Genomic DNA, 235,836 nt, shown 5'->3' on the forward strand with positions numbered 1-235,836 from the left:
AAGGTTTGGGTCCAGTCTGGGCTGTGAATTGAGCTCTCAGATTATTCTGACAACTGAACTAATTTCTTGAGCAACTATTGAATTGAGGCTGACATCACAGTAGGGATTAAATATGATTTGATTCAAATTGGGTGAGGGAACGTAGCCAGATTAGCAACCTCTCTCTGCTTTTTTCTTCGGTAGTTTAGAGGTGACATTTAACTGAGATGACAATCTTCATTCTGACCTTTGCCTTCATGGAAATAAAGGCTAAGTGGGTGGCACTCAATCTGTATCTGCCTTGCTTATGGATAAACTAGTGAAATGCCTGGAAGGGCTTATCTCTTGATATTCTGCAACGAGGCAACTGCAGCTTCTAAAATTTGCTTACCCCTGTGACTTACACCATAGCAGACATAATCGTGCTTGTCCAGATGGTTACAAGAAATATCTATGAACTGAACCAAATAGGGGATTTGGTCCCATTGTATTTAAGTGATGGGGTACATCACTTATAGTGCTGTTAACTCTCCTGTTTTCTCCAGTTTGGGGGCCAGAGTTGGTAAGTCAGAGAAAAGACTTAGGCGAGACACTTAAAAACTAAGGCAAGTGGAAAGTCCTGAATATGTTCAATAAGGAAGTGGCTGGGCACAGTGGCTCATGCCTGTAATCCCAGCACTTTGGGAGACCAAGGCAGGAAGATCGCTTGAGGCCAGGAGTTTGAGACCAGCTTGGGCAACGCAGTGAGACCCCATCTCTACAAAAATTTTTAAAAATTAGCCAGGTGTGGTGGCGTTCACCAGTAGTACAGCTACTTGGGAGGCTGGGGTGGAAGCTGCGGTGAGCAGTGATCATGCCACTGCATTCCAGCCTGGACAACAGAGCGAGATTCTGTCTCTAAATAAATAAGTAAATAAGTTAAATAAAGTTAAAGCCTCCAATAAGAGAGGTGGGAGTGGGAGGTGCTGTAAGGGAAGGGCTGCTTGAACATTTAGCTAATGAGCATTTATAAATAGTGATAGTTTGCCCTTTCAGTCCTCCTTCCCTTGGAGGGAAAAGAGGGCACCGTAGTAAGAAGAGACTAAAGAAAAGATGGCAGCATGTGAAGCGAAATAGGAAGAGTAGAATTGGAGTGGCCCTGGAGAGTTCTCTTCAGTGTACCTAAAATTGTCACCAAGAAAGCAGCCTAGTCTTCCTTCTCTGCAACAAGCTTGACATGTCACTTATCTTTCTTTGTGGGCTTCAGGGCCAGCTGAATTCCAGGTGTTCATTCCCATTTCACTATGGTCATGTTGCTCTTTCTGAAAGCCCTTTCCTATCCTTGCAGTCTTCTCACAGATTTTGAAGTACTTGCCTGAGAGCCCTCCTTGGATTATTATGGATTCCACTGAACTTAAACATGGGATGTGGACTAAGGCTTAGAAACTATCACTATACAGACCTGGTAATCTAATAAAATGTGGTTAGAAAATGACCGAGGGTAATATCCAGTGACTTGTAATGTTTTGTATGTTATATATGTGGAAGAGTATAAATCTGCAAAATGAAACTCTTGAAAAGTGACTGTAAATCACAAATATATAAAACTATTATCACAAATCAGAGTCTCTTATGACTCAAAACTGAGAGTCTGTAATTATGATGCAGTCATTCTGTGTGTGTCTAACTCAAACCTATTAGGATGCAATGAAAAGTAGAGGTTTGCTAAGGGACAGGCAAATGGATAAGGGAATCATGCTGAGATTTCCCTCCCCTGTTTCAAAACTTTAAAATACATAAACCTGGCTGGGTGCAGTGGCTCACGCCTGTAATCCCAACACTTTGGGAGGCCAAGGCAGACAGATCGCTTGAGCTCAGAAGTTCAAGACCAGCCTGGGCAACACGGCAAAACACTGTCTCTACAAAAAAAGCAAAAATTAGCCAGGCATGTTGGTGTGCGCCCGTAGTCCCAGCTACCCGAGAGGCTAAGGTGGGAGGATCACTTGAGCCCAGGAGGCAGAGGTTGCAGTGAGCTGAGAAGGTACCACTACACTCCAACCTGGGCAACAGTACCAGACCCTGTCTCAAAAAAAATAGATAGGCCGAGCGCGGTGGCTCAAGCCTGTAATCCCAGCACTTTGGGAGGCCAAGACGGGCAGATCAGGAGATCGAGACCATCCTGGCTAACACGGTGAAACCCCGTCTCTACTAAAAAATACAAAAAACTAGCCGGGCGAGGTGGCGGGCGCCTGTAGTCCCAGCTATTCAGGAGGCTGAGGCAGGAGAATGGCGTAAACTCGGGAGGCGGAGCTTGTAGTGAGCTGAGATCCGGCCACTGCACTCCAGCCTGGGCGACAGAGCTAGACTCTGTCTCAAAAAAAAAAAAAAAAAAGATAAACCTCCACCTATAGTATCTCTAGATAAAGTAATTTAAAAATTTTTTTCTGTTTCTTACATTATTCTCATTCTTTTTCTTTTTCCTAGCTTGGTTTGGTTTCTACCTTTATTGTTGGAAACTTGTCTCATGTGTCTAGCGATCCTTGCCTGTGTCTATGTTTAAAAGTGAAGAAATAAGCTAATGCAGAGCTCTGTTTATAGGCCTAATGCTTTTTCAGTTTTTATGCAGGTTGATTGGATGATAAGCTGGCTTTTTAAATGATTCCCCAAATGTCAGTATCTGTAAGGTTTATTTTACTTTATTTTTTTTTAATCAGAGTCTCATTCTGTCGCTCAGGCTGGAGTGCTGTGGCATGAACTCGGGTCACTACAACCTCTGCCTCCCAAGGCTAGGTGTGGTGGCTCACACCTGTAATCCCAGCACTTTGGGAGGCCAAGGCGGGCGGCAGGGAGTGGATCATGAGGTCAGGAGTTAGAGACCAGCCTGGCCAATATGGTGAAACCCAGTCTCTACTAAAAATACAAAAATTAGCTGGGCGTGCTGGTGCATGCCTGTAGTCCCATCTGCTCGGGAGGCTGAGGCAGGAGAATCCCCTGAACCCGGGAGGCGGAGGTTGCAGTGAGCCGAGATCGCGCCACTGCACTCCAGCCTAGGCAACAGAGTGGGACTCTGTCTCAAAAAACAAATATACAAACAAAAAGAAAACAACCTCTGCTTCCCAAGTTCAAGCAATTCTCCTGCCTCTGCCTCCTGAGTAGCTGGGATTACAAGCGTGCACCACCACACCCAGTTAATTTTGTATTTTTAGTAGAGACTGGGTCTCACCATGTTGGCCAGGCTGACCTCAGGTGATCCCAAAGTGCTAGTGTGAGCCACCATGCCTGGCAGTATCTGTAAGGTTTTTTTTGTTTGTTTTTGTTTTTGAGATGGAGTTTTGCTTTTGTTGCCAATGCTAGAGTGCAATGGTGCGATCTCAGCTCACTGCAACCTCTGCCTCCTGGGTTCAAGCAATTCTCCTGCTTCAGCCTCCAGAATAGCTGGGACTACAGGTGCACACCACCACAGCCGGCTGATTTTGTATTTTTAGTAGAGACGGGGTTTTGTCATGTTAGCCATGCTGGTCTTGAACTTCTGACCTCAGGAGGTCCACCCACCTCAGCCTCCCAAAGTGCTGGGATTACAGGCGTGAGCCACCACACCTGGCCTGTAGGGTGTTTTAAACATAAACTTAAAACAAAAAAGGATAGTTTTAGATTTGCAGAAAAAATGCAAAGATAATACAAAGAATTCCCATATACCCAACACATTTCTCCCATTAATATTTTACATTTTGAAATGTGTTGGGTATATGGGAATTCTTTGTATTATCTTTGCATTTTTTGGCCGGGCGCGGTGGCTCAAGCCTGTAATCCCAGCACTTTGGGAGGCCGAGACGGGCGGATCACGAGGCCAGGAGATCGAGAGACGATCCCGGCTAACACGGTGAAACCCCGTCTCTACTAAAAAATACAAAAAAACTAGCCGGGCGAGGTGGCGGGCGCCTGTAGTCCCAGCTACTCGGGAGGCTGAGGCAGGAGAACGGCGTAAACCCGGGAGGCGGAGCTTGCAGTGAGCTGAGATCCGGCCACTGCACTCCAGCCTGGGTGACAGAGCAAGACTCCGTCTCAAAAAAAAAAAAAAAAAAAAAAAAAAAAAATTTTACATTTCCTCCATTAACATCTTATATTAGTGTGGTACATTTGTTATCATTAATGAACCAAGACTGATACATTATTATTAACTAAAGGCCACAGGTTGTTTAGATCCCCTTAGTTTCTACCCAGTGGCCTTCTGCTCTTTTGGATCCCATCCAAGACACCACATGACATTCAGTTGTCTCCTTAGGCTCCTCCTGGCTGTGACAGTTTCTCAGACTTGCTGTTGATCATCTCAACAGCTTTGAGTACTAGTCATGTATTCTATAGACTATTCCTCAGTTGGGATTTGTCTGATGTTTTTCTTATGATCAGACTAGGGTTTGGGTTTTGGGAGAAAGAACCCAGAGGTAAGGCGCCAGTCTTACCACCTCATACCACGGATCTATACTGTCAACATGACTTCACCCTGCTGAGGTTGACCTTCATCACGTGCCTGAAGACATGTGTCAGGTTTCTTCACTGTCATGTTACCCTTTTCTCATTTTCCATACTGAACTCTCTGGAAAGAGTCCCTGTGTACACTGTGCTCCACCTCTTTGTGGGTGGAGTATCTATGTACATTCTTCTGCATGGGAGATTGGTCCTTTCTCCCTTACTTATATATTTATGCAATTATTTGTTTATATCAGTATAGGCTAATGGAAATGTAGACTTTGGGTTACAATCCAATCAAACTTTATCTTGCTCAATTTTTTCTTGTTTCTTTTTTTTAACACTCCTATCAATGTTTCCTAGCTTTGGTTATTGGAACACTTTCACTTTCAGTTGGCTCCTGGGTTCCTTTGACGCATCCGTACCATTTGGTTTTTGTTTTGTTGATTACTTCTTTCCTTTCTGGCACTACAAGATGCGCCAGGACCATCTTATATAGACCTGGTTCTTTGATCTGGGCACTAGGTGTGCTTGTTGCTACTGGGTGTCGTTGCTTCTAGGGTTTCTCAGCTGACAAAGCAAGGACATATGCATGTGTATACTAAACTATATACACATGTCTTTAAACCTTTATATAAACATATATGTATAGCCATCTATGTCTATATCACGCTAAACATGAGTTTATACTGATGTCCTCAATTCTAATCCAGTGACATGGATCATTCTAGTCTTCTCCCCTGCTTGAAGCCTCTCACTCCAACAGCAAGAAACCTCCCTCCCGCCATCCACCATCCATGTACTTAATTGTTCCATTTCAGCATTCTGGTGCAGTGGTTTCAGAATTGTTAAGGGTGCTCTTGCAGGAAGCAACTTTATCAACCAGAATACAGTGCTACATACACTTCCTTATAATTGTAGTCTTACTCTATTAATTTCCAAAGTTTCTTAGGTCAGCATATTTTCCCTCCCCTTCCCCTTCAGTGAGGCTATTTCACACATTTGCAACACAGTTAGACTCTCACTTCACAGTCTGTGTTGCATCGCTGACCTCCTAAATGTTTTTTTGAAAGTATGTACATTAAAGTTCATTCTTTGTGCTGTCAAATTCTATGGATTTTGAAAGTGTGTCATGTATTTGCCATTACAGTGTCATACAGAATAGTTTCACTGCCCTAAAAATGCCCTCGTGTTTCACTGATTCAGCATCCCCCACCTTTCCGAATCCCTGGCCACTAGCAATTTGTTTACTGTCTCTATAGTTTTCCCTTTCCACACCTGTGGGTTTGGGTTTATTTTTTTCTGGCCCCTGAGATGGAGTCTGGGTCCGTCGCCCAAGCTTGAGTGCAGTGGTGCAGTCTCAGCTCATTGCAAAATCCGCCCCCCAGGTTCAAGCTATTCTTGTGCTTCAGTCTCCTTGGTAGCTGGGATTAGAGGTGTCCACCACCATGCCTGGCTCATTTTTTTTTGTATTTTTAGTAGGGATGGGGGTTTCACCATATTTGCCAGGCTGGTCTCGAACTCCTGACCTCAAATGATCCACCCGCCTTGGCCTCCCAAAATGCTGGGATTACAGGGATGAGCCACCGTGCCTGGTCAAGCTTTTTTATATAGCTTTTTAACCAGTCTCCTGTTTTGGACTCTATGTTTTCCCCCAGGCCTCTGATTCCTGAGCATTTTTAGAGTTTTACAAATGTCACAGCTCCCTTCTCAGCCGAGTCACTCTCTGCGGGCACTCAGGTTTCAGTGTTTCCTCTACTAAGCGATTACTTCCGTGAGCTTCCTGTCTTCCAGAATTATGTTAAGATCTCTTATCGGTCACTGTTTCCTTTCTCTTTGTCCTTGTAGGTTAATGTCATGCTAAACCAGAAGTCTCGTTTGCTTTGAAAAGTTAGTTATTTTGGGCCGGGCGCGGTGGCTCAAGCCTGTAATCCCAGCACTTTGGGAGGCCGAGGTGGGCGGATCACAAGGTCAGGAGATCGAGACCACAGTGAAACCCCGTCTCTACTAAAAATACAAAAAATTAGCCGGGCGCGGTGGCGGGCGCCTGTAGTCCCAGCTACTCAGGAGGCTGAGGCAGGAGAATGGCGGGAACCCAGGAGGCGGAGCTTGCAGTGAGCCGAGATCGCGCCACTGCACTCCAGCCTGGGCAACAGCGTGAGACTCCGTCTCAAAAAAAAAAAAAAAAAAAAAAAGAAAAGTTAGTTATTTTGTGCAATTGCAGTTGTAAATATGCTGAAAAATGTTAAAAGTCATATGAACTGCATTTTCTTGTTCAGCTTTTCTTTCCTTGATACGTGTTTTGCAAATATGACCCTTAATGTACAGTTATGATTTAGAAATTGTGTCGGAATTTCTTCCTGAGCATTCCCTGTCTTCGGTTCGGAATAAACCTGTAAAATGATTAGTAGCATTCTTTTGAAACTTGCTGAGGTTAGCATTTCTGTTTCATTTGTGGCTGCTCCCATAGAGACACCATTGTAACTGTAACCACTGGCAGTGTTTGGAAGTTTCTACATTGGTTTTCTTATTATGGAAGTTTGTACTCTCTCACATAGTTTCTGATTCTTTTGCAGCAAGTGGAGTACCAGCAGGTCAGACTGATTTATGTTATACAACTTAACTTTGACCTTACCATTAAAAAGAATACAGGGCAGAATTAAGAACTGTTTTCTTTAGTAACAGGAATAGAATTTCCATAAAATTCCCAACTGTTCAATTCCAGTATATGGAACAGGTACCTTCTGATGGTTTACGATCATGCTTACTGAGTGGACTAGAAGGTCTGCACACGAGACCAAGTGGGATGAGCTGAAGAGGGGTCCCTAGCCAGGGAAAGGCTGAGCTTCAGGAGGTGCTTTTAAGGGAGGAGACCATTACTACTCCTACTGCCCTCCTCCCCACACCTTGCCTAGTTCAAAGACAGGAGAAAAGAGAGAGAGAAACAAAAGTAAGATAAATAGCCAGACAACCTTGGCACCACCACCCAGTCCTAGGAGTTAAACAAAGTAATAATAATAACATCAACCCCTGGCCTAAACTACTTGTGTTATCTGTAAATTCCAGACACTGTAGGAAAAAAGCATTGTAAAACTTTGTGTTCTGTTAGCTGATGCATGTAGCCCCCAGTCACGTTTCCCATTTATCATGACCCTTTCACGTGGACCCCTTAAAGTTGTAAGCCTTTAAAAAGGCCAATATTTCTTTCTCGGGGAGCTCGGCTCTTAAGACGCCGAGTCTGCTGATGCTCCCGGCCGAATAAAAAACCTCTTCCTTCTTTAATCTGGAGTCTGAGGAGTTTTGTCTGTGGCTCGTCCTGCTACACTTTTAGTGTGCCCACTGAAGACCACATGCCTTTCCTTGTGTGATAATTTGCTTTCTTTCTCATTTTGACCACTGACGTAGCTATGAAGTTTTTACAGATATGAATATAGACTTGGACCTTTACCTGCAGTTTAAAAAAAGCCAAAGTGGGACCCCAGGTCCTGTGCACTTTCCACTATGTTAGCCAGAGCTTGGGGCCAGTTTTCCAGCGTAGACCCCATGTCTCCCCATGCCTTGTTTCCAGCCTAGCCAGTGTAGCACAGCGGGCAAGCAAGAGCTCTGGAGCTAGACTGCCTGCGTTCAAATCTCGAGTCCACCGTGTCCCAGCTGGGCTCTGGGCCTCGGTTTCTCTATCTGTAAAATAGGGAGAATGATAGTTACGTGGAATTAATATCGTAAGACATCTAGTAAACCCCATTGGGAAGTGTTTGCTAAATAAATAGGTAAATTTTACTGGACTTCTAGTCCTCCCACCATCCTCAGTACTTAAAGGAAAACAGATATTATCTTTGGGCCTTGCCAAAATGGACCGTGTAGATTAAAGTGGAGCTCTATGAAATGGAGATGTGTCTAGAGATGGGAGAGTTTCCCTTCTTACATGGAAGATTTGGGCCAGATGGGTGATGTGCTTCAACTAAAATGTCACTTGTCAGTGTCAGCCCTCAAATGGGTGTTCTTAAGTAAAATCCAACTACTTATAAGATTCAAACCTAGATATCCTTGAATAGCCAATAGAGCTTTAGTAAGGGTGAAAAATCCCAAGACTTGAATTGGAGTAATCAGATGAGGAATGGTAAAATAACCTAATTATTTTGTCTTGATTCTATAAAAATGCGGGGGCTGAGCTAGATGACTCCAAATGCATGTGATCTCTGTAATCATTAAACTTCCTGGTTTAGTCACCTTACTCAGGCCTGGAATGTAGACGCTAATGTGCTCAGATTAAAAATGGAATGATGCAATAGATGAAAATCCTCTGGTGTCATTTGCCCAATTAAAATTCCAAGGGCTGCCTATCTGACTCACACAAGCAACCGTGAGATTGCAGAGATCTTTGGTTATGGTTTGCATTCTTTTGACCACTGGCTACTGTAACCTCTTATTCTTTTTTTTTTTTTTTTTTTTGAGACGGAGTCTCGCTTTGTCGCCCAGGCTGGAGTGCAGTGGCGTAATCTCGGCTCACTGCAAGCTCTGCCTCCCGGGTTCATGCCATTCTCCTGCCTCAGCCTCCCGAGTAGCTGGGACTACAGGTGCCCGCCACCACGCCTGGCTAGTTTTTTGTATTTTTAGTAGAGACGGGGTTTCACCATGTTAGCCAGGATGGTCTCGATCTCCTGACCTCGTGATCCACCCGCCTCGGCCTCCCAAAGTGCTGGGATTACAGGCGTGAGCCACCGCGCCCGGCTGTAACCTCTTATTCTTGTGGTGAGCAAATCAATGACAGTCGGTGCATACTGCACTGCCAAGGTTACTTTTTTTTATTTTTTATTTTTTTTGAGATGGAGTCTCACTCTGTTGCCCAGGCTGGAGTGCAGTGGTGCGATCTCAGCTCACAGCAACCTCCACCTCCTGGGTTTAAACAATTCTCCTACCTCTGCTTCCCAAGTCACTGGGATTGCAGGCATCCATCACCATTGCCCAGGTAATTTTTGCATTTTTAGTAGAGATGGGGTTTCAGCATGTTGGCCAGGCTTGTCTTGAACTCCTGACCTCAGGCAATCTGCCCACCTCCCACCTTAGCCTCCCAAAGTGCTGAGATTACAGGTGTGAGCCACTGTGCCTGGCCCAGGTTACTTTTTAAATGGGGGAATTAAATGTTGGGTGAGGTGACGCAAGCCTGTAGTCCCAGCTACTTAGGAGGCTGAAGCCAGAGGATCACTTGAGCCCAGGAGTTCGAATCCAGCCTGGGCAATGTAGCGAGAGTCTGTTTCTGAAACACATCAACTAGTGGGGAAATTAAGATAAATAATGTCATCACTTATGGCAGATGGTCTTCCCAGGATGTTATCCTCAGTGAGTGTGGACTAGGGCCTAGCATGCCCATTTCAGAACACCAACAGTTCCACCTGGTTTGGGGAACTGAATGGTTTGGGGAACTAAAGGTCAATCTTCGTTTGCTTGTGTAATAAAGGAGAAAGCTAAAAGTCATAGTCTGAGGGTAAATGGACTGAAAAGGATGGGGATTATCAATCTGGGAGACAGTTTTAATATGCTTATATCAATCGGAAAAAAGCATCTGAAGTAGTTTTAACCGAGCCTCCTCTGCACTGTGGGCTTAAGTGAGACCTGATGGCTCATCCACATGGCGATGGGTAGAGAGCACTGAATTCCAGCTCCTCAGGAGGCTGAGGCAGGAGAATTGCTCGAACCCAGGAGGTGGAGGTTGCAGTGAGCCGAGGTTGAGTCACTATACTCCAGCCTGGGCAACAGAGTGAGACTCTGTCTCAAAAAGAAAAAGAAAAAGATAAAGAAATTCTTAACAATCCAACAGAATGCTGCTGCTACTAATAAATCGATTGTGTATCTATTGAGTATCTACTGCGTGGAGAAAGCAGGGCAGGAGAGCCAATGTCATGTATTATGAGCTGGGCACTGGAATCAAACTCCAAGGATTGACCCCCTGCTGTCCTATTTATGGCTTTGTGATCACGTCACCTTTCTGGGCCTCGATTTTTTCTTTTTTTTTTTTTTTTTTTTTTTTTGAGACGGAGTCTCGCTATGTCGCCCAGGGTGGAGTGCAGTGGCCGGATCTCAGCTCACTGCAAGCTCCGCCTCCCGGGTTTTTACGCCATTCTCCTGCCTCAGCCTCCCGAGTAGCCGGGACTACAGGCGCCCACCACCTCGCCCGGCTAGTTTTTTGTATTTTTAGTAGAGACGGGGTTTCACCGTGTTAGCCAGGATGGTCTCGAACTCCTGACCTCGTGATCCGCCCGTCTCGGCCTCCCAAAGTACTGGGATTACAGGCTTGAGCCACCGTGCCCGGCCCGATTTTTTCATCTATAAAATAAGAGTGGGCCAGAAGCAGTGGCTCATGCCTGTAATTCCAACATTTTGGGAGGCTGAGGTGGGTAAATCACTTGAGCCCAGGAGTTTAAGACCAGCCTGGGCAACATGGCAAAACCCCATCTCTGCAAAAATTAGCTGGGCATGGTGCCACATGCCTGTAGTCCCAGCTACCCTGGGGACTGAGGTGGGAGGATCACCTGAGCCCCCAGAAGGTTGAGGTTGCAGCGAGTCATGATTCCACCACTGCATTCCAGCCTGGGGGACAAATGAGACCCTGTCTAAAAAGTAATAATAACGATAGTAATAAAAACAAAATGGGATTGGTACATGCTCCATCCATGTTAGCTGCGATTGTTAACACTGCTGCTTTTTGTTTCATGAGCCAGCCGATGACTGTGGGAAGAGTGCAAGGTTTTTTTTTTTTTTTTTTTTTTTGAGACGGAGTCTCACTCTGTCGCCTGGGCTGGAGTACAGTGGCCGGATCTCAGCTCACTGCAAGCTCCGCCTCCCGGGTTTACATCATTCTCCTGCCTCAGCCTCCCGAGTAGCTGGGACTACAGGCGCCCGCCACCTTGCCCGGCTAGTTTTTTGTATTTTTTTTTTTTTTTTTTTTTAGTAGAGACGGGGTTTCACTGTGTTAGCCAGGATGGTCTCAATCTCCTGGCCTCATGATCCGCCCGTCTCGGCCTCCCAAAGTGCTGGGATTACAGGCTTGAGCCACCGCGCCCGGCCTGAGTGCAAGGTTGATTGTACCCGCGTATCGGGTGCTTTCTGGGTCCTCCTCATGCCAAGTAAGAGGAGTGAGAAGTGAATGAATAAAACATCTCAGTGGCCTGAGACATTTCTCTCTCTCTCTTTTTTTTTTTTTTTTGAGATGGAGTTTTGCTCTTGTCACCCAGGCTGGAGTGCAACGGCACGATCTCAGCTCACTGCAACCTGTGCCTCCCAGGTTCAAGTGATTCTCCTGCTTCAGCCTCCCAAGTAGCGGGGATTACAGGCACCTGCCACCACTCCCAGCTAAGGTTTTTGTATTTTTAGTAGAGATGGGGTTTCACCATGTTGGCCAGGCTGGTCTCGAACTCCTGACCTCAGGTGATCCGCCAGCCTCGGCCTCCCCAAGTGCTGAGATTACAGGCGTGAGTTGCTGCACCTGGCTGGACTGAGACACTTCTTAAGTGTGACTTCCTTCTCTCCAGCAGTGATTCCCAGTGAGCACTGGTGACTTCAGTTCACTCTTTCTCAGGAATATTTTTTTCTGGGTCACTACCTGTGAACTAAAGGTTTTCTGGCTTAACATTGCGAACAGGTAAACATTTATTGATCATTTTCTGTTAACCATGGGCTATTAGTTAAGAGATCTGATCTGTCACAAATGGAAGAATCTGCCCCAACGTTCTTGAAATCCCGTTGACCAGGACGATGTTTAGTTTTAGTTAGGACAGCGCTTCTGAGGAGCAGGGGGTCACAGAGTCATGCCACCGGCATAAAAGACTAGAGAAAAGACTGCAAATGTGCAGAGCAGCTCCACGGGCTGAAGGTTGGCTTTGTTTCATGCTCAACTTTTCAGAAGATTTTCCTCGGCTGAGTGGGCTTGGGGGAGCCCCGGTTTGAGAGGGTTGCTCAGCAATGAGATTTGGTGGCACCCAATTCTCAAGTAGTCAAGCAACTCATCAATTCCCTGATTCCCCCTCCACTAACCCTCAGCAACCATCCAGAGCCTCCTATTAGACAATCAAGTGTGTGCCAGAGGGAGGGCCTAAAGGTTGGGGCGAAGTTTAATCATTGAACCAAGCAGGCTGGAGGTATTTAGTCCGCAGCACCTCGCTCCCCGGTAGGTCTGCCAGCCTGGACTGGAGGCGTGCAACACTCCAGAGTCGTGGGGGTGAGCACTGCACAGGAATCTCTGTCCATCTCAGGAGAAAGCAGACTTGGGGAAAATGTTTGCGGTCCACTTGATGGCATTTTACTTCAGCAAGCTGAAGGAGGATCAGATCAAGAAGGTAAGGAGGGCCCACGAAGCTGAGAGATGCCCAGCTCCTTCTTCATGGACAAAACTGATTCCCTTAAAAAAAAAAAAAAATCAGAGGGAGTTACGAGAGCTTATTAGAAAAGACACTGGGAGCATATGAGCAGTAAAAGACGCACTGAGGGTGGAGGGAGTAATTCTCCCACACTCCTGGGCATTGCGTTACTGTCCTGAACCTTACATTTCACTCGGAACTTCCTGGCAGGGGCTGGATGCGGAAGGGGGTGAGGAGAGTCTTTGGAAAGCTTGAAGAAGATTGTGTTTGTTGTAAGGGATGTTTGCTCGGAAAGGCCACACAGGCGAGGAGAATCATTTTCAAAGAAGTTTTAAGAAGTGTTGGGGCAGAAGGCTGGGCCAGTGGCTCACGCCTTTCATCCCAGCACTTTGGGAGGCCGAGGTGGGCGGATCACCTGAGGTCAGGAGTTTGAGACCAGCCTGGCCAACATGGTGAAACCCCGTCTCAACTAAAAATACAAAAATTAGCTGGGTGTGGTGGCAGGCGCCTGTAATTCCAGCTACTCAGGAGACTGAGGCAGGAGAATCGCTTGAACCCGGGAGGTGGAGGTTGCAGTGAGCCGAGATTGCACCACTGCACTTCAGCCTAGGGGACAAGAGCGAGACTTCATCTCAATCAAAAAAAAAAAAAAAAAAAAAAAAAAAAAGAGCTGTTGGGCAGATCTGTTTATTCATGTATTTGAAAGCATATAAATGTGGGCAGCAAGAGGGTGTGAGTTGTAATAGACAGTCACTGAAATATCTATTATTGGCACCTGCTATTTGCCACACCACTATTCATGGTGTGCATTATTTTGTCACTCTGCTCAGGGAACTTGTCTACTAAATTCATTCCAAAGTGGGCTGGTTAAAGGTTGCCAAGGGTCAACAGGAGGGAACCAGAGTTCTTTCCAGGCAGCTAAAATGAGCCCAGTCTGCTACTCTGGCCACACCAGCTGAATGTCAGGGCCCTGGGCAAAAAGCATCTCTCAACGTTCAGATGACAGAAGTCCTCCTAGCAGGAGGACTTAGCCAAGGTCACCAAGTATTTAGGATGGAATGAGGATTAAACCCAAGTTGGCTGACTCTTCCTTCAGTGCTCTTTCTGCTGTGCCGTGACACCCTCCTGCTTTCAAAATGAGCAAGGAGGCCGGGCGCTGTGGCTCACGGCTGTAATCTCCGTACTCTGGGAGGCTGAGATGAGCAGATCTCATCTCAAACTTGAGGCCAGGAGTTTGAGACCAGCCTGGGCAACATGGAGAAACCCCATCTCTACAAAACATGTAAAAATTAGCCAGGCGTGGTGGTGCGTGCCTACAGTCCCAGCTACTCGGGAGGCTGCGGTGGGAGGATGGCTTGAGTCCGGGAGATTGCGCTACTGCACTCCAGCCTGGGTGACAGAGTGAGACCCTGTCTGAAAAAAAGGAAAGAAAAGAAAAAAGAAAGCCAAGCGTGGTGGCTCATGCCTATAATCCCAGTACTTTGGGAGGCCGAGGTGGATGGATCACCTGAAGTCAGGAGGTCGAGACCAGCCTGGCCAACATGGTAAAACCCCATGTCTACTAAAAAATTCAAAAATTAGCCAGGCATGGTGGAGTGTGCCTGTAATCCCAGCTACTCGGGAGGCTGAGGCAGGAGAATCGCTTGAACCCAGGAGGCAGAGGTTTCAGTGAGCTGAGATCGCGCCATTGCACCCCAGCCTGGGCAACAGAATGAGACTCCCTCTCAAAACAAAACAAGACAGAGAGAGACAGAGAGAGAGAGGAAGTGAGGCCCCTTATAGCCCTCAGGTACTTGGTGGGATAAACTCCCGCTAAATTCTATTCATTAGAGAGTTGAATTAGAGGTGGTAGCAAATTTAAAATTTAACACGGTAAAGCAATCCAGTGTTGATTAGATTCACAGAGCCCTCTACTGGCTACTTAAGGAGGTGCTGTCTAGGAATCCACTTTCTTTTGTTACCTGCTTAGTAAAGAAAGATAAAACTTGCAGGTGTCTCTCCCACCCCCAAGAGGGAATCTTTGGAACCCTGAAATCTTTGATTCTGCAAACTTATTTCATTTCCTTGGGCCCCTTTGTGTTGGTTAACCTTTTGTACCCTAGATCAGGCGGGCCATGTTTGTCCACAAGCCCAGGTGCAGGCTCAGGAGCAGCCTGTGATGGGAAATGCAGCCTCTGCTGATGGGCTCCAGTTCCTTCTGGAAGGACAGTCAGCCTTTTTCAACGCCTGGAGCTGACCTCCCTCTCCCCGTGGGAGGTGAGAAAGTTGGAAGCACTTTTACAGCCACCTTAAGCAAGTGCCCCAGGAAGTCTCTGGGGTAGTGTGGGAGGCTGGTTTATGGCTGCTGGGCTGAGTCATGGTTCTGAGAACACTCCTCCCAACACGGGGTGAAAACACACCCGGTCAAAAGGCACAGCTCTTTTCTCTGCCCCTTCTTTGTCTCTGTGCTTCCTGCCTCTAGAATTGTCCAGATCCTGGGCCAGACTTGCCTGCAAGGGTTACTACTGAGACCCTGGAACAATTTCTAAAAATCTCCCATACCAGCATGGAAACAAAAATAAAACAAAATGAAAAAAGGAACATAGAAACCACTCTGACAGATTCTTTTCCAGTTCAATATATTGACATTATTTGACCTATTGATAGCACCAGGCCAGACCTGGTCGCTGACCTGCAGATTGTTCATCCATAGGAAAACTGGGAGGTTTTCAATGTGTATTTTTTACAGCTCTGTATGTCAACATTACAAAAAGTGGAACTGTTACTTATAATTCCACCTTTAATTTACTTTTAATCTCAAACACCTTCATATTTGCTGGGTGGAAGCCTTCCTAGTTTTTCTTCATCCTGTATGTTTTTAGTTATGTTGATAAGGTACATACAGTTCTGAACCGCTTTCCTCACTTACTGTTGTAGTGTAACCACTTATGTAGATTGCTTCATTATCATCATAATTATCATTACAATGTCTTCCTAATATCCAATCAAGTGGTTATGCCATCATGTATTTAACCTTTTCCCTTTCTTCTTTTTTTTTTTTTTTTTTTGAGATGGAGTCTCGCTCTGTCACCCAGGCTGGAGTGCAATGGTGCAATCTTGGCTGACTGCAACCTCTGCCTCCTGGGTTCAAGTGATTCTCCTGCCTCAGCCTCCCAAGTAGCTGGGATCACAGGCACCAGCCACCATGCCCGGATAATTTTTGTATTTTTAGTTGAGACAGAGTTTCACCAGCTTGACCAGGTTGGTCTCGACCTCCTGACCTCAGGTGATCCACCCACCTCGGCCTCCCAAAGTGCTAGGATTACAGGTGTGAGCCACATCACCCAGCCTTGGTAGAGATTTATGGTTCTCCATAGTCAGGATTATTTCCTGAGAATAGGTTCCGGAAATGAAAGCCCTGGGTCAAAGAGCAGAATCTTTTTATGACTCTCGATTCATAATGTGAGACCTTTGGACGAGATGACCTCTAAGACCCCTCCAGCTCCCACCTTCTGTAATTCAGCAGCTCTGAGTCTTGAATGTTTGAATTTGCTCTTTCTAAGTGAAACGCACCGCTGGTTGGTTTTCTTGCTTGGAAGATACCTCTCATGATGGTTTGTGCATCTCTCCAAAAGTGGGCTTGGTTTTCTGCAGCCGCGGTACTCTCCCTTAGTGCCTGGGACGCGTGTCCCTGGTTATACATACCCCACATGACTTGTTTGGATTGAAAATAGGTGCTTTTTGTCCCAACATATGTTTCACTTTTCCCTTCTAACAACTGTTCCTGGTGCTGTGGGAGATACAGAAAATCAACAAGAAACTGTTACTGAGTTGACATTCTTTCGGTCATAACCTTAACTTACTGAAAGAGCAGCAGCAAACCAAGTGCTCGATGACCCCGTTAAGCCCCAGTCGCAAATGACCCCAACTGGGCCTCAAAAAACAGGACTTACACAGAAGGGATAATATTGTGTGGATGCCTGGAGTTTTTCATACTCTCAGGCTAAGCAAAAATGATCAGTAGGTTCAGGGGCACTGTGTGAGGGCCCTTCGGGTAGGAAAGAATCAAGTTCGGTTCCCACGTAGAGTGTCCCACCCTTCCCCAACCCCAGTTACTGGGGTCACGTCCTTTGCATCCAGTTTTCTTGGTTTGTGTGTGGCTGTGCCAACCAATTAGTCATAAACAGCCTTAGGGGAGCAGGAAGTCCTTAATGAAGCCTGACCTGGTTCCATCCTGTTTTCTCAAATATGCTGAAAGCTCAATTGTCCTTTTTTGCTAATGGCTGTCTGATGATTTTCTGGTCTTTCTCTGGCCCCCAAGTCCCTGGAGCCGTGGGACCATTTCAGTGTCTTGGGTCTTTTCATTGTCACGGGACTGAGCTGGGTCCTAGCCTCTGAGGCCTAGTGGATGGCCGGGGCCCTGTCCTAGCCTGAAGGTAATGAGAGCCCTGTGCATTTGGTATCATTTGTCTGTCAGGCTTATGCATCCCCCACAGAGCTGTGAGCCAAAGCCAGGCCATGGGGGTAAGGGATCTGGAGACTATGTTACAGTCCCACATAGCCGCAGCTCTGCAGCCCTCTCCCCTCACCTCTCACTTGGGGACAAGAACTTTGGCCTTATGTGGCTGCCTCAAAGGGACGATGTGGCGATGAGAATAGGTGACATACATGGATGCACTTTGTAGACAGTAGCACGTGTTCTTCACCCTGGATAAAATGCCCTTTCACCAGGAATGTACCTGGGATAGAACCTCCTGTCACCTGGAGGGTGGAGAGTGCTCAGTATAGAAACAGGGCTGGCAAGAATGGGGCGCATATGCCCTTGTCTTTCCTCCTGCCCCCATCAATAATCCATCCCAGTGAGCCCGGGGCTCCAGACTGCCAGCACCAATTGATTAGTGTTAATTAGTGTGAGGGAGGAAACTTTGCTGCCATCCCTGATGTGACTTATTACTGTCAAGAGGACTGAGTATAGCCATAGTGATTTGTATAACTTCCCTCCTTTGGGTATGGTCTTCTGTCCCTGTTTCCTGGTTACATGAGTGAGATCCACTCATTATCAATAGCAATTTGAGCTGACTTTAAAAATTCAGCTTTATCTTAACTACAACAACTCAGTTAAACCAAAATGGACATTTATGGCTGGGTGAGGTGGCTCACGCCTGTAATCCCAGCACTTTGGGAGGCCCAGGCGTGTGGATCACTTGAGGTCAGGAGTTCAAGACCAGCCTGGCCAGCATAGTGAAACCCCATCTCTACTAAAAATACAAAAAAGCCCACAAAAACCAAAAAAGTAGTCAGACGTGATGGCACCTGCCTGTAATACCAGCTACTCAGAACGCTGAGGCAGGAGGATCGCTTGAACCTGGGAGGTGGAGGTTGCAGTAAGCCGAGATCTTACCACTGCACTCCAGCCTGGGCAACAGAGTGAGACTCCGTCTCAAATAAAGGGGCGGGGCGGGGGTGGGGTGGAATTTAAAGGACTAGATTTTAGACATTGCTTTTGGAAACTGAATTTAGTTCTGAGCTTCCTGGCAGCCAATAAACAAAGAGAAACCTGTTTGGTTATATCTGTGATCATCATTGGATGAAAGCAAGCTTCCACGTTTAGGACTCCACGATTCAAGCTCTAGCTGGCCTTTTTCGGTGGAGAGGAATGGGACACTGATGAGGGCCCTGAACTGGGAATCGGAAACCCTGAATCCTTCTTAGTTTCTGCCTCTTCCTTGTCTCATCCGAATAATGGAGGAATCATTTTCTCCTCAGTCTGCCCTTCAGAGGAGTGACTCCACACCTTCTCAGCCTTCCGTTCCATTCTGCTTTCCCAACTCCCTTCCCTGTCCTCTGCCTGATGAGGGGTCAGATAGGGAGCCTTTGGGAATCCACATCTCCATGCTGTCCCCAGAGTCAGGGACGCAGCTTGCTGAGGGATGTCGGGGGTTACGGCCTCGGCTGGAGGGCGAGGGCCCCTAGCAGCGCCCCCTGGTGGCGGTGTCTGTTCCAGGTGGACAGGTTCCTGTATCACATGCGGCTCTCCGATGAAACCCTTTTGGACATCATGAGGCGGTTCCGAGCAGAGATGGAGAAGGGCTTGGCGAAGGACACGAACCCCACGGCCGCGGTGAAGATGCTGCCCACCTTCGTCAGGGCCATTCCTGATGGTTCCGGTGAGTGCAGTCGTCCGCTGCCAGGGTCCCCGGCTCCTCTTGGCCGATGGGTATCTAAAGTACCTAAGGTTTGCCCCGTACCTTGGCTTCTCTCTCTAACCCTCTCTCTGCCGTCCAGCCCTCCCCACCCCTCTGTGCTTCAGTCCTGCTGAATCCCTCTTGGTTCTGCAGCCCCAAGGCACCTTGGCTTCTCTGCCCATCGTGGCCGCACACATCTGCTCCCTCTCCTCCCGGAGCATCTCCGTGTTCTTCCCTGGTGAGCATCAACATGGCTTTTCCATCTCAGCGTCGCGGTCCTTGCCTCCATCTACGAAGTATCCCGAGCTGGGCTGGGTGCTTGTCAGGGCACTTGTCACTTTGCAGTGTCCCCACTCTGAGTCTCCACCAAATTAACCACTCAATCCATGGGTCCAAGGTCTCACTCACCACAGTGTTCCCAGCACCTAGTAGAGTGCTAGGTGCATGCCAGGCCCTGATATATTTGTCGAATGAGTAATAAATGGTGCTGGCTCCTAGGTATCTAAATTCTAGGCCATAGAGTATGAGTAATGGAAGCAAGAATGATGTAGTAGAAATCATATTCAATGATAATTCAACAAACCTGGGTCTGAGGTCCAGCTCTGTCACTCTCAGTGAACCTAGGCAAGTGTTTAGCCTCAGTTTGCCCATCTGTAGAATGAGAAATGGCCCATGTATCTGTTTCCTATGACTGCTGTGATGTATTACCACAATCCCAGTGGCTGAAAGCAATCAAATATATTCTCTGACAGTTCTGGTGGACGGAAGTTTGCAATGGGTCTCACTGGGCTAAAATTCAGGTGTTGGCAGGGCTGCATTCCTTCTGGAAGCTTGAGGGGAGAATCCGTTTCCTTGGCTTTTCCAGCTTCGAGAGGCCACCTGCATCCTTGAGGCATGCCTCTTTCTGTTCTCAAAGCCAGCAATATAGCCTCTTCAGGTCCCTCTCTGACCTGACCTTCTGCCTCCTTTCAACATTTAAAGATCCTGTGATCACATTAGTCATGCTTAGATAATCCCGGATAATCTCCCAACCTCAAGGTCAGCTGATGAGCAGTTTTGATCCCATCTGCAACCTTAATTCCCTTTTGCCTTGCACCCTCAGATATTCACAGAATCTGGGGATTAGGATATGAGCATCTTTGTGGAGGGGTGGGGTGGACATTGTTTTGCCTACAATGGCCTAGAACTCTCTAGAGAGGATCTATGAGGTTCAATCCAACTCTTCCATTCTCAGCCTCTGGATGAAGCCATAAGAGGGAAAAGGGCTGCTACTGGCCAGGTGTGGTGGCTTACGCCTATAATCCCAGCACTTTGGGAGGCTGAGGAGGGCAGATCACTTGAGGTCAGAAGCTTGAGACCAGCCTGGCCAACATGGTGAAACCCCACCTGTACTAAAAATACAACAATTAGCCAGGTGTGATGGCATGCACCTGTAATCCCAGCTACTCAGGAGGCTGAGGCAGGAGAATCACTTGAATCTGGAAGGCGGAGGTTGCAGTGAGCTGAGATTGCACCACTGCACTCCAGCCTGGGTGACAGAGTGAGACTCCATCAAAAAAGAAAGAAAGAAAGAGAGAAAGAGAGGAAAGAAAGAGAGAAAGAGAGGAAAGAAAGAGAGAAAGAAAGGAAAGAAAGAGAGAGAGAAAGGAAGAAAGAAAAAAAGAAAGAAAGAAAGAAAGAGAAAGAGAGAGAGAGAAAGAAAGAGGGCTGCCATTTACTGAGCAACCACTGCGGTCATAGGGTGCTAGGGACTCGCTGAGCCACGTATTTCCTGTGACAACCCTGTTCAGACAGAACCACCAAGGATCAAGGGGTTTCTCCCATGTCAGGGTCCCAGTGCTCAAACCGAGTTCGTGAAAGAACCTTGGGGCTCTTGCTACAAGGGGCCAGGGACCTCTGGGCCCAGGGACCTCAGCACAATAGAATCACTGGCAAGATGCTTTGTGTGGCAAGAGCAGGGACTGAGGTTTGGGAGCTCTCAGGCGGCTTTGATGGAATTAGCTGAGTTCCAGACCTCTCTGGAGCAATGCCTGGATCAAGGTAGCTTGGCTCTGCTGGTTGAGAGGCCCTGGGACACTGCACTGGGAAAGGCCCTGTGCCCTCACTTGTGGGGAGGTGCTTCGAGTGGACAGTGCCCTGTCCTGGAGGGATGTGAGCTTCGGAGAGAGACAGCCCTACTTTGAAATCTTGGCTCTGTCCTTGCCACAGCTTGACGACAGTGCTGGAACGTGTCCTTGACAGGGCATCTGGGGCCCCTGGGAGGAAGCACCTGAGTCATGTGGGGAGCACCAGGGCTAAGTCCACTTGGCTTCCTGGACTGAGGTCCCTCCTCCAGATACAGACAAGGTGTGTCCCCGGAAGCAAGGGAAGGTAGCCTTTGAGGGTCTAGAGGCTACGGGATAGGCGGTGTCCTCCTGGCCCTAGCTGCGTCTGAAGGTTCAGAAGTGAAAGTAACTAAGTCATAGAAACTCTCTCTTCCTTAGCCAGGAAGATGCCCAGCTCCCCATCCCCGTCTCCGCAGAGCCTCTCACCACACAAAGCATCTTGCCAGTGATTCTGTTGTGCTGAGGTCCCTGGGTCCAGAGTTCCTAATAAGCCAGGTGTTCTTGGTAAATCCCGGCACCGTACATGATTGTCAGGATTTAATGAGATCATGTGAATGGCATGCTTTAAAATCTCTAAAATCTTGTCCCAAGTCCTCCATAGCTCTTGTGAGCTGGTGATATAATTTCATGATTACCAACAAAAAACAAAACTTGCTGAGTGCGGTGGCTCACGCCTGTAATCCCAGCACTCTGGGAGGCCGAGGTGGGCGAATCACAAGTTCAGGAGATCGAGACCATCCTGGCTAACACGGTGAAACCCCGTCTCTACTAAAAATATGAAAAATTAGCCGGGCGTGGTGGCGGGGGCCTGTAGTCCCAGCTACTTGGGAGGCTGAGGCAGGAGAATGGCGTGAACTGGGGAGGCAGAGTTTGCGGTGAGCTGAGATCGCGCCACTGCACTCCAGCCTGGGCGACTGAGTGAGACTCCGTCTCAAAAACAAAACAAAACAAAAAAACTCTCCTAATTCCTTATGGCATCTGTCTCAGAAATGTATGCAGTTTCCAGAGAAGTCCTGAGTTTGCCTACTCCCATCAGGACCTACCCGTGAGGGAGTTACCTGTTTGAGCCTTAGTTACCACCCAGCCTTTTGGTCAGGGGGCTGCAGTGGTCTGTTCTGACAGGATCAAGTGCCTTGAAAGTGCTGTGTTCATACTGGAGCCTTCTCTGCCAGTCATGGAAGGGGCATGGGAAGAGTGAGGGTGGTTGTGATTCTCTAGCTTGACCCCTGCTGGCTCTGTTCCAGACCTTAGCCTCCAGTCAGCCTCCAAGGCCACATAGGCCTTGGGGATGAGCCCAGGAGCCCTGAGGTCGTCAGCCTGGAACCTGGAGTGTTTCCTAATACACACTTTCCCAGCCCCTCCCCCTGGGGACTCTGAATCTCCAGGAATCTCCACATTCAGCCACCGTGCGTCTTTGGGAGACTCTGTACTGGGGAAGGGGAGGGAGTGAAGGCATGAGCCCCCACAGTGACTTAGGAGAAGGGAACCAACCATTGGTGTCCAAGGCAGGTCATGGAGGGTCCTCTGGAGCAGGCAGATTGGCCAAAGGAATCTACCCCACTTGGGATGCTGTTTTTCTTTTACTTTCTTTTCAGAAACAAGGTCTCCCTCCGTCGCCCAACCTGGAGTGCAGTGGAGCCATCATAGATCATTGCAGCCTTGACCTCGTAGGCTCAAGTGATCCTCCTGCTTCAGCCTCCCAAGTAGCTGGGACTACAGGTGCATGCCACTACACCCAGCTGACTTTTTGTCTTTTGTTTTGTAGAGACAGGGTTTTACCATGTTGACCAGGCTGGTCTTGAACTCTTGGCCTCAAGGGATTAATTCTCCTGCCTGGGCCTCCCAAAGTTCTGGGACTACAGGTGTGAGCCACTGTGCCTGGCTGGGGATGTTTTCTTGATGTCTGTGAAGACCCCGAGGTCCCACAGACCGCTGTTGCCTGGGCAGGTCCTCCCTCTCCCAGGGTCCACTGGTTCCTTTTTTCTGGGGTCAGAGACAGAAGGGATCACACCGTGTGGCTTCCATGAAATGGCACCTCGAGCCACTGTTGGAGTGCGGTGTTTGATAGTGATCACCGTGCGGGTGATGGGAGTGGGAAGTTTCTGCACCGACGCTGGCCAGGTCTCAGCACATCCCCTCCCATCCGATGGCAGCACAGCAGCCTCTTCTTTTGTTAAACCCTCAGTCTATTCTGGTTGATGTTAGAGGCATTTGTCCCCAAAATCTCAGATCTTGGCATTCCCTAGCTTAAAATCTTTCTGCGGCTCCCTTTCACCTTCCAGATAAAGCCCGAGATCCTTGGGGTGGGATAGCTTTTCCAAATCCCTCCAAATTTAACCTGAGAACCACCTTCCAACCTCATTTCTACGACAGCTGCCCTCCTTTGGCAAAAGCACACTCACTCCTATTGGATGCTGTCTCATTCCTTTGCCCATGGTTCCTCCCCCTGGGACCCCCGCTCCCCGCAGCCTGGCAGCCGGACTCCTGCTCACCCTTCAACACTCAGCTCTGTGTCCCCTCCCTGGAGAGCCAGCTGCCTTTGACTCCCAGCTTTGATCTGGGTATCTCTCCCCGTGCCTCTCACAATCTGAGCACTGGTCCTACTATATGGAAATGGCTGATTTATGTGCCTGTATTTCGGATCAGTTTCCCAGGGAGCACATCGTCTTTCATCTGTACATCCCTAGCACCTGACTCATGTTACTCAGCACAGAGTAGATGCTCAGTAAATGTGTGGACATAGGTTGTGTGATCTACCCTACTTCCTACACAGCAAGACAGCGTCTGGGAGAACCGTCTTGCTTGGTGCATAATAAATACTAATAAAAGTTGCATAGGATTAACTCCCTGAATTCCCTCACCGAATTGATAAACGGCTCCATCAGCTCCTTTGCGGCTGATCTGGGAAGGTAAGAATTTCCAGATGTCTCCACAAAAATGAAAAAATCGAGCTGGCTGCACCTTTGCTACTCTAACTATGGTCTATAGACCAGCAGCAGCAGCAGCATCACCATGTTAGTCAGGCTGTTCTTGAACTGCTGACCTCAGGTGATCTCCCCGCCTCAGCCTCCCAAAACGCTGGGATTACAGGCATGAGCCGCTGCACCCAGCCTCCACCTTTCAATTAATGGCATCTGTCTTGGGCTGGGCTGGGTCATGTTCCAATTTCTCCTTTTGGAGTGGCTCTGGCCTAAAAAGTTCAGCATCCTTGGCACCTCAAGGGCCATCGTTTGGTCCCTGTCTCCTCTCCCCTCCAGGAGTGTTTTCCCTCTGCCCATAGGATCATGGGCTGCAGGAAGCTGGCTGCTCCTCGCTGCACACCTGTCTTCCCCCTCATACCTTTATCCGAGTTTCCCCAGGCTGGGAGTACCCGCTGTCTTCCCGGTGATGGCATCCCAGGATGGGCTCCACTGTCGAGGCCACCTCTCATACCACCTGCAAGGACTGTGCTCACACTGGCCTTCTCCAGCGGAAATGCGCCTTCCTGCAGCATGAGCCAGTGGGTTGGGCTCAGGCTGCAGAGTCAGGCAGACTTAGTTCACATCTCAGCTCTGCGCCTTACCTCGAGGGCTCTGAGAAATGGCCATAGTCCTCAGCCTTGGCTAATGGGCATAATGATACCGAGTGGTTGTAAGATTTGATGACGTTGATTATATGTCCACCCTGTAATGCAGAGCTTGCCGTATCTGTAGTAGACCCTCAATAAATGGAAACTGAATTTGTTTCTTAATAGAAAATGGGGAGTTCCTTTCCCTGGATCTCGGAGGGTCCAAGTTTCGAGTGCTGAAGGTGCAAGTCGCTGAGGAAGGGAAGCGACATGTGCAGATGGAGAGTCAGTTCTACCCAACACCCAATGAAATCATCCGTGGGAACGGCACAGAGGTACCTGGCAGGTGGCTCCTGTGACAGCAGGGAAGGCGGTGGCATCTGTGTGTGGGGAAACCACACCTTAGCCCACGTCCTTTGCTTTCTCTTCTCTGCAGCTGTTTGAATATGTAGCAGACTGTCTGGCAGATTTCATGAAGACCAAAGATTTAAAGCATAAGAAATTGCCCCTTGGCCTAACTTTTTCTTTCCCCTGCCGACAGACTAAACTGGAAGAGGTAAGGCCAGAGCCCGCGGAGGGAAGCAGCTGTGCAGGAGTTGGGGCTTGCGGAATGCGGGCACGGGCGGGAGTCAGGCTGCTCGCAGGAGAGAACAGCAGGAGCTTTCTTGTTTGTCTTTTTCTTTTCTTTTTGTTCATGACGGGGCGTCAGCGTGAGGCAGAGAACTTGTTAACGCAGTGGCCTTGATTTTATGATTAACGTGGGCACAGCTCGGGAAAGTGAAATGCGTTTCAGTAACTCTGAAACCTTGGTGTGAGGAATTCCTTGGAGGGCTTGTTTTAAGCACAGACTGCTGGGCCTACTGGAATCAGTGTTTCTGCAAGGAGGCCCTAAATTCGCCTCCCGGACAGGTTCCCAGGAGATGTGATGCTGCCTGAGGCCTGCACTTAGGACCACTGACATAGCCAACTAGAAGAAGCGTGGGAAGGCTGGGGACTCTCTCCCTGTCGTGAGCCCTCAGGAGGAGGATTAGAATGGGGACACTAGAGTGAGAATGTTCTGGAGCAGACACAGAGCCTGGGATACACAGTCTCAGCTGTGCCACCTGCCAGGTGGGGGTTCCTGGTAACTCATCTGTGTGTGTCTCAGTTTTCAGTCTGTAAGCAGGAGGACGCTAACCCGATCTTATGTGAATAAAGACAGCAAATAAGGGGACGTTCTGTGAAGAGTCTAGTCTCCCCGGGCCAGTCCTGTGTGGGTTGGGGACGCTGATCAATCTCCTCCTGGCCCTTCTGGTTATGATGCCCAGCTGACAGTCACATGGGCCTCCTTGGGATGTGCTTGATATTGCCAGCTTGAGTCGCTTATTGGTGTGGAATAGTGAAAGGGAATGAGCTTCCACGTTCCGCACACATGGCTGCGAATCATGGTTCAGGACAAATTGTGTCCCCTTGGACCAGTTCCTTAATTTCATGAGCCTCTTGTTTTCTCTTTGAGAAAATTTTATTTATTTTTATTTTTTTCTTTGTTGAGATGAAGTCTCACTATGTTGCCCAGGCTGGTCTCAAACTCCTGGGTTTAAGTGATCTGCCTGCCTCTGCCTCCCAAAGCGTTGGGATTACAGGCATGGGCCATTGTGTCCCGCCTTGTTTTCTCATTTGTAAAGCAGATAATCATATCTGCTTGTTGGGCTGAGGTGAAACTTAGGCAAAGCATTTGTAAAGCATCCAACACTGTGGTTGGGCCTTACACAGTAGCTGCTAGGCTGTGGTGACTGTCCCTGGATTACTTGGCTCTTTGTGCTTTTGTATCTTATCCCTAAATTCAACAGAGGTTTTTGGAGGGCAAGTAGTGCCCGCCAAGGGCACAGACCTTCCCCACCAAGGTCTCTCACAATGTGTTGTGTTTAATAGGTGCTTGATAACTATCTGACAGTTGAAAGGTGTCAATCAGTTATTTGATTCTATCGTGGGAATTTGCCCTCATCTGTATAGAGGACAGGCTGAGTTTTACTTTTTCATTCTTTTATAAAGAAAGGATTGAGAAAATAATATAAAGAAGATTCCAGAGGCCTGACATGGTGGCTTATGCCTATAATCCCAGCACTCTGGGAGGCTGAGGTGGGAGGATTGCTTGAGCCCGGGAGGTCCAGGCTGCAGTGGGCTGTGATCACTCCACTGCACTCCAGCAGCGTAGGCCACAAAGCGAGACTCCATCTCTAAAACAAGCAGCCAGGTGCGGTGGCTCATGCCTATAATCCCAGCACTTTGGGAGGCCGAGGGGGGTGGATCACCTGACATCAAGAGTTCAAGACCAGCCTGGCCAACATGGTGAAACCTCGTCTCTATTAAAAATACAAAAATTAGCTTGGCCTGGTGGCGGGCTTCTGTAATCCCAGCTATTCAGGATGCTGAGGCAGGAGAATTGCTTGAACCCAGGAGGTGGAGGTTGTGGTGAGCTGAAATCACGCCACTGCATTCCAGCCTGGGTGACAGCGCGAGACTCTGTCACAAACAAACAAAAAACAACAACAAGAAAACATACAAAAAAGTTTCCAGGGAATGTTTGGGTGAGGCCAAGTGGAGCCGGCTGGCAGAGAGAGGTCCCAGGAGTGAGTAGACGTGTGTCAGGGGTTTGGGAATCAGCGCCTGGCTGGATCCTGTAGTGTGGGTGGTGGAATGAGTGTGCCAGCTGCTCTTATTCGAGAGCTCTGCAACAGAGAATCCAGGAAGAAGGAAGAAAATTCTCAAGCTCTGTGAGAATTCATTCAACTTTGAGAATTAAACGCACATGCTTTCTTGATAGCTTGGCAGCGGAGGATGTGAACGTATGGTTTATCCATCCAGGATTTTGTCATTTATCTATGTTGAATACCCACCAACATCTTTCTCAATAATAACGATAAAAACACGTACCTCGGGTTTTGACACTGTACCTCACACTGTGCCAAATGCTTTATGCACATTATCTTGTTAAATCCCCCAAACAATTCTATGAGGTAGATATGATTATCTTCATTCTATATTTGAGAAACATTGCGGCTCAGGGAGGTTAAGAGACTTGCACAAAGCCACAACCAAGAGTAGCCCACCCCAAGCTCATAAGCTCCCCAACCACAGTGCCTTTCCAGAAAGACACCACTTTAGAACCTCAATGAAAATGGCAGCAGGTGCCTGAAAACATTTTGATTTTTTTTTTTTTTTTTTTTTTTAGCTCTGTTGCCCAGGCTAGAGTGCAGTGGTGCGGTCTTGGCTCACCACAACCTCCATCTCCCGGGTTCAAGCAATTCTCCTGTCTCAGCCTCCCGAGTGGCTGGGATTATAGGTGCCCGCCACCACACCCAACTAATTTTTGCATTTTTAGTAGAGACAAGGTTTCACTAAGTTGGCCAGGCTTGTCTTGAATGCCTAACTTCAGGTGATCCTCCTGCTTCAGACTCTCAAAGTGCTGAGATTGCAGGTGTGGTGAGCCACTGTGCCCGGCCCATTTTGACCCGTTTAGTGTCATATCACAATAAAGATTTTTCAGGTAAAATTTAAACTAAGGAAGGGCATTTAATTATATCAAGGAGAGGCCGGACACAGTGGCTCATGCCTGTAATCCCAGCACTTTGGGAGGCCGAGGAGAGCGGATCACATGAGGTCGGGAGTTCGAGACCAGCCTGACTTCTTTTTTTTATTCTTATTTTTGAGGGAACAGAAAGTCTTTTTAAAAATTTATTATTATTATTATTATTATTATTATTATACTTTAAGTTCTAGGGTACATGTGCACAACATGCAGGTTTGTTACATATGTATACATGTGCCATGTTGGTGTGCTGCACCCATTAACTCGTTATTTACGTTAGGTATATCTCCTAATGCTATCCCTCTGCCTTTCCCCCTCCCCACAATAGGCCCCAGTGTGTGATGTTCCCCTTCCTGGGTCCAAATGATCTCATTGTTCAATTCCCACCTATGAGTGAGAACATGCAGTGTTTGGTTTTCTGTTCTTGAGACAGTTTGCTGAGAATGATGGTTTCCAGCTGCATCCATGTCCCTACAAAGGACACAAACTCATCCTTTTTTTATGGCTGCATAGTATTCCATGGTGTATATGTGCCACATTTTCTTAATCCAGTCGGGAACAGAAAGTCTTAACCAAAGAGAAATTTCTGTGTGTGTGTGTGTGTGTGTGTGTGTGTGTGCATGTTTTTCTGATAATAAAATAAATGGTAATACTTTTTCAAGGTTAAAAAAAAGAGAGAAGGAATGGAAACGTTTAAAGAAGAAAATAGAAATCACCACTCATCTCAACATTCAACTATTCCCACCACTAGAATTGTGGGTTTTTCTTTTACTCATAGCTATATTAAGCACAAGTGTTATCCTGTATCTATAGTTTAGGAAATCTATGGTTGATTCCAGTCACCAAATATTTGAGACAAAAAGAAAATGTACAGTAGTATGGAATTGCCTTTTTTATTTAACATTCTATCACAAGCATTTATCCCTCACTTCCCCCATCCACCTTCCCTGCAACAAGGATTTTTGAAGAAAGCCACCCTGTGCATCTCTTCCGGCTCTGTCCGGGGAGGCAGGGATGTTGTCATAGCCTATGAGGGCAGAAGTTAGGGAGAGCTACCACACGGCGGCGCTGTGGTGCAGGGAAAAAGCCTGAGGGCTGGTCCAGAGTCAGAGACCTGCGTTCTGCTAGGGCTCTGTCCTTCACTCGCGGTGAGATTCAGAGCAATTTCCTCCCTCTCTCAATCTCAGGGTTTTAAAATCCGTAAATTGAGGGAAATGGAGGAGGTGTGGTCAGGAAGTTTGTGAGCTTGGGTCAGCTGCTCTTGACTGAGAAGACTTGGGCGACTCTCTTAACTTCCAAGTTCTCTTCCAGTCTGAAATGTTGTATGATTATTTGCGATTTCAGACACGAAACTCAGGAAACACCATTTGTAAGCAATGATTGATAATGCAAATTGAGTACCATTTTTCTTTCGTTCTCCTTATTAAGAGATGAGGTCTCCTTATGTTGCCCAGGCAGGCCTGGAACCCCTGGCCTCAAGTGATCCACCTGCCTCAGGCTCCCAAGCAGGTGGGACTACAGGTGCGGGCCACTCTGCCTGGTTGGGAATCAGTTTTCTAAGTTGAAATTAAGTTCCTGAGACAGTCCTGCAAGGTTCCACCATGTTAATTCTGTTCTGTGGACCTGGCAAACCATGCGTTCTGCATGTTTAATACACCGGGTATTTTCATTAGAGCATTCCTTTGAGAGAGGTAGGGAGGTACATTTCCATTTTGCAGAGGTGTAGACTGAGGCTCAGAGAGGTTAAACGGCTTGTCTAATGTCTCATGAATCCAAGAGCTCTAACTTTTCAATAATTACTCCTTCTGCTACCATATATTTCAAACCACTCAGATGAGAGTAATACAGTCATTTAAATTATTAGAAAAGGCTGCAGAAGTGATGTTTTAAAAAATTGGGGGGATTCAGTTTAGAGAAGAGAAGGCCATGGGGGATGCATGTAGGCATGAAGTTTCTGCAGCTCAGTTGCACATTGCGCATCTCAGCACCTCTTTCATTTAAACTGGACCTGAAATCTTCTCCCAGGGTGTCCTGCTTTCATGGACAAAGAAGTTTAAGGCACGAGGAGTTCAGGACACGGATGTGGTGAGCCGTCTGACCAAAGCCATGAGGAGACACAAGGTGAGGAATTCACCTCCGTGTGAGAGGCTCTCCCAGCCCTAGTTCCTTTCTCTTGGGTTGGAGGGGTGGGGGTGGGGTGAAGGGTCACATATGGTGCCTGCCTGGAGGGAGAATCAGAGAAGGAATTGATCTTAGAAAAAGTCCTACTGTAGTACAGATGTGGCCAACTTGGATGAACCCACAGAGCCTTGGTAGGCGGGGCTTGCACAAATCCCTATTGAAAGGTGGCCAGCTCATCCCTGGGCCTCCCCAGCAGCCACAGCCCTCTTCCGGAGGTCTTGGTTAGATCTAATGCTGTGTGTAGGCCCTGCACGCCCTCCTCTCTGAGGCCAAAAAGATCATATTCTTTCCAGGCTGGTTCTGTATTTCACTGTCCACTCTTTGTCCATTAAATATCCCTATTTGTTGAATGTATTTTACAATAATTTAAACTACTGCAAAAGCAAGACCCACTCCTTGCTGAGCTGAAAAGTACACAAACCCAAATTGCTTGTTACCCTGACAGCAAGAGGCATGTTTTGCTGCATAGCCTTCCAGTCTTTTTTTCTTTAAAGCTGGGATCTTATTCTTTTATAGCCTGCATTTTCCCTTATGGGTTTCATTTTGCTTTTTTTTTTTTTTTTTTTTTTTTTTTTAGCGATGAGGTCCTGCTGTGTTGCCCAGGCTGGTAGTGCCTGGCACTCCATCCTCAAATTCCTAGGCTCCAGTGATCCTCCCACCTCAGCCTCCTGCATAGCTGGGACTATAGGCAAAAGCCACATGCCTGGCTCTCATTTTATTTTAAAATGTTCTTCCAAACTTTGGGGGATATTGGTGCAATAAGCCAAGCCGACTTGGCAGAACAGGAAATCCAGACAGGAAGTCACCAAGCCACACATGGGGAGGACATGGCCGAGTCTGTGCCTGCTGGCTGAGATGTCCCCGTGGGTGAGGACTTTGGTGTTTTCTCCTGGAAATGCCACTGCTCCCAGGATAAACATGCTTTCCTCGATGTCTTCCCAGGGTCCCACAAACAAAGGCTGAAACCTGTAGTCTCAGCTACTCGGGAGACTGAGGCAGGAGGATCACTTGAGCCCAGGAGTTTGAGGCTGTGGTGTGCTATGTTTGTACCTGTGAACAGCCATCACACTCTATCCTGGGCAACATAATGAGACCCTATCTGTAGATTAAAAACTAAAATTTTTTAAATTAAAAAAAAAAACAACAAAAAGCAAGGGCTGGAGTCTTAGTGGCCTGTCCCTCATATTTCCACTGCAGAGGCCTTCACTCGCAAAGCAGGAGGACGGGCTCCCGCTTCAGCTCCCGTCGGCTCTTTCTCTCTCCAGGACCCTGAACCTTGATGAGGTCTTCCTCCTTCAGACAGGCCTAGCAGGCAGGATCTAGGGATGTCTCAGCAGCCACCTTCCCTGCCCGCTGCCTCTGTGGGGAAGGAGGGAGGGAAACACCTCCTTCCCACCCGCTGATGCCCTCTGGCCTTGTGTTCGGCAGGACATGGACGTGGACATCCTGGCCGTGGTCAATGACACCGTGGGGACCATGATGACCTGTGCCTATGACGACCCCTACTGCGAAGTCGGTGTCATCATCGGTAACTCAGTTGGACTGGTGTTTTGAGGGTGGGGCAGAAGGGACTATTGGGGATGAGTGAATTCGGTGGGAAGGGCACTGACACTATTTAGGAGAAGCAACATAGGGACATGAAAAATTCATTCATTCACTCATCCATTCATCCATCATTCAGCAAGTGTTTACTGAGCACCCGCTGTGTGCCGGGCCCTGGGCTTGGCACTGGGTTCTGAGTGGGGAGTTCCTGTGCTCCGGGAACTTTCAGTGGGGAGGTGGGTGAGAGGCCCAGAGAGCCTAAACTATTAAGATAATTTCAAGTGGTGGTTAGCGTGATAAAAGAAAAAAAGACACCAAAGAGAGTGATGTGACTGTGAGTGAGATGAGGCGTCAGGGAAGCCTCTCTGAGGGATGGCATTTGAGCCGGGACCTCAGTGATGCAAACCAGGGGGCAAGGTAGAGGTCCGGGGGTAAGGAGTCCCTGGCAAAGGAAAGAGGACACCCACAGGCTTGGAGACGGGAAGGGGTCCAGGGAGGGGGTCCTGGGGGAACCCAATAGCCAAGTGGTGTCTGGATGAGGTGAGTGAAGGCTGAGAGTCGGAGGCCATTCAAGTGAGAGGGAGTGCACAGACTGGGCAGATTGCACAGGATGTGGACACAGTCACTGTAAGGTCACCGGCTTATCCCCTGAGGGAGACTGGAAGGCACTGGGGAACTCTGGGGGGGGGGATGGATAAATGGATGCCCATTTTATTTTTTTACTTGAGACGGAGTCTTGCTCTGTCGCCCAGGCTGGAGTGCAGTGGCGCAATCTCGGCTCACTGCAACCTCTGCCTCCCGGGCTCAAGCAATTCTCCTGCCTCAGCCTCTCGAGTAGCTGGGATTACAGGTGCCCACCACCACGTCTGGTTAATTTTTTGTATTTTTAGTAGAGATGGGGTTTCACTGTGTTGGCCAGAATGGTCTCAATCTCCTGACCTCAAGTGATTTCACCCACCTTGGTCTCCCAAAGTGCTGGGATTACAGCCATGAGCCACCACGCCAAGCCGGATGTGCATTTTTTAAAAGCCCATTTTGGCTGCTGTGTGGATAATCAATTACTGGGGACAAGAGTGGAAGCAGGGCGACCATCCAAGAGGCCACTGGACTGTCAGGCAAGGTGCACTGCAGCTCTGGACCGGGAGGTCGTGGTGCAGTGGGGGTGTCCAGTGGGTGGTCTCCACACCAGAGCCAGGGGATCTGCTGGAGGAATGTGTGGGAAGGCATTTGGGGTACAGTAAAGCTGAATGGCTCTGACTTATAGGTTGTTCTTGAATATCCCCCTCTCCTTTTCCCATTCCTTTACCCCTCCTGGGGAAAGTTCTTCTGAATTGCTTTTTCTTAATGTCCCTCAAGACCCTCCTCAGCCTGGCTTTCCCGAAGGGCAGGTCTTTAAAGCTGAGGGACATCTGCCCTTCTGTTTCCAGGAGCCTCGGGATGGATCAGGCCTTTGCCAGTCATGGCACCCGTCTGTCACTGTGGCTGCATCTGGTAACCACAGATTGGGGGGCCACGCCTAAACAGTGTCTGTGCATTTCTGAGAAAAGCTTTTTCCAAACATTACATTCTGTTTTTCTACATTTCTCATTTTCCATGTTGGCATTTAAAATACTCACACCAGAGTATCAGCCAAGGAAAGATACTAAAAAAAAGAAAAAACCCCCGAAAATTCAAATAGCTTTATTGAGGCATAAAAGTCCTCCGATTTTAGGTGTACGATTCAATGATTTGTAGTAAACATACAGTTTTGTAACCATCACCACAATCTGATTTTAGAACATTTCTATCCTCCCAAAAGAGTCCAAAAAGATGGTGCCCACTTGCAGTCATTCCCCAGCGCTCAAGTGTTTGAGGCATTTCCTTGGAGCGATTTTGTGTTTTGCATAACGGAGTGTTGCTTTCTTAGGTGGTAGCTAATCACTGTCTAAGATAAGCATGCAGCTTCTGCTAGAAACAATTTGTGGCACGCCATAAGTAAAGAATATTTTTAGTACCAAATAGAGAGGAAGCTAAGTAGCTTAGGGAAAGAATTTTCAAAATTACCCTGGGTTGGTGATTTTCTGAAAAAAATATTTACAAGATTAGCTTCATATATCATCCTCTTGTAAGAGCGCTTCGTCAGCTTTCATCCATATTCATCAGGGGACTTCTTCACAATTGACTCCATTCAGAACTGCAAAGCCTGAGCACCCTGAGAAGTGCAGACTTGACATGTCAGCTGTTTTCCCCATGTGCTTGGGGCTTGCCCAAGCTGCTTCCCCCAGCGAGAGCCGGCCCCCAGGGCATGAAAAGCACTTTGTGGTACATTGAGGAGGACTCCCCAGCCGTCAAGAGTTCTGTCTGTGCCCAGCTGGGAGCCTTCTCTCTGCATATTCTCTCTGATCCCTGGTTCAGGAACAGGCACAAATGCGTGTTACATGGAGGACATGAGCAACATTGACCTGGTGGAGGGCGACGAGGGCAGGATGTGCATCAACACAGAGTGGGGGGCCTTCGGGGACGATGGGGCCCTGGAGGACATTCGCACTGAGTTCGACAGGGAGCTGGACCTCGGCTCTCTCAACCCGGGAAAGCAAATGTGAGTTCCATTCTGCTGTTATCTGGGCATCGGCATCAGGCAGGGCCCAATCACTCAGGTCCCCTGGCTGCCTGGGAGGCTCTCCAGCTGTGACTAGCTATCCATCACAACTTTCTTTCTTTCTTTTTTTTTTTTTGAGACGGGGTCTCACTCTCTAGCCCAGGCTAGAGTGCGGTGGCCCGATCTTGGCTCACTGCAACCTCCACCTTCCAGGCTCAAGCAATCCTCCCACCTCAGCGTCCAGAGGAGTTGGGACTACAGGCACGCGCCACCATGCCTGGCTGATTTTTGTATTTTTTGTGGAGTTGGGGTTTTGCTATGTTGGCTAGGCTGGTTTTGCACTCCTGAGCTCAGGCAATCCTCCTGCCTCAGACTCCCAAAGTGCTGGGATTACAGGCGTGAGCCACCATGCCCGGCCCCGTTACAACAAATTTCTAAGGCATTGCTTGTATTTCAGTTTCATTTGACAAATGAGGAAATAGGAGCCAAGGACATTGAAAGATTTCCCTAAGTCATAACCCTAATAACCCTAATTCTAATTCAGTCAGTATTTCTGGGTTACGTATGTACATAAAAGGCACTGAAGATAAGAGCACTCGGACGTGTGGCCGCAGAACACACCTGGGCAGCGAGGAGAAGGCAGGCGCAGCTGAACTCCTTGTGTTCGCATGTCTGCCGGCCGCCTTGCTTTCTCGGAGGCCTCATCACTCAGCAGGTGGGGGCTCTGGCAGGACCTTCCCTCCATGTTTGCTGTCCATTTTTATTTTGATGCTCAAATTGTTTCAGATTTGGGCAAAGGAAGCCCCTGAAGCTGGCTCCTGTGTCCTTTTGACATGTTCCATCACTCTTTAAATACTTCCTTATTTCCTGGCACTGTAAGATGTTCCCGGCTCATGTCACACTTTCCTAGCCCCAGCCCTGGAATCAGTCATTTTGTCAAGACATACGGGTGAATTTCAAGCACCTTCTAGGAGTGATTCAAACGCTAGAACTGCCCACCCAGGAAGCACATTCCTCTTTGGTGGCACCTACTTCAGGCACTTGCCCATGCTGTAGTGACCCAGAGCAGTCATGTGCCAAGGATGTGGTGTCCATTTTTTGAATTTTATCATCTTCACCCATTTCCATTTTACTTAAATTCTATTCTTTCCAGGCCTGGTGGCTCATGCCTGTAATCCCAGCACTTTGGGAGGCTGAGGTGGGAGGACTGCTTTAGTCCTGGAGTTTGAGACCAGTTTGGGCAACATAGTGAGACCAGTCTCTACAAAAATAAAAAAAAAAAAAAAAAATTAGGCCGGGCGCGGTGGCTCAAGCCTGTAATCCCAGCACTTTGGGAGGCCGAGACGGGTGGATCACGAGGTCAGGAGATCGAGACCATCCTGGCTAACACGGTGAAACTCCGTCTCTACTAAAAAATACAAAAAACTAGCCGGGCGGGGTGGCAGCGCCTGTAGTCCCAGCTACTCGGGAGGCTGAGGCAGGAGAATGGCGTGAACCCGGGAGGCGGAGCTTGCAGTGAGCTGAGATCCGGCCACTGCACTCCAGCCTGGGCGACAGAACGAGACTCTGTCTCAAAAAAAAAAAAAAAAAAAAAAAAATCAGGTGTGATGACAGATGCCTGTAGTTCCAACCGCTCAGGAGACTGAGGTGGGAGGATCACTTGAGCCTGGGAAGGTCCAGGGTGCAGTGAGCCGTGATTGTACCATTGCACTCCAGCCTGGGCAACAGAGCAAGACCCTGTCTCAAAAAATATGTATATATATTATATTCCTTAACATCCACCCTAAATTTCTTTTGATTGTCTTCTGTTTTTTTAATGTTCAAATACTTTTTTTTTTTTTTTTTGAGATGGAGTCTCACTCTGTCGCCCAGGCTAGAGTGCTGTCGTGCAATCTTGGCTCACTGCTACCTCTGCCTTCCGGGTTCAAGCAATTCTCCTGCCTCAACCTCCTGAGTAGCTGGGATTACAGGCATGCGCCACCACACCTGGCTAATTTTTTTGTATTTTTAGTAGAGACGGGGTTTCACCATATTGGCCAGGCTCGTCTTGAACTCTTGACCTTGTGATCCACCCACCTCAGCCTCCCAAAGGGCTGGAATTACAGGCGTGAGCCACTGCACCTGGCCTGTTCTAAGACTTTTTATAATGAACTATATAAGGTAGATTATGACATAGATTGTTCTTAATTTTGGGTCTTATTGTGTTTGGAAAATAAGCATTATATTTAGGCCTGGTCCGGTGGCTCTCATCTGTAATTCCAGGGATTCGGGAGGCCACAGCAGGAGAAACACTTGAGGCCAAGAGTTTAAGATGAGCCTGGGCAACATAATGAGACCCTGCCTCTACAAAAATAAAAAAATTAGCCAGGTGTGGTGGTGCACACCTGTGGGAGGCTGAGGCAGGAGGATCACTTGAGGCCAGGAGTTGGAGGCTGTTGTGAGCTATGATTGCACCCCTGCACTTTAGCCTGGGTGACAGAACGAGACCCTGTCTCTGATGATGATGATGATAATAATAACAATAATAATATTTAATAGTCTGCCTGGGAAACAATTAGGAATTGTTGGTGTGCAGACTTGGAGTAAAGCTGTAGGTAGCCATGGAGATCTTAAATCCACATTGTTGTAGAGCCTCTCTGGGGCTGTCCAAGCCCGTCTCACAGGCACAGAATCTTTCTCTCTTGGACAGAAGTTTGATGTAGGAGTGGGAAGCATCTGAGTGTGAAATTTGACTTGTCGCATCATGTTTGAGTGATTTTGGGAAAATACCCAAAGTCTATGAAATTGAGAGTCCCTGTGCTCGATGTGAGAATGGTACCCATGGCCAGGGTGATTTGAGACAAAAGTTCTTGCCATCCAGCACTTTGTGAGAGGGAGGAATCTTGGCTTAGCCCTCTCCCATCTGCTCCTGCCTGCGGGCAGTGGCTCCTGGTCTTTGGGAAATGATGCAGCTTAATCAAACGGGCTTCGTCCACTGATCTGTTCACCAACATGCAGGTTTGAGAAGATGATCAGTGGCCTGTACCTGGGGGAGCTTGTCAGGCTTATCTTGCTGAAGATGGCCAAGGCTGGCCTCCTGTTCGGCGGTGAGAAATCTTCTGCTCTCCACACTAAGGGCAAGATTGAAACACGGCACGTGGCTGCCATGGAGAAGTAAGCAAGTCCCTCTGCCTTGGCTCCGTGGAGAGTTGGGATGGGAGGCCCAGGTGTGGGGTGCTCCGTGTGGTAGGACAGCAGGAGGGACTAGATCCTCCTTCACCAGGAGGATTTCAGATCTGGTCATGGCTTCAGATGGGTTAGCAATTTCTGCCGTGACCCAGATGAGAGCTTCTTGTTGATTTCATCAGTGAGGAACTCTGATGTCGGAGGGCCACCCTCTTCCCATGTTCTGCTGCCTTCTTCTTAAAGTGGTAACTTGTAACATTTTTAGGATCACAGATCCTTTTGAGAGCTAGACCCTTAGCCCCGAAAATGTACATTCACACACAAGTTTGCTTACAATATCAGGGCATCCTTGGACACTAAGCCCATGTGTGGAATCCAAGTCCAGAACTCCTGTGATAGCAGAGCCTTCTTGACCTGCTCCCATCAGGAACTGGCTTTGAATGTGGTGATTTGAGGCCTTACACACAGGTCTCTCGCATGGGGAGCTGGCTGGTGAAGGCTGCAGGTGAAGGCGACTGGCCCCTGTGTGACTGCATTGCCGTCCAGCACATCTGAGGGTCCTGCTTCTCAGGCTTAGTAACCCTGGTATTGCCTTGACTTTGTGATCAGTTTAGATTCTGAGCTCAGCCATGTGGCGCTGACCTACAGCATCTATGTCTATGCAAAACTAGGCAGGGACAGAATTTCTGTGAAAGTCAGCATAGCACAGGGTGATTAAAAGTGTGGGTGCTAGAATCTAACTGCTGAGTTCAAATCTCGGCTCTAGCCCTTACTAGCTGTACAGCCATGGGCAAGTTACTCACCCTTTCTGCACTCACATCTCTCATCTGTACGATAGGGTAATGACGGTGCCTCGCGCAGGATTTGTGTAAACGTTGAAGGAGTTAATACGTGTAAAATCCTTAGACAAGCACCTGGCTCATGGTGACTGCTCAGTTAGTGGCAGCTGCTACTATCAATGTTGATATTGTTATTTTTATGTTATTACTATGGCCCTGTCTGTTAATTTTCACAATCCTGAGAGGTGGGGAAGCTTGTTCGCCCGGGAGGATACCAATGGGATGCAGAAGTGTGGCCTGCTCATTCCTGTCCCCTGGCCAGGTATAAAGAAGGCCTTGCCAATACAAGAGAGATCCTGGTGGACCTGGGCCTGGAGCCATCTGAGGCTGACTGCATTGCCGTCCAGCATGTCTGTACCATCGTCTCCTTCCGCTCAGCCAACCTCTGTGCAGCAGCCCTGGCAGCCATCCTGACACGCCTCCGGGAGAACAAGAAGGTGGAACGGCTCCGGACCACGGTGGGCGTGGACGGCACCCTCTACAAGATCCACCCTCAGTGAGTGCCGCCTGCCAGCCACGCCCCCACCAACGAGTCTCCCTGGAGCAGGGCCCCAGTGTCTTCTGGACTGTACTGCTTCTCCGGGGTCTGGAACCATCAGCCCCTCTTGTTGGTTCTGAGATTACAAGGGAAAGGGTGAATCCAGGGCCCACATTCATCGGCTGGCTGGGTTGCTTCTGGGGATTACTCTTAAAGAAATATTCTGCTAAAGCCAGTTGCCTAATTAGGAATGCTGTCCCTCCATGTATCTATGTCCTTCCATCCATCACCCGCCCATTCATCTCTCCATTCATTCTTCCATCTAGCCATTATTTACTGAACACCTACTATGTGGTTAAGCCTGGGAAGTAAGATACACCTAATCATAGACAGGGAAAAATAGAGATGGCACAGGTTGCCAAGTTTATGGGAAGGGTCCTGGTAGGAAAACACAGGGAAATGGGAATTTTCCAAAAGGAAGGAGAATGAAAGCCCCTTTGGCTACCAGGGGTGGACGTGGAAGTCAAGTGGAAAGAGCCTGGAAAGAGCTCAAGTCCCTGGAAAGAGCCAAGAAAGAAAATCCTTCCCTTTGGACAGAAATGATTCTGTCCAAAGAATCATTTCTTTGAATGAATCATTTCTTCTGAATCAGAAATGATTCAGCCAATACATTCTGCACAGACTGGTTGAAATGTTCGTTGACAGAATCGGCACTTCCCTGAGCCTCCCAAGTGCCTTCCACTGCCCCAGCTTCTTAGTCCCTCCGTCCTGTCACCCCCTCCCCTCCCTACCATCAGCAAATAAAGGGCTGAGCCCCAGCCCCCCAGGGCCCTCTGGGACCAGTTCACTGCTGCCCCTGGGTCTTGCCTGAGCCTGGCCTTTATGATTGCTCAATGTTTTGCCATCATCTCTGCTTCAGGTACCCAAAACGCCTGCACAAGGTGGTGAGGAAACTGGTCCCGAGCTGTGATGTCCGATTCCTCCTGTCAGAGAGTGGCAGCACCAAGGGGGCCGCCATGGTGACTGCAGTGGCCTCCCGCGTGCAGGCCCAGCGGAAGCAGATCGACAAGGTGCTGGCTTTGTTCCGGCTGACCCGAGAGCAGCTTGTGGACGTGCAGGCCAAGATGCGGGCTGAGCTGGAGTATGGGCTGAAGAAGAAGAGCCACGGGCTGGCCACGGTCAGAATGCTGCCCACTTACGTCTGCGGGCTGCCGGACGGCACAGGTGGGCCAGCACAGCCTCCCTCTCTGAACAACCATCCAGGGCTCCCGTCAAAACTCCTCAAAGCCAGTGAGGTTCTTGGTTTTTAGAGACTTAGGTTCACGTCTCTAATGGAGGGCAGGAGTAGGTAGAAGGCTAGTATTCTTTCTACATCTGTTGGCCTTGGTTAACCCAAGGCATTTGCAGTAAAAAACAAAACAAACAAACAAACAAAAAACACAGAAAACCTACATTAGGTTATGTGTGCGCACTTACGTGTGTGTGGATGAGAACATGAGTGCACCCCCGACCCCCAGATCCTGACCCCATGGACTTTGTTTTTGATGCCTGGGATTGCCTGGGCTTGTCTCCTGCTGCTTCTCTGGCTCTGTTCTCTTCTGTGGCTTGGCTGACTTCCCTTTCCCTCTCATCACTTCTGCCCCCAACTTCTCCAACCCTTGATCCTTCTGGTCCTCGGTGCTCAGCCAAAAGAAGCCACTAAGTAGTGAAGTCAGTTCTTCAGACAAATTATTTTACCTCTTTGAATCTCACGAGACTCTTCCAGAAATAATGACCTTAGTAAAATACTTTACATCTTATAATTTGCTTTTGAACCTTTTATTTCATTTCATCCCCACAACCACTTGGAATGTTGCCAAAGAGGGAATGGTTCCCATTTTATGGATGCCATAACTGACACGGAGGCTAGATGAGCTACTCAAGGTCTAACAGCTATACTTGGGATCTCTTAACTGAGAGCAGTAAAAGACACTATTTTATTTTTATTTTTATTTTTATTTTGAGAAGGAGTCTCACTCTGTCACCTAGGCTGGAGTGCAGTGGCACAATTTTGGCTCACTGCAAGCTTCGCCTCCCGGGTTCACACCATTCTCCTGCCTCAGCCTCCTAAGTAGCTGAGACTACAGGAGCCCGCCGCCACGCCCAGCTGATTTTTTGTATTTTTTTTTTTTTTTTTTGAGACGGAGTCTCACGCTGTTGCCCAGGCTGGAGTGCAGTGGCGCGATCTCGGCTCACTGCAAGCTCCGCCTCCCGGGTTCCCGCCATTCTCCTGCCTCAGCCTCCTGAGTAGCTGGGACTACAGGCGCCCGCCACCGCGCCCGGCTAATTTTTTGTATTTTTAGTAGAGACGGGGTTTCACTGTGGTCTCGATCTCCTGACCTTGTGATCCGCCCGCCTCGGCCTCCCAAAGTGCTGGGATTACAGGCTTGAGCCACCGCGCCCGGCCTGATTTTTTGTATTTTTAGTAGAGATGGGGTTTCACTGTGTTAGCCAGGATAGTCTCGGTCTCCTGACCTCTTGATCCGCCCGCCTCGGACTTCCAAAGTGCTGGGATTATAGGCGTGAGCCACTGTGCCCAGCCAGAGGCCCTTTGGGTATCTGAATCATGCACGTCCTTGACTGGATGCCCCGCACCGTTCCTTGTGGCTCCAGAGAAGGCTGTCAGTCAGTGAAGCTGAAAGAGCCTTCAGAGGTTCAGTCTCATTTTGCAGATGTGGAAGGAAAGGACCTTGCCTCTCTTGCTCAAGGAAAAAAGCCGTTTCTCAGAAGCCCCAGGTCCCTTGACTCCAGGCCAGGCCTCTTTTCATGGCACTTCACTGGTGATAGTGTAGGTGGTGCCTGGGCATTTACCACAGAAGTGGAGGCCAAGGAAAGCAGCCTGGTCTCACGCAGGCTCAAGATGCTGCCCAGGGACCAGTCACTGTGCACGGTGGCCCGCACGACCCTCTGGTCTGTGAGGCCCAGGAGTGCAGGCCTTGGGTCTGCTCTGCTCCAGCATCTCCTCTTCCTCCCAATGCTCCGACACGAGTCCCTGTCATGGAGTGCAGCTGCTGCTTTCTCCATCACAGAGAAAGGAAAGTTTCTTGCCCTGGATCTTGGGGGAACCAACTTCCGGGTCCTCCTGGTGAAGATCAGAAGTGGACGGAGGTCAGTGCGAATGTACAACAAGATCTTCGCCATCCCCCTGGAGATCATGCAGGGCACTGGTGAGGAGGTAAGTGCTAGGAAAGGCCTTTGGGCTCCGAGGTGCCAGCCTGCCACCCTGCATCAATGTCCACCCGGTGTGAATGCCGCTGTCTCTCTCTCTGCAGCTCTTTGACCACATTGTGCAGTGCATTGCCGACTTCCTGGACTACATGGGCCTCAAGGGGGCCTCCCTACCTTTGGGCTTCACGTTCTCATTTCCCTGCAGGCAGATGAGCATTGACAAGGTAAGACAGCCCCACCAGACTCATGGCCAGCCCAGTGGGCTTCCTTCCTCTACTGGGGCCATCTCCGGATAACTCCCAGCCAGCCTTCATTTTTACAGGGATCTTGGGTTCGGGGCAGCTGGGAACACATGATAGAGAATTTCAACAATTTAATTTTTAATCAATTTATCACGATTTTTTAGATTGACCATTCACAAGAGAATTTAGAGTAGTATACAATAAAGGGACACATACATAATATTCCTACTAAAAGAGAGGTCGAATCATACTATGGAGAGAGGGAGGAAGAGGTAATGACCAGTGAAGTCCAGTTGTAACAATTGGGCAATAATACGATCCGTGTCTTTCTGGACAGTCATGTAAACACGGAATTGTAATGGGTTTTTATCATCCGATGAAAGAAAGCTTGCCAGCACATCACAAGAAATGCATTTCTTTCTTTCTTTCTTTCTTTTTTTTTTTTTTGAGACAGAGTTGTGTTCTTGTCACCCAGGCTGGAGTGCAATGGCGTGATCTCGGCTCACTGCAACCTCTGCCTCCTGGGTTCAAGCGATTCTCCTGCCTCAGCCTCCCAAGGTAGCTGGGATTACAGGCACCTGCCACTACCACCAGCTAACTTTTGTATTTTTAGTAGAGACGGGGTTTCGCCATGTTGGCCAGGCTGGTCTTGAACTCCTGACCTCAGGTAATTCACCCACCTCAGCCTCTCAAAGTGCTGGGATTACAGGCTTTAGTCACCATGTCTGGCAATAAATGCATTTATTTTCTAATATTAGTATCTCAGAAGCAATTGATCACACGGCCACTTTAGCCAACACTGAAGAACATCATAGTTTATCATTTTAATAGATAATTCATAAATATGGAGACATTTATCACAAAGTCTTTCTTGTAATTCTAGGGTAAAAACACCCAGGGTTGTCCGGGTGTGGTGGCTCATCTCTGTAATCCTAGCACTTTGGGAGGTCGACATGGAAGGATTGCTTAAGGCCAGGAGTTCAAGACCAGCCTGGGCAACATAGTGAGACCCCATGTCTTAAAAAACAAACAAACAGACCAGGAGCGGTGGCCCACGCCTGTAATCCCAGCACTTTGGGAGGCCGAGGCAGGTGGATCACGAGGTCAGGAGATGGAGACCATCTTGGATAACACAGTGAAACCCCGTCTCTACTAAAAATACAAAAAAATATTAGCCAGGTGTGGTAGCGGGTGCCTCTAGTCCCGGCTACTTGGGAGGCTGAGGCAGGAGAATGGCGTGAACCAGGGAGGCGGAGATTGCAGTGAGCCGAGATCGCGCCACTGCACTCCATCCAGACTGGGTGACAGAGCGAGACTCCGTCTCAAAAACAAAACAAAGCAAAACAAAACAAACCGTAGCCAGGCATGGTGGCATGTCCCTGTGGTCCCAGCTACTCGAGAGGATGAGGTGGGAGGATCACCTGAGCCCAGGAGATTGAGGTTCCAGTGAGCTATGATCACACCACTGCACTCCAGTTTGGGCAGCAGAGACTCCATCTCTATCAAAAACAAAAACAACATACACAACAAGCAGGCCAAGTACAGTGGCTCATGTCTGTAATCCTAGCACCGTGGGAGGCCAAGGTGGGAGGATCACTTGAGTCCAGGAGTTTGAGACCAGCCTAGGCGATATAGTAAGACCCCACCTCTAAATGTGTGTGTGTGTGTGTGTGTGTGTGTGTGGTGTGTGTGCGTGTCTGTGTGTAAAAACAAAAAATCACCCAGGCTTAACTTTATGTGTAATGAATAAAGGTTTTTTAACTGGAAAGCTAAGACTCAGGTAGGTCAGCAATATGTGTTTTTTGCACGGTTTTTCTGGTAAACTAGCTTGACCAAGAGGTAGAGCTTAGAAGTGGGGACTAGACACTGGGCTGAGCTCTTAGACTCCGCAGAGCTCCAGTGGGTCATGGGGCCTCGGCCTGGTGCTGACGGTGGGCGAGTGAGGCTGGGCCTTTGCATGAGGCTGGGGCAGAGCTGTCTGTTCTGCAGACGGAGAGAGACAGTTTGCAGCCTCTGCCAGTGCCCACACAGAAAACCTCCGGGCAAGGACATGTCCTTCTTCAGGGGCTTGGGAGCAGGCCCAGATGTGGCTATACAGAGAGGCGCAATGTCCTTTCTAAGGTTAGGAAACACAGTGGTCAAGAGCACAGACTCTGGGGTCGTGGGCTCCTGTTTTGCAGCCCTGTCTCTACTGTTCCCATCTGAATAACCTTGAGCAGATTATTTAACTTCTCTGAGGCATGGTTTCCCCGTTGGTGAAAATGGAGGAATACGGTGAGGACTAAATGAGCTCGTGTGTGTAAAATGCATAGCATGGTGTCTGGCACCTAGCAGGCCCTCAAATCCTAGTATCATCCTTCACTCTCGAGGCAGCATAGGATTGAAATTCAGCCTGGAAAAGGCTGAGAGGAACCCGGTGCTGGTAATGGTGGTGAGGGAGGGTGCGCTGTCACCAGGGCCTGACATCGTGGCAGTGAATTCTCTGCAACCCCTGGCCTCCGCTTCACAGACAGACTCACCAGCTTGTGGAGAGGAGCTCTGTCTTTCTGACAGATTGTCATCAGCCCAGCTTCCAAGACTGGCATGAAGCAGCATACAGCTTCCTAAATGTATGGGAGAATTCTGGTCAGCTCAGCAGGTCAACCAGAGAGCTCAGGACAACAATAAGGGTAGCACCAAAGACGCACTAAGATTTTGTCCAGGGCCAGGAGCAGTGGCTCACTTCTGTAATCCCAGCACTTTGGGAGGCTGAGGCGGGCAGATCACTTGAGGTCAAGAGTTCAAGACCACCCTGGCCAACATGGTGAAACCTCATCTCTACTAAAAATACAAAAATTAGCCGGGCGTGGTGGCAGGTGCCTGTAATCTCAGCTATTTGGGTGGCTGAGGCAGGAGAATCGCTAGCACTCAGGAGGTGGAGGTTGCAGTGAGCCGAGATTACACCACTGTACTCCAGCCTGGGCGACAGAGAAGACTCAGTCTCAAAAAAAGAAAAAAAAAAGTTTTTTATTTTTGTACCATTTTCTTATTGTGGTAAAATATACATAACATAAATTTCCCACTGTGACTATTTTTTTAAATACACACTTCTATGGCATGATGTACATTCACATTCTTGTGCAGCCATCACCACCATCCATCTCTTAAACTTTTTCTTTTCCATCTGAATTTCTGTACCCGTTAAGCACTGATTCCCTCGTCCCCCTTCCCCTACCCTTAGCTTCTCCGCTTATTGGCTGTGTGACCTTGGGCAAGTTATTTAATCTCCCTGTTCCTTGGTTTCCTCATTGGAAAATGATCACAAAAATAGAACTCGTTTTATAGGTGTGTTTCGTGGTTTTATTTTCGTGTAATTATATTCAAGGAATATTTTGCTCAGTGAAGGAATGTGGCAGATCCATATAAATGGCCTGGAAGGGTCTGGAAGATACATTATTGAATTAGAAAAAAAAAATTGCAGTAGTTCACACACAGTGTGAATTTATTTACTTAAAAATATGTGTAATTTCACCCCTGAAAGAAGAAATGGGGGGAAAAAGAAAACAAATACTAATAAGTGGAAAAGAAAAGTTATGGAAGGATTAATATCCGACTAATGGCAGAGGTTACCTCTCACATTGGGAGGATGGGAGTTGAAGGGAACTCTATCCTTGTCAGTAACATTTTAATTTTTTACACTACTAATGCATTCCTGCATTGCTGCTGCCATTAAAAATTAATACACCATCCGGGAGGGTGCCGTGTGCAGCTGTCTGCGGTCCTGACTGGGCGCCAGGACACAGCTACTGCTCCTGACTCAGGACACTGGGCCTTTGGGCCTGTCTCCCAGCAGCTCTGAAGGTGTCGTGAAGACACAGTGAAGAGGGAGGGGAGACCCGTGGGCAGCTAGAAGCAAAGACACCCATGGCTGGGGAGAAAAAAAGAGAGACATCAAAAAATACATTAGTTTTGTGTAACTGCAATTAATAAGAGAGGTTTCCCAGTTGGGAGTGTCTCTCTAATGTTGTACACATACCAGTTGGAAAGGAGCCAGCCAGGGGCCCAGTTTCCCAAGAACTATGGAGGAAAGGAGGGAGACTGGGGTTTGTGGGCTAACGGCCTCAGGGTGAGGTGGCATCCAGTCACTGGGCTGACGGTGCTGCCATCAGATTTTCTGACTGCCTTTCCTGTCCCAGGTCTAGACACCCCAGCTCTGCCTGCCTTCAGCCCACCCTGGCTTTCTAGGTGATGGAGTCCGGGGCTAGACTAACTCCTGCCTCAGGCTGACAATGTAACTTTGGGCTTCCTTTTGAGAATTAAAAATACTACTTTCAGGCCAGGCGCATTGGCTCACCCCTGTAATCCTAGCACTTTGGGAGGCTGAGGCGGGTGGATCACTTGAGGTCAGGAGTTCGAGACCAACCTGGCCAACATGGTGAAACCTCATCTTTACTAAAAATACAAAAATTAGCCAGGCGTGGTGGTGCATGCCTGTAGTCCCAGCTACTCGGGAGGCTGAGGCAGGAGAATCACTTGAACCCGGGAGGTGGAGGTTGTGGTGAGCCGCGATTGCGCCATTGCACTCCAGCCTGGGCAACAAGAGTGAAACTCCGTCTCCAAAAAAAAAAAAAAAAAAAGGAAAACAAAAAAAAAGAAGTAGGATCACTGTGATCCTAGGCCTTTATTCTGTGTAATCATGGCCAGGGAACATGATTTGACCCTTGACGAGTATGAATTGCTGCAGTCCTTCCACTCAGTGGTAGGCCTTGCCTGAGTGTGGTGCTCTGTGATGCTGCTGTGCCCAGGGTTAGGGCTGTGGAGAGGGAGGCAGAGTCAAAAGCACATGTACTTGACAAGCAGCCAACTATAGTGCCTTGCATCTGTTGGATGTTGAGGTTGTGCAGTGGTCCTAGCAAACTATTGCTCAAATGAATTTCCCCTCCTTTCTTTCAGGGAACACTCATAGGGTGGACCAAAGGTTTCAAGGCCACTGACTGTGAAGGGGAGGACGTGGTGGACATGCTCAGGGAAGCCATCAAGAGGAGAAACGTAGGATGTGGTGTTGAGGCTCATGCCTGCTCTTGCTGCCTTCCCCAGGCCCCTCTGCTCTGCTATCCTCTGCCCAGTTCCTGTGACTGGTCTCTGCCTGCCTGGGGATGACACGTGCCTCCTAAGCCTGTTTGGCACATTCAACTCATAATAGAGCTGGGTTTTTGTTTGTTTGTTTGTTTTGTTTTTTTAGGAGTTTGACCTGGACATCGTTGCAGTTGTGAATGATACAGTGGGGACCATGATGACCTGTGGCTATGAAGATCCTAACTGTGAGATTGGCTTGATTGCAGGTAAGTGGTAAGGCATGGCCCATTGGCCTAATCCCACTGGACCCGTTGATGGTTCCCTTTTAACAATGTGAGAGGGTGGGCATTGTTCCGTTATACAGAGGCTCTGCCCAAGGCAGAGATGAAGTTACAATTGCGATTCCAGGTCACCAAGTTCTTTCTCCAGTAAGAGTCCTAAGCCAAGGTCATCCTTTCTATTGAGGAAGGATAATGACACAGGAAGAAGAGATTTTTAAATTAGGGCCTTGGGGCTGATTGTGATGGGGCGAAGGAGACTACAGTTGGATCCTCTTGACCTGGGGCTGAGGGAGCTATTGTAGATTTTCACTCTGGCTCCAATGTGCACCTCTTCTGTTATCTGAATTCTTCTGCTTCTCAGGGTGCACAGGAAGGAGAGGAGCTGGAAAGAAACTTAGAAGAGGGGAAAGGAGTGGCCTGATACAGGGATTTTAGGGGTCTTTGGGAGAAGTCTGGCAGTGAGTAAGGCCGAGGGTAGATTCTAGGGGGATGCTGTCTCTACCAGGGGTAGAATGGGTAGGATTGGAACAGGTGGAGATGGGGATGAAAGGCATTCCAGGTGACAGGCACAGGCTAAGTAATGATAGAACCTAGAAAAGTTGTTCCATTTGATCATCTGGGCTTTCTGGATATAAGCAGCAGGTGGAACAAGGAGGTGGGGATGTACTGAGCTATCTCCCATGCCAGGTGAGAGGTTTCCTCTCACTCTAACTCTTACCCGCTTTGTGAGCTTGGGCAGGTGGCTTATTCTGTCTGACTTGAGTTTCTTCACCTGTGGGAGGAATTGGGCTAGATATAGGAGGGCAAAGAGGTGAGGCCTGTTGATTGACTAAAATACTTGCCTGGACTGCTGTGCTGAGAATAGTTCTGAGGCCAAGTCATGGGCAAGGAAGAAGATGGTGGCTAACAGATGCCAAGCATTTGTTTATCCAAGACTAGATGATTCCTCATGGTCCCTTCCAGCTCTGACTGCTAATTTTACGATGGCTTGGAAGCTTTGTGTGCCTATGGCTTAACAGTAATGATGATAATGATGATGAAGTCGGCAGCTACCATTTATTGAATGCTTACCATGGAAGGAAACTTAAAAATATCACTTCATAAAACCCATAAGGCGGGTATTATTTCCTTCTCAGAAATGAAGAAACTGAGCCTGTGAAAGATGAGATGCTTGCCCAAGGTTAGCCAGCTATGACTGTAAAGCTGGAATCACATCCAGTCATATCTGACTCCAAGCCTAAATTCTTATTTGCTGCACTCTGCTGCCTTTCTAAAACCTGGTGGTGTCTTTGAAGACTAATGTTCTTTCACAATTCCTTCTAGGAACAGGCAGCAACATGTGCTACATGGAGGACATGAGGAACATCGAGATGGTGGAGGGGGACGAAGGGAAGATGTGCATCAACACAGAGTGGGGAGGATTTGGAGACAATGGCTGCATAGATGACATCCGGACCCGATACGACATGGAGGTGGACGAGGGGTCCTTGAATCCTGGCAAGCAGAGGTGAAAAGGGTGGATGTGTGCATTTATGTGGGTTGTGTAGTGAACAACACTACGAGACCTAAGGGGGTACCATAGACAGCATAGCTTTGTGTGCTTATTACAGCTGTCGAATGTCAGTGAAATACCTATTGGAACAAAAGAAAAATATTATGACAAGTTTGCAACAGGTAAAAGGGAAAAGTCCCTTTTTCTAATTACCATAAGGCCCCATAAGGTCTAGTGGTGGTTCTGGAAGTGAGGCAGAGGCTGCCAGCATGTTCATTCGCCAAGGGCATGGTGACTCAGTGACCCCTCTTGGGATGGGCTTTTAGTAAGTCTCTTTCAGAAGCCAACATCTTCAGGCCTTCAAGAGCTGGCTACTAGGTTGGTGACCTTCTCTGGGAGTGGGGAAGTGGCCACCTGTGATGGATGAGAATGCTGGTTCTTGACCATGATGTCATGTCCTACCATGGGTCACAATCACTTGTGAGGTGTATTCCAATAACTAACCACACGAAAAATACTGAAAATAATGAATGGTTTAAAAAATAAATTAGAGTAGATTTCACTTGCATTCTGTTATTATGAGAGAAAGGGATAGCAGAGATAGAGCTGGCATGTGATATTAGTCCATTCTCCTGTTGCTATAAAGAACTACCTGAGACTGGGTAATTTATGGAGAAAAGAGGTTTAATTGGCTCACAGTTCCACAGGCTGTACAGGAAGCATGGCTGGGGGGCCTCAGGAAACTTACTATAATGGCAGAACATGAAGGGGAAGCAGGCACGTCTTACATGGCTGGAGAAAGAGGAAGAAAGAGTGAAGGGGGAGGTGTTACACACTATTAAAACAACCAGATCTTGTGCAAACCCACTCACTATCACCAGAACAACAGGGGGGCAATCCGCCCCCATGATCCAGTCACCTCCCAGCAGGCCCCTCCTCCAATACTGGGGATTGCAATTCAACTTGAGATTTTGGTGGAGACATAAATCCAAACGATATCACATGCTAAAACTTGATTATTAACCCAGGCCCATCCCCTAGAAGAGGAGTTGGCACACTTATTCTGTAAAAGAACAGATAGTAAATGTTTTAGGTTTTGCAGGCCATATGGTCTTTATCAAAACTAAGCTCAATGTCTTAATATAGAAAATAATGGGAAACATAGATTTATTGTTAGGGGTGCTATCCAAGTTGAGAGCTTGAGCAGATGGGAAATGTGAGGGGATGCCTAGGCCATGGACACCCTGGGAACTGTTGAACTGAGAACGTTGTCTAGGAAGAGGCTCAGAAAAGACCGAGACTGGCCCTGGTGGTTTCTCTCCCCTTTGGCATCAGTCTTGTAACTGGAAGGCAGGTGAGTTGTGGTAAGCCCAGCTGAAGCAGGGATTGCTCCAAAAAGAAGGTACCTTCTCTCTGAATCCCAAGTTGGGGCATCTGAGTATCATGGCTCTTCCCAAGGGGCAGTTCATTCTAATTAGTGTTGTGTCTGCAGCCACTGAAGGCTCACATTTTTGGACTGAGGTTTTAAGGGGCAGCACCTTTGAACTTGTCTTGAAACCACCATTGTTTGTTTGTTCTGGTGTTAATCCCTTAGACTGATGAGGTCTTGAGCAGTGAAGAGAACCCAAGCCCAGCACATAAATGCTTTCCATTTGACTCTGCAAGCAGTGGGAGTCTGCCTCTGTGTCACTGTTGTTAATGATGATGTGTGTCACCATTACACATCCTGTGCAGAGTGCCTGGTCAGTACAAGGCCCCTTTTCTCTCTTGCTCTCTTGGCCCTCATGGAGCTCACAGCCCAATAGAAAGGAGGAAGGGAATTAATGCTTTTGAGCACCCCTGGTGCATGCAGACAGTTTCAATGTGTTAACTCACAGAGCAGAATCTCCAGTGGAACAGACTTGTAACACAAAGCCAATGAGCATTGGCTTTGGGGCCAAGACCAGGGACTAACTTTTGCTTAGCGCCCATGCGTGGTTCCAAAGCCTGGCCTTCTCACATCATGTGGTCTTCTGCATTGCATGTCTGCCCCAACCTTATCCCTCTTCGCCAAACAGATACGAGAAAATGACCAGTGGGATGTACTTGGGGGAGATTGTGCGGCAGATCCTGATCGACCTGACCAAGCAGGGTCTCCTCTTCCGAGGGCAGATTTCAGAGCGTCTCCGGACCAGGGGCATCTTCGAAACCAAGTTCCTGTCCCAGATTGAAAGGTGACCTGTGATCAAGTTCATCATGAGGCTCTGACTGGCGTATACTGCCACTGCGCTGGGGTTGGGCCAATTTGAGGTTTAAAAAGAAAAACAGAAAGGCCCTGGCTGGACAAGGGATTGCCTTCTGGGGCTGCTCTTCTCTTTCCAACTGATTCAGGATCACAGCCTCGAGGACCATGTGTATAGCACTCTGGGGCCTGCAGCCCGCCTGGGTCTCAGAATGTTTAGCAGAAATGACTAAGTCCTCCACCAAGCTTCCTAAATAGTTACACAAGAGTTAGGTTAAGGTTAAAAAATAATCCTCTTTTGTTCCTGAAAAAATCAACCACATGCTCAACTACAGCTATTTTGATTTTTGCATATTATATTTCCTTTTTAAGGTTTTTTTTTTTTTTTTTTTTTTTTTTTTTTGTGACAGGGCTCACTCTGTCACTTAGACTGGAGTGCGGTGGTGCGATTGCAACTCATTATAGCCTCTATCTTCAGGGCTCAGGTAATCCTCCCACCTCAGCCTCCTGAGTAGCTGGGACCACAGGTGCACACCACAATGCCCAGCTAATATTTGTATTTTTTGTAGAGATGGGGTTTCCCCATGTTGCCCAGGCTGGTCTCGAACTCCTGACCTCAAGCAATCTGCTCACCTCAGCCTCCCAAAGTGCTAGGATTACAGGTGTGAGCCAGTGCGCCCAGCTCCTTTTAAGTTCTTGAATGCATGCAAACATTTTTCATAATCATAATCATTACATTTATCACTCTGTGTATTATGTTTTCAGTGTTTGTTCATGAAAATTTTCATTTAAAATTCTGGGCCGGGCGCGGTGGCTCAAGGGCCGGGCGCGGTGGCTCAAGCCTGTAATCCCAGCACTTTGGGAGGCCGAGACGGGCAGATCACAAGGTCAGGAGATCGAGACCATCCTGGCTAACACGGCGAAACCCCGTCTCTACTAAAAACACAAAAAATTAGCTGGGCGAGGTGGCGCGCCTGTGGTCCCAGCTACTCGGGAGGCTGAGGCAGGAGAATGGCGGGAACCCAGGAGGCGGAGCTTGCAGTGAGCTGAGATCTGGCCACTGCACTCCAGCCTGGGCGACAGAGCGAGACTCCGTCTCAAAAAATAAATAAATAAATAAATAAATAAATAAATAAATAAATAAAATAAAATTCTGGTTTTAGTTTTTTTAATTATTTTGAGACAAAGTTTCACTCTTGTTGCCCAGGCTGGAGTGCAATGGCGTGATCTCAGCTCACTGCAACCTCTGCCTCCTGGGTTCAAGCGATTCTCCTGCCTCAGCCTCAGCTGGGATAACAGGCCTGTGCCACCCGGCCCAGATAATTTTTTGTATTATTTTAGTAGAGATTTGGTTTCACCACGTTGGTCAGGCTCGTCTTGAACTCCTGACCTCAGGTGATCCACCTGCCTCGGCCTCCCAAAGTGTTGGGATTACAGGTGTGAGCCACCATGCACGGCTATTTTGTTTTTTATTATACAAAGTCTTAAGCATATACAAAAGTGGAAAGAGAGGTAAAGTGAGCTCAATATTTCCATCACCACTTTCAACAATAATAAACTCATGGCCAAACTGGGCTCATCTATACAGTCCCGCTGTCCTCATCCCTAGGCTGGGTTAATTTGAAACAAACCCCACATCTTACATCAGTTCATCTGTAAATATTTCATAATGTATTCTGAAATATAAGGGTTCTTAATAAAACATAACTACAGTACCATTATCACACTTAAAAATCTAATGATAAACCTCAGTCTCACAAAATGTCCTGTTAGTGTTCTTATTTCCTGAATTGCCAAAAATTAATGGTTTTTACAGTTCTTTTGTTTGCATCAGTATCCAGACAAAGTTTACACACTGCATTTGGTTAATATGTTTAAATAATCTCTTTTAATCTATGGGTTTCCTCTCCCTGTCTTGCTTTCCCTTGCCATGTATTTGTTGAAAAAACTGTTGTCTTATCCTATGAGTTTCCTGTATTCTAGATTTTGTGGATTGCAGCATTTAGCATTTTCCTCTGTCTTCTTGTATTTCCCAAAAACACTTAGTTTAGACCCAGGTGCTTAGTTAGATTCAGTAGTTAATTTTGGACAAGAATATTTCTTAGGTGGCATTGAGTTGTCTGTCTGTCTCTCTTTCTTTTAGGATGTTATCAGTCATTGATGCATATTGCCTGGATCTATTATTTCACTAGACATCGTAAATGGTGATGATTCCTGCAGTTATTAGCTGGAATACTTCTAGAAAGAGGAACTTTCCCCTATCAACTCTTTGGTGTAATTATCACTTTGAATGGCTGCATATTATACTATGTTACTGTACTATAATTTACTAAACTTTCCCTTTAGTATAGGATGTCTAGTTTATAATTTATAAATTCCTGTTATTCTGAGTAACCGTAGTTGTTCTTTTAGTACACATAGTCATTTGAATATTGTAAATCATTTCGTCAGTAGTAGAAACATTTGGTTAAAAGAGTATTTCGCTGTGGGTGCAATATTTTTTTTTAAAAAAAGTAGTTTCAATTTCCATCACCACCAGTTATGTACAAATATGTCAGTTCCACTGCTTTTTGTGCTAGCACTGGATGTTATCTGATGCTTTGTTTTTGGATTTTATCTCCATTTGGGTTCATTCATTTAATTCTCCTGGTCTTTATGGTCAGATGCCCACAAGTGAAAAATCACTTTCCAGTGGGGAAAAAAAGAAAACACATTATACATGAAAGTGGTGTATGTAATGAGGTAAATCAGATGGGCTGTTTAAGGGGAGTTCTTATTGTTTAAGGAGAGGATGGTGGAATCAATAACAGCAGCAGCGATTATATATTTTTGGGGTGTTAACTAGCAAGTGCTCAGCATCCTTCTCCTGTCTAGTCTTCACCCCATCCAATCTGAACAGATGGGTTAAAAATCATTATGTTTGGTGACCAAAGGGATCCTATTTTGCTGTGTAAAACAGCTTCTCTCTCATGAGCAATAGATAAGCAAGTTTACTTATCTTTGCCTTGCTTTTCTTTTTTCCGTAATAAAAGGAAAGTTGTTCCTAGACAAGCGCAAGGTGGTAACACTCTTATACCCCCAGAATTATTTGCTTCTGCTGCATAAGAAGTGTCTGTTTTGAATGTTTTGATTTCTACAGGTTGTTGTTTTGTTTTTTTGTTTTCTGAGACAGGGCCTCACTCTGTTGCCTGGGCTGGAGGGCAGTGGCGCAATCACAGCTCAGTGCATCCTCAACCTCCCGGGTTCAAGTGATCCTCCCACCTCAGCTGCCACCACTGCTTCTCTCCCCTGCTCCCACCCACTGTCAAGTAGCTGGGACTACAGGCACACACCGCTACACCTAGCTAATTTTTGTATTTTTTTAGAGATGGGGTTTCACCATGTTGCCCAGATTGGTCTTGAATTCCTGGGCTCAAGCAATCCACCTGCCTAGACCTCCCAAAGTGGTAGGATTACAGGCATGAGCCACCATGCCCGGCCAGGTTTTGTTTTTTAAAACCTTCCTGGAATAAAAAGAAAATTATCCACCTAGTGCCAATGGGAATTGGTAGGTGCCGTGCTAACTGCAGCCCATTTCAAAGCAGTTTGTCAAATGGATGGGACAGTGTTCTCAGGGGGAAGGTCCCTGAATTTACAGTCTTAGAGCTTGAGTTTTAAGATTTATCTCCACTACTTAACCTGTTTATGCTGCATGAGCTGAGGCAGGTTGTTTCACCTCTTTGAATTCCAGTTTCCTGCTTCATAACAGAAATAATTGCCCTGTTGCTTAACTCCCAGATTGCTCTGAGGATCAGGAAGGGAATGTACTTGAACTAAGTAAGCTGTGAAAGGCTGGACCCAGGAAGGAATTGCAGGCTTTCTCTTTAGACACACCAGTTGAAAAACCTTTTTTTCTTACTATACAAATGTTATTCATTCATTTTAGAGAATCTAAAAAATACAGATAAGCAAAAGAAGAAAAATAAGGATTAAGCTAGGTGTGGTGGCTCACGCCTGTAATCCCAGCACTTTGGGAGGCCAAGGCAGGCAGATCACCTGAGGTCAGTAGTTCAAGACCAGGCTGGCCAACATGGTGAAACTCTGTCTGTACTAAAAATACAAATATTAGCTGGGCATGGTGGTGGGGCTATAATCCCAGCTACTTGGGAAGCTGAGGCAGGAGAATCACTTGAACCCAGGAGGTGTAGGTTGCAGTGAGCTGAGATCATTGCACTCCAGCCTGGGCAACAAGAGTGAAATTCAGTCTCAAAAAAAAAAAAAAAAAAAAGGAATTACCTGTAATCCTCCCAATGTCTGAATAGATTTCCTTATATGTATGTGTGTGTGTGTGTGTGTGTGTGTGTGTGTGTGTGTCTTTTTTTTATCTTGGCAAGGGCAAACATTAAAATAAAAAACTAACATTATATTGTGCATAGTATTTTATAATCCATTTTTTCACTATGTCATTATGTCATGAAGATTTTCCATGGCATCATCTTTTTTTTTGTTTGTTTTAGAGATGGGGTCGTGGGGTCTTGTTATGTAGCCCAGACTGGTCTCAAATTCCTGGCCTAAAGTGATTCTCCTGCCTCAGCCTCCCAAAGTGCTGGGATTTCAGGTGTAAGCCACTGTGTTGGCTACAAACTCATCTTTAAGATCTACGAAGAATTCTACCGTTTGGCTACACCACTGTTTACCTGCTGAATCCCCTGTGTGGTCATACAGGTTGTTTCTCAATTGTCTTTCTTGATAACACTCCTCTTCTCTAATTATTACCTGAGACAGTCAAGGATACAACTTCACATCGCTTAGCGTGGGAGTCAGGGCTCCGTTTAAGTACCATTAGTTCACTGTGAGATGACCGGGGTCTAGACTTGAAGCCATCCTGCCCCGTGATGGGTGTTTCTCTGCATGTGTTTACAGTCCTACCTGGTTCCGATTCTCTAAGGTTCTGATTGTATTTTGTATATTCATGTATTCACTTGCTCATTGAATGTACCCTGCTGGCTACTACTGAAAATACAGTCTTACTATCAAAGAGCAGAGAAATCAGAAAAAGGGAAGAAAATGAAGAGAATCAGAAAAAGTTAAATAGAAGGAAAGTTGGCCTCCAATTGAAGGGGGCCAGCGTATGAGACTTGGCATGGTTTGTGGCAAAGTGCGAGAGGTGGTGTGAAAAGGGTTGAATTTGAGCCCCTGCTCTCTAACGAGAGGGCACAGCCCTAGCAGGCTGAGCCACAGCCTCTGCTTCTGAAAAACAGGTACCTGGTGTGTTGGTTGCTGCAGCTCATGTGGCTTCTAGTGAGATCATAGATATGAACATGCTGAACACCAGAGGCATTCACACTTTATTTTTTAAAGTTGATGGAACTTCCACGGGTGGTGGACCTTCTTGAGTCTCTACTCCTAAGCCTTTCTGCTCCAGCCTAGCCATTGCCTGGGTCAATTTCTCCCCACTCCTGCAAGGGCATCTAAGAATGGGAAGGCTGTGGGTTGCATTGAGCACATCCCAGGATGCTGGGAAGGAGGTCCTGACTCCCTGCTCTATTGCCTGCAGCGATCGGCTGGCCCTCCTCCAGGTCAGGACGATTCTGCAGCAGCTGGGCCTGGACAGCACATGTGAGGACAGCATCGTGGTGAAGGAGGTGTGCGGAGCTGTGTCCCGGAGGGCGGCCCAGCTCTGTGGTGCTGGCCTGGCCGCTATAGTGGAAAAAAGGAGAGAAGACCAGGGGCTGGAGCACCTGAGGATCACTGTGGGTGTGGATGGCACCCTGTACAAGCTGCACCCTCAGTGAGTGCCCACGAGAGGCATGGCGGGTGGGGCAGCAGAGGTGCTGGAGACCAAGTGTGGACTTGGCATAGCCTCCTCAGCCGTGGCATGGGAAGATGCATCCCCATCCTTTTATGGGAAAGGAGTGCTGTGTGGTCAAGCCACCTATTCAATCTGACAGACAAGGTGTGAGCCCTGGTGCCTCTGCTACTTGTAATACGGTGTGGGAATGTTAGCTGGTCTCTCTAAACCCCAGGTTCCTGATCCACAAAAGGCCGGCACTAATAATCCCTACCACATAGGGCTAAATGTGTGAGGTTGAAATGAGTGAGTACATGTAAAGTGCTTCACACAGAGCTCAAGAAATGTAAGTTGGCTGAGTGCAGTGGCTCATGCCTGTAATGGCAGAGACAGGAGAATCCCTTGAGCCCTGGAGTTTGAGACCAGCCTGGGCAACACAGGGAGACTCCATCTCCACAAACATAAATAAATAAAATACAGTCTGGGCGCAGTGGCTCAAGCCTGTAATCCCAGCACTTTCAGAGGCTGAGACGGACGTATCACGAGGTCAGGAGATCGAGACCATCCTGGCTAACACGGTAAAACCCCGTCTCTACTAAAAAATACAAAAAACTAGCCGGGCGAGGTGGCAGGCGCCTGCAGTCCCAGCTACTCGGGAGGCTGAGGCAGGAGAATGGCGTGAACCGGGGAGGCGGAGCTTGCAGTGAGCTGAGATCCGGCCACTGCACTCCAGCCTGGGCGACAGAGCGAGACTCTGTCTCAAAAAAAAAAAAAAAGATAAATAAATAAATAAATAAATAAATAATAAAATAAAATACAAAATGAACAAACATTACAAATATTAGCTGGGCATGATGGTGCATACCTGTAGTCCCAGCTACATGGGAGGCTGAGCTGGGGGGCTTGAGCCTGGGAACTTGAGACTACAGTGGGCTGTGATGGCACAACTGCACTCTACACCCTGGACAACAGAGTGAGACCATGTCTAAAAAAAAAAATTAGAAGAAGAAGCTGTTTAGAGCCTTGAAAAGCAAACCAAAGGGAAGAAGCTAAAGAAATTAGATTATGATCATTTATAAATGTGCTGATTCTACATGGGAGGGCTGATGATGTTTCTTTCTCTTTTTCATAGCTTTTCTAGAATATTGCAGGAAACTCTGAAGGAACTAGCCCCTCGATGTGATGTGACATTCATGCTGTCAGAAGATGGCAGTGGAAAAGGGGCAGCACTGATCACTGCTGTGGCCAAGAGGTTACAGCAGGCACAGAAGGAGAACTAGGAACCCTTGGGATTGGATCTGATGCATCTTGGATACTGACCGGCTTTTCCTCTGGCAGATCAGTTGGTCAGAGACCAATGGGCACCCTCCTGGCTGACCTCACCTTCTGGATGGCCGAAAGAGAACCCCAGGTTCTCGGGTACTCTTAGTATCTTGTTACTGGATTTGCAGTGATGTTACGTGACATTTATATTTGGTATATTTGGGCCAAAATGGGCCAACTTGTGAAATCAAAATGTCTATCCTGAGAGATCCCCTTTCAAGACATTTTTCAGTTGAGGATTGAGCTGTCAGTTCTCTGTGGTTTTCAGTCCTGTGGCTGCTGGACTTGGAAATATATAGAATCTGCCCATGTGACTGGCAGTCTGTTTCCCCATTGGGATGCTTAAGTCATCTCTTATAGGGGATTGGGCCCTATACTTGTGGATGAACACTGGAGAGCAAGAGGAACTCATGTTATGAACTAGGGGTATCTCATCTAACTTGTCCTTAACTTGCCATGTTGACTTCAAACCTGATGACAGAACAAAGACTTTGAAGTATCCAGCCCCGGGGTGCAGAGAGGTTGATTGCCAGGGAGCCCTGCAGGAATCTTTGCATGCTTAAAGCAAGTTATGTCAGCATCCTGATTTTGTTCCTTATTAAGTGTGTGCCATGAGGTGGGGTGCTGTCTGGGGCATCTGTTTTTCATTTTGCATGTGGTTTGTGTTGCAGCTGTTGATAGTTGTTCTAAGGATTGTTAGGTATATGAAATCCAGTAAATTAATAAAAAATTTTTGATTTTCCAATAAAGTTCGCATGAGGTGCTGATATTTCTTCTGGGAGGCTTACTTGGTAACACCATGCTTTGTTGATGGAATAAGGGATGCAGAGTCAGAAGCAGCTTGAGCATTTTTCTCGAGTCCAAACTTCCTACCAACAGGGGGAAATATATGGAATATCTTCTAAAATATCCTTAACAGATTATCCAGATTTCTTTGGAATACTTCCAGTAACTGAGCATTTCCCACACGATCTACAGCTCTTGCTTTTGAACAGCTGGGGTTGACTGGAAGTCCTTCTGACTTCTGAGCTCGGTTCCTCCCATACACCCCACTGATCTCCATTCTACCCTGCAGAACTATGTGGAATTGGCCTATCCCTGACCATTTCTCCAGTGGACTTCCTCTCTCTGTCCTCTCTTCCCCACTTTACCTGAACTGCCTGTGCCTTTCTGTTTTGCACATAGTTATCTGTATGAGTTTTACATCTGGCCAGATAGATTGTAAACTCTTTGTCAAACACATTCTTGTATTGCTCTAGTGAACCTAGCACTGTGCCATTCCTATCAAATACTTACTTGTGGGAGGCATGATTGAAAAAATAGAACTTTTCAAGAAATTTTCTTCAGAAAAAGTATAGACTGGGTGTGGTGGCTCACATCTGTAATCTCAGCTCTTTGGGAGGCCAAGTCAGGAAGATTGCTTGAGGCCAGGAGTTCAAGATCAGCTTGGGCAACATATCAAGACCCCCATCTGTTAAAAAAAAAAATTTGTTTTAATTAGTTGAATGTGGTGGTGCACACCTGCAGTCCCAGTCACTCAGGAGGCTGAGGTGGGGTGTATCTCTCGAGTCTAGGTTCCAGGTTACAATGAGCTATGACTGCACCACTGCACTCCAGCCTGGGCAACAGAATGAGACCCTGCTTCTTAAAAAAAAAAAAAAAAGAGAGAGAGAGAAAGAGAAAGAAAGGAAAGAAAGAAAGAAAGGAAAGAAAGAAAGAAAGAAAGAGAAACAAAAGAGAGAAAGAAAAGAAAGGAAGAAAGGAAGGAAGGAAGGAAAGAAATTGTCAACTCTTGTTATTGTCATGGGAAACAAACTGAAAAGAATAATCGAGTGATTTTATTTTTATTTATTTGCTTAGTTACATACTTAATTATGACAACTCCACAGAGTGTTCTTGCTGTCTCTTCAAAAGATTACGGCTTTGGCCAGGCGTGGTGGCTCATGCCTGTAATTCCAGCATTTTGAGTGGCCAAGGCAGGCAGATCACCTGAGTTCAGGAGTTTGAGACCAGCCTGGCCAGCATGATGAAATGCGTCTCTACTAAAAATACAAAATATTGTAAAAATACAAAAAAAAAAAAAAAAAATAGCGAGGCATGGTGGGGCATGCCTGTGATCCCAGCTACTTGGGAGGCTGAGTCAGGAGAATCACTTGCACCTGGGAGGTGGAGGTTGCAGTGAGCTGAGATCAAGCTACTGCACTCCAGTCTGGGTGACAGAATGAGACTCCATCTCAAAAAAAAAAACAAAAAAAAGGGTTTTGGATTCCAGCTCTAAGTGTCACCATTTGCTGAAGCAGGATGTCCAGATGGAGTGAAGGGGGATGAGTCTAAAGACCGAGAGAGAGAGGCCAGCTAGGGCTGGGGGTAATGAGGGAGCTGAGGGTTCCTTGGGACATATTTTTTATACTTTCTTTTTTGTTGTTTTTTGAGACAAGGTCTCACTCTGTCACCCAGGTTGGAGCATGGTGGCGCAATCATGAATCACTGCAACCTTGACCTCCTGGGCTGAAGGCATTCTCGCATCTCAGCTTCCCAAGCAGCTGGGACCGCAGGCACATGCCACCATGCCAGCTAATTTTTAAATTTTTTGTAGGGACAGGAGTCTCACTATGTTGCCCTGACTTGTCTCAAACTCCTGGCCTCAAGTGATCCTCCCGCTTTGGCCTTCCAAAGTGCTGATATATAGTCATGAGTCACTGTGTCTGGTCCATACTTTCAACACAAATGTATGGTGGTACTGCTGTGAACAGGTCCTAGATTTATCAAAATTATCTCTTTTTTATTTTAAGGTTATATCTCTTTAGATAAATGGCGTATGAATGTTTTAAATGTATCTTTTTTATATTTTGAAGTTACGCCTCTTTGGAGAAATGTTTCACCTTACCAGGTTTCATCTTAATCAACTGAAAACCTTGCTGTCCTTATTCTCTTTCCCTAGTTCTCCCATTTTATGGTAAGACATCCTCAGCTTCCAGTCCCTCTTTCCCCTGGTTCTGCCAGGGATCTTTCTCTTTGCTGTCTTTCCCGGACAAGTGATCTGACCCGTAGATTCAGGTTGTTGTGCCACTAAGTTCTTCCATGACCTGGTCTCTCAGCACATGTTTGGCAGGTTAGGGGAGGTCACCCAGTCCCTTCTCACCCAGCCCTGGTCTCTTACAAGAAAAAGGAGCCCCAAGGTATCTAGGCAACCTTGCACATTCTGACTAATTGATCGCATCATAGAATCCTTGAACAAGCACCAGAACTCCAGAGGGGGCAGACATCTATCTTGCTGTGTTTGGACAGGCCAGCCCCTGAAACATCTTGGGCAATGGAGGGTTAACTTCTCAAAGTTTAATAGGCAAGACCAGCAACCATGCAACAAGGTAAACTGTCCTCGTGAGAGCTCCAAAGACTTTATTTTTCCCTCTCTTTTTTCAAGGCAGGGTCTCGCTATGTTATCCAGGCTGCTCTCAAACTCTTGGGCTCAAGCAATCCCCCCACCTTAACCTCCCCAGCAGCTGGGACTACAGGCACACTCCACTGCACCTAGCTGACTTTTCCTTCTAAGCATCTTCGGCTGGACATGGTGGCTCATGCCTGTAAACCCTGCACTTTGGGAGGCCGAGGTGGGTAGATCACTGGAGGTCAGGAGTTCGAGACCAGCCTGGCCAACATAGTGAAACCTCATCTCTACTAAAAATACAAAAACTTAGCCAGGCATGGTGGCAGGTGCCTGTAATCCCAGCTACTTGGGAGGCTGAAGCAGGAGAATCACTTGAACCCAGGAGGTGGAGGTTGCAGTGAGCCAAGATTGTGACACTGCACTCTAGCCTGGGTGCACAGCGAGTCTGTCTTAAAAAAAAAAAAAAAAAAAAAAGGAAGAGAGAGCATCTTTATCTTCATTTTCTAGCCTTAAGTGTTACGTTCTCCCAGTAACATTTTGCCCAAAAAGAGTTGATGAATATAGATTTAAGAATAAGATTTTCCCCATGATGCTGCCTTTCCCGAACAAGTGAGTTCATTCTCATTTGTCTTTCTTCAGAAATCTTTTATCTATATTTCTCCCATTAGCTGGAATGGGTGCTCCATGAGAATAAAGACTTAGGTTTCATTTTTCCTGTTGTCCCCAGAGCCTACCATACTGGCTGGCATTGAGTAGCAATTGGACAGTTTTCTGAATGAAAGACTGAATGCTCAAATAAGCACATGAATTAATTATCACTTTCCTTTGAATCTCTCCATTCTCCTTCCTCACCCAATGGGGCTCAATCCTTATACACCGAAGATATTCTATAAATGATGACTCAATGAATGCCAAGCCCTGTTCTATGCACTGAAGACCCAAAGAAATAAAAGACGTCATCCCTGCTCTGTAAGAATTCATAGGCTAGTAAGGAAAGAAAGATATATAAATATCTGTAATACAACATGGTAAACAGGAACAAGGTGATGACAGTTCTGACCATTTCCTATATCCTTTAGATCAGGAATGCTCAACCTTTGTGCACGTGTATGTGTGTGTGCACGTACTATGTACCCCTTGGACAATCATGTGAAACCTTGTATTCTTGCTCAGAATAACGTTTTTAAATGCATAAAATACATAGGATTACAAGGGAAATTAATAGTGTGAATTACATTTATTAAAATGTTAGAGTGGCACTATAGTAATAATACATGCGTGTGTTTATTAATGCATTATGTAGCAAGATCCAGCAGGAACCTAATAACAACGACAATTTTGAAGTTCTTATTTTTTTCTTTTTTTTTTTGAGATGGAGTCTCTCTCTCTCACCTAGGCAGGAGTGCAGTGTCGCGATCTCGGCTCACTGCAAGCTCCGCCTCTCGGGTTCATGCCATTCTCCTGCCTCAGCCTCCCAAGTAGCTGGGACTACAGGCGCCCGCCACCACGCCTGGCTAATTTTTTTGTATTTTTAGTAGAGACGGGGTTTCACCGTGTCAGCCAGGATGGTCTCGATCTCCTGACCTCATGATCCACCCGCCTCGGCCTCCCAAAGTGCTGGGATTACAGGCGTGAGCCACTGCACCCGGCCCCATATTCTTTTTTAAAGATTTAATTTCTCTATTGACATTCTTTATCTTTTCATCCATTTTGTCTAACTTTTATTTTTCTTTAACATAATTACGAAAAAGCATCTTAAAGTCCTTGTCTGCTAATTCCAACATCTGAGTTACCTGTAGGACTGTTTTTGTTGTCTATTTTTTCTCTTGCTTACAGGTCACATTTTTCTACTTGTTTGCATATATTATATATTTTTAATATTATGCATAAATAGCCACAAAGTCTGATGTAGATATTATTTTTCACCAGAGAGAGAACACTTTCTTCTGGCAGCTAAGGTGATGAACTGATCACTTTGATCCAGTCTGATATTGAGCTGGATCAGTTTACTTTTTGTTTCAAATATCAGCTGAGCATGGTGGCTCATACCTGTCATCCTAGCACTTTGGTAGGCTGAGGCAGGATGATCACTTGAGCTCAGGAGTTCAAGACCAACCTGGGCAACATAGTGAGACCTCATCTGTATTTTTTTAGTTTTTCAAATTTAATTTAAAAAATGGTTTCAGCCAGGTGCAGTGGCTCACGTTTGTAATCCCAGCACTTTGGGAGGTCAAAGCAGGCAGATCACCTGAGGTCAGGAGTTTGAGACCAGCCTGGCCAACATGGTGAAACCCTATCTCTACTAAAAATACAAAAAGTACCTGGACATGGTGGCACACACCTGTAATTCCAGCTATTTGGGAGGCTGAGGCAGGAGAATTGCTTGAACTCAGGAGGCAGAGGTTGCTGTGAGCTGAGATGGCACCACTGCACTCCAGCCTGGGTGACAGCAAAACTCTGTCTCAAAAAAAAAAATAGTTTCAAATATCTTAGAGTCGTGCCTGTCTTGTGTTTATTACAGGCCCTTTTTTCAAGCAGCCTTCTCTTTCTCAAATACAACAATATTATAGGATATCTTTCTCTGAATTTCAATCTAGCCTTCTCTATTGCCCAGAACTTAGCAAAAATCCTGTGGGGTGAACTGGCAGGTGAGGAAAACCAGCTATGCATTTGAAGCTTCTCCAGATTCTACTCTGTCTAGCCAGCTCACATGACCAGAAAAGCTGGCTGGTTTCTCATTCTCTCTGAGTAGGCTTGTCTCTATTCTGGCAAGTCTAATCTCCCCAACCCATGCCAAGACTCAACAAATGCCCTCATAGAGGAAAGCAGTCACGAATCTCCACTCACTTTGCAAGGGTCCCTTCTGCTCTGGAATTTAGTTCCATTAGATTTCCAGCCTTCCAGTGTCTCTAAAAAGAAATATATATGTTTTTTAGTTTATCCATATATATTTTTTCTAATTGCCATAGTGGACACAATGGTCTACTGTTCCCCTCTTACATCCTACATCCTAACCACCAATTCTAAATATTTTAAATTCCCATTACAATGTCTTATTTTACTCACGAGTTATTTAAAAACAACAACAACAACAACTTTTAAGGCCGGATGCGGTGGCTTACGTCTGTAATCCCAGCACGTTGGGAGGCCAAGGCGGGAGGATAGCTTGAGGCCAGGAATTTGCGACCAGCCTGGGCAACATGGCGAGACCCCATCTCTACTAGATTTAAAATAAATAAATAAATAAAAATTTTAAAAGGAAAAAAAGCTTAAGTTTGTACATTTATAATTTCCAAGTATATTGTTTTAAATTTGATCATTTTGTTAATTTTTAACTTAATTGTGTGTTGATCTATGGCCTATATCAGGGATTGACTACTTATTTCTGTAAAGGGCCAGGCAGTCACAATTGTAGGCTCTGTGGGCCATATGATCTGTGCTGTTATAACAAAAAAGGAGCCATAGACAACATGTAAATGAACGGGTATGGCTTGGTTCTAATAAAACTTTATTTTCAAAAATAAGTGGCAGGCTGGATTTGTCCTGCAATTCAGTTTGTCAATCCCTGGTCTAAATTATCTTAATTATTTACAAATTTATTACGACTTGCTTTATAAATATGTTTGCTTTGAAATTTGAATGCTTTTCATGTGCACTTAAAATATATTCTGTATTATCTGGGCACAGTGGCTCATGCCTGTAATCCCAGCACTTTGGGAGGCTGAGGCAGGTGGATCTCCTGAGGTCAGGAGTTGAGACCAGCCTGGCCAACATAGTGAAATCCTGTCTCTACTAAAAATACAAAAAAATTAGCTGAGTGTGGTGCTGGGCACCTGTCACCCCAGCTACTCGGGAGGCTGAGGCAGGAGAATTGCTTGAACCCAGGAGGCAGAGGTTGCAGTGAGCCAAGATCACATCATTGCACTCCAGCCTGGGCAACAAGAGTAAAACTCCTCAAAAAAAAAAAAAAAAAGGAAAAAGAAAAAGAAAAAAGAAAAATATATATAAGTATATATATACTGTATTAAATAAATAATTCTATATATTTATTAGATTAAACTTGTTCAAATCTTTTATAACTTTGTTGATTTCATTTGTTTGCTTGCTTGACCTAATGGCAGAGAAAAATACATTTAAATTTATTCTTATAACGTGGATTTGTCAGAGTATTTCCGTAGGTCTAACAATTCTTGCTTTAATATTTAGTGGTTAATTTATTAGAATTTTAACATCTGGCCAGGCACAGTGGTTCATGCCTGTAATCCCAGCACTTTGGGAGGCGAAGGTGGTTGGATCACCTGAGGTTGTGAGTTTGAGACCAGCCTGGTTAACATGGTGAAATCCTGTCTCTACTAAAAATACAAAAATTAGCCAGGTGTGAGAGTGCACGCCTGTAATCCCAGCTACTCAGGAGGCTAAGCCATGAGAATTGCTCCAACCCAGGAGGCGGAGGCTGCAGTGAACTGAGGTCACGCCACTGCCCTCCAACCTGGGCGACATGGTAAGACTCTGTCTTTAAAAAAAATTAGTATCGGCCGGGCGCGGTGGCTCACCCCTGTAATCCCAGCACTTTGGGAGGCCGAGACGGGCAGATCACGAGGTCAGGAGATCAAGACCATCGTGGCTAACACGGTGAAACCCCGTCTCTACTAAAAAATACAAAAAACTAGCCAGGAGTGGTGGCGGGCGCCCGTAGTCCCGGCTACTCAGGAGGCTGAGGCAGGAGAATGGCGTGAACCCGGGAGGCAGAGCTCACAGTGAGCCGAGATTCGGCCACTGCACTTCAGCCTGGGCGACACAGCGATACTCCGCCTCAAAAAAAAAAAAATTAATATCTTAATATTAAGATATTGATTTTAAATGATTAAAATTATTAATTAGCATAATTAAACATCAAATCATTCAATCATTAATTAATAATAATTATTTGTAATTATAGCTATTATGTTTATCTATAATTACATATAATGGGATATTTTATATATCTATATATATCCTACGTATATATAGGATGGAAGCGAAGGATTGATAGATATATCTTCTCCCAAAGAAGACAAGTATTTCAGCATGCTTTTACGTATTTTGATTTCTCCTACCCCTATAGCCCATCATACTGAAATGGGCTAGAATTTTAGTTCTGTGTTATTATTCATAAACCTTCACTTATTTGGCTTCCTCTAAGTGTTTTGACGGAGAGATACTATGTGGCAAGCTGAGGGTTTAAATGACTGAAAATATTTTTATTATGCCATCATATTTGAATGCTAATTTGGCTGGATATAAAATTCTAGATTCAAAGATCCCTTTCTTCTGTTCTTTAAATCTATTACCTTATTCTTTTCTTGCATCATTGTTGCAAGTCTAATGGCAATTTGGTTCTTGTTCCTTTTTGAGTAATCTGTTTTGTGTCTCTGAAAGCATTTAAAATTTTCTTTTTGGCTGGGTGCAGTGGCTCATGCCTATAATCTTGGCACTTTGGGAGGCTAAGGCAGGAGTATTGCTTGAGGCCAGGTGCTGAAGACCAGCCTGGGTAACATGTTGAAACCCCGCCTCTACTAAAAATACAAAAATTAGCCAGGGATGGTGGTGCTCACCTGTTGTCCCAGCTACTCAGGAGGCTGAGGAGGAGGATCACCTGAGCCTTGGGAGGTCAAGGCTACAGTGAGCCATGATCATGCCACTGCACTCCAGCCTGGGTAACAGAGTAAGACCCTGTGTCTAAATAAATAAATAAATAGGATTATACTTTAGAAAGTTTATCTAGCTTTTATTTCATTTATTATTATATATTGCAAAAAGGCTTTCCCACTCCCCATCTTTTGTATTTTTATAGCTCCTTATAAGCCTGAATAAAATACTATTTACCACACAACTGAGTGCTGATAAAAGTGGTTTGTTTTAGGCCAGGCACAGGGCTCACGCCTGTAATCCCAGCACTTTGGGAGGCTGACACGGGCGGATTACCTGAGGTCAGGAGTTCGAGACCAGCCTGGCCAACATGACGAAACCCATCTCTACTAAAAATACAAAAATCAGCTGGGCATGGTGGTGGGCACCACCAGCCCAGCTACTTAGTAATCCCAGCTACTTAGGAGGCTGAGGCAAGAGAATTGCTTGAACCCGGGAGGCACAGGTTGCAGTGCCACTGCACTCCAGCCTGGGCAACAACAGTGAGACTCCATCTCAAAAAAAAAAAAAAAAGGTTTGTTTTATAGTGAACTGTGGAGGGATAAGGGGCACACTGGGCACAAAAATAAATCTGATGGTAGAGTTAGGACTGAGAGGGCAGAGGAAATCAGACTGACATTTCCTAGGGAAACTGATGGGTTAGCCAATGTTCCTATTCCAATCCATCTTCTTGGAACCTCCCTGCCATTTCCTCTGACATCTGAAGCACTTGCTGTAAAGCACTCACTGCTCACACTATGGCTGCCTGGCTGGCTTTCCTTGAGAATATGTATGTTTAATCTGTATTTTGTCTATGAAGCTTTTCGAGGGCTTTGTAGTTCTACTCCACACACTGTACACTCACCCATCCCCTTTTCCTCCGGTGGCTGGTACATGGAAAGTACTATAGATCAGATTGGAAATCCATCTCTCCTCTCAAAGGCAGCTAAAGCTACGTGGTCAGGCTCTGGGCCCCAGATTCTAGTCCTGATTTCTGAGTCTGCTTTCCAGGTCAGGGAATGCACTGGGGCTGATGACAAGGCTGGAACGTCCCGGGATTGAAGCTTGGATCCGAACTGTTGGACAGCGTCTGGAGTTTTGCACAAAAGAGAATTGAATTGTAGATCAGCTGGGAAGTTACTGCGATAGTCCTGGTGCCCTGCAGCCTCCAGCAACTGGAACCCTGTGGGAGCACATAGCTGGCATTTTTTGCTAGAGATTAGGAAGTCTTTTGCTTCCTCTGTGAAAAGGCTTGAATTCAATGGACTGTTGTGGTAAGATGAAGTGTTTTTTTTCCCCTTATTGGTAAAAATAAAACAGAGATTTGGCTTGGGTTATCACGCAGTGGTGGGCCCATGAGCTCGCTCTCGGTGTTTGGCGGGAAGCCAGTTGAAGAACATGTGGTCACATTTTTGTCCGGCGTCATCAAGAGTGTAGAGAAGCTGTGATCCTAGCCTCAGAGGAGTGAGCTTTTATTGCCGTGTGACTCTTCAAAGACCATCTTTATGCAAGAAATGTCAGAGGCCCATTTCATAGTAAGTTCTTTTGAAGTTTTGTTTTGGTTGAAGTTATATTGTCACTCATGGGCTGATGTCATCTCCTTATGATGGTGTCCCCAAGAGCCTTCACAGGCCTAGGAGGCACTGGTTGGTGGTGGGAGGCCTAGGCTGAGAGGCAGGTCTCTTTGTTGTATTTCTTCCTGGGCTTTAGTCTGGCTCTTTCTAAAATGGGCTAATCCTCTCTGTACCCTCCTTCTCATGTGGTGAAGGGTGTTGGGACAACATGCAAATATGGTTCAAAAGAGAACTGAAGCTGCTCTTTTCTACTCTGTCACATTTGCTTGCTTTGAATTGAGTCTTTTGTTAGCGTATTCTTTGAAGTAGAACTTGTCCATGGTTAACTTTGGTGTCTTGATTTGGAGAAGAAATTGAGTAGTGCCCAATTGCAGGTAGACCAAGGAGGCTGAACTGGGTTTTCATGGGGTTTGTAGGATGTGCAGAATGGTTAAATGAATGTATGAATGAACATACGTAGGTCGAATGTGTGATGGGGAACCTCAGAATGACCCAAGAAACATATTTCTCCAGAAACTAAGTAGATCTTGGGCTGTGAAGTATTTAGTACCCATAACACACAATGATAGTTTAAATATGTGGTCCAAAAATTTGTTCCTCATCAGCCAAGTCATAAATGCAGGACTTAAGGGAAACTACATGTGAGAGGTGTCTGTGACCTAGGACATTGGAGGCCTGGGTCAGAGTTAGGAATCAGGACCTTGCAAAATTTACTTAACATTCTCCAGAATATAGCCCAATCTACAAAGCCACCCTCATGTCAGCTGCTCAGCTGGAAAGCACATGTGCTTGAAGTTTCTTTCACCTTCACTCTTACTTTAATAAAAGCATTTATAAGTCCAGGAGCTTATTTTATACTTTGATTGATCAGCGATTGTGTCTTCACTAAGAACCACCCATATTGTCATCCTTGGGCAGACACAAGGAAGGATGAAAGGATTTACCTGCAAGAATCTAGAGAACTAAGGCCAAGGGAAGCAGGTCAGACATAGGTAGATTGCATCTCAGATTTAACCGGCCAATGACGGAAAAGGTTTTTTTTGAGACAGAGTCTTACACTGTTGCCCAGGCTGGAGAGATCTCGGCTCACCGCAAGCTCTGCCTCCCAGTTCACGCCATTCTCCTGCCTTAGCCTCCCGAGTAGCTGGGACTATAGGCGCCTGCCACCATGCCCAGCTAATTTATTTTTTTGTATTTTTAGTAGAGACGGGGTTTCACCGTGTTAGCCAGGATGGTCTCCATCTCCTGACCTCGTACTCTGCCCACTTTGGCCTCCCAAAGTGCTGGGATTACAAGTGTGAGCCACCGCGCCCGGCCTGGAAAAGGTTTTTTAAAGAGTGAGGTAGCACCTATCTGGATCTTGTCTTGGGTGTGTGCTATGGTCTGGATGTCTATGGCCCCCCAAATTCATAATTGAAACCTAATCTCCGATGTGATAATATTAGAAGGTGGGGTCTTTGGAGGTTATTAGGTCATGAGGGTGGAGCCCTCACGAATGTGATTCATCCCCTTATAAAGGAGACCCTAGAGAGCTTGTCAGTCCCTTCTACCAGTGAGGACTGAGTAGGAAGCCTGTCTTTGAGAAATGAGCCCTCACCAGGTAGGCACCAAATCTGCTGGTGACTTAATCTTGGGTTTCGCAGCCTCCAGACCTGTGAAATATACATTTCCATTATTTGTAAGTTACCTAGCCTATGGTAATTTGTTGTAGCAGCCTGAACGGACTAAGACAGTGAGGATGGGAGTGGAATATGATGTGCTAGGTTCTTTCCAGTTTTCAAATAATATGCTTTTACCTCCTGGAGTTTTATCCCCTGTGCCACTAATCTCTGATTTGCTAAAATATTTGCATTTTTGTCTCCTACTCTCTACTTTATCAAACAACCTGTCATATTTCTCTCTATAGCTGCAGACCCCTATCAGACCTCTCAAAATATCATTTATGACTTCCTCTTCCATGCGGAGAACATGAGAGAGTGAGAGAGAACTGGGATCTTCTATACTTTTAATGAGTGAATCCACATGACTGTAGGCATCTAGAACAGGGCTCTCAAACTTCAGCAGGTCACAGAATCACCAGGAGGGCTTGTTAAAACACAGATTCTTGGTTCCACCCCAAAGTTTTCCATTCAGTAGATCTGGGGAAGGGCCCAAGAATGTACATTTCTAACAAGTTCCCACCTAATGCTGTTGTTACTGGTGCAGGGACCACACTTTGAGAACCACCACCCTAGAGGACGGGGATCAAGAAAGCCCACTCTCAGTAAAATCCCAAATGCAGAGGGGTCAGATTAATAAGTACCAGGGTGTGCTGTCCTCTTCCTCCTCTTTCTCTTCCTCATCCTCCTCTTTTTCATGGCTTACCTGATCCCTGCCTCAGGGGCCTCCAAAGAAAACTCTGACTTAGACCAATGTGTCCCAGATTCAATATCACTTTCTATAGGAAGTTGTCCATGAACTCCAGGATTAGATGTTGTGGCTTCCTATACTTCTCCTTCTTGATAGCTATCATGATTCACAATTTGCAACTGAGATTTGTGTGATTTCTTAATCTCTGTTTCCTCCAGAGACTGTAAGCTCCATGAAGACAGGATATAAGAATAGTAGGAAAAACAGGAAGGGTTTGGGTGGAGAATGGTGGTGAGTCACCCTTAGGATTGTACACAATAAAAGAGAGTGAAACAACAGAAGATTTTGTCCCCAAAGAATAAAGGAAGGGAAGGGAGGAGGAAGGAAAAAGGTGGCCTGGAACATCCATTAGAACTTTGGCTGCCAAGTCTAGCCCAGCTCTCTCTGGTGCGAACCAGAGGTTTGCCTGCTCTATTTTGGCCACAGAGTGGGCATTTCATCTCTCCACGCATTTTAAAACCTGAGTTTTTTTTTTTTTTTTTTTCCAGTTCTGAGCTACTTACTCGCTCTAAGCCTCAGCTAGAGCACCCAAAAAACAAAGAATTAAGGCTCCAGGGCTGAAGAGACCTAAGTACAACACCCAGCTGTGCCATTGTTGCATTTCCATGAGTGCCTGAATTAACTCCTCTAAGCTTCGGCTTCCCTCCTGAAAAGGGTTTCTACTCCTAATGTTGGGACGCTTCCAGGAATCAGCACGTGAAGTCCTTAGCACAATCACCGGCTCAGTGCACATGAGTGGCCATTGTCATCACCATCTTCAATGTCATCGTCCTCTTCACCATTGTCACCATTCCTGTCCCCACACCCAAGGTTTCTGAGGTCTCAATGGGATAAAGAACTTCATAACCATGAAGCACTGTCTGAATGTCAAGGGCATCCAAGTGCCCCATCCCCTGCCCACAAGTCCTGCAGTAACATCCAAGGATGCCTTCCTTCCCCAGGGCGCTGGCGCAGGCTCTACCCCTTGCAAGCCTTTGGTGACTCTTGATTTTACGACAAATGCATCTTTTGTCTCTTCTGTTTTCAGGACTTCAACTAACCAACTAAAGAACTGTTCCCCAGAGCATTGTTCCTGAGGAGGAAAAGAGCCCAAACACCCACCCACACCTGCTTTGTGCCAAGAATCCACAGTTGGGTTGCAAGGACAGTGTATGATGTCCTTTTGGAAAAATGAGAGTGAGCACAAATGAAGAGCAAGCAAAGGTGTCTCCAGTCATCCCAAGGCAAGTGGGGAGTAGCTGGGCTGTAACGGCCTCACTCCTGCATGAGACTCTGTCTCTGGCTTTTCGCATTAAGTAGTTTCCTGTCCCTCTGCGTAAAACAAAATGAATGGGCTGGGTGCGGTGGCTCACGCCTGTAATCCCAGCACTTTGGGAGGTCGAGGCGGGTGGATCACCTGAGGTCAGGAGTTCGAGACTAGCCTGGCCAACATGATGAAACCCCGTCTCTACTAAAAATACAAAAATTAGCCAGGTGTAGTTGTGGGCACCTGTCGTCCCAGCTACTCATGATGAGAATCACTTGAACACAGGAGGCGGAGGTTGCAACAAGAGGTTGCAATGAGCCAAGTTTGCACCCCTGTGCTGCACTACAGCCTGGGTGACAGAGTGAGATTCTGTCGAAAGAAAGAAAGAAAGAAAGAAAGAAAGAAAGAAAGAAAGAAAGAAAGAAAGAAAGAAAGAAAGAAAGAAAGAAAGAAAGAAAGAAAAAGAAAAGAAAGGAAGGAAGGAAGGAAGGAAGGAAGGAAGGAAGGAAGGAAGGAAGGAAGGAAGGAAGGAAGGAGAAAGAAAAGAAAAGAAAAGAAGGAAGGAAGGAAGGAAAGAGAAAGAAAAGAAAAGGAAAGAAAAGAAAAGAAACAGAAAGAAAAGAAAGAGAAAATAAAAACTTATCCAAGTCTTAGGATCTTAAAAGGTAGATCCTGGGGTTTTACAGATGAGGCCCAGAGAGAGACAAACACTTTCCCAGGAATACACAGTAATTTGTAACTGGGCCAAAGCTCACTATAGTTAAGTCTTTTTGTTTGAGGTGACTGAGATAATGCCATCTATTTTTTTTTTTTAAGGGAAATGCTGTGCTGATATTTCTCACAGTTTGAAACTTATAAAATGCCTCTCTTCCCTGAGTACCCATCTGTCCTCTACTACCCTCAGGGTTTGGGACTGATGCTCTGCGGTTGAGGGAGAGTGGTTAAGAATGGAGGAGCTTGATTTCAAATCTCAGTTTGGTTAACTTACAGCTATATGACCTTGGGAAGCTACTTTACTGCGGTGAGCCTCAGTTTCCTCATGTGTAAAACTGGGAAAATAGAACTCATGAGGAGTTCTTGTGACCTAATGCCTGTGAGGTATTATATTTATAGCAGTGCCTCGCTAACAGGAAGTATTCAATAAATGCAAATTTATTGAATTTAATGACCTCCAAGAGAGTTGCTTAAGGGCAAAGTGGAAGTCAATTGAACAGTGGGTACATCCTCTCTGAAAGCAAGGCTAAAACTATCTTTAAAGAAAAAAAAGGCCGGGCGCGGTGGCTCAAGCCTGTAATCCCAGCACTTTGGGAGGCCGAGACGGGCGGATCACGAGGTCAGGAGATCGAGACCATCCTGGCTAACACGGTGAAACCCCGTCTCTACTAAAAATACAAAAAAAAAAAAAAACTAGCCGGGCGAGGTGGCTGGCGCCTGTAGTCCCAGCTACTCCGGAGGCTGAGGCAGGAGAATGGCGTAAACCCGGGAGGCGGAGCTTGCAGTGAGCTGAGATCCGGCCACTGCACTCCAGCCCGGTCTACAGAGCAAGACTCCGTCTCAAAAAAAAAAAAAAAAAAAGAAAAAAGAAAAAAAAGAAAAAAAAAAGTATTACTGGAAAGGAACAAGGAATTCAGCTGCTAAACCAAGTGGAGTGACTCACTCTGTAATCCCAGCACTTCGGGAAGCTGAGGGAGGGGGATCACTGGAGCCCAGCAGTTCGAGCCTGGGCAACATAGTGAGATCCTATTTCCCCTTTTCTGAGAGGAAATCTTGCTCTGTCGCCCAGGCTGGAGTACAGTGGCACAACCTCAGCTTACTGCAACCTCCGTCCCCAGGGTTCAAGTGATTCTCCTGTCTCAGCCTCCAGAGTAGCTGGGATTACAGGCACTCACCGACACGCTCAGTAATTTTTTTAGTTTTTCTTTCTTTCTTTCTTTCTTTTTTTTTGTAACGGAGTCTCGCTCTGTCGCCCAGGCTGGAGTGCAGTGGTACGATCTTGGCTCACTGCAAGCTCCGCCTCCCGGGCTCACGCCATTCTCCTGCCTCAGCCTCCAGAGTAGCTGAGACTACAGGCGCCGGCCACCACGCCCAGTTAATTTTTTTGTATTTTTAGTAGAGACAGGGTTTCACCATGTTGGCCATGCTGGTCTCAAACTCCTGACCTCAGGTGATCCGCCCACCTTGGCCTCCCCAAATGCTGGGATTACAGGGATGAGCCACCACACCCAGCCATGAGATTCTATTCCTTAAAAAACAAACAAACAAGCAGGGCACGGTGGCTCACGCCTGTAATCCCAGCAGTTTGGGAGGCCGAGGTGGGTGGACCACAAGTTCAGGAGATTGAGACCATCCTGGCTAACACGGTGAAACCCCGCCTCTACTAAAAAAATACAAAGAATTAGCCTGGCGAGGTGGCGGGCGCCTGTAGTCCCAGCTACTCCGGAGGTTGAGGCAGGAGAATGGCGTGAACTGGGGAGGCGGAGCTTGCAGTGAGTCGAGATTGCGCCACTGCACTCCAGCCGGGTGCGGTGGCTCAAGCCTGTAATCCCAGCACTTTGGGAGGCCGAGGCGGGCGGATCACAAGGTCAGGAGATCGAGACCACAGTGAAACCCCGTCTCTACTAAAAATACAAAAAATTAGCCGGGCGCGGTGGCGGGCGCCTGTAGTCCCAGCTACTCAGGAGGCTGAGGCAGGAGAATGGCGGGAACCCGGGAGGCGGAGCTTGCAGTGAGCCGAGATCGCGCCACTGCACTCCAGCCTGGGCAACAGCGTGAGACTCCGTCTCAAAAAAAAAAAAAAAAAAAAAAAAAAAAAAAGAGATTGCGCCACTGCACTCCAGCCTGGGCGACAGAGTGAGACTCCGTCTCAAAACAACAGCAGCAACAAAACAAACAAAAAACAGGAAGGAATCCAGCTATTAGCAAAATTCAAATGAATTGTGGATTTTTCTGTTATTAAAATGTAGAGATATCAGGATCCTTAAACTCAAGTAAATGACACAACAAACGAAGCATATCGAATTTGAAGCTGTGTTATGATGGTGCCTGTGCCAGTTTGGGGGAAGGGCAATAAATACTTGGCTTACACAGATGCTCTAGATCTTGAAGAGGGAGAGAGGGGCACAGTTCTACAGAGACCTGTGCCAGTACAAGAGAGAGGGGAGTTGCTTCCGGGGTGGAGAGTACATGGAGAATGGAACCACTGGCTATAAACCAGACTGCATGGTGGGCTGGTGGAAACACCAGTTTCTACATGACCTCTAGACCAAACACTCTAGACAAAAAGCAACTCTGCTTTGAATGACCTTCAAAGCGAATGCCCTGGGCCAGTCCCAAGGGTTCCTTCCCCACCTCCTACTCCGTCTCCTGGGTAACAACATTGTAAGCCTGGGAAGAAAGGGGGTGATAGCATAATATTCTCTGTCATGTTACAGACCCAGGGAGCTTTTAAGAAATAAATACCAATGGGAAAGAGGTAACATGCATTCTTTGTAAGTGCTTTGGTAATTCAAAGCAGTGTTTTAACTAGACTCGGGAAGTTGCCTGGGGATCAGAAAGGAAAGCAAAAATGTGTGTGGAATTTGTCAAAATTTGTTAAGCTCATCTAGCATAATAAGGAGAACATCTTTTTATAAAAACAAAGTTAAATCATAAATTATGGCCGAGTGCGGCGGCTGACTCCCGTAATCCCAGTACTTCGGGAGGCTGAGGTACGAGAATCGCTTGAGCCCAGGGGTTCAAGACCAGCCTGGGCAACATAGTGAAACCCTGTCTCTACAAAAAATTAAAAAGTTAGCCAGCTGTGGTAGTTGGAGCCTGTAGTCCTAGCTGCAGAGGCTGAGGTGGGAGGATCACTTGAGCTCTGAAGGTGGAGGCTGCAGTTAGTGTGATGGCACTACTGCACTCCAGCCCGGGTGACAGAGTAGGACTCTGTCTCAAAAACAAGCAAACAAATAATTGCAAGGCATATATTTTATTTTTAGATCATGCTTTACTTTTTTTTTTTTTTTTGAGATGGAGTTTCGCCCTTGTCCTGGCTGGAGTGCAAGGGCACAATCTCAGCTCACTGCAACCTCCGCCTCCCAGGTTCAAGGGATTCTCCTGGCTCAGCCTCCCAAGTAGCTGGGATTACAGGCATGTGCTAGCATGCTTGGCTAATTTTTTGTATTTGGTAGAGAAGGGGTTTCACCTTGTTGGTCAGGCTGGTTTCGAACTTCTGACCTCAGGTGATCCACCCGCCTGGGCCTCCCAAAGTGCTGGAATTACAGGCATGGGCCACCTCCTGAGGCACCTAGCCTCATGCTTTGCTTTGAACTAGGGGAACCATCAGTGCCTCTGTAGAGGAAGCTCATAGAGAAGCCAGGGACAAATCCTAGAAGGCTTTACACTTTCAGCCAGGGCTCTCCAGACCATTTTGGTTATGCACTCCATCAGTAAAGTATTTTTGTAGACACATTGTATTAGTCTGTTTTCGCACTGCTATAAAGAAATGCCCCTCAATTATGTCATAATAATATCATACAAGTATTTGAGTTGAAAAAAAAAAAAAGAAAAAAAGGAAAAGAAATGCCCGAGACTGGGTAATTTAAAAAGGAAAGAGGTTTAATTGACTTACAGTTCAGCATAGCTAGAGAGGCCTCAGGAAACTTATAATCATGGCAGGAAGGCAAAGGAGAAGCAAGGGACCTTCTTCATGAGCCTGCAGGAAGGAGAAGTGCAGGGTGAAGGGGGGGAGAGCCCCTTATAAAACCATCAGATCTCGTGAGAACCTGCTCACTCTCACAAGAACAGCATGGGGGAAACCACCCCCATGATCCAATTACTTCCACCTGGTCTCTCCCTTGACATGTGGGGATTAGGGGGATTATGGGGATTATAATTCAAAATGAGATTTGGGTGGGGACACAAAGCCTAACCATATCACACATTCCTCAGTACATGTATTTTAATTATTTTGAGATTATATATCTTTATGAGTCCACTTATGTAAAATGGCCAGAAGGCAAATTCACAGACACAGAAAGTAGATTAGTGGTTGCCAGGGCTGGGGGAAGGATCGAATGAGAATGGCTGGTGATGGGTATGGGTTTCCTTATAGGGTGATGAAAATTTTCTGGAATTAGTGATGATGGTTGCACAAACTTGTGAATATACAGAAAACCACTGAATTATACACTTTAAAGGGTGAACCTTTTGGTATGTGAGTTATAGCTCATTAAAAAAAATCACATGTAAATAATGTGTACATTATAAAGAATAGCCTTAAAAAGTTATAGGGTGAGATTTTAAAAGTCAAGTAGACTGAATGCAGTGGCTTACACCTGTAATCCCAGCACTTTGGGAGGCTGAGGCAGGGGAATCACTTGAGACCAGGGGTTCAAGACCAGCTTGGGCAACATAGCAAGACCCTGTCGCTACAAAAAAAAATTAAAACTTAGGCTGGCATGGAGGCGCATGCCTGTGGTTGCAGCTACTCAGCAGGCTGAGACAGGAGGATTGCTCGTGTCCAGGAGTTCGAGTTTGAGGCTGCAGTGTGCTACGATGGTACCACTGCACTCCAACCTGGTCAACAGAGTGAGACTCTGACTTGGCCTTTTGGAGATGTCTTTGCTAATTTCCACTTCTATTGGATTTCCTCTCCAAAGCATGAGTCTTTCTTTGGAGGTAGTCATAAGCAGAGAAGGTTGTAGTCAGTGATGAGGTACCACTTCCAGACCAGGCTCCAGGGAATTTCTTCTAGAATGACAGGCTGCCAGAAACCTTGACTGGGTGCAGTAGCTCAGGCCTGTAACCCAGCACTTTAGGAGGCTGAAGTGGGAGGTTCGCTTGAGCCCAGGAGTTCGAAACCAGCTTGAGCAACAGAGGCTGCAGTGAGCTATGATGGCGCCACTGCACTCTAGTCTGGGCAACAGAGCAATACTCTGCCTCAAACAAACAAAAGGAGAAACTTTATGACATTTTACCTGGGTTTACGAATCATCTAGAAACGTGTCTGCACTATGTTTTGGTTCTCAGTATTAGGGTGTTTAGCTTCCTGATTGGTGAGGACAAAAATGAGACTGACAATCCCCTGACCCTGCCTTCTTTGAACTTGGCCTTTCTCCAGGCGTTCGAGACCCAGCTATTGAGAGTAGAAAAGCAGAAGAAAGGACCTGAGGTCAGCAAGTGCCCTCCCCACAATGGGGCAGATCTGCCAGCGAGAATCGGTAAGCTCTGGTCTTTCTTTCTTCCTTCCTTCCTTTCTTTTTTTCTTTTTTTTGAGACATTTTTGTTCCGTCGCCCAGGCTGGAGTGCAGTGGCGTGATCTCAGCTCACCACAGTCTCTGCCTCCCGGGTTCAAGCGATTCTCCTGCTTCAGCCTCCCAAGTAGCTGGGATTACAGGCATGGGCCACCATGCCTGGCTAATTTTGTATGTTTAGTAGAGATGGGGTTTCTCCATGTTGGTTAGGCTGGTCTCGAACTCATGACCTCAGGTGATCCGCCTGCCTTGGCCTCCCAAAGTGCTGGGATTACAGGCCGCTCTGGTGTTTCTTTAGCTTCTCAAAGGGGTCACATGTACCATAGCCTGCTCAACCTGCTGTCCCCAGGAGAGGGGTGTGTTGGGGTCCATCTTAGAGGAGGGAAAACTCTGACCAAGAGTACAGCAGGAAAGCATCATGAGGCAAGGCAGGAGCCCTCCAAACCCAGCCTCTAAGTCTTGCTGCAGGTTCATGTGCAGCAGGGGCCACTTGTGTTCTGACCAAGGGAAGCCCAGAGGATCGCTCTGTATCCCCCTGGTTAATAGCTTTTTAGACAGTTATGCTGTGAAGTCATCCATGTGTGCTGGAAATAGGAGTTTGGCTTTTTCGCCTTCTCTGGCTGAATTTTATGCTTCCATGTAAAAATGGGCTTCTGCCCAGCAGTTTTTTTTTTTTTTTTTGAGACAGATACTCACTCTGTTGCCCAGGCTGGAGTGCAATAGTATGATCTCAGCTCACTGTAACCTCTGCCTCCCGGATTCTTGTGCCTCAGCCTCCCTAGTAGCTGAAATTACAGGCATGCACCACCATGCCCAGCTAATTTTGTAATTTTTTATAGAGATGGGGTTTCGTCATGTTGCCCAGGCTGGTCTCGAACCCCTGGCTTCATAATATCCGCCCATCTCAGCCTCCCAAAGTGCTGGGATTATAGGCGTGAGCTACTGTACCCGGCCAATTTTTTTTTTTTTTTTTCATTTTAACAGAGACAAGGTCTTACTATGCTTTCCAGGCTGGTGTTGAACTGGCTTCAAGTGATCCTCCCACGTCATCCTCCCAAAGTGCTGGGATTACAGTGTGAGCCACCGTGCCCAGCCCAGAAGCCCATTCTTACATCTTAAAGAGCTTTGATTCTTCCCCTGGATATTGAAATAAACCCTGGAAAATGTTTATAGGACAAATTATGTTCTTCTGAGTAGCTGGCTCATTTTAAATTAATCTATGCTGCAGATGGGTCCCTCTGGAGCAAGGACTACAGCTGTTCCACCCCGCCCCCCACCAACAGAACAATTTGGGAAATGGAGACACAGTGGGGTTGATCGCAATGACAAACACAGTGCTCATACTAACCGAGTGCCCTGAGCCCAGAACACTCTCAGAGCCCCATTTAAATCACTGCAGTGGCCTGGCCTATTTGCTTTATGAAGACTTCCCCTGGTCAGCCCTTGGGTGGCAAATTAATTCCTGACTAGTGTCTGAAAGTGGACAATACAAGCTCAAGGAGTTGCTTCCACCTCGAGCAAGAGGTGAGGGGCTTGGGCATGCCTGGGGTGGTCATCTTTCCCTCAGTCCTACAAGAGTAGCTTACAATGCCCTCTTCAGCATCTTTGAGAAGGGGTTTGCAAAGTCCAGCTCAGGTGCATCCTTCCTGCCTCCCAGGATTGTTTGCTTGTTTGTTTGTTGTTGTTGTTGTATGTAGTTGTTGTTGAAACAGAGTTTCACTCTTGTTGCCCAGGCTGGACTGCAGTGGCGCAATCTTGGCTCACTGCAACCTCTGCCTCCCAGGTTCAAGCAATTTTCCTGCCTCAGCCTCCCCAGTAGCTGGGATTACAAGCCAGGACGCTCGGCTAATTTTTTGTATTTTTAGTAGAGATGGGGTTTCACCAAGTTGGCCAGGCTGGTCTCGAACTCCTGACCTCAGGTGATCCACCCGCCTCAGCCTCCCAAAGTGCTGTGATTACAGGCGTGAACCTCCGGGCCCGCCCAGTCCCTCTCAGGCTTTTGAGAGGGTTGAATTCTGTCCTGTTCCTAATGCCCAACTGGAAGCTCCCGGCCTCATTCTCCTTCGTGGAATCCAAGGCTCCTGCGTGGTTGTCAGTGGGGAGTGGAGGCCACTAAATATAGAAATCCAAAATTCCTCTTAGCCGTTGGGCCTCTTAGGCCTCTTCCTTTTCTCTTCCTTCACCCCCAACCAGAGTGAGAAAAGTTTTGCCTGCTTTGGGAAAGAAGGAACCCTTCTAAACCTGGAAGTGTGTTTGGGATGCCATTGCCACCTCTCATGGCCCCCTTCCTGTGCCCTTGCCTGGCTTTGCCAGTCCCAGGCAGAATGCCACCAGGAATTTAGAGCAGGCCAGGCCAGCCTTGGAGAGGTGGCACAAAGCAGCCAGTGTCACAGGCGCCATGTGGCAGTCAGCAGGTTTGGACTCCAGCACCCAGAGTTCAGTGTCAATCTGATGACAGACCCTCAGGTCCTCTGTGGTGCGTGGAGGTTCAGGGACAGGAGCACAGGCTCTGGGATCTCAGACACAGAAGGAAATCCAACAGCTGGACATTGATTTGGTCCCATCAATTAGCCCAGCAAGTTGTAGTTCTTATTGCCTGGAGCCTCTGTCAATCCATGATCTTTATTGTAGCTGCTTTATTTACCAAGCAAGTCCTCTGTGCCCACTACTCCCAAAGGCCCAGTGAAGAAGGTGTCATTCCCATTTCACAGATGGGGAAACGGACTTAGAGAGGTTAAATTCCTTTCCCAAGCTTGTACAGTTGGTCCTGGCAGATCCAGGACATAAACTCAGGTCTCTCTCACTCCAGGACTGTGCTCTTTCTACCCACCATCAAGCTCAAGGCTGAAGGTGAGGTGTGTGACTCCAACCCTAATTTCCTAAGGATAGATACATTTGGAGTTGTTTCAAGCTTAGAAACTTGTTCTTGGGATATTGAAATTTCCAGTTAATCTAAGGAAGGGCCAAACATTGCATGGTCCATTTGGTTTCTTTCTCATAGGTTTCCTGACAATTCCAAGCCCCAGATAGTATTTTTTACTGTTGCCTTACTACTAATTCTCACGTAGGCTTGGAAGTATCTGCAAGGCTTCATCAGAGCCATTTCAGCAGGGAGTTGGCTATCATGGGGCTGCCAGTATAAGGCCTAGACAGTTTTGGCTTTGGGCATGTGGAAAACTTGCCTGGATTGTTCTGTAAGCTCAGATTGTCTATGGGATGCTATTTTTTGCTTCCCTAGTTTTCCTAGGACCATAATTTTTTAAAATTTTATTTTGTATAGATGGGATCTTGCCCTGTCACTCAGGTTGGAGTTCAGTGGCACAGTCATGGCTCACTGCAGCCTTGAACTCTTGAGCTCAACTGATCCTCTTGTCTCAGCCTCCCAAGTAGCTGGGACTAGAGGCGTGTGCCCCCACACTCAGCTAATTTTTAATTTTTTTTGTAGAGACAGGGTCTTGCTATGTTGCCCAGGCTGTTCTTAAACCCCTGGCCTCAAGTGATCCTCCTGCCTCAGCCTCCCAAAGTGCTGGGATTACAGGTATGAGCCACTGCACCCAGCCTAGGACCTTGATTATGTGAGGTAGGACAAGAAGTGCTGAAAAGATCATCCCTGCCCTCCAGGGAAGACACATTCATGGGTTACCCCTCATTCTTTCAGGGACTACCTGCCTGTCCGTGGGCTGCTATACAAGCTTCCAGGAACTTCAGTCTCCTTCCTTAGAGAGTGGGGTTGCCCCTTGTGCTCTGTCACTCTGGGTTCCATCCCTTCTCACCCACTAATAGTGGGGAGGAAGAAGAAGAACTAATATTTATACTGTGCTTTCTGGTTCTGGGCACTAAGATAGGAGGCACTTTACAGGTTGTTATTACAGATAAAGGGCTGAGGAGGGCCTCAGTTTTTGTATTCATATTTTTCCCCCAGTTTTCCCCCAACCCCCGATGCTGCAGAGATACCTGCAGGGGTGAGTGGAGACTGACAATCAGAATCCTCTGAGATCTCCAAGTTAAGAGCAGAGTTCTTTGAAGTCCCTAGTCATCACTAATACACTTGAGTTTGGGCTACATCTGTTCTGACTTGAGGCTCCCCAGAAAGTTTGTCTCTAGCAGCCCCGGGATTGACTGGGACCAGGACCCACCCCATCCCCTGCTAGTGGTAGGTGGAAAGGTGGGGCCAGGCTCTAATTCGTCTGATTCATCTCCCCTTTCACTGGACAAGACTGATTTGACCTCCACTGGCTCCAGAGCAGGCATGCTGGCTATACTCCAAATACTCATTTCTGGAGGTGTGACTTGAGCCCATTACCAAGCATTTTTATTCATCCCCCTGCTGCCTATCTGGCATCTTCTGTATGTGGGGACGTTTATCAACTCTGTGCTCCTTGGGTAGCCTTCTTCTGTGCCCAGGGACACAGGACAGCTCAGTCCCCAGCCTCAGTCAGCTGCCCTGGGCATGTTAGGCAGGTGGGCTGGTACTCATCTGTGCCTGAGGTTCCAGCCTCAGTTCACCTCCAATAGGTCTAAGTTTCCTTTTCCATGAAGTATTCCAGCAACCAGAAAGTCAAGCATCTAAACAGGCCAGCTTGCACATGATTTTTGGAGATACTGGAGGAGGAAGGACGGTATCTCCAAGATATGTATGCATTGTCATTTCTGCCTCCAACCTTGAAATCTTTTTCTGTATCAGTTGGCTTTTGCTGTGTGTGTGGTGTAATAAATCACCTTAATACTTAGTGGCTTAAAACAATAATCTCTTATTTACCCCCAATCCTGTGAGTTGGTAATTTGGACTGAGCTCAGCTGGAACGGCTCTTCTCTGTCCCATTTACTGTCAGCCTGGCTCCCTCAGAGGTCCGCAGGCAGCTTGAGATCTGCGGCTTCTCTTCCACATCTGAAAGTTGACTGGCTATAGGCAAGAGTGGTAACTGGGCCATGTGCCAACATGTTCAGCAGACTAACTGGGGCTCATTCACATAGTGGTGGTTGCAAGGGTTCCAAGAGCAGCATGAGAGGTCAAACCCCAAAGCACAAGCATATTTTGAGTGTCTGTTTGCATGGCATTGCTATTGACCTACGAGCCCAAGCAAGTCACATGGCCAATCCCGGAGTCACTGTGGGTGGAGACTATGTAAAAGCATGGGTACAGGGAGGAGAATTAGTGTGGCTGGTTTTTTGCAAACAATTTACTATACCCTTCCTATCCATTCAGCTATCATCATGAAAAAATTCATATGAGCTTTTCTCTTGAGTGGCAGCAGCTTCCAAAATTTGTGAGGCAAGGGAAGTTACAAAAAAGCAGAATCTGCCAGGTGCAGTGGCTCACGCCTGTGATCCCAGCACTTTGGGAAGCTGAGGCGGTGGATTACTTGAGCTCAGGAGTTTGAGACCAGCCTGGTCAATATAGAGAGACTCCATCTGTACAAAAAATAAAAAAATTTGGCCAGGCACGGTGCCTCACGCTTGTAATCTCAGCACTTGGGAAGCTGAGGCAGGCAGATCACTCAAGGTCAGGAGTTCAAGACCATCTGGGCCAACATAGAGAAATCCCGTCTCTACTAAAACTAAATTTAAAAATAAACATTAGTTGGGTGTGGTGGCAGGTGCCTGTAATCCCAACTACTCGGAAGGCTGAGGCAGGAGAATTGCTTGAACCCAGGAGGCGGAGGTTGCAGTGAGCAGAGATCACGCCACTGCACTCCAGCCTGGGTGACACAGCGAGACTCCATCTCAATAAATAAATAAATAGATAGATAAGCCAGGTGTGGTGTTGCACACCTGTAGTCCCAGCTACTTGGAAGGGTGAGGTGGGAGGATCGCTTGAGCCCAGGAGGTCGAGGCTACAGTGAGCCATAATCACGCCACTGCATTCCAAGCCTGGGTAACAGAGAGAGAGAGAGGGAGCGGGACAGAGAGAGAGAGAGAGAGAGAGAGAGAGAGAGAGAGAGACCTTGTCTCAAAAAAAAAAAAATAGTGAGGGGAGGGCAGAATGCTAACTCATCTCTCGCAGACCCTGCCAAGAGCTGGTCACTGCTTGATGGCCATGTCACCTCCTTGCTCATCAGGGAAGCATTGCATCCTGCAGTGAAGGAGACACAGCGGGGCCAGTGGTTCAACAGGGATTAGATGCCTGTGCTCCCACAGCTCCTCTCCAGACCTCTGCGGCAGCTCTGGTGCTGCTGCGCTTCCATTACTGACTGGCACATCTATCTTTCTTAGTGGATTGTGGGCTCCTTGAGGGCTGAACCACGGTTGTTTTTCATCTTGGAATCTCCAGCTCCCAACACAGTGCCTGGTACATTTGTAAGAACCTAGTGTTTGTGTGAATAAATTCGTGAATTGCCCATGACTGAGCTCTGCTGCATTTCATCCAGAGACTTGGTAATCATGATAGAATTTGCTTAGACATTCCAAGGTTACTTGTAATTACTTTTGCTTTCTGAGTGTGATTGATTAGTTATAAGCATCAATATGTTGTGAATGCAAGTTGCTAAAATGCATTTGTAACACTTTACTTGTCCTGTCTTTCTCTAAGGCTACAGCAGCTAAAAAACTAAAATCTCATCCACTTGATGAAAGTGAGGTAAGAAAGCTATTTTTTTTTCATTTCCTTCTGTAACATTTTCTGTAAAAAATAGTGCATGACAATCCCCTTTGGGAATTCTGATAATGATTTTAAGCCAGCCATGCAGCAGTGCAGTGGCTTCTCCAGGGTGTGGAGCAGTATTGACCTCCAACTTGCTCCCTGCTGGATTCAGCCCACCTGAACAGGGAAGGTGCTTTCCAAGGGGGCCTACTAACTTCTTAGCCCCCTTCTTAGCCCTTTCTTGGAAGCAGAATGCTAATTGTCAGAGCCAAACACAAGGCCCTCCTGCCTTGGGGATGCGAGGCGTCCTGACTGTGAGAGACCCTGGGAAGGGAAATGGAACGGTCTCTCCCCTCCTGTCTTTTCCATTTTACAGTCAGGCATGCCAGAAACTTGGCACCCATCTGCTCTGCACTTCAATATGGACAAGTTTCAGATCTTTCCTATCAACATATTCCATTTAGCCCCAAATCAGAGAGTTTCCTGTGCTGTTTGTGATGACCTACCCTCTTCCCTCCCATTCCCCAAGCGCACACCTTACTGTCTCTTTAAAGTGGCAACAGAGTGGATCTGAGATGGGTTGCTTCATGCGAAGGCGGTGAGGTATAGAATTTATGAATCAATTTGGGAGCAAAGCACAGAAACTCTCAATTTCCCCTGTGTCTGGGGCCATTACCTAGTCCCAGGTGAGGCCCAAAGCTGGGTATGGATTCACCTGGAGCCCCCGAGCTCTGCCCTGCTCCTCATTCCACTGATTGAATGTAGCTATATTCTTGTACTTTTGCAAATAAATAAGACTCGGTCTGCAGCCTCAAAAGACTTAACGACTGAGAAGTGAAGCTCAATATTTTTTACAAAGAGAAAGTTACAACATAGGTGACACGTGCTTTAAGAGCCAGGTGAGGGAGTGGTCAACCCCGTCTTCAGTCCAGATAACAAAGGCTGGATAGAGTGATGACATTTGCAGAGAGTCCTGAAGAAGAGGAAAGCACGTGCCAGGCGAGGAAGGGCATTGCAAGCAGAGAGAGCAGCACGTGCCAAAACAGAGCCTGCAAAGAACGGGAAAAAGCTGGGGAGACTGAGAAGGTTGGATGGGGCTGGGATTGGTTGTGCAGTTGAGAAACTCTGACAGTGCGGTCTGAAGGATCCTCTAGGCTGAGGAGTCATGTGATTACATTGTTTTCTGTCTGGCAATACCAAGGAGCTTGAGCTGGAGGAAGCCTTGGGCACCCAGGAAACCAGAGAGAGGGTAGGGGGCATAAGTGTAGTGAGACCTCCAGGGTGTGTGCTGTGCAAGATGATCTGCTTCCCAGTGGGAAGAAAGTACAGTTGACCCTGAAGCAATGAAGGGGTTATGAACACTGACCGCCCCCACACCATGCAGTAGAAAATCCGTATATAACTTTTGACTCCCCCAAAACTAAACTACCAAAACTACTGTTGACCAAAAGCCTTATCGATAACATAAAGTCAATGAATAAATATTGTGTACATTTTATATACTATATTCTGTAGTCTTACAATAAAGTAAGCTAGAGAAAAGAAAATGTTATTAAGAAAATCATAAGGAAGAGAAATAGATTTACAATTCATTAAGTGGGAGTGGATCACCATGAAGGTCTTCATCCTTGTAGTCTTCACTTTGAGCAGGCTGAGGAGGAGGTAGGTAGAGGAGGGGTTGGTCTTGCTGTCTCAGGGGTGGCAGAGGTGGAAGAAGATCCAGGTGAAAGCAAACTCGTGCAGTGCAAACCCTTGGTGTTTGAGGGTCAACTGGATTACAATTCCATTGTTACCAACTTTTTAAAGACAAATCAATGTTGGTGGCCTTGCAGGTACCCAGGCCTCTCACAATGAGGAAGGGTTGATAGTGGCCCCCTCCTTTATTTCCTGGACCATCTTTAGCATATTCTCAAGCATGGCAGCTTTAGAATTGCTTGGTTGAGGCCGGGTGTGGAGGCTCAATCCTGTAATTCCAGCACTTTGGGAGGCCAGGGTGGGCGTATCACCTGAGGTCGGGTGTTTGAGATAAGCCTGGACAACACGGTAAAGCCCCATCTCTACTAAAAATACCAAAAATTAGCCAGACGTGGTGGTGTGCACCTGTAATCCCAACTACTTGGGAGGCTGAGGCACGAGAATCACTTGAACCTGGGAGGTGGAGGTTGCAGTGAGCTGAGATCGTGCCACTGCACTCCAGCTTGGGCCACAGAGTGAGACTCTGTCTCAAAAAAAAAAAAAAAAAAAAGGAATTTCTTGGTTGGGTCAGGCACGGTGGCTCACGCCTGTAATCCCAGCACTTTGGGAGGCTGAGGTGGGTGGATCACCTGTGGTCAGGAGTTCCAGACCAGCCTGGCCAACACAGTGAAACCCCGTCTCTACTAAAAATACAAAAATTACCCAGGTGTGGTGGCGGGCACCTGTAAACCCAGTTACTCAGGAGGCTGAGGCAGGAGAAATGCTTGAACCCAGGACGCAGAGTTTACAGTGAGCTGAGATCACGCCATTGCACTCCAGCCTGGGCAAGAAGAGAGAAACTCCATCTCAAGGAAAAAAAAAAAAGAATTGCTTGGTTGAAGTAGTCTTAATGTATCATGTTATTTGGCTTTAATTAGACGGATCCTCACAAAATAGGCAAGTGGTTTTAAAAGACTTCTGCATAAAAAATGTGGGTTGAGACAGGTGTGGTGACTCACACCTGTAATACCAGTGCTTTAGAAGACCGCATAGAGAGGATCACTTGAGGCTAGGGGCTTGAGACATCCTCGGCAACATAGCAAGACCTCACCTCCAATAAAATTTTAGGCCGGGTGCGATGGCTCATGTCTGTAATCCAGCACTTTGGGAGGCCGAGAAGGGTGGATCACGAGGTCAGGAGATCGAAACCATCCTGGCTAACACGGTGAAACCCCATCTCTACTAAAAAATACCAAAAAATTAGCCGGCCGTGGTACGGGCACCTGTAGTCCCAGTTACTCGGGAGGCTGAGGCAGGAGAATGGCGTGAACCCGGGAGGCGGAGCTTGCAGTGAGTCGAGATTGTGCCACTGCGTTCCAGCCTGGGCAACAGAGTGAGACTCCGTCTCATTAAAAAAAAAAAAATTTAAAAATTTAGTTGAGCATGCTGATGTGTGCCTGCAATCCCAGCTACCTGAGACGCTGAGGCAGGAGAATTGCTTGAGCCCAAGAGTTTGAGGCTGCAATGAGCTATGATTGCGTCCCTGCACTCCAGCGTGGGTGACAGAGTGAGACCCTGTCTCTTAAAAAGAAAAAAAAAGTAAAAGAAACTGGGTTGAAGCTAACACAAATGAACAATGAGAAAATAAGACCGCTGATAATTTTCCTACCCCTGGTACAGACTATTCAGCTACATCATGGGGTTGAAAGAAGACAAAGATCTTACTAGATATAATGACAAATCAGTCAAAACATTAAAAATTAGCAAGGCTATTTAAATTCTGGTTTTACATATGATATTGTTAATGATGAGCTAATCACTATGTGTACAGAGTGCCTTGAGAGAACTAGCTAATGACACTACTAGGCCACCACATTTTAAAATAGTTCATCTTTATATCTCTTTATTTATTTGTGTATTATTATATTTTGGAAACAGAGTCTTACCCTGTTGCCCAGGCTGGAGTGCAGTGACGTGATCTCGGCTCACTGCAACCTCCACCTCCTGGGTTCAAGTGATTCTCCTGCCTCAGCCTCCCGAGTACCTGGGATTACAGGCGTGTACCACCATGCCCGACCTATGTTTTTATTTTATTTTTTAATGAAAGTATAATTTACTACCAGTCAAACACACAAATTCTGTCAGCTTAATAAGTGTGTTGTTGTTGAGACAGGATCTTGCTCTGTCACCCAGACTGGAGTGCAGTGGTGCGATCTTGGCTCACTGCAGCCTCCACCCTGTAGGCTCAAGTGACCCTCCCACCTCAGTCTCCCAAGTAGCTGGGACTACAGCCATGTGCCAGCCTGCCCATTTTGTTTGTGTTTTTTTTTATGTTTTTTTGGTTTTTTTTGAGACGGAGTCTCACTCTGTTGTCCAGGCTGGAGGGCAATGGCACGATCTCAGCTCCTGCAACCTCTGCCTCCCGGGTTCAAGCGATTCTCCTGACTCAGCCTCCAGAATAGCTGGGATTACAGGCGCACGCCACCAGGTCTGGCTAATTTTTGTATTTTTAGTAGAGACGGGGTTTCACCATGTTGGTCAGGCTGGTCTCGAACTCCTGACCTTGTGATCCCCTGGTCTCAGCCTCCCAAACTGCTGGGATGACAGGTGTGAGCCACCACGCCTGGCTTTGTTTGTGTGTTTTTGAGGTGGAGTCTCATTCTGTTGCCTGGGCTGGAGTACAGTGGCGGCTCACTGCAACCTCCAGCTCCCGGATTCAAGCAATTCTCCTGCCTCACCCTCCCGAGTAGCTGGGATTACAGGTGCCTGCCACTATGCCCAGTAATTTTTTGTATTTTTGGTAGCGATGGGGTTTTACCATGTTGGCTAGACTGGTCTCAAACTCCTGACCTCGTGATTCGCCTGCCTTGACCTCCCAAAGTGCTGGGATTACAGGCCTCAGCCACTGCACCCAGCCTATTTTTAAATTTTTTTTAGTAGAGACAGAGTCTTGCCATGTTGTCCAGGCTAGTCTTGGACTCCTGAGCTCTAGCAATCCACCTGCCTCAGCCTCCCAAAGTGCTTGGATTACAGATGTGAGCCACCATGCCTGGTTGTTTAAGAAGTTTTAACACATGTATACACCTATGTAACCATTGCCCAGTTCAAGATATAGAGCATTTCCATCACCCCCAAAATCCCTTCATGCTCTTTTCCAGTCAATACTTCCCATTTCCTGTCCTGAGAGTATCATTATTCTGACTTCTATCACCAGAGCTTTTCTGTTCTTGAACCTCATGTAAATATAATCATACATATGTACTCTCTTGTGCTTGGTTTTAATATTTTTATGTTGCTTCATATATCAAAAGGTTATTCCTATGTAATTTTTTTATGAGGCATTTTATTTGTAAATATGTATAACATCTCTAGAAAAAAAATCCCAGGATTTTCCTTGCTGTGTGTTTTTGTCTGGCTTCTTCACGGTTTATGATGCCAGCTGAAATTGTCAGTACAATGAAACCAAACTGGCCGATGGAAGCAGATTATTCTGCCATTTCTCTAGATCTTTGAGTTGCACATCAAATCTGGGGCTGATCATGCCATACTTGTTTAGACTGCCTGTGAGGTTCACAACGATTTTCCCAGCTCTGTGATCATCAATGATTTCAAATTCGCCCATAAAATCATGCTTCATCATCACAGTGAGAAACCAGACGATGACTTTGGAGCATGGCCTAAGAACCTGGTGTTTGTCTCTCTTTTGGGCATTGTTGATGCTCTTGAGAGCATCAGCCAGGACATTCACATGTACCACTGTGGTGGCGTGGAAAGATGGCAAAAACAGCCCTATGTGATTTTGTAGGTAGAAAATCCTAGAATACCCATAAAAACCTATTAGAACTAATGAACAAGTTCAGCAAGGTTGTAGGATACAAGATTAATACACAAAAATCAATTGTAGCCAGGCAATTGAATAAGAGGAAAGAGAACTCACATTTCCTGATTTCAAAACTTATAAAGCAGGCTGGGCGTGGTGGCTCACACTTGTAATCCTAGCACTTTGGGAGGCCGAGGCAGGTGATCACCTGAGGTCAGGAGTTCGTGACCAGCCTTGTCAACATGGTGAAATCCCATCTCTACTAAAAATACAAAAAATTAGCCAGGCGTGGTGGTGGGTGCCTGTAATCCCAGTTACTTGGGGGACTGAGGCAGGAGAATCACTTGAACCTGGGAGGCAGAGGTTGCAGTGAGCTGAGATCACACCACTGCACTCCAGCCTGGGCAACGAGAGCAAAACTCCATCTCAAAACAAAACAAAACAACAACAACAACAACAAAAAACTTATAAAGCTACAGTAATCAAGACAGTGTGATACTAGCATTAGGAATAATTATATAGCTGCATGGACTGATATTGAGAGTTCAGAAATAAACCCTTACATTTATAGTATAATAATTTTTGACAAAGATGTGAAAACAATTCAATGGGGAAAGAAAAGCCTTTTCAACAGATGGTGTTAAGACTCTGTCTCTACAAAAAGTAATTTTAAAATTTGCTGAGAGTGGTGGCATGCATCTGTGGTCCCAGATACTTGGGAGGCTGAGGTGGGAGGATCACTTGGGCCCTGGAAGGTCAAGGCTGCAGTGAGCTGTAACTGATCCACTCCAGCCTGGGCAAAATGATGGGACCCTGTCTCAAAAAAAAAAACCAACAAAAAAAACGGTTTGTAGGTTTGATTTGTTTGCTTTGTTTGTTTGTTCTGAGATACTTTTACAGGTAGAATTCTTAGGGTTTGGTAACAGGTTAGATGTGGAGCCCATGGGAGTGGAAGGAGGTCAAGGATGATGACAGATTTTCAGCAGAGGTGATGAGGGGATAGTTCTACCTGGAACACTCTTTTCCTAGATGCTGGCATAGTGTCCCTCATCTTATTCTTGTTTCTGCTCAAATGCCACATCTTCAGAGGGCCTTCCCTGTCCATCCTGTCTAAAATGAAATCCCTACCCTTTATTTGTTCAACCTCTGCATCAGTTAGGATTAGATTTGGCTGGCAGTAACAGAAAACTCCAAAACAGCATTTGGATAAATACATTGGAATTTTGTTTTTCTCTCAAATTTTAGAAATATGGAGGTAATTGTGGGGGGGTGTGTTGATATGGGGCAGCTTGGTGACAAGGATGCTGGTTCTATTCTATTTTGTTGCTTTGTTTTGTATGGGCATCATTCCCAAATTTATCTCTTTTTTTTTATTATTAGAATAACACACATGTATTATCTATAATTTCTATGACCACCCAGCCGGTGCACTTTGCCCACTGCCTAGACAGAGCTGATTTATCAAGACAGAGAATTGCAATAGAGAAAGAGTAACTCATGCAGAGCTGGCTGTGTGGGAGACCAGAGTTTTATTATTACTCAAATCAGTTTCCCCAGGACTATTTCTCTATTGCAATTAAATCCATGCACCGTGGGTCAGCAGTGCCCGGCCTGTAGAGACAGTAGCAGAGTCAACCTCCAGTCCAAGAGAAGTAGGCCGCCGCTTGGACTGGCCTCTGGATCTGTCACCAGAGGGAGGTTACTGAACCAGGATTACCCTTATGGCAGGTAGTCATAAGGACAAGCTCCCAAACTTGTAACCACCCAACAGGTTCAGCTTGCCCACTGCCTAGACAGAGCAGATTTATCAACAGGGGAATTGCAATAAAGAAGGAGTAATTCACTCAGCGTCACCTTTGCGGGAGACCGGGGTTTTACTATTACTCAAATCAGTCTCCTCGAGCATTTGGGGATGGGAGTTTTAAGGATAATTTGGTGGGTCGGAAGCAGCTAGCGAGTCAGGAGTGCTGATTGGTTGGGTCAGAGATGAAATCATAGGGAGTTGAAGCTGTCTTGCACTGAGTCAGTTTCTGGCTGGGGGCCACAAGATCAGATGATCCAGTTTATCAATCTGGGGGGTGCCAGCTGATCCATCAAGTGCAGGGTCTGCAAAATATCTCAAGCACTATCTTAGGCTTTACAATAGTGATGTACTCCCCAAGAGCAATTTGGGAGGGTCAGAATCTTGTAGCCTCCAGCTGCATGACTCCTAAACCATAATTTCTAATCTTTTGGCTAATTTGTTAGTCCTTCAAAGGCAGTCTGGTCTCCAGATAAGAAGAGGGTTTGTTTTGGAAAAGGGCTGTTATCATCTTTGTTTTATTTTTATTATTTATTTATTTATTTTCGGGACAGAGTCTTGCTGTATTGCCCAGAATGGAGAGCAGTGGCCCGATCTCGGCTCACTGCAACCTCTGCCTCTGGGATTCAAGCAATTCTCCTGCCTCGGCCTCCCAAGTAGCTGGGATTACAGGTGCCCGCCACCATGCCCAGCTAATTTTTGTATTTTTAGTAGAAACGAGGTTTCACCATGTTGGCCAAGCTGGTCTCGAACTCCTGACCTCAAGTGATCTGCCCGCCTTGGCCTCCCAAAGTGCTAGGATTACAGGTGTGAGTCACGGCACTCAGCCTCATCTTTGTTTTAAACTATAAACTAAGTTCCTCCCAAAGTTAGTTCAGCCTATGCCCAGGAATGAACAAGGACAGCTTGGAGGGTAAAAGCAAGATGGAGTCAGTTGGGTTAGATCTTTCACTGTCTCAGTAATATTTTGCAATGGGGGTTTCATGTTTGTGGGTCAGGAGCTGGGACAAGCTGAGCTAGGTGTCCTGCCTTGGGTCACGTTTTCCTGCTCATGTGGTTGTTTGCGGCGTTGGGTTCCTTGTAGCTGTAGGATTCACATCTTTCTTCTAAGAGGCCTGGAGGCTAGAAGTCCAAAGTCAAGGTGTTGGCAGGCTCATGCTCCCTCTGAATCTTAGAGAAGACCCTCTTTTGCTGGACGCGGTGGCTCACGCCTGTAATCCCAGCAGTTTGGGAGGCCAAGGCGGGCGGATCATGAGGTCAGGAGATCGAGACCATTCTGCTAACATGGTGAAACCTTGTCTCTACTAAAAAATAGAAAACATTAGCCGAGCGTGTGGCAGGCGCCTATAGTCCCAGCTACTCGGGAGGCTGAGGCAGGAGAATGGTGTGAACCTGGGAGGCAGAGCTTGCAGTGAGCCAAGATCGTGCCACTGCACTCCAGCCTGGGCAACAGAGCGAGACTCCATCTAAAAAAAAAAAAACAACAAAACAACAAAAAACACCCTCCCTTGCCTCTTCCAGCTTCCAGTGGCTCCAAGCGTTCCTTGGCTTGTGGCAGCATCACTCCCATCCCTGCCTGCATCTTCGTGTGGTCATCTTCTCTGTGTGTGTGTCCCTTCACATGGCGTCCTCCCTGTGTGTCCCAAGGTTATCTCATAATCCAAGATGATTGCGGGATCTCCAGCCATCCAGCCACTCTGCCTGTCCTCCAGTCAGCAGGAAGGAGGAATGGCAAAGAAGCAGGAAAGCCACAGAATAGCCCTGTCTCTTAAGGGAGGCTCCCAGAAGCTACTGAGACACTCTCACTTTCATCTCGACCAGAGCTTGGTCACATGCCTGCATCTGACTGTAGGGGAGGCTGGAAATGGAATCTTTATTCTGGGGGGCCCGAATCACCTAAAAATTGGAGCATGGGTTAGTTTATTAGGACAAAGGGGAAATGGATATTGTGGGATATAGCTGTGTCAGCTGCGCCTGCTTTTTCTCCTAGTGCCTGGCCTAATGTATATTTAATTAGCCATGTTTACCATCTGTCTCTCCCAATCAGAATGTGGGCTGTGTAAAACCAAAGAAGAAAACTGAGGGACAAGTTGAAAAAAAAGAAAAAGAAGCCTGGGTGCGGTGGCTCACGCCTGTAATCCCCACACTTTGGAAAGCTGAGGCGGGCGGATCACCTTAAGTCAGGAGTTTGAGACCAGCCTGGCCAACATGGTGAAACCTTGTCTCTATTAAAAATACAAAAAAACTAGCCAGGTGTGGTGGCACACACTGTAATCCCAGCCCCTCGGGAGGTTGAGGGAGGAGAATCGTTTGAACCCGGGAGGCAGAGGTTGCAGTGAGCCGAGATGATGCCACTGCACTTCAGCCTAGATGACAGAGTGAGACTCTGTCTCAAAAAAAAAAAAAAAAAAAAAAAGAAAAAGAAAAGAAAAAAGAAAAAGAAAATGACTGAGGCGAGTCTCAATCAATTTAGAGTTAGTTTTGCCAAGGATGATAATATGCCCAGAAAAAAAAGACATAAGCCGCAGTAGGATCTATGACCCACACTTTTTCGGAAGAGGGTTTGATGACTTCAATATTTAAAGAGGAAAGGGTGAACAGTGCGGGAAAGAGGAGGGTAAAAAGGGAAGGGTAGATAAAAGAGGCAAGGGGTTGCATTCCTTTGAGACTTTGATTAGCTTAGTGTTCCCTGAACCCACAGTTTACATGTGAAATGAGGAGGGTGGAGGAACAGTCAGCTATGCATTCATACTCAGTGAATGTGCATTTTTACATAAGTAAAGTAAGCATAGAATAAAGGAAGCAGTCAAATATGCATTTGTCTCAGGTGAGGGAAGGGATGACTTCTAGTCCAGTCCTTGTCCTGTACCTGTAATGATAAGCTGTCAATGTACATTGTTTGGGTGAAATTCAACAGAATTCTTTTTTAGGGTAAAGGAATTTCCTTGTGAGCAAATTGTGAGGGAAGCTCCCTGGGAAGGTATGTGGCCTACCTTTGCAGCTGCCTATGTAGGGCCAAAATGGGAGGTGTTTTGGGTGACTCCGTTCCCAAGCTAAACCCTTCCCTTTGGCATAGGGAGTTTGTTGGATTTTTGTCTTGTTCACCACATTTCCAGTGACTAGGAAAGTGCAGAGCAGATTAGGTGTTTCACAAATATGTGTTGAGCGAATAAATGACAAGGAGGGGAACTGAGAAGAGTAAGTTTAAGGAGAACATGATTGCATTGGAAGATACTGAGTTTTAGGTGCCCGTGGGACATATAAGACTTGATTCTCATAGGCAGCTGGAAATATAATCACGAGTTTGGGAGGGAGATGTGGCTGAAGCCCTTGACAAGAGTGATTCTTTGGGAAGGGCACCGCGAGACAGACCTACAGAAAACAGCGAGAGAGGAGACATACTCAGCCTGCTCAGTGGAATCAACCCAAGCCAGAAGTCTCCACCTCTCCCCCTGGGGGAGGGCAACTTCTTCCATAACCCACTAATAGCCCCTCTGGCCTTGCAGATCTGCCTCTCTGTTTGGTTTGAGAATTCCCCTTATAGAGGGACTCTGCAGAGCCCAGGCCCACTTGCCATGCTTTAGGAATCTAACCACTTGCCATGCTTTAGGAATCTAACCAAGCCATGACTCAGTTTCCTTGGTGCAGGTTCTTGGACCCCTTCACTGGACCTGAGTGAAATAAGAGAAATAGGGACAATATGGTAAAATAAATATTGCATTTTGTCGGAATGACAAGGTGGGCTGGAGACACACTGCCTTGGCTTGGATTCCAGCTTTTCCATTCAGTTGCTGTATGACCTTGGGAAAGTCACTTCATCACCCCGTGATTGAGTTTCCTCATCTATAAAATGGGGATATTACTAGTATCCACCTCATTGGGTTGTTTTAAGGGTCAATCAGTCAACAAATAAGTAAATAATTTAGAACAATTGCGTATAGTAAGTTCTACCTAAGTGCTAGCTAATATTATAAAGCCAAATGTATTTAGCTTACAAAGCAACCATTATTTTTATTTCTCTGTTTTAAGATATCTTTTCTTTTAGGAAAGCGGTCCCCAATCTTTATGGCACTAGGCACTGGTTTCATGGAAGACAATTTTTCCACAGACCCATGTGTGCTGGGGAATGATTTTGGGGTGAAACTGTTCCACCTCAGATCATTAGGCACTAGATTCTCATAAAAAGGGCACAATCTAGATCCTTTGCATGCGCATTTCACAATAGGGTTTGTACTCCTACAAGAATCTAATGGCGCTGCTGATCTGACAGGAGACAGCTGAGGCGGTAATGTTTGCTCACCTGCTGCTCACCTCCTGCTGTGCAGCCCAGTTCCTAACAGGCCACAGACCAGTTGGGGACCCTACTTTAGGAAATTATGATTACGGGAGATGAAAATCATACACCTAAAAAACGTCCTGGTCTAGCATGGTGGCTCATGACTGCTAATTTTAGTACTTTGGAAGGCCAAGTCAGGAGGATTGCTTGAGCCCAGGAGTTTGAGATTGCAGTGAGCTATGATCATACCACTGCACTCTAGCCTAGGTGACAGCAAGACTCTGCCTCTTTTTTTTTTTTTTCTTTTTTTGAGACGGAGTGTCACTCTGTCGCCCAGGCTGGAACACAGTGGTGCGATCTCAGCTCACTGCAAGCTCCGCCTCCCAAGTTCATATCATTCTTCTGCCTCAGCCTCCCGAGTGGCTGGGACTATAGGCGCCTGCCACCACGCCCAGCTAATTTTTTGTAATTTTAGTAGAGACGGTGTCTCACTGTGTTAGCCAGGATGGTCTCGATCTCCTGACTTCGTGATCTGCCTGCCTCGGCCTCCCAAAATGCAGGGATTACAGGAATGAGTCACCGCGCCCAGCCGACTCTGTCTCTTTAAAAAAAAAAAAAAAAAAGGCTGGGCATGGTGGCTCACGCCTGTAATCCCAACACTTTGGGAGGCCAAGGTGGGTGGATCATGAGGTCAGGAGATCAAGACCATCTTGGCTAACATGGTGAGACCCTGTCTCTATTAAAAATACAAAAAATTAGCCAGGAGTGGTGGTACACACCTGTAGTCCCACCTACTTGGGAGGCTGAGGCAGGAGAATTGCTTGAACCCAGGAGATGGAGGTTGCAGTGAGCTGAGATTGCACCACTGAACTCCAGCCTGGGTCACAGAGCGAGACTCCATCTCAAGAAAAAAAAAAAAAAAAAAAAAAAACTGGCCAGGCATGGTGGCTCACGCCTGTAATCCCAGCACTTTGGGAGGCGAAGGCAGGCAGATCATTTGAGGTCAGGAGTTCGAGAACAGCCTGGCCAACATGGCGAAACTCCCTCTCTACTAAAAACATGAAAATTAGCTGGGTGTGGTGATGGACGCCTCTAATCCCAGCTGCTTGGGAGGCTGAGGCATGAGAATCACTTCATCCCATCAGGCGGAGGTTGCAGTGAGCCGAGATCGTGCCACCGAACTCCAACCTGGGTGACAGAGCCAGACTTTGTCTCAAAAAAAAAAAAAAAAAAAAAAAAATCCTTTCTAAGCAACGTAAAAACTCAGAACCTAATTTTTGTTTATATATTTAATTTGCTGACCCATGTCATCTCAGAGCCTAGGAACCCTGGCTCGATGTCGACATGGACTCTGTGTGAGCATTTTCCAGTATATCTTGGTGCTGTTGATAAAGAGTCAGTCTGTAAAATATTTGAAGAGATTATTCTGAGCCAAATATGAGCAGCCAGTGGCCCATGACACAACCCTCAGGAGATCCTGAGAACATGTGCCCCAAGCGGTCAAGCTACAACTTTGTACATTTTAGAGAGACAATAAAACATCAATCAATACATGTAAGAGGTACATTGGTTGGTTGGGCATGGTGGCTCACGTCTGTAACGCCAGCACTTTGGGAGGCCGCAGCGCGCAGATCACCTGAGGTCAGGAGTTCAAGACCAGCCTGGCCAACATGGAGAAACCCTGTCTCTACTAAAAATACAAAAATTAGCTGGGCATGGTGGCAGACGCCTGTAATCCCAGCTACTTGGGGGGCTGAGGCAGGAGAATCACTTGAACCTGGGAGGCAGAGGTTGCAGTGAGCTGAGATCGTGCCACTGCCCTCCAGCCTGGGCGAGAGAGTAAGACTCTGTCTCAAAACAAAAAGTGATAAGGGGTTGTGGAGACCCAGGTTTTATACAGATGAAGCCTCCAGATAGCAAGCTTCAGAGAAAAGATTGTAAATGTTTCTTATTAGACTTAGAGAGTCTGTTCTAGTCTATCAGTCTGAATGTCTGTGTTGATGTTAATGTTGGTCAGATGGGACTGAATTCCAAAAGGGAGGAAGGTATAATGAAGCATGTCTGACTCCCCCATTCCATCACGGCCTGAGCTAGTTTTTCAGGTTAACTTCGGAATGCCCTGGCTGAGAGGAGAGGTTGATTCAGATGATAAGGAGGAGGATGGGTTAGAATTTTATTTGTGGTTTACAATGCTAACTCTAAGGAGAGGATCGAGGACCTTTTCCTGGCCCTGTGAAGGTGGTTGTGTGTGAGTGCTGGGAGAACTATCCCAGGAAACTCAGGGTAACTGTAAGGTGATTTGAGATTGCTCTGGTCCAAAAGATAACGGTTGCCTTCGGGGAAACCATTTGGAGAGCTGGCTGAGATAAGGAGCTAGTCTGAAGCCTGGGAAGGCCTCAACGTTCTGGTTAACCATTCCTCCTCCAGGCTACAATTCTTTTTTTTTTTTTTTTTTTTTTTGAGACAGAGTCTTGCTCTGTTGCCCAGGCTGGAGTGTAGTAGCGCAATCTCAGCTTACTGCAACCTCCACCTCCCGGGTTCAAGCAATTCTCCTGTCTCAGCCTCCCGAGTAGCTGGGACTACAGGCGCAAGCCACCACGCCCAGCTAATTTTTGTTAGTAGAGATGAGGTTTCACCATATTGGCCAGGCTGGTCTTTAACTCCTGACCTCGTGATCCACCTGCCTCGGCCTCCCAAAGTGCTGGGATTACAGGCATGAGCCACCACGCTCAGCCCAGCCTACAGTTCTTTTTGCCTATGACTCTTGTCAGGGTCAGAGGCAATTCAATGAGGATGGGATGTCTAGAAAGGGACAGGGTGGGACTCAGATTTTCTTGGCGCTTCTGAGGAACTTTTACCTTCAAAGGAGAGTAGAAGCCTCTGTAGGGTGAAAGGAAAACTTCCCCTTCCCCCTCTCTGAATTTGCTGAAAAGTCAACAAAAGACAGATTAAGAGAAAAGGCATACATATTTTCTAATATGCATAGAAGAAAACACAGTGATTACCCTAACCCTTCAATGGGGTACAGTAGCTTATATAGCCTTTTATTTTTGAGACAGAGGCTCACTCTGTTGCCCAGGCTGGAGGGCAGTGGCATGAGCTTGGCTCACTGAAACCTCTGCGGCCCAGGTTCAAGTGATTCTCCTGTCTCAGCCTCCTGAGTAGCTGGGATTACAGGCTTGCGCCACCACCCAGCTAATGTTTGTATTTTTAGTAGAGAGATGGAGTTTCACCATGTTGGCCAGCCTGGTCTGGAACTCCTGACTTCAAGTGATCCACCCACCTCGGCCTCCCAAAGTGCTGGGATTACAGGCGTGAGCCACCATGCCTGGCCATATGGCCTTTTTTTTTTCTTTTTGAAGCTGGTAAGGAGATGGGGAATATGGTAATTCTGTAATTCTACAAGATTTTTCTGGAGAAAGAAGGGATCAGAGAATTGAGATTAACTTGTAAATGGCTCTTTTTGGAAACTGAATCAGCCAGACAGGCATCTAACAGGCATCTTATCCCTCTAGGGGTGGTGACATTCTTCAGTCTTCTTTTCTGCAATAGAGAATCAGATAACGGGAAGGGGAAGGGAAAAAATTGTTCCCCTGGGGCATCCTTCTGGTCTTTTGGTCTTTCCCCTTTGGAGGTGGGGCAGTCTCTTCCAGTGTCGGTTGATCTTTAAGGGTCTTTCACTCAAAATACTCATTACAGAAAGGAGCCATATTTTGGAGTGAATTATGTTGGTTTCCTTCACCTCCTTGGCACAGAAGGTGGGAAATGTGTCCCTGAAGGGTCAGGGCCTCTCTGACTGGAGATGAAAAGGTCAGGGTTGAGTAAGGAGGAACCTGGCAGGGGCCTTTATGGTACCTGAGAGGACTAGGGCTTGGATGGAGCAAGAGAGGCACCGTTGGAGCAATATTCAGGTATAAGATTTAAGTCTTGCATCCTAGGCATGGCTCTTGCCTCATCCTAATCCTGGCCCTAATAAGGGGAGGCTTTTTGCTGGTAAATTCCAATTATTAGGAGCCAAAAATGTCAATGCCTTACAGTGGCCAGTCAGCAGTGTCAAGCAGTGGGCTGGGTGGGGCCTGGGCTGGCTGGTGCTCCCCTACCCTGTCTAAAGAGGGCAGTGGCTGCTCAGCTCCAGTGTATGCCGGGAAGGAGCTGGCTGAGATAAGGAGCTAGTGCCATGATGATCATGTTGCCACAGGATCAAGTGGGTCCTGTGTGACATCACCTTTAGGTGCCTGAAATCTAGATTTTATTTTATTTATTTATTTTGTAACTTTTTTTTTTTTTTTTGAGACGGAATTTCGCTCTTGTTGTCCAGGCTGGAGGCCAATGGCACAATCTCAGCTCACTGCAACCTCCCAGGTTCAAGCGATTCTCCTGCCTCAGCCTCCCAAGTAGCTGGGATTACAGGCACGCACCACCATGCTGAGTAGCTGGGATTACAGGCATGCGCCACCATGCCCGGCTAATTTTATATTTTTAGTAGAGATGGGGTTTCTCCATGTTGGTCAGGCTGGTCTTGAACTCCCGACCTCAGGTGATCTGTCCACCTCAGCCTCCCAAAGTGCTGGGATTACAGGTGTGAGGCACCGGCCTGAAATCTAGATTTTAAAGTGAGATTTCTTAATTTTTTGTAAAGGGCAGTCACAAATTTATAAAACATCAAGTGGGCCAAATAAGATGTTATTATAGGCCATAGTTTTAGCTTGGCGGTTGCTGATTTACTGACCCTGTTATAATGTTGGAGGTCAGGACTTTGGGCAAATGAAAGAGAAAAGGAGATAGACTGAGAATGTGATTTTACAACTCCAGCCTCTCCAGGGGCTGGGTGGCCAGTGTTTCTGCAGCAGCCTTCTCTCGCAGGAAGTAGAACTGTCTGCAATGCTGATGGAGTCACAGTAACCTTCACCCCACTGAACTTAGGATCTGCAGAGCCACTAAAACCTGGAGCAACCGCCTTCAGCATCCAAGAGAAGCTGCTAAAAGGATTATGGGTCAATTCATTTTAGACATTTCTTCCAGATGTCCCCGTGGAAAGTTAAGGTCTAAATCAGTGGTCCTCATTCCTGGCAGCACCTGAGTTTCACCTAGGGAGCTTTTAGAAAGTGAAACTTGGACTGCAGTTCACATCAGTTCAGTCTCTGGGTGGGGCTTGGACATCAGCATTTGTAGAAGCTCCCTAGGTGGCTCTGGTGCAGTCAGACTGGAAACCACTGATCCAACTAATAGAAATGCTAGGTTGGGATCTCTTCCGGGGCATCTCTTTAGGACAGGCTGTGCATAATAGTCCCATAGTGTCAGGGTTCCAAGATGGTCTAACGGTTTAGGTACTGGTCTTAATTTTTATTTTTTTGCTCTCTTTGAGACCTTAACAAACTCTACAAGGCTGAGCGCAATGGCTCACGCCTATAATCCCAGCACTTTCTTTCTTTCTTTTCTTTTTTTTCTGAGACAGAGTCTCGCTCTGTTGCCCAGGTTGGAATGCAGTGGCACAATCTTGGCTTACCACAACCTCCACCTCCTGGGTTCAAGCGATTATCTTGCCTAAGCCTCCCGAGTAGCTGGGATTACAGGCTCTCGCCCAGCTAATTTTTGTATTTTTAGTAGAGAATTTAGTAGAGGGGTTTCACTATGTTGGCCAGGCTGGTCTCGAACTCCTGACCTCATGATCCGCCCGCCTCGGTCTCCCAAAGTGCTAGGATTACAGGCGTGAGCCACTGCGCCTGGCCAATTTCAGCACTTTCAGAGGTCAAGGCAAGAGAATGGCTTGAGTCCAGGAGTTCGAGACCAGCCTGGGCAACATGGCAAGACCTCATTTCAATTTAAGAAAAAAACCAAAACACCCAAGCTCTACAACCTTCATATCCTCATTGACTGATTAAGTGCAGATAATGATATTTGTCCTTCTAACCTCACCAGGCTGTTATCAGGAGAAACGAAGCAATAAATGAGAAATTGCTCTGCAAACTGTCGATGTTATGCAAACACTGCTATTCAGCGTGTGCTCCCAGGTGCGGGAGGTACAGCTGTTATCTGTTGGAGATCATTTCTGAAGTAACATTCCTAGTGCCATGGGTCAGATGGGAATTGCTACAGGCATTCCAACTTAGAAAGCAGCCTTTATTGTCTTATAGGCAGGTGCGTTTCCTGGGGTGGCAGTCTGGCATTGGTCCCTCCAACCCCAACTTGTGTAGGAGGTACCACAGTAAATGAGTAGAGAGAGTTCAGGGGACTTGAAGGGAAGTGGAGGGCCATCTGGAGAGGGAGGGAACTAAGGACTCCCTGTGGATTGGGGTCTTCCTGAGGATCCAGGGCGTAACTGTCAAGGAGCCTTAGCAGGGATTTAAGAGCTATGGAACAGCAAAAAGAGGCAAATTATTAAGGAAATTAGTGAAGTCATCGCTGGAACAACAGAGAGGGAACACAGCAGTGCAGCATGGGCCCTGGCCTCAGGAAGCTGTCTGATTGGGGCAGATAGGACCAGCCCCCTAGAAGACAGTCACCCATATCAGTTAGGCAGTCATGACTCAGTGTTACTTATCTGAGGCCCAGGTTGCATGAGGGGTTGGGGGTGGGATGGACAGAGCACTGGCTGGGCATCAGGACTGGGTTGGAGTCCTGGCTCCAAACTGTACCGCAACCTGACACTGGGCAAGATGGCCCACCTGTGGCATCCCAGGTTCCTGCCCTGTAAAGAAGAGTCTGGATGTATATCCAGATGGACTGTGAGCACAGCCTGAGTTTGCCCTGTCGAGGTGCTGAGGCCTGGGAGATTGGGGTGAGTAGCTGTGGTCCAGGGAAGGTGGGCAAGCTGGGCCTTAGATGAGAGGGGATGCTTGGTCAGGCAGAGGTGAGTGGAGAAGGCAGGGCAAGGAAGGGAATATGAGCAGGGAACAAATGGAGTGGACTTGGTGAGGGCAGAGGTGGGTAAGTTGCCTTGTTGTGGCCAGAGTGGGGGAAGAGATAAGTGGGAAAGAGTGGAGTTGATTACAGAAGGCTTCTGAAACCAGGCAGAGATGTTTAAGTTGGCTCTCTCAGGAAGGAGGGGGCCATGAAGGGATTTAGGGAAGGGTCATGACATGATTATGCTGCATTTTAGCAGGATTAATGTGACCTGGTGCCCAGAATGACTTGGATGGCATGAGGTCTGGAGCCGAGGAGGACAGCTAGAAGACTCTTGTAATATTTCTGGCACAGGGAGATGGACTGGGAGTTGGGAGGTGGCAGTAGGTCAGGCCTAGAGACATTTCTCAGGAAATACTGACAGGCCTTGGGGCCTGGTTGCATTCACGGAGTGGGGAGGAATAAGTCACCTTGAGAAGCAGTTTCCCTCTCAAAAGGCCAGGAAAGAGAAAGCAGAGGTAGCTTTTCTGCCTGCAAACAGGACATTTCAGGGTAACTTGGCTCTTCCAAGCATCAGCTTCTCCCCGGCTCCAGCTCAGATAGGAGTTGTAACAAGGGATTGGGCATGGGTGATGGCACTGGCTGGTGGCTGGGTTAAGGGCCATGTTTTTGATTTTGCATTAAGCTTTAGGCTTATTCAGCCTGCCAAGTGCCAGGCCCTGGGCTTGCGTGGAAGACAAAGCAATTAACAAAACCCAGTCCTCCATCCTCAAGGAGTTTCCAGCCCTGTGAGCTTGGCAGATCTGTGGAATTCAAATGAAATGGCAGTTGAGAACAACCATCTTGTTCTCATTTACTCCATTTTGCTTAATGGTCATGTAGGTAGCTCCAAATGTTTGATGTGTGCCAGAAAATCTCCCTCTTCCTGGTTTGTAATTATGATACAGGGCAAATCCAGGTTTTGTCGGGCTTGAAGATTAAATAAATTGGTGCTCTCTATGGAAAATAATTCAAATATAAATATACAAATATCACATTGCTAGGCCCTCCCAGGGCCTAGAAGGGTAGGAATCAAGTGAGAGCCCCTGAAGCTTTAACCGCATTAACTTCTCAGTCAGTTCTATAATACCTACCATTCCTTAAGTGTATATTATGTGCAGGTATTTTGCATACAGTATTACACCACAATCAAGGGGAGGGGAGGTGGGCATTAGAGTCTTCATCTTATGGATGAAGACACAGTTTCAGAGGTGATTCGAGATGCCCCTCTGCATAGGCCCTAAGGCAGGGGGTGGGGACTGTGACCTGGACAGGAAGCTCTGGCCTCAAGACTACATCTAAGCTCCCCCTTTTCTGTGGGTGATGGTGGCTGTCAGGCCCCTGGGATTCCTGAACCTAAGTCATCCTTCCCTTAGATTTGACTGTACCTTTGCTAGGTCTGGTCAAGGGCTAGGTACTCCTGAAGTCAAGAGCTAGGGTAGAGGTTGGGGGTTGGATCTCAGGGCACCATATGGTGCAGACTTGGTTGCAGGAAAGTGACCTATTTAGGCAGAGGGGTCTCTATACAGCTGGGACCGCAGCACACCTTAGAGGTGAGCACCTGCTTCAAAGACTCACAGATCCAAGCTGTAATCCTAGATCTACAACTTCCTGGCTGTATAAAGCCCAGCAAGACTGAGGCCTCACTGAGCCTCAATTTCCTTACCTGTCCAATCAGAATAGCAACAACTTGTTTGTACATTTGAGCTCATTACATGTCATCTTGTAAGGCAGTAAAGCTCCCGGAGGCTTCCGGAACACAGAAACAATTAAGAATCCTAAAATTGCTGTCCTGGTAGCACCTCTAGGGATTCCTCCCATCCTACCCAACTTCCTTTGGGAAAGTAGAAGACACGGCACCTGGGAGAGGTGGCTGAACCGTGCCCCAAGTTCCAGTGGGCCTGGATGCCCAAGAGCAAGAGGAGGCCCGGAGGATGGGGACAGGCCGCGACCTGTGGCTCAAGTCCTGCCCAGAGGGAGTGCGCCCTGAGGGAGAGCCACTGGAGCCGGTGACTCGGGGGCGGGTGCTCTGGGGTGTCGCTTTGGGGTCAGCAATACAAATCTGCCAGTTGGAGATTAGGCCAGGCAGGCCGGGGAGGGGTGATGGACTGTCGCTGAAGACCCAGGTGGGCTGGCACGCTCGGTCTGTGCGAGGCAGGCGCAGGACCCGGGTGCGAGGACTGCGTAACGTCCCGGGCTCCCGCTTCCGCCTGCTTTCCACGCCCACTTCTGCAAGTCCCTTTCGGCACCTACGCGTCCACCGGACGCCTAGGGGCAAGCCCTCATTTCCGAGGAATGGGACCGCCTTCCTGCCCCCGGGGCTGCCAGTCCCTAGACTAGCCCTAGGGGCTTCTCGTCCCGGCCGAGCCGGGCGGTGCCTCCTGCCTGCGCCTCGCACCTCCCCGCCTGGCCCGGCCTACTCGGGCACGGCGCCGCCACGCGTGAAGGCCCGCATCGGCTCCCTACGTGGGGGACGTGAAGAGTGATGTGGAGCATGGGGGGATTTCGCTGCGTCGCCCGCCCCCTTTCCGGCGCGGGAGGGAGCGGCCGCCGCGTCCCAGCTCCCCGGCCCGGACGCCACCGCCCGGCGCTGCAGAGGCGTGCGGCAGCCAATGGGCGTGGAGGAGGTGGGCCGGCTGGCGGCTGTCAACCTCCAGGGGACGGGAGCGCGGAGACCGGGAGCGCGCGAGCTGTCGCCGCGCCCCGGGCCGAGGGGGAGGAGCCGGGGGAGGAGGAGGAGGAGGAGGAGCCGCCGAGCAGCCGCCGGAGGACCACAGCTCGCCAAGGCTGCGGAGGACCGAACGGCCACACGCCTGCCGCCCCGCGCCCCCGACCGCCAGCATGATCGCCGCGCAGCTCCTGGCCTATTACTTCACGGAGCTGAAGGATGACCAAGTCAAAAAGGTGAGCCCCCGCCCGTGCCGCCGCCGGTCCTGGCCGCAGCCTTGTGTTCCGGCATCTGCTCGCCGCCTCCGCCGCCTCCATCCTCCCTCGCCGGGCCTCCTCTGGGCCAGCATCGAGTTGGACTGCAGGGCGCGAGAAAAGGCTTCGCCTTCGATTCTCCCGGCATTGTCAGTGTCTCTGTGTGTGTGCGTTTTTGGGAGGGGAGTAGACGGGCGGAAGACCCCCGAGACTGGGCTGCCTGCTGCAGTGTCCTTGAAACGGGCCCTGGATGTCAGATAGGCCCCCGGGCTGTGCGGGGAGGTGGCCGGTGGGCCCTTCCGCAGGGCCTGTTTGGGAGGGTCCGAGCGCCGTGGGAGGAGGTGTAATCACGGAGATGCTGGGAAGGTGATCGAGCAGCAGGCGAGGGTGCTGGCCGGAGGCCAGGCCTCCCATATTTGGGGTTCTTGGCGGAGGGTGTCGGGTGCCCCGGAGAAGCTGTCACCAGACTCTCCCAGTTGTTTGAGCTGCTCGTTAATCTGAGGACGAGGTGACCCGCCCGGCTTCCTGGAACGGGGAGGGGCGGCTAGGCCACCGGAAACTTTGCTCATAGGCCTCGTGTCTGGAGCGGCACGTCTGAATGGAATTTTTTATTCTTCTTAAGCTGTAATTTCTAGCCAGCACAGGAGCTTAAATAAGAGACTGGTCATTCGAGTTGGGTGGACGCCTGACGCATATGCTTGTGGCATGCTTGTTCTAGCACTTGGACGCATGCATCCTCCTGTCTTGAGGTGTTGTTGCCTTTGACATCTTAGTGTAAAATACTGTCCGCTGGCAGGTCTTAAAGGTGTATCTGTCCCTTCTGTCAGCTTTGCTACTATATTTTTAAGAAACAGCCTAAGCTGTAGGGAAAGACGCCCATTTTATCAGTGCCAGGTCTGGTCCAGGCTCCAGACCCACTCACCCTGAACGTGGTGACGTTATTGCTGGGGTTAGCTGGGATGGACTCACAAAGTCATCTTGACTTTGGAGTTCAGACAGGTGGAGATCTACAGGTGAAAGGCAGGAGCGACAGGCCTGGATTTTCTGCCGGGCAAGCCATAGGGTGTTCCATCCCCTTCCTGTGCATCTAAGGCGACTCCCTCATCTGGCACCATAGGAAACAGGCCTACTAAGCACAGCAACCATATCAAGGTCACCCCGTGAGTTAGAAGCAGAGCCAGTCGGGGGGATCCAGGTCTCCCAGTTCCTCCACCCAGGAACTTCACCTGGGTCCTCCTGGAGGTCAGCTTCCAGGAGGGAGTGGGTACTGAGAGACGAAGCCCCTGGGGACCCTGCTGTGATCTTGGATCCCATGGTGGGTGGGGACCGGGAGTGAGGTAGGTAGGAGATAGGCTTGGGAATGTCATCTGCCATTGTTCTTTATGGCTTTAAGCAATGACTCTGGGGTTGTCAAACCATAGCATTCAAAACACTTGCTCCTATGGAGCACCCTGGAGCTTCATTCTGGCCACTGACCAGGGAGCCATGCTTACCGTTGTGTGCGTTTCATGAGTTTTCTCCAGTGGTGTTGTGCATCACTGATGTTCTTCCCATTGAACCAGGGAGACAGTTCTCCTGGCATGGCAAGAAGTGCCCAGAACAGGCCTCCTGAAGCCAAGAGGAGTTCACTATCCTCCTGCACGTGGTGTCCTTTATAGCTCAAGACAGTGGGCTGCTGGGCCGGGGGTGTGCCTGGGTGACCTTGTAAACCTCCAACATTCACACCCACCACCACCCACAACAGACTGCTGGCTGTTGGCTGCCGGTGGCCTCCAGCAGCTGAGCTGGGCTGAGGTTTGGACTCCATTCAGTGGGACATGTTTCTCAGACATACAGTGTCTAGGGTGGGCCCAGAGCTCTCCACTCCCGCGGGTGGCTCAATTCACATCTATGGATGCACAGTCTATCTCCTAGGCCCCTTTAGGATTCTCATATTCTTCCCTTCTCTCCCCCTAGAACCTTGCTGGAGGACTGTCTTAAGGCCAAGGTTTCCACCAGATATTATTTGTCAAGGAGATTCTTAAAAACAAGATGTTTGCCTGTATCTCACCACGGACTTCCTATACTGCTTTCTATAGGGGAGTATGTGGATTCCTGCCAGGGGTCCCCTCATTTTGCATAGTGGACTATGTAGCACAGCCATCTGTGGGTGTGGTTGTGGGTATGATTGCGCCACTGCACTCCAGCCTGGGGCTTCTACAGACAGTGATGTAGTGGGTACTTGCTCCAGTGACCTACTCAGCTTTGCCCAAGTGTGCAGATGCTGGGGGACCACATCTGCTCTTCTGGGGCCCAGGACTTCTTAGAGACCAGCTCTTTCCACCTACCACTCACCACAGGAAAGGCTAGGTGAAGGTGTAGGACCCCCTGTTCTTCCTGTGGTGCTGGACTCTGCCTGCCTCCCAGCGGGGACCTGCTGAGGATAGTTTCCCCCAGCGTGGGCAGCCATGATGATTCAGCCCTCCAGCTGTAGGCAGCCTCCGGCACTCTGGAGACAGACCTGGCATCCCTCAGTAACCCTCATCTATCTTCTTGCCCTCAGAACCAGAGGTAGGAGAAGGGAAGGTGGGGACCATGCTAGAGAAGTTTTTGGAATTGCTTAGAATCCAAACGTGATCATGAAAAGGGTGTCATTTCTCTCCTCATTGCCTATGAGGCACATCAGTAATTCAACTCCATAAAATTACGTCCTGGGTTGAAACAGTTCAGGTATCTGACTTCCCAGCTCGGAATCCCCTTATCCAGACAGTATCTGCATAAATTGGTTAATGGGTGCTGTTGAAGAGGGTGTCCTGGAATTAGGCTGAGCTAAGCGCAAAACACATATATTCCTTTCACTCTTCTAGTGCCTTTAGGAGGAAAGGGAGGCATATGTGTGCTTGCGAAGGATTCTATTCACCAGAATCCCAGACGTCTGCTAGTTCTGCAGCTAGAGGCTGGGTTCTTTGACCTCTAAGTAACTTTATTTTTTATTTTTTTATTTTAATTTCTTTTTTTGAGATGGAGTCTCGCTCTGTTGCCCAGGCTGAGTGCAGTGGCGTGATCTCGGCTAGCTGCAAGCTCCGCCTCCCGGGTTCATGCCATTCTCCTGCCTCAGCCTCCCGAGTAGCTGGGACTACAGGCGCCCGCCACCACGCCCGGCTAATTTTTTGTATTTTTAGTAGAGACAGGGTTTCACCGTGTTAGCCAGGATGGTCTCCATCTCCTGACCTCGTGATCCGCCCGTCTCAGCCTCCCAAAGTGCTGGGATTACAGGCGTGAGCCACCGCGCCCGGCCCTAAGTAACTTTAAACACGCGTCTCATCTCGTCAGCTTCTTCCATTCGGTTTAGCCATTAGGAGCTTGGAGCAGGGTGAAGGATTGCATAGTGCTCTGTTTGTTTAGAAAGGGAAGATGGGTCCAGGAAGGTCAGAACTTGGCTTCTAAAGAAAGATTAGACTTCCTTTACTCCACGCTTGTCAGAATGGTGAGCAAATGCCAGTGGATTTTCTCTGGGTGAGATCCCCATAACGCTAAGTGATTTCCACTAGTAGGTGAGCAGACAGGTGTGTTTTGTCCAATGGCTGAACTCAGGAGTCCTTGAGTACTTGGCCCAGGAAGACAGGGGAGAGTAGGCTGAGCAATTAAAAGACTGCCCAAGGTACATTCCTTAGAGCCCATGTGTTCCGGCTGCAAAAGCAAGCATTAAAAAAAAAAAAAAAAAGGACTGATGCGGTGGCTCATATCCTGTAATCTCAGCACTTTCGGAGGCCAAGGCGGGTGGATCACCTGAGGTTGGGAGTTCGAGACCAGCCTGACCAACATGGAGAAACCCCGTCTCCACAAAACTACAAAATTAGCTGGGTGTGGTGGTGCATGCCTGTAATCCCAGCTACTTGGGAGGCCAAGGCAGGAGAATCACTTGAACCTGGGAGGCAGAGGTTGCAGTGAGCTGAGATCAAGATCACGCCATTGCACTCCAGCCTGGGCAACAAGAGCGAAACTCCATCTCAAAAAAAAAAAAAAAAAGTTCCCATTCATTATTGCTCAGGGGTGAGAGAGGTGAGAGTTAGAAAATTACGAAAAACCTGGCTGGGCGCCGTGACTCATGCCTGTAATCCCAGCACTTTGGGAGGCCGAGGCAGGCAAATCACAAGGTCAGGAGTTCGAGACCAGCCTAATATGGTGAAACGCCATCTTTACTAAAAATACAAAAATTAGCCGGGCGTGGTAGCGTACTGAAGGGGTGGCCTGCCCCTCCACACCTGTGGGTGTTTCTCGTAAGGTGGAACGAGAGACTTGAGAAAAGAAATAAGACACAGAGACAAAATATAGAGAAAGAAAAGCGGGGCCCAGGGGACCGGCGCTCAGCTTACAGAGGACCCACGCCGGCACCGGCCTCTGAGTTCCCTTAGTATTTATAGATAATTATCTTTACCATCTTAAAGATAAGGGAGTGGCAGGACAATAGGATCATTTTTAGGGAGGAAATTAGCAGTAAGACATAAGAACAAGGATCTCTGTGACATGAATAAGTTTAAAGGAAAATCCCGTGCCTTGAGATAAACCTTTTAGCAACGTTGTTTCATCCTATCACATGGGGATAAACCTTGGACAATACCTAGCTTTTCTAGGAACAAAGACGCACCCTGCACGCCCAAAATCCATTAAACTTTGAGTTACCACAGCACATGTCTCTTGCAAGGACAAGGTTGGAGGTAGGGTCACAGATTAACAGCATCTCAAATACAGAACAAAATGGAGTCTCTTATGTCTACTTCTTTCTATATAGACACAGTAACAGGCTGATCTCTTTCTTTTCCCCACAGCGTACGCCTGAAGTCCTAGCTACTCGGGAGGCTGAGGCAGGAGAATCGCTTGAATCCAGGAGGTGGAGCTTGCAGTGAGCCAGGATCATGCCACTGCACTCCAGCCTGGGCAACAGAGCGAGACTCTGTCTCAAAAAAAAAAAAAAAAAGAAAAAAGAAAATTATGAAAAATCTGTGGGTTCTTGCAGTGGCAAAGAAAAAAAAGAGAAAATTATGAAAAGTCAGCCTGGGCAACAAAATGAAACCTCATCTTAAAAAAATTTTTTTTTAGCCTGCTTTGGTGGCATGCACATACCTGTAGTCACAGCTACTCAGGAGGCTGATTGAGCCCAAAAGACTGATCCCAAAACAGTGAGCTGTGATGCTATGATTGTGTCACCGCACTCCAGGCTGGATGATAGAGTGAGACTCTGTCTCAAAAAAAAAGAAAAAAAATTATGAGACGTGTCTCATAACCTCAATTCTGATGTTGCACAAATATTCAGTGAGAGCTTCTTGGTGAATCTTGACTTTACAATCCCTGCCTCTTCTGCCTTAGATACTCCTAGAGTTTCTCCCAAGAGAAGCCCCATCACTTTATCTGGTTGGATAGTTTGGGAATGTCGTGAAGGAATAAACTGGCAGGCAGGGTGGCTGTGAGGTGCTTTCACATCTGGCCAAGCTGTTCCGTGCCCCCATGCTCCTACTGTTCTCCGGAGAAGACATAGGCAGCTTTCCCTTTACAAGACTGATTTGGCGTGACTGGGACTGTCTCTGTGTGTGTCTGCAGTCTGGGATTCCTGGCAGACAGATTTAGCCACTGGTATCAGCTCTGAGCATGCCTGAGAAGGTTCAGAGAAGACATGGATAAAGACAGGGAGCTGTATACCTCCGCATCCAGGAATCAGTTGTGGCCAGACTGATGGCACCTGCTTATTGATTTATTTTTATTTTTTTAAAGAGACAGGGTCTTACCATGTTGCCCAGGCTGGTCTTGAACTCCTGGGCTCAAGCAGTCCTCCTGCCTCGGCCTCCGTAAGTGTGCTTATTGAGTTGAAAACCCTGAAGATCAAATCTGATCACAGGAGCTCAATCATTTCTTTAAAAAATGTTTAAAAAATCATTTCTTTAAATTATGTGCAGAGGACTGTGCAAGGCTGGGGTGACAACTATAAATAAGGCAGAAATGGTCCCTGTTCTCATGGAGCATAAAATATTTGCTGGCTGGGCGTGGTGGCTCATGCCTATAATCCCAGCACTTTGGGAGGCCAAGGCAGGCTGATCATTTGAGGTCAGGAGTTTGAGACCAGCCTGACCAACATGGTGGAACCCCATCTCTACTAAAAATACAAAAAAGGTAGCCAGACGTGGTGGCTCATGCCTGTAGTCCTAGCTTCTCGGGAGGCTGAGGCAGAAGAATCGCTTGAACGTGGGAGGCGGAGGTTGTAGTGAGATGACACTCCAGCGTGGGTGACAAAACGAGACTCCATCTAAAATAATAATAATAATAATAAAACGTATTTGCTGTGTTATATGTGCAAAGCATATGGGCTATGAGGGCCCACAGCGTGGCGTGGTTATACCTTGGGTGGGAAATCCCTAGCCTAGGAACTGCTTACAGCTAGGCTGCGGATGTTAGCTCCTTAAGTGCTTCAGGAAACTGCTCCCATCCCCAGTTCTGGGGCTGTGTTAGTCTGTTTGGAGTAGCAGGACAGGTGCCCACTGCCTTCTGACCTAATAAACCTTAACAACGGGATCTTATGAAACCACTTAATACACACTGGGTTGTGTTCATTTTATTTGCTCTTAAAGAAAAATAGGTAAAAATTTTACAGTTTGATAGGTCTTGATTTCTGGAAATAACACTGACTTCTGGTAAACAGTACACATCAGGGATATTATACTTAGAAACTTTGTAAGGTGGAGTCAAATTAATTGTCACAAAAATGTGTATTTTCTTTCTCTCTTTTTTTTTTTCTTTTTAAGACGGAGTCTCGCTCTGTCGCCCAGGCTGGAGTGCAGTGGCTCGATCTCGGCTCACTGCAAGCTCTGCCTCCTGGGTTCATGCCATTCTCCTGCCTCAGCCTCCTGAGTAGCTATGACTACAGGCGCCCGCCACCGCGCCCGGCTAATTTTTTGTATTTTTAGTAGAGACGGGAGTCTCACCGTGTTTAGCCAGGATGGTCTCGATCTCCTGACCTTGTGATCCGCCCGCCTCAGCCTCCTAAAGTACTGAGATTACAGGCGTGAGCCACCACGTCCGGCCATGTATTTTTTTATTCTTTTTTTTTTTTTTTTTTGAGATGGAGTTCTGCTGTGTCGCCCAGGCTGGAGTGCAGTGGCACGATCTCGGCTCACCGCAACCTCTGTCTCCTGGGTTTGAGCGATTCTCATGCCGGAGTAGCTGGGGTTACAGGCGCCAGCCACTGCCCCGGCCTGCTTTTTTTTTTTGTTTTTGTTTTTTGAGATGGAGTCTCACTCTGTAGCCCATGCTGGAGTGCAATGGCATGATCTCAGCACACTGCAACCTCTGCCTCCCGGGTTCAAGTGATTCTCCTGCCTCAGCGCCCTCCACCCTCAAGTAACTGGGATTACAGATGCCTGCCACCATGCCCGGCTAAGTGTTGTATTTTTAGTAGAGACTGGCTTTCACCATGTTGGCCAGGCTGGTTTCGAACTCCTGACCTCAAGTGATCTGCCTGCCTCAGCCTCCCAGAGTGCTGGAATTACAGGCGCCAGCCACTACCCCTGGCCTGCATTTTTTTTTTTTTTTTTTTTTTTTTTGAGACGGAGTCTCATTCTGTCGCCCAGGTTGTAGTGCAGTGGCACGATCTCAGCTCACTGCAACCTCTGCCTGCTGAGTTCAAGCAATTCTTCTGCCTCAGCTTCCTTAGTAGCTGGGATTACAGGTGCCGCCACTACGCCCAGCTAATTTTTTGTATTTTTAGTGGAGATGGGGTTTCACCATGTTGGCCAGGCTGGTCTTGAATTCCTGACCTCATGATTCTCCTGCCTCGGCCTCCTGAAGTGTTGGGATTACAGGCGTGAACCACTGTGTCTGGCCACTTTTTTTTTTTTAATGGCTTGTCGTCTCTGGGCATCCTGGAACACTTAGTGAGTGTCATGTCCGGTATGAATTATATATATATATAACTGAGATTACACTATAAATGTTTCTGCACACAACTATACTAACATATGTGTAGGTGTGTGTATGCTTTCATATACTCTTTCAAAAGCCTCAGCGAGGTTGACGGTACAAGAAGTATTATTCCTGGGCTTCCCAGCAGGGCTCCCTCCCCAGGGCATCCTCCCCATCCTGTTGCCTGCCTTGTGTGTTGCAGACAGAAGGCAAGCAATTTATTCCCCGTTTAGAAACAGAGACTGAAGACCCATCCAGAGGAGATAAAACATTTTTCTAAGGTGGAAAGAAAATCAGGAATAGGATTCAGAGGGCTCTTCTTGCTTCCTCTGTTTCCTTCTTTTAGAAGAAAAACCTCTCCTAGTTGGTTTTAATGCTTTACCTTGGAACCTGTATTTTAATACTGTCACGTTACAAATCAATACATTTGAGTTAATTTTTTATTATGAAATATTTGAGGCACATAAAAGAAGATTGAGGTTCACCTAAACACCTCTGTGTCTGCTACTCAGCTTGAGAAGTTATAGACACAATTACAATTACGTTACAGACATAGTTGAAGCCCTGTCTGCACCATCTCTGAGACAGCTGCTTCTTCCTTTGGAGGTGACCTCTGTCCTGAATTTGGTGTTTATCTTTTCATGTATGTTTTTATGCTTTTATTACATATGCATGTGTCTATAAACAGTATATAGTATTGCTTTATAGATACATGGTTTTACCTTTTGTAAATGGTGCTATACTGACTATGTGTTTAAGCAATATATGGTATTGCTTTGTGTGGTTTTAAACTCTTTTTTTTTGAGATGGAATGTCATTCTGTTGCCTAGGCTGGAGTGCAGTGGTGCGGTCTCAGCTCACTGCAGCCTCTGCCTCCTGGGTTCAAGCGATCCTCCTGCCTCAGCCTCCTGAGTAGCTGAGATCATACCCGGCTAATTTTTTTGTATTTTTAGTAGAGACGGGGTTTCACCATGTTGGTCAGGCTGGTCTCAAACTTCTGATCTCAAGTGATCTGCCCACCTAGGCCTCTTTCCAAAGTGCTGGGATTATAGGCGTGAGCCACCACACCCAGCCAGTTTTAAACTCTTATAAATGGTGCTATACTGTATGTATCCTTCCGCCATTTATTTTCTTTTAGCTCAACATTATATTTTTGAGATTTTACAAATGTTGATCTACGTAACTGTTTCATTAAACTGCTCTGGTTTCTTACAGAGTATAAAAGCTCCACAGTTAATTCATCTATTCTGCTTTTGATGGGCATTTGTGTTTCTAATGTTTCAAGTGACAAGCAATGCCTTGGTGAACTTTCTCTAGAACAACTCATTCAGCGCATGCACAAGTTTCTCTAGGCTCTAAACTGTGTACCTAGGGCTGGGATTACCAGGTGGAGAGATGTGTGCATCTTCCCATATACGAGATTCTGCCAAGTTGCCATCTGTGGTCATGCCAGTTCACACTCCCATGGGAAGTATGTGCAGGTTGCCTTTGTTCCACACCAACCCTTGTTATGGTCAAACCTTTGCAAATTTGTAATAGATGAGTTTTAGTCTATTTCCTTCCTCAGTCATTTCCATTCACATCTCAGTATTTGAGCTGTGTTTAAAATTAGCCCATTTCCTGAGTTAACCTTATCAGAGTCCTTGCTTCAGAGTCCCATGGAGTGAAGTTGACAGCTCCATGGACTGCTGCTGCTGAGATATCTGTACTGGGGAGGGAAAGGCTTAGGATGGCTCTCCATCGCCCCTGGTGCTGTCGGGCGACTCCGTTAAACTTTTCTGGGAATTGAAACACACATTTGTGAGCTTTCACTTGCACACACTTCCTCTCTTCTGGGTGGATCCGACCTGGGTAGGGCAGGCTTATCTGTCGCCTAAACATGCCCAGCTCTGCTCAGAGAAAACTCAAGCCAGCGGCCTCTCAGACCGTCTTCCGTAAAAGGAGAGGGTGGCTGTACCCACGTGGCAGGGAAAACTGAACCGTGAAGTCCGCGGCTCAGCCGTTTGCACACAGAAGCTGAGCTGTCCCTGTGCGAGGCAGAAAATGTCGGCTCATGTTCATCTTGAGTCTGTGCCTGATTACAGGCTGCAGACTTGGAGACCTCAAGCGTGCCTTACAGGGAAGGGGACATTCGGTGCCTACTAGGCGCCCGGCTTTTCTTTTTCTTAACAGGGGTCTTATTGAATCATTTCTAGAACTCATATGAAACAAAGCCAACGTTCATTGTTGTATTCATTGCCATGTACTATGCTAAAGGCATCGTGAGCCTTTGCTTGGTTCATCCCCACAACGCCTTTGTGAGGTGGATGTGATTTCAGACCGTGAGGCCCTGATAGTGAACGATAGAGCCAGCATTCAGCCTCATCAAGGCTGATGGCAGAGCTCCTGCTTTAATTATTTTCTCAATTGAGTTATAATTCACCTACCATGAAACGTACCATTGTACAGTGTACAATTCAGTGGTTTCTAATACCTTTACAAGGTTGTCCAAGCATCACCACCGTCTAATTCCAGAATATTTTACCACCCTCTGAAAAAACTACCTGTTAGCAGTCACTTCCCATTTCTGCCTCCACCTAGCTTCTGGCAACCACTAATCTACCTTTTTTTTTTTTTTTTTTAATGGATTTGTCTCTTATGGACATTTCATATAAATGGAATAATATAAAATGTGGCCTTTTGTGTCTAGCCTCTTTTACTTAGCATAATGTCTTCAAGGTTCATCCATGTAGTAGCATGTGTCAGCACTTCATTCCTTTTTATTGCTGAATACTATTCCATTGTATTTTTCTACTACATTTTGTTTGTCCATTTGTCAGTTGACAGGCATTTGGACTGCTTCCACTCTTTTTGGCTATTATGAATAATGCTGCTCTGAACATTTGTGTGTGAATATTTTGTATAGACATGCTTGCTTGCTTTCTTCTTCTTTTTTTTTTTTCAGACGGAGTTTTGCTCTCTCGCCAGGCTGGAGTACAGTGGCGCAATCTTGGCTCCCTGCAACCTCCGCCTCCCGGGTTCAAGTGATTCTCCTGCCTCAGCCTCCCAAGTAGCTGGGACTATAGGCACATGCCACCATGCCCAGCTAATTTTTGTATTTTTAGTAGAGATGGAGTTTCACCATGTTGGCCAGGATGGTCTTGATCTCTTGACCTTATGATCCGCCCGTCTCAGCCTCCCAAAATGCTGGGATTACAGGCGTGAGCCACCGCGCCTGGCCAGACATGCTTTCGTGTCTCTTGGGTGTATATGTAGGAATGGAATTCCTTGGAGAGCCCCTGCTTTTAATCGATTTGAGGAGGAAGGCATTATCTCCATTCAGAAATGAGCAAACGAAGGCCCCCCAGGTGGTGAATTGACTTGCTGATGACCACACAACTCATGAATGACAGGCACAGGAACCCAGTACTGCTGGTCCCCTGAGTCAGAAATCCATGTTCTTTCCACCATTATACCCAACTCTCATTGTGCAGTTTAGGGAAACAGATCAAGGGGGGAAAGACTGGAGTGGGAGAGGGGTGGAATTGGCTTGGGATCCAGGTTCCCTGTCCCCTATTTCCTGCCCCTCCCCAGCACCAGCACGGTCTCTCCTGCCTGTGCCTGCTGCCCCACCCCCAGCCCCATTTGCTTAGTGTTGATGAGCCTCTTCCACTTGGGAAGGAAATGGATCCAGTAAGGTCATTAACAGTGAAATGTTAGGGATTTGCCCTGTTTTTCAAATCTCCCTTTTCATTTGTCTCCTTCCTCCCGTTCTTGTTTGCATTTAAAACAGGACCCCCAGGAGGGCAATGCTTAACCTGCATGAAAACTCCCTCAGTGCTCCTTGTGATGCCCACTCTTAGCCTCTGCCTGGGGGTACTGTAAGCAGCTGTCGATTCCATCGGTTGATTGACACATAGGGCTTGTCTTCAGCATGTTATTCACCCAGACCTCATGTCCCTGATGTCTCCTGGTGCCTTCTAGGACCCTGTCTGGGTGGGTGTGGTGAGTGAAGTAGGAGACCCAGGCTACTGCTGTGATAAAGACACTGCCTCACATTTACGAAGTTCAGTGTCATTTATAAAATACTTGATTTAATCAGATGCTTGCTTTAGCTGAATCCTTCCATCAAGCTTGGATGTAGGAATTTCTTCCTGCATCTTACATATGGGGCAGGTGAGGCCCAGGAAGTGGAATTCATGTGATCTTGGTGGCCAGAAAGCAGTACAGCTAGGATGGGGACACAGACCTCCCCAACGCCAGTGGGCAGTTGTTGCTGTGCCTGCAGACCCAGAACTGTGGTCCAGGGCTCCAGACTCCAAAGCCATTGATGGGGTTCAGGGCATACAATCCCCAAATAGTAATATGGCATTTGAGAAAACAGCAGAAGCAGGAAGGTCTTTCACCTTTCCCCTCCCTTCTTCCCTGATGCAGACTCATTCAAGAAGGTGTCTACCCTATACCCAGAAGAAAGGAACATCCTTATCTCTGGAGATACAGAGACACAGAGAAGAATCTGAACAAACAGGGCCTGCTAACTTCTCTTCAGTTTATCACTATTAGATCATATCCCCTTTCTCCAGTCACACTTCTTCATGACCATCCACTTCTTCATCAAACCTGACAGAGAGAAATATGCAGACTTACCTGTTTTTTTTTTTTCTTTCTTTCTTTCTTTCTTTTTTTTTTTTTTGAGACAGTTCTCGCTGTGTTGCCCAGGCCGGAGTGCAGTGGCGCAATCTCGGCTCACTGCAGCCTCCACCTTCCTGGTTCAAGCATTTCTCCCACCTCGGTCTCCCGAGTAGCTGGGATTACAGGCATGTGTCACCACACCTGGCTAATTTTTGTATTTTTGGTAGAGATGGGGTTTCACTATGTTGACTAGACTGGTCTCAAACTCCTGTCCTCAAGTGATCTGCCCACCTTGGCCTTCCAAAGTGCTGGGATCACAGGCATGAGCCACAACGCCTGGCGAGAGTTACCTGTTTCTTTGTACCTTCATTTCCTTTTGAAGGCTTCTGTGTCACCTAAAAACTTAGATTCATTTGTGTGCCTTGTTCTTGTTACTCTGTCTTTTGTTATAGGGGCCTCAGCCATAAACCTAAAATGGGAAGGAAGGATATTTCTTTTCGGCTACCACGTGTTCTACATTGCAGCGGCCTTCCTCATAGAAACCATCACCCAAGGCTCTGATAATGGAGATGTGTCAGAAATGCTAGGGCTGTGTGTCCAGAATAGTAGGCACCAGCCATAGGTGGCTGTTGAGCTCTTAAAATGTGGCAAGTCTGATTTGAGATGTGCTGTGGCATATAAACTCCATACAGGTTTTCAAAAATTTCATGTGACACAAAGAATATGAAATAGCCTGGTAATCGTTTTCAATTTTTTTTTTTTTTTTTTTTTGAGACAGAGTCTTGCTCTGTCACCAGGCTGGAGTGCAGTGGCACGATCTTGGCTCACTGCAACCTCCACCTCCCAGGTTCAAGTGATTCTCCTGCCTTAGCCTCCCAAGTAGCTGGGATTACAGGTGTGCACCACCACACTGAGCTAATTTTTTGTATTTTTGGTAGAGTCGGGGTTTCACCATGTTGGCCAGGCTGGTCTCGAACTCCTGACCTCAAGTGATCCACCTGCCTCGGTCTCCCAAAGTGCTGGGATTACAGGCGTGAGCCACCGCACCCGGCCAGTAGTTTTCTAGTATTGGCTGGGCATGGTGGCTCACACCTGTAATCTTGGCACTTTAGGAGGCTGAGGCCAGAGGATCACTTGAGCCCAGGAGCTTGAGATCAGCCTGGGCAATATAGCAGACCTCATCTCTACAAATAATTAACAACATTAGCTGGGCGTGGTGGCACACATCTGTGGTCCCAGCCACTTGGGAGTCTGAGGTGAGAGGATTGCTTGAGCCCAGGAGGTCAAGGCTGCAGTGAGCCCTGATTGACCCACTGCACTCCAGCCTAGGTGATGGAGCAAGACCCTGTCTCAAAAAAAAAATTTTTTTTTTTTTCTGATATTGATTAGATGTAGAAACAACATTTTGGATATACTGGGTTAAATAAAATACAGTATTTCACTTGGGAGGCTGAGGCAGAAGGACTGCTTTGATTGTTTGAGGCTGCAGTGAGCCCTGATTGCTCCACTGTACTCCATTCTGGGTGACAGAATGAGATTATAAAAAGAAAAAAATTAATTTCACCTGTTCTTTTTAAATGTGGCTACTAGAAAAGTTAACATTGTATATTTGGCTCATATTATCTTCCTGTTGGACAGTGCTCTGCTAGGTGGTGAATTCCATGGCTTAGGAGTTTGCACTCTGCATTTAAAGCAGTGGGTTCCTGTGGATCCTTGGACCTTGGTTTCCTCCTCTGTAAGCTGCAGTTTCCTTATCTGGAATCCATGATCTTGAAACTACCCATCCAGCTTGAGTAGTATTGTGAGGTGACCATCAAGCTCTCTAGACCTCATTTTCTTTCTTTCTTTCTTTCTTTCTTTTTTTTTTGAGACAGTCTTGCTCTGTCACACAGGCTGAAGTGCACTGGCACAATCTTGACTCACCGCAACCTCTGCTTCCCTGGTTCAGGCGATTCTCATGCCTCAGCCTCTCTAGTAGCTAGGATTACAGGAGCGCTGCACCACACCCAGCTAATTTTTTTATAGTTTTAGTAGAGAGACGGTTTTGCCATGTTGGCCAGACTGATCTTGAACTGGCCAAGTGATCCACCCACCTCAGCCTCTCAAAGTGCTGGGATTACAGGTGTGAGCCACTGTACCCGGCCTCGCCTCTGTTTCATCTGTCAGATGAGGTAAATGATACCTGCCCTGTTCTCTGCCCCCACTTTTCAAATTAGAGAATGGACAAGGAAATACTTGGAAAGTGTACAGAACTGTACAAATGTCAGGTGTTATCATTGTTACTCACCCAGCTTACAGCTGTAGACACCTTGAGTAGCCAGGTGGAGGATGGCAGCTTCCTGGCTAACAGGGTAGGCAGACAACAGGGCCCTGAGCCTGGGCAGGGGTCCCGAGTGCCATTCTGCCTTTGCCTTGGATTGTGTGGGAGCTCCTGGGCCATCTGCGTGTCTATGTGCCCTGGCCAAATGGACAGATTAAAATGACACCATGGGTTGCTGAAACGCCATGTTCTGAGGACTCTAAAGTGTCACGGAGCTCCTGTGTATAGTATGTGAGGCCAGAAGGCAGTTTTCATGATTGCTGTTTTACTGATGGAAATACACAAGAGATCGAAGTGACTTGCTCAAGGTCATAGAGGGAGGCAGTGCCCTTGGCCGAGGCCTGAGGTCTTTCGATTTCTAGCTCAGTCCAGTCCCACCACTGCAGTATCTCCAAGCCACGGCGTTGGGGTTTGGTTGTCTGGCAGTGAAAGTAAACCTGTCTGCACTCAGATCCTTTTCTCCCTGTTGTCGGGAGGTGCTGGGACAGTGGGAATTGTGAGACTGGAGGTCCAGAAGCTGGCTGTTTGCTAAGCCATCCACCAGGAGGCTGAGAAGTAAGCCTGTTGTGCCTGCCCTGCCACATTCCAGGGCCGTTCTGTTCCCCCCCGGAGGGAATGGGGGCCTGCTTTATTTTTAGCTAGTTTAGTGTGACAGCCTTGTTGTCTTTCTGGGCGAGGACTTGGCCACTTTCACGAGTCAGGAAGCTCCTTTTAGAACCTCCAGGCCCTACTCAGGTTCTCCTAGGAAGAGGAGGCCAAGGGAAGGGGTGCTGAAGTTGGAGTGCTGCTCTGCTTGCTGAGTGGCCTGGGGCATTTGGCTAACTTCACAGCCCTAGGTTCCACCTACCTCATGTGGGGTTCATAATAGCTTCCTTACACATTGTGCAGATTTGGATAGAGGAGGTTAAAGCACCCAGCATGGACCCTGTCCACATTCATATTGCTAGAACCTCAGTTTCTTCATCAAGAATGGGGATCCCGGCTGGGCGCAGTGGCTAACGCCTGTTATCCCAACACTTAGGGAGGCTGAGGCGGGCGGATCACAAGGTCAAGAGATCAAGATCATCCTGGCCAACATAGTGACACCCTGTCTCTACTTAAAATACAAAAATTAGCTGGGTGTGGTGGCGTGCGCCTGTAGTCCCAGCTACTCAGGAGGTTGAGAATCGCTTGAACCCAGGAGGCGGAGCTTGCAGTGAGCTGAGATTGGGCCACTGCACTCCAGCCTGGTGACGGAGCGAGACTCTGTCTCAAAAAAGAAAAAATGGGGATCCCATTTTCCTCATGATTTGTTGTACGTAAACAGAGTTCATTGAAACAGAACCAACAGTTTACACATGCTGAGAGACACTATGAACCTGAGAGAAGAGACCGGGCAAGGCTGTGTCCCCAGGATGAGGTTTTTGAGTGCCTGAGGGATGGTTTTGGCTTTGGTGATGATCTCACACAGACCTGTCACTGAGGAGCCCTGCAGTGGAATTGATTATCCCAGACACAGTTCCTCTGGTAGCTTGCAGGTGACTCAGCTTGAATAAGGGAGTGGGAATTCTGATTATCTTTCAGCCCCTCTGTTCCTCTGGGCCCCAGCCATGCAGTGGTGAAGTGGTGAGGGGAAAGCAGGGGTTAGAAGTGCTTGGAACTCTACCTTAGAGGAAAGCCTGAAGTGAGAGGCCGCTGCCGGGGAAGAAGGGCTGGGCCATTTGGGGAAGTCTCGGGGCCTTATCTGAGCCAGCAAACCCTCTGAGACCTCCCTAGGCTAGTGTCACTGGAGGCCTCCCGCCCAGCACAGGAGCCACCCAGCCTGGCCCAGGAGCCACCACGCGGTGCCTCCTAGAGCTCCTGGGCACACAAAGAGCCCAGAGGGCATGGCTCCTGTACCTCTGGCACTCACGGTCTAGCTGGTGGCGTGGACCATGCATGTGTCCCTGCAACGCCCAGGAAAGATACACAACACGAAGTGTCTCCCGGGCAGGTCGACTCCTACATAGTGAACACCTAAGGCCGAGGGGATGCTGAGGAGAGGAGTGGACGGTGTGGGATGGGGTAGATCATGGCAAGTGCTCCTGACAAGGTGAGTTGGGAGGTGAGCTTTGGGAGGAAGAAGGAACTGGGGTTGGAGAGGCCCAGGAGGCAGACTGGACAGGGCTCTGCAAGGAAGGACCTTTGAGGTGATGAGCCACTGTCAGGGTGCTGGGTGTTAGTGGTTGCTTTAGGGACCCCACTAGATCAGGGCTGCCTCCCCTCGTGGCCAACTCCCTCCCTGCTCAGAGACCGGCTGCCAAGCACAGAACAGAAACTAGGTTCCCGGCCGCCACCCGCAGTACTGAGGTGGGGCTGGGCCGCCGCAGAAACCATGTGCGGGCAGGAAGAGGAGTCTGGGGCTGCTGGGTGGGCACAGACCATGGTGTGGGCCCAGGGTCTCAGCTTGCTATGGCTGTTGAACTTCCTTCCCAGACTGTGTGAAAGGGGAAGGAGCAGATCGGACAGCTTGTTGTGGCTCTGATCCCAGCTGGAGGGGAGAAGTGGCCTCCTGGAGGTCACACTGGAGTGGCGTGCTTTCTGTAAGGCCGGATAGCCATGCTGTTCTGGAGTGGCTGGAGCTGTGGTGGTGATACCCCCTATAGTATCGCATCTCCCTCTCCAGGAAGCTCCTGACCCTGGCTCTCCCTGGACTGAGAGGATAGAGCACAGGACCAGGAATCAGGGAGCTTGCGGTCCACACGAATCTCTGCAAGTATGTCACTCTGGCCAGTTGAGGAACCTCCTGGCCCCTCATTCTTGCCCAGGGCATTGGAAGTGATGGTACCTGTTCTGCTTCTGCAGACAGGATGCTGTAAGGACCAACAGGTAAAAGCACTGTGCAAAGTAGAGAGGCCTTTATAGGTCAAAGTCATAGGAACACACCCACGTGACAGATGGGAAGACTGAGGTGCCCATAGGATGGCAGAGCCAGAAGTCAAATGCAGGTGTCTACATGGCCCCGACTGTGCCCTGTCATTGGACCGGGAGGGGTCCTGAGGAAGTCTTTAGTACCGCTCTGCTAGTTTGAGTCTTAGAGAGTGTCTGCAGGCAATAGAAGCAGGAAGTTGGTTTTTAAAGAAAAAGTGTTTATAATATAATTCCATTTTTGTAAAACAAAAAGAACCATCCATCTCTGTATGTATGAGTGTTTGTTTAGGGAGGAAGACAGTCCTAGTACATAAAACTCCATTAGCAGGGATATCTCTGGGGACACTGGGGAAAGAATTAATAATTTTTACTTTTATGCATTTATATGATGTTGGAATATATTTTACAATAAGTATATATTACTGTTACTGCTTTTTTTTTTTTTGAGATGGAGTTTTGCTCTTGTTGCCTAGGTGCAGTGGCGCGATCTTGGCTCACTGCAACCTCCGCCTCCTGGGTTCAAGCGATTCTCTTGCCTCAGCCTCCAAGTAGCTGGGGTTACAGGCGCCCGCCACCATGCCCGGCTAATTTTGTATTTTTAGTAGAGACGGGGTTTCTCCATGTTGATCAGGCTGGTCTTGAACTTCTGATCTCAGGTGATCACCCGCCTTGGTCTCCCAAAGTGCAGGGATTACAGGCATGAGCCACTGCGCCTGGCCTGTTATTGTGTCTTTAAAAAAAAATGAAACAGTGCAAATGTTTCAGAGCAGTTTTGTCAGAGTTTTTCATTTGCCATTTTTTCAGGCATATTGCCTCCCAGCTTTAGTTTTCTACTAATGGGTCAATAGCATTTGTGGTAGATGCATTTTTTTTTTTTTTTTTTGGAGACGAAGTCTCGCCTTGTTGCCCAGGCTGAAGTGCAGTGGCGCAATCTCAGCTCACTGCAACCTTTGCCTCTGGAGTTCAAGTGATTCTCCTGCCTCAGCTTCCGGAGTAGCTGGGATTACAGGCATCTGCCACCACGCTCAGCTAATTTTTTTTGTATTTTTAGTAGAGTTGGGTTTCACCATGTTGGCCAGGCTGGTCTTGAACTCCTGACCTCTCAGGTGATCCACCCGCCTCAGCCTCCCAAAGTGCTGGGATTACGAGCGTGAGCCACCGTGCCCGGCCAGTAGATGCATTTTTCAGGCATTGAGATGAAAGGAGTTAGGGGTACAGGAAATGACACTTGATGCTTACTTTGTTTCTGGCACATTAAAATCCTCCCCATAACCCTCTGAAGTGGAGGATTTATTATCTCCATCTTAAAGTGAGACTCAGAATGCTGGGCGCGGTGGCTCACACCTGTAATCCCAGCACTTTGGAGGCCGAGGCGAGCAGATCATGAGGTCAGGGATCAAGACCATCCTGGCTAACATGGTGAAACCCCGTCTCTATTAAAAATACAAAAAATATTAGCCAAGCGTGGTGGCAGGCGCCTGTAGTCCCAGCTACTCGGGAGGCTGAGGCAGGAGAATGGTGTGAACCCGGGAGGTGGAGCTTGCAGTGAGCCGAGAGAGCACCACCGCACTCCAGCCTGGGCGACTGAGCCAGACTCCGTCACAAAAAAAAAAAAAAAAAAAAAAGTGAGACTAAGTGAGACTCAGAGAGATTAAGTAACTTGTCCAAAGTAACACAGCTAGTAAATAGGATTTGAACCCAGCTGTCTGTCCACAGCCCTGTGTTCTTTCTACCACGTGAGGAAAATGGAAATGCTTAAGGTGAAGCCCCAAGTGGGAGGTTGTGAGCCCTGGAATCTAGACCCAGCTGCCATTTATAAACTCCTCAACTTAGCTTGAATCATGGGTCTGTTTCCTCTCCTAGATAATGGAGATAATGATGTCTTTCCTGCCTACTTCACTGGGCTGTAGTGACAGGAGAAAGGGAACTAGCATTAAAGCACCTGCTTCCTGCCTGGCACTTAGCATCCACAAGCTCATTTCACTTCTTTCTACACAGTTTAAATGGGATAATGTATGTGAAGGTTCTGTGTCTGAAGGGCCAGTGCACATGTGAGCCATTGCTAATCATGATGTTAACAAGCACCCAGGGCTCATTCTCTCTGAGTCAGTGTCCTTAGCAAAGGGAAGTGAATTCTGATGTTGAAATCTCTGTCCTCCCCTAAGCTAACATCTTTCTTAACCCTTCAGGGTGCATGCCATGATTTCTTTTTGTAAGTGGAGCGCCTCTCTTGGAAAGTTCATTTTTTTTTTTTTTTTTTTGAGACGGAGTCTCGCTCTGTCGCCCAAGCTGGAGTGCAGTGGCGCGATCCTGGCTCACTGCAAGCTCCGCCTCCTGGGTTCACGCCATTCTCCTGCCTCAGCCTCCCGAGTAGCTGGAACTACAGGCGCCCGCCACCGCGCCCAGCTCATTTTTTGTATTTTTTTAGTAGAGACGGGGTTTCACCATGGTCTCGATCTCCTGACCTTGTGATCCGCCCGCCTCGGCCTCCCAAAGTGCTGGGATTACAGGCGTGAGCCACCGCGCCCGGCCGGAAAGTTCATTTTAAAGGCCTGTGTCAGCAGCTTCAGTCACGCCTGCTGTTCTGCATCATTCTCGATCCTCGCAGGAGGGTGGATGAGAGAGGGAGTGAAATTTTCCATGGCTTTGCCCCCTTCCACGGAGTGGGGTGAAAATGGCTGGGATGGTTACCAGTGGTTACTGGTGGCCCCTGCCACGACTGGCCTGTTCACTTGGGCATGCCCAGTCTTGAGTTTGTTTTTTGTGCATGTTCTGTTGGGAGCAGGAGCTGGGGCTGGGGTCGGGCACAGAAATGTGTGTGAGTTGAGTGCAGTGCCAGGCCATTGAGTTCTTTCCTTGGCTGGAGGGCTTTGAGCCAGGGAAGCTTGGCGAGGCTGTGTGCTCTCTGCTGATGACATGTCCTCCTGCTCTGCGGGGGTCCAACTTTGGGAGCCGCTGAGAGCTTCAAGGCCCGCTGGGTCCACAAGAAGGAGAATCCAGGACCAGTGTCTGGACAGTGTTTGAGCAGGAGCACCCGCCCTGTGCAGCCAGCCTGGCTACCCTGATAGGAAGGGCTCTTCCCTCTGGGCAGTGGTGGAGAGGCCCTGGAGGCTGGATGCGGGTTCTCGGCAGCCTCAGGCAAGAGTCTGAGGGACCCCACTGGGTGTCTGATGTCTGGTCTCTGGGACCAGGTGCCTTCCCATTTCCATCCCAGCCTGACCAGAATCCCACGCACTCATGTCAGGCACCATGTTTGGGAGTGAGCATTTGAGGGCCTGGGTTCCTGTCATGACTCCTGGGAACCTCTGTCTTCTGACAGACATCCATAGACCCAGGCTTGTAGTGGAAGCAGCAGGAAGAGGTGCTGTGCGGTGTCCTCCCCATCCCCCAAACGGAGGGTGGGTGTTCTTCTGGCACTGACGTTTGACCGGAGCAGTAAAGCAGTGGTGATTTGGAGGCAGCACCTAAGAGAAGGGGACAGGATTATAGAGATGTGTGTGTGTGTGTGTGTGTATGTGTGTGTGAGTATGCGTATGAGTACGTGTGTGTATGTGAGTGTGTGTGAGAGTGTGTGTGTGAGAGTGTGTGTGTAGAGAGAGGGAAGAGGGGAAAAGGAAGGAGGAGAGAAAAGATCTGGAGATGCTGTGGGGAGGAGGACAGAAATAGAAAAGTTGAAAGGCCACAGACTTTGGCCAAGTCCCCAAAGAGCAAGAGTCAGCCTTTCTTCCTGGGTTTCTGGCAGAGATCTGGAGCAAATGGGCAGGAGTGATTTCTCCGATGCCCGTTCTTCCTCCCTCTCTTCTTCTACCCACTGCCCATTCCCAGACTCTTTCCGACGGAGACAGGAGTGGTCCAGTGGAGTGCCAGGAGGGGCTAGTCTGAACGAGGAAGATACGTTTTGCTCAGTGAGGTGCTGGGTTCTCTGGGCCCCTGGAAGTTTTCTGCAGGTGTCTCTTGACATGTGCTTTTCTCCAGTGCCTCCAGGCCACCTAAAGGCCCACAGTCCAGAGGGGCATGTCTGCTGAGTCCTGCACCAGGTGCCTGCCTGACTGGGCAGTGTGCCAGGTACCAGGGAGCTGACTTCTCCCTTGGCAGCCCAGCCCCAGGCCTAGGGTCTTTGCTGGTTCAGTGGCCCCTTCTGATCTCCTGAGGACCAGTGGAAAGAAAGGGCTTCCCTTCACTGTCCTCATTCATGTAAGATCCAGGAGGCCCCGGTTTCAGTTCCAGCCTTGCCTCAACTGTACCCCCCTTTTGGCCCCAGTATTCATGTCTCTTCTGAGAGGGGTTGTACCCCATGATGACTCATGAACCTGAACGAAAGGAGGAAAACCCTCCCTCCATAGCAGCTTGAGGACGAGGCCGTCCTCTGTGTCTGCAGCCTGCTTTTTGATTTGAGCTTCTAAGCTTTGTTTGGGTTCAGCTTGATTGTCCTGAAACGTTGGGGTTTTTGGATCAGTGTCTGTGTGCTGAGCTGCACCTGGAGTTAGAAGGCAGGATAGCTGTGGAGTTATGGAGAGCTGCCTTTTCAAGAAGCTTCTGCTTGTCCAGCTGGAAAACCCCAACAGCTCTACTAGGATCTGCCTTCTGCAGAGCAGGGGACCAGCCTTCCTTAAGGGGCAGGGATGATTGTATGGAGGAGCCTTAGACTTGCAGGTATAAAACGTCACTCCCCCAGCTGTGTGCTTTGAACTAATCACTTAGCTTCTTGGACCCTCAGTTTCTGTGTCTGTAAAATGGGGATTAAGAACATCTCCCTGACAGTTTTGAAGGTTAAATGACATACTGGATCTTGATACACTGATATACTGTAAACCACAAGAGAATTATATAGTATTATTCCAGGACCCAGCATTTTTTGAATTCCTTCTTTGTGTCGAGCAACTGGGTGAGTTCCAAAGGTCTATTTAATATGTTTTCTTTCCCTGGGGAACTCACACAGTATCATAGGAGATGGACAACTCCTATGTGGATAATCATGATGTGTGGGGAGTGTGGTCGTTGGGGCATGTCCAAAATGCTGGAGTAGCAATGTGCCTTTTTAAAAATTAAAATTAAAAAATTTTTTTGAGACGGAGTCTTGCTGCCTTGCCCAGGCTGGAGTGCAATGGCGCGATCTTGTCTCACTGCAATCTCCTCCACCTCCTGGGTTCGAGCTATTCTCCTATCTCAGTCTCCTGAGTAGCTGGGATTACAGGCCTGCCCCACCATGCCCAGCTAATTTTTGTATTTTTGGTAGAGACCGGGTTTTACCACGTTGGCCAGGCTGGTCTTGAACTCCTGACCTCAAGTAATCCACTCGCCTCGGCCTCTCAAAGTTCTGGGGTTACAGGCGTTAGCCACTGCTCCCGGCCTAAAATTAAAATTAAAAAATATTTTAGAGGTGCGATCTCACTATGTTGCTCAGGCTGGTCTTGATCTTTTGGATCTAAGCAATCCTCCTGCCTCGGCCTCCCAAAGTGCCAGGATACAGGCGTGAGCCACTGTGCCAGCTAGAAATGTGGCTTTTATTGTATGATCTTGCACTTGCTCCCCCATTCTCCACACAGCAGACACACAACTCTCATCATAGTTGTAATCAGTAAAGCTGTCCCAAGGCTCACTGTGCTGTGGGATCCCGCTTGTATTTGTTTATGTGGCTCATCAGGCCCTGTGTGGTTGAGCTCTGGCCAGTCTTCCCAGGCACACCGTCTGCTCATTCATCACAAAACCACCCTCCCTCCCCTTTGGCCTTCACACATGCCCTTGCTTGTGCCTGGGAATGCTCTCCAACTTCGCCTCTCCAGGAAGCCGTCTCTTCCATGCTTGCACCATGGCTGTCTCTCCCCGCAGACCCAGGGCACTATGATGGCAAGGACTGCTGATGAATGCCACCAACCAGAGTAGGGCATGGCTTGTCTCTCCTCCCAAGGGCCATGTTTCTGGCCATTTTCTTTTTCCTTTAAAACATATATATATATGTTTTTTAAATATATATATGTTTTTTATATATATAAAGAGCCTTCTGTGTGCAAGGCTCCATATATATATGTGTGTGTGTGTATATATATATATATTTTTTTTTTGATACTGGATCTCACTTTGTCACCCAAGCTGGGGTGCAGTGGCATGATCATAGCGCCCTGCAACCTCTGCTTCCCCAGCTCAAGCAATCCTCCTGCCTCAGTCTCCTGAGTAGCTGGGACTACAGGGGCGTATCACCACACCTGGCTAATTTTTGTATTTTGTTAGTGATGAGATTTCGCCGTGTTGCCCAGGCTAGTCTCGAACTCCTGGCCTCAAGCAATCTGCCTGCCTTAGCCTCCCAAAGTGTTGGGATTACAGGCGTGAGCCACTGCTCCTGGCCAATTGTTAATTTTTTTTTTTTTTTAGAGACAGTCTCACTCTGTCACTTAGGCTGGAGTGCAGTGGTGCAATCATGGCTCAGTGCAGCCTCAACCTCTTGGGCCCAAGTGATCCTCTTGCCTCAGCCTGTAGCTGAGACTACAGGTGTGCATCACCACGCTGGGCTAATTTTTATTTTTTGTAGAGACGGGGTTGTTGCCCAGGCTAGTCTCAAACTCCTGGGCTCAAATGATCCTCCTGCCTTGGCCCTGCAAAGTTCTGGGATTACAGGTGTCAGCCTCCATGTCCGGCCTCTTCTGGCAATTTCTATTCTGGCTCTTGGTGGTTTCTGATTGCCCGTCTTTGAGCTGCTTTATTGTAAAGGGAAAAAGGTGGTAGGGCTAGTGGTTAGGAGTTGGGGCAAGGATCATCCTTGGGTGCAGAGAGTGTTGGCAGACACTTTGGGAGGCCTAGATGGGTGGATCACTTCAGGTCAGGAGTTTGAGACCAGCCTGACCAACATGGTGAAACCCTGTCTCTACTAAAAATACAAAAATTAGCACGCCTGTAATCCCAGCCACTCAGGAGGCTGAGGCAGGAGAATCACTTGAACCCGGGAGGTGGAGGTTACAGTGAGCCAAGATTGCGCCACTGCATTCCAGCCTGGGTGACAGAGAGAGACTATGTCAAAAAAAAACAACAAAAAAACCCCCGAAAAACAAACAAACAAACAAAACACCACTGTTAAGGTATTTTCAGCCTTGTGGGGCTGTAAATCTGTCTCCCTATCCACTGGGAGCCTTCTGTGTGCAAGGCTCCATGTGAGGCACTGGGGAGGTCAAGGTGACACGCATGGAAAGCAGAGATCCAGGCCAGACCCTGCCTCCGGGTCAGTGCTGAAAGAGGGGTGATATCCAGCGTGAGGGACTTGGACATCTTCAGGAGGAAGTGACAGTTGATTTGAACTTTGAAGGTTAGGTGAGCTGGGAAGAAAAGGAAGGGCATTTCAGGTAGAGGTGACAGCAGAAGGAGGAGAGCCTGGAGCACCTACCAGGAATGGTAGACGTGGTTTGGCCGGAGTTCAGAGAGCACAGAGCCACACCTGCAGAGGGTAGGTGCCTTGGCATTGAGGAGGCATTGCCAGGCTTTGGGCAGAGGCATGACTTGATTAGACTGTACTTTAAGAGGCTAATGCTACAGTGTGTAGAAGATGGGTTGGAAGGGAGAGACTGAAGACAAACTGTTACAGTGGATGATCATCAGCAATCCAGGCACACAGAGCAGCAGAAAGAGTGGATGGTGAAACACAAGGACCTTCCTTGGTGAACTCCACAGGGACAGTGCCATCAGGACAGGTGTCTAGCCCAATGCTAGGCACCTAGCTGGTGCCCAGTGAATACTTTTTGGGAGAATAAATGCGAAGATACCATGAAGGATGAACAACTAGTGATAGCCAGTGACAACCCAGGGTGCCTGAGGTTAGGAGCTGGGCAGCTTGAGGAGAACGGGGAACCCAGGAAGAGGAACAGGTTGGGTCAGGCCTGGTGAAGGATGGGAGTAGCCTGACTCGGAGGTACAGGGCCCATGGCCTGGCTCACAGGCCTAGCACATGTGTATGGGAGCCCAGGGCTGTCTCCATACATTGAGGTTGGACTTAAGGTTTCTGCACTCTGGGCCTGCCACCATGTGTTCTCAGAAGAGTCCTAGCCCTTTGGCCGCCATTTCTACCTTTCTAGAAGTCTTGCCCATGGATACCTACCAGTACTACTGTCTCATATTAATAATAATAACTGATGTTTATTGAGCACTTACGGTGTTCCAAGTTCTTCTTACTCATTTGAACTTATCCTATATGTTAGGTCCTATCTATCATCTCAGTTTTTCAGTTGAGGAAACTGAAATTCACACAGCTATTAAGCTGTGGGGCTAGCATTGAACCTAGTTGGCTGGCTCCAGAGCCCTTGTTCGTAGCCTCTCTGTCATTCCCATCCCAGCGAGAGTGAGCCAGCCAGTTCTCATTGAGGGAAGGAGGCTTGAGGTGTTCCTGATACTGGAGGAAACCTGCCTCCATCAAGTACTTGGGGGTTGAAGAGCAGCTTCCATGTCATATTTGAGGTTTGGAAAGGATCTTAGAGATATTGGGTTCATTTTACAGGCCAGGAACTAGGGCTCAGAGCATTTGCAAACCTGCTCTAGGTGACATGGTTGATGGCAGTTGAATGACCTTCCACCATGCAATGTGCCAGCGTGCGTGTTCCTGTGCCTGTGGGAGCTGGCCGTCTCAGTGGGTGGGTGCCTCACCCTGCCCTGTCCTCCCCCTCGACCTCACTCTCCTTCCTTCTCATTCTCCTCCAGATTGACAAGTATCTCTATGCCATGCGGCTGTCCGATGAAACTCTCATAGATATCATGACTCGCTTCAAGAAGGAAATGAAGAATGGCCTCTCCCGGGATTTTAATCCAACAGCCACAGTCAAGATGTTGCCAACATTCGTAAGATCCATTCCCGATGGCTCTGGTAAGTCTCTCACCCAGAGATTGAACCCTGAGGGCTAAATGTTCTGTGAAATCTTCCTTCGAACTTCATTTGTTCATACATTTGCTCATTCATTCATTCACCATTCCATCAGTCTGCTCTCCCATCCATCCACCCATCCATCCATCCATCCACCCATCCATCCATCCATCCAATATGTGTCTACTGAGTATCTACCATATGCCAGGCACTGGGGATACCATGGTTGGACAAGGCTGACCTGCTCTCATTGACTTTACTGTCTAGTGGCTTGTGATACTTTAGAAAGTGTAGTGTTTATGGGTCTTGCAGATGCTGTGTGGGTTGCTCTTATGTCTTCAGAACATGAAGAACTCCAGAACAAATGAAGGGTTCATTTTAGGGAAATCTCTCCATCAGGGAATCAAAGCTTTCCTCTCTTCTTACCCCAGATAATAGCAATGGACAGGTGGGTCTCAGACTTAGAGGCAGGGATTCCAGTCCCTCTTTGGACAGATTTCACAGATACAGAATTGAGGCAGCCCCCAAAACAAAGAAATACAAAGGGGAGGTAGAATTGAAAGAAAAATTTTATCCTTTCATTCTGCATCCTGTGGCTCATAGCCTGCAGTGGGGTGCTGGGGTAGGGCTCCCTGAAGATTGTCCGTTTCTCCTCCCCAGAGGAGTGGCATCAGCCACTGCACCTGGCTGAGTGGAGACTGGGAGGCTGCAGTCTGGCCTATTCAGTGGAAGCTGTTCTCCCTGGTGGACCTGCAGTTACTAGTTTGTGGAGGTGAATGCTGTGCTTGCTCCAGCGTGGCGCCCTCACAGGAATCCCGTTAGCTGTGTTCTGTGCTCTAGGGTGGGGCTTACCTGCTCTAGGCAGCAGAGGGAGGGAGAGCAGGAGGAAGTCAGTTTGTGAGTACACGCCCAATGAGTACAGCCTTCACACACCCCAGAGATTTCTTCCCCGCCCTGGAGGCTCTTATTTAAACAAGTGATTTGGGGCCTCTTGTATGCAGCCTGCAAAATGGACGCCAGGAAGCTGCAGCTGTTGCAGCTGACGTTCTTGAAAGATGGGCAAGTGGGAGTAGACTGGTTGCAGCAGGAAAAGACCTCTGCTGTCTGCCTGCAGTCATCCTGAATGAGATTTGGGCACTGATAAAGAGGCTGTGCTGTTCACTGTGGCCGTGGGTGGGGTCTACTTCATGCTCACATATTAGCATGTGTATCTCTGATGTAAGCCTACTCCACCTCCACCCTTTTGTTTAGATGTTGATTACTAGCACCTACTTTTAGCTTTTTAAGAACTACTGAAGAGATTCTGGTCATCAGAGTAAATAGACTGTGGTCTACCCTGGGTGTATTCTCTTGTCTCTGGCCGGAGAAGAAAGAACTTTATATATAGTTCACTCTTGCTTTTTCTCAGACATGGATGTCACCTATAGCCAGGAGCATTGGAACCTTTCCAGGATGAGGAGAGCTCTGTGGCAGAGGCATGACTCCAACTGCTTCCAGCTGAGAGAAGAGGAAAATGGGGGGGGAGGGGAGGGGTATGGGCAGCGCCCAGGAGAGCACCTGCTTTGGCTTTGCTTGGGAGAGCTCAGAAGGATATCTGATCCCTGGGAGGCACCTGGCCCTGCATGACTGGCTCAGAGCAGACACAGGGGAGGAGACGCTTCGCCTCCTTCCCATTGAGCCCTGCTCTCAAGCCAGGTGACCTATGTCAGCAGGGGTGCTCTCCCTCTCTCCTTCGCAAACTGTTTCCAGGATTGAGGGTCTCAAAGTGTGATCCAAGTGCAATAGAAATCCAGCCGTTTGCCATATTGGCTACTCCTCCAAATAAGGCTCAGAACTCATACTCATTTGTGAAATTTATTTTTCACCCCCTTTTAGAGATTCATATAAATGGCACCCTCCATTCCAAATATTTATGGGTGGATTCAGTTCATGTGCCCCAGAGCCCACACTTCGCTTGGAATGGTTCCTACAGCCCCGCAAAGACGTAGCTGTTGATGCTAAGGACTTGGATCCTCGACCCCCAGTCCACTCCCTGCCCCTTCGTGTCCTGCCGGGCTTCCGGGCTTCCGGGCTTCCGGGCTTCCGTCTTCACCTCCCCCTCCCTCTGGGCTCCTTTATCATCCAAGAATCAGGAGATCCCTGGAGTAATCAGAATTTGGGCCCTCCTAATAGTAAATCCATAGTGCTGTTCCCTTTTCGAAATGTTAATCACTGCTTCAACTGTAGTAATTAGTGACAGAATTAGTGGCAATCCCAAACCTCGGAGGGATAAATTGGTGCTCACCGTGGTGGAGAAATGCCTAAGTGCTGATGTGATTTCCAAGGCAGAGCGAGGAAACAAGCTTTCCTTTCTCACTGACCTCGACCCTGGTCGACTAGACACAGAGTTTTGGAACTCAGCTGACTTTCCAGAAGCATTTCTGAAGACATATCTGATACATACATTCTGAGACCTATCAGCCCATTTTTAATTAGTTTTTTTCTCTTTTGGACATTTTTTTATGGCCAGGTGAGTTTTTTTGTTTTTGATATTTTGTAGAGATAGGGTTTTGCCATGTTGCCCAGACTGGTCTCGAACTCCTAGGCTCAGGCGATCCTCCCACCTCCCAAAGTGCTGGGATTACAGGCATGAACCACTACACCTGGCTTGTTTTTATTTTTATTTTTCAGTTGCTCTTCAGTTATCTGTACATCATTAAAAATCCCCAGAAACCTAAAGTGGCTTTTCGCTGCTGCATATCATTTCTGAGGTAGTGGATGAATGAATAATAAAGAAGGAAACTATTGAAGCCTTTTAACACTGGTGATTTGGCTAAATAGAATTCCCTCTTCAAAGCTACTGTAGGGAGCAAGGGAAAACATCCCCTTTGCCCTCTGAATGTTGGCTGAAAAATCAGCTCACAAAAGGCAGATTAATAGGAGAAAGGGCATGCACATTTGTTAACATGCATGTGGGAGAATCACAGACTGATTACCCAAGTATCCTGGTGGGGCCCAGATACTTACATTTCCTCTTTCTTGCTGTGTTGCCCAGGCTGGAGTGCAGTGGCACGATCTCGGCTCACTACAAGCTCTGCCTCCCAGGTTCAAGTGATCCTCCTGCCTCAGTCCTCCTAAGTAGCTGGGATTATAGGCACCTGCCACCATGCCCGGCTAATTTTTGTATTTTTAGTAGAGATGGGGTTTTGCCATGTTGGCCAGGCTGGTCTCGAACTCCTGACCTCAGGTAATCCACCTGCCTCAGCCTCCCAAAATACTGGGATTACAAGTGTGAGCCACCGTGACCAGTCACGTTTTCTCTTTTCAGAGGGGAGGCAGGAGACAGGGAACAGTAAATGATTACTAGGGAGAATAAAGGCATCAGGGAACAGAGATTAACCAGTACCGGTTCTCTTTGGAATTGAATAAGAGACAGATTTTTTTTTCTTTTTTTGAGACGGAGTCTCGCTCTGTCGCCCAGGCTGCAGTGTAGTGGCATGATCTCGGCTCACTGCACCCTCCGCCTCCTGGGTTCAAACAATTCTCCTGCTTCAACTTCCTAAGTAGCTGGGATTACAGGCACGCACCACCACGCCAGGCTAATTTTTGTATTTTTAGTAGAGACGAGGTTTCACCATATTGGTCAGGCTGGTCTCAAACTCCTGACCTTGTGATCTGCCCGTCTTGGCCCCTTAAAGTGCTGGGATTACAGGCGTGAGCCACCACGCCTGGTTTAGGAACAGACATCTTTAAAAACGTCCATTCAGGTGTGGTCAGATACTTCAGTTTTCTTTTCTGCAATAGATAATGAGATAACAGGGAGGATAAGGATAAAGTTCTCCCTGGAGGGTCTGTGTGGTCTTTATGTAGATAGGAGACAAGCATTTTCCAGCATCTGTTCATCTTTAAGGGCCCTTAGTTCAAAATATTTATTATACGAGGGAGCCATATTTTGGGGTGAAATATTGGTTTCCCTCACTACCCAGTCTCTTGGGAATTGCTTTCCCTCTGTGCCCAGCCTCCCGCATTCGCGAAGTGTCCTGTTTTTCTCCTTTTCTCATTTATACCTAAGGATATTGTAAGCACTAATTAGAAAGCTTTTGGAGGCTAAATAGGAATCGATATTTCTTGGTTTTGGCTTCATTGTTCCTAGCACAGTCTTTACCCAAAAGAGAAGTTTTTATCCAAAGGAGAAGTAAAAAAAAAATATTTTCTGGAAGCTTGGATGTGCCATTATCTTTTTTCATGCAAAACAGAGCCATTTACAGTGTAGTCACGGTTATTTTGGGACCCTAAATATTCATACTACTGTTTTCCAGTCAATGGAAGGAAAATATTTACCTTCTCTTCTTGCAGCATTTGGGTGGTCTCAGTTTTCTTATATGGAAAGATTGCTGGGTTATCTCAAATGTTCTCTCCATCTGTGAAACCTCCTGAGTGTCTCGTGTTCTTGTCAGGTTTTTGAAGATGATGTGGAGTTCCCATCATGCAGCTGGATTGTAGATGGGCAGGAATGCCTGTGTATCTCATGTACAGAATTAATTCATTGAGGCTGGGCACGGTGGCTCATGCCTGTAATCCCAGCACTTCGGGAGGCTGAGGCAGGCGGATCACCTGAGGTCAGGAGTTTGAGACTGGCCTGGCCAATATGGCAAAGCCCTGTCTCTACTAAAAATACAAAAATTAGCTGGGCGTGGTGGCCGGTGCCTGTAATCCCAGCTACCAGGGAGGCTGAGGCACGTGAATCACTTGAACCTGGGAGGCGGAGTTGCAGTGAGCCAGAGCCGAGATCATGCCACTGCACTCCAGCCTGGGCAACAGAGACTCTGTCTCAAAAAAAAAAAAAAAAAAAAAAAAAAAAGATCAATTCATTGAGCTGGACTCAGGCAGGCATTTCCTGCAGGCAGAGTTTTTGCTTGCCCTGTATTCCAGCACAGGCTGGTACTTGAGACACATCTGTCCTGTGTTTGTTTTCCATTATTTGCTGGTAATAATGGCTGTCATTAGAAAGTGGAGAATTGCCAGTAGCCCTTCGGATGTTTTGTTTAATGACCGTTCTCTGGAGCGGTTCTCCAGGCTTCAGTGGAAATGGGAAATGTGAGGAAAGGTCACAAGTAGGAGGCCCCAGTAGCAGGAAGGAAGGTTTGAGACCAAAGATTGAAAGAGGAAGTTGGGAGAACACCTATTACTGCAGAAAGAGGCTGAGCTTATAGCCAAAGAGAAAGGGAAATAAAAACCTAGAACACTGAATCAGTCTCTGGGTGTGCCACTCCCAAACTGTGTGAACTTGGAGAAGCCATTTAACTTCCAAGCCTCCATTTCCTCATGTGTAAAATGGCCACGGTAATCCCTGCCCCACCTGCCTCACCAGGCTATCATCAGGATCAAATGAGAGTCTTTGGAAACTGCAAACCACCATGAGTTACGGTGGGTCATCATCATCCTCATCCGTCTTATGATATAATAACTGGCTTTGTAAGAATTCCTTGGAAAAATCTTTCCCAACCAATGGAGCCAGTCCAAGGACCCCACCCAGCAGGCCTGAATGTGTAAGCCGAGCCCCTGCAGGAAGGATGCAGAGTTTTTCAGGATTCGCTGGCATCTCTGTGATGTTACAGGGGAAGGAGGCAGAGAAAAGGGGCAAGCCAAGGCAGGCTGTCTCACCCCCACCCCTGAGCTAGCCACACAAAATGTGGGGGAGACGACGGCAGGCTGCAGCTCCAGTCCCTCAGCAAGGTGGTGACTGGACACGACAGCTCTGAATCAGGGAGCCAACCCGAGGAAAAAGGGACTGATAGGGCCCTTTTGTTATGGAGGGCACGTGGGTATTTGGGGGATTCATTTCCTGACAAAGAATATTGAACTTGGAAACCTTCTGGTTGTAGCTGAAAGAAATCTAACTCAAATTTGTTTAAGAAAAAAAGAGAATTCTAGTTTCCTCTAACTGGGAAGTCTCACTGTGAGTTGACTTCTGTATCTAGGGATTCATCTGTCTCTTACTAGTTCAGTCAGCTCCTTTCCTGTGTGTTGGCTTCCTTCATAGGCCATCTCTCCTCTTACAGGGGTGGGGCTGACCCCTGCAGTCCTAGGCTGAGCCCTCCCCTTATAGCCAGCAATCTCTGTGCAAAGAGCAGGCCTTGCTCCCTGTGGGACCTGGGATGGTCTTGGAGAGGGCTGTGATTGACTGACTTGGGTTATGTGCCCATGCTGAACCAATCATGATGGACAAGATGGGTGACTTGGGACACCCCTGGAGCCCATGCCTGGATCACACATTGGTACCCCTGGAGCTAGAGTGGGGATTCAGCCCTACTTCCAACCTCATAGGCGAAAAATGGAAGAGTAGTTTTCTAAAGAGATGCTAGACATCCAGAAAAGTTTATCAGTTATCCATCATTCCTCAGTGTCTTTTGCCCAACAGGGTATAGGACCAGCACTTTGGGAGGCCAAGGTTGGCGGATCACGAGGTCAAGAGATCGAGACCATCCTGGCCAAAATGGTGAAACCCCGTCTCTACTAAAAATTACAAAAATTAGCTGGGCGTGGTGGCACACGCCTGTAGACCCAGTTACTCGGGAGGCTGAGGCAGGAGAATGGCTTGAACCCGGGAGGTGGAGGTCGCAGTGAACCAAGATTGCATAACTGCATTCCAGCCCGGGCAACAGTGTGAGACTCTGTCTCAAAAAAGCAAACAAATAAAAACATGAAATAAATAAATGTTTAGGTGAATATTAAAACAGCAAATTAAGTAAAATATTAAAATAAAAAGTACTGATCATTTCATCTCAGTGTAGTATTTGCTTTTGTGCCCCTTTTTCCTCTATGCACAAGTAATTTATAGTTGTTTATCAGACTGAGTTTTCACTGTCTTCATTAAAGAATGAAGCAAAATAAAACCAAAGCGGGCCAGGCGCAGTGGCTCACGCCTGTAATCCCAACACTTTGGGAGGCCAAGGTGGGCAGATCACGAGGTCAGGAGATCTAGACTATCATGGCTAACATGGTGAAACCCCATCTCTACTAGAGACAAAAACAACAACAACAACAACAAAAAACCCCAAAAAATTAGCCGGGCATGGTGGCTGGCGCCTGTAGTCCCAGCTACTCGGGAGGCCGAGGCAGGAGAATGGCGTGAACCCAGGAGGCGGAGCTTGCAGTGAGCCGAGATTATGACCACTGCACTCCAGCCTAGGTGACAGAGCGAGACTTCGTCTCAAAATAAATAAAAAATAAATAAATAAATAAATAAAAGAAACCAAAGCTAGGCCAGGCACAGTGGTTCACACCTGTAATCCCAGCACTTTGTGGGGCCAAGGCGGGTGGATCACCTGAGGTCAGGAGTTCGAGACCAGCCTGGCCAACGTGGCGAAACCTCGTCTCTACTAAAAATACAAAAATGAGCTGGACGTGGTGATGGGCCCCTGTAATCCCAGCTTCTCGGGAGGCTGAGGCAGGAGAATCGCTTGAACCCGGGAGGCGGAGGTTGCAGTGAGCTGAGATCGCGCCACTGCACTCCAGCCTGGGCAACAAGAGTGAGACTCCGTGTCAAAAACAAAAACAAAAAAACCCAAAGCTATAAGGAATCGTGGAAGTTGAAGAACCCCAGAAAAGAAGTGTAGCCATTCCTGATGTGCTGAAGTCTCTCTCTCGCCCCCTCTTTCCCTGGGGATCCTTGTCCCTGAGTTCTGTCCAGGAGGCAGTTTTCATGGTTATCCATTATGGTTTCGGATTCAAATGCTGACTCTGCCACTTACTGGTTGTGTGTTTGGACAAGGGATCTAACCCCTCTTTACCTTTACTTGCTCATCTGTAGAGTGGGCGTCATGACAGTACTGACTTCATAGGGTTGCGAGGATTGAAAGTAAAAGGATACGTGTAAGCACTTAGTGATTGGTACAGAAAGACTCAGTGAATGTTAGCTGATGGACGGTCAAATAAAATGTTTCTGATATTCTAGTGACTCACTCACCTGTGAGGAGCCACTTCATACTGAATTCAATTTTTTCGATTTTTTTTGAGACAAAATCTTGCTCTGTTACCCAGGCTGGAGTGCAGTGGCACGATCTCGGCTCACTACAACCTCCGCTTCCTGGGTTCAAGTGATTCTCCTGCCTCAGCCTCCTGAGTAGGTGGGATTACAGGCGCCTGCCACTACGTGTATTTTTAGTAGAGACAGGGTTTCTCCATGTTAGCCAGGCTGGTCTCAAACTCCTGACCTCAAGCGATCCATCCGCCTCAGCCTCCCAAAGTGCTAGGATTACGGGCATGATCCACCGCGCCCGGCCGAATTCAATTTTTTAACCTAGTGGTGGTGTAAATTACTATTGGAGTTAGGACTCCAATGGGAACCCAAAGAAAATTCTATATTGATTTGAACAATGCCACAAAGTCAGGGTCAGAATTTCCACCAAATCTATGATACCTGCTTCCCAGCATTCTCCCTTGTTCTCTCTCTTTCCTTTGGACCACAAATAATTTAAAACCAGTGGCTTCATGTGATATAGACATATAATGGAATATAATCGGTTCATAAAAAGGAATGAGGTACTGATCCACGCTACAGCATGGATGAGCCTCGAAAACCTTATGCCGGGTGGAAGAAGCCAGACACCAAGGACCTAATATTGTGTGATTCCATTTACATGAAATGTCTGGAATAGGAGCATCTGTAGATCAGAAAGTACATTAGTGGTTGCTGGGAGATAGAGAGGTTGGGAGGAAATGGTGAATGGTTGTTAATGGGTGTGGAATTTCTTTTGGGGTGATGAAAATTTTCTAAAATTAGATAGTGGTGATGGTTGCACAACTCTGTAAATATGCTGAAAACCACTGAATTTTTCACTTTAAAATGGGTAAAAATTGCATGCTGTGTTAATTATATCTCAGTAAAACTGTTATTAAAAAAAACAACCAACTGATATGTGAAATAGTAAGAAGTATACATGTTGGTCTCTGCCCCTAGTCTCTAGCATTTAGCTTCTAAAACCCTTGTAATTTCCTGAGTGATAGAGGTGCTAGGAGAATCTTTGATCCTGGTCCTGACGCAGAGCTCCTAAATCCCTTGGAATTTCCTGGGTGATAGGAGAGTGTCTTTTGTCCCTTGGTGGGCCCCTGGATAGCCTCAGGATGGGGGTGGTTGCCAGGGAAACCAACCATGTGATCAGAGGGTTGCTGTCAACCCCAACCCCCATGCCGCCTCTAGGGAGGGAGAGAGCCTGAAAATAGAGCGAATAAACCAATGGTCGATGGTTTAATCAATCACAACTCTGTAATGGTGCTTCTACAGAAACCTGAAACAGGCCAGGTATGATGGCTTACGCCTGTAATCCCAGCATTTTGGGAGGCCCAGGCGGGTGGATCGCTTGAGCCTAAGAGTTTGAGACTAGCTTGGGCAACATGGTGAAACCCTGTCACTACACAAAATACAAAAAAGTTAGCCAGGTGTGGTGGCACATGCTGGTAGTTCCAGCTACTCGGGAGGTTGAGGTGGGAGGATCGCTTGAGCTCTGGAGGTTGAGGCTGCAGTAAGCTGTGATCATGTAACTGCACTGCACTCCAGCCTGGGTGAAAGAGTGAGACCCTGTCTCAAAGAACAAACAAACAAACAAACAAAACCAAAAAAAAAAAAAAAAAAGCAAAAAGAAAAAAACCTAAAATGACTGAGTTCTGGTAGCTTCTGGCTAGCTGAACACATGGAGGTTCCTGGGTGCCACATCTGGAGAGGGCATGGAAGCTCCTGCTCTTTCTCCCATGCCCCTCCCTGTGCATCTCTTCCATCCAGTTCTTCATCTGTATTTATTGTAATATCCTTTATAGTAAATATGTAAATGTAAGTGGAGTGTTTTTCTGGGTCTGTGAGCTGCTCTAGCAAACTAATGGAACCCAAGAAGGGGGTTGTAGGAACCCCGATTTATAGTGGTGAGCCAGAAGCACAGGCCACAACCTGTGCTTGTGACTGGTGTCTGAATTTGCGGGGGAGGGCAGCCTCGTGTGAACAAGCCCTCAACCTGTGGGATATGATGCTATCTCCAGGTAGCTAGTGAAAGAATTGAATTGAATTAGAGAGCATGGAGCTGGTGTTCACTGGAGAATTCACTGCAGAATTACTTGCTTGGTGTGTGTGGAAAAACCCACATGCATCCAGGGTCTCAGGTGTGTTCTGTGTTGTGGTGAGTAGAGAAAAGGAAAAACATACTCTGGTTTTTCCTCTGTGTGTATCTCACATGATGGCATAACTGCTTTGTGCTTAATGAACAGCAAGCAGGGGTGCTGTGTTAGTCCGTTTTCATACTGTTACAAAGAACTGCCTAAGACTGGGTAATTTATAAAGGAAAGAAGTTTAGTTGACTCACAGTTCAGCATGGTTGGGGAGGCCTCAGGAAACTTACAATCATGGTGGAAGGAGAAAATGCATCTTCCTCACAGGTGACAGGAAGGAGAAGTGCTGAGCGAAGGGGGAAGAGCTCTTTGTAAAACCATAAGATCTCGTGAGTACCCACTCATTATCACAAGAACAGCATGGGGAAACCACCTCCATGATTCAGTTACCTTCACCTGGTCTCTTTCTTGATATGTGGGCATTATGGGGGTTACAACTCAAGATGAGATTTGGGTGGGGACACAAAGCCTAACCATTCAAGGTGCCTTGAATGAATGAATGGACCATCAGTCCCTGTGGCCAGGCAGCTACCAAGCATTTGCTGAGCTGTCCTGGGTGCCAAGGACAGAGAATCCCAAACTGTGGTCTTTCCCTCAAGGAACTTGAGAAAGAAGTTAGGAACAGGCCGGGCGCAGTGGCTCACGCCTGTAATCCCAGCACTTTGGGAGGCCAAGGCAGGTGGATCACATGAGGTCAGGAGTTTGAGACCAGCCTGACTAACATGGCAAAACCCCATCTCTACTACAGAATACAAAAATTAGCCAGGCACGGTGGTGGGCACCTATAATCCTAGATACGCGAGAGGCTGAGGCAGGAGAATCGCTTGAACCCGGGAGGTAGAGGTTGCAGTGAGCCAAGATCATGCCATTGCACTCCAGCCTGGGTAACCGAGCAAGACTCCCTCTCAAAAAAAAAAAAAAAAAAAAAAAAAAAAGATAGGAACAGTGACATTCAATGTGAGAATTCCTTGGTTTGTTATTTATTTCTTTATACCTTCATTAATTCCACAAGTATTTGCTCAGTTTTTACGTACATTCCAAACACCATTGTAAGTTCCAGAAATGTAGCATTGTCAGGGCTTATAAAGCTGGTTAGAATCAAATACAAAATAAGTCAGCTTTATAAAAGAGAACTCTCTCTGTTAAAAACAGAAAGCAAACCTTATTTTGTGTTAAAAATCAAAAGCTCAAGGGACCCAGAATAGCCAAAGCAATCATGAAAAGAAGAACAAAGTTGAAGGAATTTCACTGCCAATTTCAAATTTTTCAGCAAAGCAACAGTAATCAAGACATGGTGGTACTGTCATGAAGGTGGACATGTAGACTAATGGAACAGAATAGAGAGTTCAGAAATAAATGCATACAGGCTGAGTATGGTGGCTCACGCTTGTAATCCTAGCGCTTTGGGAGGCCGAGGCTGGTGGATCACCTGAGGTCAGGAGTTTGAGACCATCCTGGCCAACATGGTGAAACCCCGTCTCTACTAAAAATACAAAAAAATTAGCCAGATGTGGTGGTACATCCCTGTAATCCTAGCTGCTTGGGAGGCTAAGGCATGAGAATCGCTTGAACCCGGGAGGTGGAGGTTGCAGTGAGCCGAGATCACGCCAGTGCATTCCAGCCTGGGTAACAGAGTGAGACTTCATCTCAAAAAAAAAAAAAATAAATAAATGCATATATTACGGTCAGTTGATTTTTGACAAGAGTGCTAGGACTATTCAATGAGGGAAAGAATAGTCCTTTCAGCAAATGGTGCTGGGACACTGGATATCCACATGCAAAAGAATGAAGTTTGACCTACACTTCATACCATGTACAAAATTAACTTGAAGTGGATCAAATACCTAAATGTGGGAGCTGAAACTAATAAAACTCTTAGAACGAAATACAGGTGTGAATCTTTGTGACCTTGGATTTGGCAATAGAGTCTTAGCTACAACTCCAAAAGCGCAAACAATAAAAGAAAAAACACATAAAATTGGACTTCATCAAAATTTAAAACTTGGCCAGGCGTGGTGGCTCATGCGTGTAATCCCAGCACTTTGGGAGGCCAAGCAAGAGGATCACTTGAGCCAGTTTGAGACCAGCCTGGGCAACACAGTGAGACCTTGTCTCCACAAAAAATAAAAAATTAGCCAGGTGTGGTCATATGCCTGTAGTCCCAGCTACTTGGGAGGCTGAGGTTGGAGGATTTCTTGAGTCCAGGAGGTCAAGGGTGCAGTGAGCCATGATTGCACCATTGTACTCCAGCTTGGGCAACAGAGCAAGACCCTGTCTCAAACACAACAACAACAAAAATGAAAACATTTGTCTTCAAAGGATACCATGAAAAAAAGAAAAGACAATCCACAGAATGGGAGAAAATATTTGCCGGTCGTATGTCTGATAAAGGATTTATATCTAGGACATAAAAAAAAAACTTTTACAACTCAACACATAATACAAGACAAATGAGGCCGGGTGCGGTGGCTCACGCCTGTAATCCTAACACTTTGGGAGGCCAAGGCGGGCGGATCACGAGGTCAGGAGTTCGAATAAATGAACAATAAAATGTATTATATCCATAGAGTGTAACAGTCAGCCATTAAAAGGGATAAAGTCTCATATGCACTATAACATGATGAACCTTAAAAACATTTTGCTGAGTGAAATGAGCCAGTCATACAAGGTCATATACTGTATAATTTCTTTCTTCTTTGTGTTTTTGAGACAGGGTCTCACTCTGTCACCCAGGCTGGCGTGCAGTGGTGTGATCTCAGCCCACTGCAACCTCTGTCTCTTGGGCTCAAGCGATTCTCCTACTTCAGTCTCCGAGTAGCTGGGATTATAGGCACACACCATCATGCCCATCTAATCTTTCTTTGTATTTTTGGTAGAGACAGGGACTCACCATATTACCCAGGTTGGTCTCAAACTCCTGAGCTCAAGCGATCCACCCGCCTCAGCCTCCCAAAGTGCTAGGATTACAGGCATGAGCCACCACGCCTGGCCACTGTATGATTTCATTGATATGAAATGTCCAGAAGAGGTAAATCTATAATAACAGAAAATAGATTAGTGGTTGCCTAGGGATGGAGAAGGATGAGGGGCTTGGGAGGTGATAGTTAAAGGGTACAGAGTTTCTTTTTGAAATAATGAAAATGTTATAAAACGGGCTGTGCAGTTGGTTGCATAAATCCGAATATGCTGAAAACTATTGAATGGTATACTTTAAATGGATGAATTTTATGGTATGTGATTTAAATTTCAATAATACTGTTACATAAGATATAATAATAAAGATATTTGCCTACCTAGGAAGATGAGATACCCCAAAGCAGTCTAGTATTTACTGCCATAGGATTAAGGGCTTGGTGGATCATGGGCTCTGGAAGGCAGGGGTGGCTGTCACCTCTGGCAAGATAGATATTAGGACAGTGGGGATGTCACCTTAGCATCACGAGTGAAACAGATCTGAACTGATTTTTCTGGGAGCATCGTGAGGGTAGCTAATGAGATGAAGGGTACAGAATGTGTGGTTGTGGCTTAATGGTTGGAACTTTGCCCATGGCCACCTGCCTTTGCTGTCTGGTGGTCTCGGTGTACAGTCTTGCTCTCTCCCTGTGAAGCCCACCCCTGTGCTGTACATGTTGCTCCCGAGGGAGGTAACTATAGCAGGCCAGTACTTTGGCCACTGGTACTTTTATGTGACCAAGAGGGAATTCTGTTAAAAGCACCCTCTGGGTGGAAACGGCCCAAGAGTCCATCGATAGATGAAAGGATAAACAAAATGTAGTGGATCCATACAATGGAATATTATTCAGTCTTAACAAGGAATGAGGCCGGGCGTGGTGGCTCACGTCTGTAATTCCAGCACTTTGGGAGGCCAAGACGGGTAGATCACCTGAGGTCAGGAGTTAGAGTGGCCAGGCAAACATAGTGAAGCTCTGTCTCTACTAAAAATAAAAAATTTAGCTAGGCATGCTTGCGGATGCCTGTAATCCCAGCTACTTGGGAAGCTGAGGCAGGAGAATCACTTGAACCTGGGAGGCGGAGGTTGCAGTGAGCTGAGATTGCACCTCTGCACTCCAGCCTGGGTAACAAGAGTGAAGCTCTGCCTCAAAAAAAAAAAAAAAAAAAAGAAAAGAAAAAAGGAATGGAATTCTGTTGGGGGCAGGGTGGCTCATACCTGCCTATAGTCCCTGTTACTTGAGAGGCTGAAGTGGGAGGATCTTGGGAGCCCAGGAGCTTGAGACTGCAGTACGCTTTGATCACACCACTATACTCTAGCCCAGGTGACAGAGCGAGACCCTGTCTCTATTAATTTTTTAAAAAAGGGTAAAATTCTTAAAATATGGATGAACCTTGAAAACATTACGCTAAGAGGAATAAGCCGGTCACAAAAAGACAAATAACTGTGATTCTTCTTGTATGAAATATCCAGAATAGGCAAGTTCATAGAGACAGAGAGTAGAATCATGGATGCTGGGGACTGACAGTGAGGGCAAATGGAAGTTATTGCTTAATGGTTATAGAGTTTGTGTTGGGGTGATGAAAAAGTTTTGAAAATAGTGGTGATGGTTGCACAACATTGTGAATGTACTTAATGCTACTGAATTGTGCACCTGAAAATGGTTGCAGTGGTAAATTTTATGCTATGTGTATTTTACCACAATGATAAAACACAACCCTGTGTTGTGAGTGGAGGCCTGGAGTAATTGATGTCAGAGCTGACATGCAGAGACCCAAGGCACTGGGTGGACCTCAGATGTAGGGCTTTGTCTCAGTTGAAATGCTGTATGATTTTTTATTTCTGCATAGCAGTGCTGTTTTTGAAATAGGTTAAGAAACTAGAGAAACATGGGGTGGGAATTTGTACTTAATTCAGTACTTCCATTCCCCTATAGTCAGCAGGAAGAGACTGGGATTGCTTGAAGCTATTTCTGTCTAAGGACTCCATGGTAGGATAGGGTTTCTCTTGCCTACTCTGCGTATATGGCAGTGGTTGGATGAAGTTTGCATGATTGCTGCTTTCTGGCTGATAACAGCATGTGGCAGGGGGAGGCAGGCAGGGCCTATGCCCTGCCAGGAAGTGGGCATGGTATGTGGCTTCCCCTTAACATTTGAATCTGATGTGATACCTGTTGTCGCCCTAAACAGAAAAGGGAGATTTCATTGCCCTGGATCTTGGTGGGTCTTCCTTTCGAATTCTGCGGGTGCAAGTGAATCATGAGAAAAACCAGAATGTTCACATGGAGTCCGAGGTTTATGACACCCCAGAGAACATCGTGCACGGCAGTGGAAGCCAGGTGGGTCCCTGCTCCCTCCGGGTCACCCCATTGAACCAGCATCCTCTCGGTTACCTACAGGAACCAGGCCTCAAAGCACTGGCATCCCCAGCCCCTGGAAGAGGCTTGCTGGAAAGAGTCTGTCATAGATGCATATGTAAAAGGACTCCTGGGCAGAGGATGTGACAGCCTGCGTGGGGGCTCTGCTTAAACAGAGGCCCTCTGTCTGGGTAAACTGATGTAGTAGAAGTGGGCTGCTTGGACTTGCAGAGTCTGGGTTTGAGGAGGGAGGTCCCGCAGCTCTGTTGGGTAAATGCACTCATTCCCTATGGATCCTGGGGTCAGTTCCCCAGTGCAGTTTTAGCAGAGCCCCAGGTGAAAATGTCCCTTTTTCCTGGTCATTGGCCTCACCCACTTACTGGAGGCCCAGGCCTTGTAGGGTATAACTATGGCCTTGTCAGGCAGGATTGAGGGCTCACGGCTCTGGGCTTCTTGATACTTGATTTAGAATAGCATTGTTCAAGCCCTTGACACAGAAAGCAGAGGAAGCAGGGAAATCCCAGTCTCCTCCTTTCACACTCCTGTTGGTGCTCCCCACACTGGGCCCCCAGGAAGGGCTGCCCCTCCTCACTGCCCTTCCTCCCTCCCCAAGGGGCTGTGGGCATGCCTATGAAGAGCCTGTTCACTTGCTCCCTCCTGTCTGGGTAGGGGGAGTGGTGGGTCTGTAGCTCGCTGAGGACCCTGTGATCAGGGCTGAGGCAGCCCACTGCAGGTTTTCAGACATTTCTGGGTCCCTAAGCCCATCGTGGGACAGGGGTGCACTCCTCTTCTCTCCTGTAGGTGTTCTGGCTCCTCCAGTCTGGCTCGTCTCCTGAGTTGTGGCTGCTGTCCAGCATATGTACTCAGAGCTGGCCAAATGTTTGCTTTAAGGAGGGTGTGCTCACCGCAAGGTTCATGACTAGGATCTCCAGGGTACTCTTTTGTTCTGGGGTGGACTTTGAGACGAGACCCGGGAGCCTTCTCCTCTTGACTCTGCTTTGCTCTTAAGTTCCTGTGGGTGGAACCTGGAGCAATCCACCAAGCCTTTTCTTTGTCCAAGAGACAAGGGCTAATCCTGGCTAACCTGCTCCCTGGGGTTTTGGTTCAGAGCCCTTCAGATTATGTCACAGTGAGTGTCACAGTTGACACTGTCACTAGAGCAGGTGAGCCACTTTATAGAAGGCCACCAAAGCTGGGTGTATCACTACTGGATGGCCCTGCCCAAGGGCTCCCCTGCTGCTCCTCTGTTACTGGGCTGCAGAGACTGGCCCATCCATCTGGCGCCTACACAAAGGCTGCCAGCTGGTAGGTCTCTTGACCATGTCCAGTTGGCTGCTGTGTTGCTCCTCCTTGCAGGTGGCTGGCAGCCCAGGGTTTGGCATCCTGCACTTTCTGTTTGGAACCCACACTGGCCTATCACTCTCTGTTTCCCATGGTCCTTGGGTTTAGCTACCTAAGCCTGGCGCATTCACCACTGAGACTCACCCTGTGCTGCAAACATTTCCTGTGTGTTTTGCAAACATTCCCTGTGTGTTTTGGCTTGACCTTTAGGAGCTAGGTTTGTTAATTAAGGGAGTACCCTCACCTTCTTACCACTGCCCCCTTCATCTCTCCCAGCCTCTGTCCCTATCGTCCTCTTTTCTCAGTCCTAGAATCACTTTATTTCCTACTGTCTCTGTTTCTTCCTCTGCTCCTTTTAAGCAGCCTGGAAAGAGGATGATGACAATAATGATGACAATGTAGTACCATTATAGCAAATTCTTTTTTATTTTTATTTTTTAGTTTTTGAGACAGTTTCACTCTTGTTGCCCAGGCTGGAGTGTAGTGGCGAAATCTCGGCTCACCAACTTCCGCCTCCTGGGTTTAAGTGATTCTCCTGCCTCAGCCTCCCGAGTAGCTGGAGTTAGCGTGCACCACCACACCTGGCTAATTTTGTATTTTTAGTAGAGATGGGGTTTCTCCATGTTGGTCACGCTGATCTCAAACTGCCTGCTCAGGTGTGAGCCACCGCACCCAGCCCAGAGCACTTTTAAGCTTTAATAAATTCAGAAGCACAAATGAAACATTCTTAAAATATCACTTACTTAGTTTTGGGACTTTTGAATAATAAATGTTTAAGTTTTTGTATTAGCCATCGTTTGCCGTATTTAATAAGAGTGACTAAGTATTTTTATTTTAAATTATTAAAAAAAATTTTTTTTAAAGATAAGGACTTGCCAGGTTGCCCAGGCAGATCTCAAACTCCTGGACTCAAGCGATCCTCCCACTTCAGCCTCCCAAAGTGCTGGATTGTAGACGTGAGCCACTGCACCTGACCATAGTCTGTGTATTTTTCAAATAAAGAGTATGTTGTCAGGAAAGAAGAGAAAATGTTTTTTTAAGACACTAAAGCTTTGAGTTCAGAGCGGTTAGGTAACTTTTTTTCCTAGTTGATTGCAGACATAGCTTAGCCTAGGGTGGGTCGCTTCCTGCCTCTTTGGGCAGGCTTGTCACCCTGGATCACCAGCATTCCAGAAACAGCCTTTCTTTCTCAATGGAGCACTCTGGGGAGTTGTGTTTGGCGTAGATCCAGGAACTGGTGACAGGTCCCATTCAGGGGAATCCATTTCTGCAGGCTGAGTTCTCCCAGGCGCCTCCCTGCTTCTTCCAGAGGCAGCCTTCCCTCCACCCAGCCTTCTCTTCTGAGTCTGCAGAAGAGTCTGGAGCCTCCGAATGCAGATGGCCTGGGGCGTGAGGAGTAACTTAGTAATGAGTTTATATCAGTCTGCAATGTAGGTCGCAGGAAGCTTAGCCGGCTTCTCTGGGGAGGGTCATGTGTCTACTCAGCCTAAGATGCCAGCTGCTCTGAAGCCTGAGTAGTAGTGACTCAGGGATAGAAGGTCCTACATTAAAATTGACCAGGTTTTCTTTTACTCTGGCAACAAAGTCCGACTTTAGAGCTGGCTTGTGGGGGAATCTGGGGAAAGATGGGAACAGCAGCAGTGACTTCTGGCCCCCTCACGAGGCCCTGCAAGTAAAGGCTTCAGGCCGATGACCTTGCCTGGGAGTTCGGGCTGGGGCCACTTTGTGTGACTATGGTTTGGCTCTTCCAAGACAGCCTTCTTCTGGGGTCCACAAAGCTCTATGGCTGTGTCACTGCCATGTGTAAGGGAGGTCTAGTGTCATGAGAGTCATGCGAAAGAGACAAGGGGTTAGCTAGGTTGTGGCATGGCTGCCAAAAGTATGTGTGTGTGTGTGTGTGTGTGTGTGTGTATGTGTGTGTGTATATATATATATGCTCAGGTTGGATTACTAGAGGCAGAGAGATAAAGAAGGGAGGTTCTTAGTTCTACTAACCACTCCTCTGGTTAGAACACACAGAATATTATCTTCTGTTCTGGTTATATTTTGAGACAGGGTCTCACTCTGCTGCCCAGGCTGGAGTGCAGTGGTGTGATCATGGCTCACTGCATCCTTGACCTCCTGGGCTCAGGGGATCCTCTCACCTCAGCCTCCCAAGTAGTTAGGACTACAGGCAAGTGCCACCATGCCTGGCTAATTTTTAAGCTTTTTGTAGAGAGGAGGTCTCACTATGTTGCCCAGGCTGGTGTCAAACTCCTGGGCTCAAGTGATCTTCCTGCCTTGGCCTCCTGAAGTGTTGGGATTACAGACATAAGCCACCATGCCTGGCCCCGGTTATATTTTAGAGATCCAAAAAGATTACCTTAGAGGTGGTGAGCCTCTCCTCATGGGCAGTATTCATGTAGAAGCTAAGGAACCAGTGTTCCAGGCTCTTTCTAGCTGATTCCTAAGATATGTATGCACCTAATAAGTCATAGATAATGTTATAGTGCAGGCAAGCTTAGGTTACAATGCAGGAGATAAGTTGTGATATATTCATACCAAGGAATACTGTGTGGTAATGAGAATGAACAGTTGGCAAAGACACTCAACTCCGTGGATGACTGTCATCCACCTCGTGTTGAGTGAAAGAACACAGATGTCAAAGAGCACACACGGTCTCATTTCCCTTTAGACACACCAGACAAACAGGCAGATGTAATTGAGGGTGATAGACGTCGGGGCAGCTGGCAGTTGCCCTTGGACTGGGTGGTAGCAGTAGTGGGGCATCTTACAGGTGTTTCTCCATCTTGTGTTTCTCCGTCTGGGTGCTGGTTACATGGATGGCTACAGCGAACTCCACACTTAGGATGTGTGTACTTTTTGGGGTATGCATAAGACACTTCGGTAAAAAGTAACATTATGATAGTCTGGATTGTTAAGTCACTCCAGTGGGCTAGAGGCTGTGGAATTGCCCTTGGAGTTTCTGAAATTTTCAGAGAGCATGGCTTCAGGTGGGGCGGGAAGGCCACTCCACCTGGGTGACTGAAGAGACCCGTGACCTGTGCGTTATGAAGGCATAGCTGGTTTTCTGTTATTTTTCCATTTTTCTCAGTGCCCAGATGTTGCATATTAGTGACCACTGAAAGGCCAGTTCTGTTTGAAGGCTTTGAATTGCTTCCTAAGAGCTGTACTTGCCCACAAGGCAGCTTTTGAAAAGTGACTCTTCTCTGCATTCACACACAGCATGGCTTTTCAGACAGGGCCACCAGGTCCCATGAGTACAAGCACTTTGGGTAGATGTATTCCTTTCTGTGTGTGTGGGAGGGAATGGTTTATATTTTTCTGTGAAATGCTAAGCCTGCTTTGGGGCCCCCTGACTGCTCTCTCATGTTTCCTTCAGCTTTTTGATCATGTTGCTGAGTGCCTGGGAGATTTCATGGAGAAAAGGAAGATCAAGGACAAAAAGTTACCTGTGGGATTCACATTTTCTTTTCCTTGCCAACAATCCAAAATAGATGAGGTAAGGATGTTCTGGGATTATTGGGCTCTGCAGATGCCCTGGGTTGAAAAAGCTAACAAGCCCTTTTCTCCACAACTTTTCTCTGTTGCTGGCAGAATGGTTTGCATGTCTGGTATTTTTAAAGAAATATTTGCAGAAGTTAGTGTGGTATCATGATATAGTGTTTACTTTTTCACTTACTTTAGTTATTTATGTATTTTTGGAGACAAATCATGGTATTTTTGGCCACCAGGTACACAGAAGCATTTATTAATCTTAAGCAAGCAAAGGAAAATAAAGTAGGTTTAATGGTGGTTGAGAGAGGCGGGAAAGCTCTTTGCCAGAATTGCATGGCATGATGTTTACCTGGAAACTGCCCTGGTTATTGCAAATATGCTCAGAGCCCTGTCCCTCAGGTGCCAGGGCTGCCTCTCCATAGTGGAACTGGTCAGTGGCTCCAGCCCCAGAGATGACCTTGGTGACCTCTGAGGTGACTTGTACCCACTTTCCTGTTTGTCATCTATTTGTTTTTTCATTCATTCATTCATTCATTCATTCATTCAGCAAGGATGGACCCTGACCTACCATATGATAACACTGAACCTCAGCCCTGCAGGAATACAAAATAAATACATGCAGCCTTGTTCTTTTTTTTACATGGAGAGATAGAAAGACACACATACCACAAACACAAACCACCCATGATTAAACTTCTAATAATACGAATTCTGGGGTTGAGTGCAGTGGTTCATGCCTGTAATCATAGCACTTTGGGAGGCTGAAGCAGAAGGATCACTTAAGCCCAGGAGTTCAACACCAGCCTGGGCAATCTGTACAAAAAGTTAGCTGTGTGTGTTGGCGTGTGCCTGTAGTCCCAGTGATGTGGGAGAAGCTTGGGAGATTGAGGCTGCTGTGAGCCATGGTTGTGCCACTGCACTCCAGCCTGGGGGACAGAGTGAGACCTTGTCTTTTTTTTTTTTTTTTGAGACAGAGTCTCCCTGTCTTGCCCAGGCTGGAGTGCAATGGCACGATCTCGGCTCACTGCAACCTCCACCTCCCACGTTCAAGCCATTCTACTGCCTCAGCCTCCTGAGTAGCTGGGATTACAGGTGTGCCCCACCACGCCTGGCTAATTTTGGTATTTTTAATAGAGATGGGGGTTTCACCATGTTGGTCAGGCTGGTCTTGAACTCCTGACCTCATGATCCTCCCACATCAGCCTCCCAAAGTGCTGTGATTACAGACGTGAACCACCGTGCCCGGCCTGAGACCGTGTCTTAAAAACAAGAAAAAAAAAAAAAAAGAATTCTGATATTTAACTATTCAGGGCCCCTCTTGTTGCCCAGGCTGGGGTGCAATGGTGCAATCTCGGTTCACTGCAACCTCCGCCTCCTGGGTTCAAGCGATTTTCCTGCCTTAGCCCCTGTAGTAGCAGGGATTACAGGCACCCACCACCATGCCTGGCTAATTTTTGTATTTTTGGTAGATACGGGGTTTTGCCGTCTTGGCCAGGCTGGTCTCAAACTCCTGACCTTAGGTGATCCGCCCGCCTTGGCCCCTCAAAGTGCTGGGATTACAGGCGTGAGCTGCTGCGCCCGGCCAGGCTCTGTTTTAATACTTCACCAGTAGCGCACATAATCTTCAAGCATCTCTATGAGTTAAGTGCTTATGATTCCTGCTTTACAGATGAGGAAACTGAGTCTCAGAGGGGCTAAGAACCTGTCCAAGGTCACCTAGCCAGGAAGATTCCGTGCTCGTAACTGGTCTACTTTGCTGCAAGATAGTAGCATTTGGGCTCAGGGCACCTTCCACACTTGCAGGGAGTACTCCTGGGTCCCTTTATGCCTTTAGGGTAAGCGCCCTTTCCTGGGCACTGCTTCCTGTGGCTGGAACCCTTACATCTGTATAATTTGTGGAATCAGCAAGAAGGGGCTTGAGAGCCCAGCAGACCAAGATGAGCACAGAGGTTTCCCCAGGGTCAGAGGGCTTATTAATGGCAGGTCTTGGACCAGGGTCCCAGGCCCCACCTCCTATCCAGTGCTCCGCCCACCTCCAACATGTCTAAATGCCTCTGAGATGTTCTGTCTGACCTGTTATGCTTTCAGGAAGCTGTGGCCATGTGTAGACTCTTGCTCTGGTTCTGGTACCTGAGAACACCCCTCCAAGGAGTTCAGAGCAGTTTGGCCTCCACCGTGTCCTTCCAAACCCTTTGGCAAGGCCTGTTGTCAGTACAAGCTTCCCTTGGCTTTTGAGAACTGAGACATGAGTCACTCCCGCTTCCCCTGTGAGAGGTGGGCCTGGGATGAAGAGACTTTGGTGGACTGTGTTTCACCGTTGTTCACATGTGCTCTCTGCAGCACAGGCCATCCCTGTGCTGGGCATGAGCTAGGCCCTGGGAGAGAATGGCCAGAGTGTGTTTATTTTGTATTTCTGCAGTGCTGAGGTTAAATGTTACCGTACAGTAGGTCTTATAACAGCAGGTGCAGCTTGTTCCCCATGAAGGCACAGCCTTCCAGGGACAGAAGTGCTGCAGGAGGTGGGAGGCAATGACCTCATGGGCACGAGGGCCTGCAGGGTGGAGCAGACATGCCCGGGAGGGGGCATTGTGAACAGAGAAGGAGCCAAAGGTTGGGGGCATCCCACCTGCCAACCTTCACCCCCTCCAGAAAATGCTTCTTAGGCTGGGCCAGGGTATTTGCGGTGGTGCCAGTGGAGCACAGTCCCTAAATTTCCCATCCAGAGGCCTGTGCATATTACCCTTTAGGGCTGGCTGAGACCTTCAAGATCGTCCACTTCTAGATCAGCTCCCTGATTCTAGAGGAGCAGAGTGAACCTCAGAAGAGTGAAGGGAACTGCCCAGCAGGAAATGGGCAGAGAGTATGAAATAGGACCAGGTCTCCAGATTGGCCGCCCCACTTTTGTCCCATAACACCTGGTTCTCTGAGGCTTTAGAGGAAGAGGGCTGGTGGAGAGGAGGCAGACAGTGTCCAGGGCTTTTGCAGTTCCTGACTTAGTTGCTACTGAGCAAAAAGTCACTAGTTCTCATCAAGGGCTGCCCTCCCCGGTGCATGCTCCAGTCTGTGTGGCTCCCACCATGAGCTGGGGCAGGGCCCATGTGCTCAGAATCCTATCCCTGAGCTGCCTCTGCAGGCCTGCAGGGCCTGGACCGCGAATCTTCCAAGCCTGCTGCATTTATAGTCACTTGTCCCATTCAGAGTAAAACAGCAAGTATAACAATTATTTTTCTGTTCTCATATCTTTTTAGTTTTTTTTTTTTAAAGAAAACAAAAGCAATATGTAAAACTATCAAAGTAAGATAAAATTATGGAATGTTTATCATTGGATGTCTATCCTTGATGTTTCTCCGCTAATAGGCGAAGTGAAATAGGATCATACTGTGTAAATAGGGGAGTCACCACTTACAAATGGAGGTTAAGTCCCAAAGCTGGTGAAGAGGCACAAATCATGTATAGTCCACATCATTCCCTAAGTGTATGGGACCTGGCTCTTAAAAGCTCAGCAGCCAAGACTCATCTTAGCATTTTGTTTCTCTTTCCAGTTTGGCTCTGGCTTTCTTTTCCCAGGGCTGTGGAAGCCAGGGTCTGGTTGGGAAGTGGGGAAGGGGGCCAGGGATTTCTCTTGCTCCTTTTTAAAATAGATCTGGCTGCGCAGTTGGCATCCAGTTAGATTGGCAAGCCATGTGGCATTACTGTCCCCACATCTTCTGGAGTGAGCTGGATATTGTGAGCAGGTTTCTCCCCACCCTATCTTCGCCCCCAGAGAAGCCCATTGTGTGGATGATCCAGAGATAGAAAGGAGTCTGGGGTCCTCTGGGCCCTTCCCCCAGCCCAGTGTGATCTGGGGGGAGCCACTTGGCCCCTATGGGCCTCTGCTTCATCCCTGACCTGGAGCAATGCCCAGGGCCTTGGGGTACTGGAGGTCTCCCGGCCCTCATCCAGCCCCATCTGTTCTTCTTTGCAGGCCATCCTGATCACCTGGACAAAGCGATTTAAAGCAAGTGGAGTGGAAGGAGCGGATGTGGTCAAGCTGCTTAACAAAGCCATCAAAAAGCGAGGGGTAATTTCTCCTGGGCCCTCTGCCTCAGCCATGCAGGGGTGTGGGGAGCAGGGCTGCATTCTAAAACAGACCAGTGCCCTTCCTGGGGGGCAGTAGTGTCAAAGCCTGAAGACCCAGGCAGGGGAGAGTTGAGGATCTCCAGTGTGGAATGGTGGGGATGGGGATGGTGCAAAGCCCAGCTCTTGGAGGTGCTACCTGAAGGACCCAGGCCTGGAACAGGGGGTTGCCTCCTGACAGGAGTGCTGGGCTATTCAGGGAGTGGGTGTCACAGATGCAGCCTGTTGTACTCAGAACAAGGGCAGAGGAGCCCGCCTTATCCGGGACGTGGACCTCCTGCGGAGGTTTGCAGAGGAATGTAGCTCCAAGAGTAAAATCCTCACTACCCAAAGACTCTTAAGCCGGGTAATTAAGGGAACTATGAGGTTTTCATAACTTAATCACCATGCTGTGATCTAGTTAATTTGAGTACCAGCTGTAATGAAACCAGCACCACTCACAAAAGCAGGGGTTCTGAAAACAGGAGCACTCCTGCCAAGCACTGTTAAGGTGTATGATCTCTGCTTCCATGTGTGAGTGGACAGTGACACCCCATTATCTGTCCCCAGGACTATGATGCCAACATCGTAGCTGTGGTGAATGACACAGTGGGCACCATGATGACCTGTGGCTATGACGACCAGCAGTGTGAAGTTGGCCTGATCATCGGTAACGTATCCCCTTTGTCCATCCATTTGTTCAGCCCATCTTTCCAGGTGGCTCTGCACCCTCCTCGTTGTGTGGTCATAGCTTCTGATCTTGTCCTGCCCAGGTACTGGCACCAATGCTTGCTACATGGAGGAACTGAGGCACATTGATCTGGTGGAAGGAGACGAGGGGAGGATGTGTATCAACACAGAATGGGGAGCCTTTGGAGATGATGGATCATTAGAAGACATCCGGACAGAGTTTGACCGGGAGATTGACCGGGGATCCCTCAACCCTGGAAAACAGCTGTGAGTCCTTAACTTTTGCTTCTAACCACATATGTGACTTAGGGGACATTTAATGAAAGATTTGGGATGGGAGATAAAAAGGGCATAAAGCCAAGTAAGTGATCACAAACAGAAAAGCCTGTCACATTTTTTTTTTTTTTGAGGCGGAGTCTTGCTCTGCCTTGCAATCTCAGCTCACTGAAACCTCCACCTCCCGGGTTCAAGCGATTCTCCTGCTTTAGCCTCTAAGTAGCTGGGATTATAGGCATGCACCACCACGCCTAGCTAATTTTTTGTATTTTTAGTAGAGACGAGTTTCACCATGTTGGCCAGGCTGGCCTCAAACTCCTGACATCAAGTGATCCACCTGCCTCAGCCTCCCAAAGTGCTGAGATTACAGGCGTGAGCCACCGTGCCCAGCCTAAAGCCCATCAAAATTTGCATTATTTGTTGCTCCTTGTTTGGTGAGATGCACAGCTGTAGAGTCTGTAACTGAAAAGCACTTTTAAAATAATCTTCTCTTTGTTTAATTACACTGTGATTGTGCCCTTGTAAAACATCATGACAATGAAAAGCACAGAAATGAACCCATCCAATGGGGAATGGGGCCAGAGTTGAGCAGGTGCTGGTGGTCGGGGAGGAGATCAAGAGGTGAATGGGAGCCCAGGAGCTCAGTAGCCCCTGAAAAAAAAAAGTCCTCAAATTATCCCCTGTTGCACAAAAATTAGTAATTATGAATGGTTCAAAAATGCTCCCCCAACAAAGCACAGAAACATTAGTGTAAATGTAAGGCTTAAAAAATTTCTCTGTGCTGTAGTCACGAGTGTTGCTGTTTATGGTAAGAGAGGCCACATGGTGTGTGGGGCACCTAAGGGAGATGAGTGTCTGTTCATTCATCACATATTTATTGAGCACTTACTATGTGCTGAGCTCTGTGCTAGGCTCTGAGAATCCAAAACAGCACCTTCCCTCTCAAGTTTTACAATCTAGATGGGGAGGTAGGCCAGACATGCAAATATCTGTTGTGCAGAGGAGTCAGGATAAGAAGAGTATAAGTAGAAGAGTATAAGTCATATAGACGTTAGGGAGAACGGAGAAGCAGCCTTCTTCAATGTGAAGCATGAGTAGACACATCAGAGTTGATAAAGAACATCAGACTTACAGGCAGGTTGTTTTTGGCTGTGGAAAGCTCCTGGCTACAGAGGTAAGAGTGATATTATTCAGGTTAGAGCGGGTATTGCTTTCTCTGAGCCACATATTTCCTGAAGTGCCTGCCCACATTTCTCTGTGATGCTGCCATGCTACTAGCTCTCTCTGATCTACCCAGCTTCCTAGCAGCTTTATCCCAGAGTTGGATGCTGTCAGCCTACAGGGAGATGTTCACTGACTCTGTAGACCTAATAGCCCTTATCCTGATGCTAGAGGGAAGCAGGAGTTTACTACCCATGTTGAAACGCATCACCCAAAAGATCTCAATACTGCAAGCTGGACAGTTGGCCTTTCCACCTGAATTAATGGATTTTCATCAATGGCAAGCTCCCTGCCACTGGAGGTGGCAGCAGCGAATAAACTAGGTTTCTCAGTGAGGGAATTCCCAAGTTCTTACACCCAGAGTTGAGCATCTCCGTTGCAGGCTGAGACTGTGGCACCAGCTTGGTGACAAGGGACCCCAGTTCCAAAGCTCTGACAAAGGTTTTTTTAACCACACACACCCACCCCCATCCTGCCCAGTCCATTGACCTGACCCTACTGCCATCAAGTTATTACTGTGCCTATTTGTATGTTTCACTGAAAAGCCCTGAATATGCTTGATGGCAGTGCTGCCTCAGGCACCTCTGGGGGTATTCTGTGACACATGGCACGTATACCCTATTGCATCTCTAAAGTTCTCAAATCTCCACATTCCCAAGCGCATGTGACCCCAAAGGGTTTCAGATAAGAGGTTATGTACTTGTAGTTACTATCAGTCACTTAATGAGAAGCACTTTCTTAGAAGTGCAGGTGGGGCATGCCACTTGTGGTAACTGAACAGGTAATGCCCAGGCCCTTTTTCTTGGCCTGAGTTTGGGAACCCTGCATGGCTTGGGTGTAAACTTGGATCTCTCTGCTGTTCATTGATGCATTTCTGAATTTTTCAAAGAGATGAACTGTATCCCAAGGCTAAACTATAAACTGTGTTTATGGTTGGCTTGCAATAAATGTTTTTGGGATGGATGGATGGATGGATGGGTGGTTGATGATGGATGAGAGATGAGTGGGTGGCTAAATGGGGGTACAGATGAGAAAGTGAAAGTTTGGGGCAAAGTCTCTTTTCTAGAATATGTTTCTCAGTTGTATTAGTCCGTTTTCACACTGCCAATAAAGGCATACCTGTGACTGGGTAATTTACAAAAGAAAGAGGTTCAATGAACTTATAGTTCCACGTAGCTGGGGAAGCCTCACAATTGTGGATCCAGTCATGTCTTACATGGATGACAGCAGGCATAGAGAACTTGTGCAGGGGAACTCCTCTTTTAAAACCATCCGATCTCGTGAGACTTTTTCACTATCACTAGAACAGCATGGGAAAGACTTGCTTCCATGTTCAGTTATCTCCCACCGGGTCCCTCCCACTACAACGTGGGAATTCAAGGTGAGATTTGGGTGGGGACACAGCCATACCATGTCACCAGTTTACTGCGTACTGTAGGTCAGGTCTCATTGAGAACAATTCCAAGGAAATGACAAATTCCCAAGTTGCGTCACATATTCCTGGAAATAGGCTGTAAGTTAAAGAGTTTTTTGCCTGAGCAAATTTTTGCTGTGCCCCCAGGCTTCTATCTGAATCTCTCGATCTTCCCTATGTCTTTTTTACATAGAATGCCTAGTTCTTGAAAGTCATTTTATCCTCTTTGTGGCAGGGAAAGATGTTTCCTCCATTTGACTGATGGGAAAATTACGACCCTAGAATAGGACAGAGATGGCCCAAGACTCATTGTTGAGGTGTGGTCTGGTGTAGGTTTGGAGATTTTTGCCCTGTTTGACAGTTGGAGGTTTTCAGAGTGAGCTTCCAGAATCTCTTCTCACTGGTAATAAGAGATTTGTTATAAAGAGGCATTTTTTATCATTTATGGAGAAAAACCATCAGGGAGGATTTAGGGAAGTGATTTTTCATCTCTGAGTACACATTAGAGGTACATAGGAGCCTTTAAAAAAAATACTGATGTCCAGGCATCCTCTCACCAGAGACTCAGTTGGCCTGGGTTGCCCAGTCCTCAGTATTGTAAAAGCTCCTTGGGCGACTCCAATTTTTAACCAGGATTTTTTTTTTTTTTTTTTTTTTGAGACAGATTCTTGCTCTGTCACCCAGACTGGAGTGCAATGATGCAATCTCAGCTCACTGCAACCTTTGCCTCTCGGGTTCCAAGTGATTCTCCTGCCTCAGCCTACCGAGTAGCTGGGATTACAGGCATGCACCACCACATCCAGCTAATTTTGTATTTTTATAGAGATGGGGTTTCACCATGTTAACCAAACTGGTCTCGAACTCCCGACCTCAGGTGATCCACCCGTCTCGGCCTCCCAAAGTTCTGGTATTACAGACGTGAGCCACCGCGCCCGGCCATTAACCAGGTTTTAAAACCTCAGTGTGTTAGATTTGTGCAAAGGCTCTCAGTGCCCAAGTGGGCTCTAGGCTACCAATAGCTGCTCATTCCATTTGCTTTGATTGAAGTTAGCATTTAACTGAGTACCTGCTGTATACAGTGGACAGGGAGGACATTGTCATCATAGCTCTGTGGCTCCTGCCTTCATTGGTGGTTACTGCATTTGGGAGGCAGCAGAGGAACCTGCTTTGAGTATTCAGGCCCCACCTTGCCCCAGAGTCAGAAGGTCTGTTTCTAAAAGGGATCAGTCTTTTGGCTTCCTTCGTCTCGCCCTTATATTCCAGGCCTTTGATATTCTTGCCACATGCTTGTCTTATACTATGGAGTTAGCCCCACCTTTTATTTCACTTTTAATTCTCCTTCCCCTTTTGTTTCCTTGAGCTTTTTTTTTTTTTTTTTTTTTTTTTCCCCTGAGGGTATCGCTCTGTTGCCCAGGCTGGAGTGCAGTGGTGTGATCTTGGCTTACTGTAGCCTTGAATTCCCAGGCTTAGGTGATCCTCCTGCCTCAGCCTCCTGACTAGCTGGGACCACAGGCAGCAGTACCATGCCTGGCTAATTTAACATTTTTTTTTTTTCTTTTTTTGAGATGGAGTCTCTCTCTGTCGCCCAGGCTGGAGTGCAGTGGCCCAATCTCAGCTCACTGCAAGTTCCACCTCCCAGGTTTACACCATTCTCCTGCCTCAGCCTCCCGAGTAGCTGGAACTACAGGCACCCGCCACCTTGCCCGGCTAGTTTTTTGTATTTTTTAGTAGAGACAGGGTTTCACCGTGTTAGCCAGGATGGTCTCGATCTCCTGACCTCGTGATCTGCCCATCTCGGCTTCCCAAAATGTTGGGATTACAGGCTTGAGCCACTGCACCCGGCTTAAATTTAAAATTTTTTGTAGAGACTGAATCTCCCTATGTTGCCCAGCTGGTCTCGAACTTCTGGGCTCAGGCAATCCTCCTGCCTCAGCCTCCCAAAGTGCTGGCATTACAGGTGTGAGCTACTGCACCTGGCCTGCTTGGACTTCTTGGTCTTCTGCTCTTGCTCTGTGCTGTGTCTGGAGTCTGGGATCTTGAATCCTTTTCCCCTGTGATTCCTTATCACATCCTTCAAACTGCAGAGCACCCACCCCACACAGCAACACAGCAACAGCAGTGACTGCAACAGCAAACGCTGGTGGTCGGTGGTTGGGAGAGCTCTTTGGCCTGGATGGTGGTTGAGTAACTGCGCGCCTTCAAGTCAGCACCCAGATGCCTTTTCTTTTTGTGGTTCTGCTGCTCCATGGAATCTCTCGGCAGCTCCAATCCTGGTTTGCTTGGCCATGGGCCTCTGTCTCTTTTCTTTCCTTGGGCTTCTAGTTGAAGCAGACCCAGGGTGCTGAGGGCTCCTCATTGGTGTGCAGGTCCTTGCCCATGACTCCTCGTGGTTGATGATGCTTCCCTCCCCCATCTCAGCCCTGCCTGGGCCCGCCGGCAGGCAGAGTGGTTGGAACCCTGCTGCACTGCCTCTCACTGCCTATCTGTGGTCGTAGGTGTCTGACTGCCGAGATATCTGGGCATTACCTGTTCAGTTATCACAGGTGGCATGCCCTGAGAGGCAGATCATGACTTGCTGGATTTCATTAATTTCACTTGAGCAGATGGGAAGCAGCCTGTTGGAACAGGAGCCGGTCTCCATGAGCCTTGGTTTGAACAGAGAGAAGCTCGTGAGAGGTGCTATTTGCTTGTTCTGCTGCTCTAACAGGGCCTTTAGGGACTGGGAAAGGACAGACCGTGGCCATGGGCCTCCCTCTGGAAAAGGGGGTATCACTATCCATGTATGTAATAGGCCGTGTAAAAAAGGGAGCAGATAGTTCTGGGCATCTTTAGAAGGCAGAGTGAAAAGCAGCAGGTAGAGGGTGCCCGGAGGCTGATGTTAGCCCATCCTAAGGGGAATGCCCTTTCTCTCGTCACACTGCCAAACAGGGAAGGCTGCCTAGGGAGGAGAACAGGCAGACAGGCTGGGGTAGGGGTGGTCCTAGGTGGCTGCTAGCATGATAGTGACAGCTAACATTGAATGACACTGTCCATGAGACAGGCAGAAATGCACAGTGGTTAGGAGTACAACCTCTGGTGTTAGATCTAACTGGATTCAAAATGTGGATTTGCCACTTGTAAGCCCTGTCCATGGGTAAGTTATATAACCTTTCTGTGCCTCTGTTTCCTCATCTGTGAAATGGGGATAATTCTTATGTCTCCCTCCTAGGGTTGTAACGAAGATGAAATAAGTTAATACAGATAAAGTGCTGGGAAAAGTGTCAGACACATAGGAAGGGCCACAGGCACTCATTATTTAGCCAGATATTGTCAGATAGTGACCTATATTAACCCATATCCTCCGTATCCTCCATATAACCTTACAGGAAGGCAGTCAGTATCTCCATTGCACAGGTAGGGAGGCCAAGGTGAGTAGCTCAGTAGTGGCTCTGCCAGGGCTCCGCCAGCGCTGTTCCACCCCTGTTCAGGGCTACACAGAGGCTGTTCCCACAGGAGCCTGGGGCGGCACCAGACTCAGAAGGGCACTCTCCTGCCAGGGATCCTCTGCCTGGCCGCAGCCAGGTGGTCCTGTCTGGTTCTGTCAGGAGAAGGAACAATGAGGACTGTGTTTTTAAGGAGGCTCTGTGCCCTGTGCTGATGGTTGAGGGCCGGGTGCTCAGGTCTCGGCAGCATCCTTGGCTCCTGGGTGGCTCTGGTTGGAACAGATTGTTTTGCTGTGTCACAGCCAGCTGTGGGTGTGCCAGCTGGGCTCCCGCAGAGGAGCGGCGGGCTGCTCTGATGTGCGCCCACCTCTTCAATCTGCCCTGCTCAGGGGTTCCTTCTGGCCCCTGGCCAGCCAGGATGCGGGGGCTGAATCTGGCTCACGTATGGCATCGAGCCCTAGTTCTTGCCAGCTCTTGGCTGGGCCTTCAGCAATGCGTGTTGGCTTCTGTCTGTACACCTGGCCGCCTCTCCCCTGCAGCTTTGGGCTCATTCTGTGATTGGCTGGTGCATGAACGGGGCTGGAGCAGTGGGGTGAGCCGATTGGCTGTCAGTACTCAGAGACCAGCCCTGGAGTTTAGGGTAACATCAGTGGGGGAGGAGTGAGTTCCTCAAAGCAAATTCTTGATCCTTTTGGCCGGAGAAGGAGAAAATCATGCCAGGGAGGTGCCTAACAAATGTCCTGACAGCGGCCCCAAGGGGAGTGGCTGCCTTTCCCTCAGAGAAGCTGTTTACCCTTTCTGAGCTGGGAAATGGGGACAATACTTCCTCGTCACCTCCTATCCACAGGGCTTGGGGTCTCCCATAGGAGTAGAGGTGAAAGGTCTTTGAAAAGTATAGCATACAAGCCGGGTGCTGTAGCTTGCGTCTGGTAGAGTCACTTGAGCCCGTGAGTTCGAAACCAGCCTAGGCAGCATAAGGAGACTCCCCCTCTACAAAAAATTTTAAAAATTATCTGGGCGTGGTGGTCTAGCTACTCAGGAGGCTGAGGTGGGAGGATGGCTTGAGCCTAGCAGGTTGAGGCTGCAAAGTCAAGATTATGCCACCTGCACTCTAGCCTGGGCACAGAGTGAGACCCTGTCTCAAAAAATAAATAAGTAAATACACACATACATACATACATAAAGATAAAAAATAAAAAGTATAGCATACAGTTTAGGAGGAGATTAAAATATTTTGCACATTTCTATCTGGGGCCTTCTTGACATCTGCAATCTAAATCCTAACGCTCCCCGTGCCTTCAGGCAGCCTTCCCTGCCCGCTCCTGCCTATGGTGTTCTCCTAGTCACAGGCATGGGGTCTGGATACTCCTGCCTTCTCTAGAGTCGTCTTGGCTTCCGATCCCTCTCCCCCTGCTGTTCAGTCACGCAAGAGCATGGTCTTGCCTGCCGCGAGGCTGGGGGCTGGTGAGGGGTGAGTCGGGGCTTCCCATTCCTTTTGTGTCTGTCCCAGCCCTCGTGTGTGGGGCGCAGAGGCAGGCTGACAAGTGCCGGTTTGCCTTTCTCCCGCAGGTTTGAGAAGATGGTCAGTGGCATGTACTTGGGAGAGCTGGTTCGACTGATCCTGGTCAAGATGGCCAAGGAGGGCCTCTTGTTTGAAGGGCGGATCACCCCGGAGCTGCTCACCAGAGGGAAGTTTAACACCAGTGATGTGTCAGCCATTGAAAAGTAGGTACCGTCCCCTCAAGGCTTTCTTGGGGTGTTGGGGCAGAGAAGAGCAATTGGTCCCCTGTTACTTCTTGAGTCCAAGTTTGGTGGCTTTTCCTTCAAGAGTGTCATGGCTTTCCGGGTCCTTGTCCCCTCAGTCTTATCTGAACCGTCCTGGGCCAGACTCCCTGCAGGCACTTGTCACGGTTCATTAAAGAATGACATAGTTAGCCTCAAGTGTACAGGTGATTTTCCTGTCTAGCTACAAGAGCAGCTTCCTCTCCTACCCCCATCAGCCCGTCACCCCCACCCTCCACGCACACTCAGGGTAAGATTAGCGTCCGGAAAGCAGACGATTCAAGCAAGGAGCAAGGAGCTGGTGAAGCCTGGAGCCTGGGTTTTTGCAATTGCACCTTTTGGAATTGGACCTTCTCCAGACCTTCTCCAGACTGTGTTGAGGGCACTAAGGGCACCTTAGTAACCTCAAGGTGTTAATTAGGTGCTTCCTGAAAAAAGACTTCCTTGACCAATAGGATTGGGAATATGGCACATTTATCTTCCATTTTACAATGTTATGGTAAAATAAATACAGACTTACAGTAAAACAGAATGAGAAGTATAAAGTATAAAAAGAATACAGATTTATAGTATCATCAACACACTAAAGAAAACCCAGTTTGCTTTGACTGACTTGTCATTTCCCAGACTTCTTTTGTGCTTGAAACCACCCCTTCCCTTTCACTCACAAATTCTTTCAGGGGAAACCTGTTAACAGCCAGAAATGTGCCCTGGCATGCAATTTGAGAAACACTGGTTAACACATGAGACAGGACAGTTAGAAGGAAAGACAGAGCCAGCCAGCAACTAACTGCAGCCCCTTGACATCACACAAGAAACCCGGGATTCTTTGTCTTAACTGTAACTCACAGGCCTTCACGCAGAGAGGGAAGCAGGTGACCCCGATCCCGCTGGCAGTCTGATGTAGTCTGGTGCCTCCAAGTCTAAAGCACTCTTGTCTTGTTGCTGGCCTCCGTGTGCAGAAGGCTGTACTCCTGGTTAAGGAGACTCCTTGTAGCCATGTGAGGCCACCTGGATAAAGATAAGGCTAGCTTTGCTGCCATCTTTGGTGCAAGGAATGCTATTTTTTTTTTTTTTTTTTTTTTTGAGACGGAGTCTCGCTCTGTCGCCCAGGCTGGAGTGCAGTGGCCGGATCTCAGCTCACTGCAAGCTCCGCCTCCCGGGTTCACGCCATTCTCCGGCCTCAGCCTCCCGAGTAGCTGGGACTACAGGTGCCCGCCACCTCGCCCGGCTAGTTTTTTGTATTTCTTAATAGAGACGGGGTTTCACCGTGTTAGCCAGGATGGTTTCGATCTCCTGGCCTCGTGATCCGCCCGTCTCGGCCTCCCAAAGTGCTGGGATTACAGGCTTGAGCCACCGCGCCCGGCCAGGAATGCTATTTTATCTCTGCGCAAAGTGGTCATTCCCATTGCTCCCTGTGTGGTCCTAGAAATTTGGATGGAGCCAGTGCTTCATAGCTCTGGCTCCTGGGAGAAGATTTGCATTAGCTCTCTTCGAGGTTAGAGAAGGCAGCTGCTGGAATAGGAAAGGGGTTTATCTGGACCAACTCTTCTGCCATACCCATGTGCTGGAGTTTGTTTGATGATTACTCTCCTTCAGGAACAGTAGGTGCAAAGCCCCGATAATCAGGGAGCCTTGCTCCTGAGTTTCTAGCCGTCTCTTTTCATGAGTCTCCTGGTCAGTGGCTGGGAAGAAAGGGGAGCAGGAGACTCGTGGATTGTCTTGAAAGTCACTGGCCAAGTCAGGAAATGCATTCCTTCCTCTTGGCCTGTTTCTGATATTGACCCAGCTAGCTCAAGGAAGCATGTATATTATAATAAAGGCTATCTCAAACAAACAAATAAAAACTATATAAAACATCCTGCAAGAGCAGATGTTAGAGGCATTCTCTAAAATCAGGAGCAAGACAGTATTGCCAGTTTCTATTTTGGCATTGTACTGGAGTCTTAGCCAGTGGGGTTTTTCTTTTTTTTTTTTTTAAAGAAAAGGTGAGAGATAAAGGTGTGAGAATCAAAAAAGAAGTAAAACTGCCATTATTTGCAAATGGTAAAAGTCTATATGGAATACCCCCAAAATACCTACAGACAAATGAGTAGAATGATGGAAGAGGTTAAAAAGATGTCTGGAGATAAGATACAGAAATCAGTTATATTTCTATCAGCAATAATAAAAATATGTACATACTTTAAAATACTTTTTAAAGAATAATTTTAGATTTACAGGAAAGCTGCAAAGATAGAGTGTATATGTGTGTGTGTGTGTGTGTGTATACATGTATGTATACATATATATTTTAAAGACACCATTTACGGTAATAACAAAACTATAAAGTACTTCGGAATGAATCCAACAAAAGATACACAAAACACATATACAGAAAATTACAATTTGGCTGAGAGACATCAAGGAAGGATGTGTAAGCATCCAGGGCAACTCACAGACCTGGAGAGTGGGAGGTTCTCCCGAGCCTCCTGAGCCCTGGGTGGTGGCAGCCATTTCTTCACTTGTTCAGAGGCCACATCGTTTTGCCTCTCCACTTCTCTTCATGGTTCTGGCTTGGCGTAATGCAGGCTGGTACAGTTTTTCCGATTACTACCTGGCATTTCTTATGGAGGAGAACCCTTCCTGGGGCTTTCTCAGGCATTTGACTGTCTTCATCCCATACCACGCACAGGCTTTCCCTTTCTAGCACCTTCGCGCCTCAGTGCTTTGCACTGCCTCGTGTGGTCCTCAGTGCATCAGTATTGGCCTCTAACTTCACAGGAATAAGGAAGGCCTCCACAATGCCAAAGAAATCCTGACCCGCCTGGGAGTGGAGCCGTCCGATGATGACTGTGTCTCGGTCCAGCACGTTTGCACCATTGTCTCGTTTCGCTCAGCCAACCTGGTGGCTGCTACACTGGGCGCCATCTTGAACCGCCTGCGTGATAACAAGGGCACACCCAGGCTGCGGACCACGGTTGGTGTCGACGGATCTCTTTACAAGACGCACCCACAGTGAGTCTGCCCTTTGCTCTCATTGGCACTCTGTACCCATTGTGGGTGGGGACCTTCTCCAGAAATCAGACTTTTGTACCCGGTGAACATTTTTCGGCAGACAAGACAATGGTGTCAGGGGCTGTGGCTCATGCCTGTAATCTCAGCATTTTGAGAGGCCGAGGCAGGAGGAAGGAGTTTGAGAACAGCCTGGGCAACATAGTAAGACCTCATCTCTACAAAAAATAAAAAAAAAATAAATAAATAACATGCCTAGTTCTGGGCAGTAAGGTCAGTGTTGCCCATTTGGGAAGGATCGCCCTTAGCCGATCCTTGCTGGTATTGTTTCTGCACTCCGTTGTTACCTTGCCCTGTCAAAAGTCGAGATGGAGATTTCTGTAGCTGTCGGTCCCGCTGGGTGGAGTGTGTCTGTCTCTCGTCCGCATTTCGTCAGGAGGACCTTGGGTCAGAGGTGTGGTACCCACATTCTTGTTTCAGAAGCTGCTGTTAAAACCCCCCAAACCCTCAGACTTTACTTTTTTAAATGGGCAGCTTGTCTGTGGTTGGCCTCTGAGAGCTGGAGCTGTAGGAGCTGTAAGGTGACCCCACTGGCGAGGGGATGCTTTGTTCCCCATGCAGCCTTCTGGTCTGTCAGTAGCCCCAGCCAGTCCTCATACCGTCTCACCTTAGTTTCAGAAGCCACGTTGTCCTGTGAGAACGTGGCTTCTACTTTTTTAAAAGGCTAAAGGTAAATTCTAAGTCATTATCTAATAAGTTTTAATGATAGCCTGTGACATTATTTTTTTGCACAGGACCTCAGAATTGTTTCCCACTGTACATATAAATATAATGTGCATGTGAAGTACTCATGTCAATACTGCACCTTCACACCCAGCTCTGGTGATGGCTCAAAGAATGTCGACTTAAATTGAAATAGTCCTGGCCTGGCATGGCAACTCACACCTGTAATCCCAGCACTTTGGGAGGCTAAGGCAGGTGGATTGCTTGAGCCCAGGAGTTCGAGACCAGCCTGGGCAATGTGGTGAAACCCTGTCTCTACAAAAAAATCATACAAATTATTAGCTGGGTGTCGTGGTGTGCCTATAATCCCAGTTACTTGGAAGGCTGAAGTGGTAGGATCACTTGAGCATGGGGGTGTGGAGGTTGCAGTGACCTGAGATTGTGCCTCTGCACTCCAGCCTGGGGGACAGAGCAAGATCCTGTCTCAAAAGAAAAAAAAAAAAAAGAGAGAGAGAGAAATAGTTTTGTGTTGCTGAGGCGAAAGGGTTTGAGCCAAGTTAGAGTATGTTATTTGCCAAGGATGTAATTGTATTTTTAAAATATTTTTAAAGTATTTGCAAAATTCTTGATAATGAAACTTTTATTAGCCATTGCTTTCTTTCTTTTTTCTTTGTAATTTCTTGGCTAATTTTTTGGACAAGAAAGCCTAGGGATTTGCAGCATCACATTAGAATTTTTTTAGATTGTAGTAAAATATACATAACATGAAATATATCATCTTAACTTTTTTTTTTTTTGGAGGCAGGGTCTTGCCCTATTGCCCAGGCTGGACTGGAGTGGAGTGGTGTGCTCTCAGCTCACTGCAACCTTAGCCTCCCAGGTTCAAGCAATTTCCTGCCTCAGCCATGCCACTGCACCAGGCTAATTTTTTGTATGTGTTTTTTTAGTAGTGATGAAGTTTCGTCATGCTGGCCAGGCTGGTCTTGAACTCCTGACCTCAAGTGATCCTCGGCCTCCCAAAGTGCTGGCTTAGACATAAGCCATTGTGCCCAGCCCACCTTAACCATGAAGGGTACAGTTCAGTGGTATTAAGTACATTCATACTCTTGTGCAGTAATCCCTATGAGCCAGAACTCTTCTCATCACAGTTTAAAAAATAGCTTTGATTAAATGTTTCTCATTTCAGAAGTAATATTTACTCAGTATAGAAACTTTAACTAGTTCAAAAAGTTATGAAGAAAATAGAAATCATCCTTAATCCCACCCCTTGGAGTTGACTGCTGTTAATATTTTGGGGGAACTGTTTTGCCAGCCTTCTCTATTGACTGCAGACCGCAGACAGAGATAGAACTGAGGAAGTTCTATCTCACTGCTGTCCCAAAGCTCTCTTCTAGACACTGAGAAATCTCCAGACTTTTATGTGGTGAGGGAAAGAGCCAAGTGAAAAAAAGAGTGATTATTTATTGAACCCTTCCTCAGCAGCAGTTACTAATCTGAGCTTTTTAACGAGCTCAGTTAGTTCCCTGCACATCACTGACACCCAGATACTGAGACCCTCATTACTTCAGGGTCAGCTGCTCAAGGTCACCTGAGGTGGAGTGGGTGGAGTTCGCCCTTGTTTTCCCATCTGACTTTTTTTCTTTTTCTTTTTTTTTTTTTTTGAGACAGAGTCTCGCTCTGCCGCCCAGGCTGGAGTGCAGTGGCGTGATCTTGGCTCACTGCAAGCTCCGCCTCCCGGGTTCATGCCATTCTCCTGCCTCAGCCTCCCAAGTAGCTGGGACTACAGGCGCCCGCCACCTCACCCGGCTAGTTTTTTTTGTATTTTTTTAGTAGAGACGGGGTTTCACCGTGTCAGCCAGGATGGTCTCGATCTCCTGACCTCGTGATCCACCCGTCTTGGCCTCCCAAAGTGCTGGGATTACAGGCTTGAGCCACCGCGCCCGGCCTCTTTTTTTTTTTGAGACAGAGTCTCGCTCTGTTGCCCAGGCTGAAGTGTAGTGGTGTGCTCTCGGCTCACTGCAACCTCCGCCTCCCAGGGTCAAGCAATTCTCTTGCCTCAGACTCCTGAGTAGCTGGAATTACAGGCATCTGTCACCATGCCCAGCTAATTTTTCTATTTTTAGTAGAGACAGGGTTTCACCATGTTGGCCAGGCTGGTCTTGAAGTCCTGACCTCAGGTGATCCACCTGCCTTGGCCTCCCAAAGTGCTGGGATTACAGGCATGAGCCATTGCATCTGACTTTTGAACACCATGCTCTTGACCACTGTGCTGTATTATCTTCTTCACGGTGGAGGGCAAAATGTTTTTAGACCTGGAATTTTTGTGTGTGATACTCATGTAATAATGAGAATCTTCTCTTTTTATGTGTGATTATGAACGATTTCATTTTTCCTTTTTACCTCTCTGCATTTGCTAACTTTTCTACAGTGGATATATATGATTTGTGTGATGAAACAAGCAGGTGCAGAAAATGGAATTAGGCTGGGCACAGTGGCCCATGCCTGTAATCCCAGCACTTGGGAAGCTGAGGCAGGTGAATAGCTTGAACCCAGAAGTTTGAGACCAGCCTGGGCAACATGGTGAAATCCTGTTTCTACTAAAAATACAAAAAAATTAGCCAGGCGTGGCTCCAGCTACTAGGGAGGCTGAGGTGGGAGGATCACCTGAACCTGGGAAGTCGAGGCAGCAGTGAGCTGTGATTGTGCCACTGCATTCCAGCCTGGGCGACAGAGCAAGACCCTGTCTCAAAAAAAAAGGGGGGTGGAAAAAAGAGTTAAAGAGTGGAGAAAGAAAGGGTGGCCAGAGGTCCCCAGTGGATGCTCAGTCCAGCTGTTGTGGCGTGTCCCCCCCGCCCCCACAAGGTATTCCCGGCGTTTCCACAAGACTCTGAGGCGCTTGGTGCCGGACTCCGATGTGCGTTTCCTCCTCTCGGAGAGTGGCAGCGGCAAGGGGGCTGCCATGGTGACAGCGGTGGCCTACCGCTTGGCCGAGCAGCACCGGCAAATAGAGGAGACCCTGGCTCATTTCCACCTCACCAAGGACATGCTGCTGGAGGTGAAGAAGAGGATGCGGGCCGAGATGGAGCTGGGGCTGAGGAAGCAGACGCACAACAATGCCGTGGTTAAGATGCTGCCCTCCTTCGTCCGGAGTACCCCTGACGGGACCGGTGAGGGCCTGCTGGGGGCTGACATGCCTGTCCTGCTCCTGCCAGGGACTGAGCCACAGTGGGGGAGGTTGAATTCACCAGTGGATGCCTTTGCACTGGTGATGCATGATTTTGCCAGAGCTAGAAACTTCCTCACACCTGTTTTCCATTTTTATTAACTGATTTGTCATATGTGTGAGTTGCGGCAGTTAAATTTTCCTGGTCAGACCTCCCAGGCAAGTGCTATCTACCTCTAAAACTACAGCCCTGCTCAGAGTAGTGCTCTGAGCTGGGCAAGGTGGCACACGCCTGTCATCCAGCTACTCAAGAGGCTGAGGTGGGAGGACTGCTTGAACCCAGGAGTTCAAGACCAGTCTGGGCAACACAGCAAGACCCTGTCTCAAAAAGTATTAAATGAATAAAAAAGAAGTGTTCTTAAAAGCTGGGCAAATCCCACAGCACTGATTAGGTTTTCCCAAAGCCAAGGTAAGCCAGCAGAAGGATAAACACTCAGTGTACCGTTCTTAAATCTCGATAGAGTATGCATGAGACATTCAGGGCCTGGGGAGTTTTGCATTCAGGCAAATGGTAGCACGGAATCCAACCCTTTATGCTAACCTTGGTAGTTTTCACTGAAGCCGATCATTATGGGGAATCTGAAGAGCTTTTCAGGTGGGTCCTTGGAGTAATGAATGTTTGTGACAGGAATGAGTCCTATGTGTAAGTTACCTAATACCGCATTATAAGTCATCCTTATACTTAGTGGCTTAAAACAACCACCCTTTATTATTGTTCATGCATCTGTGGGTCAGTTGGACAGTTCTGCTCATCAGGGCCAGGTGCGGCTGACCTCTGCCGGCCTCATTCCTGGATCTGCAGTCAGCTGTTGGGTCAGCTGAGACAGATCTCAGATGCCCTTCCACACATGTCCAGCGATTGGTTGCTGGCTGGGGTGCGGGGGTCCCTGGCCCTGTGTCTCATCCTTCAGTGGGCCACCTGTCTGTTCAAGTGGTGGCAGTAAGGGCTGCAAGGGAGAGGGGAAGACTTCAAAGCCTCCTGGAAGCCCAGACTGGGGATAGGCTCAGCTTTGCCTCTGCCACACTCTGTTGGCCTGAACAATCCTAGGGCTGGGCTAGATCCCAGGGGAGGAGAAATTGACTCCATCTTTCAGTGGGAAGAACTGCAGTCACATTGCAAAGAAGGATTTTGCACATGCAGGGAAGGGAATGGTGTGGCTGTTTTCGCAAATACCCCACACCCTGACATAAATTATTAATTTTTGTAGGAGATTTTCATTGTTGCAGCCCTGGTGAAGTCTGTGTATTGTGACAGGTGGTTTACTCACATGCTCCCCTCCCAGTGTGGCTCCAAGTCTGTGGTGGTCAGGGATGTAGTGCCCACTCTTCCTCTGAGTCTGTGCTGCGTCCTAAAGGGAGGAGTTGCAGCTTCTCCTCTGTGTTTGCTATGGGATTCTCCCCTTGAAAGTCCGGAGTCTTGGGGTTACTGGCTGCCAAAAGGCACTTAGCTGTTTTTGACATTCTTTATGTTTTTGACTGCAACAGAGAATGGTGACTTCTTGGCCCTGGATCTTGGAGGAACCAATTTCCGTGTGCTGCTGGTGAAAATCCGTAGTGGGAAAAAGAGAACGGTGGAAATGCACAACAAGATCTACGCCATTCCTATTGAAATCATGCAGGGCACTGGGGAAGAGGTGAGATTACAAAACCATAGTGCATATGCACTGCACACACGGCCAGTGGCACCGGCAGTCACGTGATGACCAAAATCCTCCATGGGATGCCCACATGGATTTGTGTCCTTGTGGCCCAGAAGCACCAGATGCTTTTTGCCATGCCTGGCTTGTGACACTCTGGTGACTGACAAGGCTCTGGAAAAGGATGTTCACTCTGCATGTGTGGGGGGTGTGTTTGCATACGTGTGTGTGTGTGTATACACACTTTGGTCCATGTGCACTGATAAAATTAAAACCACAGAGAGCATGGGAGATCCTTTCTTTTCTCCTGCAGCTGTTTGATCACATTGTCTCCTGCATCTCTGACTTCCTGGACTACATGGGGATCAAAGGCCCTAGGATGCCTCTGGGCTTCACGTTCTCATTTCCCTGCCAGCAGACGAGTCTGGACGCGGTGAGTCTCTGTCCTTAGGCCTCAGTGATCAGGCAGCACTGAGTCCCCTGTGGCCCGGGTGGGCTGGCCCTTGAGGCCTTCTCCAGCCTCAGTGTCATTCCTAGGTGACAGTCACAGTCACAGTGGGTTGAGCCAGGCTTTATTTCACAGCCTGCAGGACATACTGGGACTCTTCTCTCTTCTTTTCTCTTTGAAAGCAGTCACCTTTTCTGGGAAACCTTCTGGTCCTCCAGGCAAAAATAGAACCTTGTCCTCTTCTGTGTCCCCTGTTCATTTGATTGTTGCCTTGCTTATAGCACTTCTTACACAGTTAGTTCTTAGTGACAGTGTCTTTTGTTTCTGCTAGTGGTATACTCCGTGAGCAAGGACCTGTATCCCCACATGCCCTAGCACAGTGTCCAATCAGAGGAGATAATAAATGTTTGTTCAATACACGGGATGAATCAGGGTCCAGGATCAGAGCTTGAGCACCTGCTGACTACTGAGTACTGGGCTCAGAGCTGAAGGTTACAGCTCCTGTCCTCTGGAAGGCCACAGTCTAGTGGGGGAGCCGAGTCCCTAACACCAGCGGCTCCAGCTCCATGCAGTCAGGGTTGGGGAGTGGATTCTGGGCAGAAAGAACCAATGGTGCAGAGTCACGGAGGCAAGACCCAGCCTGTCACGTTGGAAGAGCTGTAGGTAGCTCTGGGTGTCACAGGTAGAGACATAACCAGGCAGGAGTTCTGGAGGTGGGTCTTAGGCCAGGGTTTAAGGCTTAATGAGCAGCCCTAGGAGAGCTAGGTATGGTCACCTGCCTCTGTAAACCAGTTAATCCAGTCACGTCGCTGACTTGGGACTTTTTTCTTCTGAAACTCTTTTAGAGCTCAGGAGTTAGATCTATGAAAACTTGAGGGTTTTTTTTTTTTTTTTGTTTGTTTGTTTTTAAAGCACTTCACTTAATACCTTCACCTTGGATTCATCACAGTCAACACACACCCAGGGTACTTTTTTCCCCAGGAAGTGTTTTAACTTCAATCCAGTGAAACCTACAATGTATTTTAGGTAGTCACAGCATTACTAAACTCTTAGGATCCTTTAGTTATAGTGTCAGTAGACTCTTCTGTACAGCTGGTTATGCCAGTGGCAGTACCAGGCTAAGAATCGGGTGGTCTGGGCTCTCCATTATTGAGTGCCGTCTTTGCTGTCTGCTGGGTGAACTTAGACATCACTATTTACCTAATGTACCTCATTTTCTCCATCTGTGAAGTGGGATTATTTCAGACCCCTATGAGGATGGTGAGGAGGGTCTGTCATATTTTATTGGTTTGTCCTCAGATGTTTGAACTCTGTCTCCGATGTTGTGAGCCCTCAGCAGTTGTTGACTCAGGAGGGAGGGTTGGAATTTTGTATTCTCCCCTTCTGGGTTAATTACATAGGACTCTCCTGGTGCTTTTTATGTTTTAGGGAATCTTGATCACGTGGACAAAGGGTTTTAAGGCAACAGACTGCGTGGGCCATGATGTAGCCACCTTACTAAGGGATGCGATAAAAAGGAGAGAGGTAACTATTAAAATAATGTTTTTAAAAATCTTTACTGTTTTAGGGGTTTCTAAAACGTGTGTTTGCCTGTTGTAAAGAATTCAGGCTGGGTGTGGTGGCTCACACCTGTAATCCCAGCACTTTGGGAGGCCGAGGCGGGTGGATCATGAGGTCAGGAGTTTGAGACCAACCTGGCCAATATGGTGAAACCCCGTCTCTACTAAAATTACAAAAATTTGCCAGGTGTGGTGGTGCCACCCGTAGTCCCAGCTACTCGGGAGGCTGAGGCAGAAGAATCGCTTGAACCCAGGAGGAGGTGCAGTGAGCTGAGGTCGTGCCACTGCACTCCAGCCTGGGTGACAGAGCAAGGCTCCATCTCAAAAAAAAAAAAAAAAAGAATTCAAACAATACAGAAGCATGTGACCTGGCCAAGAAAAGCTCCCTATTTCCTGACTCCACTGCCCGCAATGAAACAAGGGCTCATAGGTTTATGTTGTTAAAGGATTATTATTATTATTATTTTTAGAAAGGTAAATCATGACTCTCATACAAATTGAAAAAGAGAGAAGCAGCCCCTGACAGGTGGGCACAGCCTGACACTCTCAATTATGCCTTGGTGTTCTCCTGCGGAACACAAACAATTTCACAGAGTCCACAAACAATTACAGAGCGGAAACATCAGACACAGCCGCTCCGTCCGGGACCATGATGGATTTAGACAAGAAAAAGATCAGTCTGTAACCGTAGAATTGCCCCTGGTTCCTGACAATATCCAATCCAGGGCAAAGCCCCAATTCTTTAAACCTTCCCCCAAACCACAACACAGACACAGATCCAAATTACATTTTTTTTTTTTTTTTTTTTAGAACTTTAAAGTTTCCTTTTTTGAGACAGGGTCTTACTCTGTCACCCAGGCTGGAGTGCAGTGGTGCAATCTTGGCTCACTGCAACCTCGGCCTCCCAGGCTCAAGAGGTCCTTCCGCTTCAGCCTCCCTAGTAGCTGGGACTACAGGTGGGCATCTACACCTGGCTAATTTTTGTATTTTTGGTAGAGATGGTGTTTTATCATATTGCCCAGGCTGGTCTCCAACTCCTGGGCTCAAGCGATCTGCTCACCTTGGCCTCCCAAAGGGTTGAGGTTTTTAAATAGAGGTGGAGTCTTGCTGTGTTACCCAGGCTGGTCTTGAACTCCTGGGCTCAAGTGATCCTCCTGTCTTACCCTCTCAAAGCGTTGGGATTCCAAGCATGGGCCACCACACCAAGCCACTTTCCGAGATGCCCCCTGGGGTGTGTTCTCCAGTGTTGCAGTGAGTCAGTAAAGCCCGACTTTGTTAGATTACAGGTGTGTTTCTGGTGGTCTTTGGTTGGAGGATGTTGAAAAAATATAAAATGAAAAATTTCCAATATTTAACTCATTAATTTATTAGGGAGTCAGTAAGAGACTGTTTCACATTTTTTTTCTTTTGCCTTTTTTCAAACCCCATTACACTGAGCAAAGTAAGAAATTTAAAAAACAAAACAAAACAAAAACACTTCAAATGACAGTCTAAAGAGCAGACAGATACCTAGGCACTAGGCAGTCAGGGAAGCTGACATGAGTGTCGGAAAGAGGGCTGATTTGTCTGCTGTCTTTTGCAGTTAAATAGGAAAAAAAGAAAGAGGGCTGAGTTGCATCTGGAAGGGTATGCTACACAACTTACAATATTTCATTGAAAATATAGCTGCAGGTTGGGTGCAGTGGCTCACACCTGTAGCCAAGGCAGGAGGAACTTTGGGAGGCCAAGGCAGGAGGAACGCTTGAGCCCAGGAGTTGGAGACCAGCCTGGGTAACGTAGTAAGACCCAGTCTCTACAAGAAATTAAAAAATAAAAAATTAGCCAGTCCATAGTGGTGCACACCTGTGGTCCCACCTACTTGGGAGGCTGAGGTGGGAGGATTACTTGAGCTTAGGAGGTTGAGTCTGCAGTGAGCCATGATTGGGGTAGTGCACTCCAGCCTGGGTGACAGAGCAAGACTCTGTCTCTTAAATTAGAAAGGATACCTGGTGATCTATTTTTGCCTGTTTCACAACTGTTAGTGTTAATTCTTCTATCTTGCTTTTCACGCATATGCCAATACACACACACACACTCTTAAAAAATAGGAATTATACCATTTATATAACATGACAACTTGTTTTTTTGATTTAATATGAAACAGGTATCCTTCCTCATCATTGCATTTAGACCAACCTCTTTCTTTTTCCTGGCTGTGTAGGATTCCAGCATATGTCTGGATTGCGGTTTACATAGCCCATTTGATCTACACTTGGATTGTTTCCTTTTTCTGACTTGCACGTCATGCAGTAAATATCCTTGTATGTGTGCCTTTGTGCACCTGCATGACTATTTCTCAAGGACAGATTCTGAGCAATGAGTTTGATATTTTCCGTTTTGCCCTCTGACAGGCCATAATGCTTTAAACTCCAAAGGGAAGAAGCTATTTGATCATTGCTGCTTGTCTCCCCTATTCTATGATTCACTCTAATAGTATCTGTAAAATGGGTAGAATACTTTCCCTTCCTTAGATCTCATGTTTCAGATATATCCTTAATAGCAGAGGTTTAGTCTGTGAAGGAACATTCATTATGTTTTTGTAGGCTGGTAAGAAAACCATCTAACATGATAACCAGGGGCTCTCTGACTGCAGTGCAGCAGACAGAACCAGCAGCATTCGAGCCAGGCATAATGATCCTATTCCTAAAGCTGTGTCCCTTTCTTTGCAAAGGAATTTGACCTGGACGTGGTGGCTGTGGTCAACGACACAGTGGGCACCATGATGACCTGTGCTTATGAGGAGCCCACCTGTGAGGTCGGACTCATTGTTGGTGAGTTTCCTGGAAGGTCTCTCCCTGGGGAAGGGAAGGCTGGGCTTTCCCTGTTTTGTGGAGCCTTGGCCCGGCAGCTTGGTCCTCTGTATGGGGTAGTCTTATCTGTCAGTATCGTTTCCTGACCACCTCCAGAGTTCAGGGCTGGATGAAGGCTGCAGAGTCTCCAACGGGGGCCGGGGGTCAGGGTCTCTTTCCTAAGACACCCATAATGCTACACATTGCTTATGATCAGACTGTCATGAACTGAACTCTTGAGGAATGAGGCCCCAAAAGGCTCACGTGGCTTGAGTGGAGACAGGTACCTGGAGCGGGACTGGCAAACATGGCAGCTCTATGGGCCTTGTATGGAGGGGCTCTGGGCAGGTATTGCAGAGGGATGGGGTAGGGAGGGAGTCTGAGGCTGGAAAGGAAGTAGAGAGCACTTCCCATGCTGACCATGCTTAGAGCATGGAAAGGGGCAGGATGGTCTTGGGCACCATTTTGCCTTTAGCAGCCACTGTTTGTGCTTGGTCCCAGCCACTGAAGGGGGTTGCAGAGAGGTGGTCACTGCAGCTTGTTGCCTTGTAATCCAAACACATTAGGGGTCTGGGCCTCGAGCACATCGTTCCTGAAGCATATTGATTTGGGCTATGAGGAAACCATTTGTCCTGCTGGTCCTGCTCCTCATGTCAGGGGATGCTGGGAAAGACCCCAGAGAGTTTCTTAGCCAACATCTGCAGACTCTGCCTGGCCAGTGAGCAGTGGCACCCCTGCTACTGGATCAGTTGCTGAGCATCTAGAGCTTGGGAAGAGGCCCCAGCAGGCTGCCTTCCAGGTGCCAGGAAGAATTTTTCATTCATTGTTAAGCCACTTTTCGCTTCTGTTGAAATTAAAAAAAACTAGGGAGCAGCTCTTGGTGAAAGGTTGTTTGGGGCCTGGCTTTCTCCACCCAGCCCCTCCCTTTCTTTCTATGAATGGGCTTAAGTATGAAATGCAAAGCTAGGGGCCCCACCTTCCCTCCTGGGAGGTAGACCCACCTGTTTCCTGGCACCAGGCTCCAGCTACATTTCATAACTACTTCTTCTTTCCTCCATCAATTGATCTCTTTGCTCAGGACTCACATAGGCAAGATGTATAGTTTCCATGTTTTGACTTTCTTTGCATCTCCCACTCCCATCATCTTCTTTGCATCTCCCACTCCCATCATCTTCCATTTTTGGAGCTCCTCTTCTCTCAGTTTTAACCTTGGGTGAAAAGGGGGCTGAGAAAACAAAGAACAAACATCATCCAGCTGTACAGTCTTTGAACTCTACTTAAGTTTCTTCAAAGGGGATGAAAACTACCAAAGCCCTTTTGGTCTGGTCAGGGGGTGTGTCTTGTGTCCTCCTGATGAAGGTTCACCTACATCCCACCCTGGATGGGTGGATGGTGCTCCTGGGTGCATCATTAGCATCATCCTGGGAGCTTGTTAGAGACGCAGGCTCTCAGGTCCCGGCCCAAGCCTCTTGAATCTGGATCTGCTTCTTAGGGTCCCCAGGTGATCCAGGTGCATATTAAAGTATGTGTGTGAAGCACTCTTCCTGGGTTAGTTGATTGGTTTTTAAATGTCCAGTCTATTCAGTGAGACAAGTTCAGTGACCACAAGCTTGGATATCATGGCAATTAAAATTGCTGTGAAAGTTGCAGGATGCTTGCCTTCAGTTTCTTAGCTCCTCTTGGGCTGGAACAGCAGTCTGTGGTCCTTCTATTTTAAGTGACTCTTCTCTAGGGAGTTCAGGAATGGAAGTCAGAGATTCCTGAGCCCCTGGCAAGCATATGCCAGGTTACATGTGTGCGGTGTGTGGGTCCACCCAGAGAAAGGTGTCTTTTTCATAGAACAATCATCTGATCTTCAGAGGTCTGATACAAAAAGGATGAAAAACCATTGCTTTTGAAAGCCCCCCTTGAAATGCTGAAGACACTGTCCTGCCCTGAACTGTGGGCTTCATCCCAAGATATGTAAGAAAGCTTATTGAGCAGGCATAGTCCATGACCAACCATCCTTGTCAAGAAAAGATAAGTGGGCCTGGGCATGGTGCCTCACGCCTGTAATCACTTTGTGAGGCTGAGGCGAGAGGGTAGCTTGAGCCCTGGAATTTGAGATGAACCTAGGCAACATGGCAAAATCCTATCTCTGCTAAAAATTTAAAAAAGCCAGGCATGGTGGTGGTTCCTGTAGTTCCAGCCACTTGGAAGACTGAGGTGGGAAAATCACTTGAGCCCTGGACTTAGAGGTTGCAGTGAGCCGAGATTGCGCCACTGCACTCCAGCCTGGGTGACAGAGCCAGACACTGTCTTGAAGAAAAGAAAAAGAAAATAAGTGAATATCCATAGTATAATAGAAGATAATCCCCTAATATTTTATACACATACATATAGGCATGTATGTATTGTATAGGCATGTATGTATTGTAGAGGCATGTATGCATATTGTTGTGTGTCTATGTATATATTTTTTCTTCTGGTCTGAATGTTGCCTAAATCTCTACCATTAACGCTCCATCTCTTTGCTATAAAGCAGTTGCAAGACCCCCCAAATGCAAGGCCACCGCTCCTCACTGCCCCTTTGTGTGTTCCAGGGACTGGCAGCAATGCCTGCTACATGGAGGAGATGAAGAATGTGGAGATGGTGGAGGGAGACCGGGGGCTGATGTGCATCAACATGGAGTGGGGGGCCTTTGGGGACAATGGGTGTCTGGATGATATCAGGACACAGTACGACAGACTGGTGGATGAATATTCCCTAAATGCCGGGAAACAAAGGTAACCCCACCTGGCGGAGAGGGCACCCACAGTTGGAATGGGGGACAGCACTTGGCTGCATTCTGCCACTTGCAGTGGAAGAAGTTTCTAGGAGGAGAGGTGTGAACAGAGGCTTCAAGACTGGACCCCCTGGCTCACTCCTGACCTTGGCCTTTTGGACAGCAGAGAACCAGGGAGGACCGACCCCCAACATGGTACAAGATGGCCCGGGGTTGATGCCTGTCTAGGGGCCACCTGTGACTGTTTTTTAGCCTGGAGGATTCTGGCCTTCCGATCCTCTTGCTGTGTTCCTTCCCCATCAGAATAACAAGGGGGTGGGGTGAGGGTGGCTGGGTGGCAGGTTGGGGTGAAGCAGAGGCCCTGTGGCAATTGTACTTCCCTCTGCGAGCCTCCTGCACCACCTAGTGGCCGTGTGGAGCTCTGCAGCTCAGGTCTCAGGGACCATGTCCAAAATGGCAGTGTCTGCCATACTCCGAAATGAGACAAGTGACCCTTTGTCCCAAGCCCCCAGGAATCAGGCCATCCTCTGCCACGGCCAGGATGAGTTGGTCCAAGTTGTCTCCCAGGAGCAGAAAGAAGGGCTGGAGTAGCACCCAACACGAGTCATTCCCTAGCCCCCTCAAGGTTTTTGCTGTTTCTGAATACCACCTATGCTGTTATTTACTTAGTGTTTTTCTTTAAATCAGCTTATACTCCTTTTTTTTTTTTTTTTTTTTGAGACGGAGTTTCGCTCTTATTGCCCAGGCTGGAGTGCAGTGGCGTGATCTCGGCTCACCACAACCTCCATCTCCCGGGTTCAAGTGATTCTCCTGCCTCAGCTTCCCCCAGTAGCTGGGATTACAGGCATGCGCCATCACACCCGGCTAATTTTATATTTTTAGTAGAGATGGGGTTTCTCCATGTTGGTCAGGCTGGTCTTGAACTCCCAACCTCAGGTGATCTGCCTGTCTAGGCTTCCCAGAGTGCTGGGATTACAGGCATGAGCCACCGCGCCCGGCACTTATAGTCTTTACTGACATTTAATGAAGGAGGAAAAAGAGGGAGAAACAGTATTACCATAAACAGATGGTAACTATAAAATGAGTATAGTGAAGAACTGTGTTATTCAAGTCCAGCTAGATGCTGTCGCCTACCAAAGGCCCTGAGCTAAAACCCCCTTTGGCCTGGGTGCAGTGGATTATCAAAGTAATCCTAGCACTTTGGGAGGCCAAGGCGGGCGGATTGCTTGAGCTCAGGAGGTTGAGGTGGTCTTTGTGGTGGAATGAGAAGGACTGGATGGGACTTGGTAGTGGTGTCCACCCCTCTGTGATTCCATTGTGTTTCATGTTCTTCCATGTACCACATGAAATAGGAGGAATCCTGGAGTATCCGAATTCCAGGGGACTCTTCTCAGCTTTGGGACACTGGGCTTGGGCATATGCCATGGAAATTAATCAATCCTTTGTTATTCCTTGAGACCCTTGAGCATGGAGAGGGCAGGAAATTCAAAGTTCCAAGAACAGGTTGACCTCCAGTATGTTGTGGCCACTGAATTCTCCCTTCTGTGTGGCTTTGTCACTCTGCTGTGGGCTTGACCAGTACTCTGGGTATTTGCAAAACCTTTAGAAAAATCTAGGAACTTTCCTCTTTTTTTTGTCTTCTTGTTCCTTTAAGACTTAGCCCAGTCATTTGCTTATTCTGCAGATATTTTTTGGGCACTTTACTGAGGGCCCAGTGCTATGCTATGCTGTGCTGTGCCCTGGGGACTCAGAGCTGAAAAAGGCACACATGCCCTGTCCTCTTGGGGCTGTCACTGCAGCAGTGGTGGTGGGAGGCAGTGAGCTCATGTGTGTTATGAAGGAGGAGAATGGTGAGGTGTGTGGGAACCTGAAACAGGCAGGTAGAACCCAGGATGGAGGAGGAGGACAGGCTCTCAGGGAAGTGCCCTTGGGGCCGAGAGCTAGAAGGTAGCTGAGGAGGGAGACCAGTTTAGCGGGTAGACATGAATGCTGGTGGTGGTGTTTCTGATGTGAGAGAGTGGAGGACTCCCTGGTCCTCCCATGCTGCCTCTGCAGCAGAGCACAGGGATGGGCACTGGCTGTTGGTGATGCGCTTGAGGGGCAGTAAGAGACGCGGAGTGACCTTGAGACCAAGGGCTGACAGTCCTCCTGGCCACTTCCCATAGACACCCCAGGCCCCTCCTCTTGTCTCAGGTATGAGAAGATGATCAGTGGTATGTACCTGGGTGAAATCGTCCGCAACATCTTAATTGACTTCACCAAGAAGGGATTCCTCTTCCGAGGGCAGATCTCAGAGCCGCTGAAGACCCGGGGCATCTTTGAGACCAAGTTTCTCTCTCAGATCGAAAGGTGAGTGGGCAGTGCCTTCCCTGCCAGCACCCACCCTTCAGAGGTCTCCTGGCCAGTGGATTGTGATGGGGGTGGTAGGGACCCTAGGGGACATTGGCCATTTTTGAGGATGTTTTTTCTCCTCTGGAATAGCAGACCCTGGGCATCTGCATAGTGAAATCTTACAATTTTATTATAAATTAATTTCCTTGGCCTGGCGCGGTGGCTCACGCCTGTAATCCCAGCACTTTGGGAGGCTGAAGCGGGTGAATCGCGAGGTCAGGAGATTGAGACCATCCCGGCTAACATGATGAAACCCTGTCTCCACTAAAAATACAAAAAATTAGCCGGGTGTGGTGGCATATGCCTGTAATCCCAGCTACTTGGGAGGCTGAGGCAGGAGACTCGCTTGAACCCAGGAGGTGGAGGTTGCAGTGAACTGAGATCGCGCCACTGCACTCCAGCCTGGCCTGGCAACAGAAGGAGACTCTATCTCAATAAATAAATTACTTACTTTCCTTTTATCCATCCTTTATGTTGGGGCATTATATTGATTTATTTGAAATTATGTGTGTAAGAAGGTTATATGGATTCCATTTCAGATGGTAAAGGTGCACTACACATACTTGAATTGGGGGTGCATAGGGCCCACCCTGGATTTATCTGAAAGGCAGCCTGGGGTTCAGTGCCAGGCCACCTAGGAGCTGATGCCCCTCGGCACGTTGTTCTACCTTCTTTCTACTTTTCTCCTGTCCAGGGAACGTTTCTTCCTTGCCTGTGCTGTCTTCCAAGGCACACTGTGTGAGAAGGAGGAAAAATGGTCAGAAAAAACAAAAGCAATTGTGCAAATATTGTGTTCTTTTTAGAATGGTCATAATAACCTAATGTAGGCTCTGTGTAGGCTGGGCATGGTGGCTCAAGCCTGTAATCCCAGCCCTTTAGGAGGCTGAGGCGGGTGAATCACTTGAGCTCAGGTGTTCGAGACCAGCCCGGGTAACATGGCAAGACCCTGTTTCTACAAAAAGCACAAAAACTAGCTGGGTGTGGTGGCACATTCCTGTCGTCCCAGCTATTTGGGAGGCTGAGGTGGGAGGATGGCTTGAGCCCAGGAGGTGGAGATTGCAGTTAGCTGAGGTTGCACCACTGCACTCCAGCCTGGGCAACAGAGACAGACCCTGTCTCAACAACAACAACAACAAAAAAAAAAAAAAAAAAAAGGAAAAAGAAAGAAAGAAAAGAAAGATATTAAACCTTAAACAAAAAAAACCTAACAAGCCTATACATTGCTCTTACCCAGGCAAAATGGTTTTTAAGTATACAGTTCGGTGGCATTAAGTACATTCACATAGTCGCACAGCTATCACCACCATCCATTTCCGGAACACTTTTCATCTCCTCAGCTGAAGCTCTGTACTCAGCAAACACTAACTCCCCATTCCTCCCTTTCCCCACCCCAGCAACCACCATTCTACTCTCTGTCTTTTTGGATTTGACAACTCTGGATACTTCATATAAATAGAATCATATAGCATTTGTCCTTTGTGACTGGCTTAATTCACTTAGCATAATGTCTTAAGGTTCACCTGTATTGTGGCATGTATTAGAATTTCCTTATTTTTTAATTTTTTTTTTTTTGAGACGGAGTTTCGCTCTTGTTGCCCAGGCTGGAGTGCAATGGCGCAACCTCAGCTCACCATAACCTCCGCCTCCCAGGTTCAAGTGATTCTCCTGCCTCAGCCTCCTGAGTAGCTGGGATTACAGGGGCGTACCACCATGCACATCCGGCATGCCCCACTAGAAATAATTTTGTATTTTTAGTAGAGATGGGGTTTCCTCATGTTGGTCAAGCTGGTCCCAAACTCCCGACCTCAGGTGATCCGTCCGCCTTGGCCTCCCAAAGTGCTGGGATTACAGGCGTGAACCACAGCACTCGGCCATCATTTCCTTATTTTTAAGGCTGAGTGATATTCCGTCACACACACACTGCATTTTGTTTATTTATTCATCCATCCATGGACACTTGGCTTGCTTCCACCTTTCGGATATTGTGACAAATGTTACTATGAACATGGGTGACCAGTATCTCCTTTAGTCCCTGATTTCAGTTTTTGTGTGTGTGTATGCACCCTAAGTGGAACTGCGGGATCATACGGTAATTCCCCATTGAATTGTTTGAGGAACCACCATGTTGTTTTCCACAGTGGCCGTAACATTTTACATTCCCACCAGCAGCCCGTGAAAGTTCTAGTTTCTCCACATCCTCGCCAACACTTGTAATTTTCTGGGTTTTTTGAGAATAGCCATCCTAAGGGGTGTGAAGTGGTGTGGAAAGTCTTTTCAAGCATAATAGCAAAGAAAGAAATCATAAAGAAAAATAGCCAAATATAGCTACATAGCATCTATAAGTAAAAAAAAAAAAAAAAAAAAAGTAATCAAACTTAAAAGGCAACAGTAAACTGAGGAAGACATTTGTACTGTGTATGACAAGACGCCTAGCAGGGCATGGTGGGCTTTGGCAGGTCTGGTCTACACCTACTCTTCTCCACCGGCTGTGTGCTTTGCGATACTCAATTTCTCCCAGCCTCAGTTGCCTTATCTTTAAAATGGGAATAATCATACATGCATTGGTTGGTTGAGGAGTAAGTAAGGTAATGTATGTAAAATATATGTTACATGATAAGTCCTCCAGGAAACCTGACTGGTCTTCAGTGTACCATCCCAGTCATCATCATCTCTTTCAATTTAATATAAACAAGACAAACACATACCAGGAGAAAAGTCTTGAGACATAAGAAGTAGTTTATATGGCCAAAAAACAAACGGGGAAAAAAAAAAGTCATCCTCACTAATAGAGAAGAATATAAATTAAACTATAGTCTTGTGATTATGATGCCACCTTATAAAACTGTCTAAAGTTGTAAAAAATGGTATTTTCCAGTGAGAATAAGTGTGGCCAAATACTCTGCTGAAGAGAGAGTAAATGGATAAAATTTTCTGTAAGGCATCTGGCAATGTGTAGCAAAAGAAATTTAAGATTTATAAACAAACTTTATCAAATTTGTGAGACTGAGCTGCCCAGGCTGGAGTGCAGTGGCACAATCTCAGGTCACTGCAACCTCCGCCTCCTGGGTTCAAGCAATTCTTCTGCCTCAGCCTCCTGAGTAGCTGGGACTACACGCCACCATGCCTGGCTAATTTTTTGTATTTTAGTAGAGACAGGGTTTCACTGTATTGCCCAGGCTGGTCTCGAACTCCTGAGTTTAGGCAATCTGCCTGCCTCGGCCTCCCAAAGTGCTGGGATTACAGGCGTGAGCCACCGCTCCCAGCCTAAAATGTTTCTTTATAATAGCAGAAAATTGCAATTAACTTGAATTTCTCCGAATGGGCTAAAGAAATCATGGTGCATCCCTAGAAGGAATATTGTGGCAGCTGTTTCCAATCCTGTTCTCAGATAAGGCTGTGGGAAATTGCTTAAGGCATGAAACAGGAAAGAGAAAGAAAATCACATATCAAGGATAATCCCATTTCGCATATCATGAGAAAGCATACCAGCTAGGAAAAATAAACTGGAAGGAAATATATTAGAATGTTAATAGCATTTTCCTAGATGTTGAGACAGTGGTTTAAATTTTCCAATTTTTATTTTGCTAGATTTGCCAAATTCTCCACAATTTAACATGTAACACTTGCCCTTGACTCTGTTTGTGGATGAGTACAGTGACTGGGGGGGGCCATCCTTCGGAGGCGGTCCCCAGGCTGCTCTTGTGGGTCCCACTTCATCCAGCCCTCTGGCTTTTGTCCCCTACAGTGACCGATTAGCACTGCTCCAGGTCCGGGCCATCCTCCAGCAGCTGGGTCTGAATAGCACCTGCGATGACAGTATCCTCGTCAAGACCGTGTGTGGGGTGGTGTCCAGGAGGGCCGCGCAGCTGTGTGGCGCAGGCATGGCTGCGGTGGTGGATAAGATCCGAGAGAACAGAGGACTGGACCGTCTGAACGTGACTGTGGGAGTGGACGGGACGCTCTACAAGCTTCATCCGCAGTGAGTGGGCCTTCCAGTTGGGATGTGCAGAGCTTGCTGGGATCCCTTTGGATTAGGGGGTATCGGTGTGGTTCACGCTGGGGAAATTCCCTGCTGGAGCCCAGCCAGCCTAAAGGCTGTGCGTTCAGGAACTGGAGATTATCTGGGACAAGGTAATGAACAGTTTGTAGGGTTTGACTGGGATCCTTAGGGAGATATAGAGAAGTGGCTTCACTTGGCCAGCTTACACCAGTGGCATGATGTGACCCTCACTCCACTCCTCCTAGGCCCTGTTAGGTGGGGGCTGGGCAGTGGGAGAGGAGGTGAGGGTGGGCATGGGCTCACTCATAAGCCTGGTGAGCTGTAGCCAGGCCAGAGGCTGCGTTGGGTAAGTGTGGAGAGGATATTAAGAAAGGGGAGGAGCCGGGTGCAGTGGTTCACACCTGTAATCCAGCACTTTGGGAGGCCTAGGTGGAGGACTGCTTGAGTTCAGGAGTTTGAGACCAGCCTAGGCCACATAGTGAGACCTTCTCTGTACAAAAAAATTTTGAAAATTAACCGAGGATGGTGGTGAATGCCTGTAGTCCCAGCTACTCGGGAGGCAGAGGCAGGAGGATTGCTTGAGCCTGGGAGGTGGAGATTGCAGTGAGCCCAGATCACGCCACTGTACTCCAGCCTGGGCAACAGGGTAAGACCCTATCTCAAAAAATAAAATGGGAAAGGGGGAGAGCCACTCTCTTGTTCATCTGCTGAATCAGTTTGCTAAGACTTGAAAGGGCGGGAGTGGTTTGGGCCCTGGGCTTCATGGCAGGGAGGGGTAGGGAGTGGCCTCTCTCTTGTCAGGCGTCTGATCCCCCATGCCAGAGAAGGACATGTGATTGCCCTTGCTGTGTGATTGTGATCCACCACATGTCTCAAAGCTTGGCTTTTATGAATAGGGTGACCATATTCTTTATTGTCTACACTAAGGTACTCTTGCCAGTCAGGAGTGCTAATAATTATTACTCTGGGACTGTAGGCAAACTAGGACCATCCCAGATAAATGAGACCACAGTGTCACCCTACTTATAAACAACTTCACCCAACTCAGTGTAGACGTTACCTGCTTACCTCATGGCCGTGGCTTGGGGTGGAACCATCTGTCTTGCTCCATCCTCACCTCTGTCTCTCCTGCTTAATAGCTCTCCTTGCCATCAGCTGAGGCAGCACACAGGAGTGGTTTAGGGCTAGGCTTTGGAGCCACATACTCTTGGATTTAACCCTGGCACTGTCACTTAGAATCTGTGTGCAATTCTTTTTTTATTTTTTATTTTTTTTATTTTTTTATTTTTTTTTTGAGACGGAGTCTCGCTCTGTCACCCAGGCTGGAGTGCAGTGGCCAGATCTCAGCTCACTGCAAGCTCCGCCTCCCGGGTTCACGCCATTCTCCTGCCTCAGCCTCCCAAGTAGCTGGGACTACAGGCGCCCGCCACCTCGCCCGGCTAGTTTTTTTTTTTTGTACTTTTTAGTAGAGACGAGGTTTCACCGTATTAACCAGGATGGTCTCGATCTCCTGACCTCGTGATCCGCCCGTCTCGGCCTCCCAAAGTGCTGGGATTACAGGCTTGAGCCACCGCGCCCGGCCCTGTGTGCAATTCTTAATCCCTGCAAAATCTCATCTTCCTCATGGGGTGGCAGCCGCTGGCAGGACTAGAAATTAGATCTATGAAGTATGGGGCACCTGATAGGTCCTCAAACTCCTTGACTCAAGCTATCCTCCCACCTTGGCCTCCCAAAGTGCTGGCATGAGCCACCACACTTGGCCCACCTAATAGGTCCCCAACCAAGGGCAGTGACTACTTTTGAGAGCCCCAAGCATCTTCAGCCTGACCCTGCCTTTCATTTTCAGCCCAAATTGCAAGTATGTAGATTCAGCCTTTGTTCAGATACTATCTTCACTGGAGGGCATTCCTGTCTTTGGGAGCCAGGCTGTTGATGGTTGGGGGCTGGGGGTCTCAGGGCTGCAGCTGGAGGTGGGTGATATTCATTCCTGCATAGCCTCCTGAACCGATCCAGTGCTTGGTCCGCTTGGGCCTGCCTTAATGATCCATATCGGCCCCTAACATCCTCCTTGGTTTTGAGGTCCCCTTGGAGCCTCAAGCTCCAATGTGGCTGTGTGTGTTATTCATGTCCTAGCCCTCATAAGCCATACAGAGCAGTTGTGTTTGGATTCGCAGTTGGGCCTCTCTGCCGAAAACTGTGACAATGGGATTGACCGTAGGCCCACTTGCCTCCCAGCCATTCTCAACTGGCCACAGCTGCTTCTAAGCAGCCTCCCTCCCAACTGCGTTCACGCTCCTTATTGTTGGGTTCAGAGTCTGTTTGACTTCCGATGCTTATGCCCCGATAAACCCATCACAAAGTCGAAGAATCCTAAGTTGAATCATCACCAGTCAGGGGGCTGTCTGTGCTTTGGTGTTTTCAGGTAGGCCCAGCATCTCTCATCTTCCTCCAACTACCTTCTCCTGTTTTCTCATCCTTTTTAGCTTCTCCAGAATCATGCACCAGACGGTGAAGGAACTATCACCAAAATGTAACGTGTCCTTCCTCCTGTCTGAGGATGGCAGCGGCAAGGGAGCCGCCCTCATCACGGCTGTGGGCGTGCGGTTACGCACAGAGGCAAGCAGCTAAGAGCCCGGGATCCCCAGCCTGCTGCCTCTCCAGCACTTCTCTCTTCGAGCGGCGACCCCCTACCCTTCCAGCGAGTTGTGCTGGGAGACGCCGGCGCTGGGGCCCGCCGGCGCGGGGAGGAAAGCAAAATCCAACTAATGGTGTATATTGTAGGGTACAGAATAGAGCGTGTGCTGTTGATAATATCTCTCACCCGGATCCCTCCTCACCTGCCCTGCCACTCTGCATGGTTTGATTTCGACCTGGTCCCCCACGTGTGAAGTGTAGTGGCATCCATTTCTAACGTATGCATTCATCCAACAGAGTTATTTATTGACTGGAGATGGAAAGTCACACCACCTGATGGGCCTTCTGGGCCTCCAAAGCCCATCCTTGGGGTTCCCCCTCCCCGTGTGAAATGTATTATCACCAGCAGACACTGCCAGGCCTCCCTCCTGGGGGCACTGCCTGAAGGCGAGTGTGGGCATAGCATTAGCTGCTTCCTCCCCTCCTGGCACCTATATGGCCTGGCATCGCATCGTGGTGTGTCAATGCCACAAAATCGTGTGTCCGTGGAACCAGTCCTAGCCACGTGTGACAGTCTCGCATTCTGTTTGTCTCGTGGGGGGAGGTGGACAGTCCTGCGGAAATGTGTCTTGTCTCCATTTGGGTAAAAGGAACCAACCAACAAACAATGCCATCACTGGAATTTCCCACCGCTTTGTGAGCCATGTCATATGACCTAGTAAACTTTGTACCGATTCAAAGACCTGAGTGATGCTTAATGGCTGGGGACGGGGGGACAGGCGGAGGGGGGCGCGGTTTCTTGGGATGTGGCAAAGACCAAACATTGGGGGAGTTTTGTGGCCTTCTGGGTGGAGGAGGTTTTTTTTTTTTTGAGATGGAGTCTTGCTGTCACCCAGACTGGAGTGCAATGGCACAATCTCAGCTCACTGCAACCTCTGCCTCCCAAGTTCAAGCGATTCTCCTGCCTCAGCCTCCTGAGTAGTTGGGACCACAGGTGCTCATCCCTACATCCGGCTAATTTTTGTATTTTTAGTAGAGATGGGGTTTTCACCATGTTGGCCAGACTGGTCTCGAACTCCACACCTAAGTGATCTGTGCCTGCCTCGACCTCCTAAAGTGCTGGGATTACAGAACAAGGCCACTTGGCTTCCAGGCTGCTTGGGTTCAGTGAGAGGACCGCAACACTGGTCCCCTCTCTGCCATCCCCACACGGATCCTGCCCTTCATCTTCCTCTCTGCCAACCCCAAGACAAAGGATGAAATGTGCCCTGCCCCACCCCCTCCGCCCCCTCCACCCAAACACAGATGAAATCTTCAAGCAGCCCAGGGTGACTGCACTCTCCCACTCCTGGATCTTTTTTCTTTATTTTTATTTTCTGTAGACAGGGTCTCACTATGTTGCCAGGGCTGGTCTGCAACTCCTGAGCTCAAGCAATCTGCCCGCCTCAGCCTCCCACAGTGCGAGGATTATAGGCATGAGCCATCACTCCCGGCCCATCCCTCCTGGATCTTAGACTGACCCCATCCCTAGGAAACTAACCCTTGTCTGACCCTTTTACTCGCCCTATCCACCCCCACCTCAAGAGATTCCCGGTCCATCCCCAGGCTGCCATTTTGGATTCTCCCCTAGCCTTTGGTGGGTTCCATGTCACTCTGCACCCAAGCACCCTGTCATGTCCCAAGCCACAATTGCGGCTCTAAGTGGCTTTCCACAGGACTGATTGCCAAACCACCTGGTTTGGTGAGATCAGATTCCCTTTATTAGGGGCATGGTACTGGTGTCTGTGGAGCAGGGATTTTTTGGAGAAGACAGGTAGCATTACACCTTCCAGTGTGCGTTGACAATGTTACATGGTTCTTCTGCAGGGGAACCAGGGCGTGGAGGCTGAGTTGGCAAGCAGGAGGAGGTGTGCCCTTGGGATGGGCTGGGCCAGACCTGGAGCTTTCTGGGAGTTAAGACAGTTGCTGCTTTCTGCCCTCCAGCTTCTTGCTGCAGAAGTGGGAGTGGGTGGGAGCTGTGCTGCTGCTTTGTAGGTGGCTTTTGTATAAAATAGTTAAGAGTCATGGCTAACAGCCAGGTGTGGTGGTTCACATCTGTAATCCCACCACTTCAGGAGACAGGCAGGAGGAATGATTGAGCCCAAGAGTTCAAGACCAGCCTGGGCAACATAGCAAGACCCCATATCTACAAAAAAACTTAAAAATTAGCTGGGTGTGGTGGTGTGTACCTGTGGTCCCAGCTACATGGGTGACTGAGGCGGGAGGATCCCCTGAGCCCAGGAGGTTGAGTCTGCAGTGAGCCGTGATGGTGCCACTGCACTCCTGCCTGGGTCTCACAGACAGAGACCCTGTCTCAAAAAAAAAAAAAAAAGTCCTGGCTACCATGTATTGGGCACTTAATCTGGCCTGGCCTGCTAGCTTATAGGCATGACTCCCATCGTTCCTCACAGCATCCCTGTGAAGTAGTGACGATACTGGGCAGAGGTCACAGTGACTTGCCTGAGGGGAGACAGCTGGCTTTTTTGACTCTTAATCACCATCTACCTGGGCTGTATCTTACATCTTAAATACTGAGACAGAGAAGTCCTCCGCTGACTCAGTCACTGGGCTTCGTGAAATAAGAAGTTTCCTCCTTTGTATCCGCATCCTGATGGCGAGTCAGTGTCATGGTTGCATTGCCCACGGATATGTTTTGTTTAGCTTATGCAAAGTTTACAAAAATGTGGGTCAAATTCAACAAATATGGAAGACTCACATACAAATGTGGATTTATAGCTTCTCTCGAAAGATTTAGGAATATCTAGCAACAGTGGGCTCCCATTACCATGTGGCAACGCTTGTCCAGAGCTGAGTAGTTCCTGTCCCCTTTGAATGCCTATCCTCTCCAGGTTGCCATGGCCCCCACCACTCCCTAATAGCTCAAACTGAGGCTGGAAGTCAGTTGCCTTTTATCATCACATTTGCAGCTTTTCTTTTATACATATTCTTGTGTGCCCCAGGAAGGCATTTGAGCTTGCATCTCTTAGATTAGATAAATATCAGCTCACACTGCCTTTTCTGACCCTTACTGGATTCCCTGAAGTGCTCTCTGAGGTGGGTGGCTGAGTCCTCTTAGAGTCAGCATCCTTTCTGGAGTTCTGGCCCCATGTTGTCTTTGCCTTGGTGTACTGAAAGATGGGCATGAGCTGAACTTTCAGATCGGTCTTCTCGATTGGCTACTTCTCAAAGGGTGCTACACCTTGTTCCGCAGCCAGACAAGGCTTCAGGGTTCAGCAGGCACCTGTCTTAGTCCATTTGTGTTGCTTTCATGGAATACCCGAGACTAGATGGAATACCCGAGACTAGGTAATTTATAAAGAAAAGAGGTTTATTTGACTCATGATTCTGGTGGCTGGAATATCCAAGATTGGGCAGCTGCATCTGGTGAAGGCCTGAGGCTGCTTCTAGTCATGGTGGAAAGTAGAAGGGAATTGGTTTTGTGCAAAGAGATCACATGGTGAGAGAGGAAGCAAGACAGGGAAACTGAGGACACCAGACTCTTTCTAACAACTTGTTATCTTGGGAACTAGTCCATTCCCACAAGAGTGAGGATTAACTCCAGCTGGAGGGCATTAATCTATTCATAAGAGATCCATCCCCAAGACCCAAACACCTCCCACTAGCCCCTACCTCCCAACACTGCCACATTGGGATCAAATTTCAACATAAGTTTTGGTGGGGACAAGCAAACCATACCCAAACCATATCCCTGATCCATCCTGGGGACGCCCCGCCTCCCCACAGGTAGCCTCGGCGGGGGCTGCATCCCCAGCCATGAACAAAGTCTCCTTAGTGTGACACCTTTTGACTCTCGTGGAGAGGGAGGGCGTGGGAGTCAGCTCGAGCTTATCTTCCTCGGTGGGTGTGAGCCACGGGCAGCAGCGGAAGGCAAGCCGGAATCCAGAGCGAAACCTGGGGGAGCAAGGGGCACCTTGAGCCAGGGAGTTAGGGGCACAGGAGCTGTGATGTGACTGCCCCACCCCTAGGAAACTGAGTTCCTTCCAGGGGAAAGTCACTGTCTCTCTCCAAGAGCCTCCCACGGCTCAGGGGCTCTTGAGAGATGCCTTCGTGGGTGAGTTTGATTTTTGGAAACTGCCAGAGTGTTCTGGAGTGGGGTCTAGTGAATGAAGTGGGTGACTAAGCTGATTTAGGTCATCTGTTATTGCAAACAAACAAAAAAACACCCCAGCATAATTACTAAAAAACCCCACACAAACCCAGCAGATATTCTTGTTTGACTTGTTAACTGGCTTCTAAGGGAGGAGTCAGAACTCCTCCTGCTAAAACACAATGGAAGCTTTGGCAACTTGGGAGAACAAGGATGCTTTTCCCAAGGGGACTGCATTGAAAAACCCACACTTGGAGCCACCAAGTTCTGGTGCATTTGCCTGAAAACAAATAGCTCTCCCCATGGCAGCACTGAATGGGAGTTTAGAGCAAGCACACACAGTGAGTGGAAGAAATCAGACAGCAGAAATGGAACGCCGGCTGCTCAGAGAGGGGAATGATCCAGAAGCGATGTCAGGATCTTGTAGAGCCTGGGGTGTTGTTCAGACCCCCAGGGACTGTATCTCCCTTGGGTAGCAGGAGAGTGATGAACCCACAGAGACAGTGGGCTGGTGGCCCTCCCTGATGTCGAGTCCCTGTCTCCAGGTTTTCAATCCCACAAGTCTTTAAAAGAGAAATGCGTGGTGTGGGGATAAGATGACAGGCCTTGGAGACATATGGAGTCCTGGCTTTACTGTTTGTTGTATGAGTTTGGGAGCATCTTCCTTTCTGAAGCTCATTTCCTCATCTGTAGAGTGGGGATGACACCTGCTTCTCTCCTATTATCTACTTCCCTCTCAGAAGATAGAGGAGAACCCTTCAGTAAGCATGCAAAAAATCATAGCTCCTTACTTCCTTTTGGCTTTCCCCAGGCGGGTGAAATGTCTGAGCAACAAAGATCCTAATGGCATTATGAGTAGCCTGGCTATCTGGCCAGGGAGGTGACAAAAAACACGAACAAAGAGGTCTGAGGCCAACTTCGCCCACATCATTATCTCACTGAGGTGAGACTGTGTCCACCTCTCACTGCCCCTTACTTGTCCCACCTTCAGGGTTTTCTGCAGCTGAAAGGCCTGCTCTGCAGGACTCCTGGGGCTGAGTTCCTGCCTGGCTCCTCACCCCCCACCTCTCCAGGTGCCCCAGAGCTCGTGCAGGCCCCTCTCTAGGACTCATTTCCTCAGAATCACAAGGGCTAGGGAAACCGGATGATGCCAGGAGAGTGAGATTCTGGGGCTCTCCTTCCTGGCTGTCTCTGCCAAGGTCACTTCTCAGCTGCCCTGAAAGCCCCTGGAGGACAAGGCATGCACTGTGACCTTTCCAGGGAGCAGCCTGTCCCACCCCTGTGCTGGCCCCAGCCCCCATCCCTGCTTTCACTGCCAGATGGGTGCCGCTCACTTGGCTCCAGGAAAGCCCTCAGTAGGAAGCTCGTGAAAATACTAGAACAGAAGTCAGTCCCTCCCTCCCGCTACTTGGCTCTTCTTTCCGCCGTCTCTCTGGCCCGCCCCCTCTCTCTGATGCTCCCCTTCCCTCCATCTCTCTGGTCCTCCCTTCTCTCTTCTTCTTACCCCAGACACAGAACCCAGAAGAGCCAGCAGTAACAGACGGTTAGAGCTACAGCCTGGGAGACAGGGTGAGGCTTTGGGGAGGATGGGGGCTCAAGCTAGGCCCAGGCCAGAGGGAGGATTATGCTGGGGGCTGAGTGTGAGGACGGCTTTCTCGTGTAGGCTGGGGGAACAGGGCCACAGGCTCCAGCAGGAAGGAGGGTGGATGCCTGAGCTGTGCAGGGGAGCCCAGCTGGGGCCAGGCAGTGGAGCTCTGAGGGCAGAGGGTGGGATTGGAGTGGGGGCTCACCTGTGGTTGAGGCAGCAGTAGATGATGGGATTGTACATGGTAGAGCTCATGGCCAACCAGAAGAGTGCCAGGTAGACCTGCTGGATGAACTTGTGGCAGTAGATGTCCTCTTGGAAGCTGCCCAGGATGAAGTAGAGGTGGTAGGGCAGCCAGCAGATGGCAAACGTCACCACCACCAGCACCATGGTCTTCACAAACTGGTCCAGGAGAGGCTCAAGTTACTTCTCAGTGCCCAAGTCCCAGCCCCAGCCCTCCAAGGGCAGACGTAAAGCACCCCTTCAGCCCGCCTGGGAATCGCTCCACACTCAGACCCCATTAGCTCTATTACTCAGGCCCCTGAGCATGTGTCGCCCAGACCTTCCTGAACCCCCAACCTCAGGGACCTTTGCTCAGGCCGGTCCCTCTGCTCACACTGCTATCCTTCCTTTGAAGTCCTCACTCCTTGAAGCCCAGCTCAATGGCCACTTCCTACAAGAGGTGTCTGGGACCCCTTGATTCGCTGCAGCTCCCCCTCCCTGGAGAGTGGCTGAGCTCTCTCTCCTAACCCCATCCCTAGGGGAGCCCTCGTGTCAGCTATGCGTTCCCAGGTCGCCCCCTCTCTGGGATCTGTATGGGCACAGCCCTTCTCTCTGTGGGCTGTGAGGTTCCAACTAGGGACCCCTGCCTCTGCCCACGGGTCAGCTTCCGGACCTCCCCCTCCTCAGAGCCTGGCCCCTGCAGGCACACTCCTGCACTGCTCGGGAGCCCGCATGCCAATTACAAAAGGTCTGGGGGTTCCTGGGCACCCTGATCCTCACGTAGGATCTGGGCTGAGACCCTGAGGGTGGAGCAGATGGAGGCCAGTGCTCCATGAGGGGCACCAGATGGCGCCCATGTGCAGCTACCTCCCCAAACCACCTGTGAAAGATGCCTACTATTGGGTGAGAAGCCGTGGCTTTGACCTGGCTACATGATGTGGTTAACCCATTACCTCCCCTGTTGCCTGGCAGGAAGGGGGCAAGGACAAGCTTGGACTGGAGGAGGGTGAAGGGGGTCTGGGACACAGAGGGCTACATCAGGACCTTCAGGGGGGCCTTGGATGGCAGAGAGTAGGGGGATACTGGCACTTCCGGAAGAAACTGGAGACAGATTTGATGAAGCTGGACAACAATCCGGTCTCCACGACTTCTGAGGTCCGCAGTTCCAGCCTTTGAGGGCTCTCCTGTGACAGTCTAGGCACCTTCTATAGTTCTGTGGGGCTTCTCAAATTCAACATTCTGATTATTCAGTCTAAGATTTTAATATTTTATCATTCTAAGATTCTTGGGGGTATCTGAATTCTATGGGGCTTTAGGAGTCCCTAACTCCCCTAACATTCTGGGAAGTTTCTTTAATTTTGTGTGTGGCCAAAGACCAAAGGGAAATCTGCCCGCCTGGGAGGAACGCGGTCAGGCTCTGGCCCCAGGCTTCGCGCAAAGGCAGCTTCCGCAAGCTTCTCCCGGGCGCCCTCTTGCGGACCGGCCTTGAGACCTCAAGGGCGGCTCCCCAGGGCGGGGCCAGGACCAGCCCCGCCCCCGCCAGGCCCCGCCCCCGCTCCCACCTTCTTCTTGGCCTGCAGGTGGCGCAAGTTGGCACCGTGGGTCTGCTGTCCGGGCACTGCGCGCCTCCAGAGCGTGAGTCCGATGACGCTGTAGGCGACGAACATCACCGCGAGCGGCAGGAAGTAGATGAGGGCGATCACCACGAGGTGGTACCTGCAGGGAGAGCCGGGGGCCTCGGCAGTGGGCGGCCCGGGGACGACGCCGAAGTCGGCCAGTGCCTGGTCCTGGGACCCCGCGGGCACTGTGGAGCCGCCCCTCCGGACCCACCCTGAGCGCCTTCCAGGGACTTGGTTTGATTTAAACAAAAATAAAGGGGACACTGGGTAGCCTGTGTGCCAGGAGACGGCTTCCCCTGCAAAAGGGACGCCAGCAGTAGCCCTGCGTCCTTCCACGTGATAGACACGTGTCAAAAAAAGGAAAAATGAGCGAAACAAATTAAAAAGTAACTTGTTGACAATTTAAAATACCATTAAGCACAAAGGAGGCAGTAAAATTATCCCACTCCCACCACTATTAACATTAACCATTAATATCTGGCATATTTTTTCAAGAATCATATGTATGAATAGTAGTCACCCCTGATGGGAGTTTCACTTTCCCGGGTTTCAGTTACCCCTCTCAACTGCGGATCCGAAATAGGGATGGACAGTACCACGAGATATTTTGAGAGGGAGAGACCTCATTCACAGAAGTTTAATTACAGTATATTGTTATACTTGTTCTGTTTTATTAATAGTTATTGTTAATCTCTTACTGTGCCTAATTTATAAATTAAACTTTATCATAGATACGTTGAGAAAAAAATAGTATTCATATATATAGAGAGAATTCAGTACTATCTGAAGTTTCAAGCATCCTCTGGGGGTCTTGGAGTGTATCCTACAGTATAGCCATATATGTATATGTATGTGTATATGTATATGTATATGTATATGTATGTGTACGTGTATGTGTATATGTATGTGTGTGTGTGTATGTGTATATATATGTGTATGTGTATATATATATAATCTGTATCTGTCTGGATGGATAGAATGACTGGTGTTAATAAGACTCCATCTGTACCAACATCGCTGTGGGGGAATGGGACAGTGGAAAAGCGCCGTATATCACATGCTGCTGTGTCATCTGCTTACGGTCATCAGCATTTGGCTGGGAACCTGTTTGTGTCAGCAAATGCCTTTTCATACCATCTTTGAGGAACTGGTGCAGAGTACCACTGCATGGCTTCCTACTCTGTCCCCAGGGAGGACACTGGGTTGTGTTGAGGCTTTTCATTTCCTTTTGGAAACAGTGTAGGCCAGGCGTGGTGGCTCATGCCTGTAATCCCCAAACTTTGGGAGACCAGGATGGGAAGATTGCTTGAGACCAGGAATTTGAGACCAGCTTTGGCAAGATAGTGAGACCCTATCTCTATAAAAAAATTTTAAAAATTAGCCAGGCGTACTGGGGCACATCTGTAATTCCAGCTACTCAGGAGACTGAGACAACAGGTTCACTTGAGCCCAGGAGATCGAGGCTGCAGTGAGCTATGATTGGACTACCGTACCCTAGCCTGGGCAATAGAGTGAGACCCTGTCGGAAAAAAAAAAAAGACAATGTCCCCAGTCCTTAGATCTCTGGTTTATGACGCTGCAACCTCTCTCTGATGAGCTGCAGGCTGGGGACTGACTCCCAGGCAGATCTGCAGTGGGAGCCTGTGGAGACAAAAGTGACTCCATCTTGGGTGCCCTCCCCCGTGTTGACTTCTGATGCACTCCAGTCTTGTGAATGCCTTCTGATTTCTACTTTATTTACTGTTCCTAGTGAAAGAACTTGTCAACCTTGATGTTACTCCACAAATCGTGAGCCGTGATGCACATAGCGTTCTTGCCTGTTCTGGAGGGCTGCCTTTCGTTGTCTTGTTGGAGCACTAATACCCTTTCCCTATGGTATCTAAGCGTTGCGTCTGGGGAGTGAGAATGCAGAGCTCCACCTGTCTTGTGGCCATCCAAGATCCTGCTTCTGTCTGTAAATTCCCTCAATAAATCACCCAATACTAACAAACTGGATTTGTTCTGCCTCCTTCTTTGGGTCTCAGCTCCTTTGGCATTCGGGGATCCCTTTCATAGAACAGAGTCCTTGGAACATTCCACCAAAGGGGCCTGAGACCCTTGGTCCTGTCATATGACTTTTTCTTTCTTACTGGGAGGACTGAGGTGTTCCCAAACCTCCTGCATCTACCTGCCACGTGCTGGCCTTGCTGGGCCCCTTTCTAGAGGTGCTGCCACCCCAAGGGAAGGGGACCCATGGTGAAACCACCTTTGTAAAATTATAACGGAGGAAATTATGACAGTGAAAGAAATCAGACCTAACCGACTCTGTCTTGCTTCTAACCCTTAAGCTGTCCTTGTTCGTGCCTGGGCGTAGGCTGAACTATCTTTGGGAAGGAATTCAGTTCATAATTTTACTCTGAAACAAAATTGACAACAGCCCTTTCCCGAAAAGACCCCCTACTTGCCTGGGGTCCAATCTGCCTTTCCAGCACTAACAAATTAGCTACAAGAATAGAAATTAATTTAGGGGTCATGCAGCCTCCGGCTCCAAGAGTTTGAACCTCCCCAAATTCCTGGGAGTAACATCACTATAGTAAAACCTAAGAAGAGTGCTTGAGATATTTTCCAGACCCTGCACTCGTGGATCAGCTGACACCACCCAGGCCAGCAATCTGACTCAACCAGTTCTGCCATCACACCCAGGAACAGAAGACAGCAAGAAAACCTCATTTCGACATCATATGATTCCATCTCCAACCCGACCAATCAGCATTCTCCATTTGCCAATCCCCTACCTGCCAAATTATCTTTAAAAACTCTGATTCCTGAATGCTAAGGGAGACTGATTTGATTTTGTTTTTGTTTTTGTTTGAGATGGAGTTTTGCTCTTGTTGCCCAGGTTGGAGTGCAGTGGCGGGGTCTGGGCTCACCACAACCTCCACCTCCCAGGTTCAAGTGATCCTCCTGCCTCAGCCTCCCAAGTAGCTGAGATTACAGATGCCTGCCACCACGCCCTGCTAATTTTTGTATTTTTAGTAGAGACAGGGTTTCTCCATGTTGGTCAGGCTAGTCTGGAACTCCTGACCACTGCCTTGGTCTCCCAAAGTGCTGGGATTACAGGCGTGAGCCACCGCACCTGGCCTAATTTGAGTAAATTAAACTCTGGTCTCCTGCACAGCCGGCTCTGCATGATTACTCTTTCTCCACTGCAATTCCCCTGTCTTGATAAATCAGTTCTGTCTAGGCAGCAGGCAAGGTGAACCCATTGGGTGATTATAAAGGCTCCAGTCAATCTCTCTCCTAAAGTCTTGTGTTTAGAATTCTGCTTGGGTTCTTGTGCAAACATGCCAATTGCAAGAGGTTCAGGCACTCCTAGACTCCCTGATCCTCAAGTAGGCTTTGGGTTGAGAACCCCAGTGTGAGGCAGATAAGAGGGGAGGAAAGGCAATGAAGGCCAGGGCCCATCACCTTACAGAGTGAGGATCAACAGGGCCCCCTGTCTCGGTGTCCAGATAGGGAAACTGAGGCCCAGAGAGGCACAGGCAGTCTGTGTCATATCAGTCTACAGATTTAATCATGACCCAATTTCCCCTTTTCTGAGGGTCAGCACTGTGGGAGTCAGAACAGGGCTCTTGTCCAGCCTCTTGTTTAAAACATGATCTTAGGCAAGTCAGGGCTTTCCCTCAGCCTCAGTTTCCCCATCTGTAAAAGGAGGAGGCCATCTCTAAGTCCTTCCTTAGCAGGAGCCACACTCCTCTATTGCTTGCTCCCAGGATGTTGTGCAGGACAGGAATTCACCCTGGGCTAGGTCTCCATGCAGAAGGCAGAGGGAGAGAGTCCCAGGGGCCACCTTTTTTTGTTTGTTTTGTTTTGTTTTGTTTTGAGACGGAGTTTTGCTCTTGTTGCCCAGGCTGGAGTGCAATGGTGTGATCTTGGTTCACTGCAACCTCCGCCTCCCGGGTTCAAGCAATTCTCCTGCCTCAGCCTCCCAAGTAGCTGAGGATGGATCACCCGCCATCATGCCCGGCTAATTTTTATATTTTTAATAGAGACGGGGTTTCATCACATTGGCCAGGCTGGTCTTGAACTCCTGACCTCAGGCGATCTGCCCGCCTCGGCCTCCCAAAGGGAGTCTTTTTGTATTTTGATTTTGGGGGTGTGTGCATGTGTTCCTGGAGAGGGCATCTTTAATTTCATCAGATTCCTAATTACACACAGTTACATGAGCCTGTGGGGATGGAGCCCTCATACTAAATCTCTAAATTAGGCTCTCCCCCAAGAAAAACAATAACACATTCTCATACTTAAAACCAGGCTTTCCCCAGATCCTTTCGGAATTTTAAGTAACACCAAAGTATGGCTTTCCTAGCCCGCCCCTGCCTGCCTGTTCTTCCCGGTTGCCAGAAGCTGGGTTGGAACTCGCTGTTCCCAGAGAGTTGGCGTGCGCAGTGGTCCTGTATTAAGGTGGAGAAATACCGCCTCCAAGTGGCCGGTGTCAATATGTTCTGCTCTCCACCCTTTCCTGAGCCAGAAATGTATGGAAACTGCTCTCTGTGAGAGGGTGGGGGTGCAGGGAGAGATCAGAGACCCTGGGCAGTTCCCAGGAATGGCTTCTCAGAGGAAGGGCACTTTCCCTAGCCCTGAAATCCACAAAAGCAGCCTTCTCCTGGCAGGTGCTCAGGACAGATGGAGACCAGGCAGGGAGGGTGTTGGAGGAGAGGTGTGTTGCCATGGCTACCTGGCAGCCCTCACCTCAGACCACGCACACCCTCATGCTTGGGGCAGCTGGGACTTTGTGGGAAGGATCTGTCACCTCCAGGTGTGTTTTCATGTGTCCCCTATTTAAACTACCACATGCTGGGTACCAGTTTTGTGCCAGGCATGGTGCTAAGTAAGGGCTTCACGTACACTATCTCACTGACACTCACAAAGTAAGGTACTACTATGAATCCTCATTTTAGAGAGAGAAAGCCAGAGGTTCAGAGGTTATGTGAGTGTGAGGCATCCCCGGGCCAGGCGGGAGCAGGCCACGTTATGGGCCTGACTGACCGCAGAACCCCAGTCAGTTCTTTAGCCTCTACCAAGCAATGGCTCAGTGCCTGGGGACCCCAGAGACATAATGTGAGATCCTCAGAAACTGAGGCCAGAATGGAGAAAGGACTCACCCAGGGTCACACAGCAGCTGGGCCATACCTGAGTCCCTCTAACCCTGCCCTCCCTGCCTCCAGCCTGTGATGCCCACCTCAGCAGCCTGAAAATGTCCCAGGCTTCATCATGGATGCTTTCTGCCTCAGTCTCCTGCCGCTTTGTGGCCTGAGCATATACAGAGTCTCCCCCAAACACGTGCCTACACATGTCCCTAACATGTGCCCGAGTGCACGCACCTCTACAAACATGCCCACACACTTGCACGTGCATACACCGGCAGAAATGGGTGCCGCGTGTGCATGTGACATGTACAGTCACATACACGTGTGCATGCGTGCATATCCTTATCTAAGGATGCACGGGTGCATATTTGAGTAGCAGAGTGGTGAGGAGATTGGGTCCTGGGCAGGACTGCTTGGATTTGAATCCCTAGCTGGATTTGAATTACTAGCTGTGTGGTTTTGGGCATGTTACTTAGTTTTTCAGTGCCTCAGTTTCTTCATCTAAAAAATTGTAATGATAATAATATAATACATACTCCATATTGTTAGGAGAATTAAATGGGTCAACATCTATAAAGTGCTAAGAACAGATCGGCTACATCGTGTGTGTTGTTTACTAAGCATACAGGTATATTCGCATAATCCCATGTACACTCACTCATGTGTACACCTATGCACACACACCACACATGCATGGACATGGATGCATGCACGCACACACACGTGCACACGCACACACAGTTGCCCTCCACAATCCCCCAGAGGCCTTACACGAGGAGCGTCTTGCCCCCGCTGTCTTCGGGCCAGGCCACCACGCACTTGGTGGCACCCTGATCCATGGTGACGGTGGAGTAGAAGCACTGGGGGGAGGCCAGGGCGAGAGCCACCAGCCAGATGCCAGCAATAACCGCCTTGGTGCCGGGGGCTGAAAGCCGAGGCTGGAAGGGATGGACGATGGCCATGTACCTGTGAGCAGAGGGCAGCATGAGTGGCAGGGGCCCTCCTGTTAGCCCAGCTCCCTTTCCCCTGTCTCCCTCTCTCCCAACCCAGGCCCACGCCCTCTAGCCCTTCCCCGCACTGCTGCCATCTGTCGATGTCATAGTCTCAGCCGACCTGCAGAGAGTCTGCTGGGCTGGTGACTTTCCCGCAGCCACACAGCACACCGATGCCTTGGAACCCCAGCCCAGGTACCCCAGCCCATCATTTCCCTCTGGGCACAGACATGCCCTTGGAGGGCCACAAGAAAGCCACACTGGAAGCCCATCTCAGGGCAAGACCGAGCATCCAACATTAGCCTGAAGCTCAGCCCTGAGCAGCGTTGGGAAAATAATTGGCCCTATTAGATTGTAATTGCAAGCATTCTCAACATTTTCCCCTTGTGTAATCTATCTGGAATAATAAAAAAAAACAGTATAAGACATTTCTTTGGAGTGAAAGAAAGACAACAAAACAAAGAACACTTTAGAAGATCGCTAAAACATCGCCCATTTCCCCTACAGACTTGAACAACTCGTCTAGTGCATCTAGTACAAAGTCCTTCTTTGTGTCTAACCCTCAGTCTACCTTCTTCAGCTCCACAGTACCCCCGCCTTCCAGATTCATAGTTTTGGACCATGACCAGATTTGGGAGGCCATTCTCTTGGTTCTACCCAAACATGCTGTGTGACCACAGGTATGTCAACACCCTTGTCTGAGCCCCAGCTCAGTGAGGAGGCTCCCCCCAGCTTCCCCAAGGCCCCTCTTGCCTGTCGGCAGCAATGGCAGTCATGGAATAGATGCTGACAAACATGGCTGTGATGGGGAAGAGGTTCTGGAAGTAGCAGAAGGCACGGCCGAAGTACCAGATGTTGTGGCTGGCATAGACAAAGTTGAAGGTTGCATTGAAGGCAGCCATGCAGAGGTCGGCCAGCGCCAGATTGACAATGAAGTAGTTGGTGACTGTGCGCATCCTCCGGTGGGCCAGGATGATCCAGATGATGATGGCATTGCCCGTCACGGCCACCAGCACCAGGGCCAGGTAGGCTGTGGCCCACAGTGCCAGCTGCCAGCCGGGCATGGAGAAGGCTGTGGTGCCCGTGGTGTTGCTCTCAGGGCCAGATGAGATATTGACTTCAGTCACAATGTCACAGGTCCCCATGGCTGCTTCTGGGTCTGGAACAAAGGGCCTGGCTCCTCGGCTCCTCCCGGATTTGCTATGGAAGAGAACTCCCCTTCAGAGCATGGGTATATGGGGGCAAGGGGAGGAGCAGATGCCAAGCATGGTGACACATCAGGAGAGCCTGGGACCACTCCTAGGTCTCAGGCAAAGATGAGTTGCGCTGAGCACAAAGCCCAGTCCAGAACCATTGTTATTTCAGATTCCATCCTGCTGGCCAGACTTCTTGAATATCTCGTAGAAATACAAAATTCAAATCACAGCGTCAGAGCAGAAAACATCCTTATAAGTCAACCCCTTCGCCGAAGAGATGGAAGACGGAGATTCCAAGAGGGGACGGGACAGCCCAGGTCACTCGGGATGTTGGTGACAAGTTAGGGTTCGAACCCAGGTTTCTCGTCACATAATCCAGGAAACCTTCTGGATCAGAGGAATGCACAGTGGGAGTCTCTGGAGTCCACAGGTCAATGGCGTAGCAGCCTCTCTCCAGGCTTTGGGGTGTGAGCCGGGCTGGGGGCTGGGTGCTCAGGGCTCTTCCAGCTGCCAGCCCTCACCGCAGCTTCCCTGCCTTTCTCTGGGGCAGGGCCGGCAGGGGGCCTTGGCAGAGGTACTGCCTGCTCACGAGGTGGGGCTTTGGCTCCCACCCCTGGCCCCACCCCCTGCTTGGCCTTGTCTCTTGAAAGATTTAGGACTAGCTGCCGAGGCAGGGAGAGACCTGGGGGAGATGGGGCTGGCACGGAGGGCCCAGCTCTTGGCGGGTGTTGACTTTCACCCCAGGACAGGAGCTACGTTTAAAGAGTGATTCTGAACAGAGAAGGAGTTTGAGCCTGGTTTGATGACTCCAGGCAAGTCTCTTAACCTTTCTGAGCTCTGTCTACCCCATCTGAAAAATATAGGGAAAAATGGTGTGCATCTCACGCTACATTTGTGAATTTTAAATGAGATAATATGCACAAAGTCTATTTAGCACAGGGGTTGGTACATAAAAACTATGATTGGAGTTTCTGGCCCCAAGGGAGGACCCCACAGCTCTGGGCGCTCTAGGAGGAGAAGCCAGAACCCGGAGCATTTCCAGCGAGTTCCCAGGTGATACTGATGCTGCTGGAGCCAGCACCTCACTTTAAGAACCACCGTCTCAGGACAAAGCCAGGGCTCTTCCAGGAACCACAGAAAAGCTGGAGTTTTAATCCCTGAGAAGCTGCTCTAGGTTTGCCCCAAGATACCTGTTCCTGGTCATTGACTGTGTAAACGTGTGTGAAGCTGTGAAGATGTTTCTGAGTGACTGTATGTGCGGCTGACATGTTAAGCTCACACACATGCATGAACCTGTGCGCACCTGTGGTGTGTGGACCATGAAGGCAGGGCAGGCTTAGCGGGAGTGGAGGAGGGCATGCTCTTCATTAAAGCAGGGGAGGCCTCTCATTCACCAGCAAACCCTCGCACAGCAGCCTCTGTGCTCCCAAGGCTCTGCCTTGCACGGCCTGGGTTTCTCGTTGGCTGAGCCTTGGCCCCCACACTCCCAGTCAATTTTTTCTTCTCCCTATGTGTCACTTCCCTGACACCCAGCCCCTTGTCTCCCAGGGTGAGCTGGGAAAGTCCTTTAAAGGCCTCTAGTGCTGAAGAGATTGTGCCACCCATGGAATCCAATATAAAAACAACGCTAAACCATAAGTCATGCAACGTAAACATGCTGACACTGAAAGAGCTTCTTTATGGATTTTACTGATTGTGAACTTCTGGGTAAGTTCATCACAATCAACACTGAAATTGTATCTATTGTTTGGTGTCCCTGCTGTGCAGATGTGAGGAGCATGTGCTGGGTCGAATGGGAACCCCATCCTTGCCCTTGGGGAGGGGGTGCTTCCTGGGCCCCTACCCCTCCCGTGGGTGTGTGCCTGTTTCCTCTCTGGAGCGGCCTGTTTGGACTTTGGATCCTAGCAGAAGGGTCTCCGCCTTTGATCTCTGTTGGTGGCAGCAACAGTAGCAGTACTTTAGGACTTGATTCTGTTTCATGCCCATCTGGCCAGGGTCCTAAAGGGCAGAACGTGTAGAACTAAGAATGGAAGCCCAAGATAGCCTGCTCTCTTTGCTGTCCTCCTGCTCCCAGGCAGCGGGGCTTTGTGAAGCTTCAGGTGCAAACCCAGTGCAGGGCTGGGATGTCTGAGCGCCTGTCACCAGTCACAGAAGCCCAGCAAAGTTCAAGTTCCTTCCTCCCCACAACATTCCACCACTTCCACTGTGTATATAAAGAGGATTATGTTTTGGAACTTGTACATCTGAGTTTTAATTTCCCCCTTAAATTATCTGCTCTTGCAGCTTTCCAACTATGTGCTATGGTTTGAAGTCTCGTGAAAGGGGAAGATGCGGGCCTCCCAGGATGAAGGGGTTCCTGATCAGCTTTGCTGCTTGGCACTAGCCTTCTGAGTCCATAGCTAGACAGCGATCCCAAAGGTCAGTCCTTATTTTATTTTATTTATTTATTTTTAGATGGAGTCTCTCACTGTCGCCCAGGTTGGAGTGCAATGGCACGATCCTGGCTCACTGTAACCTCTGCCTCCTGGGTTCAAGTGATTCTCCCACCTCAGCCTCCTAAGTAGCTGGGATTACAAGTGCATGCCACTACACCTGGCTAATTTTTGTATTTTTTTAGTAGACATGGGGTTTCACCATGTTGGTCAGGCTGGTTTCAAACTCCTGACCTCAAGTGATCCACCTGCCTCGGCCTCCCAAAGTGCTGGGATTACAGGCGTGAGCCACTGTGCTTGGAAGGCCAGTCCTTTTAAAAGAGAGAGAGAGAAAAATGCCAGGCATGGTGGCTCACGCCTGTAATCCCACACCTGAGCCGATGGTGCCCATTGTGTGTGTCCGGGAAGCAGACCCTGCTGTGTAAGAAACACACCAGCTGTTTCTCAGGGAGCTACCATTTGGGTCAACACTTGGGGCAGATGGGGCAGGAAGCAAGTGTGACTGAAGCACGACATCGTGCTGTGGTCCAGGCCCACAACAGCCTTGGTAGCCCCATGGGTAATTGGAACTGGAACAGCTTCAGAGTTGCCCTGTGTGGGGCAAAGTTAACCAGGCCTTTATATTTCCACATTGGTCACTGGACATGGGCCACCCCAAGAAAGCATGTGATTGTTGTCAAGGCAGTTGAGGTGAGGCCTGCAGTGGGGGAAGCTAAACATGGTCCTGGGACTGCATGCCTGTCCAGCAGCTTGAAGGGGGCCTGGGAAGCTCAGGGCAATGTCCACCACAGCTAGACAGCAGCCGCTCCTTCAGATGGGCGTGTGCTGGCAACTGTGCCTTGCTGGTTGGTGTAATTGTGACTTCTGGGCTAGAGGCTTAAAGACCAGAGTCGGGAGAGGAATGATCTTCCAGGGAGTTTGAGGAAGAAAAGGATGGAGAGCTGTGGTGTGTGAGAGAAGTGGGCGGGAGAGGAAAGGGGGCTCCAGGAAGCATTGTGGAGGAGGTGTTGCCATCAGCGCCTGGGGAATGCTCTCGGCAGCGGCCTTTCTTTATCTGGGAGGCTGCTCTGGGCCCTGGCTTCAGTGGTCACAGGTAGCATTGCGGGACACTAGCGCTGAGGGTCACCCTGTCACCAGGGCAATGCCGGGGGTGCCAGGAGGTGGCCAAAGTGAGAGGAGGACATGGGGTTGGCAAAGGGTCAGCCCCTCGGCTGAAAGGCTCCAGTCCTGCGCCCTGTGGTGGGTCTGACCCTGAGCAGCTGCTCCAATGATCGTCCCAGAGACAGGAGGAAGGGCCACATCTGTATTTGCAGAAGCTCCTGGTGGGGCCACATGAGGACAAGAAGAAGAACATTTTTCATTCTGCTAGATGAATCTGGTTCCATGGACCATCCTTCATTCTGAGACCATGCCTTCCTGCTTTTTGAGTTCTTTCATGAAATGATGGTGATGGCAGATGGTAGTTGTTGATCTGGTTTTGCTTTTTCTTTAAAATTCCTTACTTGGTGAAATAAAAAGTCAGTGACCTGTATGTTTTCCTCAATAGGTTTTTGTTTGTTTGTTTGTTGTTGTTATTTGTTTGTTTTTGAGTCCCACTGTGTTGCCCAGGCTGGAGTGCAGTGGTGCAATCTTGGCTCACTGTACCCTCCACCTCCCAGGTTCAAGCGATTCTCCTGCCTTAGCCTCCCGAATAGCTGGGATTACAGGCGCCTGCCACCACGCCCAGCTAATTTTCATATTTTCAGTGGAGACGAGGTTTCACTATGTTGGCCAGGCTAGTCTTGAACTCCTGACTTCAGGTGATCTGCCCACCTCAGTCTCCCAAAATGCTGGGATTACAGGCGTGAGCCACCATGCCTGGCCCCTTCAAAGGGTTTTTAATATTATATTGGCCCACGAAATTCAAAGACCCAGAAGCCTCTATCTATTTCCTCATTTAGAGAAGAGGAATGAGGCTGGGCACGGTGGCTCACACCTGCAATCCCAGCACTTTGGGAGGCTGAGGTGGGTGGATCACCTGAAGTCAGGAGTTGGAGACCAGCTGGCCAACATGGCGAAACCCCATCTCTACTAAAAATACAAAAATTCGCCAGGTACAGCAGCAGCAGCCTGTAATCCCAGCTACTCGGGAGGCTGAGGCAGGAGAATCACTTGAACGTGGGAGATGGAGGTTGCAGGGAACCAAGGTGGAGCCACTGCACTCCAGCCTGGGCTACAGATTGAGATTCCATCTTAAAAAAAAAAACAAAAAGAGGTGTGGGAGCTCCCAAGAGGGGCAGGGCAAGACCTGGTTTCATCCCCAGTGAGGTGGGGCTCAGGTCCCCTTGTCCTGCCTTCACTGTTCTGTTGGCCTCCACATCCCGGAGGCCCATCGAAACCACTTCCCTGGTCACCTCGTTGTCACACTGATGGGGGGCAGGGCTTCTCAGATCTTGGATTGCATCTTGTTTGTGTCCAGCGTCTAGGAGTGGCCAGAACATTGTCAGTGTCCTATAAAGGTTGGTTGAATAAAAATGATGAATAAAATGTAAAATACTACACCAGTGAGGGATGGGGAATCTTATGTATATATTATTTTTTATATCTATGTCTATGTGATATAGATATGAAAGTTCTAAGTTAATGGTGGGATTTCGAGTGGGCAGGGCAGTATAATGCCTGACACACTGGCACATAGTAGATGCTCAATAAACATCAAATGAATAAATGAGTAACAAATGATGAGTAAAGTCAAAATTATCACCTTGTTAGGGGTGAATGGGTAGCATTTTTATTTTTATAGGCCCTAAAGCTTAAAGTAAGAGAATATTTCTCCATAAGTCCTGCAGGGATTTTGTAGCAGGACCTCAGAGTCTATAGCACTCCTGGATTTATTTCTCACAGATAGTCCCCTCTTAGTCTATAAACCAGAGGGCCCCAGGCTGGCCCCTTTAGGAAGTGAGCTCTGTGCCCCCTGCCCTTTGGCCTGGGCATCAGTGGCCCAGAATTTGGCACTTCAGCTGGGAGAGGGAGAGTTGGCCTCTGCCAAGAGCACAGGCTGCCGCTGACATCTTCTTTAAACACTGAGACGGTGCTGGGGGTAGCGCCTCACCCTGAAAGCCTGAAGTTTATCTAGCTGGAGAAGAGAGGCGGGAGTGTTTACATCTGCTGTGGTCCTGGTGTACACAGAGATCTTAACACAAAACGTGTTCATTTCTCAACATCGGGCTCCAGCAGAATCTGTCCATCTATGGCAGGTGGAGGAGGAAGTGGGTGAGGCTCGTCTTAGGAGAGGACGCCCTGACACCCACTGGCTGGTTGGGTCACGGGGGAGTCATCCCAGAGCCAGCCTGGATATTGCAGACAGAAGGAACCTGGTGTCTGCTCTGGGTGTTGGCGGATGTGGCAACATGCGCTGTGGCATGGCTGAGGGGAGGACAGAGCTGGCAAAGGGCCTGCCTGCTGAAAGGCTCCAGTCCTGTGTGTTGTGGTGGATCTGTCACTGAGCAGCTGCTCCAAGGCTCAGCCCAGAATTAGGAGAAAGGGTCTCATCTCCTCCTTCAGGAGGCTCCTGGACAAGCTGGGTAGCCAAGACCCAGCCTTGCAGAGAGAACTTACCACACCCTTCTGTCAAATGGATGGTTCATGAGCTTCAAGCTTCAGAGGAGGGAGGAAGAGGCCTTTAGGGGTGGTGGAGAGTGAGCTTGAGTGGCTCTGGGGGGTCATGAGGGAGGGGACATGGGAATGAGCCCCAATCTTGAGAGAAAGTTCAGAGTAGCCTGGGGGAGCCAAGGGTTCCTTCAGGAGAGTAATGAGAGATGCAGCGAGTATAAATCCTGGTCACAACCCCAGGAGTGCAAGAAAGATTCTCTTTATTCTCTGAAAAGCAACTTGATCTTGACTCTGAGTCCTCATCTTGTTCAGCTGGCAGGGAAATCCAACTTATTACTCCTGGGCTCCCACTTTCCCCCTCCTGGTGCCGTCCACGGTGCCAGGGCATCTGGGGTGCGCCTTTACTGGTCATTAATCTACACGGGTCACTTTGGAGATGCCTGCTGTCCATTTCTGCAGGGTTCTTGAGGAAGGGGGTGGGGACTGTTGTTTCTGAGACAATCCTGGGCCCTGGGAGTTTGGGGCTTAGCTGAGCATTGGGTCCTGAAGGCCCAACTTCCCAGAGCTCCTCTCCTTCCCTCATCTTGGCCATTCCTCTCAGGGTCTTGCTAGCGGGAGGAACTGAACACCCATTTCTCCCGGCCCCACAGTCCTCTCTTCTCCCTGCCCTTTCAGGAAGTCCTGCTTCTGTAAGTAATTCAGCCTCTTCCCCCAAATCCCACCATCCTTCATGCTCTTTCATGATGCCTTTGATAAGACCCAGAACACCGGCAACCAAAAAAACCATTCTGCTTTCCTCCAGGACATGCAGACTTTTCATCTTCAGACCTTACTAAGAAGGGAGAAAAATATTTGCATTCCATCCCTGGAGCATGGCAAAGGAAGGCAGGAAAAACTAAAGCTAGGTTTCCACATTAAAGCTTTGGAATATCCATTTCCTGCCCAGAGATGAGGCTGGAGAGGGAAAGTGAAGGCTGATGGAGAGAACATTGAATGCCGTTTCTGGGGCCCCTTGTCTGAGGCCATCTTATCAGTTCTTCAAGGACCCCTCAGATGCTACCTCCTCGAGGATGCATGTGACCTTTGGGCCAATGACTTTCTTATTTTTTTTTTAATTATAAAATTAGAGACAGGTTCTCCCTGTGTTGCCCAGGCTGATCTTGAACTCCTGGGCTCAAAGTCCTCCTGCCTTGGCCTCCCAAAGTGCTAGGATTACAGGTGTGAGCGCCAGTCCCCAGGTGGCCTTCTTGACCATTGATGTTGCCCCTGGGGTGGTACACTCGGGATAATTTGCAAAACATTTTTTCCCTGCCCATGTCATAGTAGGGGAGCTGACATGAGCCCATCCCAGGCTTGGCTGTGTTTGAAATTACAGTTGACTAGTTCTCATGATATCAATTTAGGTTGCTCCAGTTCAATTCCAGTAAAATGATGTCATAAAGCTGGGGGATTTGGAAGACTCCCTGACCAATGGAATACAGCGATAAAGTAAGGTGTTACATGCCTTCAATTCATGTTGGAATACCATCTAGTCTTTGCCATACTTTGTATAAAATTTTTTCACTCAGCCAAAAATATATCTGGACCCATAGGCTTTTCCTTCTATCCCCACTGGTCCAGGTCACCATTGTAACCAGATTTGCTGCGATAGCCTCCTCACTACCTTTTGCATTCACTCGCTCTCCTCCACTCCATTCTCCATGTCTGCTCACAGTGATCTCTCCAAAAACACAACCTGGCCAGGTACTTCCTGCTTTGAGCTCTTCAAAGACTCATTGTTCTCATGGTTAAGAGGAAATAACCCCACTCCTTCACCAGCTGTGATAGCTCATTCTCCCTCAGGAACCACTTCCCCTTCTTTCCTTTAGAAACAGAACCTCCCTGCCTGTTAGCTGCCCCCTGACTGACCGGCTAAAGTCTGCATTTCCAAGACTCCCTTCCAAGCTACAAGTGGTCACATGATTAAGATCTGACCAATTATATGTGGGCAGAAGTGACACACACACACACACACCACTTCACCGTCTCATCTTTAAAGAGGGAGCTGATGACTCCCCAGTTCCGACTGCTGGGCAATGGCAACAACAGGGGCTTCCATCTTGAATCCACAGAGGGAGGCCATACTGAGGATGGCAGAGCCTGGGCAGGTCCCAGGGCTCTTACGTGAAAAAGAAAAAGGAAACAGGTTGGGCATGGTGGCTCACACCTGTAATCCCAGTATTTTGGGAGGCCGAGGCGGGTGGATTACCTGAGGTCAGGAGTTCAAGACCAGCCTGACCAACATGGAGAAACCCCGTCTCTACTAACAATACAGGCGTGGTAGTGGGCACCTGTAATCCCAGCTACTTGGGAGGCTGAGGCAGGAGAATCGCTTGAACCCAGGAGGTGGTGGTTGCAGTGAGCTGAGATTGAGCCATTGCACTCCAGCCTGGCAACACAGGGAGACCTTGTCTGCCTGTTCTTTGAAACTCAGTCTAAAAAAAAAAAAAAAAACAAAAAAAGAAAAAAAGGAAACAAAACAAAATAAACTTCTCTCTTGTTTGAGGCACTGCATTTTACATCTTGGGGTCCCTTTATGATGGCATGTAACTCTAAATAATCACTAGCCTTCAAAAATTTCTTTGATGCTTCCACAGGTTAACTATTTTTGTTCTACATTCTAAGAGCATTCCTGTGCTTTTTTCCTTGTTAACATCCTGATCCATCACATGTATTCAAAGTGTGTTCTCCCTACCATACTAGGAAATCCACGAAGCCAGGAATGATGTCAACCTTGATGGCAGCCATATCCTCCCTGTCCTCCACTGTGATTGGCTCAACGATAACTTCTAATTAAATAAATGAAAGGTGCACTGATGAATGAACACACTGGAACAACTTGGATATGATACCATGCATACTTTTTGCTGTAAGTAACAGTAACTTAAACAAATATCTTTCTCACATAACCAGAAGTCTGGAAGTAGGTGATCCCATGAGAAACAGCTCAGTGATTTCGAAAGCTCTTTGGAAACTTTGATTTTTCTTGCCCTTCCCCGCATAGCTGCAAGATGGCTGCAACAGCTGCAACGATCTTGTCCTTATCTAACTGCACTCTCATCCCAGGAAAAGAGCAGGAAGGAAAAGAAGTCTCCTTCTAGGCTTCTCTCTTTTGGTCAGGAGGAAAGCCTTCCCCAGGATTCCCCCCAGCAGATGCCCCTCACATCTCATTGGCCAGAACTAGGTCACATGACCACCCCAGGCCACATGGGAAGCTGAGAAAGGGAACTTCTTCCTTCTTCAGGACCCAGCAGGAATAAACCAGTTCTAAGAGCCCTTGCCCCTCCTTGCCCAGGTGGTCCCGTTCGGGAAGCCCCAGGGACAATAGGGTATCATGATGTGGTCACGAATGAAAAGCCATGCTTTGTGCTTGATGCTTGCTGGAGGATGTCACATTCTGTCTCTTGAAATTCTCTCCGTTGACACTGGCCCACCCAGCCTTTCCCTTGACTCTGCCGATAAGCTCACTCGTTTCAGTGCAATCAGTGATTGTTATCTCTGTGGTTACAGCGTAGCTACTATTTACTGAGCACCAGCCACATGCCTGGGGACTGAACAAGTTGCATAACCTCTTTGTGCTTCCTTTTCCTCACCTGTAAAATTTGTACTACCTCGTGGGATGGTTATGAGGATTAAATTAGTTAATACAGACAAAGTGCTTACAACAGTACCTGACGCAAAGAGCTAAATAAGCATTTGCTGCTGTGAATTGTTTATATCCTCATTTCACAGATGGAATAAATAACGTGTCCAAGGTCACACAGTCGGGGAACCAACAGTGAAAGCCTGGTTTCCCTGACTCCAGAGCCCACAGCCTTTCTTCTCTTACCGCCAGACCTTGCTGTATCTGCAAGTTTCTCCTCAGTGTCTCAAATGTGGGATGTCTTGCCACAGACACTATTTACTAATTCATTAATCCACCTCCTCCTGGAAATCTTCCAGGGAACTTGCTCTCTGCCCCTCACTGGTACTGGGAAGGCCCTTCTGGAGAACATGAGGAGCTTCCTCTTGTAGGGCTGGGAATGTCGGTCCTGCCCACTGTTGTGGTCAGCTGCAAAGACACAACGTCATCCTCCAGAGATGCCCAGTCCTGATGAGGACACTGAAAGCCAGGACAGGCACTCCCTCCAGGTCAGACAGCCAAGTACTAGGGCAGCCGCGGCTGGAACTCAGGCCTCCAGGCTCAGTGCCCAGCACCCATTCCCTGCTCTGGGCTTCCTCCCTGTGAGCATTTCACAGAGACAGCGGCTCATCCAAAGGAGACCCTTACTCACAGTAGGGCCAAGAATGGGGCTTGTCTGGGAGATCCTGGCCTAAGCATTAAAGCGGAGACCATGCCTTACTCATTCCTGACCCTCCACTGCCACCCTGGCTCTTAGGTGGCCCAGCCACATCCCCTGCAGAGAGATGCAGACTGTAGCCTGAGCGCGGGAATGCCTGTAATACACAGATAATGACACTAGAGGGCAGCCTCACTGCTTTAATCCTAGTGACCGCAAAGGCTTTTAAGAAGCCTCCACCAGATTGAGGAGGAGGATGATGATGACGGTGGTGGTGGTGGTGGTGGTGGTGGTGGTCGTGACTGAGACTAGTATGTATTGAGCCAAGATGATTTATCATCTCTAGCCAGCAGGTCTTCTGTGCATACCATGTTCTGCTGTGTCCTGAATCACAGAAAACGGACCAGCTGCACCGTTACCCAAGTCTGAAACCTGGGCATTGCCATCAGCTTCCTTCTCCCTCCCTCTCTCCACTCTGCCACCTACTCCTGTCCATTCTATATGCTAAATCTTGTCCCATCCCCATCTTTCCAGGCCCACAGTTTGTCCTTCTCCTCCAACTTTCCATTCGATTTACAGAGAGCCAGTCTCCTGCCTCAGGCCCTCATGCAGGCCAGTGGTTCCTGAACTTTGCTGCACATTGGAATTTCCTGGAGCTTCCAAAACTCCAGCTGCCACACATCAGACCAATTAAGTCAGGATGTCTGGGGGTGGGAACCAGGCATTGGTACTTTTTTTTTTTTTTTTTTTTTTTTTTTTTTTTTTTTTTATGAGACAGAGTTTTGCTCTTGCTGCCCAGGCTGGAGTGCAATGGTGTGATCTTGGCTCACCGCAACCTCCACCTCCCAGGTTCAAGCAATTCTACTGCCTCAGCCTCCCGAGTAGCTGGGATTACAGGCACATACCACCATGCCTGGCTAATTTTGTATTTTTAGTAGAGACGGGGTTTCTCCATGTTGGTCTGGCTGGTCTTGAACTCCTGACCTCAGGTGATCCGCCCGCCTTGGCCTCCCAAAGTGCTGGGATTACAGGCATGAGCCTCTGTGCCCGGCCATGCGTCAGTACTTTTTAAAGCTCCCCAGGTTGTTCCAGTTTGCAGCCAAGTTTAGGCAACACTGTGCCCTCTGTCTGAGACCCTCTTCCACATCCTTTTACCTGGGCAACTCGATAATCAGGCAGGTCTCTAACATTGCTGCCCAACCTGGACAGCACAGAGCCATCGACTGCTCCTCCCCACAGCCACACTTAGCATGCTGCATTGTGACTGCTTCTTCAAACACACGCCTCCCTACCTGTCACTACCAACTGCCCTCCCTCCACGGAGAGAAAGGATTGGGCTCCCTGCTGCATGTGTGTGCAAACACGGGAATGGAACAAATCTTTATAAGAACACAAGAAGTGAGTTTTATTATTCTTAGCAATTTTGAAATTTGCCCCAGGTTTTTATTTTTGCAGTGATCTGTTTACAGTGTTTAAAGCGCAAAGAGATACATTTTCTTTTCAAATACAGATGTAGATATAAAAGCAGCTGTACTTAATACTCTCAAAGCCACTTTGTTCTATTTTCTACTTGAAATTTCCAAGCTGTGGCTAATCCTTACCCACGGACCCTGACTCTATGGAAAATACCCCCCAATGCTTATGGTATATGGAAAACCAAAACCAAAACAACAATTTTAACCAGGAGGTGCAAGCATGGGGTGGATAGGCTGAGTTAACCCGCAAGTGTCTGTGGCTGGGGGTCCTGCCTGTGCTGGGGTAGGGGTGGGCAGTGGATACAGGGTTTATCTCGAGGGGCTGCAGCCCAGTATTGTCTCCCCTCTAGAGGGTCTATAGGTCAGTGTCCCATTTTACAAAGGAAGAAACCCAGACAAAAGGCTAAATGAATTGTCCAAGATCCTGTTACTAATAAGTAATAGAGGGAAAATTCAAACTTAGCTTTAACTGACTATCTATATTCTTTCTATTATATCAGGATGGGTCAAAGTTCCAGAGCTGGCTGGGTGTGGTGGCTCACGCCTATAATCCTAGCACTTTGGGATGCCGAGGTGCCTGGATCACTTGAGGTCAGGAGTTCAAAACAAGCCCGGCCAACATGGTGAAACCTTGTCTCTACTAAAAATACAAATACTAGACTGACGTGGTGGCCTGCACCTGTAATCCCAGCTACTCGGGAGGCTGAGGCAGGAGAATCCCTTGAACCTGGGAGGTGGAGGGTGCAGTGAGTCGAGATGGTGCCACTGTACTCCAGCCTGGGTGGCAGAGCAAAACTCTCATCTAAAAAAGAAAAAGAAAAAGAAAAAAAAGTCTGGGCGCAGCGGCTCGCTCCTGTAATCCCAGCACTCTGGGAGGCCGAGACGGGTGGATCACTTGAGGTCAGGAGTTTGAGACCAGCCTGACCAACATGGTGAAACCCCCTCTCTACTAAAAATAAAAATTAGCTGGGCGTAGTGGCAGACACCTGTAATCCCAGCTACTCAGGAGGCTGAGGCAGGAGAATTGCTTGAACCCAGGAGGTGGAGGTTGCGGTGAGCCAAGATTGCGCCACTGCACTCCAGCCTGGGCAACAAGAATGAAACTCTGTCTCAAACCAAAAAAAAAAAAGTAAAAAAGTTCCAGAGCTGCTTTCACTTCACTTTTAAATTTTGCTTAATTTAATCTTTATCAAAGTGATATATTTATATAGTTTAAGAAGTCAAATAATACCATAAGAGTAATAGCAACAGAAAGTGGTCTCCTCTAATACTTCCCTAATCTTGATTCCTGTCCCCAGAGGTAACTGATTTCAATTCTTTTAGTCATTTTTTCTGGAATTTATATCCATATGTCTTAACATAATAACATTATTATTTATTTTTTCTTTAATAGTTAAAAACTTTTTTTTTTTTTTTTTTGAAACAGTCTCCTTCTGTCACCCAGGCTGGAATACAGTGACGTGATTATAGCTCACTGCAGCCTTGAACTCTAGGCTCAAGCAATCCTTCTGCCTCAGTCACCTGAGTACCTGAGACTACAGGCATCCGCCACTGCACCCGGCTAATTTTAAAAAATGTTTCGAAGAGATGAGGTCTCAGTATGTTGCCCAGGCTGGTCTCCAATTCGTGGGCTCAAGTGGTCCTCCCACCTCAGCCTCCCAAAGTACTAGGATTATAGGTGTGAGCCACCATGCCTAGCCTTACTTTTTTCTAGTTTTAATGGCTTTCATCAGCATATCCTTCATTTGAAGTCTCTACTTTTCAGAATTTATTAAAATTTCCACTCTAGACAAATACATGATTAATTTTGGTAAACTTTCCATGGGCATATGAAAAGGATGTATATTTTGTATTCATGGCATTAAAAATTACTATTATTATTATTTTATGAGATGGAGTCTTGCTCTGTTGCCGAGGCTGGAGTGTGGTGGTGCAATCTCGGCTCGCTGCAACCTCTGCCTCCCAGGTTCAAGTGATTCTCCTGCCTCAGCCTCCTGAATAGCTGGGACTACAGGCACGCGCCACCATGCCTGGCTAATTTTTGTATTTTTTTAGTAGTGACGGGGTTTCACCATATTGTCCAGGCTGATCTTGAACTCCTGACTTCTCAAACTCTTCACCTCAAGTGATCCGCTCACCTTGGCCTCCCAAAGTGCTGGGATTACAGGTGTGAGCCACTGCACCCGGCCAAAAATTCTAAATGTACCTATTAAACTAAGTTTATTGATTTTATTGCCCAATCCTGTATACATGATTATTGTTCGCTTACTTGATTTATCAAGTTTTGAACATGTGTATTAAAATGCCCAACTATATTGTTTTATTAATTTTGTCTGTAGTTCTAGGGATGTTTACCTTATATATTTGGCTGCTGTTGTTAGGTACATAAAGATTTCTGGCTCTTCCAAAGGTTTTTCTTTTTTTCTTTTCTTTTCCTTTTCTTTTATCTTTTCTTTTCCTTTTTTTTAATCTTATCTTTTCTTTCTCTCTTTTTTTTTTTTTCTTTTTCTTTTTTTCTAGACAGGGCCTGGCTCTGTCACCCAGGCTGGAGTGCAGTGGCGCCATCTTGGCTCACTGCAACTTCTGCCTCCTGGACTACAGACACACACTGCCACTCCCGGCTGATTTTTGTATTTTTTTTTGTAGAGACAGAGTTTTGCTATGTTGCCCAGGCTGGTCTCAAATGCCTGAGCTCAATCAATCCACCCATCTCGGCTTCCCAAAGTGCTGGGATTACAGGCTTCAGTCACGGCTGCTTTTCCAGAGGTTTTAAAGTTACATAATATACTTCATCCAGTTTCATGCTTTTCTTCTTCTTCTTCTTCTTCTTCTTCTTCTTCTTCTTCTTCTTCTTCTTCTTCTTCTCCTTCTCCTTCTCCTTCTCCTTCTCCTTCTCCTTCTCCTTCTCCTTCTCCTTCTCCTTCTCCTTCTCCTTCTCCTTCTCCTTCTCCTTCTCCTTCTCCTTCTCCTTCTCCTTTTTTTTCTTTTTTTTTGAGACAGGGTCTCACTCCTAGGCTGGAGTGCAGTGGCGCAGTCACAGCTGACTGCAATCTCCACCTCCTGGGCTCAAGCGATTCTCCTGCTTCAGCTTCCTGAGTAGCTAGGACTACAGGCTCCACCATGCCTGGCTACCTTTTGTATTTTTGGTAGAGACGGGGTTTCACCATGTTGCCCAGATGGTCTCAAACTCCTGGGCTCAAGCAATCCTTCTGCTTTGACCTTGAAATGTGCTAGGATTATGGACCTGAGCCACAATGCATGGCCGTTTTATGCATTTTATCTTGTCACATTGATATTAATGTTGTGATGCTGATTTTTTTTCGTAGGCTGCCTTTGCTTGCTACCTCTTTGCCTATTCCTTTATTTTCAACTTTCCTTGTTCACTTTGTTTTTGGTACATCTTACATTAACCATATATAGCTAGATTCTTTTTCAATGCAACTGACAATCTCTTGAATAGGTGCATAAACCCATTCATATTTGTTGTAGTAACTGAAATATTTTTATTCCTTTCATCATGTTTTACATTTATGCTTTATTTTAGGCAACATGGTTCTTTTCTCTGTATCTCGTTCTTTCCTTTTTTTTCTTGGTCAAATTCTAGAATACCTGCTTTGGAGTTTCTAACCACCTTAATTAAAGTTTTAGTTCTCTAATAATACATAAAATTAAATAGCTACATTTTCCCCAATAAGATATTTTACTTACTTTTTATTTTTCAAGGTAAATAAAATTTTTAGACAGTTTTCTGCCCCCCATTCTCTCCTCTTCTCCACTCAAGGTCCTGGGTTTCACCGATATCATTTAACTTCTTTAGTCCTTGGAGTATTTTTTCGTTTTGTTTGCTTTTCTTTTTATTTTTTGAGATGGTGTCTCATTCTGTTGCCCAGGCTGGAGTGCAGTGGCATGATCTCGTCTCAGTGCAGCCTCCGCCTCCTGGGTTCAAGTGATTCTCCTGCCTCAGCCTCCTTAGTAGCTGAGATTACAGGTATGCGCCACCATGCTTGGCTAATTTTGTTTTTTTGTTTTTTTTTAGTAGAGTTAGGGTTTCACCTTGTTGGTCAGGTTGGTCTCAAACTCTTGCCTCGAATGATCCACCTGCCTCAGCCTCCCAAAGTGGTGGGATTACAGGTGTGAACCACCTTGCCTGGCCTGTTAGTTTGTTTTTAGAGAAACATTGTGTTGAATGGTAAAGCTTAGCACACCCCAGCACCAGGAATGGCATGGAGTTGCAGCAACAGGGACAGGCAGGTGATCCCCACAGAGCCTTACATGGCGAAGAGGATGAGGAAGACGACCATCAAACAGAAAAGCCCCATGGCCTCAGACAAGGGAAGCCCAGAATGGCATAGGAGAAGAGCTGCTGCTTGAGAGATGGGTTCTTGGCATAGCCAATGATCAAGCTGCCAAACACAGTTCCAATGCCAGCCCCTAAAACAGCCACACCAACTGTGGCTGCCCTAGCACCAATCAACTTGGCTGCTGTGTCAATGTCTCCAGAGACAACACTGGTCTGGAACTCTTGTTTGGCTCTTGGAGTTGGGGGCTGCTGTAGGAAGGCTGTTTAGATGAATTCTCTGAGCTGTTCAAGAAGGAGGCAGACACAGGCCCTATTAGACACCTGGTACAACAGCAGATCAGAGCTGGAGAAATGAGTACTGCCCCGGTGGTCCATATTTTTTTCAGTCTCCCAGCTTTAGCCCTTGGTTTCAGCTGTCTTGGAGTATTTTTAAATCTGGATTATTTATTCCAAGAATTCTCACTTAAAAACGTATCTATATCTACACACACATACACACACACACACACACATTTCATACCCAGTCATGTTATCATAATCCATTTAGGTTTTTTCTTTTTTTGTAGAGATGAGGTCTTGGTATGTTGCTCAGGCTGGTCTTGAACTCCTGGGCTCAAGAGATCCTCCCGCTTTGGTCTCCCAAAGTGCTGGGATTATAGGCATGAGCCACCATGCCCAGCCCTAGATTTTTTTTAAATAAATTTTATTGTGTTTATTTAAGATATACATCGTGATATTATGGGATACATATAGATAATAAAAAGGTTACTATTGTGGAGCAAGTTAACATATCCATCATTTCACAGTTACCTTTTTTTTGTTTTTATGGCAAGAACAGCTACATCTACTCATTTAGCATGAATCTCATTGACAGTACAATTTTATTACCTAAAGCCCTAAGTAATAAAATTAGATCTACATCTTATTAGATCTACCTACATTAGATCTCTAGACTTCTTCATCCCTCATGTCTGGTACTCTACTTATATCTTTCCATTTCTTTCTCCCTGACTCCCAGCTCCTGGTAACCACTGTCTGGTTCTCTATCTTTGTATATTTCAATTTTTAAAAAAGATTCCATATATAAGTGAGATCATGTAATATTTTTATTTCTGTTTGGCTTGTTTCACTTAGTGTAATGTTCTCCAGGTTCATCCGTGTTGTGGCTAATGGCAAGATCTCGTTCCTTTTTAGGGCTGAATATATGTGTTGTATACATGTACCAGTATCTTTATTCGTTCATCTGTGGACAGACACTTGGACCCATTTGGCTGGGTCCTGAGTTCTTGTCCTGTGTCCAGGAAGAATGAACATGGGAGTGCAGATATCTTTATGAGGTGGTGATTTCACTTCCTTTGTGTATATGCCCAGAAGAGGGATTTCTGAGTCCTATGGTAGCTGTATTAGTCTATTTTCACATTGCTATAAAGAACTACCTGAGACTTGGTAATTTATAAAGAAAAGAGGTTTAGCTTACCCACAGTTCCACAGGCTGTACAGGAAGCATGGCTGGGGAGGCCTCAGGAAACTTACAATCATGGCAGAAGGCAGAGGAAAAGCAAGCACATCCTACATGTCTGGAGAAGGAGGAAGAGAATTAAGGGGAGGTATTACACACTTTTAAACAACCAGGTCTCATGAGAGCTCACTCACTATCACGTGAACAGCAAGGGGAAAACCTGCCCCCATCATCCAATCACCTCCCACCAGGCACCTCCTCCAATGCTGGGGATTACAATTTGACATGAGATTTGGGAAGGGACACAAATCTAAACCATATCAGTAGCATTCATTTGGATTTAACTACATCTATTGCTCACTACTGTTTTCTCTTTGTCTTCCCCCGATCAGTGGCTCATGTTACGGGATCCTTGAAGGTACCGCTTTGCCAACCGGAAACGTCTGTGGCCAGTGGTGCCTTTGCCTGAGTTTTACTTGCGCCCACTGGGCTCCTTCTATCTAGTGACCTGGCAGGCTGCACTTGAGTCACGCTACTGGCCTGGATCCCATGCCTACCAAGGGTGAGCCAGGCACAGAGCGGTAAATGGTGCATGAGTGAGTGAGCATGGGGTCTGGCCACTGCACACAGTCAGGCATGCCAGCTGTGGTGGGGTGGGCAGCTCCAGGCGCCAGCATGGGTGCTGGCTCCCTGCAAGGCTGCAACTGGACCAGGCGTACCACAAGTGGCCTCCAATGTGGGCACCTGGGAATGCAGTGGTGCCCAAAAGATTGGGGAATGCCAAGAACCACAGAGCCCCAAACAGGGTGTCACAGCCCTGTGCTGGGGAGCTCCTAGGTCTAGGATCCCCAAAGGGCTGCAGCTCTTCTCTCCTTCTCATGGTCCACAATGTGGCAATCCAGCGGGTGGGTGTGTTTCAGCTCTGTTTGTGTTACAGCTCTTTCAGTCCTGCCATTTGGCTGGGTCCTGAGTTCTTGTCCTGTGTCCAGGAAGAATGAGGCACATGGACAATTGGAGGGTGAGCAAGGTGAAGAGGTGCTTTATCGAGCAATAGTGCAGCTCTCAGGAGACCTAAAGTGGGTAACTCCTTTCTGCAGGCAGGTTGTCCTGACAAGTGCAGCTGTCAGCAGAGAGGAGACCTGGAGTGGGTAGTTCCTATTCACAGGCAGGTTGTCCCGATGTCTCTGTGAGTCTGGTTGAGTCCAGGGTTTTTACAGGCTTCAGAAGGGAGGAAGTGTGTGCTGACTGGTTCATGGGCAGCCATGGGTGGGCCTGGAAAAAACACCCTTAAGTTCTCACTCTGGGCTGTGGACTCTACACAGAACTGACAGCCTGGCCCTATGCTTTAGGACGTCCCTGGCTTGAATGTGAGGCTTCACCAAGGACCTGCCCCTTTCCACCCAAGAGTCTATATGCCTCCTGCCGCCATCTACATGTCATCCGTGGCACCCAAGCAGTTCCTGCCAAGGCCTGGAAGGCTGGCAGGCCCATGCTGAGCCACCCTCAGTCCCACCTCAGCCTCCCTCCCAGGCTTGTTTGTGCCCAGAGTCAGGAGGGGGCTGAGGCAGCAGGGGGCTGGCATATCAGCACCGTCCCAAGCATGCACACACCCGGTTGGGTCATGAGAGTACCCGGGCTTGGTCACAACCTTGCTCCGTAATTGGAGCAGGCACTGGGGGCAGGGAGAGGCCAGGCAGTGGGAGCAGGCACTTCGAAGCCTGCAGGGCAGGGAGCTTCCTGGGCCCCTGAGAGTACAGGGATGCTTGGGTCTGTAGCTGCGGCTGGGCAGCTGCAGCTGTGCCCAGGATGGCAGGGCTCCCACCTCGCCAACTTGGAAGGAGGTGGGGCTCCCATCTGTTCCTGGCTCCCACCAGCTCTGTGGAGCACGTAGCCCTGGCTGAGCTACAGAGACAGAGTCTCTCTCTCTCTGTAGGCCAGGCTGGAGTGCAGTGGTATAATCTTGGCTCGCTGCAACTTCTGCCTCTCAGGTTCAAGCGATTCTCCTGCCTCAGCCTCCCGAGTAGCTGGGATTACAGGCACATGCCACCACACCTGGCTAATTTTTGTATTTTGAGTAGAGACAGGGTTTCACCATGTTGGTCATGCTGGTCTTGAACTCCTGACCTCGTGATCCACCTGCCTTGGCCTCCCAAAGTGCTGGGGGTTACAGGCATAAGCCACCGTGCCTGGCCGCATTTTATAGTTTTTAAAAACCCAGAAAATCTTATTGGAAGCTTATGTCCCATTGGCCAGAACTGTGTCATCCAGCAAGGGGAGCTGATAATGAGTACATTTTACTCTTCCAGTCTCCATAGTGGAGTCAGAGAAGGGAACGGATGGAAATGGGGTTGACTAGCCAGCCAACAGCAGCTGCTACGTTTCTTCATCTTGGATTTCGCCTCCACATCTCTTCTTGTTCCTTTCAGATTCCCACTTCTTTATGTTTTTGCTCTATACTGCAAGACGTCTCTCTCGCAATGTCTTCCGGACCACTGATTCAATTCTTAGCATTTACTGTCTTCTAATGAATTGCTATATTTGAAAGTCATGCATTTTAGTTTGCAAGAATCTTTTTGAGTGTGCTCTGATCACATCTTGAGAGTTCCCATACCCGTTTCCCTCCTTTCTCTTTGGGGTTCTTTTCTGCCTTTCCTACTAGTTCACCTAGGGCTTCCTCCTTCGTGTTACTGAGTCCTCTTAAACAGGTGCAATTTTTCTTTACTTGCTCATGTTTTTTTCCTCTTGGTTCCCCACAGGGACAAGGCTGTTGATATTTCTAGAGTAGGGCAAAACCAGTGAAGTGCTGGAAGATCATGTACTTTGTGTTCTCCTGGGCCCATGGTGAGGGACGGGTCTGGCAAACTGTCACTTCTTCACTCTCTCCTTCCCAGTTGTCCTCAGAGTCTCATGGCCATCTGGGATCCATCAGTCAGCTCGTGCAGTTTCCCCTGCTCCACAGAGGTCAGGTGGGTAGGGCAGGCCCCCAAGGGCCACACACAGCCTGCAGCAGAAGCAGCCCCTCCCTGAGAAGAGTTCTGCTGGTGGGGTCATCTCCAGACACCAGAAATTCCCTGCCATCTGATGCTGAAAGGAGGACGTGCCTTCTCTCTGGCCACTGGCCTCTCAGCTCTTGCTCAGGAGACAGAAACCCCAAACCCGTTCTTGTCCTTGGAGATGTCAGGGCTCTCTGGGCTTCAGGTGCACCTCAGGGCTTCCTGATTATGTTACCCAAAGAGTGAGTGAACTGACAGGGTAAGGGAGGTGAGGAACACTGCCATTTAACGCTTCATTATGGAACTTTCAGGATCACTGGAGCCATATTTATATAGGTTTGACTGTTGCTTAATACCTCGATATTTGCTGTAGAAACAGATGTTGTAAATCCAAGTGCATCTTTCCTGTTTGCCAAAATGGGCCCAGCAAGGCTTCTCTGGAAGCATTCTGTCAGCAGTTTGATTCAATTAGATGAGTGCTTTCAAACAGTGGGTTGTGAATAGAGTTCAAACAAAAGGATGGTATAGGAAATAAAAGAATGCATCACATGGTAAGGGCGAGTTTGTTTCAGGCTCAGTTGCGTGATTTGTATGCACATTGTGCTATAGTATATCATACATTTCCGGGTAATGTTAAAAACATATGAGCAATGCTAAGCTAGAGGACATTCTGGGGGCAGTTGACGTGACTTCCTGAGAGAATGAAATTGGAGGGAATTTAGATCCGTTACCAAAAGAAGTCTATGACCCCTCTAGCTCCAGCTGACTTTAATTACAAGGTAGCCTCACAGCAGTTACACTGCACTATAACTAAGCACTAAATAGTAGGTGAAACTGAGCACCCACAGTGAATGTTTCAGCAGCCCCTAGCAGTGGTCTTTCCCCAGACCCCCTACTTCTATCCCCCAGGAATTCCGGGCTGACTTGGTTTCTCTGCAGTTGTGAAATGCTCAGGGCTGTATGCTCTGGCAGAGTGAGAAACTTTGGGCAAAAAATCTGAGACTGTCTCCTTTTGGGTAAACCTGGGAGAATCCTTCCTGTCTTTTTCTCCACACAGAGTGATTATGATGACCCATGAGAAAGAAAAACAACAGTTTAGTCGACACATGTTGTAACGAAGATTGTATTTTGTTAATGAAGCGCCTTCTGTTTATTCTGAACAAGGCTGAGAGGGATTTGAGTGTGTAAGATAGAAAGTAGGTGCTGCCGCTGAGCTGAGCTCAGTAAACAGGAATGAGGAAGTTAAAATGCCCTGAGGGAAAATAGGAAGTAGGAGAAAGCCAGAAAGTCTGGGAGCAGATAACTGACGCCTCCCGGAGACCCAACAAGATTGTCATCAAATGGCAACTGAATTTCAGGGGAAGCCTGGGGAAGGACAGAATTCTGCGGAATTCAGCAGAAGTCTTCAGCTGCCAGAAGTCTAAGGTGGGGCTGCCGGAGAGTCAGTCCTCATGGCTGAGGGGACAGCTGGCTTCCATGTTTAATGAGCACCTACCTGTGTCCGGCACCCCCCAGGCACCCAGACACCGGGGTGGCATCTGGAAATAAGATGGTTCTTCCCACCCACAGTGCTGACAATCCAGCAAGGAAGGGGGCACTCTCCAAGTAAATCTGCATGTGGAAAGTGCTCTAATATATGAGGTGGAGGTACTTTGTCAACCGCAAACTGTAAAATCCACCTTTAAGGGCTGCTGGTGTTCCATAGCAACCAGCACATGGCCAGACGCTGTGGTTCGTTGATTGCTGCTCATGAACCAGCAGATCCGTGTGTGTTTTTGAAAGTAAAAGCCTTCCAGCCTTTCTTCTGCCCACCTTCCTCTATAATCACAGGTTCAAGTCCAGACCCCATTTCAGTGTCCCCTACTACTCTATCCTTGGTACCCTCAGGCTGCCCTGGGAGCACAGCTGACTCCCCTGAGGTTCCCCTCCCCCAGAAGCACCCAATCTTTCCCAGAGCAGCTGCCCTGCCCTCCTGAGTGACAGGTGGAGCTGCTCCGGGCATGATGCCCAGGCACCGGGACATCGAACCTCTTCCAGTATGAGTCAGGCAGGCCTGGTCCAACATCCCATCAGCCAATGCTCCCCAGCTGCTTCCCCGGAATGCCTGGCTGAACCCCAACAAGGCCAGGCCCTGCAGGCAGATGGCTCTGAGACTCTTCCTCTATCAAAGCTCTGCAAGATGTCTGGGCGCGGTGGTTCACGCCTGTAATCTCAACACTTTGGGAGTCCAAGGCAGGTGGATCACCCGAGGTCAGGAGTTCGAGACCAGCCCGGCCAACATGGCGAAACCCCATCTCTACTAAAAATACAAAAGTTAGCCAGGTATAGTAGTGGGCACCTATAATCCCAGCTACTCGGAAGGCTGAAGCAGGAGAATCGCTTTAGCCCGGGAGGCGGAGGTTGTGGTGAGCTGAGATCGTGCCGCTACTATACTCCAGACTGGGCGACAGACAGAGACTCTGTCCACATCTCCCCCCAACAACAACAACAACAAAAAACCAAAATAAAACAAAACAAAAAGCTCTGCAAGACCAGCCTGGAGTCTCCTCATCTAGAAGGGCCCCTCTCCTGTGGCGATAAGAGGTGTGAATGGCATTTTCTCAGCCTGTCAGCCACCTGGCATTGGCCACTTACAAGAATCTCTTAATTAGAAAATGTGCAAAGGATAAAAACAGGAAATTTTCAGAAATGTGTGTCCTCAACCTCACTAATCATCATAGACATGAAAATTAAACAGGATATTTCTCATTTAGAAAACATTTTATTGTGCAATACAGCACATAAATAGAAGAGGACACAAACTTAAATATATAGCCGTGAGCAACACGCCACCCTTTTAGCTTGAGTTTCTCTATCCACTCATGTGGATGTTGGACACAATTATGTCTAAGATCCTCCCAGCTCTGGGACTTCTTGAATCACCACTACTGTCAGTCTTGGTTTACTGCTAATTCTCTCAATGACCTGGGGAAATAGTCTAACCTGTTTTTTCATTTGTAATTGGGCATACAAACAGTTACCCACCCTGCCTCACAGCACTGATTCAGGTGACTCCAAAAAGATTTAAAATTTTTTTGGGAGGTATAATAAGCTATCAAGCAATCCAAAAACTTTTGGTGGAGAAAGCCAGCCAGAAGACAGATACCTTACAAGGGTGGATGCCAAGTACAGGGCTAGCCCTGGGCTGTGAGGAAGAGAAGTGGCTCTGGGGGTCTCGGAGGCTTTGCCTCTGAAGGTGAGGGAAGATTTCCCCTCTACTCTCTGAGGGTTTCATATATATATGTATATATGTATACACACACACACACACACACACACACACACATACTGCCGAAAAATGAACAAGTCCCAAAAGATGCGCAGTTGCACCTGGGGTCCAGGCTGGGAAACTGGTCATACAGGAGAAGAATGGACATCTGCATATATATATATTTTTTTAGACGGAGTCTTTCACTGTTGCCCAGGCTGGAGTGCAGTGGTGCAGTCTTGGCCCACTGCAACCTCTGCCTCCCAGGTACAAGTGATTCTTGTGCCTCAGGCTCCAGAGTGAGATTACAGGCACCCACCACCATGCCTGGCTAATTTTTGCATTTTTAGCAGAGGCGAGGTTTCCTCAGGTTGGCCAGGCTGATCTGGAGCTCCTGACCTTAAATGATCTGCCCGTCTCGACCTCCCAAAGTGCTGGGATTACAGGCGTGAGCCACTGTACCTGGCCTGACATCTGCATGTTTCTATTTGAGGAGAACTCCCTTCCACTTTTTTCTTTTATAAAGGTGTGACCTCATCCTTATGAATGGAGGTACAGTATGTTTTGGGAAATAGTTATTATTATATTGAACTTACTGTTGTGTGTCCTGCCCCACATACCCTCCCCACTACATCATGAAATGGCCCAGCACCCCTATGCTTAGTGACCCACTAGCCTTCCCCAACTCATGCACTGCCATCACCTAAGGGCAGTGCACAATCAGAGCCTGTTGCCTCAGAAAGGCTCACCAGACACAGCAGAACTCTAGTAGGCTCTGCCAGCTCCTGACTGCATTCCCAGCCCTGGGACCCCAGCCTGGAGTGACCATCTCCCATAGCATATACCCACTTGCCAGATTCAGGACCCTCTAGTTTGGTTCTGTCATCTGGCCTAGGCCACTGTCTGCAGAACTCCCCAGATGTCCCCTTCTAAAGGCTGAAGATAGTTCTTCTGTGGGTTCCAAAGGCTTCATACACCTGCTGGTATCACCTCTCTGCTCCCCCTACCATTGCTGGGGATAAAGGCCCAGAAAGCCTGCTGAAGTCTCAGAACTTAAAGAACCTGACTTATGTTCCATTTCCACCCCCAAACACACAGACAGAACCTCAGGGTATGAAGAGCAGTTTCCAGCACACTCAATACCTTTCTACAACACCTCCAATGGCTGCACAGGGCTCACAGCATGGCTGTGTCAATCATCCACTAATAGACACTGTGGTTGGTCAGTTAGGTCATCATGAGGCCATCCACTCTCCCCAGCTGGTGGTCAGGAGCAGTCTTTCATCAGGGGATGGCAGGGGACAGGAGGAAGGACAGGAGTTCTGGGATGGGGGCTGCAAGGACGGCTGTTCAGTAGCCAAGGGTAGGAATGGCCCAGGGATGCATGGAGGAGGATCTGGGCAGTCGGCCTTCTGTGGGGGCAGTGGTGGGGGCTGCGGAGAGGAAGCCAGAAGGAGCAGGGCTTTTAGAGGCAGCTCTCCAGGGGATTTCTAAAACAGGAAGCCGCTGGGGTGACCCAGGCCCTTCTGAGTAATGAGCATTTTGCACGTCCTTGGAGGCTGTTGTCCTGAATCCCCTTGGGCCCAAAGTCACTAAAATGTGCCCATCTCCCATGTAGGACCCTAACACGTGTGATCATAGCCCAGTCTGGTTGTTTGACAATCATTGCAGAATAAGTTGTGTAATTTGCAAAGCCAAGCATAAAACATAAATAATCACTGTTGTCTTTAACTTTCCTCTTAAGTATAGAGCATAAAACTTTGAGGAGGTTGCTTTCAACTTCAAAAGAATTAGGAACTAGTGCCATGGGACAGCATTTCCCGAAGTATGTTTCAAGATATGCTAGTTCCTTGAGATGTTAATAGCTGGTGTCTAGGGAAAACGTTGTGTCCTCAAATACAGTTCAGAGAGGCTACATATCCTTCTTTCCTCTTAGAGATAAACAATACTGTATCTGTTCTCACTAAAGGCTATGAAGAAGTCCTGCAGTATTTCCTAGACTTATTTAATGGATCCTTTAAAAAAAAAAAAAAAACACTTAAAATCTCTTGGAACTACTATTTTGCAGTAACCTGCCTCTCTATGTAAAGCTTCAACTCCAACCAGTATTGAACTGCCAATATTTGAACTGAGTGTATTGTTCCAATTTGCTTTTTAGCCACTTAGTTAAATCATTTTATTCTAATGTAGCTGGGGCTACAACTGCATTGGAGTAAAAAGCACATTGCTTGCTGGGTCAGGGGGCACTTTAACTTTTTTTTTTTGAGATGGAGTCTCGCTCTGTCGCCCAGGCTGGAGTGCAGTGGCGCGATCTTAGCTCACTGCAACCTCTGCCTCCCGGGTTCAAGCGATTCTCTTGCCTCAGCCTCCCGAGTAGTTGGGACTGCAGGCACCCGCCACCATGCCCAGCTAATTTTTTGTATTTTTAGTAGCGACAGGGTTTCACTGTGTTAGCCAGGATGGTCTCGATCTCCTGACCTCGTGATCAGCCCGCTTTGGCCTCCCAAAGTACTGGGATTACAGACGTAAACCACCGTGCCCGGCCCACTTTAATGGAGAAAAATCAGTTTACTTCTTTGAACTTCAGTTTCCTTATTTGCCAAATTCCATGGGTTGTGAGATTTAAGAGGTAATTATGTGAGAGCCCCCAGCTCAATGCCTGATGCTAAAGAAATAACTAGTAGAGAATGAATATAGGGCCTTGGGAGTTGAAAGACAGGAGTCATGGAAAACCTGGACAACGGTAGTCTTTTTTCTTTTTCTCCTTTCCCTTTTCTTTTCCTTTTTCCTTTCTCTCCTCTCTCCTTTCCTTTCTTTTCCTTTCCTCCTTTCTTTCTCTTTCTTTTTTGAGATGAGGTCTCACTATGTTACTCAGGCTGGTGTCAAACTTCTGGCCTCAAGCAATCCTCCCGCCTCAGCCTCTCAAAGTGTTGGGTTTACAGGCTTGAGCCACTGTGCCCAGTGAAGTCCTTTTTCTTTCTGTCTTTTTTTGTTGTTGTTGTGTGTGTTTTGTTTGTTTTTTGTTTTTTTTACTCATCACTCTACTAATGAGGATGAAGTCCCATTTCAAGAATAAATATATAGATTCAAAATTGCAGTATTTCGGGGGAAGAACTAGAGGAATAGTAAAGAAAGGGATGGGTATTTGAGTTCCCTTTTTTTTTAAGTATCTATGAGGCTGGGCGTGACTCACGCCTGTAATCCCAGCACTTTAGGAGGACGAGGTGGGTGGATCACGAGGTCAGGAGCTCAAGTCCAGCCTGGCCAAGGTGGTAAAATGCCATCTGTACTAAAAATACAAAAATTAGCTGGGCGCAGTGGCAGGTGCCTATAATCCCAGCTACTCGGGAGACTGAGGCAGGAGAATCACTTGAGCCCAGATAGCAGAGGTTGCAGTGAGCTGAGATCGTGTCACTGCACTCCAGCCTCAGCGACAGAGCAATACTCCATCTCAAAAAAAAAAAAAAAAAAAAAGGATCTATGAATGTAACAGTTAGCTTTTGCTGTAAAACAAATTACCCCAGAATTTAGTGCCTTAGTGCCTTAATACAACAATCATGCATTAGTTCATAATTCTGTGTGTGGACAAACTTGGGCTGGACTCAGCTGGGTGGTTCTGCTGGTCTTGCCTGGATCCACTCACATGGATATAGTCAGCGGTTGGGTCGATGGGCTGGATGGGCTAAGATGGTTTCACTCACATGTCAGGCAGTTGGTGGCTGTCAGCAAGGAGCCATGGCTCTACTTCATGTGGTCTCTCCAGCAGGCTAGCTCAGAAGTGTTCTCATGACAAGTCAAGGCATTTGATTCCTAGGCTTAGAACTCAAACCTCACTTCCATCACATTCTATTGATGAAAACAAGTCAGAAGTGCAGCATAGACTCACAAGGTGGAAAAATAGATTCTACCTCTTGATAGAAGCTGTAAGGAGTTCATGGTCATTTAAAATCTCCCAAATAGAGGTTACTCTTGTGTATTTGGTGGAATGGGAAGAAGTCCATGTGCAAACTCCCTTGCGAATGGTTTCACAACTGCTTGAAGGAATGTCTTCTTCCCTGTGTTTCCTGTACTTGTTTCCTCTGCTTCTTGCCCTTCCTCTCTTTCATCCATTCTAATAAGGCTTTCACCCCGATGCTCTGTGGAAAGAGCTCTCATCAGGTCATTGTGACTCACATCTTGCAAAGCAAATGGATGATTTTATGTGCTGCCCCTACTTGACCTCTCAGGACATAGTGGAAGCCTTGGCGCAGGTTGGAAGGGGAGTTGCCAGGACACGTAATCCTTTCCCACATCTTTTCTCCTTCTCCAAGCATCCCTGTCCCCTCACTGGCCTTATTTTCCTTCTTCTTTACTGACTGTACCTTCTCCGTTGCTGCCTCTCTCATTCTCAATGTAGGAGGGCCCAGGGTCGGCCTTTGTCTCTCTTTTTTCTTCTTGCTATACTTTCTCCCTAGATGACCTCATATAGGCCATAAATGGATCAAATGACTCTCAAATCTATATCATCCAACCCAAACCTCACCTCTGAGCCCCCCAGACAGCTGCACCTGGATTTTGAAAAGACATCTCAAAAAATAAAATAGCCAAATAAAGAAATTGCATTTTTTAAAAAAGCATATGTGCTGCTGAAACAAGCACAAAAGTAATTCCAGTTTTGGGCTAACCTCCCTTGCCACTCTTCTTGATGTCTCTTGCCTTTGTAAGTGACAGCAACATCTACCTAGTTGCTTGAGGCAAAAGAATTTGGGATCATCCTTGGTTTCTCTTTTTCTCACACTCCACACCCAGTGCATCAGTAAGCCCTGCTGGCTCTACCCGTAATGTATATCCCCAATGAAACTGCTTGCCACTATTTCCAGTGCTGTCCTCTTAGTCCAAGTCAAAACCTTCTTGCACTGGGACTGCTGCAATGGCCTCCTAACCAGTCTTCCTCCTCCCTCCCCTTCTGTAGGTTCCCCCAACTCCTGTCCATCCTCCATACAGGAGCCTGCCCAAGCACAAATCAGATTCTGTATCACCTTCCTGCTTAAAACCTACCAATGGCCCTCAGTGAAACTAGAAATAAATCTAAACCATTTTCTAAAGCCACAGGCTCAATGTCTCTGACCTTGCCTCCTTCCACTCTCCCAGGAGCCCATTGCATGAGCCACAC

General features: G+C 47.9%; 3 protein-coding genes, 1 long non-coding RNA gene and 2 pseudogenes across 9 annotated transcripts; 2 read left to right on the top strand and 4 right to left on the bottom strand.

Moving 5' to 3' along the window:
- Positions 1-12,588: 12,588 nt before the first annotated feature.
- LOC105466098 (hexokinase domain containing 1) lies at positions 12,589-59,333 on the top strand. The gene is made up of 18 exons (XM_011715034.2): positions 12,589-12,755; positions 18,760-18,922; positions 24,779-24,927; positions 25,029-25,148; positions 30,186-30,281; positions 31,770-31,869; positions 34,278-34,461; positions 37,459-37,614; positions 38,728-38,961; positions 39,863-40,167; positions 42,012-42,157; positions 42,255-42,374; positions 47,325-47,420; positions 47,614-47,713; positions 49,052-49,235; positions 51,278-51,433; positions 56,978-57,211; positions 58,344-59,333. The coding sequence occupies exons 1-18, from the start codon at positions 12,693-12,695 to the stop codon at positions 58,489-58,491; spliced, it is 2,754 nt and encodes a 917-aa protein (XP_011713336.2). The 5' UTR covers positions 12,589-12,692; the 3' UTR covers positions 58,492-59,333.
- LOC139356257 (uncharacterized) lies at positions 49,888-61,713 on the bottom strand. Of its 2 annotated transcripts, none has more exons than XR_011607809.1 (4): positions 61,580-61,713; positions 59,831-60,005; positions 58,077-58,196; positions 49,888-50,012 (listed from the first exon to the last, which is right to left on the bottom strand). It is a non-coding gene; the product is annotated as an uncharacterized lncRNA (long non-coding RNA). The 2 variants fall into 2 exon arrangements; XR_011607808.1 differs by lacking the exon at positions 49,888-50,012 and adding an exon at positions 56,672-57,120.
- Positions 61,714-61,747: 34 nt separating this feature from the next.
- Positions 61,748-192,718, top strand: LOC105466097 (hexokinase 1). Of its 5 annotated transcripts, XM_071069669.1 has the most exons (21): positions 61,748-61,902; positions 72,600-72,795; positions 78,922-79,021; positions 85,584-85,631; positions 133,435-133,597; positions 148,871-149,019; positions 153,761-153,880; positions 157,841-157,936; positions 158,542-158,641; positions 158,745-158,928; positions 166,564-166,719; positions 169,540-169,773; positions 173,356-173,660; positions 175,202-175,350; positions 175,667-175,786; positions 177,230-177,325; positions 180,071-180,170; positions 182,771-182,954; positions 185,147-185,302; positions 189,090-189,323; positions 191,828-192,718. In XM_071069669.1, the coding sequence occupies exons 3-21, from the start codon at positions 78,995-78,997 to the stop codon at positions 191,970-191,972; spliced, it is 2,766 nt and encodes a 921-aa protein (XP_070925770.1). In that variant the 5' UTR covers positions 61,748-61,902; positions 72,600-72,795; positions 78,922-78,994; the 3' UTR covers positions 191,973-192,718. The 5 variants fall into 5 exon arrangements, with proteins under 5 accessions (XP_070925770.1, XP_070925771.1, XP_011713332.1 ...); XM_071069670.1 differs by lacking the exon at positions 85,584-85,631; XM_011715030.2 differs by lacking the exon at positions 72,600-72,795 and having other exon boundaries at positions 61,776-61,902.
- Positions 90,677-93,034, bottom strand: LOC139356246 (small ribosomal subunit protein uS8-like; annotated as a pseudogene).
- Positions 192,719-194,730: 2,012 nt separating the features above from the next.
- On the bottom strand, positions 194,731-207,411 carry LOC105466096 (tachykinin receptor 2). Its single transcript, XM_011715028.2, has 5 exons — positions 206,426-207,411; positions 205,452-205,646; positions 199,495-199,648; positions 197,916-198,112; positions 194,731-195,929 (listed from the first exon to the last, which is right to left on the bottom strand). Exons 1-5 carry the CDS (start codon positions 206,815-206,817, stop codon positions 195,671-195,673), a joined length of 1,197 nt encoding a protein of 398 aa, XP_011713330.2. The 5' UTR covers positions 206,818-207,411; the 3' UTR covers positions 194,731-195,670.
- A 15,542-nt stretch (positions 207,412-222,953) lies between these two features.
- On the bottom strand, positions 222,954-223,425 carry LOC105466093 (ATP synthase F(0) complex subunit C1, mitochondrial pseudogene; annotated as a pseudogene).
- Positions 223,426-235,836: the final 12,411 nt, after the last annotated feature.

The sequence above is a fragment of the Macaca nemestrina genome, chromosome 9 (assembly GCF_043159975.1).
Source record: "Macaca nemestrina isolate mMacNem1 chromosome 9, mMacNem.hap1, whole genome shotgun sequence".
Lineage (NCBI taxonomy): Eukaryota > Metazoa > Chordata > Mammalia > Primates > Cercopithecidae > Macaca > Macaca nemestrina.

What these genes read in the sequence shown, in the direction of transcription:
- LOC105466096 (XM_011715028.2), bottom strand. Translation starts at nt 206,817, where the DNA reads ATGGGGACCTGTGACATTGTGACTGAAGTCAATATCTCATCTGGCCCT. An exon ending in ACTGCCATTGCTGCCGACAG is followed by an intron (nt 205,647 to 206,425) that starts GCAAGAGGGGCC and finishes CTCTGCTCACAG; the next exon opens with GTACATGGCCATCGTCCATC. An exon ending in GGGGGCAAGACGCTCCTCGT is followed by an intron (nt 199,649 to 205,451) that starts GTAAGGCCTCTG and finishes CTCTCCCTGCAG; the next exon opens with GTACCACCTCGTGGTGATCG.
- LOC105466098 (XM_011715034.2), top strand. Translation starts at nt 12,693, where the DNA reads ATGTTTGCGGTCCACTTGATGGCATTTTACTTCAGCAAGCTGAAGGAG. An exon ending in CTCTACAAGATCCACCCTCA is followed by an intron (nt 38,962 to 39,862) that starts GTGAGTGCCGCC and finishes TCTCTGCTTCAG; the next exon opens with GTACCCAAAACGCCTGCACA. An exon ending in TTCCTGTCCCAGATTGAAAG is followed by an intron (nt 51,434 to 56,977) that starts GTGACCTGTGAT and finishes TATTGCCTGCAG; the next exon opens with CGATCGGCTGGCCCTCCTCC.
- LOC105466097 (XM_071069669.1), top strand. Translation starts at nt 78,995, where the DNA reads ATGGGGCAGATCTGCCAGCGAGAATCG. An exon ending in TGCACGGCAGTGGAAGCCAG is followed by an intron (nt 149,020 to 153,760) that starts GTGGGTCCCTGC and finishes TGTTTCCTTCAG; the next exon opens with CTTTTTGATCATGTTGCTGA. An exon ending in CTAAATGCCGGGAAACAAAG is followed by an intron (nt 182,955 to 185,146) that starts GTAACCCCACCT and finishes CTCTTGTCTCAG; the next exon opens with GTATGAGAAGATGATCAGTG.